Genomic DNA, 288,358 nt, shown 5'->3' with positions numbered 1-288,358 from the left:
TACATCTAAATAATCAGCAGATCTTACCCATTTTATGTTCAAAACACATCTCAAATCTGTTCTTTTAAATTTCAGTAACCACTTCTTATTGAAAATTACTGAACTTATTGTGATAATTTCAATAACCAGGCAACCATCATCTCTGCCTTAGATAACTGCTAAACCTCCTAACTGATCTCTTTTCCAATCTTATCCCATATAATTCATTCTCTACAAAGCAACCATAGTAATCTTAAATGATGAATAAAATAACTTCTGTCCTCTGATTAAAATTCTTCAGCTTTCACTTTCACCCAACATGGACTAGCAGACTACATCTATCTTCCTTCTCTAAGTAATTAGGAAAATGTATTTAAAAATATATATATCTATAACTATTTTTCAGGCAGGTAAGTACAGGACTATGATCCTTGAGAGAAAGGAAACAATGTGATTTGGAGGTAATTTTTAGTCCACATCACTGAGAGGGGTAAACTAAGCAGATCTCTATGAGTTGCAGAGATAGAGCTCTAGCTAGGGGAGGTTAGGCTGGCTAGGATTTGTGGAGCAGAGTACTGAATAAGAGTGAGCAGCAGCAAGAGAGAGGGGATGAGAGAGAGTGCCCTAGAGGTCTGCAGAGATCCCATCAAGTCTCTGGCTGGGCACTGATCTGTGCATATGTAAGAGGAATCTACTCTAGGTCAGAGAAAGACCACCTGAAAGAAGTAGGCAGAACAATCCACAGACCTGGGAATAGTTCATGTTCCTACCAGCCAGGATAGAAGGACCTCATAATTCATGGGGCATTGACTAGAGTCCTCAAAAAAAGGAGGAGGTCCTTAGTAGCAGCCCTAAATTAGCCCTAGTTTAAAGGTTACTCCAGACCTCCTCTAACAAAGCTTAAAAGGAAGCCTTGAAATAAACCAAATGATCCCAAGCAATTTAACTGTGCACCAAAATAAAATCCAACTGTAGTTAAAGATATAGAACTAAATCCAGCAAAACAATATAAAATTCACAATGTCTGGTATCCAAAAATTACCAAGCATGCAGACAGGACTTTTGGCTATGACAGAATGAAGAAATATGTAATCTTCTCTTCAAAAAATAAGTCTAAACTGAACAAAATTGTCCAAAATTACCATTTCAGAACCCTGGAAAATGACCAAAGGCAAACACCAAATTGAGAAGCAATTATTAATTTGATATTAAATTAAGGAAGACTAGACTTGGGGCAGGAAGCAAATAGCCATGGCAGCATTAACAGTTAGAAAAGAAAATTCTGTAGGAAATAAACAAGTAAAACTGACAACTCTGCTAGCCTGAGTATATGATCACAGTGAAGGCAAGCAGCCTGACTAGACAGAAATTTAACAAAGAGATCCTGAAAATGACAGAGCCATGGAAGCTAGATTAGCTCTCCACCTATTCCTGGCTGACTGAGAAACTACACACATGCACAGTGTGTACCAAAGAGAGCCCAGGGGAAAGCAAAAGGCTAGGCATACTTGAGAACTAGCTACACTTTGAATGCATGGACTCTTCGGTCTACATGTAGGTAAGTTAGCAGAAGAATGAGTTAAAGCCTTATAGACTCAAGGTGTTTAAGCAAAATCTCTGCTCAAATCACTGGCTGACCACCAGGCCCTTCAGACACAGAGATGACTTCTAGTAAGTCAGGACAATAAAAAAAGAATAAAAAATATCTGGGCAGAGACATCAGCTGTGGTCTGCAACTCATGGGGGAGAAGATTCCATCACTGAAGCCCAGACGATTTTTTTTTAAAATCAGGGGAAAATCAGAATCCAGACTTGCTACAATGTATCATTGAAAATGCCCAGTGCCAACCAAAAATTATAAGAAATGCAGAGAAAGAGTGAATTGTGGTCCACATTCAGGAAAAAAAAAAAATCAGTCAATAGAAACTAACTCTGTGAGCCCAGATGTTAGATTGAGCAAACACTTCAAAGCAGCTATTATAAATAATTTTAAATAATTAAGGAAAACTTTGTTCAAAGAATTAAAATAAAACATGAAAATGTCTAATAAGTAAGGAATGTCAATACAGAAATAGAAACTATAAAAAAGAACCAAATGGAAATTCTAGAGTTGAAAAGTGCAGTAACTAAAATGAAAAATTCCCTAAATGGGCTGAACAGCAGATTGGCAGAAGAGCAAATCAGTGAATTTGAAGATATATTAGTAGAAATTTTCCAATCTGAAAAATAGAAAAAAGAACGAAGAAAAAATGAACAGAGAGCCTCAAAGACTTGTGGGACAGCAACAAGCATACCCACATACCTATAATAGGAGCACCCAGGAAGTGAGGAGAGAAAGAGTTAGAAAAAAGTATGAAAAAATAAAAACTAAAAATTCTCCAAGTTTCATGGCAAACATTACTCTTTAAATCCAAGAAGTGCAACAAATTTCAAGAATGATAAACTTTGAGCTCCACCCACAAAGACATCATAGTCAAAAAGCTGAAAACCAAAGAAGACCTCAAAATCAGTAAGAGAAAAATGACTCATCATGTACAAGGGAACAAAAATATGATTAATATCTAATTTTCATCAGAAATAATGGAGTCCAAAAGGCAGAAGAGTGACACAAAGTGCTATAAGAAAATCCTTTTAATCAAGAATTCTATATCCATCAAAACTAAAAATAAGGACATTTCTAATGATCAAAAATTCAAAAAATGTGTTACTAGTCAACTTGTCAAACAGGAAATACTAAAGGAAGTCCTTTGGGCTTAAAGTAACTGATACTAGGTCGTAAATATAATCCACAGAGAGAAATAAAGAGCAGAGAAATAATAAATATGTGTGTAAATAGAACCCACAGATAAACAAATTAATATATAAGAAAATGTGTTTTTATAAATATATAGTTTATAAATAAATATATTTTCTCTTTTTTCTCTTAAATTTCTTTAAAAATATGAGACTGTATAAAATAATAATTATAATGCTATATTGTTGGGTTTATACCACACATATTAAATTATATGACAGGGTGCCTAGTGGCTCAGATGGTTAAGCATCTGACTCTTGATTTGGCTCAGGTCATGATCTCAGAGTCATGAGATCAAGCCCTGTGTGGGGCTTCATGTTCAATGGAGAGTCTGCTTAAGATTCTCTCTCTCCTCTCTGCCCCTCTCCTCACTTGTACTCTGTGTCTCTCTCTAAAGTAAATAAAGAAATCTTTTAAAAATTTATATGACAATAATATCACAAAGGAAGAAGGTCAAAATAGAGTTATGTTGGAGCAACATTGCTACATTTTCCTGGAATTAAGTAAGTATTAACCTGCAGTAGCTTGTGGTAATTAAGATGTACATTATATTCCCTACAACAACAACAAAAAATGATACACAAAAAAATACCAGAAAGGAACACAGAAACAAAAAAGCCTTGAGACATACTGAAGATAGGAATGTGACATATGTAAATCCAACCTTGTTAAATATTATGTGAAATGTGATTAGATTAAATGCTTCATTCCAAAAGCAGAGAGTGTCAAATTGGATGAAAGAACAAGATCCAATGATATGCTGTCTACAAGAGAAAAAGTTTAGATTCAAAGACACAAATGGATTGAAAGTAAAAGAATGGTGTAATTGTTAATTTCATGTGTCAACTTAACTGGGCCATAGTGCCCAGATATTTAGTCAAACATTATTCATTATTATGGATGTTTCTGTGAAAATGTTTCTTGGATGCAATTAACATTTAAGTGGATGGACTTTGAGTAAAGCAGATTACCCTTCATAAAATGGGTGTGCCTTATCTAAATCAGTTGAAGATCTTCATAGAACAAAAGCTGACCTCTCCTGAGCAACAAGGACTTCTGCCACTAGATAGCCTTTGGGTTCTTTGTTTGGTTGTTTCGTTGGTTGGTTGGTTGGATTTTTTTTAGTTTTTTTTGCATTTTTATTTATTTCAGAAAGAGAGAGAGAGCCCAAGTGGTGGGAAGAGGGGCAGAGAAAGGAGAAGCAGACTCCCTGCTAAGCACAGAACCCAATAGAAGGTTAGATTCCAGGACCCCAAGATCATAACCTGAGCTGAAGACAGACACTTACCCTAAAGTGCCCCAGTAGATGGCCTTTAGATCAAACTACAACTCTCCTGGGTCTTTACCCTCCCAGCCTACTCTGCAGATTTTAGATTTGCCATAGGAGCCAATTCCATAAGAATAAACATCTTTCTATCTCTGTCTCTGTGTGTGTGTGTGTGCGTGCGCGTGCGTGTTTTGTTGGTTCTATTTCTGTAGAGAACCCTGACTAATACAGATGACAAAAAGGTATACCATGCATATAGTAACCATAAGAAAGCTGGGGTGGCCATATTAATATCAGACAAATAAACATTCAAACAAGAAATCCTACTAGAAGAGAAGGGAAATTTCATAAGGGTGAAAAGAGTTAAATTTCAAGAGGATAGTTTTCTTCAGTGAAGAAAAATAAAAATTATAAATATATATATATGTACCTAACAGCAGAGCCCTAAAACACATAAAGAAGAAATTGACAGAATTAAAAGGAGAAATACACAATTCAAGTTACAGTTAGAAACATCAACTGTCCTTTCTCAGTGATTGATAAAACTAGATAGTAAACAAGATTATAGGGGACTTGAACAACACAACCAGCTTGACATAACTGTCATTTACAGAACACTATACCTCCAAATGACAAAATGTACATTCTTTTCAGAGTCCATAGAACATTCTCCAGGATAGGCCATATGCGAGACCATAAAAGTTTCAATAAATTTAAAAGTATTAAGATGATTTAAAGTACATTATCTGACCACACTAAATTAGTTAGAAGTCAAAAAAAAAAATTGAGGAGGAGCGCCTCCCTGCTTGTGTTCTCTTTCTCTCTGTCAAGTAAATAAATAATATCTTTTATAATTTTTTGAGGAAATCAGAAATAGAAAATAAATAACACATTTCTAAATAATCTATGGATCAAAAAAGAAATCACAAGGAAACTTGGAAAATATCTTGAACTGAATGAGAATGAAACATGACATATCAACATTTATGAAATATAGGTGAAGCAGTGTTTAGAGGGAAATTTATGTATTTAATTACTTATATTAGAAGGCAGAAAATCTGAAATCAATAATATTACCTACCACTTCAAAAAGCAGAATAAGTCTATAGAAAACCATGCCAAAAAAAAAAAAAAAAAAGAAAACCATGCCAATTTGATTCATAATCAAATTACTGACAAAAAAAAATTATAAACAAAGTCAGAGGAAAACATAGGATACAAAGTAGAACCAAGATAAGAATTATGGCATACTTCTTGTCAGAAACTGCAACCAGAAGACAATGGGTCTTTTTTTACCTCTTCTTTACTGAAAGAAGAAAGCTGAAAATCTAGAATTCTTTAACCAGCAAAAATATATTTTAAGAATGAAAGTGAAGTAAAGACAATTTATTTACAGCAGATTTTTCCTACAAAAAGATGATAAGGGAAGTTATACAGGGAGGTAAAAAAATAACAGAAATTTGGATCTATACAAGGCAATGAAGAATACCAGAAATGATTATACATTGATTACAAAGTTAGAAATGGTAACCTTTCATGAAATGAAAAACCTGGTGGGAATCACCATGACCAAGTGATCAAAATTATCATCAACAAGAAGACAACCTGACACTATGCACTTCAAGATATGATATACTGAAGAAGACACAGTATCACTTATATAGTACTTATGCCAAAAATGTATAACTTGAATGTAATTAGAATGAAATAAACAACCCAACTGAAGGACAGTCTATGCTCCATTTTATTTTTATTTTTATTTTTTTATAATAAATTTATTTTTTTATTGGTGTTCAATTTACCAACATACAGAATAACACCGAGTGCTCATCCCGTCAAGTGCCCCCCTCAGTGCCCGTCACCCATTCACCCCCACCCCCCGCCCTCCTCCCCTTCCACCACCCCTAGTTCGTTTCCCAGAGTTAGGAGTCTTTATGTTCTGTCTCCCTTTCTGATATTTCCCACACATTTCTTCTCCCTTCCCTTATATTCCCTTTCACTATTATTTATATTCCCCAAATGAATGAGAACATACACTGTTTGTCCTTCTCCGATTGACTTACTTCACTCAGCATAATACCCTCCAGTTCCATCCACGTTGAAGCAAATGGTGGGTATTTGTCGTTTCTAATGGCTGAGTAATATTCCAGTGTATACATAGACCACATCTTCTTTATCCATTCATCTTTCGATGGACACCGAGGCTCCTTCCACAGTTTGGCTATTGTGGACATTGCTGCTATAAACATCGGGGTGCAGGTGTCCCGGCGTTTCATTGCATCTGTATCTTTGGGGTAAATCCCCAGCAGTGCAATTGCTGGGTCGTAGGGCAGGTCTATTTTTAACTCTTTGAGGAACCTCCACACAGTTTTCCAGAGTGGCTGCACCAGTTCACATTCCCACCAACAGTGTAAGAGGGTTCCCTTTTCTCCGCATGCTCTCCAACATTTGTGGTTTCCTGCCTTGTTAATTTTCCCCATTCTCACTGGTGTGAGGTGGTATCTCATTGTGGTTTCTATGCTCCATTTTAAAGAAGACTAGGAAGATATGAGAACTAAATGCAACACCTGATCCTGGACAGGATATTGGATCAGAGGGAAAGGAAAATGACTATAAAGGATATTATTGGGGAAACTGGTAAATGTAAACATGTACTAAATATTAGATAATGACATTGTACCATATTAAATTCCTGAATCTGATGACTGTATAGTAATTATGCAAGAGAATATCAATGTCATTTTTCCTAGAAAAGACAAACCAACATATTTAGGTAAGGGGTAATTTGTCTATATGATATTCTTAAATGATTCTACAAAAGATATTTGTATGTACACATGAGTGCAATAAGCACAATGACCCTCTGTGTGTTCATGCCTCACCACCCTGACATTTGCCGCTTACAGTGAGGAGGTGGGTGGGACTAGATAATCTCTAGGTTTCTTCTTTTTTAAAAAAAATATTTTATTTATTTATTTATTTATTTATTTATGAGAGAGAGAGAATGTGCACGTGTGAGGGCAAGAGCAGGGGGCAGGGGCAGAGGAAAAGGGAATAGAAGGCTCTCTGCTGAGCAGGGAGTCTGACTTGGGGGCTTAATCTAAGGACCTGGGATCATGACCTGAGCTGAAGACAGACACTTAATGGACTGAGCCACCCAGGCACCCCTCTTTTAGTTTCTTCTATCTCAAAAATTTCAAGACTCTGATTTTACCTCATTTCTCTCATCTTTGCATCTCCGTCTTTTCCTTCAATTCACCCCCGAGCTGCTCCACAATTTGTTTCCCACTACCTTTCCCATAGAGGACAGCTATTATAAATAAGCTCTGTTCATTTAAGGAGATAGGGAAAAAATACGAACAAAATGGAGAGAGTAGTAGAAAATATAAAAACACACTAATTGAACTTCTAGGGATGAAAAAATGCACTGGAAAATATTACACCTTGCAGGTTTTTCACTGTCCAGGTGACAAACCCCTTTCCCGTATTGTACATTAACTCCTGAAAGATCATTTCCTTTAGGCATTCTTCCCAGATTGATTCAAAGAAAGAACCTACTCATGACACTCCTATAGCTACTTCCTTTAATACATATTTAACTTGATTCATTCTAAAAGTCGATCATTCTTGACATTCTTAACATTCTTGACATTCTTAACTTGCGTATTTGCCTGTTTATTTGTGGCTTAATGTGCTAATAAATCAGACTGTGAATCCTCTCTCTATATATCCATGTCAGTGAACCTGTCTTTGATTTTAAAGGGATTTGTGTTCTTATAGTTTAATAGGACTGGCCTTACTATAAAAAAAATAATCAAAATAAAAATCTGATGCCCCACTTTCTTTCATCAGACTTTATCCCTAAATCTCCAATTGAAAGTAAATACAGGACTTCTGCTTTGAGGATAATAGAGATACACCTTTCTCTAGTCTTCCTACTAACCCTGGACACTATATTTTAAAACATAAGTACTCTAAATGGTAGAGAGAAGACATTAGACTGGCTAGGGACCAGGACCAAAGGAATGAAATGTGGTGAATTACCTGAATTTTTTTTTTTTTGCCCCCTCTTCCCAAACTGGGTGTTGGAAGAAGATGGCAACATGGAAATGCTAGCAAGCACAGACATAAAAGTCCCAATAAAAGCTTGATTTCTCTAGCCAAGAACCAGAAAGATGAAAAACTTTTAGACAATAACTGCTTTACTATGGCCAAATGCAACAGGAGAAAAAAACCATAGTTCCAGCCTAGGGCCTTCACAATCCATGAAAAGAGAAACTTTTAAAGTAAAAGTTAAAAATTCTTGCTCTTTGAAAGAACTCATTAAGTGGATAAAAAGATAAGCTATGACCTGGGAGAAATTATTTGCAAAATTCATATCTGACAAAGGACTAGTATCTAGAAAACATATCGAGCTCTCAAAATGCAATAGATAAAACAAACAATCCAATGAGAAAATGAGAAAAAGACATCAACAGACATCTTACTAAAAAGGATATACAGATGGCACAAAGTACATGAAAAGATGTTCTACTTTATTAGCCATTAGGAAAGTGCCAATTACAACCACAAGGAAATATCATTATATACCTATCAGAATGGCTAAAACAAAAAATAATGACAACACCATATGCTGATGAGGATGTGGAGAAACTAGATCCCTCACATATTGCTGGTAAAAATGCACAATGGGAAAGCCACTCGGGAAAATAATTTTGCAGTTTCTTCTAAACAACAACAATGACATGCAACTACCACGTAACCAAGCAATAAACTCTTGGGTGTTTATACCTGAGAAGTGAACATTTACATTCACACAAAAACCTGCACATGAATATTTATAGCAGCTTTATTCATGATAATCAAAAACTAGAACCAAGTGTCCTTCAATGTGTAAGTGGTTAAAGAAAAAAAACCTGTGATACATTAATGCCATGGAATACTACTTAGCAATAAAAAGGAATGAACTATGATATAAACAACAACTTGAATGAGTCTCCAGAGAAGTATGCTGAGTAAGAAAAGCCAATTCCTGGGGTGCCTGGGTGGCTCAGTTGGTTGACCGTCTGCCCTTGGCTCTGGTCATGATCCCAGGGTACTGGATCAAGTCCCACATAGGGCTCCCTGTTCAGGAGGGAGCCTTCTTCAGCCTTCTTCTCCCTCTCCCTCTGCCTGCTTGTGTGCTCTCTCTCTCTCTCTCTCTGTCAAATAAATAAAATCTTTTTTAAAAAGCCAATTCCTAAAGTTTACATACTATATGATTTTATCTATATAACGTTTCTTGAAATGACAAAATTATAGAAATGGTGAGCATTTTTGTTGCCAGGAGTCAAGGAAGTAGCAGGGGGTGGGAGGGAAGTGGATAGGGCAGGGCCATTAAAGGGCAGCATGAGGGATGTTTATGGTGATGGAAATGTTCTAAGTCCCGAGTATCAATTTCAATGACCTGGTTACGATATTGTGCTCCAGTTTATCAAGATGTTATCACTGGGGGAAACTGCACAGAAGGCGCATGAGATTTCTATTTTATTTCTTAAAACTACATGTGAATCTTCAATCATTGCAAAATAAAAAGCTTATACTTAAAAAAGTAAATTTGCTGGGTCTGATTACATTTGGCAGTTTTTAGCCCTTTAGACCTTAAAGAATATTCTTATTAGAGGAATCTTCAGGGAGAACAGGATGACCCCAGGTGCCTTGTGAAAAGAAGGTGGGCATACACTAGAGGTTTAAGGACCAGAATGAAGCCAGATACAGAATTTGAACAACACCATATGGTTTTATCAACTTCTTAATTAAGTCCAGGGCTGGCTCTGATAATTGCCTTGCAGAATTTTTTTTAATAAAACTCACACACACACACACACACACACACACACACACACACAGCTAAATACAATATATCCTTCTTGGTACTGTTACTCAAAATTATTATTGATTTATGTCATGGGACTACAGTCAGGGAGGACTACTTTCAAGCCAAGGCAAGCTTTGTTTACTGAAGCCACATCTGATTAGTGGCAATTATAGCCTTAAATGACAAGTGACATATTTGTCTTTGATTCCCATCCAAACCTCCATGTCTTGTCTCTTCTAGAGATCATAGGTGGTTTATGCTCGTATCTGATGAATTCCCCATTTAAAAATGACGTACATTCAGTTTTTATGGGTTTCTTGTTGCTGCTCTCTGTGTAGTGTCCTCCCTGTGGAGTGGCCAATGCTACCATGCCATCATCATTGCTCCAACATCAGCTCTCAGCCTCCCACTTCATCACGACTGCCACTCCTGTGTGCCTTGGAGTTAAGGGGGTGCTTTCTCAACTACTGTAGTTTGTTAACGGAAAAGTTAAACTTCTTTCCACTTTTCTGTCCTCTTTAAGAGTAAGTTAGTAACAGGACAGAATTTTTGAGTTTGCTTTCTGCTTCTAACCCCAGAGGTATTATGTATTTCCAAATTTAAATAGTAGATTAGAAATAAACCCTCATACCATAGTGCTTGTAAAAACAAAGAAACAGAACTTGAATTGCCAAAATTCTGTCTTTCTACATGACCACTTAGACTTTTTAATTCTGTTTGAAATTTAAAATAGTAAGATAGAATGTAAAATTTGAGGTATAACATTTTTGTTTAGTGAGTGCAAATTTTAGTTCATTCAAAATGGTTTTTGCTGAATACTATCTTTATTTTTTTTTTTCTGAATACTATCTTTAAAACTGGAATTTATTTTTAGTTATTTCTGATTTGCTTTTAAACTATTATTATTCATTACATAATAATATATAAACATAAGGATTTTTAATCTTTGACTCCAAAAATGCATTATCATAAAAAAGTAGTAATCTATTACCAATTGCCTTTTATACATTGTAATATTTATATTTATATATATTTTTTATTCCACGGGATCACTTGATAATTCACCAACACCCACTACCAGCCAGCAAAGGGCATATCATTCTTAACATTCCCTCCTCTAGATGACAAAATTATTTCAGTCATAATAATAAAATTAAACAAATAATCATGATGGCCAGAAAAGCAAACAGATTTTAAATAAAATCTGTATTTGATTTAAATGTGTATGTGTTTACTAGCATACATGGCAGTAAAAAATAAAGAGATATATAAATATTACAATGCATAAAAGGAAATCGGTAGTGGATTAATAAATTTTAATGATAGTGCATTTTTGGAGTCCAAGATTAAAAACCCTAGGGTGCCTGAGTGGCTCAGTCGATTAAGCGTCTGACTCTTGATTTCAGCAGGTCATGGTTTCATGAAGAAAAAAATAACTAAAAAAGTTTTTTCAGTTTTAAAGATATTCAGTAAAAATCATTTTGAATGAACTAAAATTTGCACTCACTAAACAAAAATATTACACCGCGAATTTTACATTCTATCTTACCATCTTAAATTTCAGACACAATTAAAAAGTCTAAGTGGTCACGTAGAAAGAATTTTGGTAACTCAAGCTCTGTTTCTTTGTTTTTACAAGCACTATGGTATGAGGGTTATTTCTAATCTACTATTTAAATTTGGAAATACATAATACCTCTGGGGTTAGAGGGAGAAAGCAAACTCAAAAATTCTGTCCTGTTAGTTACTCTTGAAACAAAAGCCCTGTGGGTAAGTCTCAATATATTGGAAGCTGACTGTGTAACTAAAATTTTCCACATTAACTTTCATGCAGAATGTAGTATTTATTAAAGGATGCATTACAAAAATATGCTAATTTGAAGTTTACATATATTCTTAAAATGTAATAAAATGTCAACAATTGTTTAGAACTTAAAGATTTTTGGAGGATGAGTATTTTATCACTGACATCATTTGGAATTGCTGGCACATGGAGACCATCAAAAGCTTATCTCCTGTAACTTGGTTTCACAACTGTTTTTTAGCACTTCTAGAGAAAGTGCAACCTCTTACTGCCTGCACCCAGGGTTGGTCATTTCCACGACCTCACACTCATTTTGTCATCATATGAAAAGTCTAGCTGGAAGTGTGTACTGTGATTGGTCTCTCCTACTGACAACTAAGTGCTTCTTACATTTGTAGCAGGAAAATGATTAGATCTATTAAGGGTAGTAGAACAGAACTTCCTTTCTCCTCTGCTTTTTTACTATTATGAGAAGTCATGCAACATAGTCTTGGCAAGGAGAAGGAAACCTTCCACAGGATGGAATAAAAGAAACCCCTCCAGAGAGCAGTGTTTCAGCAATTTAGTGGGGGAGACGCTTTGGTAATCTCCAAGGAAGAGTTTCTTGCTTCATGTTTACCCCTTTTGGATTTGGTCTCCTCAGTATTGAAGAATAGCATCCTACTTCTTTCAGAGAGGGTTTGTAGATACTAAGCTCTCTTAGCTGTTGTTTAAATTTTTTTTCACTAGGTCTCATGTGATGGCTCAGATGGTGGTTCTCAAGTATAGTCCCTACAACAGTAGAATCTGAAATATGTAGGAACTTGTTAGAAAGCATATTCTCAGCCCACCTGAGACCTCCTGAATCAGAAACTCTGGAGATTGTTTGCATAAATCCCCCAGGTGATTCTGATACACACTAATGTTGGAAAGCCACTGATTTAACTATTTAAAGACTCCTAAGTTGATACGAAGTTTTTCCCTGTGTTTTCAAAATATTATGCTATGGCTTTTAGCATTTATTGTTACTAATGAAAAGACTGCTGCCATTCTGTCTTTATGCTTTATTGAACTATATGAAATTTCCAGTATCTGACCTTATTTTATTAAAGTAAATTTACAAGTAATAAAACTCAGCAAAGTATATAATTAAATGAGTTGTGGCAAGTGTACAGCAATGTAACCACCATCACAATCAAAATAGGAAATATTTCCAACACCCGAGGCACCTCGGGTGGCTCAGTGGGTTAAGCGTCTGACTTGTGATTTCGGCTTAGGTCATGATCTCAGGGTTATGGGGATAAAGCCCCAAGTCAGAGTCTATGCTCAGTGGGAAGTCTGCTTGAGGTTCTCTCTCTCTCCCTCTGCCCCCTGGCGCCTCTTTCTCTTTCTCTTTCTCTTTCTCTTTCTCTTTCTCTTTCTCTTTCTCTTTCTCTTTCTCTCTCTCTCTCCCCTTCTATCTAAAACAAATCAATAAATATTTTTTAAAAATTTCCAACACTCATATTATGAGGGTAATATTCCCTCATTACCCATTACAGCCTATTCCCTCCTCCTATTCCTAGTAAGCACTGATCTGCTCTTTGACACTATAGATCAGATGGAATTTTCTAGAATTTCACATTCGTGGAGTCATACAGCACATGCTCTTTTATATCTTGTTCCTCTCATTTAGCATAATGCTCTTGAGATTTATTTTTCTTATTCTTGTCAGGAGTTTGCTCCTTTTTATTGATGATTAAAATTCAACTATATGGATAAACTACAATCTGTTCATCTGTTCACAAGTAGTGGACATTTGGGTCAATACAGTTGTCTTGCTTTCTAGCTATTTACAGAGGGAGGGCAATTTCCACAGCAGTTACTCCTTCATAGACAGAAGCAACATCCCTGCTCAGTCATTTTTGATCTACAGTTGATCTCTATTTTGCATGGCTTAATCCAACAGATATCTGTTCTTTCTATCTTCAAGTTTTAGGGTTTTCTCTTGTACCTTGAGTTTCTATATTTCCACTCTTCTACTAGGTTGAGATTTGGATTTTTTTTTATTTATTCTACTTAACTCATTTGTGTAATTTCTACTTGAAGACTCATATCTTTCCTTGATTCTGGAAAATGATCAGCCATTATTTCTTTAAATATTTGCTCTCCTCTCATCTCATTTTTCTTTCTCTGCAATCCCTACCAGACATCTGGTATAACCTCTTATTTCAACTTCCATGTCTCCTAATTTCCCTTTTGATTTTTCTGGTTTTTCTGTCTGTGCTCTGCATTCTGTATAATTTCTTTATGTATTTTCTGTAATTCTAATTCTGTCATGTTCTCTTCAGCTAAACTAAGTTACTATTTAATCCAGTTGTCTCAGTAAATTTTCTCAATATTTCAACTTCTGGGGTTTCTGTATGTTCCAGTTATTGATTGCTACATAGCAAACTATGTCAAAACTTAACAGCTTAAAACAACCTTTTTATTTTGCTCGTGATGTTGTAGATGAGGAATTTAGAAAAGTTTCCATCAGAAATTCCAGCCTAGGATCTCTTACGCAGTTGCAATTAGTGTTTGGAGCTAGAACAGCAGGTGCTAGAGGAGTTGTAGATGGCCAGAGATCTCTCTCTTTCTTTAGTCACAGGACCTCTACATGGGGTTACTTTGCATGGGCTAACTTGGGCTTCCTCACCCCTGACAACTCCTAGGCAGCTGGTCTCCTTACATGGCAGTTCAGGACTCTACCACAAGTGATCCAGTTAGCAAGGCAAAAACTGCCCCACATTTCTGATTTAACCTCAGAAGTCACAGTGTCACTTACACTTCATTCTATTAATTACAAATGAGTCCCAATCATGTCCACCAAGGGAAGTGACATAGACCTCACCCCTCACCCCTTTTTTTTAGGCCTCATCTCTTGATGGAAGAAGTATAAAGGACGTATTGTAAGAGAAAAGCATGTGGGATGGGAAACATTGTTGTGGCCATGGAAGATCTGCCATGCTACATGATTCTCTTTCAAATTCCTCCTTTTAAAAAAAGTATGTCTTGTCCTTACAAGTTCTCCCCTGCCCCCACCACCACCATTGGAATACTTTTAAGCACACTTAAAGTGCCTTTTACATGATGTCCTGGGTTGTGGATAAGAACCCATCAGGCTTTTCAAGATTGCCTTTGCTGGGGGTTCACCGATTACATGCAAATATTTAGTTTAGATTTTTGGCACAGAGTTTCTATGTGATGACGTTATTGTGAGAAATTAAGCCTGCATTTCCAGCCTGCATAGGCAGCATGGAATAAGGATATTTATTTCTTAGCTGACTCTTTTGTTATCCACGGCCCAAGAATGGGAGCCTGGTGCATGATCTGGAGGGGAGCCTAATTATGCCTACTCCCATGTGCAGAACTAAAGACTTGACTGCCCTTCTTTCCACTTGTTAAAATCCATACCCAAAGATGCTGGGATTACTCATAAGACATATAAGTAGCACTCACCTCTGTAGATTCTCAATTTCTGACACCTGGAAATTTCTTCTTTACAAGCTCAGCTATACGTTTAAAAAAATTTTTTTTAGTTTCTAGCAACTTTATATGTTAGGAGTAGAAAGAGGATTTCCCATGTCTTCTTGGGCCTCATCTTGACCAAAGTCAACTGTGTTTCTAAATATACAGCTTTGGATTGCTGAATGCTTGCATTTAATGAGCAGATAAACATTTTTTTATGGATCACCTAACTTCGTTTTAGAAGAAAATAGGAGAATCAGATTTTTGTGTGGAGGGGTAAAGAAGGCATGGATGTGTGGATTTGAAGAATAGACAAGTTCAGAACCCGCTGGATTCAGGTCATAGATGTCAAGGACCCATTCTTGAAGAGTTGTTCTGGTGTGAGTCTGCTCCCCCAGTGAGAGTCTAGAGGACTCTAATACCAAGTGGCAGTCCCTATTCAATGACCTTTCTATTCCTAACAACTGACTCTCCAGTCATCAGTTGGGTAGGAACTCTGAACTGTATATTTCTCAGAACCCTTGACCATAAGCTTTCCACTTGAGGGGGAAGAATAGCTATACCGTGCCCTGCCATGATTCTGTCCAGGCCACAGTATTTACCAACCCCAGGAGAATTCCTCAGAAAACTGAAGTGAACATTCTGGAAAACCAGCAAGGTTTAGCCTACTTTTCCTTTATAGGGGAATAAAACATAATAGAGCATCAAGAACCAGGGCAGCTAGAGGGTTCACCCATGTCACAAGTGCAGATTTTAGGCACAGGTGAGATAGGAGGAGGTGAGAATACTAAGGAAACTCAATCTGATCCAGCAGAGCCAGTTCTCAGGGGGAAAATGTAATTTTTACTAAAATTAAACTTCAGTGTATTTTCTCTTATCTTCCCCTCTTCTTGATACTTATTCAAAGGGAATTATTTTCAGACTTCTATCCAAAACTGTCCTTTAAAATGGAGACTTGTGGGACACCTGGGTGGCTCAGCAATTGGGCGCCTGCCTTTGGACCAGGGTGTGATCCTGGAGACTTGAGATTGAGTCCCACATGGGGCTCCCTTCATGGAGCCTGCTTGTGTCTCTGCCTCTTGCTCTGTGTGTGTGTGTGTGTGTGTGTGTGTGTGTGTGTGTCTCATGAATAAATAAATACAATCTTAAAAAATAAATAAATAAAATAAAATGGAGACTTGTGAGGGTTCATATTTATACAACTGTTCATGTATAGTAAGATGATAATGATAAAGATGATTCACCAAACACTACCCATTCCCCAAGGTCCAAATTCTCACCTCCTATGTTAAATATTCTCTATCAACACCAGCCTATTCTGACATCTTCTTTCCTCTGATCTCCAATTTACTGTCTATTCCACTCACTGGTCACGTCACACATGCCTCAGGATTTTCCTGTCATTGTCTCAAGTTATTTATCTCTAATATTCTTTGTAAACTTCTAGTATATTGAGTTTTGAACTCTCTAACCAGGTTATAGAATTTTTAAGTCTAGGAATATACATTGCACATCTTCATCTTAATAATTTATAGTACTCACCATAGGCTAAGCATGACACAAGGGCTCCATAAATATTAATAAATGATAGCTTATTTGTTCACTGTTCTTGTTTGGAAGTTTACATGATATACCATATATTCAGAAACTGAGATGCTCTGGAATACAAAGAACCCTTGAAGAGGTGATTCCGTCTCAGTCCGCTTCAGTTTCCTACTGCAACATGGAGATGACAACACTTGCTGTCTCTGCCACAATGGTAGATGAGACGCTTGTTGTTATGGTTATTAGTTGTTTAATCACATGACATAAATATCTTTAAATATAAGCTTACTGTAAAGCCTTGGCACAAATGTGCTTCACTTTATACAAATGACATAGCTCTGAAAAATTGGATGAAAAGTGAGTTTTCACTGATCTATTGTTTGACTTTATCATTTAAAGTTTGATACGGGTCTGTCCATTGTGAAATTAAATATGCAGTAGGAACTTGAAAAAAGAGAGAAAAACTTGGGTCAGATTAAATGGACTTGAAATAAGGGCTCTTCCCTAATTGTATATTTTTAAATCCAACTTTTTTTCCTGTACAACAACATGGAGAAGATCCATCGATGATCCATCATTCATATCCCTCTTTGTGAAATTTGTACCCTCCCTACTCTTGCTTATTCTCTTCAGAACCCACCTGGTGAAACTCCAAATGGAGTAAGCCAACTTTCTGCTTTCAGGCTTCTTGAACCTTAAACATCGAGCTCCTTTGAGGATCATATTGCCCTGTAGATTTCACCATTACCAATCTCCTCAATCCTCTAGTGGTATCACTACCACCAGAACTCATGGTAACTGACTTTGCCTCCCACTTAGCTGGAAAAAAAATATGCAAATATGTGTGTGTGTGTGTGATAAAATAGAAACAACCTCAACAAAATTGCTGCTTTGTTCAGCCCCGCCCACATCCCCTCCCTAACAAACTTACATAACTGCAATATGACTTTGGGTGTCCCTCTGACTATCAGAGACCTAAGTAATTTGACCTGAGCCTAAGCCCTCAATTTCTCTACCTGCATAAGTCAGGAGACCCTCCTTAAGGTTTATGCAAATACAACACTTTAATTGCTTTTGTCTTATCTATTCCTTTTGCACCTTGTGTTTTCTCTGTAAGGAGCCCCTGATAGCCAGGATGCTTACCTTGGCCTCTTCACTATTTTCCACAGGAAATCCAATTACAATAATGGTTTCATGAATTTCATAACTTCACTGAAGGCTTGAGGAGTTAGTTATGAGGAGGTATCATATGAGACATACACTGCCTTTCACCAGTATAGAGACTTTACACCCTATCTCCTATGTCAGAAGCCATCCAGAGCCCCTGCTCCTGATCCATGACCTTCAATACCACGAGCTATGGAAGTGTAGCTTACTTCCTAATGTTTGTCTTTTGAGGTGAGTCTGGCCATTCTGTCCCATCTTCAGATCTTTGGGATTCTGGAAAATGAAATTTTCAACATTTCCTTTTACTTATCCTTTTTGAAACTTTTCTTTGCTTCCATTTTCAGTGGAAAGGAAATGGAATTTCCTTTTATTTTTTTCAACAGTTGAAGCCTTATTCTACCACTCATTCTTGGGGTTCTGTCATCCTCTGAGGCCTTGCTCTACCAATTATCTCTTTTCTTTCTTGCAACTTTCCCCACAGCCTATAAACATGCAAAGTTAATTTTCTCTTAAAAGGGACAAACGGTATTAAACTAAAAAGCTTGTACACAGCAATCAATCAACAGAACGAAAAGACAACCTATAGAATGAGAGAAAATATTTGCAAACTATGCATCTAATAAGGGGTTAATATCCAAACAACACAATAGCAAATAATAATAATCATAATGGCAATAATAACTCAATTAAAAAATGGGCACAGGATCTGCATAGACATTTCTCAAAAGAAGACATAGGGATGGCCAACAGACATATAAAAAAGTGCTCAAGATCACAAATCATCCAGGAAATGTAAATCAAAACTGCAATTAGATATCTCCTCCCTCCTGTTAGAATGGCTACAATCAAAAAGACAAAAGCTAACACGTGTTGGTGATGATGTAGAGAAAAGGGAACTCTTGATTGTAAATTGATATGTCTATTATGGAAAATGGTATGGAGATTCCTCAAAAAATTAAAAATAGAACTACCATATGATTCAGGAATCCCACTTCTGGGTATATACCTGAATGAAATTAAATCAGGATCTCAAGGAGATAGCTGCACTCCCTTGTTTACTGAAGCATTATTCACAATAGCCAAGATATGAAACCAACCCAAATGTCTTTCATCAGATGAAAGGATAAAAAAGATGTAATGTGGGGAAAGGGCGCAGGGTTTGAAAGATGGCAGACGACATGGACCAGCAACAAACTACCAACACTGTAGAAGAGCCCCTGGATCTCATCAGGCTCAGCCTGGATGAACGAATTTATGTGAAAATGAGAAATGACCTAGAGCTTCGAGGCAGATTACATGCTTATGATCAGCATTTAAATATGATATTGGGAGATGTGGAAGAAACTGTGTCTACTATAGAAATTGATGAAGAAACATATGAAGAGATATATAAATCAACAAAAAGGAATATTCTGATGCTTTTTGTCTGGGGAGATAGTGTTGTACTAGTTGCTCCTCCATTAAGAGTTGGCTAAAACAAAGAATTTATCATGTATGGTATATAGGAGATTTTGTATGATTGCCTCTTTAAATGTAGAAGACATCCAATAGAGAAGCCTACGTTCATTTTGATATTAAGAAATGACCAAAAAAAAAAAAAAATGACTAAGGATTTTTCCACTCCTGAAATGAGTTGATTTGCAGATAACTCAAAAATTCTTAAGCTAAAGGGCATTTTAATTTTTTTCCAACTCTTTCAATAAATGTGATCACCAGGTGATGTGACATACATACACAATTTAACCATTAGAAAGTCCTGCCTTTGGGGATAACATGGATAAACCTTGAGGACATTATGCTAAGAGACATAAACCAGACAGAGAAACAAAACAAAACAAAACTGTGTGATCTGACTTACATGTGGAATCTAAAAAAAAAAAAAAAAAAAAAGTGTAACTCATAGAAGCAGAGAGTAAAAAGAATAATGGTTTCTAGGGCTTGGTTGAGGGGATAGGAAAATGTTGATCAAAGTGTAAAAAGTTGTAGTTACACAGAATGAAAAAAATCTAGAGATCTAATATATATGCCTGATTGCTATATTTAGTAATACTGCACTGGACACTGGAAATATGCTAAAAGAGTAGATTTCAGGTGCATTCATCACACAAAAATTGGTAGCTATGTGATGAGATGACATGTTATTTAGCTGGACTATAGTAGTAGTAGTAGATAATATCAAATTATCATGTTGTATGCATTAAATATACACAATTTTTATTAAAAAATACATAAATGGAAAAAACAATTAAAATTATTTTCTATTGTACTTCCCTTCAAGTTATTATCCTATGTTTTTTTCTCTCCCTCATGGTCAGGCAATGGAGCTTTCTACTACGGTTTCTTCAGTTCCTCTGCTCAGTCCCTTACTCACTACAACCTGGCTTCTGTTCCACCACACCATTAAAACTGCTGTCCCTTTGACCACCAATGACTTTCTTTTGCTAAGTAATGGCTAACAATAATTATGGCTAGGATTTAATGAAGGCTCGCTGTGTGTCAATTCTTCTTTAAGTACTCATACATCTACTATCTCCTTTGTTGTCCCATTTGTCATATAAAATAGATACTAAAAATATGCCCATCTTACAGGTCAGAAAACAGCCTTGGAGAGGTAAAGTAATACGTCACACAGCTACAAATTGCTAAGCCAGGACTTGAACCCAATTCTTTTTTACTCCAGTACCAATGATTGGATGTCTAGGTCATATACATTCTCTATTTGCAAAATGTGACCCTGTTACCACTCCCTCCTATATGCAATTCTTTACTGTTTCAGTTTGCATGAATCCACTCTCTCCTACTCTCTATAGCTACTCAGTCTTTTCTCCAGGCTCTTCTTTTTTGACCCATGCTTTAAATGTCATAACTCTCTGGAGTTCTGTTCTTGGCCCTCTTTTACTTTCATACCACATCATCTCCTTGGGAAGATTCATATATTCACTAGGAAACTCTTAGTACTGTTTGTTGACTACAACCAACTGCAAGTCTCCAGCCAGATCACTCTCTTGCTCTCCAGATCTGAATATCTAAATGTCTTCTGGACATAACTTGGAAACGGTAATTTAGTAGGTTTTAAGTGAACCTGTCTGCCTCTGCTGCTGTCTCACCCTGAAAAAATGTTTTTTCTTGAGTGAAGGGCATTCTCATCTACCCTTTTGACCAACCAAGTTGCCCTTAATCTTCCTCTCCTGCAACTCTCACATGTAATTAAACAGTCACCATGACCATTCTATTCTACCACCTAAATAACCCTCTTTCCTTTACAGTCACTTTCCAAGTTCAAGGATACATAATTGCAACAGTCTCCTTGCTGGTCTTCCTGAATCCAATCTTGCCGGCTTTGATCCATTCTTTAGTCTTCAAGCTATAGGTTGGTTCAGATATTCACTGCTTGCCTCTCATTATCTTTGGACTAGCAGCTACTTGGGGGTTTGGCTATTGCTCCATGTGTCTCATTCTGGCACCCAACCTAAAAGAGTCATGGCCACCCATAAGCCTACTGTGGCCAGGGCAATCATTCCAAAATTAGAAGGTTATCAAGGTCTCCCTTGATCAAAATTCTTTAGTGGCTCCCTAATGCTCTTTGAAGACAATCCAAACTGATCATGATGTATCAGTCAGCTGTTGCAACATTACTATGTAACAAACTACCCCCACATCAGAAGCTTACCATAACAGTCCCTATTCTCATGCTCCTAAGTCCATAGGTTGACTACAACTAAGCTGAGCTAGGCTAGAATTCAGTCTTTTGAGCCCCAGGATCCAAGCTATAAGGAGGTAGATTAGATTCAGATCTTTACACAGCACAAAAGATTTCACAAGAAAGGCCCTGCCTTGTCATCAAAGTTCTTAGCACAGAACCTAGTCTATAGTAGATGCTTACTAAATGTTGTTGAATGACAATGAAGCCAGATAGGGCTGGCTTTGGGGAAACCAAGAACTTAATTTCTGTGTCTGCAGCCTCTCCATTCTGTATGCCATTTTCTCCTTTATTATGTGCCTTTTCAAGGAAGCTGCTTCCCTTGTGATCATTTCCCTCAGTTCACCACTAAAACCCACTCTCACAAAGGCCATGCATCCAGTAATTTACACATTAATAAAAATATCAGTCTGTTAACCCTTACAGATATATTTGGCATCTGAGCTTTTCACTGAAAAATCTGTAGCAGGACTTGGACTCCTACTAAAGGAATTTAAATTACCTAGTAAAAGTAAAAGATAAAGAAAAATTTAACATTAAATAAATGGCAAGTTATATTGTCCTCCAGGTAAGGTTCATTCAAAAACCAGCGTCAACTCCCATTAGTTTATCACACAGATGTCAGCTCAACCCCTTCACTATGTTACCGAGAGTTTCACTCAACTAGGTACTTTATTTTAAGCTCTCCAGGATGAAAGCTTTCTTTGAATATACTACGGATAAAGACAGCTGCCACAGACAACTATCTTCCCATAACACACCAACATTCATGCCAGCCTCTCCCACGATTAATCCTTCAGCCTGTGGTGTACACATGGCTTCTTCCAGCCAGATCCCAGAATGCCCCTAGAAATAGGTCATCTGAAATAAACATCAACCTCGCTTTAAAAAGATTCTATGCCTATGTGGTCATAACCCAAAAAAAGAGTCCTTTGGGGAAACAGGACATGTAAACAGCAGAGCCCAGGCATCCTTGCATCCTGTTCTTCCTTCTCAATGGCAATTTCATATTTGACCTCTCTAAAATCAACAGCTTTCTATTCTCTCCATTGAGTTTGGGCAATTTCTTCCCTCCTCTCTGTTTCCATTGCTTTGGCCCCTCAACATAATACTCATAACAATAAACATAACTAAGATGCACCTCTAAACCTGATTACTGGAAATGGGAATTGCAGAGTGGAGTGTAGGGGTGCAGAGGAAACTAATATTTATTGAGAGATTTCCACACACGCTGTCCATTGTTTTACATACAGGATGTAATTTAACTCTCATAACATTCATCTGAGATATCTATTATTATCTCTCTTTGTAAATAGGAAAGCCACAGCTCAGAGAGGCTAATTAACTGATCTTTGGGTCCCACAACTAGTAATCAACAGAGATAGAATTAGAACCCAAATCTGACCAATCTCCAAAATCCATGTCCCCAGCACCTGCTACATGTCTCCATGATTGAGTCTGCTTAATGAAAGAATAAAAGACACATTTCTAGAATTGTGTAGTAAGCAAGAAAATGTTTTGATGAACCAATCAACAATCTTCCAATTAACAACCTCATAAGTGCTGAGCTTCAGTTAGAAATTACAGAGGAGACAGAGAAGTAGGTAATGGGCTCTTTCACCTCCAGTAGCTTATGACCCAGGAGAGGAGAAAAGCATCTTGCATCCAGGCAATGGATAAATGCTCAAATGTGTAATACAGTCCAGAGATAGGTTAAGCCAGTGTGCACTGAACAAGAAAGGGACCAGTCAGGGATCTAGTTGGAAGAAGCTAGATTAAAGCAGAAAGAATTTATTTAATAGCTAGTGGGCAAAAACCACAATGATTTATCACTTCACAGTCACTAGAATGGCTATAATAAAAAAGACAGATAATAACAAAGAATATTTGGCAACAAAGATGTGGAGGAGTTGGAACCCTCACATGTTACAAAATAGTGCAGCCACTTTAGAAAACAGTTCATCAGTTTCTCAAAGGTTAATCACAGTTACTATGCCAGCAATTCTACTCCTAGGTATGTACTCAAGAGAAATGAAGAGGAAACATCTGTACTTGTACATGAATGCACATAGAGACGTCCAGATATCTATCAACAACCCAAATACCCTATCCACAGATGAATGGATAAAATGTGGGATAGCTATACAGTGGAATATTATTCAACAATAAAAAGAAATGAATTACCAATACATGCTAAACATGGATGAAACTTGCAAACATTGTACTACATGAAAGAAACTAATCACAAAAAGAATCATATTGTACGATTGCATTTATGTGAAATGTTAAAATAGGCAAGTTTATGGAGGTATTAAATAGATTAATGGTCGACTGGATCCAGGAGTAGGGGAAAGAATGGAAAGTAACTGCTAATGGGCATGGGGTGTCTTTTGCAAGGACAAAAATGTTCTAAAATTAGATTGTGGTGATCATTGCACAATCCTGTAAATTTACTTTAAAACATTGAATTATACACTTTAAATGGGTGGAGTTGTATGATGTGTGAATTATATCTCAATAAAACTCTTTAAAAGTCTAGTGGGTGCTTACAGAATCTCAAGGAGGCTGGAGAGCTGCATTTAGAGGTTGTGCAGGCAGAAACAATGCTCTAAATTATTTGGGCAGCTGGAATGGCAAAGGCATCATAGCCATTGCTCCTGGGCACAAGACTGTGTTGCTAGCCCAGAGGACCCAAGCAATTCAGCTTCAGCAAGCACAGCCATTACTGCCTCTGGAAGCCAGATTATTTGCTGTTGCTGCTTCAGCCCCCACTGGCCCCCCCAGAATGGACTGTGTACTGTCCCTGCTTTTTCTCAAAGCTAGTTTGGGGTGGGAGCATTTCACTGGAAGGGACTAAGTCACCTGCCCACACCCTACCTAGCTGCAAGGAAGGCGAGGAAAATGAGTGTCCGGCATTGCCAGTATTATAGGGGAAAATGAACCATGCCCTATAAGGGTAACTCTCCATACATAGGAAGGAGGCTGCCACAAGGAATGACTAATGGTGCTGCAAAGGTTTCTCAAATTGGAAATAGCATTAGCTGCTCTTTGAAAAATTTTTTAAAGATTTATTTATTGGGGGGGGGGGTACAGGGCAAAGGAGGAGAGAGAGAGAGAATCCCAAACAGGCTCCATGCCCACCTTGAAGCCCCCTGAGGGGCTCGATCTCATGACCCTAAGATCATGACTGGAGCTGAAATGAAGAGCCAGTCACTCAACTGACTGAGTCATCCAGGCGCCTCTCTTTAGCTGCTCCTTGAAGACTGGACAAGATTTGGACCCAGAAAATGAGAAAAACACTGCAACTGAGGAAATTCCATTGGAGGTGGGAATAAAAGCCTAGGTTTTTCAGGAATTCACAAGATCCTCCAACAAAATGGAAAGATAAGACATGCTGGTGTCTTAACAGATAACAGATAATAGAGAAAGAATGGCACCAAGCTCTGGGATATGCAGCTGAAGAGGCTTTAAAAGAAAAGTTACCGAAGGTAGGTCATTAGAGGAAATCCTCAAGGTCCAAATCACTTGTCAGAATTTCTCTGTACTCTTGTAGTCACCAGGGCCTTCAGTGACAACTGGAAAGTTAGAACCAACCAGTCCCCCAAGTATCACGAAGGAGGCACCCAGGTGGTTTCTTCACTTCCTTTGTTTTGTCCCCTTGCACCCCTGGGCAGGAAACAAAGCAGTGGAAACAGGGGCTGCTTTTGAGGTGTATTCAAATGGGGGCCATGGTGGCAGTTTGGGGGTGGGACATGTTATTTCTAGCTTAGGCTGTTGAGACTTTGCCAAATGACTTCTTTTTCTCCCTGTATCTCCCATGAACACAGGATAGATTGATCCCTTTCTCAGACCATCCCACATCATTTCTTTCCATTCTTGAGTTCTATTTGGAGCTCTAAATCTTTGTTCCACCTGGGTAGCTGGAATGATGTAGGGCAGTCTGGAAGAGGGTCTGGCCCTTTCACCATAGTTCATTTCATTTTTATGCTCCCTTTCTATCTGGCTTTTCTTAATAGCTTTGAGATGAATTTCCTTTCAGCCTTGCTCTGGCCTTGTGAAAGCAAAGAGTTGAGTTATTACACACGATAGGAGCATTTATTTATCTGGCTTTCATCAAGATAAATAACAAATTTATATAAAATCTTAGCACATCAAAAAAATTCCAATGTAGAAAAAATAACCAAGGTTTACTTAATGGTTTTGCAAAACTTTGTCATAAAATCTCAACATGGGAAATTAATTGCTAAATAGTATCTTAACCTGAAGTCACTTATAGCACTATGGGGCAGATGGAAGCGGTGAATTTTAGGAAAGTCTCACCATGGAGCTTTAAAAAAAAAAAAAAATCACCACATCAGCGACATCATACATAAAAAGCAGGGATGATGGATTTGCCATCAATAAATTTAATAGCAGCCAGAGCACCATTTGCTAGAAATTCACTTTGAGTCTGAATTATTTTAAATAAGGCATCACACATAAGGGTAAGAAAGAAAAAATTCCCAGCTCAGTTTCCATTAATTTCCCAGCCAGTAACTTTGAAATAGTGTAGAATTTACAGGTCAGCAGCAAAAACTCACTCAACCAGGGAGAAAATGGGCCATTTCTCTTTGGTGCCCAACTGAAGACCCCACTTAAGAGCTAATTCCTGATTCTTGAAAAGTCTTTTAACTATATCATTTCTTGATTTTAACTGGTCTGAAGCAGCTCCCCAGGATACAAGGAAATGTGAGTGGATTGAGTTTTCCCTACATTACAAAGAACATTATCCAGGCTCCCAAGTGGCAACCCTTCCAAATTAGTGTTAAAGACTATGTCACACCAACTAAGAGGAAAACACAAGACACAAATGTTGGCTTTTGTCATTGGCAAGTTAGAAATGCTGAGCAAGTGGAAGAGAGAAATATGTGTCAGAGTTTTGCAGCCCATTAGAGGAGTTTGCCTTTCTGTTCTGCCTTCCTCCATAAAACAGGGCCTGCGTGAGGATTCAGAATGGTCATTTGGCTGGTTCTCATATTCATGAAGGGCTTCAACTTCAGACGTTTGATGTTATCCTCAAAGGAGGACATCCATCCAGTCCCAGAGATGCAGTGACTAAAAGAGGAGGACATTGGGATCCCTGGGTGGCGCAGCGGTTTGGTGCCTGCCTTTGGCCCAGGGCGCGATCCTGGAAACCCGGGATCGAATCCCACATCAGGCTCCCGGTGCATGGAGCCTGCTTCTTCCTCTGCCTGTGTCTCTGCCTCTCTCTCTCTCTCTGTGACTATCATAAATAAATAAAAATTTTTTAAAAATGGAAAAAAAATAAAAGAGGAGGACATTCATGTAAAACTTTCATGCATCCTGTTATGCACTATACATTAACATTTCAAATATTATTATGCAAATAACCCAAATACACCTCTCTACATTTAATGTAAATGACATTTAAAACACACTACAATTTTTTTTTTGCAATTCTAGTTTTGGCATTTTTAATATAAATGTGTGTATATCTGTTATTCTGTTATTATATATTATATAATACTGAATGCCTCGAAAATAGAGGAACAAAAGAGAAAGAAAATGATCTGAGCTTCTCTCAATTTCTCAGAGACCCTGTATAGAAGGCTATGTTTTACCTTGTTAATGACAAAATGCTATCCATTTGACTCAGTTTAATTTGTTTCAATTATTAACCAGTCCTTAAGATTTTAAGTTCCAGAGGTTATAAGAGCAATCTGTAAATAAAAATAATAGTTACTATTCAATAAACACTAACTACAGGCTGGCCACTCTCCTAGACCTTATCTGTTACTTTCTTTAACCCACAACAGTATCCAGGTAAAGATTATTCAAGTAAAGATTATTATCCTCATTTTACCTATACATAAGCTGAATTGACATGTGCCTAAAATCACCCAGATGATAAAAAGAAGAACTGAGATTTGAACCCAGATCTGTTAGTCTCCAAAGACCACATTCTTAGCCACTACTCAAAGATCATTTAAATGGCAGTTACTACTTCAGTAGGAAAAGTAAAAGACACAACTGATAGAACATTCCAGAGAACATCTTCCTGAATCAGTACTAAACAAATACTGTCAAATTTTACTCTTGGCGCTATTTTCCTAGACTTCATGTTGATTAGTTCCCATCTATTAGCTCAGTTTTCCTTTGGACAGAAAACTATCATACAACTAACTAGGCTTCAGCTTTAAATTTTTGTCTTCTCTTGGGATTAGACCTTGACTAGGATTTGGATAGTTCAGAAACTCCTCAGCAACCATTCACAGGTCACTATTAGAGTGATAACCTTATTTGCAGAGGATAATGTTATACTTAAGCTACCTTGCTTTTTTCTCGGTGTACCCAATAATGTGCCTTTAAAGGGAAGAACTACCAATGCTCAAATATTTTCACTAGCCTAGTTACAGGTCATATCTTAATTTTAACAAATAATTGTAGCATTTTATTTTATTTTTTTTAATTGTAGCATTTTAATAGGTAAGATAGGTACATGGAATAACATTTAAAAAGTGAAAAAGGACATGTAGTGAAGTCTTGCCACCTACCTACTCACTCCTGCCCTAGTTCTGTACCAAAAAGTAACCACTATACTTATGAAGTATTCCATGAAAGAATAAGGATTAAATGTATCCATTGAAATGTCAGTGTCCCACTCTGAACATTGCATTTTTAGTGATAGGTCTTTAGGATCATTTAATATCTGCACAGGGCTGCTCTCCATTTTTTGTGGCTGCATAGTATTCCATTAAGGGATGCTCCATTATGGATCTAACCAGTCTCCTTTTGGTAGACATTTAGGTTGTTTCCAGCATTATGCTATTAGAAACAATGCTACAGGGACGCCTGTGTGGCTAAGTGGTTGAGTGTCTGCCTTTAGCTCAGGACATGTTCCCGGGTCCAGGGATTGAGTCCCGAATTGGGATCCCTGCAGGGAGCCTGCTTCTCCCGCTGTCTTAGCCTTTCTTCTGTGTCTCTCATGAATAATAAATAAAGTCTTTAAAAAAAAAAGATTTTAGAAACAATGCTACAGTGAATGCCTTTTGGCACATCACAATTTACATATGTAGACATATCTTTAGGATTAATTTCTAGAAAGGAAACTATTATGTTAAATATAATCTGCCTGGGATCCCTCGGTGGCGCAACGGTTTGGCACCTGCCTTTGGCCCAGGGCGCGATCCTGGAGACCCGGGATCGAATCCCACGTCGGGCTCCCGGTGCATGGAGCCTGCTTCTCCCTCTGCCTGTGTCTCTGCCTCTCTCTCTCTCTCTGTGTGACTATCATAAATAATAAATAAAAATTTTTAAAAAATTTAAAAATATATATAATCTGCCTTTTCTAGAAATTGTGTCAATTTACACTTGCACCAACAATTGCCTGCTTCTTAGTATCTTCACCTACACAGTGTGTTACAAACTTTTGGATCTTTGCCTGTCATTTTTAATTTGCATTTCTCTTATTATAGGGTTGATTGAACAACTTTTCATATGTTCACAAGTCATCTGTATTTCTTTTTTTTTTTTATAAAGCACCTATTAATAACCTTTGCCAATTTTTCTATTAGTCTGTTGATACTTTTGCTTATTAATGGATAAGAACTCTTTTTATATTAAGGAAATAAACCCTATGGGATATGTGTTAATAGTTTTTTTTTAATTTTGTTGCTTGCTTTTAACTTTATTATTTCTTGGCAAGCAGAATTTTCTTATTTTTATGCATTAAAACTTATCCATCTTTTCTCTTGCAGCCTATGGGATTTGCATCAAACTTGAAAACCTTTTCCCACATTGATGTTGCATAGGAATTCTTGCATGTATTTATGGCTCCTTTTTTTTTTTAAGATTTTATTTATTTATTCATGAGAGACAGAGAGAGAAAGAGAGAGAGAGAGGCAGAGACACAGGCAGAGGGAGAAGCAGGCTCCATGCAGGGAGCCTGACGTGGGACTCCATCCCAGGTCTCCAAGATCAGGCCCTGAGCTGAAGGTGGCGCTAAAACCACTGAGCCACCAGGGCTGCCCTATGGCTTCCTTTTTTTATATTTAAATCTTTTATCCATCTGGAATATATTAGATAATTAGATACAAGAAGAAAAGTCATGATCCAGTTTGATTTTAATGTTCTAATGATTGTCGAGTGGCTTAAAAACCATGTTGAATTTCTTTTCTTTTTCATATAATGTTTTAGAAGCACATTAAGAAGAAAATTGGTGGGGATCCCTGGGTGGCTCAGCAGTTTGGCACCTGCCTTCCGCCCAGGGGGTGATCCTGGAGTCCCGTGATTGAGTCCCGCATCGGGCTCCCTGCATGGAGCCTGCTTCTCCCTCTGCCTGTATCTCTGTCTCTCTCATGAATGAATGAATGAATGAATGAATCTTAAAAAAAAAAGAAGAAGAAGAAAATTGGTGTTACCTTCAGCCTCAGATTCTTGTAAAACCCATCCCAAACAATACAAAGAAAGGAGCATCGTTACCCCTTAAGAAATAAGCTAGTAGGGGCACCTGAGTGGCTCAGTGGTTGAGTTATCTGCATTTGGCTGAGATCATGGTCTCAGGGTCCTGGGATTGAGTCCCATATCAGGCTCCCCTCCTGGGGAGGCTGCTTCTCCCTCTGCCTATGTCTCTGCCTCTCTGTGTGTCTCTCATGAATAAATAAATAAAATCTTTAAAAAAAAAGAAAAGAAAAAGAAATAAGCTAGTATAAGTGGAATATATTTCAAATCTGGGCAGACAAGTTTTGGGAGGCTTAAAGCTTATAAATTTGTGGAAAGGAGGGCATTTTTCTTAATGTTCTTTAAGAAAAATGACATAAAATTACAAATACAATATTAGATATAAACCTGAATATTTATTTAGAATGTAAGGAGAAGGGATCTTTGGGTGGCTCAGCAGTTGAGCGCCTGCCTTCGGCCCAGGGTGTCATCCTAGAGACCTGGGATCGAGTCCCACATTGGGCTCCCTGCATAGAGCCTGCTTCTCCCTCTGCCTGTGTCTCTGCCTCTCTCTCTCTCTCTCTGTGTGTGTCTCTCATGAATAAATAAATAAAGTCTTTAAAAAAAAGAATGTAAAGAGAAGTTACATAACAAACTTAAAAATGGAAAAGTGAACACATTCTGCAAATATTAGAAAATACAGAAAAATTACATAATAAAATGATCTAATAATATTTTTATTAACTTCTTGACACTCTTCCATAGTATTTTGGCTGCATATTCTTTGATTGCTTCTTTGTATGACAAGGATACTATAATACTATTTTCCATAGGGTAACTAGAAAGATAATTCAGTTTTTCCTCTACCATGATTGGTCAAAATTTGTTTTTTATTAACGATGGTATGGAAATTTTCCTTCAGCATTAAATGTGATATTGATATTATCATATAACTTTGTAGGACTATTGTCGAATTTGGGGAGATCTCTATCAAATTTCTTTCATATATAAAACATAAGATTTCAGATCATTTCAAAGTTTCTTATTCAATGACTAACCTTTAATTATCTTTGAATTGATTTGATATCTAGTGGCCAGTTGGTCACCAATGCCCTAATTTTAAAGTTTACATGCTTTTTTAAAAAGATTTTATTTATTTGTCAACGAGAGAGAGAGAGAGAGAGAGAGCACAAGTAGGGGAGGTGGCAGGCAGAGAGAGAGAGGGAGAAGCAGGCTTCTGGTGTGGAATTCCATCTCAGGACCCCGGGATCATGACCTGAGCAAAAGGCAGATGCTTAGCCAACTGAGCCACCCAGGAGCCCCTACGTGGATTTTATATAATTATTAGTTATCCAGTATTTTATGCCAAATCACAAAATAATATAGACTTTTTTCCAGTATTTTCATATGATTTTATCATCTTCACTAGTTGGATTATTAAACAAAACAGGAGTTTATTCATTACTACTACTCAAAATGCATCTCTTCCATTTAGAGAATTAGCTGCAAATTTTGTGGGGTCACGTGCACTTTTTGTTGTCTTTGCTTGTCTGCATTGCTTTCATTTAAATTTTATTTATTTCTGCATTGCTTTTATTCCATTAATTTTATATGAGCATTTCTTGATCAAAAAGAAAGCCAGTAAGTCACAGCTAAAACTGTACTCTGAGGAAAAAATATAGCCTCAGTACCAAAAATAAATTTATTTATAATGAATTTATTTTTAAGAAAGTAGTAACAGAATGAGAAAACCAAAAGAAAGTAATAGGAGATAATAAAGACAAGGTTGGGATTATTGAAATGCATAAAAGGTTGTGGAACTCTCATTAAATCCTCAAAGTTTAATATTTGAATAGGACCAATAAAATGGGTAAATCTCTCTCAAGCCTCAAGAGGGGCAAATATAGAAAAGAAAACAACAGATTGGGAATAAGAAAGAAGATAGTATGAGAAAATATGGTAAGTGAGTATTAAACTCTATAGCTATGATTTAAGAATATAAAGGAAATGAATATTTTTGTATTAAAACATAACACTACATTAAAATTGAAGTGTCAAGGACGCCTGGGTGGCTCAGTGGTTGAGCGTCTTGCCTTCGGCTCAGGGAGTGATTCTGGGGTCCAGGGATTGGGTCCTGCATCCGGCTCCCTGAGGAGCCTGCTTCTTCCTCTGCCTATGTCTCTGCCTCTCTCTCTCTCTCTATGTCTCTCGTGACCGAATGAATAAAATCTTTAAAATCAATTACCTAATTAATTAATTAAATTGAAGTTTCAGCTCATGTTGCAAGATGCATCAGACTCTGCCTCACTGTATCCCAAAGGAAGGACTTAAGTACATGCAGAATTTAAAAAGGCAAAAAGTAATAATTTATTACCTAATTTTAAAAGCTCTCACCCACCTGAAGTTACAAAAGGTCAAAACCTGGAAATTAAAGAGAGAAACCTGTCAGAAGGCTTTCTTTGGAAATAGCTGAGCTGTGATTCCTACTCTCCTTCTCCACCAAAAGGAGAGGGGAATGTTACCTGCTGACCCCAAGTCAAATCCTAGAGATTTCAATTGGACAACCCAGAAAGCTTGATTTGTATTGTCGGGAAGGAGCCGGGGGTGGGGAAGAAGAGCACAGTTGTCTCAGTTGTCTGAGGCCTTAGTCCCATCTAAGAAATCTCCTGAGCAAGAGACTAGCCATTCCAGTGGCAGAACATAGGGCTCTGTATTGGGACTGATCTGCCCTGCAGTGTTGTTGGGACAGAGGACAAGGTTTTCTTCCCTTAGACCAGACATAAGCTTTGGGGGAAAGAGAATCGGCGTTTTTGATTCTTGCCAAGAGCACAGTGTGAGAGGGCTCTGAGAATCCAACAGAGAGAGTTTATACAGTGGTAATGGAGGAAGTAAAGACCAAGGACAGAGAGGATGCATAGAATTCATTGCCCAGATCACTAGATTTCCTGTCAGAAGGACCCAGCTGGAAAACTGTGAAAAAATTATACAAGTGTTCATAAAAGAAAAGGGGGGGGGGGGGAGGAAAGAAAAAACCAGAACAAAAAACAGGCCTAGGAAATGTGAAGTCAGCTTATAACAGTATCTGTCAAAAATGAACTTTCTACCCATCTTTTCTCTCCTTCCTCTGGGGACATTCCAGCTTCAAAGGGATTGGAAATAGCAACTAATAATTGAGTGGAGGTGAGTAAGAGATCGAAAAGAAGATTGCTCTCTAGTGATGATGGTGGTGGTAGTCTCATTTTTTCATCTCTCTGATTCCCTATTTGAAAACAGACAGTGCAGTGGATAGCAGAATGAAAAACCCATGCATGGATAACACTGATAGTAAAACTAATTGACAGGGTAGCCACACAAGTTCCAAAATACAAACAGCTGAGGACAAATGATCAGGAGTCACAGACCTGTGTGGTAACTCAGACAACGCATAGGAGAAAGCAGAGAGAAGCAACACAGCATCAGATAGATATGAAAACATAAGACCCCCAAAATGGCTACCAGGTATTTACTAGAAAGGGTGAGGGAGGAAGGACCAGGTAAAACTGTGAGGAGTTTGGCCCAACCAAGTAGCAGGTGAGTGCTAGGGGCCCCTTGTGAGGCTGAAGACCCTGGCCCCTCTACACTGCCCAAACCAACCTCCTAGGGCTCCTTTGCAGAATAGGGCCTCATACCAAGGAAGAAATGTTGGAACTACTCAGGGTTCTGGTCATGTAAGCAAAACCAGAAAGTAATGTGTAAAGTTACACATTACATTACTAATTACAAGGTAATTAGATTACATCAAACTTTTCACCATATAGCAGAGAAATACCATATAACAGAGGATATGGAAGTCAAATAATTAAGAGACACAAAAGAAGAAAATGTGAGCCAAGGATTTTATATCCAGAAACATTGACTTTCAAGTATAAAGGGCACAGATAAAAGATTATCAAAATGCAGTAATTCAGAGAATAGTGTACCCATGAGCCCTTCCTGAGGAATCTACTAGAGAATGAACTTTAAACAATCAAAAGGACTAAAGAGATATTGACATAAGGACTGTTGGTGAACATTAAATATAGAATATATAATCATCTGTAGGACCAAAACTAAATGAGTGTTAAAAGGAACAGAGTCTGTCTAGTAGGTAATGTTTATGTGCTCAGGAACTATAGATATAATACATTTATTAAAAAGATGGAGGGGTTGGGATTCCTGGGTGGTGCAGCGGTTTGGCGCCTGCCTTTGGGCCAGGGCGCGATCCTGGAGACCCGGGATCGAATCCCACGTCGGGCTCCCGGTGCATGGAGCCTGCTTCTCTCTCTGCCTGTGTCTCTGCCTCTCTCTCTCTCTCTCTCTGTGTGACTATCATAAATAAATAAAAAATAAAAAAAAAAAATAAATAAAAAGATGGAGGGGGATAGGGAGAACATAATGCAAAAATAATTCTAATTACTCTCAGTAAATAGTATTGTTTTTACTGAAACTATTGTGTATGTGACATGTAGATTTAAATAAATGAGTAAACATGGGATATTCTGATTCTATCATCCCTTTTTTCCTTGAGAACCAAGATTCATAGTAGGGAATAAAAGACATATAACTGTAATACAGAAGAAGCTAAGTAAAAACCTATAGACCTGAATTTAAATTAGAAATATCACTATAGGGGCAGCCCGGTGGCTCAGCGGTTTACCGCTGCCTTCAGTCCAGGGCCTGATCCTGGAGACCCAGGATCGAGTCCCACATCAGGCTCCTTGCATGGAGCCTGCTTCTCCCTCTGCCTGTGTCTCTGCCTCTCTCTCTCTCTCTTTCTCTCTCTCTCTCTCTCTGTGTGTGTCTCTCGTGAATAAATAAATAAAATCTTTGAAAAAATAAAAAGAAAAAATAAAAAGAAATATCACTATAAACTCATGAGATAGTTTACCTTTGAAAATGTAAAAATGGATTTAGACATATACTACCAATTTTGTCCACTAAAAAAACCTAGAAACAGTAACTAACCCAATAGCAATGAGTTAAACTGGTACCCAAAGTGCAGTCTTAAAATACCATTTCTCACTAAAACAAATCTATGTTTGTTTTAAAAAAATGTCTGATTCCAAGTCTGTCACAAGAAATGTACAAAAAAAAGCTGGAATGTCCTGTAATACTAAGTAAGGAATAGTGTGAATGTGTCAAAAGAACCCCAAACTCAACTAGAAGGGGCTCATACTGATCAAATATAAGAAAATTTGAGCTTCAAAACGGCAATAATTGTAAGTTATTGAAACCTATCAAATATGTTTAAATCTATGAATTCATATTTTAAAAAACTAATTGATCAAGCCAGATATGAAAGCCACACTTCATATGATTCCATTTATATGAAATATCTAGAATAGGTAAATCCACAGAGACCCAGAGCAAATTAGTAGTTAACAGGGGCTGGGAGAAGAGAGGAACGGAAAGTGAGTAGGTAATGAGTAGAGGGTTTCTTTTTGGGGTAATGAAGATGTTCTGGAACTAGATGGGGTGATGGTTGTACAACATTGTGAATGTACTAAACGTCACTAATGGCAAATTTTATGTTATGTATATCTTACCACAGCTTTTCAAAAACTGGAGGGCTGCCTGAGCAGTTCAATAGGTTAAGTGTCCAACTCTTGATTACGGCTCAGGTCATGATCTCAGGGTCGTGGGATGGAGCCCAACGTTGGGCTCTGTGCTGGGTGTGAAGCATGCTTACGTTTCCCTCTCTCCCTCTTTTTCTATCCCTCTCCCTGCCCTTCTATCCCTCTCACTCTCACTAAAACAAAAACAAAAAACCTGGGGAAAAAAACCCTAATTGATCACCTTCAGAGAACTATAGGAAAGTAATTCATTATCCTAAAAGCTAGTAAACAAAAGAGAATGAATCAAGCACTTATCCTACCTTTCTTATATTAATTTTGCCACTAAGTAACCAACAAGTAGATTAGGGAAAAAGAGGGAGGAAAGGAAAGAAAAAAGGAAGAAAAAAAAAAGGGCAGAAGGAAAGGAGGGGAGTAAAAAGAGAATATTATCTCAGTTTGCAAGTGATATAACTGTGTTCTTAGAAAATTCAAGTGACTACAAAAACCTGTAGAATTAATAAGAGAATTTGATAAGGTGACTGAACACTGTATATATACATACTACCACATATAACACACAAGCAAAAAAAAAAACCAATGTTTTTCTTTATACTTTCAACAATGGGGTAAATTTTCATTCACAACAATGACAAAACTTATAAAATATTTGGGATACAATTTTACAAGGTGTAGGACCTATAGAAGAGAAACTAGAAACTCTTCATAAAGAATACATGAAATGAGACCTGACCATACAGAAAAGTTGATCATGTTCCTAAATAGAAAGACGGAATTCACAAAACCATATGCCTCCCAGAATTAATACATAAAGTTAATACAATTTTAATTAGAATCTGAATAGAGAGGTTTTGTTTTCGTTTAGAAACTCAATAAAATTATTTTAAAGAAATCTATGGAAGAACAAGTACCAGGAATAGCTAAGAAAATTATATTTTAAAGGAATAGTTAAAGGTTACATGCTCCACACAAAGGTGATTTGACCTAACAGTTAAGAACATGAGCTCTGGAAAAAATAAAAAAAGAACATGGGCTCTGGAGCTAGAGTGCCTTAGTTCAAACCCAGGCTCTTCTACTTCCTGGTGGTGTGGTGCAGAGCATATTTCTTTATTGCTCTGCCACTTAATTTCATCATCAGTAAAATGAGTATATTAATAATACCTACCTCATAGAGTTTGGGTAAAGATTAAATCTAAATTGCTTATAATAGGATATAGTAAATACTATCATTGTGCTCTGTTATTATATTACCATAACAACAAAGTCAGTGTATCAAAAGAGTAACAGAAAGACCTGGAAGTAGGCAAATAGATACTGGAACGGATTAGAGAATTGGAAATAGAGTCCAGCACACATGGGAACTTAATGTACCACAAAGGTGGAATTTCAGTTTAGCAGAGAAAAATAATTTATTTACATAAGTGGCACAATGGGCTAGCCATCTGGAAGAAATGCATGTCATATACAAAAATATATTCCAGATGGATTCCAGATTTAAATGTAACAACAAAAAAATAAAACCTCTAGAAAAATCTAGGAGAATAATCCACCTTGGGTTGAGAGAGGCACTCTTATATAGGACAGAAAACTCAAATGCAGTAAATGAAAAGGCAGACATATCAGACAACATCCAATTTAACACTTTTGTATGGCATAAAGCATAAATATAAATAAAATAAGACAAATGATAGTCTGGGGGAGTATTTGCAACATTTGTTTAACAAATTCATGTTTTCAACAAATATTTGTTGGAACACCTTTTATAGGATGCGTGTAACCAGAGGCAGTGCTGAATAAAACATTCAGCAAATGCTACAAGTCAGGGTTTGATTTATTATTTTGTTATTTGTCTGAGTACCTGTATTCGTGGCACTTACCTGCTCGTGAGAGATGGTACATATGACTGATAACATACAGAAAGTTCTTGAAAATGAGAGAGAGGGAAAAAGAATACTGAAATTATGCTTATTGCTTTCATATGAGGAAAACACTGCGTATTTCTTCCCAATTCCGTATTCAGTGACCTCATGCTGGTAGTTTGAACTCAGCCATGATGAGAATATTTACACCATGGAAATCAGCAATGGCTACAAGTCAGGGTTTGATTTATTATTTTATTATTTGTCTAAACTTAGGAAAGTTTTGGAGAAAAATGTCAAAAATGCAGATAAAAGTGTGGTGGTCTGTGGTCACTACATTATGAATAGCACAAAACATTAAGGCAGTAGTCTTCCAACTTTAGAAAGCTATTATCCAATTCAGTAGAGAAGTCACTCACCTCCTCGGCAAATGAGTGAGGTTCTGACACATGTAGTGCTAAAGCTGAAAGAGTTCAGTTTAGTGAATATGATTTATATGAGAATGAAAAATAGTTTAGCAGTAGATCACATTTCAGATTTAATGGCAATAAGTTTATTGGGAAGAGAGAATTGGAAAAGGAACTCCATTTGTCAAATCATGGTTAAGCTGCAATCATAGTTTACACACAGACATAGGAGTTCAGCAACAATTAACCAAAGCATTCGGTAAGATTCAGTTGGCTGTATGGAACTTATAATAGAGCACTGTGTATTTCTTTATTTGTAAATTGTGTCTTTAATATTGGTGATGTCTATAATAAACTTACGTGCATATATGTACACACTCTGTGTGTGTATGTGTGTGTATAGAGCCAGTTAAGCCTTTATCAGCACACCGTTGCTTCCACCTACATCCCTTTAACCAGAATTTATTCACATGGCCAAGGAAGGCTAGTTCTATTCTAGGCAACCTTGTGACCAGCTAAAAATTCTATTCCTATGGTAAAGGATAGGCTGGATTTAGGGAAAGAACTAGCAGTCTCTGACACAGCATTATCATTTTCATTTTATGTGGGAGGAAACTGAGACTCAGAGAGCTTAAGTTAACTTGCCTGAGGTCACTCATCTAGTAAAAAGATGAGCTGAGATTTGCACTCATGTTTGTTTAGCTTCAAAGGTTTTTTTTTTTTTTTCTTTTTCTCCACACCATTCTCCACCTCTAGAAATATAACTGAGTTGGAAGTGATGGTGGAATTTACAAGTGAAAGATATTTCCCGATAGGTATATACTTTTAAGATGACTAATGGAGGAAAGGCTTTCTACCACAAAGAAAGAAGTCCCTGAGTGGCTAGGGTTAGAAAATCAGTGGGAGAAATGTGTTCTCCCTGCAAAGTTCATTTGCCTGCAGAGAGATCAAATCCATGGGTTTATTTAAGAAGGTAGGGAGCTATGTACCTATATCCATTTTTTTTCAGACACAGTCCACATGATTTTTTTTTATTACTTCAGAAATAAACATTGCCATAGACACATCAGAAGAGATGGAAGGTGACCGAGGAGGGGATAGAGGACTTTGATGGTGGGAATAATGCATTTTAGCAAATTCCCTTGCCCAGATTGGCAGTAATGCCCTCACCCTAATGTATTTAGTTCTGTGTATAAATCTGATATATTACATTTTAAACCCCTTGAAGGCAGGAACTGTATCTTGTTAAATGACCTAACATAATTCCTTCAGATAGTCAATGAGTAACTAATATTGGTTGAATAAATTATCGCACGAGTGGACTGGGATTAAATGTACTCAGTGTTTATATAAATATAAATTTAATATATATATATATTTTCATATATATATATATAATATGTGTCTTATTTCTCTTTGAGTATTCCCTGAAAGGAAAAGCCATGTCTGCCTTTGGGATCAACGTTATTCAATTATTCATCCAACAGATATCCATTAAACTCGAGCCATACGTGAAGCGCCAAAGAGTGAAAATACTTGCCATTCCTTAGACTAGGAACTCTGTGAGGGTGGGGACCACTTGTCTTCCTCCTCTGGAATTTCCCATAGAGGACGGTATATTCAAAATGCAAAGTTCATTATAAAAATAGCTAACATTTATTGGATGCTTGCTATGTGTTGGCACCAAGTGCTTTACATGTATTGTTGCATTTAATCAGCATAACAACCCTACAAGGTGAAAACTATTACTACGTCCAAGTTACAGATGAGGAACCTGAAGCTTAAGGAATGAAGTAGTTAAAAGAAAAATCACACAACTATGAAGTGTCAGAATCCCTGGGTCCCCCAAATTCTTATCCATTATGTTACCCTGACTTCCCCTAGGCTACTGGCAGTACCAATTCTCTGGAGAAGCAGCACTGAAAAAAGATGGAAAGCCTCTGCTCTGCCATGGACCTTGGAGTCTTTTTCAGTCCCTCCCCTTCTTAGCCAGGACTGACAGATAAGGATGTAGAGATCAAGATCAAGTTTTTGACTAGGTGCTTTGTAACAGAATTAGTGGTGAACATCATTTCTGACAGGTTCTAAGGTTTTGTTTTGTGGTATGGGTTATAGATTCTCTCACATGTCTCTGGCTAATTAGAAAACTAACAGTGGTTTTGTTTGCTGAAATTGGCACCCATATGTTGAAAATGCCTTCAAAGAAACAGTGGTGTTTAATGGGATCTTTTAAAAATTCCTGCTTTGTCTGATTCAGGATGGATGACTTAACTGGTGTATTTACATTCCCTTCCCCCAAACTCCTACTAAAACAAGAGCAAGACCACAAAAGAGAATAGGAAGGAGGAGTTGTTCACAGACCAGAGAATCTGATGACTTTCTGGAAAAGAGAAAGTAGATAAAGAACTTATTTACAGATAAAATAGAGCAAAGAAAATGGTAACCCCAAATGCGCATGGAGGATAAAAGCAAAGTTGGATAAGATAATAGGAGAAAGGAGGAGGGAGGAAGGAAGAAAAGAGGGAAGGAAGAAAGATTAGAAATGTCAGAGGTGGAAGGATATTGTTAGAAAGTTAAGCTCCATCTGTAAAGCAAACTAAACTGCAGCATGATTTCCAGCATGTGACAAAGTGTAAGAAAATGCAATCCCTTTGACCTTGATGGTTGAACAGTTTTCTTTGAACAGTACTGCTCCTTCTCTAAGAGTCCGACAACAATGCTTGGGTATAAGGAGAATATTATTTAAAGAGTTGTGGTATTAAAACATTGTCAAAAGGTTTCCAATTTTTAGAATCAGTCCACAGAGAAACCATAGAGAACTGCACAGTTAGAGAATAGAATGTTAAGGTTATGAACCTGGACAAGGTGAAAGTAATTCTGTAACTGACAAAGGTCGGGAGGAAAGGAGGGGGGCACAGAACAGAGGTGCTAATACCCTTGTTCACAGTAGGGAATCAAGAGACATTGTCTAAAGGTGATGTTATAAAAACTAGATGGCTAAGTGTATTATATAAAGTTGTAGAAATAACCAATAGAAAAGACAATAATAAAAATGTAACTAACAAAAGTTGGCAGTGGAAGGGAGGTGAAAGGTTATATAAGTGAGCTGAATTCCTCATATAATGAGTCAATTGATTTTAAGATTTAAGTTTGATGAATCAAGAAATAAATGACACGCATCTTATTTGGAATGATCATGACAAACAACAGAAGAACTAAAAATAGAAATGGCTAAAAATGAGAATATCCTATCTATTCTAGAGAGACACTTACACACGTGTCCAGGAAGTAGGGACAAATGATGTTCAGTACAGCTCTGTGTTGTTAATAGTGAAAAATTGGAAATATCTGAATGTTCACTACACATAAATAAATTATGACCCAGTCATATTATAAAACAGTTTAAAGGAGTGAAATATATATAAAATGCACTGACATGGAAAGATATCCAAGACATGTTTTCTTTTATTCTTTTATTATCTTTTTGGGGGGTGGGGGGCAGGCAGAGGGAGAGAGAGAATCTTTAATAAGGCTCCACACACAGTGCAGAGCCCAATGCAGGGATCCATCTCACAACCCTGAGATCATGACCCGAGCCAAAGTCAAGAGTCTAATGCTCAATGGACTGAACACCCAGGTGCCCCTATCCAAGACAGCTTATTAAGTCAAAAAAAGCAAGTTGCTGGATTATAAATGTAGTATACTGTTTGTGTAAAATAAAAACCAAAACAAGAATCCCTATAAAAATTATCAAGATCTGGGAGGAAATCCACCGCTGTTAACAATGATGGTTACCTCTGAGGAGGGGAATATAATTGGAGTGATGGTCAAGAAGGACTCTACGGTTGTCTGTATGGTTTGACATTTTTGCAAGACAGTGTTCATATATGATTTATGTAGCCTGAAACTGATCATTTTTAAGTGGTCACCACTGTGGCAGACATAGAGCTTTTCCATTTAATATCATCACTCTGTGACATATCAATTTCTTTTTTTACTCTGTGCATGTATTACCTGAAAATAATAATTTTAAACAGTAAGAACAAGAATCAACGCTTTTTGCTCCTTTAGTCACAGGAAACTTCATAGAACAATGTTGCTGCAGGCAGTTCTCTAAGCCCAAAGGTTGCCCTCCCACCAGCCCCATAAATGATTGTTATTTATGCCCACTTCGTGACATAGATGTGTACAGCTATTTACCATTTCTGCTGGGAGGATGGATGTTCACATTCATATGAGACAAAAACAAATCAAGATTCAACTAGACGGGCTGTTGTGGGCTTGGGGATTAGAAGAGCAAAAATAAAAATAAAAAACAAACCCAGCAACATACTCTAGTAAATCACTTCTCCTTTCTGTCTTGTTCTTAAGAAAGAATTTAACAACCTCATCTGGATTGCAGACATTTTTATGCACTCGCCACTGAGTTTTAAAAAGCATGAACAAAATGTTTGGCCTCCGGACCAAAAGCTCGATTGTAATCATGGTGCCTCTTTTTATCCAGGATTCAATATGGCAGTGTGCATATGTCACTTTGTCCGTCCAACAATGGCTCTTCTCTGTTTTCTTATCTTTTTGAGCAACCCTCAGAAAGCTTCAAAATTTTACCAGACCCTGTAGGTTTCACTTCTTAAGACCAAGTGAGATCATTTGAACATTAGGGGGATGAGAGAATACCTCTTCCAATTCTTATTCAAATTCTGACCTTCCAACAGCCTCCTGCCTTAAACATCCCACCATTTTGTTCTTTTTGAACCTCAAGGAGTGGGTTGAGTTTAACCTCCCTCTTCTGTTGCTTGTCTTTTAGGCATGATACACTTGGGAAGAACCTAGAATCTTTCCAAAGCAAGTATCACAGATACTGGTTCAGATGGTAATGTTGAGCACTTTATTTTACCTTTAAAGGAATTAACATTAATGTGTTGATTCACAAACAGTATTATTTAATCCTCTCAATGCCCCTGTAAGGCTGGGTTTTAAAGAAGAAAAACACTGAAGTGAGAAAGGTTAGGAACTTTGCCCTAAGAGATGCATCACAACAAACTGCTCTCTATTCCAGGTCCCTTCGACACAGCTCTCCTGGTCCAGTTAGCTAACTGGAGGTCTTTATTAAAATGCCTCCTAGGCCTGCTTTTAGCTTTTAATAAAAGCACCTTTGTGCAGTTTAGTAAACTTCCAGGGACTTTAATGGGGAGATCTCTTAATGAATCCCTTTGAAGTTGTCAACACCTTTCAGATATATTTGCAGTGATACCATGAGTTGCTTTTTAACCTGCTTAAACAAAGCACCCAATCTTTGATGTTGGGCTCTGAATCCTAACCTGCATTTCTACCTGGGGCAGTGCATTTAGGGTGGTGAACTGCCACTTGAAAAGAAGATCCACAAGCGAGGTTTCCCCATTATTACCTTCTCTCTATTTAACTCACTTTTTTTGTGTTTGTTTTGTTTTGGTCTAGCTGATGTTTGAAATGTCACTGCTGAACTTCTGAGCTTTGAGATATGCAAGAGAACTATCAAGTCCTCCCAGAACCAAGTAGGTAAGGTAGAGGATAGGGGACAGAAACATCACAAGATCTCTCCTGTCCCACTTTATGTCAGCTGTGACCCAGGCCCTGACATTACTTCACTCACCCTCATGTTGGAGGGACTTAAACCAAACTGTGGAGGGCTCAGATCTTGGAGTTTGGTACATCAAAGCAAGCGTTCAATTAGTCCATTCATTTTCCCATCTGCCACCTCCCCTATTGTCCCAGTCAGTCCTAAAGCTGCTCCAGTATGATCTAGGCTTGTCCTTCCCCTCTTCTTCCCAAGTTGAAATGTTCTCATTCTCTGCCTCACTTCTATTGGTTCAAGATGTGTGAGTCTTCCACAGTGAGCTAGCCTGATAAGCCAACCCATGCAAATATACTAACAGGCTTAGAATAGAACCTCCCTTCTCCTCCCAAATAAAGCACACATAGTTCGTTCAAGACTAAAAATATCCAAAACTAAAAAGAAAATTATAAATATGTAAAATTTTCCCCACCTTATTTTTCAACTAATTTATCCTGAACATCTTCCCACATCAATCAATTTTGTGCAGCATCCTTTTTAAAGTTACAAAATCCAGTTATACTTCCAACTCTTCCCACTGATGAGCATTCAGTTTCTCTCCAGTTGTTCATTTTATGAACATCTTTTATCTAAACTTGTGCAAAGTATGATTTCTATATGATAAGGAATGCATGAACAGGGAGAAAGCCTATTATGCAGCTTCATTTTCTATGTGTGCCTGGAGCCAACCCTCTTTCCAACAGTATCTCTGTCCTTGGCTTGTATTATCACTCTGAAACCTATTAGGGGGGACAGACTTAGGGAAAGGACTTGGGAACTGATAAATCTTGGCATTTGTGTCTAAAAACTCACGTTTATTGTATCTATCTCTACTTATGATTTTGGATAAAAGCTGGTAAGATTTAACCAAAATCATCATGGAAAATTCATGAGAGTTCTGTTTGGATAATCACAAAGATAATTCAGTTTCTGCAGTAAATTTGGGGTCTGTGGGGCCAACAGCTGATTTGAACCTTGAATTGGCTGCTTTTTCTTCCGTTGCTTTCTTTTTTTCTGAGCTTCAGAAGGTCAAGAGAGGCAGTAACTGTCCCTTTCTTCCAATATTATATTGAAATATAGGCATGAGGATGAGGATGAGGATATTGATGGTAAGGATAACACAAGAGACTCTAGCTAAAGCTTTCATCAATTGGCAACATATTCTATTCCAGAAACAATACAGTAGATAAGAGGAACAGGATAATCAGAACTTGAGTCTTCTCATCTGAGAGGAAATATGCTCCCTTCATCCACCTGCAGTGGGATCCAGCTGTGTATCCATCCTGCTGTTCCTAGTTCCATGAAGGGCAAACTTTACAACTCTTTGACAATTAAAAAGCAGACACTTGAGGATTAAACTAGAATTGAGGCAAAGGTTCATAAATCTCCTTTTAGCCACAAGAAGACCGAAGACTTTGCCTCCAAAATCCTGGGGATAAGGGGCTGATACACCATCCATCACTTTGATGTGTTCAACATTTAGTTATAGAGAGAAGCTCAATTTTAATGGGATATCAGAAAAAAGAGTCTAGTGGACAATCAAGTATTGATTTAAGGCATCACAGAAAGAGCGTGTATTCTGTGTCAGAAAGATGGAGGATCTTTTCTTGGGACCAGAATTGGAGATATTTGCAGCAAAAACACCTGAAGGGCATCTGTATACTACACCAGAGGCAATTGCTAGGTTCTCAGCTATTCCTACCTCACACACCTTCCATTTTGGACCGTGGTGCTCTCATAAAGCTTTAGCTCTACTTTAAAGTGTGAGTTGCTGTTACTCAAGGTCCACTTCCATTTAACTGAGGCAAGAATATATTATATGGATGGGAGGGAGCCATAGATTTGGGGAAATCATAGCAGTTCCAATATTGTATGATTCAAGGAGTACTAGAAGGACTCCACTCTGTCTCCCACCAGCTGTGCCCAGTGCATGCATGAAGAACTTTATTCATTGAGTCTTAAGGCCTTTCTGACTTTCAGAATCCCCAATTATGATATAAGTAAATGCCTCTGGGAAGGGTCACAAATCACCTAACATTTTAGAAGATGTTAATTTAATTTTTTTAATTAGTATAATATTTTTTTCTAATGAAATCTTATCTAGGACCCCAAAATATAAAAGGCAGAGTATCTCTGGCTGAAGCAGGTAGAGGGCTGAGGCTCACTCACATGGCTTCCTTTTTAAGCTGAGGAAATACAGAAAATCAGTAGTCAATTGTATATTTTTTTTAAATGAAATTTCAATTAAACGTTTGCAGGGACCCATTAGTAACCCTGGAGAAACTTAAAGTTCTTTAATATGTAGTTTGGGTCATTAAAACTGGACAAAATAGGCATTACGAGTTTCTCAATGCAATGAGGTAGGAAGGATATAGTACCACCCATGAAGTACCTCCACCGAAAAGAATTTAAGCAAACCTCTAGTTCTAAAGTATCTGTTTACAGGAAATGAGAGAATAGAGAAACAAGTTAAATTACACCATGTGGAAACAACCAAATACAGAATGAGGGAAATTCTACAGGACAAATGATCTGGTATGTTGTGCAAATGAAGAGCCAAAAAGGGGGTGAAGGGGAGGAACTATTAGATTTTAAAAGATAATAATCCAAAAAAAGACAAGCCAACTTAAAAAGGAGCAAAGGAGGGGATCCCTGGGTGGCTCAGCGGTTTGGCGCCTGCCTTTGGCCCAGGGCCGGTCCTGGAGTCCCAGGATAGAGTCCCGCGTCGGCCCGGTTTGGAGCCTGCTTCTCCCTCTGCCTGTGTCTCTGCCTCTCTCTCTCTCTCTCTCTCTCTCTCTATGTCTATCATGAATAAATAAATAAATAAATCTTTAAAAAATAAAAAAATTAAAAGGAGCAAAGGACTCGAACAGGAATTTATCCAACAAAAAAGATGTGCAAATGGCCAAGATGTTAAATATCATTAGTCATTAGGGGAATGCAAAGCAAAACCACCACAAGATACCACTTCACACCCACTAGGACAGCTATGATAAACAACGTAGAAAGTAACAAGTGCTGTCAAGATGTGGGAAAATGGGAGCCTCCTTCCATGCATGGCTGGGGGGAATATAAAATGGTACAGATCCTGTGGAAACCAGCTTGGCAGTGCCTCAAAAAGTTAAGCATAAATTTATCGTATGACCCAGCAATTCCACTTCTGGATATATACCCAAAAGAACTGAAAATTGGCACTCAGGCAGATATACTCTGGCATGTCCATAGCAGCAGTGTTCACAATAGCCAAAAACATCCCAAATGCCCATCAACAAATGAATGGGTAAACAAATTGTTACATATACATACAATGGAATTCTTTATTCCATTAAAAGGAACAAAGTAAAAAAAAAAAAATAAGGAACAAAGTACTGATAGATGCTACGATGTGGATGGACCTTGAAAATATGGTAAGGGGAAAAAGCCAGACACAAAAGGGCACATATTGTATGATTCCATTTTATGAAATATCCAGAACAGGTAAATCTCTAGAGACAGGATACAGATTGATGGTTGCCAGGTGCTGGTGAGAGTTGGGAATAGAGAGCCACTGCTTAATGGAGCTCTGGGTGTCCTTTTGGAGTGATAGAAATGTTTTAGAACCAGAGAGATGTGGTGACTGTGCAACATTGTGACTGCATTAAATGCCACTAAATTGTTCTCTTTAAAATAATTAATTTTGTACTATGTGATTTTACCCCAACATAGATAGATAGATAGACCAGACAATTAGATATAGAAATACAGTTTCACAAAAAAGGACCAGAAATATACCAGCCAAATCAAATGTATAGTCTTGGTTTGATTCTGAGGCCATCAAAACAGTTATTTTTGTTTTAAGATTTTATTTATTTATTCATGAGAGACACAGAGAGCGAGACAGGCAGAGACAGAGGCACAATCAGGCCCCATGAAGGGAGCCCAACGTGGGACTCAATCCCAGGACGGAAGGATCACGCCCTGAAGCCAAAGGCATACGCTCAACCGCTAAGCCACCCAGGTGTCCCAGAACAGTTATAAAAATACATTTTTGAAGCAGTTGAGGGGGCGCAGCCCCGGTGATGCAGCGGTTTGGAGCCACCTGCAGCCTGGGGTGTGATCCTGGAAGACCTGGGATCAAGTCCCACATCGGGTTCCCTGCATGGAGCCTGCTTTTCCCTCTGCCTGTGTCTCTGCCTCTCTCTCTCTCTGTGTCTATGAATAAATAAATAAAATCTTAAAAAAGAAAAAAAAAAAGAAGCAGTTGGGGAAACTTGAACATGAGTTGAGTGATAGATAATATTAAGGGATTATTGGTAATTTTTTAATGAACTAATAGCATAGTGATTGTGTTTTTAAAAACCCTGAATTCTCAGAGATTCATTATTAAATACTTTATATGAATGAAATAATATGTCTAGGGTGTGCTTTAAAATATTCCAAAAGGGGCACTTGGGTGGCACAATCCGTTGAATGTTGATTTTGGCTCAGGTGGTGATACCAGGGTCCTGAGATCAAGACGCCCCCCACCCAACACCAAAAAAATCAGGCTTTGTGCTCAGCAGGGAGTCGGCTTGAGTATTTTCTCTCTCCCTCTCCCTCTGCCTCTCCCCCAACCCCAGCTCACATATGTGCACTCTCTCTCTCAAATAAATAAGCAAATCTTTGATAAAATAAAGTACTCCCATAAACAAAGTTGAGAGGGAGAATAGCTGAAACAAGATTAGTAAAATTTTGACAATTAATAAGGCTAAGTAACGGGGACATGGGCATTATTGCTACTTTTGTGTATATTTGAAATTGTCCACAATGAAATAGATGTAATTTGGTTTAGAAACCATAGATTTATTTAATACTATTTATGGTCCTTCAAGATGGACCTGGGATAAATGCCTGGGAGGTTTTTAGCAAACATGAAAAGAGAAGGAGATAAGGAGAAGGAAAAGCAGAGATGAAAAAGAGGAATACTGGAAGAGAACACCAAAGGAGTCTAAAACCACAGTTCACAACTTTGCTGGGGTCAGGGCCTCAGGAGGAGAGAGAAAACTGTGCTTCCTTAGCTACAAACATAGGGTAGGGGACACTCAGTGTATCCCTCCCAGGGCGAAGGAAACAGCATCCTTATGCCGACTACCAGTGGCCAAACATTTACCGGGCACCAACCATGCAGAAAGTGCTATCGTTATTGGCAGCTCCAAGTTAAATCACTGCCTTAAACAGTGACCTGTTAACAGTTAATGACTGTATCTAAATAGCCCTTACAAACTTGGGGGCAACCTCTTCCTGGACATGGAAGGAATCTGAGAAATCATGGATCGCTCTTGATTTTATGAAGTCACAATAGATTTTTGCAGTGGTCAGTACACTGGTCAGGAGCCCTGGACCCTAGTCCTAGCTCTACTAACTAGTTGTGTGCACTTGTCTCTAGTTGCTGACTCAGAACACCCCATTTATGGAATGAGAGTTCGGATGGTTTCTCTCATTCCTCCTATCTCTACAAAGCATTCACTTCATTCATTCATTCATTCAGTCACTGGATGAACATTATTCTATGAATAACCTTAACACATTTACAGCTAGCAAAGAACTCTACCTCTCTGTTAAACACAAAATCTCTAGAAAGCTTTTCCTTGGCAGGACTCTCTACCTGCCTATTGACTTCAGGGTTGAGAGTTACTCAGTGTTTCTCCTCCAAATGGGAAATGTGAAACAAATACCTTCTTTATCCCTAGTTTTAAGTGTCTCATTAGGTGGGGCCCTAATGCCAAAAAAGGAAAGCAGCTTTATTTTGCAGTTGTGGAAAGGCAAGGAGTCCTTCCTGAATTTCCTTTCCTTTTGTTAAAAAATAAATCCCCAAATTTTGTCATCCAGAGAAGACTTCTTTTCACGTTTTTCTATATGTCTTTTCGAGCATCATTTGTAATGGTTATATAGTATGCCTCTGTATGAATACACTATAATTTACTTAAATATTCTTCACTTGGGTAGTTTCCTACCGTGAAAATACAGGGGGGGGGGGGATCACCCTTGTACACACCTCATTGTTTAGTTGTTCAAGAAAATCCTAAAAGTGGAATTTATAGGTCAAAGGGAAGATACATTTAAAGTTTTGATAAAGCTGCTTAAGTGTCCTCCAGGAAGACTAGCAAGGCATACTCCCTCCAGCACTGTGTGAAAATGCCTGTGTCACTGCATCCTTCCCAGTGTGAGCATCAGCCTTATTTCAGTCTTCACCACCGGGCAATCCTTCCTGACATTTCATGGGATCTCCTATAATGCTATGTTTGCATTTCTATACCTGAGAGGTGCTATAACACCATTGTAAGTTTATCCAGAGGTGGCAGCTTCCTTCCTCCATTTCTGAGGGAACAGGATCTATCACAAGTCACCTGAACCTCCTGGCTCTTAGAGCAACGGTCAGGACTATGCAGGCTGGGCCAGTTTCTCCTTTTCTTGTCCTATCGCTGTAGGGAAGCAGTGTACCACCTCAGCGCTAGGCCCCCAGCTCCAGGAGGTACTCATTCAAATTACCTTTTTAATCACAAGCAGCTAAAAGTTCATTCATCATCGCTCCTGTTTTGGCTGTATAAAATAAAGCCTTCCTGCACCCCAATTCTGCAATTAACACTTGACTTTTTTTGGTATAAAGTGAGCTTTGCTAAGCAGCCATGAATGATAGAGGAGATTCTGTTTTATTTGGATTCCTTTCAATTATGATTTCCTGCTAGCTGCCTGTCTTACAATTAGCCAAACACAGAGGAAACACCGCACCATAGGTAACCGTTTTTTCTTTCTTAAAACATTCATTTTAATAGGTGTTGGCAAAGATCTATCAGATTGCTAGGGTTTTTTTCCCCCTCAGCAAATTAAACACCTGATTTATTCTCCTGGCCAATTTTTCCTCCCTTCCCTGTGACGCCCCCCCCCCCCTGCCATGACATAACAGTCATGAGGTTATGAAAACAGATGGAGAGAGGTTATGAGAACCAGTAAGGCTCAGAATATGCTACCTGCCAGCCTAAGCTGCCTTCATGATGGTGTGTAAATTCCTATCCCCGTTTTCTCTGCAGAGAACATATCGCTCTCAGTTGCATGGTGAGATCAGCTCTCTATCTGTGGGGCCTCTCCCCTGGACACAAGTCTCTCAAATAAACCACAAGTCCAGGTAGTGTTTCTAGCAAATGCACTGGTAGAAATGAGGATGTTTTATTCCCTCTGAAAGGACGTGGTGTGAAAGGCAGGCTTTTTAGAAGGGTCACGGAGGGCTATGGATTTTTGCGGGTCATGAATCAAGCTGTTGATAAAAAGCACTGTGCTTTCCAGGAAGGTATGATTTGAAGTAGCCTTGACCCGGGACACGGTGAATATACAGCACATAAAATAAGAGGCGATGGTCACCTGGGTTACAGGGAGGTGGCTCCAGTAATTTTTAAAAGTTGTACGTTGAAGACTCCAGGGAACGCTTTAAAATTATATATAATCTTTTGGAAGAATGTCGTTTGCTAGGCACAAGGGGAAGCTGTTGGAGTATTTGGCCATCAGAGGGCTCCCCTCTTGGCTTGGCTTTGAATTCTCACCCTCTCTTCCCCAAAAAGGAAGAGCAAGTTGATTTAGGGCAGCATTACCCAACCTTTTTGAACACATACCTTATTTAGATAAATGTAAAATCTCATAACATACTCCCACAGAGATTCTGACAGCCTCTACACATACTCAACTTCGAAATCATTACCTTCTGCACAACCTCACCAGCCTGGGAAATGTTCTTAGCTTTACTTGCAGTTGTTTTCATTATGAAAATAATGAGAGATTGTTTTTATTTGCCTTTGAATTTTAAAAATGTCTTCCAATACTGAAAATGACTTTTCAAACTATATGGTTCCCCCCAAGGATGGATAGTGGATATCATATAGGATTGGGAAAGTCCAGATTCCTAGCACTCACTAGTCTAGACCCCATTCCTGCCCTCCTCTGTGCACCATTCCTATGACTAAGATTGTAGCCAGAAACTCTCCTGGTCATCTACACTTTTTTATGAGTCTATGTCACTCCGTTGCTTCTCTGGAGGTTTGTGATTAGGGGGCATACATTCAAAGCTGTATTATCAAAAGTCCCAATCAGCTTCTCAGTGGTGCATGCAACAGAGGGCCTCCAAATAGGTGATAGTAGAAAGGACAGTTTTAGTGGCAATTAAACTTTTTGAGAGGAAGTCAGGAAAATAACAGTGCACTACTAGCCAGTCTCTTGCTTGTAGTCAGAAAGAAGGTACTGGAAAGGAGCAATTGTCCTTGGTGTCCTCAGGTGGCATGCAAGACTTGGATGGGTGCTGACGTCAGGGAGAAAACCTGATCTGAGCCACTACAGGGACGGGGGTGTTTGGGAGGGTAAAAGCGGTCCAGAGATCAGGTGCATGATCCCTAGGGAAAGTGGGAATATAAGTAAAGTTAAAGAGCTTTGTGTCACCAAACTGTTAAGAGGGATTACCTCCCAAGAGTAGGCTTGAGGTTGAAGGGAGAGGGCACTTTTAACTTTTTATTGTATTTTTCCTCCATGTAATTAAATTTTTTTACAACAAACACATATTACTTTGTGATTAACAACATAAGAACAAACTAGTTGACTTTAGCGAGTATGAGTATGACTATTTATGAGAAAAAAAATCAGGAAGAGAACCATGAAGCAGAAAGGAATGAAAACAGGAGAGGAAAGAGACAGGAATGAGGGATGAAACTCATCACTACAACAGTATTTGGAGAAGAGCATAAATATATTATTACATCAAATTTTTCACTAAACTCATTGCAGAAGAGTTTCTGTAACACAGGATAATAAAGACCATGTCCTTGATGTTGTACCTGCCAGTATGAGTGATTTTTCTCAAGGTTATGTAATTAAAGGTGGACTAAAATTTTAGTAAAAGAGAGTTGGGATAGATAGGTGGGAATACTGAATGCCAGGCTAATATGTTATTTTCTTCTGCAGACAATGAAAATTTCTTTAAGCAGTTTGAGCAAATGAAATTGCATTTGAGAGTGACATGAATCAGGATCCTAGAGTTAGCTTTAAAATCAATGTAGATTCTTGGGACCCTACCACCCTTCTTATTCAGTAGGTCTGGGCTGAGACCCAGGAATTTATATTACTAAATCTTATGTGTTACAGATGCTGTATCGTATTTAGGAATGAGTAGAGTCTAAGGTAGATCAGAGTTCAGGAGATAATGCAAACAAGGAGACAAGAGGTAAAGTTCAGGGTGATGGAATACTAAACTAGAATGATGGTAGAGGAAAAGAATTAATATGACCAACATTATGAAGACAGATTCAATACAGTTTCATGAGTGCAGGAGTGTCTGTCCCATAAGACAAGTATCTGTTTGTTTTATTGACCATTGGATATCCCAGAACCTTGCCTAGTGTACATAATGTAGTAAGCACTCAGTAATATTTGCTGAGTGAATGAATGGAAGAAAGTCATAACTGACTCTAAAGGTTTAAGTAAAGAGACTTTAACACTAGTGGTACAAACATTTAGGGATTCTGTTTTCAGGCAAAATAATTATGGATTTTCCGTGGTTGAGTCAGAAAACTTGGTGAGATGTCCAGTGCCTTAGGGATTATAGGAGAACTCCTACAATCCCTCTAAGGCAGTGTGGCTGGGACGGTAGTGGGAAGAGGTCTGGAGAACTTTTTCACTGACTCTAATGACTTTCAATAACTGTAAAATTGGACTCAGTGAGTCATTGAGTTGGGTTATCAGGATTTGCTGTGCTCTATGACTGCAGGTAGGAGGTGCATAACTAGGTGGTTTTCCACACCTCCCCTTTTGTAATTTTCGGTTAAGTCAGTTTTACCCCACACCTTCATTCAGCAGCCATGGAGGAGTTTGTCCTCTGGCCTCATTGGCCCATTCACCAACTACACCTTAATTCCTTTCAATTCTCCTTTTACATCTTTCACATCCCTCCTGTCCACAACCACCAGCCCCAAACACCAAAGACTGTTCCTGATATTTACTTGGCTGTTGACTTTTGTGTCCTACCTCCCTTTCAAAAAGAAATGGGGCTTCTCCTGGCCAGTACCTGAGCATTCTTTCAGGTATATTTTTGTTCCTTCATTCTGCTTCTCTCTTCTCCTGGCCTCCTTGGGCATCAACTTCCAGACTGAGACCCCACTAGGCCTGCTTCATTCTCCCTAGAAGGAAGGTCAAACAATCAGGTAGCAGAGAACTTTGAAAAAGCCATGGCACATTTATCTCCTTCTTGTAAGAGGAACAAAAACATGGACAGATCTGTGGTCTGTTTCTATTTAGACTGAATCACAAGTAGGTGTACTCATAGATCTCAGGAATTGTAGAAATTGGTAAAAATAAAAAATAAAAATAAATAAAATAAAATTTTGTTTTAAATAAAGTGGAAAAGCCTAACCTGGTTGTCAGGTGTCATGTTACATTGGAATTAGCTGTGCAACAATGAGCAAGTCATTTCATTTTAGATGAGGTCAGTTTAGCTAAATGACAAATATTGTTCCTTCTAACTCTAATGTTCTCTGATCTAATAAATATATTCCTTTGCTCTGATCCCTCTTTCCTGAGGTGGAGGAGACATTGGTATGGGGTGTATGGGCCCACCAAGATTGGGAAAAAGCATGGAATTGGCACATCCTAGTTTCCCTGGTTAATGATGGGGATGGAATGCCAGGAGGCCAGGTAGTCCAGCCAGGCTGGAGTGGCTTCCCTGAAAGGGTCTCCATAATGAAGGCACCTGATATGAGACTCAGGAGCCTAGGTCTGGAGCCAAAGAAAGGTCAGAGGATCCGAGAACATGACAGCCATGAGTAACAGAGTTAATACAAAATGGGAAGTTATATGGGAAAATCCCAGGTATATGGGCCTTGCTCTGAGTTCCAGGCCCTTCATTTATAGTAGTTCATTGCACTCTGTGGGATTGGGATGGAACTGGGTATGCTGACATCGTATCTTGGCTGCCTTGGCTACATCTAAGGATTTATTGAGTAACTACTATATTCTGATTTCCCTTCCTCACCTTCTGGCCCAGAGAAGTAACATTCTGCTATTACCAGTTTTCCCAGGGTAAGACTGACAAAGCCGGAGACCCTGTCCGCCTGTCCTCAAGAGGATGTTTTTGAATGAAGGAGCTACATTTCCAGCTTTCAAAGGAAGTAACAGGCAGTGCTACATAAAGAACCTGAGGACAGGATGATGAGTGTTTGTGGGACCTAGGAGGTAAGCCCCACCTTGCAGGAGGTGCAAACTTCTGGGTCTTCAGAGATGGGACAATGTCATACGTATAGGATGTCACATTACATTCTGCTCTTTCCATTCTCCGTCTATGAGGGATTGCCACTTAGGAAGGCAAGTCTTTATGATATAAGGACCTGTTTGCCTATTTCAAACAATCTTTTTCTCTCTTATCTTGCATCTCTCACTTTTTGTTTTTTTGAATTAACTTAAAAAACAAACACTCTTTTTGGACCTTCAAGGTGTTGCCAATTTTTCGCTATTACAAACATTACCATGATACACATCTCTATACATACATTGTAGTCTATTTGTCCAATTAGTTCCTCAGAATAAATTCCTAGAAGTACAACTGCTGAATCAAAAGAAATGGATGTTTCGAAGAAATTTAATAAAATTTACCAAATGGCCCTCCAGAATTGTAACACTATACATACCATTAGCTGATTAGGATAGTACCCTTTTCCATACGCAACGAACATTTTCACATCTTTGTCAACCTGAGAGGTTAAAAAATATATCCTCTTCGTAAATTAATTTCATTTGCAGTTACCAAAGATTTTTTTTTGTTAAATGTTTATTGTCCAGTTTAATTTCTTCTTTTCTGAGTTTCCTTTTCATGTTCTTTGCATATTTTTCTTTTACAACATTAAGCTTTATCTTATTAGTAAGCTTTTTATTTCTTAAGACTATTAACCCTTTTCCCACCATTGCAAGTATTTTTTTAGTTTATCCTAAAATGATAAAGCCTTAACTTTATCATTGTGGCATTCATTTTGCTTTGTCTTTCTTGATCATATAACATTTAATTATTTCTGTTTAGACAAATCTATTTTTGTTTAGACAAATTTTGTTTAAATAAATCTATTTGCCTTCAGAAGAGAAAAATCCTGAAGGAAGCCAAAGGGGAAAAAAACCACCTTAATTACAGAGCAACAACGATAAGAATCACATCAGACTTCTCCTTAGAAACCATACAAACAAGAAGAGAATGGAATGAAATAATTAGTGTGTTGAAATTTAAAAACCACTGAATTGTATCCTGTGACATTGTCCTAAAAAGTAAAGGAGAAATAAAGGCTTTTTCAGACAAACAGAAGTGAGGGAATTTGTCACCAGTAGATGGGCCCTTGAAAAAAATGTTAAAAGTTCTTCACAGAGGAGGAAAACTATAGAGGCCAGAAACTCCAATCTACATTTTTAAAAAAGAGACAAAAAGATGTTGGACAAGAAACTAATGAAAGTAAAATAAAATCTTATATTTTCGTTATTCTTAATTAATCTAATAGACAGCTGCTTGTTTAAAAAATAACAATAGTAGTAAAGTATTGGGTCACTATAGCTTATAAATAAGTGAAATGAATGACAGCAAATTATAAGCGATAAGAAGGCAGAACTGGGAATACTCTTTTATAGGGTACCCATCCTACCAATGAACAATACAATGTTATTTTAAAATAGACTTAGATTAGTTGTAAACGTATATTGCAAACTTCAGGACAAACATGTTTTTTAAAGTTTTAGAAAGGTATAATTGATGTTTTAAGAGAGAATAGAATGATATTAAATACCCAGTTAAACAAAGAAGGCAGAAAAAGGGGAACACAAGAAACAAAGAACAAATGCAACGAATAGAAAACAGTTGCAACAATTGTAGCTATTAATCCAATGATATCAATAATCATTTCATTTTTTTTATTTTTTGAGGTTTTATTTTTAAGTAATCTCTACACCCAAAGTGGGGCTCAACCTCACAACCCCAAGATCAAGAGCCGCATGGCCTTCCAGTTGAACCAGCTAGGCACCCCAATAATCATTTTCAATGTGAACAGAAAAATACCAATTAAAAGAGACGGAGAGGATGGCCAAAAACCATATGTTGTGCATAGGAAGCCCACTTTAAGTGTACAGACACATACAGATTAAAAATAAAGGGATAGAGAAAGATAAACCATGGGAACACCCATCAAAAGAAATCTGGAGTAGCTATATTAATTTCAGGCAAAGCAGCCTTCAGAAAAACTCTAATGGCAATATCAATAATATCAAGAAAAATTATTCATAATAAAGGGGTCAATTCTAAAAAAAAAAACCATACTAATCCTGAATCTGTATGTGTCTAACAACAAAGCATCAAAATATGTGAAGCAAAACTGATAGAACTGGAAGGAGAAATAGATGAATCCACTATTATAGTTGCAGAATTAAGCACGCCTCCATGAGTAACTGACACATCCAATAGGCAGAAAATCAGTAAGGATATAGTTGAACTGAGCCATTAATCAACTGGAACTAATTGATCTTTATTAAATAGCTTATCCCACAGCAGCAGAATACATAGTCTTCTCAAGCCTGCTGGGACAGTCACCAAAATAGGCTACATTCTGGGCCATAAACCACACATCAACAAATTTAGAAGAATAAAAATCATACCAAGTATGCTCTCCAACCACAATGGAATTAAACTAGAAAATCAATAACAGAAAGGTGGAAATTCCAAAATATTTGGTGATTAAACAACACACTTCTATTTTTTTAAAAAAAATTTATTTATATATTTGAGAAAGAGAGCAGGAGGAGGAGGAGGGGAAGGGGCAGAGAGAGAGGGAGACAAGCAGACTCTACTAAGCTGGGTGGCATGGGAAGCGAGGGGCGGAGGGGGGAATGCTCTGTCCCAGGACCCTGAGATCATGACTTGAGCTGAAATCAGGAGTCAGATGCTCAACCAACTGAGCCACCCAGGTACCCCACAACATGCTTCTATATAACACCGTGGTCAAAGAATAAAAGAGTAATTCTCAATGTTTTAAATATTTTGAGCTGAACGAAAATACAACTTAATGAAATTTGTGGGGTGCAATGAAAGCAATGCTAAGAGGGAAATTTATAACATTGAATTCAAATATTAGAAAGGGAGAAAGGTCTAGATTAATAATTTAAGCATCTTAGGACACTAGAGATTTCAGGAAGATAATTATGCTACTACTAACAAAGCCAAGCAGAAATGAGGTTCCAAACACCTAATTCTTATGTTTGTTCATGCCCCTATTCTCTTTGGGTCCAGAATTAACTATTTCATCTGATTATTGATCCCTGTTATATAAGACTACTACTAATACAAATAGTTCTCCGATCTCTGCTGTCACCAAGGGGAGCTGCTGCATGGATAATTCAAATTATTAGACAAATTTGTACCTGGTATGCATATTTTTTTAGGCTGAGGAATTTCTGGCCCTTAGATTAATTTTAACTAGTTGGACTCGATCTTGCAGATTACATGTTTTCATTAATACTGGGGCTGCCTAGAGAAATATTTCTCCCTACTGAGTTGCTATGAGTATTTCAGAACTTTCTGATTCTGAGAGTCATAGGAACTAATTGTAGAAAACTTTCAAATTGACAAGAATTTTTGTTTGTTTATGCTGAGTGATGGCTGTATGCATATTTGGAAAATGAATTGTTCTGCATAAGAAAGGGAGAGAGATCTGGAAGCCTGGGATAGGCAAGCTCTGGAATTGTGGAAGCCAGAAACTAGCCAGTCTGGTGCTACCCAGGGAAAGACAACAGGGGAAACTTTGGCTTATAGCTGGGGAGAACTGAGAGCTGAGGCATGTATTAGAGTTACCCAGAAAATCAGAACCAATAGGATATATACATAAGGAGATATATGACCAATAGGATATATATAAAGTGATATGTATGTTACCCAGTAGGATATATATAAATACTTACTATAAGTATTTGACTTATATGGTTCTAGAGACTGAGAAGTCCTGTTACTTGCCATCTGCAAGTTGGAGACTCGGGAAAGCTGGTGATGTAGTTCCAATCTAAGTCAAAAGGCCTGAAAATCAAAAGAACTAATGGTATAAGTTCTAGTCCAAGTTTGAAGACCCAAGATCCAGAGATCCTATGGAGTAAGTTTCAGAAGGCAGGAGAATACCAATGTCCAGCTCAAGTAATTGGGCAGACAGAAGTATTTCTCCCTTCCTCCACCTTTTGCAGTATTCAGACCGTATTCAATGGATTAAATAAAGCCCACGCACATTGGGAGGGCAATCTGCCTTACTCAAAGTCTACAGATTCAGATGCTAATTTTTTCTGGAACCTCCTCGCAGACACACCTAGAAATAATGATAACTAGCTATCTGGGTATCCTGTGGCCCAGTCAAGTGGATACATAATATCAACCATCACAAGACACACCTGAAGGAAATATTTGAATTGCTCTGAGCTGTGCGGTGTAAAACTCTCATCTGTCTTTCTTACAGAATCAGTATAAATTAACATTTGGTCCTATTGTAATCCTTATGCCGAACAAAAGAGGTATTGAGTCATGTTTAGTGATAGGTTCAAGACTGTGACAGAACCTGGGAATTAACCCTAGGGACTAATAGGGAAAAATTTTTAAAGAAGAAAATGTAAAAGCTCCCTGAAATTACAATTATTGACCTGGTGGTATTTTTCCCTCCCTCTTGTATATATGTATGTAGATGTGTATGTGAGTGTATGTATAATAGAGCTGGGACTGCATTATATAAATAGGCTTCTATTCTACATTTTTTACCGAATGTGAAATCATGACTATTGGATAATATTAAATATTCTTCAAAAACCTGACATTTAGTGATTATGTAATACTTCATTAATGTTAATATACCAAAATTTATTTAATTACTACTCTATTATATATATTTATCAGTTTTTGACTTTTATTATTATAAGGACTCTTGCATAGATATCTTTTCATGTAAATCTGCATGGGCATCTATAATTCCTTCCTTAGGATAGAGTTTAGGAAGTCAATAGGCATGAAGTTTTTTAAGATCCTTGATCCATTCTGCTATTTTTTCAAAACACCTTTCAGAAGGGATGATTCCCACTCTCACTGCACAACAGAAAGATTATTTTACCTGTTTTTGTACTTTATATGAATGGAGTTTATACACAGGTATGTTCTGTTCTGTGTCTGGTCCTTTCCCACGATATATGTTTGTGAGATTCATTCATGTTGTTGCATATAGTTGTAGATCTCTTCTTATTTTTGATGGAATTCCACTGTGTGAATATATGACAATTTATTTATCTATTAGTGAGCAGTTAGGCATATTCCCATTCAGTACTGTTATGAATAGCGCTGCCATACATGTCTTTTGGAAAATGATATATGTCCACCTCCACATTTCTGCTGGATAGTTAAGTAGGCATGGAATTGCTAAACATATATATTTAGCTTTAATATATATTGTCAAACAGTTTTCCAAAGTGGTCATACCAATTTACATCGCATCAATAATATATGAGAGTTTTAGTTGCTTCATATTCTTGCCAACATTTAGTATCATCAGTCTTTTCAATTTTAGCCATTCTGGTGGGTGTGTAATAGTATCTCATTGTATTTTTTTTTTAAGATTTTATTTATTCATGAGAGACAGAGAGAGAGACAGAGGCATAGGCAGAGGCAGAAGCAGGATCCCTGCAGGGAGCCCAATGTGGGACTCGATCCCAGGACCCTAGGATCACAACCTGAGCCAAAGCCAGACGCTCAACCACTGAGCCACCCAGGTGTCCCATCTTATTGTGGTTTTAGTTTGAATTTTCCTGATGACTGATATTGAGGTCCTTTTCATATGTTTATTGGCAGTTTAGATATATTCTTTTGCAAAGTATCTTTTCAAATCTTTGCTCCTTTTTCTGTTTAGTAAGTTGGAGATATGCATGCATTAAATATCTTTTGTTAGTACATTCTCCTTTTGCTCTGTTAATGATATCTTTGGATAGACAGAAGTTTTTTTATATAAAATGGTCAGTTTATCAGGGTGCCTAGGTGGCTCAGTGGGTTAATCATCTGCCTTCAGCTCAGGTCATGATTCCAGTGTCCTAGAATGGAGCCCCACATCTTGTTCCCTGCTGAGCAGGGAGTCTGCTTCTCCCTCTGCCCCACCCCCATTCATGCTTGCATGCTTGCTCTCTCTGAAATAAATAAATAAAATCTTTTTTTTAATGGTCAATTTATCAATTTTTTTCCTTAATTGTTAATGCTTTTTGTGACTGCTTAAATAATCTTTGCCCATTGCAAGAACATGAAAGTGTTCTTCTGGGTTTTCCTCTGAGAGTTTTATTTTTTTCTTTCATATTTAGATCTGTAATCCATTTGGAATTGATTTTTGTGTATGTTATGAGGTATGGGTCCAGATACATTTTATTCCATACAGATAGTCAATTTACCCAGCATCATTTAATGGAAAGAACATCTTTACTCTCTGCCTACAATATTTATTGCCTTTGTCATAAACCAGGTGACCATATATATGTGATTTTGTTCCTCCATTCTGTTCCATTGGTTGACTAGTTTCATTATTGAGCCAATATCAAAATGTCTTAATTACTATAATATCTAATGGTGTAAGTCCTTCAGCTTATTTTTCAAGATTGCCTTGTTTGTCCACTTTAACAACAGAATAATAGGGATTTTTTTCCTTATTGCTATGTAAGACTCCCTTACCAGTAAAGCATATTAATTCTTTCCTGTTATATGTGTTATAAATATCTTCCCATTTGTCATTTGACTTTTGATTTTATTTATAGTTTCTCTTGTCATACAGAAATATTAAATTCTTATGAAGTGATGTCTGTTGACATTTTGTGATTTTTTTTCCCTCCAGTATGTTTATGATTACAAAGTTTGCCCCGATCCCAATGAAGTTCAAATGTAATGTTTATATTCATGATACGGAGTGTGTATGACTACGTAAAATAAATATCTTTTCTATAGAATAATCAATAATCTTGCTTTCTTTCTGGAGTAGGAAGTTGATATTCAGGGAGGGCCACAGAAGGATGTCACTCCTGCTCAAAAACAGGAGAATAAGAATTCTGAGAAAGCTTTTGTTTACTTCCTGAACTCTAGTCTCATGGGTCAGTTACCCCTAACAGAAAAAAAATGTTACCCTGATTTCATCTGATTGCAATTGACCCAATCAACAGAATGGATCGCTGTGTTGGTGTTAGAAGGTGGTAGTGGGCTTATTGGTTTTAAAGACTGGAGCTGAGGCTGTCAACCAGCCAGGATCCCCCTGCTCCTTGAGTGGCCAGCACTCAGGTAATGAAGAGCCTGCAAGGACAGAGCAATGTCCTTGTCTCCAGAAGGACTGTCATGTGGTTTACAGGAGGCTGCCTGGGAGGCACTGGTCAAATCAGAGAGGTTTATAAATATGCCTGACCACTACAGCAGTGGCAGCTCAGCTCACAGAATTCTCCATGTTTGCATCTGTTCTGGAAGCCCAGAGCGAAAGAAGGTAATATGGTTATTTTATTTCTTTTTGACAAAACCAAAGTTGGATTATAGTGATTATTAAAGGCAAAGTAGGGCAGCCCGGGTGGCTCAGTGGTTTAGCGCCGCCTTCAGTCCAGGGCCTGATCCTGGAGTCCCAGGATCATCGAGTCCCACATCAGGCTCCCTGCGTGGAGCCTGCTTCTCCCTCTGCCTGTGTCTCTGCCTCTCTCTCTCTCTCTCTCTCTCTCTCTGTGTGGCTCTCTCATGAATAAATTTTTTTTTAAAAAAGCTCAAATGATGAGGCTGGAATATGGTCTGCGTTCTAGCTTTATTTTGATCCTGTGATCTTTTTTTTTTTTTCTCTTTGCAGGGGAAAAAAAAAGGAAGCCATAAACCCCTCCTGGCACCGTGTATGTGTACTTAGTCCATGGCCAAAAAGAATTTTATGGGAAAGTTTGCCATGTGCCACTAAAGCATTTTGTTTTTCATCATTTTAAAAGCAAAGACAAAAGCATTAAAACAAAATCTTTGGGGGATCCCTGGGTGGCGCAGCAGTTTAGCACCTGCCTTTTGCCTAGGGCGCGATCCTGGAGACCCGGGATCGAATCCCACGTCGGGCTCCCGGTGCATGGAGCCTGCTTCTCCCTTTGCCTATGTCTCTGCCTCTCTCTCTCTCTCTCTCTCTCTCTCTCTGTGTGTGTGTGTGTGTGTGTGACTATCATAAATAAATAAAAATTAAAAAAATAATAATAAATAAAACAAAATCTTTCATCTCCTCCCACCAAAAAGAAGTGAAGAAGGAGGAGGAGGAGGAGGAAGAGGAGAGGAGAAAGAAGAAAGAAGAAGAAGAGGTGGCTCAGGGGTAGAGTGTCTGCCTTTGGCTCAGGTCACGATCCTGGGATCCTGGGATCAAGTCCCACATCGGGCTCCCCGCAGGAAGCCTGCTTCTATCCTCTGCCTATGTCTCTGCCTCTCTCTCTCTGTGTCTCTCATGAATAAATAAATAAAAACTTTGGAAAAAGAAGAAGAAGAAAACAAAAAGCCCACAGAGCCACAGAGGTGCTCCCCTCAATATGAAAGTTTTTATAACTTAGCCTTTTCCAAAAATTAACACATAGGACTGATTGCAGTTATGATACATTGAAAACATTGGCTTTTCAGCCACTCAGTGTCCTGTTCAGAGTCCCTGGAGGAAAGCCAAAAGAGATTGAAACTTTCTTCTGAAAGGCCAAATGATGATCATTTCCTTTGGTTCTATCATTTGACTCTAAATCTCTAGCTTTCCAAGAAGCTAGAATCAACCAGTTTAGGCGGCGACAGTTAAAATTATATTAAATTATGTTCATATATTCATGTACGATCTCATATTTGAGATGAACTGCAGTAAGCTGCCGCCTTTGTGGACTGTTATTTTAACGGGCCAAGAAGCTCCACTGCCCTTCCATGAGCTCCCACCTACTGTCTACAACCTCTAAGTTCATGCTGGAGTTTCACCTTTTAATGAGGTTTTCCCAGGATAAAATACAAATGCTCTTCAAAGTTAATACTAATCATTACTACCTCAGCATGAATTCCCTTCCGTGGCCTACTCTCCAGGACTAGTGTTGACAGGAAAGAGGCACACGCTCTGCTGGGAGCAAATCTCATCCGAGGGGCTGAGGAGGGAGCCAGAAGGAGCAGAGAGAAGGCATAGGATCTGTGATACAAGCAGAAATACACCTTTGTTTTAGGCCTCCTTTCTCCTTCCAACAAGAGAAGTGATCTTTTCCGTTCAGCTGATGTTGGGGGAAGGATAGAAAACCCTTTTTGAGGAAGACTATGGAAATGGGAGACCAGGAGGCCTCTCCTGGCAGGAGACACACACTGGGTCCCTCAAGGCTGAGAAGTCCTCCTGTGCTGTCTCTGTGGAGAAAGCCAAATGCTTCCAAGGCCTGTTCAAGACATCAGCCTGGCCCAGCAGCTCCATCATTCAGCAATTCCTGGGCCTCGGGCCCTGCAGCTCCAGTGTTTGGACCTAGTTTGCGTTGCAATCTAGGCAAAGGCACAGTCCATACACGCGCCACTGTTAGAGGTGTTTCCATAAACCTCTGTCTCTCACCTTTTCTGATTGATCTTCTATAAACAATTGATGAGAAATCAGATCTTTCCTGGAAAACAATGATTACATGATATTTATAAGCTGGGATAAAGGCAGCTAGTTAATCATATCCTAAATAAGAGGAAGAGATATCTGATCTTCTCCTGAAACCAAATACATATTAATTAACTAAGAAACATTTCAAGTTTCTCTTTTCAAAAAACTAAAGTCATGAGTGTTTTAAAGCTGAATTATGGACACAGAGTAATACAACTTTGCATGTAGGTTCAAAGAAGTCTTTGAGTCCCTATAAAACACCTAGGTGAACATGATGTTCTGTGCATGGTAGGTAGTCAGTCAGCAGTTAACCATGCTTATGGACCCTCTTCCCTCTTAGTCTGTTTCTGAAGTAAAATGAAACCAGTACCACAAGCTTGGTTATTCTCAGCATTCCCAAAGTCACAAATTCCCACAAGAGTCAAATCAAACTAAAAAAAAAAAGAAAAAAAAAATAGAAAGGATTGGGGCACCTGGGTGGCTCAGTGGTTGAGCATTGGTCTTCAGCTTAGGGCATGATCCCCGGGCCCTGAGATCGAGTCCTACATTGGGCTCCCACAGAAAACCTGCTTCTCCCTCTGCCCGTATCTCTACCTCTCTCTGTGTCTCTCATGAATAAACAAATAATATCTTAAAAAAAAAATAGAAAGAGTATATGAACCTCTTGTGTTTTGGGGGGTTTTTTTGTTTGTTTTTTTAATTTTACTTATTTATTTGAGATAGGGAGAGACAGCACAAGCAGAGGCAGAGAGAGAAGCAGATTACCCCCTGAGTAGGGAGCCCGACGTGGGGCTCCATCCCAGGACCCTGGGATCAGGACCTGAGCCAACAGCAGACACTTAACTGACTGAGCCACCTAGGTGCCCCTTTGGGTTTGACCTCTATCATTTTGTGACTAGTGTTTGATTTCCCTTGGGCTCAGCCTGATTTATTTGAAGGCTTGCAACTGTGACCACTTTTTAAAGAAATATGGATAAAAAGAACTTTAAAAAAATAGTAAAATTCCTAAGGCACTTACTGGTTCCAAAGAAGCAAAATCAAAACTAATACCCAAATAATGTTTTGAAGGACCCAGGTGCTGTGAAAAGTAAATATGACCCTACGCTCCACCCAAGTTGGCAAAGAAAGCATCTTCTCCTTTCTGCCTTCTCTGGGAATACCTCTCTGCCCTTGCCTTAATCTAGTATTGCAAGGTAAAGGCTAACACCAGAATATGAGACTAGGGAGCAAGGAGAAACCAGAAAGTGGACACATTTACACATCTCATTGCCTACCTGAACATCATGGTTCCCTATGTAGCTTTTTATTTGCGGAAATTTGATGTCAGAATTCACTGGGGACATCTCCATGCTATAAAGATGGAAGGGGGGTCCTAGATTTGGCCCATAGGCCATAGTTTGCTGACTCTTGATTTAGACTATGATAATAAATATAGATATAATAATAATAATAACTATTTAGCAATACAGTTATCACAATGACTCCCATGAGGTAAATACCCTTATTCAAGAATGATATTGAAAATAATTAACAGTGGGAGCATCTGGGTGGCTCAGTTGTTAAGCAAATGACTCTTGATTTCCACTCAGAACATGATCTCAGGGTTGTGGGATCAAGCCCCACCTCAGGCTCCACATTCAGCCGTGTCTGCTTGAGATATTCTCTCTCTTTCTTCCTCTGCCCCTCCTGCTGGTGCGCTCTCTCTCTCTCTTTCTCAAGTAAATAAATAAATAAATAGAAAATAATTAACAACTGATATGACTAATCAATTAGAACAAAGAATAGGTAGGTGCCTGGTGGTTGAAAATTGACCTATTGTGATCATCCCCACATTACGGATTTGGGAACTGGGACTTAGGACAGGGAAGTAAATTGTCTTAGGTTATACAAAGAGTACACAAAATAGAACTGGGATTTTCTGACTCATATTCTTAGCACCTTGATATATGCTTCTATTAGGTAGAGGGACTTTGTTTCAGTAGCAGACCCAAACCCCTACCAGTTGCCCAGCCACAAGCATGTCTAGGCAAGAACAATCCATTCATACCACTTCCAAAAACATTCAAAACACAGGTGAGCCACAGGTTAGAAATATTTCAGTAAGGTAATAGCTACATTGCAAGTAACTTAAATCGAAAGGAAATGTGAACTCCTTTGACCACTCTAACTTGAATCCTTGCTCCTGCTCTATGCCTGTGGCTTATCTCTACTCTTTGTCTGCTAGGGTCTCTGCTAGAATGTCACTTGATTGTAATGTCTTCCTGACCTCCCATAGATTCATAAGATAGCAACTCCTGCCCTGAGTTTCCTATCTCTTTGCCTTACTTTGTTTCTCCTTCTGATACCCTATGTTTAAATTTATCTATTTTTAAAAATATCCTCCAGTTGGAATGTGAGCCCCACAAAGGTAAGGACTCTGTCTTGTTGGCTACTATACCTCAGCACCTAGAAAGCACTAGCCAAATGACTGAATGAATACTGTTCGCAGTAGAGAGGCCACACAGTACAGCGATAAAAACTGGATTTATAATCAGAAGTGGGTTCGAATCCCATGTCTACCACTTATAAGTTGTGTGACCTTGCTTGAGCTAACCTCAGAGGCTTCAGGCAGTGCAAAGGCCCTGAGTGGGAGCATGCTAAGCAGGTCAGGGTGGCTACGGTCACCACAGCACAGGTTAGACAGAATGTGGTGAAAGGAGAGAGAGGTAAAGATGAAGGGAGTGATTAGCTGAGTTTTGTGGACGATTTTAAGAACTTTGGGTTTTGCTGTGAGTGAGAAGGGAAGCCAGTCGGAGGATGTGACACAGAGGAAGAATGCTATCTGTTGTAACTTTCACAGAGTCTGTTTGTGGGCAAGGGCAGAGGCAGAGAGACCAGTTAGGAGGCTATTACAATAATCCAAGTGAGAGACGATGGTGGCTTGGCCAGTTTAAATGCTAAATAAAGGTGGTGAAAAATTGTCAGATTCTGAGAAGACATAGCCAACAAGATTTGTTGATGGTTTGGGTGTGGAATGTGAAAGGAAGAGTCAATGAGGATTCCAAAGATTTGAGGGAGGACTATGGGAGGAGCAGGTGTGGGATATGTAATCAGAAATGTGGTTTTAGTTAAGTCTGAGAAGCTTATTAGACATCCAAAAAGAGATGTCAGGCTGTCAGTGGGACAAACAATTCAAGCATTCATGGAGGAGGTACAGGTTAGAGATATAAACTGAAGTATTGTCAACAGATAAGCCAGAAGTTTCTGTCTTGGCTACTAATAAGAATCACCTAAGGATCTTTTAAAAACATGTTTTTAATTGTGATAAAATGCACATAACATAAAATGTATCATCTTAATGATCTTTTAAAAAAATACATGGGGACACCTAGGTTGAGTGTCTGCCTTCGGCTCTGGTTGTGATCCTAGAGTTCTGGGATCAAGTCCGGCATCGGGCTCTACACAGAGAGCCTGCTTCTCCCTCTACGCCATGTCTCTGCCTCTCCGTGTGTGTTGCTCATGAATAAATAAATAAAATCTTAAAAAAAAATACATGACTTTCAATCTAGACAATTGGAATGACAATTTCCTAGGGTAGGGACTGGGCACCAGTGTTTTTTTTTTTTTAATGTTATTTATTTATTTGTGGAGATAGTGTGTAAGAGAGAGAGTGCGCGCACGCGCAGGAGTGGGGGAAGGATAGAGGGAGAGGGAGAAGCAGGCTCCCTAAAGGAAGCTTGACATGGGGCTCTATCCCAGGACCTGGGGATTAAGACCTGAGCCCAAGGCAGATGCCCAACTGACTGAGCCACTCATGTGCCTTGGGCACCAGTACTTTTAAACAAATATACCAAATGTTTAAAACTTGGAAAGATGAGTAGAAACCATAAAGGAAAGAGGAAAGGAACAGCCTATGAAATAGGAAGAAATCAGACAAGTGGAATATCCCCAAAGCCAAGTACAAAAAGTATTTCAAGAAGACAGCAATAATAACTGTCAGATACTAGTAATAGATCAAGTAAGAGGAGGACTAAAGAAAAATCATCAAACTTAGCAAAATGTAGTTCTCTATTTTCCTTGACAACTCTTCTTGAGGTGTGTTAAAGAGATTTTTCTATCGATAGGCACTATCATATTTATTTATATTAAAAATAATGTCCAGTAGTTAAAAATAGCACCTTTCGACAGCAGAGCCCATTAGAAGTTTTCAGTCCTGCTGTGTCTTGCTTATACATCACCCATGACTCAATAGTCAGAACAAGGTCAGTTGGTGATTTGGTTCCAGACTGAGTCTCCTATAGATGATATAGAACTATGCAGGACTTCTTCTCTGAGAGGGAATGAAAAAGGATCTTTCAGCTTGACTACCAAGGAGATGGGATAATAAACTCACCCGGCCACTCCTAGGAACCAACCAAAGTGAGGCAGAGAGGACTTATAGAAGGACAGTCACTAAGAAAACAGAACTCTTTCTCTCTTTTTATTTGAGAAAATGCCCTCATCTCTTCCCTGAAACACCAAACAAATGTTTAACTTATATAGTGCTTTAAAGTTAACAAATTTGAGTTTTGCCAGACCCTGAAATGGGGAATTCAAAGACTTGAGCCATCCATTGAGAAAAATCTGCCCCTCAAGTTCAAGTCCATGTCTTCTAGACATGTCTTCTATCCTTCAGAGGCACTTCCTTCTTGCTGATCCTGAATCCGCCCCCAGTTTATTCACGAATCTGGCTGGAGGCATGCCTGCTTACCAAAAGTCTTTCTCCAACCCACGCTAAGGAGCTAATGCTTTTCTCCACTTCACTACGTTCTTAAGGAGAGAAGCTCTGATGAGAAGCAAGGATAAAATCAAGAATATATGTAGAACATAACAAGGGGACCGTATTAGGAGTGAGGGCAAAATTCTCATCCCCTTTGTTATTCACTCACTTCTTCCTCGGATTATGTATCTAGAACTGGCACCTAGCAGTGCCTCCTGTCCCTAGAGCAGGATTCAGTAGAATACATACAGGCTCCTCTCCAGGGCCAAGAGGTCTTCAAGTCCATGGCGTCCCACCCAGTTCATCAGAACAGGAGACAGGATTGGGACCTACGGCTGAGACTCTAGAGAGTAATAAAGAGGGGGCATTTTCCTAGAGTAGATTTCCTAGAGCAATCTGGAGGTTATCTCTTTGGTGTGGACTAAATGTGTGCATCCCTCCAAAATTCATATGTTGAAACCCTAACCCCTACTGTGATGGTATTTGGAAGTAGGGCCTTTGTCAGGTAATTAGATTCAGAACAAGTTGTGAGAGCACAGCCCTCATGGTTGGACAAGTGCCCTTATAAGAAGTAACATAAGAGAACTATTCCCCCTAATATGAGGTCACAGAAAGATGGTAGCCATCTGCAAAATACGAAGAAGGCCCTCACCAGACATTTAGTCTGCTAGCACATTGATTTTGGGTTTTCTAGTCTCCAGAACTGTGAAGAAATAAATTTTTGTTGTTTAAGCCACCCAATCTATGAGATTTTGTAAGAGCAGCTCAAGCTGACTAAGACGCTGTGGATACCTTGGATGGTTGGAGGGAGTTATACGCCCTTGGAAATTATAACTAACATTTTTTAGGAAAGGGTCCATAATTCTCCTCAGAGATTCAAAAAACTAAATCTATGACCCCCAAAAGATTAAAGATCACTCACTTGGAATGACTCTTGTGTTTTTACCCTGTAGGATTACAAGACACTTTGATATTTGGGAACCCAGTCTTTGCCTTCATTCCTATTTGAAGAAATGATCAATATCTAGGAGTATTAACAAATAAGAAATAAGAAAGATTCAAGAGGATATACACATATTCATTGTCCAATATTGTTAATGCCCACCCACCTGAGAAAGCTTATTTTTTACAATAAAATATCGAGTCCAATCTGTTGGGCTACTTTCCCTATAAGCTTTGAATAATATCAACCTCAGATTCCAAGGAAGCTAAGTCATTGGACCTCACCCTATCCCTGCTTCCTCTCCTCCTCCACCACTCCCATATTATTTGGCTTTGTATTCCAAAGCCAAATATAATTTTTTGGTAGTAAATTGGGATTAATTTTCTATTCCACAGAGTCTATCGATAGAGCAAGAAATGCAACTTTGAAGCAAGAAGTAGTCTGAATTTTTTGCATTATATAGACTATACAGCAAGGGTCAAGGGACTAGAATGTGGATTACTGCAGCACTGAGAAAAGCTTTTCAGAAAAGGAGATCAAGAAAAATATGACTCATCATGGATGAACCTTGAAAACATTATTCTAAATGAAAGAAACCAAACACAAAACCATACAAAAAACACATTTTGTATGATTCTATTTACATGAAATGTGGAGAATAGGCAAATCCATAGAAACAGAGAACAGATTAGTGGTTGCCAGAGGCTGAGGGAAGGGGGAATAGAGTGACTGCTAACGGGTATGGGGTTTCTTTTTAGAGTGATGAAAATGTTTTGGAATTAAATAGTGGTGATGGTTGTAAAACTTTGCAAATATACTAAAAATCAATGAGCTGTGCACTTTGAAAGGGTGGATTTTATGATATGTTAATTATATCCTAATTTTTAAAAGAAGAGGAAAGATGTGACTCAGAAAAGATTCATCACAGCTATGGCTCAGTCGCTTATGTGACAATTAACTTGGGGCCATAGTCTTGAGATATTTCTCATGGATAGAGTTCTATCCTCTCCCCCACACCAATGGAGATCTTTTTATTGCTTTTTCTGTTTACGAAAGCAATACATGTGCATTTTTTTAAAATTCTGAAAATACGAGAGGACATAAATAATAAAATAACTTGAAAAAAACACCCAAAAGAAGTCACTATTAACATTTTGGTGTACACTTTTTCCAGATTATTTTTCTATGCATATGTAACAGGGAAAATATTTTAGAACTGTATTAATGTGTTTTTCTCTTATGACTTCCTTGTATGTCAGCACCCTTCATTCTGTAGCAGGCATCCTCTTTTCCTTAAACCATTGGATCCTTACAGCAGGAATGCAGAGTGGAAAAGGAGTCAATGTTCAGTTTTTGACTTCTACAATAAGACTTTTGATTAGACATGAAAGGTTTTGAAAACCCAACACTGAGAACAGAAAAGATTTTTTTTTTTTAATGATTTTATTTCTCATGAACCAAGAGACACAGAGTTTTACTGAAAGCCAGGAGTAGGGAAACTCCAAGGATGAGGGACCCGCACTGGGTGGGGAGGAGGACGACTTTGGTGCGGGGATCAAGGGGATGCGGGGGTGGGAAGAAGGAAGGGGGGGGAGGGGACAGGTGTATTCCGACCCATCCTGTCTGGACTGAATTCCCGGAGGGGAAAGCGTGTAGGACAAATGCCGGGGCCCCCCAAAAGAAACCGAGGAGGAGACTGGGGGATCCCACGCCCGTGGGGGTCAGGGTAGCGCAAGAGAGGACAGTGGGTTGTGGCCAGACGGGGAGGCAGGGCGTTGCGGCTCCAACGTACCCTGGGAACGACCCCTCCAGGGGGGAAGCTGAAACTTAGCCCCGCGTTCCCTGGGGAGCTGCCAGGGTGCCCCCACCAGACCCGCGCGCGGCCCTGCAGCCCCGCCCCCGCCGGCCGCACAGCCGCCCTGGGGGAGGGGGAGAAACAGCCCGGTTAGGGAATTGGACTTTGCATTGAGGAGTATTTACCTGGTAGAGACCACTTTAAATCAAAATAGACTGTAAACCACAAGAGACTATTTAATCTGGAGGAGACCGAGATAACTTTAATTGGAAGGGTGGGAGCGTGCAGATTAGGAGTTAAGAAAAGTGGAGAAGCCACAGGGCCTGCTTCTGAGCAGTGTCCTCACTCCAGATGCTATATTTTAAGCAAACGAAAGAAATGAAAACGAATAAAAATTTATAGTATTCAGCATACATGTCAGCATACATGTTTTTGTGACCTGAAGTTTTTCAACCTACAGTATTATTATTATTATTATTTTGTTGTTCTGTGTATATGTTCTTTCCCCCAAACTAGGCCTATAAATATTTTGAGGACAAGGACAGTGTTTTCTATTTCTTTGTGTCCACCTCAGTGCTGAGCACAAGGCAAACACTCCATGTCATTGCCACCTAAAGCATTTCAAGTTCTTTCTCTATATACATGCAATTAAAAAAAAAGTCTTGAGGCAAGCAGATAGTTCAGAAGAAAAGGCCAGTGGAAAGAGCCCTGCATGAGTGCCCGAGTCCTCCTCCTGATCAGTCACTGACAAGGCAAGTCACTTCGCCTCTTGCTCTCACTTTCTCCACTTTTCTCACTTTCTCGGAGTTCACGCCTTCACTGCTCACATGTATGTGCGGGACTCAAATAAGGAAACGTACATGAAATCACCAAGAGGAGAATGCAAAATGATAAATGCAAATCTCATTTTGCTAGTGACCCCAGAACCAGAATATCAAAGTGCCTAAGATCAGGCTCTCTCCCCGACTGCTCTGCTGGCCCAACCTTCCTGCAAGTCCACTGCTATGCCACCCCAACCCCCACTGCCAACTCTCTGACTGTGGCAGGCAGACTGGAGTCAATGATCTCCCAGTAAATGCTTGTTTTTAAAGACCAACTGAAAGATTTTTACTTAGCTGACTTGTGACTGTTTCCTGAACACAGATGGAAAAAGGTTATTTAGAGACAGGAAAACAATAAGGGCATTTTTCATTCTAACAGTGATTAGAGATCGTTAATCCTTTCCACTTCGCCAATTAGCAGGTCTTACAGGTCTTGATTGAAAACAAACAAATAAAAGTAAATATTTTCTCCACCTACCAATAGTCTTAACTTAAGGCAAAGCAACGATGTAAGTCAGGACATCACCAGGCAAGGAACTGCACCTTGATTTTCAACCTGGAAGTCTTTGGTATCACGCTCTGTAATATGTAGAGTATGCTCTACATCTCAGTAAAACTCACGGCTTGCCTTCAGTGGCTTCAGAATCAAAAGCAAGTATGATCCTGAATAACTGTGGGTTTTTAAAATTCTATTCCAATTTAAGTATCATTTACTATTTAAATAAATCTCTAGGGTGCTTGGATGGCTCAATGTATTAAACATCCAACTCTTGATTCCAGCTCCGATCCTGGTCTCAGGTGGTGAGATTGAGCTCCACATCCCCTGCAGAGCCTGCTTAAGGTTCTCTCTCCCTCTCCTTCTGCCTGTCCCCCTCCCTGTCAAAATCAATCAATCAATCAATCTCTGAGAAGCATCTTCTTGAAAGGTAAAGAATTATTCATTCAGTTATGAAACATTAAATGAGAATTTGTTACATGCCAGGAGGTATGCTAGGCATCGGGATACAAAATGAATCAAGTTCAGTTTAGTAGGGGAAACAGATTTGTCAAACAAGTAATTGTTCTACAGTGTAGTAAATACAATTAAGGATGATCACTGGCCCAGAGGAAGAAGGACCTAGGCTCCAGGTTGGGTTCATGAAACCGGCCCTCGAGCTGAATGTTTTCCCTCATGCACTCATGCCACAAATACTTGCTGCACTCTATATGTGTGAGACATTGGGTAGTAGGAATACAGTGGTGAGTGAAACAGACAAAAATTCCCATACCCATGAACTTACATTATTGTGTAGACAATAATGAACACAAGTAAATACATGATGTATTTATCTAACTAATGCAAAGTGCTAAGGAAGAAAAATTAAACCACAAATGCAGATTTGAAATTGTAGATGAGAAGACCATAGAAGGTCTTACTGAGAAGGTACACTGAACATCTAAAGAGTGAGATATCTAAGTCTTAATATCTATGGGGATGCTGCAGGACAATATGGAGGAGGGAACAACAGCACACAGGCCCTGAAATACAAAAGAGCCAGGAGGAACTTGAGGAAGAGCAAGGTCAGTGTCCCTATGCTGGAGTGAGTGAGGGGAAGAGTAGTAGGAAATGAGATTGAGAGGCAACAGGTGAGAAGGAGTGTAGACTTTGGACAGGAAGTCGTGGGAAGGATCTGAGCAGGGAGTAGCGTGATCTGAGAAGATGACACTGTATGGTATGTTCTTGGGGTCAAAAGCAGCAAGAACAGTTGGGAGGTCATTGCAGTTGTCCAGGCAAAAGATGCTGGTTTGGACCAGGGAATGGCAATGGGAATAGTGAGATACAGTCAAATTCTGTATATATATTGAAGGTAGAGCCAACACGATTTACCAATAGATTGACTGTGAAATGTGAGACAAAGGAATAAAAAATGCACCAAAGTTTTTGGCCTGACCAACTACAAATGTGGAGTTTTTGTCAACTGCAATGGGGCAGACTGACAGGAGTTGGTTTAGGGGGACAGATCTAGAGTTCAACTTTGAACACGTTAGGTTGAGAGGTTTATGATATCAACTTGAGGTACCCAATAGACAGCTGTATATTTAGGTCTGGAGTTCAAGGCAGAGGTTGGATATGGAGTCATAGATCAAATTTAACACCATGAGCTTGGCTAAACTCACCTAGAGAGAATGAGGATTTAACAGAGAACAAAGAGAAAGAAGGAAAGAAAAGAAAAGCATTCCAGACAGAGAGGAAGACATATGAGGACAAAAAGGTAAGGACAGAAATGAATTTAGTTCAGCAAGAACAGGAGCTGACAAACTTTTCTGTAAGAAGCCAGATAAATATTTTAGACTTTGTGGATAATACTGTCTCTTGTAACTGCTCACTGCTGCTCTCACAGCATGAGAGCAGCCACAGATAATACCTAAATGAATTGAGAGTAGCTATGTTCAAATGAACATTTATTTGTGGACAGAAGTCGAATTTAACATAATTTTCACATGTCACAAAGTATTAGTCATCTTTTGATTCTTTTCACCCACTTAAATATGTAAAAACCATTCTTAGCTCACAGGCCACACAAAAACAGGCAGCAGGCCAGATTGTGTCCAGAAGCTATAGTTTGCCGACTTCTGACCTAGAAGAACACAGAGCGCAATTAGGGAGCGGTGGAAAATAAAATTGCAGAAGTAGTCAGAGTTTACGTCATGGATGAGAAATATTAAGCATTAAGTGACCAGTACACGGTACGCACTCAATAAATAGTAGATATTGTTATTGATTTGATGTGTCATATAAAGGGAACTAGCAGGCAACTTTAAGGAAGTGAGATTTATAGTCAAAACTGAGACTTAAAATCATAGGATTTAGCAATAGCTAAACTAAGAGAAGGAAGAAAATGAGGCCATGAGGCCTTTGCTGAAATAAGATTGGGGGCGAGTGGAGGGGCCCCAAAGGCACCAGCAAGACATCCTTGGTGATACTTACTAGAAATGCACACATGGACGGCAAGATGTAATGATACTTTAATTTTATAAAACATATGTGGAAACTCATTGTGGTTGCAGGCATGATTCATTTGCAATCCATGAATTAAGATCTTAAATCGTTAATACAAGGGATGCTTCAGAGCAAATGAACCATATTTTTGTGGTAGAGGAGCTTCTTTAATTATATGTCTGCTTATCAAACTGGAGGGAAACATGATGTACCAATGTGCGAGTTTAAGGTGCTCCCCTTCTGCTCAGAATCACCAGGTGGAATGTAGGCTGAGTAGTAAAATAGACTATGAGTCCTCCCTCCTCCCCCCCCCTGCTGCTTACTAGTTGGGTGAACTCAGCTCAAGTCCTTGACTTCATTGGGCCTCACTCTTCTGTAAAAACGGAACTAAAAATATATGTACTCATTTGAAAGCTGAAGAACAAATTTTTCACCTTTTGGTTTTTTTCTATTAATTTGAATCACTATTAACATTTTGGGGATCCCTGGGTGGCGCAGCGGTTTAGCGCCTGCCTTTGGCTCAGGGCACGATCCTGGAGACCGGGGATCGAATCCCACGTCGGGCTCCCGGTGCATGGAGCCTGCTTCTCCCTCTGCCTGTGTCTCTGCCTCTGTCTCTCTCTCTCTCTCTCTGTGTGTGTGACTATCATGAATAAATAAAAAAATTAAAAAAAAAACATTTTGAAGCATTTTGGGGTCTTTCTATAATTATTACTATATTTTAAATTTCCAAACCTTTTGTCACCTCAAAATCTCAGGTCTTTTTTTTTATTTATGATAGTCACAGAGAGAGAGAGAGAGAGAGAGGCAGAAACACAGGCAGAGGGAGAAGCAGGCTCCATGCACCTGGAGCCCGACGTGGGATTCGATCCCGGGTCTCCAGGATCGCGCCCCAGGCCAAAGGCAGGCGCTAAACCGCTGTGCCACCCAGGGATCCCAAAATTTCAGGTCTTAACCTGCCATGAAAATAACTGAACCGGGGCGGTTGGCCGGCTCATTTGGTTAAGCGTCCAACTCTTGGTTTTGGTTCTGGTCATGATGTCTGGGTCCTGATGTCCTGGTTGTGATGTCTGCGTCAGAAGATCCAGCCTGGTGTCCAACTCCTCACTCAGAGGAGAGTCTGCTTCCTCTCTCCCTCTCTCTCTGCCCCTCCCCCTGCCCCTGGAAATAAATTAATTAATTAATCTTTTAAAAAAAATAACCTGAACATAGAGAAATGTATTAATACTATGGAACAGACATTTTTCTTCTTCGGTACACAAAACAAAACTTCAGAGTCTACCAACAATATATGATTGAGATTCTTGAGGATGTGCTTCAGGAACTGTTTGTTGAATACTTAAAAATAAAAATCAGTGTTCCATTTTTAAAGAACAGCTGGCTGTGACTCCTCTGCTGTTTTTGCTTTATGGTCCCCTCAGATTCTTAGCTGTAATTAATTTACTGGAAAGATTTTACAGGACTGAATTAACAATGCAAACACGCAGTTGTACGATAAAAGTCTGTGCTGCTATTCTTCCCATCTCTATATTTTTAAAAATCATCACTATTTCTCTAAGAGGCTATCAGATACAGATCAAATTGTATTAATGGCAACAATAAAACTCCTTTAACCACAATAAAAAGCATTCTCAAGGATCCTCTCATGGCCCACAAATGAAGTTTAAGGAATATTTGGCAAAATAAAAATTCCAGTCTCACAAGAGATGGTCCCTCAAAAAATTGTTTAGAAAGGAACTAGTGCTATGATAAATTAACACATGGTGGGGGAGCATTTCCTGGTAGTGGCTTCAGTTCTCATATTTCTGTCTTGCTCTTTATAATATTATTGTTGTGAGGAGGGAAAGGTCCCTGTTGTTAATGATTTCTGCGCCTGTTGTTTTGCCCACATTCTCCAGAAAGCCCTTTCAAGACCATTCTCTGGAATCAGGCTTTACATGCACACTCCAAATGAAGGTTGGGCATTTGCCAGTGAATTCAACTCTCAGGGTCCAGGAACCCTTCTGTGAAAGGCGGTTTGCTATAAAAGAAAGAGCACTGGACTAGAGTTCTGGGTCCTAATTCTGACCCTGCCACTTATTAATATTGTGCCTCTTGACTCTTTATTTAAACCAAATGAGCTTTTGTTTCCTTATCTGTAAAATGAGAATAATAATAACTGCCCTGCCCGTCTCTCAGAGTTGTTGTGAGGAACAAAGAAAATACTGCATGTAAAAGTGCTTTTAAACAAGTGCTAAGTAAATGTCAAGCTTGTTTTTTTTTTTTTTTAAGATTTTATTTATTTATTCATGAGAGAGACAGAGAGAGAGAGACGCAGAGACACAGGCAGAGGGAGAAGCAGGCTCCATGCAGGGAGCCCGATGTGGGACTCCATCCCGGGATTCCAGGATCACGCCCTGGGCTGAAGGCGGTGCTAAACCGCTGAGCCACCCGGGCTGCCCAAATGTCAAGGTTTTTAAATATATATATTTATTTGAGAGAGAAAAAGAGAGAAAGCACAAGCATGAGGAGGGACAGAGGGAGAAGCAAGCTCCCTGCAGAACAGGGAGCCCCATGCGGGGCTGGATCCCAGAACCCTGGGATCTGAGCTGAAGACATACACTTAACTGATTGAGCCATCCAGGCTCCCCTCAAGGTGTGGGTTTTGTTTTTTTTTTAATTTTGGAAAAATATACATATAAATTTTACCATTTTAACAGCTTTAGGTGCCCAGTTCAGTGGCATTAAGTACATTCACACCGTTGTGCAATCATCACCATGGTCCGTTTCCAGAACTTTTTCATCCTCCCCAACTGAAACACTATCATTAAGCATTAAGTCCCTATTCCTGCCTCTCCCCAGCCCTTGGCAACCACCATTCTAACTTTCTGCCTCTACAAATGTGACTACTCTAAGTATCTATAAGTGGATGGTACAATATTTGTCCTGTCTGTGACTGGCTCATTTCACTTTGCATAACATTTTTAAGGTTCGTCCACATTATTACATACATCAAAATTTCCTTCCTATTTAAGACTGAATAATATTCTGTGGATACATAAGCCATATTTCGTTGTCTGTTCATTATTGGACAGTTGAGTTGTTTACCCACCTTGGCTATTATGAATAATGCTGCTATGAACATCAGTGTACAAGTATCTGTTTGAGTCCCTACTTTTCTTTTCTTTTAAAGATGTTCTTTATTTGACAGAGAGAGAGAGAGAGCACAAGCAGGCTGAGAGGGAGAAGCAGGCTCCCTGCTGAGCAAGGAGCCCAGTGGGGGCTTGATCCCAGGACTCTGGGATCATGACCTGAATGGAAGGCAGACACTTAACTGACTGAGCCACCCAGGTGCCCTGAGTCCCTACTTTCAATTCTTTTGGGTACATACCACGTAGTGGAATTCCGGGATCATATGCTAATTCCATGTTTAATTTTTTGAGGAACTTCCATACTGTTTTCTACAAAGACTGCACTATTTTACATTCCTGCCCACAGTACATAAGAGTTCCAATTTCTCCCACATCCTCACCAACACTTGTTTTATATATATATGTATGTCATAGATATATAAAAGATATATATATATGTTCATATATATGCATGCCATCCTAATGATTATGAAGTAGAATCTCACTATGGTTTTGATTTGTACTTCCCTAATAATTCATGATGTTGAACATCTTTTCATGAACTATTGGCCATTTGTTTATTTCTTTGGAGAAATATCTATTCAAGTCCTTTGCCCATTTTTTAATGGGGTTGTTTGGTTTTGTTGCTGTCGTTGATTTGTAAGTGTTCTTTATATATTCTGGATGTAAATCCCTTGTCAGATGTATGGTTTGCAAATATTTTCTCCCACTTCACGGATTGCCAAATATTTTTATTTTCATTTATGTACCAGATCCTATAAAAAATATGCTCAGTCCTTCACCCCCGAACTTTAAGAACACTCTCCCAAACAGAGTTTCTCAATGTAGACATGATACCATAGTTTAAAGACCAGATGAGGGGATCCCTGGGTGGTGCAGCGGTTTGGCGCCTGCCTTTGGCCCAGGGCACGATCCTGGAGACCCGGGATCGAATCCCACGTCGGGCTCCCGGTGCATGGAGCCTGCTTCTCCCTCTGCCTGTGTCTCTGCCTCTCTCTCTCTCTCTCTTTCTCTGTGTGACTATCATAAATAAATAAAAATTAAATAAATAAATAAATAAATAAACAAACCAGATGAGAAATTTTCATTGGCAAAATATTTCTTCTGATTTAACTAGTAAGAAAAAAGACTTCAAGCTTCCCTTACTCATAACCTATCTCAGTAAGATATTTAATGTAGTAACAAGTTGGAAAGTATTTTTCTCTACCTGCTTACATAATAATTAGGTAGATTAATAGATTTAACAACAAAAAGCTAAAGTTATATATGCCTGAGGGGAGAAAATAGAGACACTTTTAAAAAAATAATATTTCCTGTTTATGCCTTGCCATTTACCATCCACAAAGGAAAAATGAACAAGCCATATCCTAGCAGAGAATAATCACCCTCTTCACAGATAAACTGTTAAATTGCATAGGTGGAATAACATTAAACAAAAAATACTGAGTACCTGCCAGTCTTTCATTCAGTCATTTATTTTATGAACTTGATGTTTGGGTCTGTGTTAGATACCAGAGCACAGAAATGAATATACACAGTTCCTGCCTTCAAGGAGCTCTCACTCAGCGGAGGCAGGGATGACCAAGTAAATAGATAATTACAATACAATATGGTGAATTCCAGAGAGTGTTGAGCAGTGTTTTCATTGTGGAGAATTCACAGCTGACTTCTGTGAGGAATATCTCAGAAGTATCAGTCTATTGCTAACATGCAGGGACTTATGAAATCCATTATGAAAATAAAACCTTATGAAATGTTAATTATTGCTATTACATTCTTGGTATTCTTTTAATACTAATAGGGAGGATGTAGGAACCACAGAGCATTTTGTGTCTAAAACTTTTTAAAATTTGTTTTTATCATCAAAATAATGCATTCTCCTTCTAGGGAGTGGAAGCTACTCTGGTTACACCAGAGTTAACCATCGTTAACAGTTCACTATGTTCTAGTTCATCTAAAATAGCATCCTAAATTCGAAGGTGCTAAAAAGTGGAGAGAAAAAATGGATTTTAGTAAGTACTTTAAGTCTTGGGTCTGTATGAGCAGAAGGCAGAGGCACCAAGGCAGTCCTGAGCAAACTGTACGGGAGAATTTGTAAGAAATCTGGCTTGCATGATTAAAAGAGGATTATATTCATTTTCATACTAATGTTTTATACTTCCAGGTGCTGCATTTTACTCTAAGAATGTATAGTGTATTCCCCAAATCCCTGGCTCTTGGAAGATGCTCCCAAAGTTTATGTTTCCAGAGTTGTACTTAGGACCTTATGAATAGGTTAAGGAATATGATCTTCACCATTCAGAAGATTTATTCTGTATTACTCAAGTGAACCTTTGCCTGGAAGGAGATAAATCTCATTTCTGAAACATTGGTCAATAAGTATATATTGGTCCCACATGGACAGATATGAAGGAGCATATGACTTTTTTTTCATTCCTTGTCCCATATTTATTCTCTTTTCTAAAATCCGAAGGGTTTTAAGGAATGAAAAATGTTGAGATACAACCTGCCCAACTGTCAGGTCTCTTTGTTTTAGAAATGTTAAGGAGACAGCGCGGTTTAACATAGCACGAGAGGAAAACTTGTATATGAAGACCTAGGCTCTACTCTTAGCTCTACCACTAATTAGATGTGTAATTTTAGATAAACCACTTAACCTCTCTAGACCTCTGTTTCTCATCTCTAATTGCTCTATCTAGTTCATAGGTTATTGTGAAGATCAAAAGAAATCGTAAATGTGGAAGCACTTCAAAAAATGTAGTACATGCATATTATAAGGTATCATTAATACATACATTTATCATTGGCCTGCAGTGCCACTCTGAGACTCAAGCAAGAGGAGCCCTTGCCCTGAGCCCTGTACTTCACAAATACAAACACATTCAACTCTATTGAATATCTATCAGCATGTTCCTAGTATGGCCTCAACTCTGACAATAGAAACAATATTCTTGGGACTGATTTAATGATTATATACAGTACTCTCTGGATTTGACCCAAAATAGGATCATCTTGATCAAATACATATGAAATTTGACCACACAGACATTCTGGTTAACAACCGAGGTGCCATTTAAATGCTCTTAGAGAAGTAAGATTTAATTTAGAAAAGATGGTGAACTGCACTAGGAAAGTTAGTAAAACAATACAAGATTCTCAAATAAATAAGGAATTGTGGTCTATGGTAGAAAATATTTCTTATTTTGTGCTAACAACAGTTATTTGGTTTGGACTATTGCTTGCCATTAATGATGTTAGAAGAAACTTATATAAGACATAGACCTAAGCTTGCCTATTTCACTTTTTAAAATAATTTAGAATATTTTTTTAAATTTTTAGAGAAAATGATTTTTCTAAATAGAAATACACTAAATGTGACAAGTACAACAAAAATGATATTCCAATAAAATAACAGAAAATTAGAAGAAGGAAATAAAAATGTTTGCATAATTATTAAGTTTATTAAGTCATTTGTATACAACTATATATCTATATATTATATATCTGTATCTAGAGAGATAGATGTTATTTTCTATCATATTTATATGTCATATATAAATATTCTATTATATTATGGGTAGAGATATGGTCCGCTATGAAGAGAGAATTGAACAAATTGACCCATATATTTTTCATTTTGTTTTTCTTTATATCTCAGCATGGTAAAGGTTGAAAGAAGATTTAACACTATCTGGCTATAGGTATTGCTAATAGGCTGGTGGAAAAAGTATAGGTGATAGAGTTTTTACGATAAAATTAAAATTTTGTAGTATTTTCTGTGATAATAATCATTACTGCAACCCCATTAAAATGTTTGAACATGATATGTAAAATTCGTGGTTTATTTCCCAATATAAATATATTTATTTAGAAATTTTATTGACAAAAAAAATTTTTATTGACAATTCTATTTTTTTTATTGACAATTCTAGTTGCTACTGCCTTAGTAGAACAAAATTTCTCTAAGTTTATCAAAGCAAATTTTTAAAACATCTAATATTAAGGAATAACTTTCTTAATGTGAAAATAATATTAAGGTTAATTTTTGAAGAAGTCCTTTCGTCTAGAGATGCATATTGATACATTCATGTATAAACGATAGGATATCTAGGACTTGCTTCAAAATAATTGAATATAGAGAGTTGGGGTATGGAGGAAGCAAGACTGACGAAGAGTGAATAATTATCAAGGCTGGATGACAGGTACGGTGGAGTTCTTTATACTCTATATTTACATTTATAAATGTTTACTTGTAAATGTTTTTAAATTTCCATAATAAAAAGTTAGCTAAAATCTAAAAAGTACATTGATTTAGGAAAAATTTTGCTAATTGGTGTCAACAGAATTCAAATTATGTGGATTATAACATTATAATTAGGGGTTTCCTGAAAAAAAGTACAAAATAAATATGTGGTAATTTATGACTTATGATGTACACCTTTACCTTATTACTCATCCAAACATCATAAGCCTATCAACATAATACCCAAATGTATAATAAAAATTAATTCCAGTCATTTTTGCTGTTTAGCTTTCAGTCATATAAAAACCATTGCTTTATACATTATCATTTTTGTCATAATAAGGATATATTTTTCAATGAAGGAGAATAGAACACACTTATTTAAGGGTTTTTTTACCTTGATTTACAACTTAATGATTTGGACCTATTGTACGTAGCCCTCTACCTGCATTCATGTCCTAGGTACTGCAAACATTAGGAGAAGCATACTCTCAGAATTTCCAATTTATTCTTTATTTTAACACCTAAGATGGTTTGACTAGGAATAGCTAGAAAATGCTCTTTTTCAATTTATAATTATCTTCCTCTATGTATTTTAGGAAAATATTGTGTATTTTTGCTGGACATCATTAATAGACTTCTGATCTGTTCCACTCAAGGCAGGAACCATGTATGTTCATGGTTATGTTGACAGTGTGCCCCCTCCACAGACCAGTGACCTGTACAGTCATTGTCCTCTTTAGCAAGAATAGATGAGATCAAGTTACATTTGTTTGAGGGAAGACCTGAGGGGTAGTTTGAGATAACTAGTCATCCATATGGAAAAGTTCTGGAGAGTTCTGTTCACAACCCTAGCCTCTTATTCAACACAAATGGTTTTAGGAAGATTTGTGCAGAGGAAAAGTTTAAGATCCCTATCTTTTATATGATAGAGACATTTAGATTCATATTTTCTTAGCTTCTAATACCCAAACGAGGCAATGTAAAGGGGTGGGGGGCTAAGATATTTATGATGACCGACTAACAACTAGTTTGTTTTATCTAAACTATTCGTATATTCCGACTCAAAGCCCTTTTTCTGCTTGAATTAGCTGTGTGACAGCTCCAATCTCACATACTGCAATATCTGACTAAAAAAAAAAAACTTCTCTCTAGCGAAGTATGTTCATACCACAGATCTCCAATTCTAAGATACTTTTGGGGACACCTGGGTGGCTCAGAGGTTGAATGTCTGTCTTTGGCTCAGGGCATGGTCCCAGGATCTGGGATGGAGTCCAGGATCTGGGATGGGGCTCCCTATGAGGAGCCTGCTTCCCCCTCTGCTATGTCTCTGTCTCTCTCTCTGTCTCTCATGAATAAATAAATAAAATCTTTTTTAAAAAGACACTTTTGATTGTGGGATTAACCAGAAATGTAGTAAGCACTTTTTTTTTTAGGAGATAAAAGAAAAAGACTGTAAAATTAATTCTAATATTATAAATGCCAAAATATGTGTGTTTGGGGGGAATGGGAGAGTATATCTTAGAATTTCGAAAACACTAAAATATGATTTTTTGAACTGTACTTGAGGGGGTTTTTTTGAAAGATTTTATTCATTTATTCATGAGAGACATAGAGAGAGGCAGAGACACAGGTAGAGGGAGAGGCAGGCTCCTCACAGGAGCCCGATATGGGACTGGATCCTGGGACCGGGATCATGCCCTGAGCCAAAGGCAGACACTCATCAGCTGAGCCACCCAGGCGTCCCTAAAGTATACTTTAGAATAAGAAAGTTATTATAACTCTTCTGAGAGGCCTTGGAGAGTGACAGGAGTCCGATAAAGGTGTACATGTGGGTCATTATGTAGGAACAGGATGGTGGCCCTCTGCTCTGGTTAGAAAGGCACAAGAGCATGAGGACATGGCAGGAAGGACACCAAGAGTAGGGAGAAGGGGACTTGAAGGCAGTGTTGGGTCATGCAGGAATAGTGTGTAAAGACACATTACATTAGGAAACTTGCCTGGGGCTGGCTTTGCCTCTAAATAAGCCTAAATAACCAGAAACCAAGAAGAAGTTGTCAGGGCCAGATCTCAGTTCTGTAACTTATTCCCTTAGGTTCTTATGAAAACCTAACCACCAGGCAAAGCACAAGACATTTCAGCAAGCCTGCTTGATAAACGGCTGAGTATTCAACCTCCTGGAACGTTAAAAATTATATTTAATCTCATTTTAGTGTAATGTTAAAATACTTTTAATTCTGTATGCTAAGAAACATAAAATGTTTTGAGACTAAATACCAGAGGGTATAGTCATTAGGTGTTACTGTGTTTACCCAATAATTGGCTCCTTTCCTATAACGGATGAATCTCTATTTCAAAATGGAAAAATAAATTAAACAGTAAACAAATTCCTTACATAAAGGTCATATGAGCTCTTTGTAACCAGAATGAGGTATTTCAGTAAGTTTACTGAGTACCTGGTATTTTGTTCAGGTGGCTTGCCTCACTCTGTAAATGCCAATAACTAGTGTTTATAAGTCTGAACTATTATAATGGTCACTTTCATGTAATAATCGCATCCTTATTCTCTGGGGAAAAAATAACATAAAAACTGTGAACACTATGTGACTAAATAGCAAAAATAAATATCTTTTAACACTTTGGGAAAGGGAACAGCGTTTGAAGATCGAGACTAGAAAAGGAGAAAGGTATTCTGGACTTTCTCGAAAATTTTGATTCTACCTTCATAACTTTCAAAGTCTAAGTGGATACAAACTGTACGAAACACCTCTGTGGCTCCATATTCCACATTCCCAACTCCTATCTAGGTAGGGAGAACACTTTGGTTTTTATGTGTCACTGAAGGCATTGCCTCTTTGATTCATTGAACTACCCCTACTATGTGCCAGCCACTGTGCTGGACATCGTGGAACTCAAGATGACTAAGATAAAGTCCTTACTCTTCAGAAGCTTTGGTACGGGGAGAGTGGTCAGGGGTCGGGACCAGACAGATAAACAGGTCATTAAGCTACTATGTGTTGATACATACTGTGTATTGATTACAGGCAGTGAGTACCAATCAGGGTTACCTTAATCAGCCAGTGGCATGTGTCTTGGGGTGGGCAGTGGGGCAGCAGTGGTGCACTGGAAGACCTTCCCGGGAAGAAAAGACACAGTTTAAAGTCTTAACCAGTGAGTAGAAATTAGCCAGATGAAATGCAGCAAAGGAATGCAGGAGAGCCTTCTTGGCAGAAGGGACAGAAATAAAATTGGCAGAAATCAGTGAGTCATTAGATGGGGGCTGGATCAAAAAGAGAGGAATCTTACAGAGGGGCAGATAGTGGCTGCGAAGGTACAGGCAGAGCAGTAAAAATTGGGTTTTAATTAGATTTTTCTTCTTGCAACTCTGCTTTGGGGAATACCGCTCTTGTCCCGACCTATGTCATGGCTTCTAACCTGGCACCAGTAAAGAGTAGACCCGTAACTAATCTCACCCTCTGGGTTGGGCACTTGGGCAAGTTACCATCTAGCTTCCTCCTTGCTCTTCATCTCTGACATTTGTTCCTGATAAACATCTTTATTCAATGCATTTTGCTGCTTGTTTGGCTGGTGTTCCAGATGCCTAATGGCCGTTACATTAAACTTACCTTTATACTTATTGATCTTCCTTTGCTAGAAAGAAAACACTTACTCAAAATAAGATCTTGTGTTTTTTTTTTTTAAATGATTTCCAAAGGAATAGCCAAGAGCCAAGGGCTAAGAGCCAAGAAAGCCAATAATAATAGCTACAAAATGGACTTTTGTTGGTAGTCTCCTTAGTGTCTTAAGCTCTGCTTTCTCTCTTCCACAGTCTCTTGATTGTCATTTGAGGAATCTGCCTCTCCCCATGCAGCCCAGGTGCTTCCAGGGAAGCTGACCCACTGCCTGGTTAGTTGAAACCAACCATCACATTCCATCTTCCCGTGCACGACTTTTGGTTCCAGGGCAGGCATGTGATTCAAGCAAGTGAATATCAGGATACTTGTGGGGCTGCTGGGACTAATTCATTCTCTCTAGATGTGGATGAGGGAACATGTACTTTTTGGAGCTGTTGTAGGTAACCATCTTGTGTTCATGAGAGTTGCTGATTTTAGGATAAAGCTGGTGATGCAGAAGGCAGAATGGAAAGATAGAAACAACCCTCAGTGACTAAAGACTTAAACAATCTTTAGTGACATAAATGAATGCAAAAAAGTCTACCCTATCTCTGGACTTTTCAATTTCATGAATATTCCCTTGGTTAAACCAGTTGTGCTTTTTTGGTACTTGCAACATAAAAAATTCTATGCCATACAGTTATTATTTGTTGAGACCCTACTATGTGCTAGGCATTGCAATGTGTGTTCCACAGGCTAATTTTTACAACCATATTTTTCTTTTTTTTTTTACAACTGTGGCAAAATACATATAAAATTTCCCATTTTGACCTTCTTTATGTGTACAATTCAGTGACACAATGTAATACAACCATTACCACTATCTACTTCCAATCATAATCATATTTTGAGGTGGGTGTTAATATCCTCATTTTACCACAAAGGAAATTGATCCTCAAAGAGGTGCATTACCCAAATCAGACCACATTTAGTGGTATATTCAGGATGTAAACCAAAGCTGTGTGACTGCAAACCTAGTTTTTTTTCTATTTCATTACAGTGCCAGATTAAATTATCAAGCAAGGAAACAGGAAGTCTTGGTCAAATTATCAGCCCAGGGTCCAGATTAGAATCTTGGGAGGTGCACATCCAACAAACAGGATACATGGTAAGGTGATCAGAATCCAAATCATTAAAGGTTGGACACTAGAGGTAGAAATCAAGGGAATAAGGAAAACTATTTAGGTTCAAGAAGTAAGGTTTGAAAGGGATCTCATGAGTGGACACTTCAAAAATAATCTGGTTTGTATTTGCTCACCCAACCCTGGTTTGTAGGTGAAAAATTCTTGTCCTGCCCACTTATTTCTCAAAGGACTTTTGACCTGAAGACTAATAACAAACTATATTCTAAAACAAAAAATACCTTCAATTCTATGCATTCATTAAAATAAGTCACATAATAAAGTTGATCTATATCAAAAGGGAGACATCCTGTGGTGGGGCCTGGTTCTTTAAATGAGGTTTGTAATGACTGGAGAGCTCTATTACCTTCTTGTTAGGACAAGATGGATTCCAAGTAGTGTTTCCCTAAAAAAAAAAAAAAAAAAAAATTACAAGCTTCTTTGCTAAAAGCTATCCACCTTTGATGAGTATCTCTTAATTGTTTACTTTTTAACTAAGCGTTTTTAACTAGGGTTATTAGAACTCAAGGGTGTTTAATCTGTTGATTCTGTTTATTTTCAAAAGTCTGACTCCTTTCATTTGTGGTCCTAGGTAAGTAGTAGCTTGGAGGGTTTAACTTATACAAAAAGATCAGTTCCTTAATTTTCAATTTCCGTAAGTATAAATTTTTGCAGTGTCAGAGGCTCTCTTGAAGTGGGGGAAGGGAAGTTATAAGAATGGATTGGGTAAGACTCTCCATTGTTTTCACACCCCAAAACCTGGACCTGCACACCAAGGCCTCTTCTCCAGTTGTGTAGTGAACAAAAATACTAATATTTTCTCAATAATTATTTCATATATAAATTTAAGTGCTGACTTCAATGATTCACTGCATACTGAAATGAAATATGACAGAGGCAGGAGTTTCATAAAGCCAAGGTCATTTGATACAGTTGATGCATGTATGAGGCTTATCACCCCTCTCCCTCAAAGCAGCATTTGGGAGTGAATGTCCATCATATGGTAGGCTGTTTGGCAATACAGGGTTTTGGAAAATAAAACAGAAAACTTATTTTTTTCTTTAAAAGAAACAGTTTGTGTGTGCTCTTAATGGACTTTATTTCTTTAGAGCAGTTTTAGGTTCACAGGAAAATTGAGCAGAAAGTAGGATATTTCTCATATGTCCCCTGCCATACACATGCATAACCTGCCCCACCAGAGTGGTGAGACATTTGTTACAATTGCTGAACCTATAATGATATAATCACCCAAAGTCCACAGTTTACATTAGGGTTCACTCTTGGTGTTATACATTCTATGGGTTTAGACAAATTGATAATGATATAGTATCACACAGAGTAGTTTTATTGTCCAAAAAATCCTCTGTGCTCTGCCTATCAAATCCTCCCTTCTCCTTAACCCCTGGCAACCATTGATCAGTAGTCTCCACAGTTTTGCCATTTCCTGAATGCCATATAGCTGGACTCATATAGTACATAGATTTTCCAGATTGGCTTTTTTTCACTTAGTAATATGCATGTAAGTTTCCTTTATGTCTTTTCATGGGTTGATAGCTCATTTCTCTTTAGTGCTGAATAATATTCCATTATGTAGATGTTCATTTATCCATTCACCTACTGAAAGACATCTTGGTTGCTTCCAAGTTTTGGCAATTATGAATTAACCTTGGCAATTATAATTAACCTTTGGCAATTATAAACATCTGTGTGCAAGTTTTGGTATAGACATAGGTTTTCAATTCCTTTGGGTAAATACCAATGAGTGTGATTACTGCATCCTGTAGTAAGAGTAAGTTTCGTTTTGTAAGAAATCACCAAATTGTTTTCTGAAGTTACTGCACCATTTTGCACTCCCACCAGCAATATACAAGAGTTCTTGTTGCTCCTCCCATCACCAGCATTTGGTGTGGTCAGCTTCTTGGATTTTGGCTGTTCTAATAGGTGTGGAGTCAGTCTCCTTATCTTCACAATTTTTACCCTCGTCCTCTCCACCCCCACCACTCCTTGTAATAACCTGTCCTTTCAAAAGGACTCATGGAATCTGAGGGCTCTGTAGTAGGTGGTACAAACAAAGCAACATTAGATAAATGATAGACAGGCTGAGAAAGGACTGGCTCGAGTCATATGGGAGCCCTGGGGAAAGGAATCATCTGGCACCCTTTCAAACCTATATTCTTTAAATAGCTGAGGGCAGAGAGAAATTCATTTTCTATTAATATAAAATGTATAGCTCTTTATAGTTAAAATAAAGAATTTATTACATGTGTTGAATCTAACAATATTTCCACTCATTTAGAATTGTCTTTCATTTCACATTTTTCATTCGTTTATAACTTGAACAGCAATAGTTACTCACCAAGCATCAAGGTAAATTACAACTATAGGATCTTGCTCAACATGTATTTTTAAAAATATTTATATATTTTTTTTAATATATTTTTTTGTTTTTTTCTAGCTTATATGTCACAAAAACGGTTATAACTTTTCTGAAGTTCTTGTTCTTTTTTTCATTTTTCTTTTGGGAATTTTTGAGCTAGGCAACATCTTGTAAGACAAATTCATGGCTTTAAGATGTAGAAAATAACCATCTGTCCCCCAAAACAGTGTTAAAAATTGGGGGTAGAATTCCAAATTCAAATGCTATCCCTACCTCTTCTGCTGATCAACTTACCTAAGGGAACATGCAGACCTGGGTCTATGCCCCAATGAGCATTTTATTAGTAAGCAGTCAAATGCCCAAACTCAAAGCTTGGATCAAGGCCAGTAGAGACAGGGAGGTCTAAGTGAGGTCTCTTGCCTTTCCAACCCCAAATCTATATCCTGTGACCCCCTCACATACGCCAGAAGAAAGAAGAGTAGGAGTGAGGATAACAACAAGACTTATAGAGAAGAGGTTATGAATAGCTGAGCACTAGTCCACCTTCCTGACCAGGTACCAGGATGAGGATGGCCTGTCAGAACCCGTGGGGTTGAGAACAGGAAGGGGCAATGGGCACAATTAGGCCTCTGTACAGAGACAGCCCATCCCTTCCACTCTACCCTCACTCCCCTGGAGACAGTATGTGCAATGCAGCCTACTGCTCCTAGGGGTAGGAAATTTAAAAAGCAGGCACTAGGACTTGTAAGAAAGGAAAACGTCTTTCAGTGTCATGATCCTTCCGTCTAGTGAAGTGTCCCCAGAGTCTCTGACCAGACTAGTCACTTCTTCCATGTGGAGGCTCTAACAAGACAATAAATAGAGGCAGACCTTTGGGTGGAAGTTTCCTCCTTCATGAGCTCTGGCAGAAAAGCTGAACAACCCCCCACATGCCCCATTATTTATTTTCTCTTTAATAACTGGGCTTAATAAGCAAACCTTTGTTTAGTCAAGGTTGTCCAACTAAGAGAGACCAGCAGCTCCCTTAGTCATTACCACTGCTCCTTAGTGCTGGGACCACTGAGATGCACAGTTCAGCTGGTCCCTCTAAGAGTTTCTGTAATGGGTCATAACAGATCATGAATCAGTTTCACTTCAAGACCGCACTGTACCCTTGGCCAAATATTCCCTCCCCAGTGGATTTCCCATCTGAAATCAGACCTAGTCATACTGTCCAAAACTGGTCAACAGAGAAGATTTCTTTCCAAAGTCCAAATAAAACAACAAAGGATGAGTGAAAATGGAACAATGACAATAACAATAACAGAGAAATTCAAGTCTAAAGCAAATTCCTCTTCCTCCTGTAAATTGAACTCTAAAGGCTTTAAAAGTCCAATTACTCTTCTCCCTGATTTCCTGAGCCTTTCAGGCCCTGTCAAAAGATCCTCCTTCAAGTGCCTTGGGGTTTGGGACCCTTCAGGCAGCCATTGCACGGGGAGCCTTCTTCCATTACAATGGGCGGAGCGCCTTCTGCACCTTTGAAATGCAGGAACCCACCCAAATCTCTGAGTCCCACAAATATAGAAGCAACTGTGACTTTTGTAGCCAGCAGCATTTTGCAAACAAAGTGATGTTCCTAAGACCCAGTGAACTGATGGCAGCAGAGTTTTGGGGGGCAGGTGTGTGGGGGCGGGGGACGGCATATGCAAGGGAAGCCAAGGACAAAGAACAATGTCTTGGTTTCCGCCTCGCAGGGATGCCTTCTAGAACAGGTTAGTTTTCCAACTGCTACATGTAAATTTAAATTCAGTTGCGAGAAACTTCCAAACAAGACATTAACTATGACACAGGATCCTTTAATAAGGACATAGATGACTTCCTATGCATCTTCCTCCTTCTGCTCAAAAAAATCTAACTTTTTCTATGGACTCCCCTTTCCCCCCAACTAATTGACCACAACTGACCAATGTGGTCTGATTGGTCTAAGAGTCATCCTCACCCTTGCCAGGGATTCATTCAAGAAGGGACAGAGAGGGCATCCCAGGTGGCTCCAGCGGTTTAGTGCTGCCTTCACCCCCGGGGGCCTGATCCTGGAGACCTGGCCCTGTAGGGCTCCCTGCATGGAGCCTGCCCCTCCCTCCACCTGTGTCTGTGCCTCTCTCTGTGTGTGTATCTCTCATGAATAAATAAACAAAATCTTAAAAAAAAAAAAAAGAAAAGAAAAGAAAAGAAGGGACAGAGCGCCCAATTAGGTACAAAGAGATACCTAGGTTTTCAGTGGCAGCACCTCTGATGTCTAGATAACGTGCAAATCTTCTTTCTCTTGGTATCTTTCAAGTGTTTTGAGCTCTTCTATTTCCATTTCCTTTAGGAGTCTGGTGTTTCTAGCCTGAAAGGCCAACATCAAATGGAGCCAGGTCTCTAACAAGTGAGTTTACTTCTCTACATGTGAACACAGCACCCCACATTTTGAATAGGTAATCCTGTAGTCCAATGCTTGTAGCCTTGCAACTGATCTTCCCTGCATTTGTCCACTCCAGGCCCAATACTTCTTAAACTTTATGACACAGCTGCTGCCCTGTTTCCTACTGTAGAAGTCCTTAGGTCTATTGACCTTGCTGGCAAGATCCTGAAATGTATCTTAGCTGGATTAATACTCTCCACAGATTCCTGAATCTGAAGCTTCTATTGATGCTTCCAAAAGTGATAATCTCAGGACTGCAGAGGGGTCTAATATATCCTCTGACATGTGCTCCTCCCTGAAACCCCACTTCCTCCAGCTTTCAGATTCTTCAGTCCTTGAGCAACTTATACTACTTCGTGTATTAATTTCTGCCTTTTCTTTCTCTGCTCCTGCTCCATGTCTCTTTATTCTCCCTATTCCTTTCAAGGAGGCCCAAGTAAGTTTTAAATTTTTATTTTTTTTTTAAATTTTTTAATTTATTTATGATAGTCACACACAGAGAGAGAGAGAGAGAGAGAGGCAGAGACATAGGCAGAGGGAGAAGCAGGCTCCATGCACCGGGAGCCCGACATGGGATTCAATCCTGGGTCTCCAGGATCGCGCCCTAGGCCAAAGGTAGGCACTAAACCGCTGCGCCACCCAGGGAATCCCATAAGTTTTAAAATTTTAACCTGTTACTTAAACACAGCCAATTCTTCCACTAACACAGATAAACCTCCAAGTGCTGTCTTTTCTTTTTCTTTATAGGCCTATGCATTCGTTTCTTTACCAATCCTTAGACTTTCACTTGAGAGGTTCCCATAGTGAAAAAATGCAGACTGCCATAAGATGCTCAGTTCAAATACCGCCTGAGCGGAGAAGTCCCGCAGGGAGGTCTCCCACCAACTCATGCCTGATCTTCACCTGCTGTTGGTCTGCCCAACTCTTCCCTTTGGTGTTGTCTTGCATGTAACTTGTAAAAATATTTCTAGTAATACTCATTTTCTAGGCACGTTTCCTTATAACAAGTACCTTACTCACTTCCCTACATATAATGTTTGCGTAGTTTATTTTTTTTCAAGATTTTATTTACTTGTTAAATAAATGGGGGGTAGCAGGATAGAGGGAGAGGGAGGGAATCTCAAGCAGACTTCCTCCTCAGTGTGGAGCCCGATGAGGGGCTTGATCTCACAACCCCAAGATCACAACCTGAGCAGAAACCAAGAGTCAGATGCTTAACTGACTGTGCTACCCAGGCATCCCATCTCTGTGTAGTTTTGAAAGTCATCAAGTAAGGCCTGAAATAATACCAGCACCAATGGCAATAGCAACGGTGGCTGATAGTTTACTGAGCCCTGTGCTATGCAACAAGCACAGTTCTCAGCATACTATAGGTACTGATTTAGTTAGTCCTCACAACAATCCCATGAAATAAGAACTATTTCACCCCCATTTTAGAGATGCAGAAAACTAAGCCACAAAGAGGGTAAATTAATTTACCCAAATCCAGACAGCCAGTAAGTGGCAGGGCCCCCTGTTTGTCCTCCTCTCTGACATCTGCCCACATGTTGGTCACCTACCAGTTCTTCCATAATACACTTCTATCATTTGGCTTCATCTTCTCTTAATGCTTGGAAATTCGGTTCTGCTTTGAAAAAGCAACAATAAAGATTTACAACTGTCTATCACAGCCCACCCTAAATCTTGCACATTATTAATTTTTTTTAAGAGTGCTATGTCTCTATTATTCCACAGGGGAGGGTATTAAAGTTCAAATCTGTAACTCTTTAAAGATAACCTCTATTATAAGTATCATTGGATGGCGTGCTTACCAGGTTTTCCCACATATACATTAAATTTAAATCCTTAGTTCCGAGTTAATTTTCACTGCCTAACTGATAAAAAATTATCTGAGCATGTACTAAAGAATGAATTTCTGCAGCTTAGTGAGATAAGTCATTCATACTCTAACAAGGATATTTTAAACAGCTGGTTATTCCTTCAGGAAAACCATATTCAGATCAAACTAATTTCCTAAATGACATAAAAGGAGTGAGCAGCTCTGAGGTGTCTTATGTAACTGACTGAGTGCTGATGGCTTGGGACTAGATGATGGAATGACAGAGGAAAGGGAGGCTGAAAAAAAAAAAAAAAAAGAAAGAGAGGCTGAATCTTTGACATGGTAAAAATTTCCATTAAAAAAAAAAATCACAGTAAATATCACCTGCCAGGTATTAAAATGATTACAGGGCTTATTTTTTTCCATACTCCTATTGTGATAGGTTTTTTTTAACAAATAATTTTAAGTACACTAACCTGTTAAGCACCAGTAATTAGTTGAGAAAAACAAACACAAATGTTCTTGAAGAGAGAGCAAACCCTGAGGGAATTTAGTCCTCTGAAATTATGCTAAGTGTATACTGCACTCGTTCTGGGAGACTCCCATCCCAAATAAAAAAGCCCCTTTATGTTTTTCTCCTGTTTTTTGTCACACATAATTTCTATAATAGCTAATTGACAGGATTATTTACTAACACAGGTGGATGTGGCAATGGATAACACTGTCTGGAATATTTGTGGAGTTTTTAATGGAAGAATTGAGCCTATAAGTACCTGTGAATGGAATGGGCACTGTACTGGCAGATGGTAACTTTTGCCACTAAGTAGTTAGGGGATTTGGTTTTGTCACCTTACTTCTTTGAACTTTAGTTTCCCAGTCTGTCAAATACAGGAAAGAGAATTAAATGATCTCCAAGGCCTATTCCAACAACTCCCAAGCTCCACAATTTTAAGATGGCTTTGAACATTTTCGCACAAAGAAGATTCTAATGTTTAATCCGGCAATATAGACTAAAAATATGTGGGAACGGCTGATATGGGGCTAGGATAATATTTTTTGTTATCTCCCGATAGATGTTCCATTACCGTTAAACTAGTTTCTCTCTTGCACTCCATCAGCCATCAGGGCTCCAAGAAAGGGAGCAGAGCAGATGCCATCACAAGAATGAAGAGGATATGGCACATTAAGGAAAGCTCCTGACATTACAAGAAGGAGGAAAATTCGTCTCCCGTAGCCCTGAGGGATGATGGAAAGGAGAGAGGAGTACAAGGAAGAGATAATCAGACCCAGTGTGCTTACCTTCCACCCGTTCTTAGGGTAGAAGCTACAATTGGAAGGTGTATAGGTGAAGGTATATGGTTCATATAGATTTGGGGAAATCCAAGGAAACCTGGGGATAGTGGTTTGCTTCCCTGAGCATTCCTGTGAAAGGCTGAATCCTCTAGAAACTCCGCTGAGAGCTTGAAGGCAGGTCCAATATGATGTAGGGAGAATAATGCAATGTTGGCAGAGGGAAATGGCTCAATAGAGAAGCCCAAAGCAAGGCTCCTGGCTCGTGAAGGCCTACATGTGGTCTTCAGGGACTCTAGAAGTTCCTGTATATATCAGGGAGAAAAGAGAGTGTCACTGTGAGAATCAACAGACCTGCAGAGACCTAGGGTCAGTCAGTGCCCAGGTGCAGTAAATACGGCTCATGTATGTACTCTGGTAAAGGAAACGGCATGGTATCTCAGAAAAATCCAGTAATGAACAATTTTGCCTCTGAGGCTCTCAGTCCTGCTTTCAGACCATGGCATCCACTCCATAGCAGTGGATAACACCAGGAGGGGCAAGCGTGGCTTCCCTGATGCCATGTCAGCCTTCCCATTCTTCAGGGCTGCTACCAACCCACTAGTCACTGTGTAAATTAGAAAAATACACTTCCTCTCTCAAGACACTTTACTTTCACCTATCAGAAAATCGTCATAATATGCTGGTTTTAAGTAAGAACAAGGCATCTTACTGCCACAGGCCAGAGAGCTGTCCTAATAAACTCAGAAATCTGGGATGCCAAAGATATGAAATCTATTCACCTTATACAGCAACCCTCAACCCCCATATATATCTTGGAATGAGAGAGAGGTGGGGAAATAAAATCTCAAAGACTCAACATTTATGTTAAGAGAGAGATAATGTGGAGACTCGAGAAGGTTAAACCTTACAAAAAATAAACAAGCTACATTTTCTTTGTACATATGACTTAATGTAAGTAAATCTTCGCCTCTGCCGTGCCAAATTACAAATGCTTTATGCCTAAGAGTTTGCCTTTTCTTTTTATTTTTGGTACTTCCCATAGCACCTTACATAGGAATGCAGATGGAACAGAAGGAACCGTGCTCGTTGAATAAAAAAATAAATTCTTGGAGAAATCAGAATTATGGATCTACCTCTATGTATAATAGCGAGTAATTTTCTTCCACCCACTCCATTATTTACTTGAGCCAAAACTAAAATTTTACCCATTGGCACCTAGCTAACAACCATGAAAATCCGGAGTTCTTCAGTTGTTTTCTAACAGCACCCTTCCTCAAATATTTTTGGATACTTAAGGAAACTTAGAGATCTAAGTTTCAACATTTTTAGGACCAGAGAGAGATCATCTCAAAATTACAGATTTTTTTTAAAAAATTGAAAACAGGATTATGTAATCCAAAATAAACTCTTATTAAAAGGCGAGGAACCCTCATTCTCTATAAAGGTAATTTGCCTAGAGTCACAGAATCAAACCAGGGACTCAAACACCCAGCACAGTGCGGGATCCTCTCTCCTTGCCCTTCCCCGCCCCCCACCCCCCCAAGTACACACCTGTCCGCCTCTCAGCCTTACTTTATCATACTTTGTAACCTCTTTAATTACCCATCTCAAGTCTAGACAGCAATCGATCAAACTCAAATAAGAGAGAAGTCACCCAAAGGTCTGAAGACTGGAGAATCAGGTAAACTGTCTGTTTTGCCACCTACATAAAATGAAAAAACAAAAGGGAGAGCCGGAGCCAAGTGAGAAAGGGTCCTTTTTCCGTCTTCACGACAAAAGCTAGGGAATAATAAAAAAACAAACAAACAAAAAAAAAAAACGCGTTTTCCTTGGGGACAGATTATGGTGAGGGGACCAGATACGGAAGATAATTCCTCTTGGGGGGGTGTTTCTTTTCCTTTGAGTTTGTAGGATCTATAAATAAATAAATAAATAAATAAATAAATAAATAAAATTTAAAATCACATAAACAACCCTAACCTCAGCGCATTTATAATCCCTCCTTTCCTCGCAAATTATTTTCCTGATCGTTATTACATAGACCACGTTCCCAAGAAATAAGTCGACCCGAGGTCTAAGTGCCTGTTTACCGAAACCTTTCCAAGACTCGGGCGACTCTTGTCAGACTGCGATCAGGAAAGTAACTCCCAACTCGGGTTTCGAGCTGGAAGCTCGGGGAACCGGAGCTCCGGGGCTTGCAGATCCCCTCAGCTGGGCTAAAGGGCAACGGACTCTCTAGCGCTCCCTACAGCTCACGCCTTGAACCTACCCACTGCCGAAAACGCCGAGTTACCCGGGATCGGCTCCCTGGCTCCACTTTTTTTTTTTTTCCTCTCTCTCTCTCTCTCTCTCTCTCTCTCTCTCTTCTGCTTAAAAAATCGGGTGAAGGTGGCGGTGGGGCGGAGGGGGGAGAACCGAAAAGGCGAACCGAAGGATTAATCACTTCTCCCCATTACATCAGCAGCCCCCGCCCTTCCCTCCGAGCACCTCCTCTCCGAGAACCGTCGCTACGCACTAGCGCTCTCGGCGCCCACCCCCCGCTCTATTATATGCCCTGATACCTCCCCATTATCACCCGCCCCACCACACTCCCTCTTCCCTCCTTCCCCCTCCTCGGCGAGGGAGGGAGGAAACCCGAGAGAGGAAACAGGGCGTTGAAGGAAGGGCCTTCGCCATAAGAGCGGGGGCCCCATTGGCCGGTGGCTGTACGGGCGCCCCCCATTGGCTGCCTGGCTGGAATCCCCGCCCCTCCGCGGCCCCGCCCCCGCGCCCCTCCCCCCGCCGCCCCGCGGCCCTCCCCCGCGCCCCCGGCCAGCCCCGCGGCGGGGAGGGACCCACTGGGCGAGTGGAGGCTCCGGCGGTGTCAATGGCTCCTCCTGCCACGGAGCAGCAGCAGAAGCAGCGGCGACGGGGTTGAGGAGAAGGAGGAGGAGGAGGAGGAGGAGGAGGAAAGGTTCCTTTAAGGAGGAGGAACGACGACGCCTCTTTTTCCCTCTATCTCCTCCCTTCACACTCATTTCCCCTTCGCCGAGGAGAGAAGGGGGGGAGGAGAGAGAAGAGGCCGAAGAAAGAGAGAAAAATTCCTCACAGAAATCTCTTTCAGGGGGTGTGGGGGGAGGAAGAGGAAAAAGAAGAGAGAGAGCCGGGCGCCCCCCGCTCCCTCCCTCCCTTCTCTCCCTCTCTTCTCCTCCTTCTCCCTTCCTCGCCCGCCCGCCCGCCCGCCCACTCCCCCCGCCGCCGGAGACGCCGCTCGGGAGTCGGCGGGCCCGGAGTCTGTCTCCTCACCCGCCGACGCCGCGCTTCGCCTCGGGATCCCCGGGCGGGCGGACGCCCTTTCTTTCTTCCCCTCGCTCTGCCCGTCTCCTGCCTCCGTCCCTCGCGGCCGCCCCGCCCGGCGGCCTCGGCCTTCCCCGTGCGTCAGGCCCGCCCGGCCGGCCGCGCTCGGTCTCGGTCTGTCTCCGCGGGCCTTTCTCTCCGCTCGGGGTCTCGCTCGCCCCCTCCGCCCTTCCCAGCTCCCCTTCCCCTCGCCCCCTTTCCTTCCTCCCCTCCCCACCCCCCTCTCCGGCCCGGGAGCTCGCCGTGCGTGTGCGTGTGTGTGTGTGTGTGTCCCTCCGCCAACGCCGCCACCTCAGCCCGGCAAATGAACTCCGTCCGAGCCGCCAACCGGAGACCCAGGCGAGTGTCGCGGCCGCGCCCGGTGCAGCAACAGCAGCAGCAGCCCCCGCAGCAGCCGCCGCCGCAGCCGCCTCAGCAGCAGCCGCAGCAGCCTCCGCCGCCGCCGCAGCAGCAGCAGCAGCAGCCTCCGCCGCCGCCACCGCCGCCTCCGCCGCTGCCTCAGGAGCGGAACAACGCCGGCGAGCGGGGTAAGGCCGCGCTCACTCCCCGCCGCCCGCCGGCTCGGGCGCCGGCCGGCCGGGCCCCGCGGGGAGGGAGGCCTGTGCGCCCCCCGGGGGTGGGAGACGGCGGCCGAGCGGAGGCGGGTCCCCCGGTGCCGCAGTGTCAGCCCGGCCCGGGCCCCGGCCGCGGCCCCGGCCCCGGCCCCGGCCCCGGCCGGCAGGAAAAGCCGCGGCTTCCCCACCCGCCCGGGCTCTCGCTCAGGCCGCGCTTTGTTTGGTTGCGGGGGCTCGGCACCCTCTACCCCCACCCATCCCTTGGCTTCTCGCCTGGCTCACGGACCCCGCAGGAGTCTGTCGGTGGCTGGGGCGGGGGAGGCAAAGGGTGGGATTTCCCCCTTTTCTGCTGCCTTCCACGGTTTGCCTCCCCCTTCATAACAGAAGGTGTGTGTGGGGGGGGGGGGGGCAACTGGGAGTGATCGGGCGGTGGGGCTGGCTGGGGAACTTGTTTTTCCCCCTTTTCTCTGTTTAGCCTCCCCCTTCCTGTGGAGGAGGGGGAAGGGGGGGGAATCCGAGTGGTCTGTGGTGTTGGCCGGGGAACTTGTTTCCCCCACCCCCCTCCCTGGTCACGGGGTAGGGGGAGCCGCGACTCCTCTCCCAACCCCACAATGTTTGCTGCGCAGTTTGGCTTTAGTTACAGAACCCCCGGGAAAGGACCCGTTAAATCGAGACCTTTAAATAAATAAATATAGAACCCATCGGCCATTTCCAGCCCCCTCCCTCGCGTGCAGTGCAGTTACCCTTCCGCCCTCCCGACCACCCCTCTCGCCCGTCCTCCCCCAGCGAACCCCTGCGCCGCTGCGCCAGCCCCTCCGTCTCCCGGTGGGGTCTGAACGCCCCTTGCTAGGAACTGGCCCCTAGGGAGAGAGTGAGTGTGTGCTGTGTCCAAGGCCTAGCGAAATGTGTCATTTGGACCCAACTGTGCAGCTCTGTCTGGTAACCACCATTGTCTGAGGGCTGAGGCTCCGGGGGGTTGGATTCTTGGTTTAGCAAAAATAATGTTCAGTTCTACTTTGACGATGTGGTTATTTGGGGGAGGTTTATGAGGTAGAGTGTTGCACCTCGGTCTCCAGACGTAACTATTCTCTTTATTAATTAGCTGCTCTCCGCGGGGGTGGAGGTCAGTACCATATTTATGTGTACGGTTGTTGTTTTAAGGAGGAGGGGAATTGTTAGGAGACATTTTGCGTGTTTTCGTTGGCGGATTAAGGTTAATTTTACATGCGTTGGTTGTCACACCTCCTTTGATCAAGGGGATTGAGATTAAATGCCTTTTAAAAATCATACATTCTTTCCTTAAAAACTGTTTCAGTGTTGTACTTGATAAAAATACTTAAATGAAAGAGAGAGATGATAATCTGAAAAATAGTTCAAAGGGTTTTCACTAGTCACTGTTACCGATAGTCCTTGAGTCCTTTGCTATATGTTGCTGGAAAGAATGTGATGTTTCAAGCCAGTTAGAAGTCTTGTGTAACATTATTGGCAATTGTGTTTTAATGATTCTTTGATACATTTACTTTTTTTTTTTAATAAATTGAAAATATTTAGTTTCATCATTTCCTTTCACATTTGCATATCAGGGTTTTCCTGTGTTCCATTCAAGTAACACTTAAGACTACTTCCACTCTATGTTGTATCAAATTTTTTTGAGAAAACAGTGACACTAGATTGAAATCCTAGCGTAGTAAGGATTCGTTTGCTAGAAGTAAAGTAAGCGTTTTCAAGATGTACTGATTTGTTCAGACCATTAGGGCTGAGTCAAATCTGTTTGGCCAAGCTTAATTTAGTCTCATTGTGTATTTTAAAATATTTATTCTGAATCTTCTTTTCACAATGTGTGTGATTTCAAACTTAGTTGAAGTGCTTTTATCTTGGGTGCTTTTCTTCATTTGTGTGAATTATCAGTTACTAAAGTCTGTTTCCTTTTGAAGTAAATTGACTTGGTTGTTGGCATTGGCATGGCAGAGTGTCAGTTTTCTTTTCATTCATGTGTATAAGCTGACTGACAAAGATGTTCATGAAATCAAGATTTCAATATGTACCTAACCAGATAGTAAATCAGATGCAATGTAGAATCGCTCCTTTGCTGCAGCTGGGAGAAACTGTTCTGGAGATTCTATGTTGGCACAGAGGGGAAAAGAACTTACTGATTAGCCTTCAGGGAAATGCTGTGGGTCTTTTAGAGGGCAAATAAATGGCTTTAAAATAAACATTAAGATAAATTAAAAGACTAATAAAGTGTTTGCCAGCTTCATGTAAAATATGTAATTCTTCAAAAATTGGCAATTTGATTACTTTTTTTAAAAGGTACAGTTTACATAATGATCAGAAGTTAGCCAAAAGGAAAACTCTTTATTTTAAAAGTTTTATGGAGCATACAAAGTGTCACTATTTCTCATTTGGGTGGGAGAGGTTTTGTTGTTTGTTTAAGAATATGCTGGGTTTCATAACTTTGACAAGGTAATTAAGGAACTACAGCTAACACGTGTGTTTTACTTTTTTTTTTTTTTTTTAACTAACTCTTAATGGATATGTAACACTTGCATTAGAGTTTGGATAGAGTTACATAATAGTGGATCAGACAGCTTTCCTAGTCAGGAATTGAAGTCTCAATTTTTTTTAAGACAAGTTAATTCAGTCTTATATTTCATATAAAGGATGGACTTTTGCCTTTATAGTGGTAATAGAATAGTTACAAGATTTTTCAAGCAAAAATTTTGTCAGCTGATTTTTAGTTGCTTATTCACCCACAAAGTAATTGATCTAAAAACTTCCTTGATATGTCCTTAAACACACACACACACACACACACACACACACACATTTCCTTGCGTATGTAATGGCCAATATTTGAAGTAGAGAGAAACAGTCTTAAAGAGTGAATTCTTACGAAGACTTTTCAGAGCCTTCCATGGGGGAGAATAACTTATGACCCACATAGGGAAATAATTGCCTTGGGTGTTTCAAAGAATGCTGTCTTCACTCATGTTATCTGAAATGGCCTACTGTCTTAAGATGCAATACTAATCATTATGTGTTTTGGTCTTTTAGTGTAAGTTCCAGAGTTTAGGATTTCACATATCACTTTACTAGAAAATAATTTGTGTTCCACATATAATTTGTGTTCCACAAAATAATTTGTGTTATTTTATTTTGATAATATATTTCAGGTTCAATGAATCTGAGAGTAGTATGGGGTTAGATTTTTTATTTTTACTTTTAAAAATCCTAAAAGGATTTAGCTTTTGCAACTTGTTCTGTTAAATATATCTTAATATCTCTTTGGTAGTCTTTTTCTAGAAGTAGGAGAGCTTAGGAGCCTGCAGAAGTGCTACGTATGCTGAGCACTTTTAGCTTGTAGTTAAAATTGATTACTTTGAATAGGTAATAAGTGCACATAATTAAAAATTCTGGAGTTTCTTGTCTACACTGCCTCACATACCAAATTCTCCTACTGGAATCAATCACTATTATTAGTTTCTCATTTATTATGTTTTAATAAAAGATGAAATCTGACAACTGAAAATCTTGATGTGAAAGTTTTTGAAAATAGATGTAATCTTTTTCTGGTTGGAAAATTCATAAGATTCTTTTGAAGTGCTGAAATTTTAACTATGTAATCATTTATAGTTAAATATAATGAATACAGGGCAGTCCCAGGGGCTCAGCAGTTTAGCGCCGCCTTCAACCCAGGGCATGATCCTGGAGATCTGGGATCGAGTCCCACGTCAGGCTCCCTGCATGGAGCCTGCTTCTCCCTCTGCCTGTGTCTCTGCCTCTCTGTCTCTCTGATGAATAAATAAAATATTTTAAAATATATATAATGGATACAATATATTAATAGGTATTGCTATTAATTTCTAGTCTGAAATAATCATATAGAGTGAAAAAATCATCAGTCTTTTAAATTTCGTATTTGTGGGGTAAAAATCTCACCTATGATGCTAGAATTACAGGATTTTGTTTTAACTCAACTTGTTGAAGTAATTGAATACATATAGTAGTACATGAAATATTCCTGATGGAGCTACATATTTATAATATGCAGCAGCCTGGAAACTCTTCAGTGTTCTAGTCATGCATGCTAATCATACTTTCTGTGGGCTTATTCTAGCTCATGATACTTTACCTTCAGGTTCTTCAGAATAAGGAACTTCTGCAACCTTTTTTGATAGAAGAGTTCTGGACAAGGGACATGATTTTTCCTGTTTTAGGAATTAAGTACTGTGGGACACTACTCTCCATTCTGGTAGCTAAGCCTTCAAAATATTTATATCCATGAAAGGAGAGATGCCACCCAGTTTGTGTGTGTGTGTGTGTGTGTGTGTGTGTGTGTGTGTATGGGATGGGGTGGAGGATAGCCTGTTTTTTCAAAGCTTACAGATTATTTAAGGGATAGAAATGCGATAGTGACAATGCCAGTGTTAACTTTGTGCTGATGAGGCCTATGGGTTGTCACTATACTGCTTTTCTCTTTCTTTACTGGAAGTTCTGGCAAACCCAGGGACAGGCCATCCAGCTTGGAAGACCTACCAGGTAAGGCAAGAATCACCCGTAGATCCTGACCTGTTAAGACCCCTGGACTTCTGTTTGGCAGAATTCAAGGCTAGTATTTTCTCGGGTCCCCCCTGCCCCGCTCACGCCCTCTGTTTGTCTTAATTTTGAAGCTAAACAATCTGTAATAGTAAGTTATTTCAGCTTGAGGTTTCTTATTGTCCCCCAGTTTATTCCCAGCTAATAAGTTACTTTTATTTTGTGTCTATCTTGTCCCACTGGTCTCTGAAGGGTTATTTTGTTTTAGACTACCAGTTTAATCAGCCCTTTGCATTGCATTCTCAACTTCCAGAGAATTCCAGTTCATGTGAGGTTGCTAACAGGGTACCCCCAAATTGCAGTTATTACCCTTTGAAAATAAAATTATAAAGCAAAATAGAGAGTTGAGACAGTTGAACAGTATGATAGAAAGAGCTCAGGGATACAGATACTTAAATGGGGGTTCTAATCCTTGCTACACCATCAACAGGCTTTTTGACATGGGGCAAGTAGTATAAACTCTTGGAGTCTTACTTCATCATCTTTAAAATGAGGATGATGATAATACTTATGGAATAATTCTTGCTGAGAGATTTAAGTATCTAGCACTTGTGAATGGCAGTTTTTAAAAATAATAAGGAATGCAATCAGTTGTATATAAAACTAAACCCGAGAGATAAGATATGTATGAGTTTCGCTAGTTTCCAGCATACCCCAAAATGCAATCTAGGGGGCACTTGGGTGGCTTAGGGCATGATCTCTGGGGTTCTGAGATTGAGTCCTGCTTTGGGCTCCCCGCAGGGAGCCTGCTTCTCCCTCTGCCTATGTCTCTCCCTCTTTCTGTCTCTCATGAATAAATAAATAAAATCTTTAAAAAACAAAACAAAAAATAAAATTGCAATGTAGGTGACTTCATATGGCCTTAGAAAGATTGATTTATAAGTCATTAATTTTATACCTAACGAATTGAAATACTCTTTAAAGGGGAGGAATGAGGAAACAGAAAAAATAAGTATTTGGAATAATATAATAAACATAGGTCTCTGTTTCTCTTATGTACTAGAGTCTATGCCAGACACTTGCTTATGTACTATCTTGTTTAACCCTCTTAACAATTCTGTAAGATGGACATTAATCAGCAGTGAATATTCATAGCAAACAGAGAAGAATTTCAAAATTGATTTATATCGCTGAGTCTTCCCATAAACAAGAGATAACAAAATGCATTTGGCAGAGTATCTCCATCCCATTTGAGGGAGGGAATAACCTAGCTCTTGAAGCACATCTGTCCCCTATCTTATCCCCTCTATTTTATTGAAGGCTGGGACAGTAGTCTGATGCCATTGATTGTTAAACATCTGCTTTCACATTTCCTAAGTAACCTTCTGATCATAATTTTACCTCTAATGTAGATTTGTCTCCAGAAGAGATTGCACTGATTGGCCAGCATGTTTTTCCAGCTTGTTGAGATCACTAAGCACTCATTGTACAAAGAGGGGTAGATTTCCCTTGAATAACTCGTAAGTTATGAATAAAAGGTGTTAAGTCATTTTAGCTCATGGTTATAGACTAGACTATTTCAGGAAGGAAAAATGTGAAATAAATTACACTTCAATGGTAATTTTGACAGGTTTGTGAACTAAATATCCTTTTGATACCATAGCTTGATGTCTTTAGATATACAGCCAGAGTATTTTTTTAAATAGATGTTAGGTTAATATAAGAAATGTGTATAAACTTAATCCTTAGGAAATAGAGAAATGAAACCAACTAACTTCCCTTACATAATTTAATTTAAAGAGATATCAGAAATATTTACTTTGAAAATGAATACATTAATTGTGGGGTTTTTTGTTCTTTTTTTTTTTTTTTTTAAATCCCAGATAAGATAGTATATTAAAACAAATGTAAATTTTGTATGTTAGTTGCTTACTCTCCCCAATTTCTAATGATCCAGTTGTTAAATGTTTAGCCTGTCTAATGAATGGAAAATTGTGTGACCGTGTTCAAAAAGGAGAAAAAATGATTAAATACTGATCTCTCAACTGGTGGCTAAAACTTTAAAAATATTATGGAGGGATGCCTGGGTGGCTCAATGGTTGAATTTATGCCTTCGGCTTAGGTCATGATCCTGGGGTGCCAGGATTGAGTCCTGCATCAGGCCCCTGCATGGAGCCTGCTTCTCCCTCTGCCTGTGTCTCTGCCTCTTTCTCTCTGAATAAACAAAATCTTAACTAAAAACAAAACAAAACAAAAAAAAACAAAACAAAAAAAAACCATTATGGAATACTTCTGCATCTCATGAGAGAAGAGGTACCATTCATCTTATGAAGAGAGCCTACTTTTCCGTTTTCTGAAAGCTTTGAAATTGAGTATAGAAATGGAGTAATAACCTGTGCTTTACAATTATTTTTCTGGGGGGCACATGGGTGGCTCAGATAGTTATGCATCTGCCTTTGCCTTGGGTCATGATATTGGGGTTCTGGGATTGAGCCCCATGTCAGGTTCCCAGCTCAGCATGGAGTCTGCTTCTCCCTCTCCCTCTCCTGCTGCTTGTGCTTGTGTGTGCCTGCTCGCTCGCTCGCTCTCTCAAATGAATAAATAAAATCTTTAAAAAAGTTATTTTTCTGGTAACAGTGAAAATCTTAGCTTCACTGTTTTCTTCTAGTGTGCAACAAATTCATTTTCCAAATGGTTGAGTTAGGTTGTGTCAAATTCTTTTACTATTGAAAGTTTTTCCTCAAAGTGGAATTAACTGGCTAGTATAGGGGTTCAGTCTTTGGTATTGATTTCTTTAGTATCATGTATTGATAACGGACTTAAATCAGTTTAGCCTTTGCTGGTTTGCATTATTTCTTGACTTAAGTGTAGTTATAAGAATTCTTTTTTACACTCAAGTATTGATTTTGTATCTTACATCCACAGTGTCTAACATAGTATGTATAAGACCACGTGGCTTTATGAGAATCTGTCACTTAGGAGGAAGCAAGTGGGGAAGAGGAAGAACATACAGCTCTTTTTTATTCACCTGTTATATTTTGAGTTGGCCAGGGTTGGTATATATATGTCATTAGTGTTTGTTTCTTCACACATAATCATACATACTTGGGGGAAAAAAAACAGGCTCTCTAAGGAAATTAGAAGTAATGTAGAATTTAACAATTGGAAAGTAGAAATCCTTCCAGGTTTGTGTATCATGACAGAGATAAAGGATCAAAGAAGAAGTGTTTGAAAGAAATGGAGTGGGTGAAGACCTTCTGTTTTGAAATTGTTATTGGCAAAGTGATTGCATGGTAAAAGAAATTATGGAATCCTTCATTTTCCTATGTTAAAAGTAGCCACAGAACTAATTTGTGTGTAACAAAACACACAACTAGTTGAAGTATGTTTGCATTTTTAAGAAACTGATCACTTAGTCAAATTTTGGTATTTTAGACCCAGTAAAAGAGATAGAAAATAAGTGATTTGAACAAAGACCTTTTGGCTAGGAATGCTTCCTCAGAGACAAAAGAACCATGTAGGGGAGGAAGAAGGTAGAAGAGTCTTGCAAGAATTGCTTACCTTACACATTTACTGTTTTTCCTAATCTACTTCTGACCCTAAAATTTTTCTTAAAAGACTAATTTTGAGAGGGGGATGGAGAGAAGAAAAAGAATTAGAGGGTGTAGGAGTGGCAGTATGTATGGGTCATTTAAATTAAATTAGCAGTGGTCATTTGAATTAGAAACAATCTATATAGGGGATCCCTGGGTGGTTTCAGCGGTTTGGCACCTGCCTTTGGCCCACAGCACGATCCTGGAGTCCCGGGATCGAGTCCCGTGTCAGGCTACTGGCATGGAGCCTGCTTCTCCCTCTGCCTGTGTCTCTGCCTCTCTCTCTCTCTCTCTCTCTCTCTCTCTCTCTCTCTGTGTGTGTGTGTGTGTGTCTCATGAATAAATACATAAAATCTTTTAAAAAGTCTACATATAATTATATGTACATATATATAACCATATATAAATTGTGAAAATAATTTTATTAGGTTTTTTAAGCTAAGATTTTAAAGTATACAAGTGCACAAATCATTGGTGTATAGCTTGATGACTTTACACAGAGTAAACACATCTGAGTAGCCAGTAATACCTAGAAATAAACACTACCAGCATCCCAGAAGTGGTATTCATCACATTCCAGCCTTCCTCCCCCACCATGCCCCACCCACCCCCAGGCCTTCCCAGTCATTATGTACAACCCTATCTTTCTGACTGCTTGGATTAGTTTTGTCTGTTGAACTTTATATAATGTAATCACCCAGTATGTATTCCTATGTGTCTGACTTCTTTCAATCATTATTTGTTTGTTTCATCCATGTTGATTCTTATAGCAATAATTTGTTCATCCTTGTTGCTGTATAATATACATTATATGAATATACTACAATTTATTCATTGTACGATTAATAGACATAGAGTTTTCATCTTTGGCTGTCAGGAAGAGTGCTGCTATGAGCATTTTATGTATATCTGGGTGAACACATGTACACATTCCTGATAAGTTGTATACCTCAACATTATACTGTTAGTTATCTTTTCCCAGAGGCAGAGCTTACATTTACACTGAAGGTAAAATAGCTTTAGGAAAGATATGAATATGGCCTCTCATAATGTTGCTAAAACAATTGATTTTATTTCAGATATTAATGTTTTTCGTAAGTGTTTTGGGATGACTGTTGTAGCATCCTTTAACAGTCCAGTGTTAGGAAGTTTACACATCAACTTTATATACTGTAATTTTCCCCAAAGGTTGTAAGTTGGGTTATTTTGAGGAGGAGGGGAATCTTTTTTCAATTTTAGGAATTTTCAAAAATGCTGTGGACTTTACTATGTGATGCTAAGCTTTCATTCCACAAATTATTTCTTTCTGCTATTGCCATAAATAATTTTGTTTCTCTATTTCAGTTTGGAATACTGTTTCTTACTATTTTAAGCTTATCCTTTTAACTCCTTTGAAAATATTTTGCTTTTATTTGGTTGTTTCATTTTATTTTTTCTGCATATCTTAGTTATAAATATAAACATAAAAGTATAAAACTTGGGATCCCTGGGTGACGCAGCAGTTTAGCGCCTGACTTTGACCCAGGGTGTGATCCTGGAGTCCTAGGATCGAGTCCCACATTAGGCTCCCTGCATGGAGCCTGCTTCTCCCTCTGCCAGTGTCTCTGCCGCTCTCTCTCTCTCTCTGTGTCTCTCATGAATAAATAAAATCTTTAAAAAAAAAAAGTATAAAACTTTCATAGAAAAATTAGGGTACATTTTGTTCTTAGGTTATTTTTCTAGTCCTTGGCCAGATCTAGCAGTTCCTGACAGAAAAAGGTGTAAAAGGGCCCCTGCCAGCATCATTGAGAAGTTCTTCCTCAACTGAAAGCTTGTGCTGAAGTGCTAGTTAGTGGCTTTATAAGCTTTACTCCCCACCATACAAATATCCTGAGAATGACAGGCTGTCAGTGACTGAGATGGACCTTTGTTTTCAAGGAACCATTTGCTTGAAACTGATGATATGGTAGCCTAGGATACTAAAAAGACTAAGATCTTAGTATTTGGTGTCTGCTCTTTCAGCACTTCCCAGTTCAGTGTTACTGCTAACAGTTCTTTCTTGTCCATAAGCAGTGTGGAGGAGACTGCCACCTACCTTCTTTTCTTTTTTCTTCTCTTTTCCTTCCTTCCTTCCTACCTACCCCCCCCGCGCCCCCCCCCCCCCAACATAGCCATATTGAGTAAATGTTCCTGTTTTTGTTTTTTTTTTTTTTTAAGAAATTTATAACTGTAGGAAACAAACTGAGGCTTGCTGGAGGGAAGGTGGGTGGGGGAATGGGGTAATCGGGTGATGGGCATTAAGGAGAGCACTTGATGTAATGAGCACTGGGTGTTACATGCATCTGATGAATACTAAATTCTACCCCAAAATTAATTATACACCATATGTTAACTAACTTGAAATTAATTAAACCAAAAATAAATTAAAAAACAACAACAAAAAAAAGTGGCTTTTTTTTTTTTTTCTAGAATGGTTTCTTAATCCCATTTCTAAAGTAGGGGATTTTGAATAAGGTAATTATGAGATGCTCTAAAACTTTCTGTATCATTTAAATTACCAGTATAAATCATTGAGGTCTGAACTTTTTTTTTTTTTTTAATTTTAAAACATTTTATTATTCATGAGAGAGACACAGAGAGGTAGAGACACAGGCACAGAGAGAAGCAGGCTCCCTGCAGGGAGCCCTATGTGGGGTTTGATCCCAGGACTCCAGGATCATGGCCTGGGCCAAAGGCAGGCACTCAACCACTGAGCCACCAAGGTGTCTTAACTTTGTTAGATATTACTATACAGACATGGTTCTTGTTTTGTGGAACTTATAGTTGAGTTAGAGACTAAATTTATTTTTTTTTAATATTTATTTATTATTTATGATAGACATAGAGAGAGCGAGAGACAGAGACACAGGAGGAGGGAGAAGCAGGCTCCATGCCAGGAGCCCGACGTGGGACTCGATCCCGGGACTCCAGGGTCGCGCCCTGGGCCAAAGGCAGGCGCTAAACCGCTGCGCCACCCAGGGATCCCTAGAGACTAAATTTAAATAACACTCAAAAGTAAAATGGATTGCAAATAAGCATGTTGATATTGTTTTCATTGTCTTCTGATAGATATTTTTAATATTATGTGTGAACACATACATACACCACACCGGAGTTTTGTTTGTAACCTTATCTGTCCACTGTTTCCAACTTGAGTCTGTTGGAGAATTTTGTATGAGTTGCAATTAAGATGAAGGTTTGTTAGGACTCCCTGCTGTCTGATACATGTTCTACCCTTTAATTATTTATTAAATTACTTTTGTGCCACAATTAGAAAGTTGTTGCAGGGGATGCGTGGCTGGTTCAGTTGGTAGAGCATCCAGCTCTTGATCTCAGAGTTGTGAGTTCGAGCCCCATTTTGGGTGTTGAGCCTACTTTAAAAAAAAAAAAAAAGTTGTTGCAGCCCATGGTGCCTGGGTGGCTCAGTTGGTTATGATCTTAGGGTCCTGGGATCGAGCCCTACATCAGCCTCTTTCCTCATTGAGGAGCTTGCTTCTTCCTCTCTTTGCTGCTCCCCCTGCTTGTGTGTACACACACGCTGTCTCTCTCTCAAATAAATAAAATCTTAAAAAGAAAAAAGTTATTGCTGCCCAAAGATTAAGCTAAGTTATGGCATGCTTATGTAAATGATTAAGAAAGAAATGTGCCTAGTGAAGGAAATTGCCTGCAGAGTTGGGGTCATTCATCTTGTTTTCATGATGTTTTCCTTTATTAGATTCATTGTTTTGCCCTTATATCCAGAAATTGAAGGTAGACAGGTTTAAATTAGATTATATGTTGCCAGAATCTAAGATCTTCCATTGCAGAGATAAAACACTTTTAAGTTTCTTGATAGCATCTGTAGTCTAACATACAAGTAGTTGTAACTCTCAGGGTCCCTTTATGGATTTTTTTTTCTGATGCTGTCTTAGTCTCTACTGCAACATCTCAGAGGAAACCTGTCTTCTGAGTCATTTGATTTGAGAACCTCTTAGCTGAAATCTTTAAAGGTGAAAAACTAAGCTGAGAGATATGGGTATAGTGAGCTTATCCAGGGTTGTAAAGTTAAGTCTGGTTTTAGAGGCCTAGAAAAATGACCTATACCAATCATAGGCATGCATTGAGAACACACATTCTGAAATTGGGAATATGCACTCTTGGTTTTGTAAAGTGTCTGAACATTTTTGGTGAAATGTTAGCAGTATTGTCTTGGAATGGTGGAGGTGAGGTGATTTTTGTTTCTTTTTCTACATTTCTTTGGTTTTTTTTTTTTTAATACTATATATGGAGTCTGGAAGGAAGGAGGTTTGTATTTTTTTTTTTTAAGATTTTAATAGCAGTGATTGTGATGTGAACTTAGAGTAGTTGGTTTGATATAGTCCTTGCATAGATCATTTTAAACTTGAATAAAATCTTAAAATTTTACATTTCTCTGTGCTCTATGTTTTAAGTGCTTATTAATTTATGGACATTTATAGTTTTTGTATCCACAGCAGCTTGAGGATAATAATTGCTTATATCATTTATAGGAGATGAGGATAACTGAGGATAATAAAGTCAGAATTCAGAATTAAAAACAAATTTGTTATTTGAGACTTTGAGTCACTGATACTGTCTTTCTAGGGTAAGTTTGTGACTGTAGATTATGTAAATACAAATAGGTGCTAGCAGTATTTTAATTATATGCCTGGCTGCGTGATGGAAATCTAGTGTGCAAACGTACTGGATATTAGAAATAAAAAGCAAAACTTAATACTGGGTACAAAAGGTGGCTATTTATTTTGTACCTTTGTGGTATGTATGGACTCATGTGTATTTGATAATTTTATGTGAAGGATGTTTTCTTCTCATAAAACTGAAATTAGCCCTAGAAGAATAAGATGACTGTCAATTTATTAATTTGAAACAGATTGCTAAGGGGAATTGTTTCACCATTATCAGTTAAAAAAAAAGAAGAAACCTTCCCTTTCTAAGATACTATATTCTTAGAAGTTTTGAATTATGGGACCTTATGTGTTTGAGAATAAATAAGAACCTGCAGAGGCTTTCAAAAAATTTGGGCCTTGGCAGCCTAAAATTAATCAGTTTGGAATTAACTCATCTCACATTTGACCAGTCTTCTGATCATCTTCTAGACTTCTTGTAAACTTTAACCAAGAGAAAACATTTTCTTATTAGAAAATATACTTAAGGGCAGCCTGGGTGGCTCAGCGGTTTAGCGCCGCCTTCAACCCAGGGTATGATCCTGGAGACCCGGCATTGGGATCGAGTCCCACGTCGGGCTCCCTGTGAGGAGCCTGCTACTCCCTCTGCCTGTAGCTCTGCCTCTTTCTCTCTCTGTGTCTCTCATGAATAAATAAATAAAATCTTAAAAAATATATATATGTATTTATATAAACTTAAAAACCTTCATTGAAAGAGGTGAACTGTTTTGTTTTTAGAAGTAGAAGTCACTAGGGGTGCCAGGGTGGCACAGTAAGTTAACCATCAGAATTTTGATTTCAGCTCAGGTCTGATCTCTGGGTGGTGAGATCAAGCCCCACATCAGGCTCTGCGCTCAGTGGGAGGCCTGCCTGCCTCTCCCTCCCTTCCTCCCTTTTCCTCTCCCTCCACACCCTTTCTCTGCCTTCCCTCTGCTCTCACAAGTCTGCTCTCTCAAATCTTTACAAAAAAGGGCGGGGGGTGGGGGGGTGGGGGCTACTTGTATGATTTAGGGCAAATCAGTCACTAAGTGTAGATTCTAGATAGTAATCAACATAGCTTTATGAAGAGCTGGTTACAGATGAATTTACAATATTTTCCCAAAACCGTGACTTTTGGTAGCTGAAGAAGGAATGAGAGCAACATTAAGTGGATTTAAAGACAGCTTTTATATTATTAAGTATATTAAATAGTCTTATTGGTGTTATAGTTGGGGGAAATCTTTTGAGATTGTATTATATGGAAGCTACAAGTTATAAAAATAGTGCTACCATTTGCAAATAGACATTAAATAAATGGTTGTTTCTGTTTCCCTTCAGCTTCCTTCTCTGGACTAAGATTTGTTCATATAATTACTAATTTAGATTACTGAGCATATTAAATTCATAGATAATAAAAAAATAGACTGAGGTTAAGTACCCCAAAAACCAAGAATAGAAATAAAATTACTTTGAATAGTCTCTTTTTTTTTTTTTTTTTTTTTTTTTTGAATAGTCTCTTAAGAAAAAAAGTGCCTTCATCTTTGTAGAAATAGCAAAAAATGAGTAGTGGCTTAGAAATGTTGAACCAGAACTAAGTATAGCAGAAAACAATGTAGACTACAGTTGAATGAATCATCTAAAATGTGTTTGTGCATGTGTAAACACATGATACCAATTCATAGTGATAAGATTTGTAAAATGTTGAAGTGGTTGAAAAATATGTCTATTAGAAAAATTTAAGAGATATTCAAGAGAGGGATAAGCTAAAGGATGGCTAAACCTTTCACATGGTTGAAAGTAATTCTTAAGGATGTTCAGTTATTTTTCCGTATACGCAGAAGATAGCTAGGGAAAATTATTATTTTTTTGAAAATGAATTTAAATTATTAAGTTTTACACTGATAGAACATTTGGTAAACATCTAAAGAAGACTATATACTTTGCTATTTTGGTGTTAGCTATTAGGATTAGATATTTTAATTATCTTAGATATTTTAATTATCTTAGAGATGGTAAATTAGTTAAAAATAGAATGTTAGATATAGAACCATAGTCCCAAATCTTGAGGTTTATTTACTTGTTCAAGGTGGTGGTTGGAATTAGAGCCTTGGTCTCCTGACTACCATCAGTCAGTGATGGTAGTGTTGTCTGTTCTTGTTTCAGAATTTTATTATCATTCTGTTCATTATTAAGTTTAGTGGTTTGTTGAGCCTATTGATCTGATAGTTTTCTGTAATTCCTTAGTTGAACTAAACAAAAATTAATTTTTTAGAATGTTGTACTCAGTAACTTAAGCATGCAGGTCATTTTTAATAGCTTGTTTCTTACAGATTGACTTAATTTTTAAAGTCTGTACTGGTTTTTAAAAAGGCAGTTATATTATTCAGTATAAGATGAACCATATTGATGATAGATTCATGTAAAGATTCCCAGTGCAAAATTCTTTTCCACTGTGAATTCAAGTGCCCATTTATGATAATGGTGGTATTTGAAATCAATAAGGAAATCATTTATTATTCAATAAATGATATTGAGACTATTGATTATTCATTTGGAGAAGCAGTTAATTTTCACTTTGTAAAATACAAAAAAATACATTTCAAATAGGTAAGAGCATTTTTTTTTCAATTTAAAAAAATTTTTTTACTATAGTAAAAACATTTAGCATGAGATCTACCTTTTTAACAAAGTTTTAAGTGTGCAATACAGTATTGTTAACTATTGGCAAGATGTTCAACAGATCTGAAGAACTTACTCATCTGGCATAACTGAAATTTTAATACTCATTGAATAGCAACTCCTCATTTCCTCTTCCCCACCTAGCCCCTGGAAACCACTATTCTACACTCTACTTTTATGACTTTGATATTTTAGATACCCCCTGTAAGTGGAATCATACAGTATTTGTCATACTATAAGTGACTTATTTCATTTAGCATAATGTCCTCTAAATAAGAGCTCAATATTTTTAGAAAATCATAGAACAATTTTTAAAAAGTACTTTTTCCTGAGCAGTGCCAAAAAAATCAAAGTCATTAAGGAAACATCAAGAAATGGACTACATAAATGGAATGAAAGTTCTGTGCAGTGAAGGGTGCTAATAAAGTTTTAAGGCAAATGATAGACTGGAAAAAAATTTGCACTTTCTCTAATATACGAGTTTTTATGAAAAAAATTACACAAAATATTGCTTATTGAGCTGAATCTTCTCTAAAAAGAATTTTATCCCATTTGCCCATCTCCCCTCTACCCTCGCAGAAGCAGCAACTATCATGAATTTGGTATGAACCTATTCATTACATTTTTAAAAATACTTTTACGTATTTCCATGAATCTGTAAACAGTTGTACAGTGTTATGGTTGTTACTGTGGGGAAAGTAAAAGCTTGCCTTCAGGATGTTTCAGTGCAGTAAGCAGGAACATAAATATTCTCTCATAATATGTTCAGTGTTTAATGTGCAAGTGACAAGTGAATGATATAAATCATGAGTGCCTGCCAATTTTTCAGTGATTATTGAGCGAATTAATGAATATAGAAGTATATAAAAATTTTTTTTTTTAGAAATATAAAATTTAAAGGAAAGTCAGTTCTTTTCTCTTCCCCTATCCACCATTCCCCAGAGGTAACTCTAAACTGTGTATGTTTACTGCTGAGGTTGTTTTTAATTACACATACTTTATTAAAAAGAAACCACAGTAAATACATTAATTTGTAAATTTATTTTTTTTACTTAAATATGTCCTGGGTATTTTTTGTATCAATATAAAATTATTTATTTTTTACAATTGCAGAATAGTTCATTATATGAATGGACCATGATTTATGTTAAATGTACCTCTCTTGATTAATGTTCAGGTTCTTATTTTAAGTATCTTTACGTGTTTTTGTCATAACTTTGGTTTCTTAAAAGTGAGTTATTGTGTTAAAGGGATATTTGCATTTTAAAGTTTGATAAATTTTGCCAAATTTGTTTTTTATAATACTCCTACCATTAATGTATGAGATTAAATGTTATTGAATGAATGTATACATGATATGCTTAAAAACAGAGGGGAAACCAGTCTGAGAGCTGAAATGGTTTAAAAAGACTTGCCAGAGAAAGTGAATGCTTAAACTAGATCTTGAAGAATGAGTATGTCACAGATAAAGAAAAGGAAAAAAAAAAAAAGGATATTCTTAGTAAGAGGAAATGGGCCAGAGAACATGGAAGAGTTACCAGGACAGAATTTTAACTCCATCATCATGCTCTGTTCATCTTGCAGTTCACTTTGTCTTGGTGTTTCTTTTCCAGAAAAAAGTTAAAGTTGAGTTAGGCACTCTTCTGACTTTAAAACTTTACCACCTGTAGAATAGTCTAAATTCTTTAGCCCAGATTCAAAATCTTCTATACTTTGGCTGCACATTTTTCTTTTGTATGGTTCTTCTTTTGGCCGACTTATCTACAAATTGTTTTTGAATGAACCAGAGAGGCTAGGCTGCTCCTCTCATTTTCTTTTTACATTGTTGCGAATTTTTGAACTCAGTGCTTGCTTGACTTCAGTATTTTTTTTTTAAGATTGTATTTATTCATTTGTGAGAGACAGAGAGGCAGAGACATAGGCAGAGGGAGAAGCAGGCTCTTCACAGGGAGCCCGATGTGGGACTCCATCCTGGAGCCCCAAGATCACACCCTGAGCCAAAGACAGACACTCAACCACTGAGCCACCCAGGTATCCCTTTACTACAATATTTAATCACTTGTTTTTGAGTCCTCATGCTTTTGTGATAGCTACCCATATTTCAGCCTCAGGTGCTTACCATCATTTACATTTATGTACTGAATTTATGTAAGCATAAAAAGATCCACTTATGCTTAATGTGTGGAGGATTATCAGTGAGTATTTGATAATATTTTATGTAGTAAATTCATCTTGTTTGACATCCTGAATGACAATTCAGGATGAATGTAAATTTTTATTTACAATACTATTTGTCAGTGAAGTTTCTGAAAACTCTCCAGAACCTACTTTCCATATTAATCGATATCTGATATCAGTGTATAGATTTCTGATACACAGTAGAAATGATGTGTAATTTATATATTAAGCATAACAAGAAAAATATTTTTGAAAGCACTTAAGTAGAATTAGCTATCTTTATATCCATGGGAAAACACAGGGAATTTTGGTTTAATAACTATATTTAATAGTTGTGATATTAATAGCAATCATTTATTGATTGGATAGTCAGTAAATGTGTTTTATTTTTTATAGCAGCCTTCATCATTTGTTGTTGTTTAGCAGGATAAATACAAAAAAAGTATGCTTCTAAATGCCCCATAGTGAAATTGTAGGACATAATAAAATAAAGAGTTCTTTAAAATGATGAAAAAAGCCAGAGTGCTACACCAAAATATCAGTTATATTGACAGTGTATTTGCTAGAACAAGTAATTTCCAGAAGATAGAATACTCTTTCCTCAAAATGTAGAGGTAATATAACTATTTGACTGAATTCTATACCTATTTAAACTATCAGTTACCAGCAAGAATGAGGCCCAAAATGAGGATATACACAAAAATTAAGAGTTCATCACCTGTAAGATAGAACCAAAATACTAGACAATTACAATAAAGTTGAAAGAAAGGGGATTACATTGAGTCAAGAGTGCTATAATTCAGGGCGCCTGGCTGGCAGAGTTGATAGAGCATGTGACTCTTGATCTCAGGGTTGTGAGAGCCCCAAGTTGGGTATAGAGATTACTTACAAATAAAATCTTTAAAAAAAGAAAGTGCTAAAAAAAAAAAAAAAAGAAAAAAGAAAGTGCTAAAATTCTTTTTTCACAAGGAGTGAGAGTACAGAGATACTGAGAACTCTAAGACATCTTATAAAAATAGTAGTTTTTGTGTATTTCTGCAGCCAGACTATCTGGATGAAATCCTAGCTTATTCCTTATTAGCTGTGTGACATTAAGGTTACTCTACCTTCCTGTGCCTACATTTTCTTATCTATAAATGGGATGACAATAATCCTCATACCATTATGGAGAGGATTAAGTGTGATACATGTAAGGCCACTAGAACACTATTCAGTAAGTGTAAATACTCAATACATGTTTGCTGTTGCTGCTTTTCTTTCTAAAAGAAAGAAAAGAGTAGAAATAAAACCTGTGACTTACAGGCCAGGAGAACTAAAATGAGGGAATGAAGAAAGCTTACCCCTTAGTATACCATCAGGATCAGTTGGACTTATTTTAGTTTTTTGTATTCTCTTTTGGGCACTTCTAACCACTTAAAAGCATTTGATTTTGGCATTTGATTACTTTTGTTCTTTGTTAAAGATCTTCCAATGAGCAGAAAAATTTTGCTTTTTAAAAAAATCATTCTTTGCAAGAATCCATCAGATCATTTTTATAAATCTAAGATATATTATAGAATATATATTATAGAATTCTAGTGATCTTTTTCTGTATCTTGAAATATTTTGCTGTTTCTGGGAATTTTATCATTACCACCGGTTATTTTCTGCTGTGCTTTAAAAAAAAATAAAAAACAACAATGGGATCCACTAGAAGAAGATATAATAGTGAAAGAGTCATTTTTCAGCTTTTAAAATTGTATGTATTGTATCTTTCAAAAAAGATGTAAAAGAGGTTGGGAGACATACAGATAAAAAGATAAATACAAGGTGAGAAGTAGCACTGTAGGTGTGAGGTGTCCAGTACAGTAGCCAGTTGCCACATATGACTATATTTAAAGTAATTAGAGTTCATAGAATTTAAAATTCTGTTCCTCAGTCACATGAACTGTGAAGTGGTTATATAGAGGGAATGTAACAGTCTATTAGTTTCATTTCACCATGGCTACTATATTGGACTGCAAAGCATAGAACATTTTCATCATTGCAGAAAATTCTGTTGGATATCACTGCTCTAGACACTATGATAGTGAAATTGATCATATAAGTAATAGCAATATCGATCACATATCTGAAATCTCAGATTACGAACTCAAGATGTTTTGTGTTGTCCAGGGATGATGTGAGAAAACTAACTTGTTTAAAACTATAGATTTAGCCAGTACTAACACTGAAACTCTTTTTATGTTTCCACTTGATTAGTCTACAGATCTTTTGAAAATATGGGTTGTAGCTATTTACAATATCATAAAGCAGAATATTTAGATATTCCTTTAAAAACAATATGTCAACATAATATACTTTTATGAAAAATAACCTTTTCAAAACAAATAATGGAGTAGCATTGTTTTACATTTTTCTAAATCTGATGTTTTCCTCAAAGTTTGTTGAAAATTTGTATGTTGGAATCTAACCCTTGATGCATTTGGATATGGGGCCTTTGGAAGCTGACTAGGTCACAACTATAAAGCCCTCTTGAATGATATTAGTGACGTTATAAGAAGATGCCAGAGATTTAGCTGACTTTTTCCATTATGTTAGAATACTAGATAAAGTCAGTCATCTGGAAAGGGGCCTTCACCAGAACCTAACCATGCTGACATTATGATCTTGGACTTCCAGCCTACAGAACTGTGCAAAATAAATTTCTGTTGTGGTAAGTCACTCAGTTTATTTTGTTATAGCAGCCTGAGCTGACAAGACACATGGTATCTGGCTTCCCCCCAGAGCAAGTGATCTAAAAGGGACCAAACAGGAAGCCACTGTTCCTTTTGTGACCTCTTTGAGTGAAATTTCTATTCATTTGAGACAAGTCACTTGGTCTAGCCAGTAATTAAGGGAAGAAGAATAAGGTTTCACTCACGGAGGGAGAAGTATCAAAGAATTTGTGGACATTCTAAAACTACTACACTGGATAATGGCAAATGTTAATAGTCTAGATTGTAGCCTTTCTAGTGCTCAATCCAGCAGTACCTAAGAATATGAATGCCCTATAATCCAGTAATTTCAGTTCTAGATTTGTAGCTCAAGATACTTGTAAGAATTTCATAGGGGTTATAAACATGGATATTCACTGCAGTATTATTTGTAGCAGCAGAAGTTGGAGGCAATCAGGTTGTCTCATATACTAACTAGTATGAGTGTATGATAACCAAGTATCATAAACTGGATGACTTAAAACAACAGAATTTTATTCTCTCAATTTTGAAGGCGTCCAAAATCAGGGTGTGAGCAGGGCCATGCTCCCTCTGAGACTGGGTACACTCCTTCCTTGTCTAATCCCAGATCATGGTGGTGGTTGTCCCTTGAATTGCAGCTGTATCACTCCAATCTTTGCCTCAGTTGTCACAGGGCATTCTCCCTGTGTCTATTCTTTGGTATTGGGATGGTTATTTTCCTTTTATAAGGACATCAGTTATAATGGATTGGAACCTACCCTAATGACCTCATCTTAACTTGATTATATCTACAAAGCCTCTATTTCAAAATAAGGTCACACTTACAGGTGCCAGTGGTTAGGACTTAAACATATCCTTGAGGGATACAATACAATTCGATCTGTATTTTTTTTTAAGATTTTATGTATTTATTCATGAGAGACACAGAGAGAGAGAGAGAGGCAGAGACACAGGCTCCATGCAAGGAGCCCGATGTGGGACTCGATCCTGGGTCTCCAGGATCACACCCTGGGCTGCAGGTGGCGCTAAACCGCTGTGCCACCGGGGCTGCCCAATCTGTATACACATGGACTAATACACAGCAGTTAGAAGCAACAAATTAGATGTAAACACCCACAGAGTATATAGCAGAGGCACATAATATATAGCAGGAAATGCAAGAAACAGAATGATGAGGTAGTAACAGTAACATTTGTATGAATGAAAAATCAATGTGTTAGAGTTCTCCAGAGAAACAAAACCAATAGGATATAGGTAATATATCTATATATAAATAGATGGGTTGAGAAAGAGATTATAAGGAACAGGCTCACATGGTCATTATAGAAGCTGGAAAGTCAAAATCTGCAGTGTGGGCTGGCAGGGTGGAGACCTAGCAGAGCTGATGGTGCAAATGAAGTCCAAAAACAGTCTGCTGGGGGATTTCCTCTTGGTTGGGGAAGCTCTTTTTGTTCTAATCAAACCTTCAGCTGATTGAGGTCCACATTATGGAGGGCAATCTGCTTACTCAAAGCTTACCAATTTAATGTTAATCTTATCCAAAACACCTTCTATGTTGACACATAAAATTAAACATCACAAGCCCACCCTCTGTCAAACTAACACCCATAGACCTCTCCTTAAACCATACTTAGAATCTAAATAAAGATAACAAGGTCATACTTCTGTCCAACATAAAAATATCCTGTGTACAACCCAAAACACCTTAAGCCTTTCACCAGAAGCGGTTGCAAAATCCTTTAACTTTTCTCTTTGATATCCCGTAACCTAAATACTGTTTTTTTATAACCTAAATATTGTGATGTTATTTTATATGTACTTTGTAGATTATGATGTAAATAAATACCATATAAAGTATGATTATAATATATATCTTATGTTAAATGATAGGGAGATAGGGATCCCTGGGTGGCGCAGCTGTTTGGCGCCTGCCTTTGGCCCAGGGCGCGATCCTGGAGACCCAGGATCGAATCCCACGTCGGGCTCCCGGTGCATGGAGCCTGCTTCTCTCTCAGCCTGTGTCTCTGCCTCTCTCTCTCTCTCTCTGTGTGTGACTATCATAAATAAATAAAAAAAATTAAAAAAAAATGATAGGGAGATAGAAGAAGATATTTACATATACATAGGCACACAAACATATTCATAATATAATGAAGAAATATGACAGTTACAGTCCTCATTTTTGTAATTGGTCCCGTAGTCATAGCTGGTATTCATAACTACTTTAGTCCACTACCCACTTTAAATTACTTTTGCCTTTAGCAAGTAACTCACTTGGTCCTAGTTCTTGGTGGAGTGACCTAAACTTTCATTCCTGAAAGGTCTGAGCCATTAGTAGTCTTGCCTGAATTGGGTTGTGGTTTTCCATTGATTTTAAAAACAGGGCTTGGGATCCCTGGGTGGCGCAGCGGTTTGGCGCCTGCCTTTGGCCCAGGGCGCGATCCTGGAGACTCGGGATCGAATCCCACATCGGGCTCCCGGTGCATGGAGCCTGCTTCTCCCTCTGCCTGTGTCTCTGCCTCTCTCTCTTTCTCTCTCTGTGACTATCATAAATAAAAAATAAATAAATAAAAAATAAAAAATAAAAACAGGGCTTGGTAAACATGGAGAGATACCCTTGGGAATCTCCTATAACCAGACATACTCTTTTACCTCTATTACGGAGTAGCAGTCCAGACTCCCCTTGGTCCAACCACCCAAATAGCTTAGTAGCTCTCTTCTTTGACTATTTATTCAGGGGCATGAGGTGTTCAGATGTCCAGGTGGCAGTTCATGGCAGTTCATTGGGATCACTGTTATATCTTTTGGTGGAAGCATTCCTTCCTTGGAACTAGGATCTCTAGACCACTAGTAAAGCATAACGTCATGGAGACAGCAAAAATTTTGTAGGTGGATCACTATGAGTAATAGTGAGTGGTGCCACTTCCATTTCTACCCCTTGGTTTCCAGAATGTGCATCTGGCTATGGGAGAAACATCACCATATATTGAATACTGATATTCTTGGAGAATCTGGCCCTAGCCCTGCAGGGCCCAGCCTGATGGCAAGCTGGTACTATAACTGAGTCTTCAAAAGGCCGTTTCATCATTCTGTCAAGCCATTTGTATCAGAATGCTAGGTCACATGGTAAGACCAGTGGATTCTACCAGCATGGGCCCATTGCTGTACTTTGCATGGAGTTGATTCGCTTGATCAGAAGCAGTGCTATCACCATGAGCGTGGATAAGGCATTCTGTAAGTTCACAGATGGTAGTTTAGGCAGAAGCTTTGCATTCAGGAAAGGCAAATCCATATCCAGAATAAGTGTCTATTACCAGTAAGAACAAATGCGGGTCCAGTGTAATCAACCTGCTATCCCAGGGAATGGTGCCATATAGGAGATTCAGTGTTGGTCTCTGCTGCTGACTGATTGGGAACTTAGCAATGGCTATAGGTAGGCCTGCCTTTGTAAGTTGAAGTCCCATGTTGCTGAGCCCATGCATAACCCCCATCCTTGCCACCCCAGCTGCTTTGTCCATGAGTCCATTGGGGGTTCATGGCATGGGAAAAGAGATGGCTGAGAAAAGAGACTGACTGGTATCCACAGAACAGGTTATCCTATCCTCTTGATTATTCAGATCCTCTGCTGAGGTTACCCTTTGGTGGGCCTTGACACGGGACACGAAGATCTTAATGTTTTCACCCATTCTGAAGAGGTCTATCTACATACCTCTTTCATACCTCTTTCCCAGACTTTCCTGTCACCAATTTTCCAGTTGTCTTCCTTCTAAGTCATCAACTGGGCCATTGACTACAGCCCATGAATTGGTATTTAATCACATGTCTGGCCATTTTTCCTTCCAAGTGAAATGAACAACCTCGTGCCCTGCTCAAAGTTCTGGCCACAAGGAACATTTCCCTTCACCACCATCTTCAGGGATGACCCACAGAGAGGCTGTAGTGTTGCAGCTGTCTGCATTCAGGTGGTGCTTGCATATCATGCAGAACCATCTGTGAACTAAGTTTGAGTTCTTTCTGTGTCACCTGATTAGAGGGAACTCCCCATGAAGCTCTAGGTGCAGGCAGGGAGAGAGCAGGTAGTGTGGCAGGGGTAAGGACCATGGGCATTTGTGTTATGTTTTCATGGAACTTGTGCCTTCAAGATGTGTTCAGGACCTTCGTGTGATGATGGAGTGCCACAGTGTAGGCCCAACTTTGTGGCGTGGTGGTTGTGCTGAGCAGTTCAGGTCACAAGGGAACTTGATGTGTGACCCAGGGTTAAGTGTTTCATCTCAGCTAAGGCCCAGTCGCTGGCAACAAGCTGCTATTTAAAAGAAGAGGGGTTACCTGCAGAGGAAGCAGGGCTTCACTCCCAAGTTCCTAAAGGCCCATGCTGCAATTCTCCTATAGGAGCATGTCAAAGGTCCCAAACAGCATCCCTGTCTGCCATTGACACTTCCTGTACCATTAGATCTCCTGGGTCACGTAGCACGTGTCAGAGTAGCTTATGTGGCAGCTTGGACCTATTGTAGAGCCTTCTCCTGTTCTGAGCTCCTCTCAAAACTAGTACCTTTTCAGGTCATTCAGTAAATGGGCCAGAAAAACAGACAAATGAGGAATATGTTGCCTCTGAAATCAGAAGCAGTCTACTAGGCAATGTGTCTCTAGGCATTGTGCATCTGTTTGTTTTTTTTAATTGTAGAAGGCCAGATGCAACAGCTTATTCACCTTAGGATATCTTAATATGCCTGACTCCACTGGACCCATAGAAATTTCATAGAAGTTAATGGCCCCTGAGTTTTTGCCAGTTTTATTTCCCATCTCCAGGTAATGTAAATGTCCTAAAATTAAGTTTGGTAGTTGCTACTTTTTGCTAAGTCCAGTCAATGTAATGTCATCCATGTGATGATATCAGTGTGTATCTTGTGAAAGGTAAAGGTGATCAAGATTCCGCATCACACCATGTATATAAACTTAAGCTTGTTTTGTGATTTAAAGAAAAAAAAAACATTAATGTTAAGCATTTTAGAATAGTCGTCTTTGTATAAGCAAGAGAATAAAAATGGAAAATGAAAGTAAGTAAAATGGATAGAAGAATTTAAAATAAGCAAATTGTTAAGTCTCCCAGAAATTAGGACCAAAAGACCAAAAATATGGAATATGGGTAAGAAAAAGAGAAATGGCAAAAAAGAAAAGTAGAATTGTTAGGCTGGGAGACCCAATTCTGAAATACTAGGAATTCAGAAAAAGGAAATTGGGAGGAAGTAATTCAAACGAGTATTTCAAGAAAATTTCTCAAAAATAAAGGACATGAATTTGCAGATTCCACCACACATGAGAGTGAATGACAAAAGGTCCATATTGTGGTATATAATGATGAAATTTCAGGACATCTGGGAATAAAGTGAAAAATCTAAATGCTTCTAGGAGAGGGGAGTCACGTACCAGTGATCTGGAGTCAGAATATCATTGAACTTCTCAGAAACAAAACTGAAAGACACTTGAGCAAATGTCTTCACATTTATGAGAAAAAAATATTTCTGTCTTAGGGATTCATTACTTAGGCACACTGTCAAAAGTGAGGTATAGAATAAAGTATAATAGTCTTGACATATAGGAAGAAAATTATAAATCCAAAGTACAGAAAAGTAGACGAGCCCGTGTAGTCCTATATTACAAACTTAGGATATAGAAAATGAATACGATTGACAAGCTTTATTTAAGAGATGTAGGACATCCCGGGTGGCTCAGTGGTTTAGCGCCACCTTCAGCCCAGGGTGTGATCCTGGAGACCCAGGTCGGGCTCCCTGCATGGAGCCTGCTTCTCCCTCTGCCTGTGTCTCTGCCTCTCTCTCTTTTTCTCTCTTTGTGTCTCACATGGATAAATAAATAAAATCTTTAAAAAAGTATATAGAACCCTGAATACATACAAGCAGATGAGTAAAGCATATACCTTATGTTCAAGTATACAAAATTTAAGTTACAAAAAGTTCAATTTCTAGGAACACCTGGGTGGCTCAGTGGTTGAGCATCTGCCTTTGGCTCAGGTTGCAATCCCAGGATCTGGGATCGAGTCCTGCATCAGGCTCTCCACAGGGAGCCTGCTTCTCCCTCTGCCTGTGTCTCTGCCTCTCCCTCTGTGTCTCGCATGAATAAATAAATAAAATCTTTAAAAAGTCAATCTGTTTTAAGTTACATTAGGAATTTTATCAGTGTCATTTAGAGGATGTTCTTGGACCTTAATGTAATTTATTGGGAAATCCGCAGTAATGATGAGCTTAATAATTACATTTCGGGACACCTGAATGACTTGGTTGGTTAAGTGTCTGGCTTTGGCTCAGGTCATGATCCCAAGGTCCTGGGATTGAGTCCTACATTGGGTTTTCTATTCACCAGGGAGTCTGCTTTTCCCATTGCATATCCCCCCTCCTTGGGCATGGCTGCACCTGCTCGCTCTCTTTCAAAAATAAAGAAAATCTTTTAAAAATTACATTTAAACAACTTTAATATATTAGACATTACAGAATACTAGAACTCTGACACAGAAACACTCATGTCAGAATTTGTAGATTTTAACTCATGAAGAGATATTTGTTGGCTTAAAAATACTGATACTTAAAAAGATAGGATATAAATAATTAAGTCTTTAATTCTTGGAATAGAAAAATAACAGAATAAAACCAAAGACAACACGTAACATAGAAATTAATGAAACAAAAGACAAATAACGGAATCAATATAGAGACCAATAGACAATAGGTGAACCTGGGTGGCTCAGTGGGTTATGTGCCTACCTTTAGCTCAGGTCGTGATCTCAGGGTCCTAGGATCGAGCCCTGTATTAGGTTCCCTGCTCATCAGGGAGTGTACTGTGCCCTCTCCCTCTGCCCTTCTCCCTCACCCCCTGCTTGTGCTCACTCACTCACTCTTTCTCTCAAATAAATAAACTTAAAAGACCAGTAGACAATAGGATAAGAATTTTAAGAATCCCGAGTTAACTCCATGAATACTCTCTGTCAATAAATTTGAATCTTGGATGGCATAGTTTGTTAGAAAAATTTAATTTGTCAAAAATAACTTTAGAAACAGATAACACTAATAAGTTACTTATGAACACTTAGTAGAAAACAAAAAACAAATGTTCATGTATCAGCTTCCTCACCAAAGGTATACCAAATCTCCAAATTTTCTAGTTAGAAAAAGAATGGGGATCCTTGGGTGGCTCAGTGGTTTCGCGCCTGCCTTTGGCCCAGGGCGCAATCCTGGAGTCTCGGGATCGAGTCCCGCATCGGGCTCCCAGCATGGAGCCTGCTTCTCCCTCTGCCTGTGTCTCTGCCTCTGTGTGTGTGTGTGTGTGTGTGTGTGTGTCTATCATAAATAAATGAAAGCAAATCTTAAAAAATAAAATAAAATCACCTTTAAAAAAAAGAAAAAGAAGAGTTGTACGTTTTATAAGACTAATTCAACAAGTATTTCTAGAGCATTTATACTGCATATATTAGTGAAATAATACAAAAGTATTTGGTACCTAAAGTAGCCAATGACACTACAAGAAAAGATATAACTTAATTTTTTTAAACATCTGACTTTTTTTTTTTTTAAGATTTTATTTATTTATTCATGTGAGAGACAGAGAGAGGCAGAGACATAGGCAGAGAGAGAAGCAGGCTCCCTGTAGGGAGCTCGATGTGGGACTTGATCCCAGAACTCCAGGATCATGACCTGAGCCAAAGTCACCCAACCGCCGAGCCATCCAGGCATTCCCAGATACGACTTAATTTTATGAATCGGGATGTAAAAATCTTAAAACCATGGCAGATTAAACCCAGCGTATATTAATGAAGGAAAACATCACAATCAAGTGAAGTTAATCCCAGAAATGCAAAATTTGCTTAATACTAGAAAACCTTTTAATGTAACGTATCACTTTCAACAGATTAAAAGAGTTAAGGCGTTAACTCCTTAAAGGAGTTAAAGGAGAAAAAAGTAGTGTATTCATTGAACAGGTATTGAGTATCACCATATACCAGGAACTAAGCATTAATGGCTTAGCAGTGTAAAAACCAGAGTCCTGTTTGTATGGAGTTTACAGTCTAATGTGAGACAAATGATAAGTAATATTAGATGATACAATAAATGCTATGAAGGAACCTAAATCAGATAAAGGGAACAAAAAATGACAATTATTAATAACCATTCACACATTAAATATAAACCCTCAGTCTCTTTTTTTCCATCTTTATTCTGTGTTTGCCATTTACATTTCTCTGAACACTGTAAAATAGTAAGATAATCAAATACTCCTATATGGAAAATAAGGTGGTACTAGCTAAAATTGATTCATTGGCTAGCAAAGTCTGTCTCATAATAATTCAGTCTTTATTAGTTGAAGTTTAAAAATTTGAAATTTGTGTTTAGGGTGATAACAGAATATAAACATTTATAATCAATAGCATATTTATAATCTAGAATCAATTATTTACAATAAAATGGGGTAAATATAAATATATGGAAGTTGTGTTTCTTAGTAAAAACTTGAAATTCAAAAAATTTTAAAAAAATTTAAAAACTTGAAATTCAGGGATTGTCTATATATATATGTATGTATGTGTGTATGTGTATATATGTATAATTTTTTTCTACATAGAACTTTATCTCCTATGAAAGGACTAAAGGAAAAAGATAAACTGTTTCCCTGGGCAGTGTCTTTAGCATAACACTAAATTTGTAACGAGCTGGGAGTTAAGTTTAATTTGAACATAGTGCTAAATGAAGCAAAAGTCACATAGATTAAATTCACATGGACATATTCTTAATTCCAGATAAGCAGTCTCATAAGTGCTTTTCTAGCAGTCATTATTAGGATGGACTGTATAATATCTGTGGCTTTACAAAAAAGTTTTACTCCCAAAAGAATCTAAATCATGTCTGTTAGTGTTCCATACTATAGCACTGTATTTGAAGAACAATACTTCAGAAAAATCTAAAATCTTTAATTGGATTTGGAAGATCTTTTTTCGATAGAAATCTTTTGGTTCTCTTTGTTTAATTCCTACAAAAGAACTAAACTCTCATGCCTTGTCTTCATTAAAATGCTACTTTAGGAGCTTCTGCTAAAAATGCTTATAGCAATTTTTGCATTTATGTATTTTTAAAAAGTTCAAAAGAATAATTGTATAAGGTATTTTAGGTCTCTTTTGACAGATTCCTAGTTTACTTCAAGATCCTCCCAATAAAATAAGAGTTTATTTTTTCTAAGATGCCTCTGAGACAACAGTCAAGAATTGGGCAGCTTCACAAAAGATGTGTGCACAAAAGGTCTTTGACTTTGCCTAGTCCAGAGGTTTCACATTTGCAGCCAGCAAACTGATCTGGCCAACAGAATGTTTTATTTGTTCTGCACAGTGCTCCTAAAAAATAAATTCATTTGGTTTCCAACATTTTAAATGTGAAATTTCACATAATCTTGATTCCTAGCCTCCTTTAACATTTCAGATCATTTGATATCACTGGCTTGAATTCCAACGAAGCAACAGTTGGCCAGAGTTTAGCACTGGGTAAGGATTGCATGAACCATAAACTCTCCAATTGTCTCCATTCCCCTACCATTTCTTAATGTTTCATTTCACTCATATTCTTTACCTGTGACCTACATAGGCATTTAAGTTTGTGATGCTTGCTAACTTACTGCCCATGTACAGAGCCTTTTTAAAAATTTTGTTACTTCTAATTGTAGCATGGGAAGCTAACACTGATTAGGATAAATTAAATGTTTTTTAAAACCCTTGAATTGGGCAGCCCTGGTGGCTTAGCGGTTTAGCTCCGCCTTCAGCCCAGGACCTGATCCTGGAGTCCCAGAATTGAGTCCCATGTCAGGCTCCCTGCATGGAGCCTGCTTCTCCTTCTGCCTATGTCTCTGCACCTCTCTCTCTCTCTCTCTCTCTCTCTCTCTCTGCCCCCTCTCTCTCTCATGAATAAATAAATAAAATCTTAAAAAAAAAAATAAACCCTTGAATTTGGGCTAGCATTGCCATCTGTCTTTCCCAGAACTGTATAGTATATCTTCAGGAGAATATGTTTTTATTTTTATTTTATTTTATTTTTTTTATTTATGATAGTCACAGAGAGAGAGAGAGAGGCAGAGACACAGGCGGAGGAAGAAGCAGGCTCCATGCACCGGGAGCCCGATGTGGGATTCGATCCCGGGTCTCCAGGATCGCGCCCTGGGCCAAAGGCAGGCGCCAAACCGCTGCGCCACCCAGGGATCCCAGAATATGTTTTTATATGTACCTGTTTATATAGATACAGATATATAGATACACTTATCAATTCTTTATTTTTTTAAAGATGAGAGACACAGAGAGAGAGGCAGAGACATAGGCAGAGGGTGAAGCAGGCTCCACGCAGGGAGTCCGATGTGGGACTCCATCCTGGGACTCGAGGATCACACCCTGAGCCGAAGGCAGAGGCTCAACCCCTGAGCCACCCAGGCGTCCCTCAATTCTCTATTTTAAAAAATTCTTTATTAAAGCATTGCTATGAATATCCCTGGAATCTGATAGTTTCTATAAGAAGAATGTCATGACTTCAGCGAGGTTTGTTAAGGCTCTAATTTTGTTCAGTGATGATAGGACTATTAGAAGTAATAATTTTTCAAATCTGTATCACTAAAAAACAACATTTATTTAACCTCTTTCGGTGTCATTAGACTGGGCACTTGGGGTAGTTATTTATACTGGTTACTAAATATTTCTGGCTCTTCTCCATCTGGCATTTCCTAACCCTCTGTCATTGGGCCATGTCAACAGTTCTGGCCAAAGAGTTGTGAATGGAAATGAGTGTGTCATTTCTAGGCCAATCATTTAATTGCCAATATGATCTCTCTTTCCTTCTGCTGCTATCACTAGCAGTGTTTCAGAGAATAGCTGCTCCATAGCCTGAGTTCCAGAAGAGAATGATTATACATAGCAGAGGTCTTCACCAGCCAGGGATAGACATGTAAAGTGAGCAAGAAATAAATCTGTTACTTTATTTATTTATTTATTTATTTTTTGAGAGCTCTACATGCATGCAAGCAGGCAGAGGGGAGAGAGAATCTTAAGCAGGCTTCATGCCCAGCACAGAGTCTGACGCAGGGCTCAGTCTCACAGCCCTGAGATCATGACCTGAGCCGAAATCAAGAGTCAGTCACTGTCACTTAACCAACTGAACCACCGAGGCACTCCTTAATTTATTTTAAGCTAGAGATTTTTGGAGTTGTTCATTACTGTGGTTTAACTGAGCCTATCTGATACCTACATTGTAGCATTAAAGTGAGAAAGAAGGTAATTAGATTATTAATTAAAGCAATTAATTAAAGGTAGCTAGGCTTAACAGAATTTATAACCTGCAAGGTATTAGAAAATTTTTAGTCTTTAAGGTAACTGTATTTATAAGTTGTGTCATCAAAGATCGTAAGTCTTAGAAATTGCAACTTTGGGGGCACCTGGGTGGCTTAGCTGGTTAAACATCTGCTTTCAGCTCAGGTCATGATCAGGGTCCTGGAATCAAGCCCCATGTTGGGTTTCCCAGCTCAATAGGGAGCCTGCTTCTCCCTCTCCTCCCCGTTTATGTTGTCACTATCTATGTCTCTCTCGAATAAATAAAATCTTAAAAAAAAAAAAAAAAAAGAGATTGCAACTTTGTTTGAGAATACACACTAAAGATGCCAGAGATCACAAAACATTTTGCAGAGTCAGTATTATGTTGTGTACATAAAAATGGTCTGAAGATGATTAAGGCCTATCGTGATTAATCCTGCTTGTTATTGAAGAGGTATGTCTGTGTGTATTTTTTCTCCAGAGTAGCATGGAGCTGAAAGTTTTTAAGCAAATCTGTAGGATAGGTTATAGATATTTGTGCCATCACATAATTTTGTAATATATTTTAGAGCTGGAAGAACCCTTAATATCATGTAATACAACACCCATATGTTATAGACGTTATATGTTATAAAAGAAATAAAGAACATGTTTGAATTACCTACTTTTACATTATTTTATGTCTTAAAATACTATTTGAGAAATCCCGGCTAATCTTTCCCAACTAATACTTTTCTTAGCACTCTTTGCTGACATTTGTATTCTTTTTGCTTCCTCATTCCTTTCTTTCTTCGTTGTATTTAATCTTCACAGTAATTCTAAGAAGTAGATTATTTTTTTCTGCCATTTTACAGTTGTGGAGACTGAGACTTAAGTAATGTGCTCAAAATCATATGGCTGGTAGCAGAGCTGGGATTTAAACAAGTTCTGTTGATTCGAATAGTGTGTGTGTGTTTCACTTACGTCTTAGTTGTATTTAAGATTATTTGTACAAGTAATAGGGACAGCTGGTGGCTCAGCAATTGAGTTCTGCCTTTGGCTCAGGTCGTGATCCTGGGGTCCTGGGATCAAGTCCCACTTTGGGCTCCCCGCGGGGAGCCTGCTTCTCCCTCTGCCTATGTCTCCGCCTCTCTCTCATGAATAAATAGTTTTTTAAAAGATTTTCGTACAAATATAGAGAATGTTTTACTTTGTGTGACTATTAATTAAAATTGAGTTTGTCAGAATGACAGGAAACAACAGTTTCTTGTCCCAAGGCAACAGTTGTCTAAAAAGAAATGTATTCCTCTCTGTTGTGATTAGTCTGGAGGTAAGCATCTAAGATTAGTATGAAGGCTCCATCATGACATTGTGACCTAGGCTTCTGTTTATTTACTCCCTGTTCCTGCAGGGGAGCCTGATGTGGGACTTGATCCCAGGACACCAGGATCATGACCTGAGCCAAAGGCTGATGCTCAACCGCTGAGCCACCCAGGTGCCCTCTACTCTTTAGAACATATCCCAGAAATTAAATAGGACAGTTCTACTAATATACTATAAGCCAAAACCAAGTCAGATGGCCAACTCTGCAGTAAGGGAGGCTGAGAAATGTGGGCAGTGTTCTGGATAGTGTTCTACTCAGCTAAATATCTAGGGTCTGTCATAGACAATTGACTAGATTTGGGATAATAATAGTCTCTCTCACACTGGTGCAATCCGTTTTTGTTTCAAATTGTTTATTCATAGTTATTTACTGAGTGCTTATTATATACCAAACACTATAACTCGTAAATATATATGACAGTAAACTGTGTTAGTGCTTATGTTCATTTACAGGTTAGGAAGACTTTAAATAGGTTAAAGAGTACTCATGCTTTTTTTGAGCATATGTAAGAAAAAGAAACATACATCCAGCTTTAAGTTTATCTTTATGCGCTAATAAAATGTATATTTCTTCAAAGTCAACCAGTATTTTTGAAAATTTTGTGCCAGAACCCCAAAATACTAGGCCTATTGAAAATTGTGAAACTTTTGAAATAAAACTATAAATTAGTTGTTACTTCATAAATTAGGATCTGTTTATAGACCCTTTTTTTGTTTGTTTTTAAAGATTTTATTTATTTATTTATTCATGAGAGACAGAGGCAGAGGGAGAGGCAGGCTCCATGCAGGGAGCCTGACATGGGACTCGATCCCGGGTCTCCAGGATCACGCCCTGGGCTGAAGGCAGTGCTAAACCACTGACCTAAACTGCTGAGCCACCCGGGCTGCCCTAGACCCTTTGTTTTGAACACTTTTTAAAAGTAAGGCTCTTAGGATATGATCAATTTCCCTTAAGTTTTCTGTAACTGGGTTATTTCAGAGCCATTTAAATGAGCTATCTAAGAGCATTTGTGGAAATGAAAGTAGATTCTAATTTAATTCTGTTCTTAGCCTTAAAGCAGAACACCTATAAAATCAACTAGTAATCTTTTTTTTTAATTTTTTTAAATTTATGACAGTCACACAGAGAGAGAGAGATAGAGAGGCAGAGACACAGGCAGAGGGAGAAGCAGGCTCCATGCACCGGGAGCCCGACGTGGGATTCGATCCCGGGTCTCCAGGATCGCGCCCTGGGCCAAAGGCAGGCGCCAAACTGCTGCGCCACCCAGGGATCCCTCAACTAGTAATCTTGACCAAAAAAGTATAAGTAAAATTATCATTTAATAATGAGCTCATTAGCTTTCTTATGGTTCCAACAAATCTGCAGCATTTTAAACTTGAAACAGTTTTATATTGAGCTAGTTTACCAAGAGTTTTTTTGGTTTTATTTTCTATGTTGAAGTAGATTTGAAGGCAAGGGGGAACATTGTATTTGAAGCTAATATAAGTCTTTGGACTAATTGCTTTAGATTTGTTTTAGTTGTTAAACAGTATTGCTATGCCTAGTGCAATGATAATCACTGTTGAAGGAGGATCCAAAGAAAGAATAGTGCATGTGTACATATTTTGAATTTGCACTCAACATTTTATGATTAAGAGTTTGCCTCATAGATATGTTTGGATTCTTACTGTTCCTTTTACTTCCCAGTTCTTGATATCACTGCTTTTGTTTAATTCCTTTTGAATTTCTGATTATTACTTCTATAGCCCTGTAGCTTTCAGCCCCAGTTGTATATCATGAACAGTAGAGTTTTTCAAAATTCAAAATACTTTTGGTTTTTTTTTGTTTTTTTTTTTAATTTTTTTTATTATTATTTATTTATGATAGTCACACACACACAGAGAGAGAGAGAGAGAGAGAGAGGCAGAGACACAGGCAGAGGGAGAAGCAGGCTCCATGCACCGGGAGCCTGACGTGGGATTCGATCCCAGGTCTCCAGGATCGCGCCCTGGGCCAAAGGCAGGCGCCAAACCGCTGCGCCACCCAGGGATCCCTCAAAATACTTTTGAATATAACTTAAATCTCACTCAAACTGACTTAATAAGAAAATTTACCTCAAATGACAAGTTTTGTCTCAGGTTAGTTCTCCTCAAGGACCTAGGATGGCTGTCTACCATAAAAAATGTAACATTTATCCTTTTTTGTATCTATTAGGAGAAAAGAAAGAAGGACTTCTCTTATCCAGAAGCCAAAAAAACAAGCTACTTCTTGGGTCTCACTGGGTTAGAATGGCGTAGGGCTGCTTCTCTTTGAGGAATATGGAATTACCATAAATAACCAGACTATTCATATGTGGTGGAATGAATATTATGAAATCAGAACCTCCACTTCATAGTGAGAATTGTGGATGTATTATTTTTACAAGAGCTACAGGTGATTCAGTACACAACTAATTTTGAGCACTGCTACACTTCCCAGTTCAAAAAATAATAGAGAAGGAAAAAAAACCTAATCATCTATTTATCCAGTGGAATAAAGGATGGTTTGGTTTAATTTATCTTCTTGATTTCTGCTGAAAAGACTGAGTTTGGTTAGCCTTAGTTAATGCTCCAGGGTAAAGTAATTGTTAATTAAGGATTAGCATGGAAGATGTACATTCATAATTGTCATTTAAATTTATTAACTATTCATATGAAATATACATTTATAATGTGGTGGCTGTTGTTAGAGATCCTTTGGCTGTATGTTGTCTGACAAATGAGTTAACCACTCAGCACAGTGATAAAAAGAAGTGTATTAACTATTTGGAATAAAGCTGGCCAGCAGTCTCATTTATCTTAATGCTAAGAGGGCAGGAAGCAATAAAGACTTTGAGCAGCATCACATAGTTCTAATACTCATGTGCTTTATTCTCAGAAAAGTTTCCTAAGCTCCTGTTTGTTCTTACTCTTAAAATAAATTATGTCCAGCAAGCTATTATTTTGGTTTATCAGAGAAAAGAGGTGTCTATAGACAGCTTGGAAGAAGTGACACAATAGCATGACAGCAAGAAAAGGAGAAGAAAAAAATCTGTAAACTGGAAGTAACACAAGAAACCCACCAGTTAGGACAGTTTATTCTGGAAAATCTCTTACTAATAAATGGGTTCTTGGGGGTCTCATCATATTATAAAACAGTAGACTTATTTCATGATCCTGCTGATTATCTTATAATACAGTGTTACATTATTTTAAAGATATTCTTTTAAAGACGAAATAAGGTAATAAACTTTAGAAGTATTTTCAATCAAAATGATTAAAATTGGAATTCTGGGGGTAGCCCGGTTGGCTCAGTGGTTTAGTGCCGCCTTCAACCCAGGGCTTGATCCTGGAGACCCAGGATCGAGTCCCACGTCAGGCTTCCTGCATGGAGCCTGCTTCTCCCTCTGCCAGTGTCTCTGCCACTCTTTCTCTCTCTCTGTCTCTCATGAATAAATAAATGAAAATAATTTTTAAAATAAAATTAGAATTCTCTTTTGGTATTTGAAGGGTGTAAAACCCTCGGCTATCCTGGAAAAGTTATGAAAACGTTTTCTTTGAGGACTACAGATAAGAAAGACACAGTAAAGCTTTAAAGCTATTTGTATGCAAAAAATTGGACTAAAATGTTTTGAGGTCTCATCCATTTATGAATTTATGAAAATGTGTTATTCGTCTGTGTAAATCATCCAGAGACTATTACTTTTAAATCTTGCCAAGTTTCCCTCTCCCCTAACCCAAATCAGTGCAAATTAGTTTAATCTTAACTTAATCCAGACATCATCAGAGTGAATCATTGGTGTTGACAGAAGTTGTTCTTTAAATCTCCAATTTATTTTTTTTTATATTTTAATATTTTGAACTCTGGATGATCTTGAGATGATTTTATTTTGTTCTGGTAGTATATTACCCCTTACACATCTTAGAAAAAGAAGGGAAATAAATTTCCATAGTAGCTTTAGGGGCACCTGGGTAGCTCAGTGGTTGAGCATCTGCCTTTGGTTTAAGTCACCATCCTGGGCTCCTGGGATGAGTCCCTCATTAGGCTCCCCACAGGGAGGCTGCTTCTCTCTCTGCCTGTCTCTGCCTCTCTCTTTGTGTTTCTTGTGAATGAATGAGTAAAATCTTAAAGAAAAAAGAGTAGCTTTAAATTATCCGTATTACTAATCAATTCTGTTAGTGCCATTAATTGCTTATTCATAATTCCTTTGTAAGAAGTATGGTTAAACTTGTAAAATCTGAAGTGCTTTCAATTTAGGTTTTTGCATTTGATGCAGTCTTGTTTTTTTCAAGAAGTATTCATGCTCTAGAACAATGTTATTGACATCATCAGTCCGTGGGCTACCACATGAAAATCTGGATAATTTGTAAATTTTTAAATATTCTTCAGTTCTAATATGAAAAGTTTTTTTCCTTTGGTTCTAGTTAATGATTTATGTGACATGAGACAATAGTGTAAAAAAATAATATTTTGGCGCCATCTGCTGTTCTTTAATATAATCTTTTATCTACTTTGGTAAGACTTACAGGTAGATTGGGATATATGTATTTTCTGTTTACCCATAAAAAAACACAAAAATAATGGAGTTTTTTTTTTTAATCTGTACGAGCTGCCCTGTGATTCCCATATTCCTGGGGCTGAGGCTATTTATTTCCTTGGTAATTTTGGAAATAAGCTTATTGAAAAATATTTCTGTACTCTTACTCTACCATTTTTGCACATTCATTCATTCAATTCCTCTGGGTTCCTGAAGACTTTTCCCTCTAGTTTCCTTTGTCTTCCTGTGAATGCTCCAGAGTACGACAGCCTCACTGGACTTCTTACTTTTGCCTTTTTTTTTTTTTTTAGATTTATTTATTTATTTATTTGTGTATGATAGACACACACAGAGAGAGAGAGAGAGGCAGAGACACAAGAGGAGGGAGAAGCAGCCTCCATGCCAGGAGCCCAACACGGGACTCCATCCTGGGACTCCAGGATCACGCCCGGGGCCAAAGGCAGGTGCCAAACCGCTGAGCCACCCAGGAATTCTCTCCCCCCCCTTTTTTAATGTCCCTTTCTGAAGACCTACATTTTCATCTTTCATAGTCTGCCCATATCTTATCCTCAAGCTCCATCTCTGACCATGCATGGAAATCTTTCCCTGTGATTCTGAGCTACGTTTACTTTTATTTTTATTTTTTTATATTTTATATAAATCATTTGCAGTACAGAAATAACATTTTATATTCATAGTCACTAATTGTCAGACATGTTCTGGTACTCTGGTATATCGAGAGAGAGAGAGAGAGAGAGAGAGAGAGATTGTTTTTAATTGCCATTATGTCTTTTCTCTCCAAAGAAGTGGCATACTCTCTGTTGACTGGGGCAATATATATACTGATTATGTAGTCATTGGATAACAAATCTTTATGCACTACCGGGTATGAAGTCTTGGAAATCTGATGCTTTAATTTAAAAACTCTGTGTACAGTAAAGATAAATGAATCCTGAACTGTGAACTTTGAGTAAAGTTGATGAGTTTCTGTGCATAAGTAGCATGATGTCTATTTTGGCTGATCAAATCTTATTTTACTATATCTCCATCAAATTTAAACATTGTTGATTTCTGCTGCTTTGGTTTCTTTACAGCATTTCTACCAACCACCTCAACCCAATATAACTTTTAAATACATACCTAAAGCTTAATTTTACATTTCCTCAACTAAGAATGATAACTATAGATTCCCTCTTTTGAAAGATGGACTTTCACTGCTAAGCTGTTTTAGCTCTGCAATGTCTTTATCAAAGTTGAGAACATATTTATCATACTGCTGGTAAAGTATTTTTCAGTGATTTGTACATAGGTTGATTCTAGAAGTTGAAAAATAACATTGTTTATCTTACTATGAATATGAAGATATTTTCTCTTTGTAGCATCAAGTATGTGCTAGTTTTTCTCCTCTGCCTAATGCTATTATTTCTAGGCCCCTCAAAAGAAACCATTCCTAACTGCTCCAGTGGATTCTTTTTTACATTTTACCTGTTGTTTTTATCATGTCTTCAAGTTGTTTTAAGCTTCATACTCTTTAACCTATTAATTAATTCTTTGAAATTGGGAAATTTCATTCCAGCAGCTCTTTGGAGTCCTATTTCAATCTGTTGTTTCTTTGAGCCTGCTTCACACCCATTATCTTGGAATTTCTTCCATTTGTTGCTTTTCTGTGAGGACTTCATTAATTTTTGGATCCCATATCTTCTTTCTGTATTTACTCCCCAGTTTTGTTGAAATAATGTCCTCAAGTAACTTCCTAAGAAAGGTTATATAGGAGACCAACTTTGTAATTCTCAGCATGTCTAGAAAGAAACTTGACTTCCTTTTCATTGATCTATAATGTTATTGCTATCAGATCCATGTATCATGATTGTTCTTTACAGTACTTGCATTTTTCAGAGCTTAAAGCTCCTCTCTGGTTTTGAGAGAACATAACAGCTCCCTCTTCTGTTGTAGCCTCTAACATGCTTTCATAGACAGTAGTTTGCTTTGCTTCTGCAGTCTGTACTTGTTTTTGTGTCTTCCAGAAGTCCACTGAAATCTCATGTGTACTAATGGCTTTATCCTATCCTCTCTGTTGTACTGGTTTATATGTTGAGGAGTCTTGGAGATGAAATGTGTCTACCTACTCAGCCATTTTCCCCCAGGTTTTTATTTTTACAAGTTTAAAGTTCATGGGGCATGTGGGTGGCTCAGTCGGTTGACCATCTGACTCTTGGTTTCAGCTCAGGTCGTGATCTTGGTCCTAAGATTGAGCCCTGTGTTGGGCTCTGCATTCAGCATGGAGTCTGATTGAGATCCTCTCCCTCTCCCTCTGCCACTCTCCCTGCTTGCTCTCACGTGCACTCTCTCTCCAAAATAAAAAAATATTTTAAAAAATTAAAGCTGAGATCTTTAAGAAAGTGACTTGAACATTAAATCCCTATTAATGATATAGTGATTTTACTATGGCAGAAAATGATTCCTGATTTCATGTATTTCTAGATAATAGGAGTATGTACACATACAACTTTCCATTAGATAATGGTAAAATCTTTAGCAGAGAAGAGTGACTGAGCCATAATTTGGGGGAGGTTTTTTGTTTTATCCTGTTCTCTACTACCACCACCTTAATCCAGGGCTTTCTGGTTTATTGCCATTATTGAAAGAGTCTTTTTATTATACCCTATTTACTTACTTTTTTTTAAAGATTTTATTTATTTATTTGAGAGCGAGAAAAAATGAGCAGGTGGAGAGGCAGAGAGAAGAACAAACAGATTCCCTGCTGAGCAGGGAGCCCAACATGGGGCTCAGTCCCAGGACCCCTAGATCATGACCTGACACTTAACCAACTGAGCCACCCAGGCGTCCTCATACCCTAGTTTCTTATTACATTGCTGTCTAAGCCATCTTTGAACAGAAGGTTTATTAAATGTTACAACACTAACTGAAAATTTTTCTTTTCTTTCTTTTTTTTTTTTCCCCCTTCCCTAAAGCAGAATAATAGGCCACACTCTTTACCTTGGCTTTCACAGACTTGGTGTGACCCCAGTGATTCTCAGAAGTGTGACTCCTGACCTAGCAGTAGCAACATCCTTTGGAACTTGTTTGCAGTGTACATTCTTACTCCCCCTTTCCTGTTTCTGATTTGGAAACACTCGGGGTAGAGCTCAGCATTGTGTTTTAATAAGATCTTCACATGATTCTGATCCTTGCTAAAGTGTGCAGACTGCTGATCTTGTCGATCTCTCTCAGTTTGCAAGCAAAGAATAGAAAGGTTAATTGGTTTGCCCAAAGAGTTATAAGTAGGTAGTTTTCTTTTTAACACTCTACACTTGATTTGACTTTTTATAAGTAGCAATTAGAAAGCAATATAAAATGGGAAATTTGGGAAACATTTTATGCATAGAGAACAAGGGACTTACCAGAACACTGAACTATAACCGTACATAAGTAGAGAGAAAAGAGATGGATATTGTTAAGCAGGAAGACCACAGTGAATAAAGACACGTAGATATAAATACATATATAAACATATTGTGGGACAGAGTAGACTAAGTTGGACTAATAGTAGGTGTTCTTTACAGGAGCATAGAGATAACATATGTAAAATAATGATCACACTACGTGACACATTGATAAAATGTTAGAAGACTGGGTTCCTGAACCAAATCTCAGTCTTGTTACTTACTAGCTATTTGAGAAGTTAATCTCTCTAAACCAACTATTCTCCCCCCCCCCTTTTTTTAAAGATTTTATTTTACTTATTTGAGAGGGAATGTTAGCACAAGCAGGGGGAGAAGCACAGGGATGGGGAGAAGCAGAGTCTCTGCTGAGCATGGAGCCTGATGTGGGGCTCCATCCCAGGACCCTGAGCCACCCAGGGGCCCCTAAACCAACTATTTTTCAACTAACGTCTGTTATTACTTCCTAGCTTACTAAGTTATCTTATTTGACACTGAATGACATAAAGCTAACATCAAAAATCATCTGTCCTGAAAGGGTAAAGTTTTGTCATGAATAAAAAAATTCACAAAAATGGCCAGGAAAAAAAATGGAAACTTTAATAAGAGGGGACTGGTTAGATTTAACAAGAGACTAATTAAATAAATAATGGAACCTTTATATTCTGTACCTATTGAAAACCGTGTTTCAGAGAATTTCATAACCTGTATCATAAACATATTTCATATGATACAGTGAAAATAAAAAAGGAAGGTACAAAGCAGTACATAAAGTAGTTCACTTAAATTATATAATTTGTATATAGAAAAATATTCTAAAATATTAATGGTAATAAACTGAGTGATGGGATTTTCATTAACTTTTTCAGTGTTTTTCAAATTGTCTAAGTGAACATGTTTTTATAATTAGAAAAAAAATTAGTGTGGAAGTACTTCAATTGTGGCAGGATTGTTGGAATAATTTTGTAGCCTTCAAAATGCTGATACTTTAAAGGGGACACTATTCATTTTTTTTTCTGTAGTCAGCCCATGGCATTTGTGGATTTCACACTATATTTTCTTCTGTGTTTTTTTTTAAGATTTATTTATTTATTTTAGAGAGAGAGAAAAAAATGCACATGGCGAGTTGGGGGAGGGGCAGAGGGAGAGAGAGAATCCCAAGCTGACTCCATACTAAGGGCAGAGCCTGAAATGAGGCTCCATCCCAGGGTCCTGAGATCCTGACCTGACCTGAGCTGGCTGACTGAGCCACCCAGGTGCCCTGATTTCACACTATTTTCTGCTAATCAAGAACTACTCTGAACATGCATCATAAGTAATTTTGTACTAGTAATCATTACTTCGTTTTTTCTTTAAGATTTTATTTATTTTTTATTATTTTTAAAGATTTTATTTATTTATTCATGAGACACACACACAGAGGCAGAGACACAGGCAGAGGGAGAAACAGGCTCCATGCAGGGAGCCTGATGTGGGACTTGATCCCAGGTCTCCAGGATCACACCCTGGACTGAAGGTGACACCAAACAGCTGGGCCACTGGGGCTGCCCAAGATGTTATTTATTTGAGATAGAGAATGAGAGAGAGCACAAGCCAGGGGGCAGTGAGAGGAGAAGCAGAACCACTGAGCAGGGAGCCTGACGATGTGACTTGATCCCAGGACACTGGGATTATGACTTCAGCCAAAGGCAGATTCTTAACCAACTCAGCCACCCAGGCATCACAAATCATCATGTCTACTTTATAGGTTTTTTAAAGAGTGAATTGGAGAATATAAAAAAGGCCTGTAACTGGAATATTTTGATTGTACTTTGCTTTCAATATCCCATCTCATTTATGATAATAATAACTAACATTGGATGTTTCTGTGAGGTACTGTATTGATGTTCACAACCTCTTACAAGGTAGACAATATTATTTCCATTTTATGGATGCACTGAGAATCAGAGATTAAGGAGCTTGTCCAAGATTGCACAGCTAGCTAAGCCAAGATTCTAACCAAGGGCTAGTTTTTCCAGAGCCTGTATCTTTTAATCACTGTGCTTTCCCTGAAAGGAATGGGAGAAAACGTCTTAGGAAAAGAGAATGTGATATGTAACAGGAAAGAATGAAGATAATTGTTTTAGTAGTTGTCAGCTGGAGATTTTCTTTTATTTTTCATCAAGCTAGAATTATGAATTTTTACCAATTCTGGGCCCGTGGTTAGTGAGAATTTTGACATCAATAGATAATAATGTACCTTATATTACATAGCTTTTTCTTAAGGATTGGATAGCACATTGCCGCGAAGCATCTATATTTTATCACAGTATGTAAATAATGGTAGCTAATCTATACTTAGTGACTCCAGTTCTCCTATAGTGTGTTAACAGACTGATAAAACTATCTCAAAATCAGTCATCGGAGCTTGAGTTTGTTGAGAATCTCCACTTGAATGTCCCACAGTACCTCAAAACTAAAAACCCAAACCTGAACTCCTCCTCCCCGCCCCTTCCTCCCCACTTTTCCCATCCCTGGCTTGTCCACAAGGATCCCTGCCTTGGTACATGATACCATATCCAATAAATTGCCCAAGGCAGTATTATTCCTGACTCTATCCTCTCTACCCCTTGCCTCACCCATATCCATTTAGTTATCAAGCTTTATGAATTTACCTTGTATGTATATCTCAAATCCATTTATTTCTTCCCTTTTTATTACCACAGTTCAATGTTTATCTCTTCTCAGTTATATTACTGCTATAGCCTCCTAAACTGGTCTCCCACCATCAATGCCATTCATTTCTAGTTGTTTTTACACTGTTCAGGTAATTTTCCTAAGACACAAATCAGAACTGTCACTGTTCTGCTTAAAACTATCCAGTGGTTATCCTTGGCCTTCAAAATAAAACCTAAATTTTTTAAAGAGTTAATGGCACCCTTCATAATCTGGCCCCTGCTGCATGATACAGCCATATGAAGTGACTCATAAGTTCTTTGAGACTTGCCTGGAGGTGAGCACCTTCAGGTCTTGACACACACTATTCTTTCTGTTTGACTATATTCATCTCAGCTTGGACTTCAAAAAACCTTCACTACTACCCCAATATCATCTAATAAGGATTAGATATTCTTGTATATTTCCATAGTACTTTCTGCTTATTCCTATTAGAGCACATGGCATACTGTATTATTGTTGCCTGTTTAGTTGTATCTCTCCTAAATTCCTGGAGGGCAAATACAATATTCTATTTGATTCTCTTTCTTTTCTTTTTTGTTTCTTTCTTCTTTTTTCCTTTTTACAGTTGTCAACAACTTTGGAGCTACTTTCTTCAGATTCATTTCCTTCCTTCCTTCCTTCCTTCCTTCCTTCCTTCCTTCCTTCCTTCCTTCCTTCCTCCCTCCCTCCCTCCCTCCCTCCCTCCCTTCCTCCCTTCCTCCCTTCCTTCCTCCCTCCCTTCCCTTCCTCTCCATCACACACCTTTCTTTCCATTAAAATTTTATTTATTTTTTCAACTTATTTAGACTTTAAAAACAAAACGAGTTCATTTCTCCTGCCATCCACCTGCCCCCTGCCTCTAGCAACTATCAATCTGTTCTCTGTATTTATGAGTGTGGTTTGGGGGGAATTTTTTTGTTTTTGTGTTTTGGAGTTTTTGGTTTTGTTTTTTAGATTTCATGTGTAAGGACAGCCTGGGTGGCTCAGCGGTTTAGCATCGCCTTCTGCCCAGGGCATGATCCTGGAGACCCCAGATCAAGTCCCACATCAGGCTCCCTGCATGGAGCCTGCTTCTCCCTCTGCCTGTGTCTCTGCCTCTCTCTCTGTGTGTGTCTCTCGTGAATTAATAAATAAAATCTTAAAAAAAAAAAAAGATTTCATGTGTAAGAGAGATCACACAGTGGTTGTTTTTCTTCATCTGACTTATTTCACTTAGTGTAATGCCCTCAAGATCCATCCATGTAGTCACAAATGGCAAGACTTCAGTTTTTTATTTTATTTTATTTTTTATTTTTATTTTTAAAGATTTTATTTATTCATTCATGAAAGACAGAGAGAGAGGCAGAGACATAGGGAGAGGGAGAAGCAGGTTCCATGCAGGAAGCCCAATGTGGGACTCGATCCCGGGACTCTGGGATCACACCCTGAGCCAAAGGCAGATGCTCAGCTGCTGAGCCACACAGGCATCCCAAGATTTCAGTTTTTTAATGACTGAGTAATACTCCATTGTGTATTCTATACACCACAATATTTTCATCCATTCATTCATCAGTCAGTGGACTCTTGGGATGTTTCTGATACTGGCTATTGTAAATAATGCTTCAGTGAACGTAGGGGGTACATGTATCTCTTTGTGTTTTTGGTTTTTTTCAGATAAATACCTAGAAGTGGAATTGTTGACTCGTGGTAGTTCTACTTTTAGTTTCTTAAGGAACCTATACTGTGGGGATCCCTGGGTGGCTCAGTGGTTTAGCGCCTGCCTTTGGCCTGGGGTGTGATCCTGGAGTCCCAAGATTGAGTCCCATGTTGGCCTCCCTGCATGGAGCCTGCTTCTCCCTCTGCCTGTATCTCTGCACCCCGCCCCGCCCTGTGTCTCTCATGAATAAATAAAATCTTAAAAAAAAAAAAAAAAAAAGAAAGAAAGAACCTATACTGTTTTTTATAGTGGCTGTACCAGTTTATATTACCACCAAAAGTGCATAGGGGATCCCTCTTCTCTACATCCTCACCAACACTTGTTATTTCTGGTCTTTTTGATAATAGTAGCCATTCTAATAGGTATGAATTTTACTTCATTGTGGGGTGTTTTTTTTTAATAGATTGATTTTATTTTATTTTTTTAAAGATTTATTTATTCATGAGAGACAGAAAGGCAAAGACCTAGGCAGAGAGAGAAGCAGGCTCTTTGCAGGAGCCCGATGTGGGACTCGATCCCAAATTCCGGGATCTCGAGCTGAAGGCAGCTGCCCAACTGCTGAGCCACTCAGGCATCCCAATGGATTGATTTTAGAGCAGAGGGAGAGGAAGAGAATCTCAAGCAGATTTCCTGCTGAGCATAGAGCCCAACAGGGGGCTCAAACCCATGACCCTGACATCATGATGTGACCTGAAAATAGTCAGATGCTCAACTGACTGAGCCACCCAGGTGTCGGTGTCCCTCTTATGTGGTTTTGATTTGCATCCCCTAATGATTAATGGGATTAACATCTTTTCATGTACCTGTTGGCCTTCTATATGTGTTTGGGAAAATCTCTATTCTAATCTGCCCATTTTTGAGTTGGATTATTTGGGTTTTGTTTTTGTTTTGCTGTTCAGTTGTAGGAGTTCTTTATATATTTTGTACACTAGCGCTTTATCAGATACACGATTTGCAGATATTTTCTTCCATTCAGTAGATTGCCTTTTCATTTTGTTGGTGGGTCCCTTTGCTGTGCAGAAGCTCTTTAGTTTGAGATAGTCCCACTTGTTTATTTTTGCTCTTGTTGCTTTTGCTTTTGGTGTCAGATTGAAAAAAATCATTGCTAAGACTTGTGTCAAAGAGTTTGTTACTGCCTGTGTGTTCTTCTAGGAATTTTATGTTTTCAAGTTTTTAATCCATTTTGAGTTTATTTTTGTGTATAGTGTAAGATGATGGTCCAGTTTCATCCTTCTGCATATTGGCTGTCCAGTTCTTCCAGCATCATTTATCGAATTGTATATTCTTGGCCTCTCTTATCATAAATTATTTGGCCTTTTATGTGTGGGTTATTTTTGGGTCTTCTGTTGATCTTTGTGTCTTTTTACACCATTACAATACTATTTTAATTACTATATCTTTGTAATATAGTTTGAAATCAGAGTGCTGCCTCCAGCTTTGTTTTCCTCCCTCAAGATTCAGGGTCTTTTATGCTTCCATATAAATTTTGGAGTTGTTTGTTCTCTTTCTATGAGAAATGCTCTTGGGATTATGGGAGAGATTGCAATGAATCTATATGTTCTTTGGATAATATGGACACTTTGACAATATTAATTTTTCCAGTCCATGAGCATAGGATATCTTTCCATTTATTTGTGTCTTCTTCAGTTTCTTTCATTAATGTCTTATAGTTTTCAATGAACAGGTCCTTTACCGCCTTGGTTAAATTTATTTCTGGTTATTTTATTCTTTTTGATGCATTTGTAAATTGGACTGGTTTTTTTTTTTTATTTTTTTTAATTTATTTATGATCGTCACACAGAGAGATTGAGGCAGAGACACAGGCAGAGGGAGAAGCAGGCTCCATGCACCGGGAGCCCGACGTGGGACTCGATCCCGGGTCTCCAGGATCGCGCCCTGGGCCAAAGGCAGGCGCCAAACCGCTGTGCCACCCAGGGATCCCTGGACTGGTTTTTTAAAAAAAAATTTTTTTTAAGATTTATTTATTTTAGAGAACAAAAGTGGGAGGGGCAGAGGGAGAGAATCTCAAGCTGATTTCAACAGTGAGCCCAGAGCCCAACACAAGGCTCATCAATCTCATGACCGCAAGATGGTTTTTTCCTTGTTTTTTCTAATAGCTCATTCTTCATGTATGCAGCAGCTTTTGTGTATTGAGTTTGTATCCTGCAACTTTATTGAATTTAACAGTTTTTTAAATGGCTTTAGGGTCTTCTATATATAACATAATGTAAATAGTGACAGTTTTATTTCTTCCTTTCCAATTTGGACACCTTTATTTGTCCTGACTAATTGCTCTGGCTAGGATTTCCAAACTGAGTTGAATAAAAGTGGCAAAAGTGAACATACTGGTCTTGTTTCTGGTTTTAGAGGAAAAAACTTTTAGCTTTTTACCATTGAGTATGTTAGCTGTGGGCTTTTCATATATGGCCTTTACTGTGTGGAGATATGCTCCCTCTATACCCACTTTGTTGAGAGTTTTTATCATAAATGGATGTTGAATTTTGTTGAATATTCTATCTGCATCTATTAAGATGATCATATGAATTTTATCTTTTGTTAATGTGGTATATCTCATTGACTAATGTGCAACTGTTGAGCCATCTTGCATCCCTGGAATAAATCTCACTTAATTATGGTGTATGGTCCTTTTAATGTATTGCTGAATTCAGTTTGTTGATACTATGTTGAGGATTTGTATATTTAAATTCATCAGGGATATTGGTCTATAGTTTTATTTTTTTTAATTTAATTTATTTATTTATTCATGAGAGACAGAGAGAGGGAGAGACTTAGGCAGAAGCAGGCTCCCCTTGGAGAGTCTGATGCAAAACTCAATCCCAGGACCCTGGGATCATGACCTGAACCAAAGGCAGATGCTCAACCCCGGAGCCACCCAGCTGCCCTCGCCTGTAGTTTTCTTTCTTGTGGCACCCTTATCTGGTTTTGCTATCAGGATAATGTGAAATGAGTTTGGAAAAGTTTTCTTCTCTTCTGTTTTTTTGTGTTTTTTTTTTTTTTTTTTTTTTTTTTAAGATTTTATTTATTCATGAGACACAGAGACACAGGCAGAGGGAGAAGCAGTCTCCTCACAGGGAGCCCAAAGCGGGATTTGATCCCTGGACTGGGATCACGCCCTGAGCCAAAAGCAGACATTCAACCACTGAGCTATCCAGGTATCCCTCTTCTGTTTTTGAATGAATTTGAGAAAGATTGATATTAATTCTTCTTCAAATACTTGGTAGAACGTAACAATAAGAACCCATCATAAAAAGAAGACTCATCAGTATGCTGCCTTAGACCCCTTTTCTAAAATAGATCATATGTCAGGCCACAAAACAAGTCTTAATAAGTTAAAGAGAATTGAAATCATACTAGGCATCTTTTCCAACCACAGTGGTATGAAACTAGAGAATTAATTACACAAAGAAGACTGGAGAATTCACAGATATGTGAATATTAAACAGTATCCTGCTGAGAAACTGGTGAGCAAAGGAGAAATCAAAAAAATACTTTGAGGATCCCTGGGTGGCGCAGCGGTTTGGCGCCTGCCTTTGGCCCAGGGCACGATCCTGGAGACCCGGGATCGAATCCCACATCAGGCTCCCGGTGCATGGAGCCTGCTTCTCCCTCTGCCTGTGTCTCTGCCTCTCTCTCTCTCTCTCTGTGACTATCATAAATAAATAAAAAATTTAAAAAAAATTTAAAAAAAAATACTTTGAGACAAATGAAAATAGAAATGTGATAAATCTATGGTATGCAGCAAAGAGGGAAAGTTTGTGGCAATAAATGCCTACTGCAAGAAGCAAGAAAAGTCTAAAACAACCTAATTTTATACCTTAAAGAACTGAAAAACAACAAATGAAGCCAAAAGTTAAGTACAAGGAAGGAAACAATAATGATTAGAGCAGAAATTAATAAAATAGAGACTAAAAAGACAATAGAAACGATAAAGGAGGGACGCCTGGATGGCTCAGCGGTTAAGCTTTTGCCTTTGGCTCAGGGCATGATCCCGGAGTCCTGGGATGGAGTCCCACATCGGGCTTCCTGCATGGAGCCTGCTTCTCCTTCTGCCTGTGTCTCTGCCTCTCTCTCTCTCTCTCTCTCTCTACTAAATAAATAAAATCTTAAAAAAAAAAAAAAAAAAGATTAAGGAAACTAAGAACTGGTTCTTTGAAAAGGTAAAATTGACAGACCTTTAGCTGGACTCACCAAGACAAAAGGAGAGAAGGCTCAAAATCAGAAATGAAAGAGGAAGTATTATAGCTGATAGCCCAGAAGTGCAGAACAAAAAGGATTAGAAGAGATTTTTGTTGTTGTTAGGATTAGAAGAGATGAGAATGAAGTTATATACTAACAAATTGGAGAACCTAGAAGAAATGGATAAATTCCTAGAAATATACAACCTACCAAGACTGAATCATGATGAAGTAAAAAATCTGAACAGATGAATTACCAGTAAGGAGAGTACATCAGTAGTCAAAAAACTCTCAACAAAGTCCAGGACTAGGCTGCTTCACTGGTAAATTCTACCAATTCAAAGAATTCATGGTTGCTCTATTTCACCAGTAACTCACATTGTACCTGGCACATTCATTCATTTAGTCTTCATTTAGTCAGCAAATATTTGTTGAACATGCTTTATGTCAGGCAATTTGTTTAATTTTTTATGATTTTTTTTTTTAATTTGGGAGAGAGTTCAAGCAGGGGAAGGGGCAGAGGGAAAGAATCTCAGACTGCTGAGCGCACAAGAGCCTGAAGTGGAGACCCATGTGGGGCTTGATCTCACTATCCTGAGATCATGACCTGAGCCAAAATCAAGAATTGAACACTTAACCTACTGAGCCACACCCCAGTGCCCTTGTCAGGCAGTTCAGAATGAGTTGGTTTGAATTTTTTCTGTTGAACTGAAGTCTTGTTTGAGATTTCAGTAACTTTTTATATCAAAGAAGTGGCTTCTAAAGATTATTATTCATTAGACAATGTATAAATATTTTTCTTTGACCAGTCTTAGACAATCCCTATAGTTGTGTTGTGGTGGAATTCAGCAAAAGTGTGTGTGTGTGTGTGTGTGTGTAAATAATAACTGAATGTATTAATGGGAAGTATGTAATAGTATCTTGAATAATTATATATTTTAAAGTTTGTAATGATATAATTAGAAATACCTGATATAGGGATGCCTGAATGGCTCAGCGGTTGGGCACCTGCCTGCGGCTCAGATTGCGATCCCGGGTCCAGCAATTAAGTCCCACATCGGGCTCCCTAAGGGGAGCCTGTTTCTCCCTCTGCCTGTGTCTCTGCCTCTCTCTCTGTCTCTCATGAATAAATAAATTAAATCTTTAAAAAAAAAAAAAAACCTGATGCTAGCAAGTCATGCTTTTAAAAAGCAGTGTTTTATTATGACTTTATTTCTAGACTCCCTACCTTAAATATTTAAGAAAAATGTTAAATAAAATAGTTAAGTTTTAAGTAAAATATTTAAGTTAAAAAAACATTTTAAATGAATTTTATCTTCAGTTTATTCAGTGGATTTTTTTTTTTTTAGTAGTTGGAAAAAGCTGTGGTAGTTCCCAACTGTGTTAGAAACAGTTGTCAAGTGTGGTTCTTTACAACGTGAGACTGGGAGCTGTTTCTAAACACACAGTTACTAGCACAGATTTGCTTAAGTTTCCAATCTGATCTGTGGCTATGGGTAAGTAATGTGGAATATGTATAATATTTGTGGGGGGAAGGAAACTGCTTAAATTCCATAAACTCTAACTCTAGGTTCGTGTATAGCATGAAGGACTTTGAACCCCAGCCAAGCAGTAGTAGAGTTTTTTGTAAACCTTTCAGATAGTTAAGTATATAAAAATTAGGATATTCTTCTAGCTTCAAAATGTATAGACTTAGGTCTCTTATTTGTTGAAATGAATCCTAATATAAGTTTTCAGTCCTATTTAATATCAAAGATTTCCGGGCAGCCCAGGTGGCTCAGCGGTTTAGCGCCACCTTCAGTCCAGGGCCTGATCCTGGAGACCCTGGATCGAGTCCCACGTTGGGCTCCCTGCATGGAGCCTGCTTCTCCCTCTGCCTGTGTCTCTGCCCCTCTCTCTCTCTCTCTTTTTCTCTCTCTTCCTCTCTCCCTCCCTCTCTGTGTCTTGTCTCTCTATCTCTCATGAATAAATAAAATCTTAAAAAAAAATATTTCAAAGATTATTTTTTAAAGAAGTATGCTTATTTTCAAGACAGCTTTACTTAAACCTTAGCTCCTATTAATAGTGGGGACTTTGGTATATTTGTGTAGGGTTTACAGTAAAATCTAAAAATTACAAAATTAAATTTTTGAAGGATTGTTTGTTTATTCATGAGAGACGCAGAGACATAGGCAGAGGGAGAAGCAGGCTCCCCACAGAGAGCCTCATGCAGGACTTGATCCCAGGACCCCGGATCACAACCCGAGCCAAAAGTAGACACTCAACCACTGAGCCACTGAGGCACCCCTACAAAATTAAATTTAATGTTATGTGTGCTTGTATATAGCATCCCTTTGAATTGCATGGTACTAATTTTTTGTCTTTTAGAGCACTGTTAAGTGGTTGTTTTCGGTTTTGTTTTTAATGTTATTTTTGAGTGATCTCTACACCCAACATTTGGGGCTCAAACTCACAACCTTGAGATCAAGAGTCACATAATCAACTAAGCCAACCAGGTGCCCCTAGAGCACTAATAAGGTCTTAATAAAATTGTATGTGTGTCACTGATTTTTTTTTTAATTATAGCTACTAGAATATTAAAAATCACCTATGTGGGAGGCACCTGGCTGACTCATTCATAAGTTCAAGCCCTACATTGGATGTAGAGATTACTAAAAAATATAAATAAATAACTTTAAAAAATTACATATATGATTGCATTCTGTTTCTACATAGACATCTCTAGCTGAGGACATATCTTCTAACTGAAAATTATGCTTTCTGTAAATTATGGTTGAAATTGAGCATTTTGGGTATTGAGAATTATTTTTTATTAGTCTTAGATTACAGCTTGACATCTGAATATTGGCATTCTAATATTAGATGTAAAGGTGAAACTATATAAAGTTAAAAGGGATTTAACAAGATGTTATTTTGAGGGCTTGCTTTTAGACTTTGTTGGAACAAAACTATAATGTTTTATGATTTCTTGATTCTTGGATTGGAGTTAGTTTGACAGTTACCATTTACCATTCACTTTATTGGTTTTCTCATTTATTTATTTAACAAATTTTTTGTTTCATATGTGCCAAATCTACTTCTCCATAATTGTAGGAGGGAACAAAGAATAATGGATATGCCTGTAAATGAGTTCATGGAGTTGGAGATAGAAAGAAATGAAGCAGTTCTTGTCCGGGTTTTTGTTTTCTGTAAAGTAGTGTATGTAAGATCATCATAGTTTACCAGTAGTGATGGTTTCTAGGAAAAATTCCTTGACTTGAGTAAAAATTGAAGTGTTCTCCATAGATGTGAATCAACATTTATTGAGTACTTAGACAACAAAGTAAACACTGAGGAACCATATAAATAAGAGGCCTTGGGGGCACCTGAGTGGCTCAGTCCATTAAGTGTCCAACTCTTGATTTTGGCGCAGGTCATGATTATCAGGGTCCTGGGATTAAGCCCCATGTTGAGCCCCATGTCCAGCCTCATGTCAAACTCTGCTCAGCAGGGAGTCGGCTTGAGATTCTCTCCTTCTCCCTCTGCCCCTCCTTTGTGCGCTGTCTCAAATAAATAAGTCTTTAAAAGAGAGAGAGATCTTGCCCTCAGAGCTTATATTTTTGTTGGGGAAAATATGGCATAAACCAAAAATAAGTAACATAAAGCAGCTATGACATATATGGTACTTATACAATACTACAGATTCTTACACAATTCTACAGGAATTCAAAAAATGAAGAGAACACTAATTTTTTTTTTAAATCTTTCTCCTTCTTACTATAACAGTGGCCAAGTGATCTTTTCAGAATGACCCCTTTTTAAATACCTTCTAGTACTGTATTTATTTTTTAATATAAATTTATTTTTTATTGGTGTTCAATTTTGTATTCTCAGAACAGTCAGTGATAGTTTATTATGAGAACTATATAGAAATTAAGCACAGATTCTTTACTTCAGCACAAGTAAGAATTTAATACAGTTCTTTTGGAACTGAGCTTTGAGTACTTTAGAATAAGACAGTGTTTACAGATGGGAAATTGAGGTTACAGTGTCATTACACAATTCAAATTACATAGCTCCATGTATTTGCTGTGAACTTCAGGTTGCAGCTGAGTTAACCAACATCTTTTCTTTCCATTAGTACTTCTGAATTCCTTACTTTTCAGTCTTTAATATTTGCTGTGTTGATGGTGAGAAGGAAAGAAGGATTCCAGGATGAGGTGGGTGGGTGAGGTGTAGGTATCTATTACTATAGATAAGATCTGTAGTTGTTTTTTTTTTTAAGATTTTATTTATTCATGAGAGACAGAGAGAGAGAGAGAGAGAGAGGCAGAGACATAGGCAAAGGGAGAAGCAGGCTCTATGCAGGGAGCCAACATGGGACTTGATCCTGGGTCTCCAGGATCACGCCCTGGGCTGAAGGTGGCGCTAAACCGCTGAGCCACCTGGGCTGCCCAAGATCTATAGATTTTATTTTTTTTATTTTTTATTTTTTTTAAAGATTGTATTTATTCATGAGGAACACAGAGAGAGAGAGAGGCAGAGACACAGGCAGAGGGAGAAGCAGGCTCTATGCAGGGAGCCCAACGTGGGACTCGATCTCGGGTCTCTAGGATCATGCCCTGGGCCGAAGGTGGCACCAAACCAGCACCACCGGGGCTGCCCAAATCTATAGATTTTAAACTGGAATGGAAGTGAAGTGAGAGAGAGGGTTGTATAGGATGAAAAGTTTTGAGAGTGTACTTTTGAGTGTTGTAGAAACTACTAGCAGCATGATAAACCAACCTGATAGAGATACCATCCCCACATGCATATATATCACAAGCATATAAAAATAGAACACAAAAGAAGAGCAAAACTTTAAATGCATAGCTAAGCTCAAAAGAAGGAAAGAAGAAGAAAAAAAAAAAAAACGAAAGAAGAGACGGAAACCAGAAAAGAGAGAAGTCAGAGCAGTAAGTGGGAGCTGGTGCTGCTGTATAAAATAGCACAGGGACCTTTTGGTCTTGGAGTATATCTCCTAAGAGATCTAGAGTGGAATTTTAAAGCATATATGGGGATGGGAGATATGTAGCCTTGGGCCTTTTCAAAATAGAACTAGCACTAAAACCCAGGTATATGGCCTAGAACCTGAAACAGCTTCCCTAATTGTGCAAAATTTTTATTTTATTTTATTTTATTTTTTAAAGATTTTATTTATTCATAGAGACACAGAGAGAGGCAGAGACACAGGCAGAGGGAGAAACAGGCTCCATATAGGAAGCCTGACGTGGGACTCGATCCCGGGTCTCCAGGATCACACTCCAGGCTGCAGGCGGCGCTAAACCACTGCACCACCGGGGCTGCCCTGTGCAAAAATTTTTAAAAAGTGATCAGTGATAGAACAGTCTAAAACATAGTATAAAGTGTGTGTAAAATTATTAAAAATACCCCCAAAAAATTATTAAAAATAAATTTTAGTAAATCCCTTTTTTAAAAAAGGAGAGGAGGAGGCATGATAATATGCCTATTTAAAAAAGAAACAATAGGACTTGAAAAAAACAAATCAACTTTCAGAAATTAAAAATATAAAAATGGAGGGGCACTTGGTTCAAGGTTCAGTTGGTAGGGCATGCAACTCGGTCTCAGGGTTGTGAGTTTGATCCCCATGTTATGTGTAGAGATTACTTAAAAATAAAATCTTTTTTTAAAAATTATATAAAGGGCAGCCCCAGTGGCGCAGCGGTTTAGCGCCGCCTGCAGCCCAGGGCGGGATCCTGGAGACCCTGGATCGAGTCCCACGTCCGGCTCTCTGCATGGAGCCTGCTTCTCCCTCTGCCTGTGTCTCTGCCTCTCTCTCTCTGTCTCTATGAATAAATAAATAAAATCTTTAAAAAAAAAAAAAAAGTAAGTAAATAAATAAATAAATAAATAAATATTATATACATATATAGGGATCCCTGGGTGGCACAGCAGTTTGGCGCCTGCCTTTGGCCCAGGGCACGATCCTGGAGACCTGGGATCGAATCCCACATCGGGCTCCCGGTGCATGGAGCCTGCTTCTCCCTCTGCCTGTGTCTCTGCCTCTCTCTCTCTCTCTCTCTCTCTCTCTCTCTCTCTCTCTCTCTCTGTGTGTGTGTGTGTGTGTGTGTGACTATCATAAATTTAAAAAAAAAATTCTATACATATATAAATGGAAATTGGCTTGAGATGGGTTAAATACAAATTAGATATCATTGCTTGAAAAGGAAAAAAAATCGGGGGGTGCTTGCTGGCTCAGTCAGTGAGTCATAGGACTCTTGATGTCAGGATTATAGGTGCAAGCCTCATGTTGAGTGTTGGGATTATTTAGGAAAAAATCTTTTTTTAAAAAAAAGCAAGAAGCACTGGGTGTTTTTCTGTATGTTGGTAAATTGAACACCAATAAAAATTAATTTAAAAAAATAATAAAATAAAATAAATTAAAAAAAGCAAGAAAATCTAGCAACAAATGTTTAAGAACGAAATCTAAAATGTAATCCAGGGCAGCCCCTGTGGTGCAGCGGTTTAGCGCCGCCTGCAGCCTGGGGTGTGATCCTGGAAGCCCCGGATCGAGTCCCACGTCGGGCTCCCTGTGTGGAGCCTGCTTCTCCCTCTGCCTGTGTCTCTGCCTCTCTCTCCCTGTGTCTCTATGAATAAATAAATGAAAATCTTTAAAAAATAAATAAATAAATAAAATGTAATCCAAAAGTAAAACGTTGAAAATACAAGGTTGAAAAAATACTAGGCTGTCATAAAACAGAACAAAAAGCTCTTAGGAAAACATTATCAGGCAAAACTAGATATATTTATTTTTACAGAAAAGAGAGAGGGGAGGAAGTGGGGGCAGGAAGGGCAGAGAGAGAATCTCACGCAGGCTCCACGCTGATCTTGGGGCTCAGTCGCACAAACCACAAGATTGTGACCTGAACCAAAACCAGGAGTTGGACGCTTAACCCACTGACTGAGCCATCCAGATAGCTCTCAGTCAAAAAGAGATTTTTAAGGGAAAGCATTATTTAAGGATAAAGAGCCATTGCATAATGACGAAATACTTCTTGGTTTTCACTACCAGGAGGAAATAATAATCTTGAACCTGTATGTCCAAATAACATTATCTTAAAGTTATACAAAGCAAAATTTTACATACTACAAATAAAGGACTACCTGCAGATATAGTGAGAGATTTTAGCATATTTCATTCAGAAGCTAATAAATCAGATCACCATTACCACCATCCCCAACAAAAGTAAACACATAAATTATGTGAACAACACAGTTAACAAACTTGACTTTCAGATTTATTTAAACTTTAAAAAATAGAATGTAGAGGTTCCGAACATTAGAGCACATATGAAACATTCGTAGAAATTAACCACATATTAAACTACAGAGGGATGACACCACAAATAGGCATATTACTTTGCACTGTTGTTCATAGAAAATTGGCTTGGTTTTCCAAGTTTCATTTGGAAGTGATGTTATTAGAATAATATTTAAAGGAAATAATAGAGGGAACAGACACCTGGGTGGCTCAGCCGTTGTGCGTTTGCCTTTGGCTCAGGGCCTGATCCTGGATTCTGGGGATCGAGTCCCACTTCAGGCTCCTTGCATGGAGCATGGAGCCTGCTTCTCACTCTGCTTGGGTCTTTGCCTCTCTTTCTGTGTCTCTCGTGAATAAATAAATAAAATCATAAATACATATATATACATACATTCATAAAATCCTAATGAATGAAATAATAGCAAAAACATTTATTCAACACTTAGATGAGCCAGACATAGTGGTGAGTGTTTTGCTGTGTTACTCTATTTAAATCCCTTCAGCAACCCTGTGAATTATAAGATACTATTATCTTTAGTAGATGAGAATTTAGGTTTAAAAATGTTAATTTACTCAGGGTTTGCTGTTAGAAAAACATCTTTCTTTTTTTAATATTACACTGTTTCAACCCCCCACTTTAAAAAAAAAAAATCTTTGCTATTATAAAATATAGCCAAGTAGAGAAACTCATATGAAACATATAGGTTATCAAATTATTATTAAAGTTGGTATTTTAATACCAGCAGGTCAAGGAATAGAACTTTGCTGGCCACTGCAACTCAGTACCCTTTTATGTGCCCTGTTTCAATTAACACCCCAATCCTTCCCCTACAAAACATGTTTATGATGATGTTTTGGCTTTTTCTTTATAATTTTAATACCAAAGTGTACATTCTTAAGCAGTATGCTTTAGATTTGCTTATTTCTTCCCCTCTGTTTTTCCCATGCAATTTATTTGTTGAGGAAACTGTTAACAGTTTGACCATTTAGAGTTTCTTACAGGTTTGATCACATTCAGATTAGGTGTTTGGGCAAAACTGCTGTGTTCTTTCATCAGGAGATTTGTTATCTCTGGTTGGTTTTCTTTTTGTGATAAAAGGGACTATTGATACTCAGCAGTTGAATCCATTAACTCTTTAGAGATTGCAAATTTTATTTCTTCATTTATTGGTGGAATGTTTCTCTAGGGAAGCTTCCCTCTCAGCTAATACTTGATTACCTGGTGGTTCAATTTATATAAGAGAGGAGGAATAAATGTTTATTTCCTGTTATTTACCAGTTTTCAAAATGATGACTTGGTTTTCACTAGCCTCTTTCAAAATAACCTTAAAAAAATTTTTTTAAAGTATCATTATAAACTCATGGATTCTTTTGTTTGTTTGTTTTTTCAGTTCATTCTGGTTATTCTTATGGATGCTGAAATTGTCCCATCTTTGGCCAATAGGAACCTCTTCAAGTTAGCTCCCTGCCATCATGGAATTTATATTTTAGTGTAAATATAGCTATTTATAAACATATAAATGGCTCTCTGCTTGGGGATGAGTCTGCATGTTCTCTATCTTTACCCCCACTTGTGTGCACGAGCATACTCTCTCTTAAAAAAAAAAAAAACCATCAAGATCAAATGCTGCTAGTCATTCTCGTTGGTACTAGAGTTGGCTTCTAGACTCTGTCACTGGACAGAGCTAGGGAATAGGCTCATCTATATATATTTAGTAAATATAGCTATTTATAAACGTGTAAATATATATATATATATATATATATACACACACACACACACACACACACGTATATATAGCCTTAAAACACACCTACACTAAACACGTTATTCTGTGTATTGGTTTTTATACTTACTATATATTAGCAATAATTCCTTATTAGTCTGTATAGAACTGCTTTGTATTTTGTAATGACCACAAAATATCTGTTGTATAGCTGCACCATAGTTTATTTAATAGTTATTGATGAACATTTTGACTGTTACCCCACAGTGTTATAAATAGTACTACAATAGATATCTTGGTACATACTACTTTGCCCACATCTATGAATATAGTTACAGATGCCCACATCTATGAATATAGTTACAGAATCAATTACAGAGTCAGTCAATCAATTACAGAAATGGAATTACTGAGTAATAATAGCTATTGCCAGATTACTGTCCTTCAAGCAATTAGGAACTTTTCCCCCACCATATCTCCTTTAATGATTCTAGCATGTGATTGTACTTTTTGATCTTTGATAATCTGCTACTTTAAAAAAATCTCACTGTAGTTTTTATTAGTATTTAAACAATTCTGAGTTGTCTCTTCATATTGTTGGCCTAATTTTCTATTGAATTGTTCATCTTTTCCATTCTGATTTGTAGGCATGCAGATATAATAAGGAAATTAGCCTTCTGTGACATGTATTGGCAAATATTTTTTCCTTATTGTGTTCCTCCTTTGATTATGTTTATAGTGTTCATTTTCCAGCAGAATTTTAAAATTTTTTATATGTTACTCAAATCTATTAGCGTTTTTTTGTTTTGTTTTGTTTTGTTTTTTCTAACAGTTCATACTTAGAGAGGAATTAAAAGTACAGTGCAAGGAAGGTTTTCCCCTCTGGTCGCCCTTCAGAAGTTGCCAGCCTCTTGTCCTGCCACCTCCTAATACTTTAGTGTGTATTTCCTACAAGAAAGGATATTCTCCGAAATCACTGTGCTACAGCTATTAAGATCAGAAAGTTAACATTGACACGTTGCTACCTTTTCTAATCCTTTGACCCCCATTCAAGTTTCACCAATTGTCCTAATATCATTCTTTTAGCAAAAGGATCCAGTTCAGAACCATGTGTTGCATTTAGTTACTATATCTTTTCTATGTCCTTAATCTTGGAACAATACTTTAGACTTTGCTTGGTTTTCATGAGTGTGACAATTTTGAGGATTATTCAAAACAAATTGGAATAAACTTGCATTGGTCTGAGGTTTCTTCAAATTAGATTTAGGCTATATATATCTTTATCATTAAAGTGACGCTGTGATCTTATTGTATGCTATAAGGTGGCACACAGTTTGAGTTTGTCCTGTTGATGATACTCACCTTGATCGCCTGATTAAGAGGCAGTGTATGATGGGCATTATTTAGTAACTTTACATTAGTAAAGTTACTATTTTTCCCTAAGTATGCCATTCCTTATCAAACTTTGAAGTTACTCATTTATGTATCTAGCAATATGAATTTATGGGTTACTTTCCATTCACTCGATTATAATCCCTTTACTGTCACTATGAATTTTGATATTCCAACATCATTATGCTAGTGAGTGACAATTTAAGCTGATTTCTAGGTCCCATGTCCTCATCATTCTTTGGGCATTTTCTTCTTTCTGTCATAAGATATTCCAGGCTCATCTTCTAATTTCCACCGACCTGAACTCAGCCATTTCTCCAAGGAGCCCTTATTCCTTTTTATAAAAAATATTCAGAAGCCAAGATCTAGGGATGGTTGGGTGGCTCGGTTGGTTGGGTGTCTGACTTCGGCTCAGTTCATGATCCTCAGGGTCCTGGGATCAAGCCCTGTGTGTTGGGCTCTCTGCTCAGCCAGGAGTCTGCATGTTCCTCTGTCTTTACCCACTTATGTGCGCACTCTCTCTAAAAAAAAACAAAAACAAAAACAAAAAAACCCCACCAAGATCAAATGCTAGTCATTCTTGTTGGTACTAGAGTGTCACTGCTTCTAGGCTCTGTCATTGGACAGAGCCAAGGAATATGCACAAATACATTCACCCACATCCAAACATTCACATCTGTATTTATCTAAGTATTAAAAACCATCAGTTCACATTGATACCTCCAATTCCAGTCTTAATACTAAAGGGTTTATTCTAGTTTTCTATCTTTTTATATTTTAAATCTCTCCTATGACAAAAACCTGGCTTCCATTTTTATATTTAATTGTTTGATGGATTCCTGTATTGTTATATACAATATACCATCTTCCAGTTCCACCATCCCTTCTCCTTTGTGATGCCCTTATCTCCCTACTCTTGCTCTGACTCTCCATGCCACCCACCCCACCCGCACCCTCAGACTTCCTTCCATCCTTCTTGAGCTCCAGCATCTTATGCCACAGTTTGAATCTATGCAGTATCTGCATAGATACCCTTTTCATCCTACTTGATATCTGATACCCTACACTGAGCTATCCCTCTCCATGGACACCCTCCTCACCTGGCTTTGATTCTGACACCTCTTGCCAGGCTACTCTTCTCACCCCACTTGGACTGTAACCAAGTGAACATGCTCCTCACCTTTTTATAAATGCCTTCCAAAATTTGTGTTACACCTCTTCTTCATCTTAACATTATAAAAAATAATTTTCATTTTCTTTTACTGATTTGATTATTTTGTATTTGAATATATGTTCTGGGGCACCTGAGTGGCTCAGTCAGTTGAGCGGCCAACTCTTGATTTCAGCTCAGGTCATGATTTCAGCGTCCTGGGATCGAGCCCTGCATCGAATTCCCTGCTCGCTTGCTCTCTCAAATAATAAATCTTTAAAAATACATTATGTGCTCTATTTTGGAATTTATTGTGAAGTAAGAAATGAAGTCTAACATTTCTTTCAGGTGTTTACCCAGTTGGCTGGAATTTTATGTGAAAGTTGTATCTACCTCCTCTCCCCCTAAAAAATTTATGAAGTTTCTTAAAAGTATACTGCATCCAAGAACTTTTGGAAAAAAAAAAATGGGTGTCATTTTTCATGTTGCTTTTGTTTATAACAGATGATGATGTACCTGCAGATATGGTTGCTGAAGAATCAGGTCCTGGTGCACAAAATAGTCCATACCAACTTCGTAGAAAAACTCTTTTGCCAAAAAGAACAGCGTGTCCTACAAAGAGCAGTATGGAGGTAAATTTTAAAAAGTAACTGCTTTTTTTCTTTTTTGGTAATGAAAGAATTGTTTAAAAACAAAGGGAAGTGTCACTGTTTTTTTAAAGTAACAATTATGTATGGTAAAAATATTTGCTTAATTAGTTTTCATTTTGTTTTTCAAGGGTGCCTCAACTTCAACTACAGAAAACTTTGGTCATCGTGCAAAACGCGCAAGAGTATCTGGAAAATCACAAGATCTATCAGGTATTTCTTCTGAAAAAACTACAGAATGGCATTAAATAATCTTTTTATTTTGTTTGATATCAAAAAATTAAATATAGCTTAATGGTATGTTTGGGATTAAGAAGGTAATATTATAGAAAAAGCATGGGGACCCTGACCTCTCACTCTTCTGACTTTTGTGTATAAAAATAACATTTTATAAACCAGTTTCTGAAATGGTACATAACAGCTAAAAGAATACTTAAGTCAGAACAAAAGAAGGTATATGTGTTTTATCTGTCAAAGCAAAATGCTTATAAAATGATAAAAAAAACTATTCATTAGATAAAATGAAAATTGTGCTTTTTAGTGAGAAACTTGTTGCTATCACAATAAATAGATAGTTTATATTCTGTTTGTTAATCTCTTTTATAGCAGCACCTGCTGAACAGTATCTTCAGGAGAAACTACCAGATGAAGTGGTTCTAAAAATCTTCTCTTACTTGCTGGAACAGGATCTTTGTAGAGCAGCTTGTGTATGTAAACGCTTCAGTGAGCTTGCTAATGATCCAATTTTGTGGTAAGTGAAAATTTATTTCTTATTATCTTGAGATATACTATTTGTTGCCCCAAATGCTAAAAGATGGTAGGGAAGTTGAAGTGTGAGTTGGTAGCTACAATTAGATAGATGGAACAGAATTAGAGTGCTTAAAAATTCCCGTGTTACCTGTTTATCAAAAATATAGGTTGTTGGTCCAAGTGGTATGTATGTATGTATTAATTTATTTTTAAAGATTTTATTTATTAATTTATTCATTCATATGAGAGAGAGAGAGAGGCAGGCAGAGGGAGAAGCAGACTCCATGCAGGGAGCCTGACGTGGGACTCGATCATGGTTCTCCAGGATCACACCCTGGGCTGAAGGCAGCGATCATGGTTCTCCAGGATCACACCCTGGGCTGAAGGCAGCGCTTAAACTGCTGAGCCACCTGGGCTGCCCCCAAGTGGTATTTATAAAACAAGAGTACTATCTCTGCTGTTTCTCAGTTAATAACAACTGAGTGATTGTGGGAAATTTTTTCGTTTAAATTTAAGCTTCATAGAAACAGAACTATGTCTAATTTAAAACAGGTAATTAATCTGATAGTTTAATGAGAAAGATTTGGATACATTCACTTTTGGAAAATAGTTAACAGTTATATCCATGAACCTTAAAATATGCATGCCCTTTGACCCATGTAATTCCACTTTTGGAAATTTTTTAGCTTTATGTACAAATTTTTCATAATAGCATAGTTAATAGTGGAGGAAAATTAGAAATGATCTAAATCTTTGACATGAAGGGAATGAATGGACTAACAATGGAATGTGTATTTGAAGGGCGGTGATATATACATGTAACTGATTTTTTCAGAATTGTTGATAACATGGGAAAGTGCTGTGTTCTAAAAAAGTTTTTGAAAAGACTACAAAATTGTAGATGCTATATAATCACAGCTAATAAATGAAAGTATCTGTAGATAAAAAAGACTGGGAGGAAACACTGCTTTGCACAGGAAGTGATAATAGTTACTATGACTACATTTCTGAGATTTGATGGGTTTTGACAATAACATAAGTGAACTAAAGATATGAGGCATTAAGTTCAGAATATTTTATTGAAAGCCATCTTTGGGGTTTTTTTTTTTTTTTTAAGATTTTATTCATTTGTAATAGCATGAGCTGAGGGGGGAATGCAGAAGGAGAGGGAGAAGAAGCAAACTCCCTGCTGAGCAGAGAGCTTGATGCAGAGCTCGATCTCAGGACCCTGGGATCATGACCTGAGCCAAAGCCAAAGGCTTAACCCACTGAGCCACCTAGGTGCCCTGAAAGCTAGCCTTTTAATAACAACCGTATGAGGTCTTGCCAGTAGGGTGGCCTTTTTTTCCTCAACAAATTTTGAAGACTTGACACGTTATTTTGGGAAGTGAACTTTTTTTTAATGTTATATTATTTTAGCCAAAAACTGTTTTACGGTTAAAATTTTGGTTTTTTATATTCTTCTGTGTTTTTGAAGCATCAGATAATTTTCCAGTTAAAGGATGTTTTATAAAGGAATCTTTCATTCTTTTACTTCTTTAGGAAACGATTATACATGGAAGTTTTCGAATATACTCGCCCTATGATGCATCCTGAACCTGGCAAATTCTACCAGATTAATCCAGAAGAATATGAACACCCAAATCCTTGGAAAGAGAGTTTCCAGCAGTTGGTATGAAGTATAAATGGAAAATATTGAGTATAAATGGAAAATATTGACTTATATTATATATTCATAAATAAAATTTCTTTTTAAAAGATTAATTTAAACTCAAGAATAGGTTTCAAGCCAATGAATATATTTATCAGTCAACAAAACATTCAACAATTCTTTTCACTACTGACATATTAATAATTTTAACAGTGACAGTAACCATCAGTAGCCTGAGAGGAGTTATACATTTTATGGGTCTGTTTGAACCTTTTCTTAAATTGTTAGTGTTCAGTAGTTGTTTTAATTTTTATATGGTCCTTTATGAGTGGTTCTCAACTGGGGGTGATTTTGCTCCACAGGGGACATTTGGCAATGTCTGGAGACATTTTTGGTTGTCACAACTGGAGAAGAGGATTCTACTGGTATCTAGAGGGTAGAGGCCAGGGATGCTGCTAAATCTTACAGTGATGCACAGGACAGCCCCCACAGCAAAGAATTACTGTCTCAAAATATTAGTAGTGCTGATATTGACATATTTTGTCTTTTCTTACTGGATATTATTACTGAGTTATAAGCTGTTTTAGATTGTACATTGCACTATGCAACAGAAAACTAGTTGGTGTAATTGATTGCTTTTGATATTTAATAAAAAATATATACAGTATTAATTTGGAATATAATGTTTACATTAGTAGTCAATGTTTGTTTCTGGTTTTTTTTTTGTTTTGTTTGTTTTGTGTTTTTTTGTTTTGTTTTTTGACATTTTAGTATAAAGGTGCACATGTAAAGCCAGGATTTGCTGAACATTTCTACAGTAATCCTGCAAGATATAAAGGAAGAGAAAATATGTTGGTATGTTTGATTTGTATTTTTATAAGACTTAAAATGGTAATCTTTCAGTTCTGTACTGACACTTTTATTTTTTTCTAGTATTATGATACAATTGAAGATGCCCTGGGTGGGGTACAAGAAGCTCATTTTGATGGACTTATCTTCGTTCATTCTGGAATATATACTGATGAATGGATATATATTGAATCTCCAATCACCATGATTGGTGCAGGTATTCTGAAATGCGTTGTCATTAAAAATTTATTTTCTCAGGGGCAGTCCGGGTGGCTCAGCGGTTTAGCACCTGCCTTCAGCCCAGGGCCTGATCCTGGAGACTGGGGATCGAGTCCCACATCTGGCTCCCTGCATGGAGCCTACTTCTCCCTCTGCCTGTGTCTCTGCCTCTCCCTCTTCTGTGTCTTTCATGAATAAATAAAATCTTTAAAAAAATTTTTTTTTGTTTTTTCATTAAAATTTTTTAATGTATTATTTACATGATGGGTTTCTTAAAATGTTAGTGACTTAAAATCTAGATGAACCTTGATAATACTTTAATGGTTAGGAAAGAGTAGGAATATTGCTCATTGCAATGAAAACATGAGAGTTCAGAAAATAAAAATAAATCATCTTTTCTTTTTTCTTTTTTTTTTTTCCTGAAGAGCGGTAGCATGGGGCAGTGGGGGAGATGGAGAATCTGAAGCAGGGGCTTGATCTTACAACCCTGAGATCATGATCTAAGCCAAAATCAAGAGTTTGCCTGCAAGGCACACCAGTTAGTTAGTTAATTAATTAATTAATTAATTAATTAATATATGTCCATCCTCTCTCCTGCCATCCCTCCCTGCCTCCCTCTTGATGTCTGTACTTTGTCCAATGCCTTATTCATTAAGGAAAGAAAGATACTTGTTTTATCTTTTATTTGAAAATAAAGATGGTTAGTGTTTCTGTTGCTCTGTTTTTAATGAAACAATGTCCTTGATAAATTTTTTTTGTACTGTTTCAAAGCTATTTTTATAGTCCAGTTTCTAAGAATAAATGTAGTGAAATAATTGTTGAGCACTGATCAGTCATTCTAGATTTGTGCTGATTTTTTAAGGACACAGTACGTGGACCATTTTAAGATAGCTAGTAATTATTACTTGTTATTGAAATTTGCATGTACTGCCCTTTTTGCTTCCCTCCCCCATTTCCACCACAGAGAAAAGGGGAGGAGGACATAGAAAATTTTGCCTATGGATTTGCAATACCTTCCAAATAAAGGCCAGTATTAGAAATAAATTTAACTTAGGACATTTCTTTCTCTACCTACTCATCATCCTCTTCTCCTTTGCTTTCCCTGAGTTCTTTTTTCTGGTGCTGCAGAAGTGATTTTGTTTCCACAAGAAACCATTTTTTATTTTTAATTTTTATTTTTTTAAGATTTTAATTATTCATGAGAGACACAGAGAGGCAGAGACATACATAGACAGAGGGAGAAGCAAGCTTCGTGCAGGAAGCCCAATGTGGGACTCAGTCCCGGGACTCCAGGATCACGCCCTGAGCCAAAGGCAGATGCTCAACCATTGAGCCACCCAGGCCTATTGTTAAACCATTTTTTAATATGTCATTGTACTTGATACTAAATATTATTAGTAGTTATATTATTATACCTAAATTTGAATATAATGGGACTCAAATAATACCCACGTTAAATATGACCACCTGTAGTAAAGACCAGTGAAACATAGTTACCTGATAAAATGAATTATTCTTACCTATTTTTAAATAGCTCCTTCTCTGTAGTATGCTAAGTGTGAAGTAAGTGAGAGGAACACAACTACCAAGTGATTTCACTTAACATGTGGAATCTAAAAAACAAAACAACAAAAAAGAAACAGACTCATAAACACAGAGAACATATAGGTGGTTTGCAGAAGGGAGGTGGTTGGGCAGATGGGCAAAAAAGGTGAAGATGACTGAAAAGTACAGAATTCCGTTTATAAGATAAATGTCACAGGATGAAAAGTAAAGCACAGGGAATGTAATCAGTAATATAGTAACAGGGCACCTGGGTGCTTCAGTCAATTTAGTGTCTGACTCTTGATTTTGACTCAGGTCATGATCCTCAGGGTTTTGGGATTTGAGCCCCCAATGGGGCTCTGAGCTCAGCAGGGAGTCGGCTTAAGGATTTTTTTCCCCTTCTCTCTGGCCCTCACACCACTTGCATGTGCGCTCGCTCTCTCCCTCTCTCTCTCTCTCTCAAATAAATAAATCTTTTTTAAAAAAGTAATATTATAATAACTTTGTATGGTGATAGAGTATACACTTAAAATAGTGAGCATTTTGTAATGTATATAATTGTCAAGTTACTATGTTGTAGCCCTGAGGCTAATATGTCAACTATACTTCAATTAAAAATTTTCTTTAAAATTTCTCAAATACCCAACTTAAAAACAAAAAGATTTCCATATTACTAGTTTTATGGCAGAGTGTTTTTACTGATTAAAAAATAGAATTTTATTGGAATTTCATGTCTGATATATGTGTTTTTAAAAAAATAAAAGTTATATGTTTTAAAATATCTTCTCACAGCACCTGGAAAAGTAGCAGACAAAGTTATAATTGAAAACACTAGAGATTCAACCTTCGTTTTTATGGAAGGTTCTGAAGATGCTTATGTTGGATATATGACAATAAGGGTAAGGAATTTTAGAGTTAGAATGTTTGTTGAAATCATTTAAGGCAGCAGTTCAGTCAAAATTTCAAGCAAAATTTCTACTTTTCAGTTTAACCCTGATGACAAATCTGCTCAACACCATAATGCACACCACTGCTTAGAGATTACGGTTAATTGTAGCCCTATTATTGATCACTGTATCATCCGAAGTACGTGTACAGGTTAGTGTTTCCCTTATGTCTTATTATAAAATGGGCCATTGTGCTGTTGTTGCCCAGTAGGTTTTTAAATAAATCATTTTTCTTACAGTTGGCTCTGCAGTATGTGTTAGTGGTCAAGGAGCATGTCCCACTATCAAACACTGTAACATCAGCGACTGTGAAAATGTTGGACTTTATATAACAGATCATGCACAGGTATTTTTAAATTTTGTGGGTTTTTGTTTTTAAAAAGTCTTTAAAATATCTGCTAATAACTATTTCTGATTAATTGTTACAGGGAATATATGAGGATAATGAAATTTCCAATAATGCTTTAGCTGGGATTTGGGTTAAAAATCATGGAAACCCAATTATTAGACGGAATCATATCCATCATGGACGTGATGTCGGTGTGTTCACATTTGATCATGGCATGGTAAGAATCCTATGTTTATTGTTAATAGAAAAACTGACTTCATTAATTTTTTTTTAAGATTTTTTTTTTTAAGCAATCTCTGGACACCCAATGTGGAGCTCGAACTCATAACCTGGAAATCAGGAGTCACATGCTCCACCAATTGAGTCAGCCAAGCGTGCCATATCAGTTGAATTTCAAATAGATTTCTGCATTTTCTCATCACCAAACTATGTGAATTGAAAAGTACAGGGTTAAAAGAAATTTCAGTAATGTATTTTAAAATCAATATGCAATATTATGTAAATTCATGAATCTAATATTATGTGCATGTAGAGAAGATGAGGTCCTTAAGGAATTGATGGAATCTTTAAGATCGAATCTAGTAGTTCTCAAATGTAAGAGTGCATTAAAGTCACCCAGATAAAACAATATGATGGGGACCAGGACATGCATTTTTAATAAGCACCGTAAGTAAGTTGAATGCAGGTTGTTTATAGGCTACACTTTGAGAATTAATGGTTTCACTACTAGTTTTAACTGGCAGAATATTAATAGGAGATACAGTGGTAATAAAATATCAGTTCTAAAACTCTTATGCCTCAGTTACTTAGGTATCTTTATGGATGACACTATATTTTAAGTACTATTGTGTCATTTTACACAGGTTTCTAGAGATGCGACTTTTTGAGCTCTTTTTAGGCCACTATTTCAAAATAATGCTCTTTGGTGTGTTTTCAGGTATTCTTTTAATTTAATGTCTAATTTTCATTGAGGCAATTTTCAGGTCCTGTTATAATATTGGCAGCATTTTTCGTTAAGGAATCAGAGATGGGAGAGAGGTGATGGTATGGTGGCCAGATGGGATTGTGGTGATGGTGATATTTAATTGCTGTTGTATGGTGTGAATCAGGCAACAGGATTGTTGGATTCACATACACAGATTGTCAATTAGTGAAGGAAGTTTTTTGTTGTTGTTGTTTGTGCCTAAAACCCTAATGTAGAACTCTTTTTTAAACCGAACTAGACCAGGAGGGAGTACTCTTCTATAAGTTCTGATTAGACCTAAATAGTTTCAGGCCATCCAGTGCATCATAGTCCTGGGGGACATGTAACCTGAGTAGAACAGTTCACTTAAAATGTAGGCTAGGAGCACCTGGGTGGCTCAGTTGGTTAAGCATCCAGCTCTTAATTTCCACTCAGGTCATGATCTCAGGGTCATAAGATGAAGCCCCACATTGGGCTCTGCACTCAGCACAAAGTGTGTTTAACTTAAGATTCTTTCCTTCTTTAAAAAAAAAAAAAAAAAAAAAAAAAAAAAGATTCTTTCCTTCTGCCACTCCCCACCACCAACCCCTGCTTGCGCACTGTAAAAAAAAAAACGAAAAGAAAAAACAAAAAATATAGGCTATAGCTTGGGCCTATCAACAAGAAAGCTGAATGGGGGAAAATAATAATATAATAAAAAAGAAAACAGAGTGGAGATGACCATTTGCCCTTCTCCAGCTGAAATAAAGAAATTGGGGAATCCTTGGGTGGCTCAGAGGTTTAGCACCTGCCTTCCGCCCAAGGCTTGAGACTGGAGACCCGGGATCAAATCCCACATCAGGCTCCCTGAATGGAGCCTGCTTCTCCCTCTGCTTGTGTTTCTGCCTCTCTCTCTGTCTCTCATGAAAAATAAATAAATAAATCAAATAAATAAATAAATAAATAAATAAATAAATAAATAAATAAATAAATAAATAAAACATTTCATTATACATTGTACCTCTTTTTTCCCCAGTCTCTGTCTCTCATGAAAAATAAATAAATAAATCTAATAAATAAATAAATACATACATACATACATACATACATACATAAGACATTTCATTATACATTGTACCTCTTTTTTCCCCAGGGAGTAGGTAAGGGAGGTAGGAAGCACTGGAATTGTAGTCTGGAGGGCAAAGGTATGGGGGATGTCAAAACATAAGAATCTTGAAAATTTCCTCTCCTTTTTTAGAGGCCTATATTAGATATAGTTCCTAAATGGATCTCTCGTTTTGTAATGGCACTATACTATGCTTTGCCTGTGTTGCCTTTAGACTTTGCCCCAGAGTGACATACAACTCCAGTGTCATATTTTTGCATGCCTCTGGTCTCATTGATGAGAGATTAGAGGTACGAAAATAATTTTAATCTGAAAATAAGCTTCCTCATCTTTAAAAGACCTTTGCTGATTGTCACTTACTAAAGTTCATCATAGTAATTTACTCCTCATCATACACTTCTTTTTTTTTCATCATACACTTCTGATACTGTGTGTGTGTGTATATATATATATATAGAGAGAGAGAGAGATACACACACATATACATACATATACATATATATACACACTTTAGTTTTACAAACTTTTAAAGTTTTTAAACTCTAGGCAGTGCTATCAATAAATATTCCCATTAAAGATTAATGAAGAGATTTGTAAAAACTGCATCTGAAACTAATGATGTACTCTATGTTGACTCATTGAATTTAAATTAAAAAGATTTGTAAGGTATTACAGATTTGTAAGGGAAGAATAAAAATTAAAACCTCTACTCTTTTTCATTTTCAAGAATTGTTTTTGTAAAAATACTGTATGCACAAGAATAAAGGACATCTCTAGGATTTCAGGGCATGACTCCAACATTTGTCATTGTTACCTTCATGTTTAAAGTGTGAACTTCCCCTCTGAAAAATGAGGAAATGAACACTTTACTTTCAACCTGTCTCCATCACATCATTTATTATTATTTTTCTTATGAAGGTTAATAACATTTACATTCCTATAGTTATTGGTCAATATTTACTCTATATTACCTTTAGTCCTTTTATAATAGTTTCTCTGGGATCCCTGGGTGGCGCAGCGGTTTGGCGCCTGCCTTTGGCCCAGGGCACGATCCTGGAGACCCGGGATCGAATCCCATATCGGGTTCCTGGTGCATGGAGCCTGCTTCTCCCTCTGCCTGTGTCTCTGCCTCTCTCTCTCTCTCTCTCTCTCTCTCTCTCTGTGACTATCATAAATAAATAAAAATTTAAAAAATATATATATATAATAGTTTCTCCATTGCTGAATTTTAAAATTTTGATTCATTCTTTGTATGGATGAGTTTTCTCATCTAGCCATTCATTATTTGCTTATTCTTAAAAGAAGGGTTTACGGGTATTGTAGCTTGAATTCTTGCCACTTGAGAATACCTACACGTTACTTTTTAAATTGGCTAATAAGTATACACAGTTTTGATTATACCTTTTTTCCCTCCAAATTTTGTGGTCATTTTTATATCTCTAAGCATTAAATGTGGTTGACAGGTCTGAGATCATTCTGGGATTTTTTCTTGTGATGATCTCCTTTTCTACTTCAATATCCATATGTAGGTTTTTGTTGTTGCCAATGTGTTGTTTTGCTGTTTTTCTCTTCCATGTGTTTGTTTCTTTAGAAAGTTGGCTGTGTATCGGTTTAAGTTTTGTGTGATTTCCTCAAATCTGTACCCCTTACTGTATCTCTATAGTTCCGCTTTTTTTTTCCCCTAGTGTGATGTTCATCTCTAATTTTTAATGTATTTTGTTTTAGGAATTTTTCTAACATACATAAAAGAAGACTATAATGAATGAATGAATCCCCATGTATCCATTTTCTCCTTCAATAGCTGTCAATTTATGGCCAGTTTTATTTCATCTATACTTACTCTTTACTCTCTTCTCTACTCTCCACATTATTTTGAAGCAAATCCTGGACATCATCATCTCATCAGTAAATATTTCAGCATGTGTCTTTAAAAGATAGGGATTCTTTTTTCTTTCTTTCACATAACCACAGTGCCAGTCTCATTCCTAAAAATAATTTTTCTGTCAGTGTTCGCAGGTTCCCAGTTATCTTTGTTTAATATTCCATTGCAGAATGTTATTTTTGTAAAATATAATGAGAATGCCATAGTAATGCCAAATTGCTATAAAATTTTGGGGACATTTATTCTAAATTTATGAATTTAACACATGACAGATTGACAGATGACAGATATCTTTAAATCTGGCTGTCCTCTCTCTTCTTTCATTTTCTTTTACTTTGGATAGTCTCTCTCAGATAGGAAGCATAAGTTTTAGATGATTGAAATTGCACATTTGCGTATTCTTGCTCACATTTACTTCTTGTGCCTGAGTTATTTCTATGAAAATAATACTATGGGAATATTTCTTTTCTGTCTTCTGTTCATGCCACTAGATCTGATCACTTTAGTAGATCATTGGCTAGGCTTATGAGAACCTTCAGTGACTTGGGGAAAGCTACCTTGCTGAAGGTCTAAGATAACATTTGTTAGGTTTCAGCACCCTACTCTTCCTTATCCAGATTTCATAGTATTTGACAAGTGTTTTATAGATAATATTTTGGGGTTATGGAAGTTTATTTCAATGAAGATAGCATGGGGGTTTTTTTTCTATTTTTTTCATTCTTGTTTTATTTGGAGAGTTTTAAGAGAGACTCTTAAGTGCCTTTTACTTTGTCATATTTAATAAAGACTGTTGTACTTCCAAAAATTTTAAATGAAAAAGTGCTTCACCTTATGTTTTTATATCAGTGTTAAGTTTTTAGCTTTATAAAATGATAGTTTTCAAAAATTTGCAGTAATGTGTACAGAAAGGATTTAGAAACACTTGTGCTGAAAAGCTAACAAGCGCTTATTTTAAAGATCGATTTATTTATTGAGAGAGAGCATGCACTTGCATGTGAAGAAGGGGAAGGGCAGAGGGAGAAAGAATCCTGAAGCAGACCGCCCTGAGCAGAGCCCCATGTGCGGCTCTACCCTAGGACCCCAAGATCATGACCTGAGCTGAAACTAAGAGCTGATCTCTGAGCCACCCAGGCATCCCAAACCCTTATTTTAATATATAGAAGAAGCTCTTAGCAATCTGGTATCTTTTGATAGGGATAGAAATTATTTTTCTGGAGCCATCCAATAAAATGTCCCTGCTTTTGGAGTTTTGCATATATACATTGGAATTTTCATGGTTTCCATCTTATAAAGCAAAGTAGAATTCTGGTCTGTGTTTCTGTATTACATTTTACACTAAAGGCATCTCTTAAAACAGATACATTCCATTAAAACTTTGGAATAGTTATACTATTAAGTTTACTATTTACTAATAGTTTACTATTAATGTGTTTAAACTTTAGGTGATAGAAATTGCACATTAGTGTGCACAGTATTTTAAAGCAAAATTACATTAACTGAACCCTTTAAGCCCATAACAAGAGATCAGTTTCCTTGTAAAATTTTAAAACTGTAAGTCAGTTGATTGTTCTGTCTGAATGTGGTGAAAATGACGGTTGTAGCAGTGTAGAGGCGTTTGGGGTCCCTGGCTAGCTCAGTTGGTGGTGCATATGACTCTTGATCTTACGGTCATGAGTTTGAGCCCCACATTGGAAGTAGAGTTTACTTTTTTTTTTGAAATTTTTTTTCAAAGATTTTAAATATTGAGAGAGCACAAGCAAGGGGAAGAGTAGTAGAGGGAGAGGGAGAGTCAAATTACCCGCTAAGCAGGGTTGGGGGATGGCGGTAGGACCCGGAGATCATGACCTGAGCCAAAGGCAGACACTGAACAACTGAGCCACCCAGGTTGCCCCTAGAGTTTACTTTTTAAAAAAGCATGAAGAAAAAAATGTGTTTTTACTGCTTTCTTTCCTTGAATGTTATTCTAAAACAAAAGATAACAGGTTACAAACTTCATCTTTGATGGAATTCAGGGACATTTTTAACCTTTAAATTACAATATGGTAGATGACTATGTGCCTATGACCAAAGCAGCCAGTCCAGATTAGAGCAGATTATAAAACCTTATAGGAAGATAAATTTGTAAACCTAATGTGACTGTAAATATATTAAGGTGTTTAAATAACTGGTAACAAGTTTAGGATAGAATTATCAGTAGAGGCCTAAGCAAAGGAGAAGAATAACAGAATTACCAACTTCAATAAAAAGTTGTACAATAAAGAATATGTAGTTCTACTTTTTACTCCGCTCTGAATAGCACACTAATCTAACAAAAATCGTGATATTACTACATCGAAAAGATACAGTGAATATTTGTGGTGGAAGATAGAGCTAAGTTCTTATCTTCCATAATAGGAGGTCAGTAGACAATGCCTACATGATTTATGTAACATAAATGCCTACAGCATACATAAGTCTTAAAAATATAGAGGTAGATAAAAAGAATCAGCTAAAAGAATTGAAGGTGGGGACCTCTGGATAAGGGATAATGAGAAGAGGAGACTCCTGTTTGCCTTAATAAGCTTGTGGATCTAGCTGACTCTCTTAACTTTACAAAGTCAAAACCTAAAGATAAGAGAAAGAGCATCCCTGCATTTGAATCATGTTTAGTCAATACATAGCAAAGTATACTTACAGTACTGTATGTTTAGAATAGTCAGGACATGATAGTGGCCTGTTATGGAAATCTTTGAGGAAGCCCAATAAGCAGCACACCTTATCTTGCTACATTCTGAACAAGTTATGAAATAAAGCCATGAAGTAACATGAAGAGGCTAAAATAATAAATTACTTTTATTTATAAATAAATAAAAGGTTAAGTTGGAGTATACAACTTTGAACAAGAACCAAATGGGTTTGGTTCACTGTGCCCCCAAGTTAAATAAGCTTACTCAGTCATAAGATTTGTTTGTGGCAGAAGGCATGCTCCCTTAGGGCAGCTCACTTCCCTGAGGAGGAGGGTGAGGCTAAATTGGGCATACCCAGTTTATTCTTTCCCAAGTTTATCAACCACATATGTCATGCAATTCCCAGCAGAAGGAAACTAGGAGCCTAATTGAGCTCCCTTCTCAATAATGAAAACATCAGAAATGTGGAATTGCTCCAATCTAACATTAAGTTTAGTCTAAACACTTTTAACATTTTTGTTTCTTTAATGCTCAGTTTTTCCATAATAGTCTGTGTGTGTGTGTGTATATATATATGTATGTGTATATATATATATATATATATATATATATATATACCCAGTGTACATTCATTTTTATTTGGTATAAAATCAAAGAATTTTTGTATTTAAAGAAACTATTTTTTAGGTACTCCCCCAGTTAAAAAAATATTTAATCCAAATGTAAAGAAGTTAACAGATAATTTGTACTTTATTTATAGAAAATGAAACCTGAAACTATTTCTGAGTGTTATTCTCAGAGGTCTGTTCTTTTAAAGAGTTAAATATGTAGTAAACTAGGGTATTCAGAATTACATCCTATTTTTTTTTGCAAAAAGTGATTCATTAGTTCCACTTGAGTGCTTGTTACATGTGAAGTCCTGTATAGATGCAGAAGTTAGAATAGTCATTTCTTTATAGGAGATTATGATCAGGGAGGAATGGATATGACAAATACAGAAGTAGTACCAAATAGTATATAGAGGTACCATAAGAAAGTACTTAGTTCTTGAGGGAATTTAAAGAAAGGAGAGCATATTCACTTTTTGATGGGAGATAGACCAGGAGTTGAAATGGCTTTTAGAAGTGCCATCTTAAGAATATCTCACTTTTTTCTCTCAATATTTAGTCTTGATTAAATCTTAGAATTTAGGATATCAATATTATAGTAACTTTTCTTCTCATTACAAAATAAGTAAAGCTTGTCCATTAAAGAAAATTGAAGAAATTCAGAGAAGTATAAAGGATACAGAAGTCATCTGTAATCATACTCAGATAATCACACCTATTTTTTTTGTTCATTTTTTTCTTGAAATAAAATTTAGATCATACTTAATGTATACTGTATTGAAGTATGTATTGTTTCTTCTATTGAACATGATACCATGAAGAGCATGAATATAAGTTAGCCTATTCCCTATCATTGGGCTAAGATGAACATTATTTTGTATGTCTTTTTCTAGTCTCCAATTATGTCCTTAGGTCAGCTTTTTACAGTTTGTTTTCATGAGACATTTTTAAATCTCCAAGAGTATATTTTCTTTAATACTTAATAAATCTTTGTTAAAGGATATGTGTGTTTATTGGGTAATAGTATTTTTTTTTTAAGATTCTATTTATTTATTCATGAGAGGCAAAGACCTAGGTAAAGGGAGAAGCAGGCTCCATGCAAGGAGCCCAGTATGGGACTTGATCCCAGGACTCCAGGATCACGCCCCAAGCCAAAGGAAGACACTAAACCGCTGAGCCACCCAGCCATTCCTATTTGCAGTTTTTGAATGAAGCTTTCCTTATTTTTTTTTTTTTTTCTGTTTTTTTTTTTTCTGGCTTTGAGTATACTCAGACTTAATTAGAGGATTTGTGGTTGTATGTTTTACTAAAACATTTAAATCTTTTTTATTCCTTGTTTATCGTTTGAAATTTTGTGTATATCTGTTTTATTCTTACTCTTGAACATGTCTGATACTTCATTTTGAGGCATACAGTAAAAAGGTCATTTTTTAAATGTCATTTCTTTTTTGAAAGTAGCTTTACCTACAGTTTGATTTCTGTATTTTTCAGGGTTACTTTGAAAGTTGCAACATACACAGAAACAGAATAGCAGGCTTTGAAGTAAAAGCCTATGCTAACCCCACAGTGGTTCGATGTGAAATTCATCATGGGCAGACTGGAGGAATATATGTGCATGAAAAAGGAAGAGGACAATTCATAGAGAATAAAATCTATGCAAACAACTTTGCAGGTGTATGGATTACCTCAAATAGTGACCCAACAATAAGGTATTTAAATGTAATTGTGGATGGAAGTTACTTCTTCACTTTTTATGTTACAAGAAAAGTCAAGATACTTAGCTTTAACTCTTAATTTTTTTCCTAGATCACCTGACTACTACAAAATAGATTATCCTAGTAAATTTCTATGCATCTGAATGAGCATAGCTATTGCATTTATTTTTGGGTATTCTGTTTTTTAGTGATCTGAGTCATGTATAATTTTTTATGAACAGTTGCAGATGCTGTGATTTTTATTTTAAATTCACGATACTGCATTATAAATGAGTATATAGGGCCATGTTCTTCTCTTCGAACCTGAATGACCTTGTCTTCTCTTTTGTCTGAGAGTCAGGAGATAGCATAACTCAGGAAAGTAATTATCACAAAGATTCTTGGACAGAGATACCAAGAATAACAAAAAGTCAAAACTTCAAGCCATCCTTTTATTCCTACCACTCCCTCAGGCCGCAGTAAGGAAACAGACCCAGCCCGAAAGGCATTGGATAAGAGTGTAGAACAAAACTGTTATAGTTTAATCAGTGACGATGAATTATTTTTAATTGCCAAGTTTTATTTTCCACTGGCTTTATGAAAATAGATTATGGTGTTTCAAATGTATCTAGATTAGCTTTAAAAGAAACAGTTCTAGGGGATCCCTGGGTGGCGCAGCGGTTTGGCGCCTGCCTTTGGCCCAGGGCGCAATCTTGGAGACTCGGGATCGAATCCCACATCGGGCTCCCGGTGCATGGAGCCTGCTTCTCCCTCTGCCTATGTCTCTGCCTCTCTCTCTCTCTCTCTCTCTATCATAAATAAATAAATGAATGAATGAATGAATGAAAGAAAGAAAGAAAGAAAGAGAAAGAAAGAAACAGTTCTAAATATGTTAACTATTTTGAGGGAAATTTTTAAGAATGTTATTTTGTCTTAAATACTAGGTGGCTCTTTGAAGCTTTAGGTCTTAGAAAAAAAAACAAGGGAATTTAGAAATCATCTAGCCTGAGTCCCTTATTTTACAAATTAGGAAACTGGTCCACAGAAGATAAATAATTTTTTAAGGTCACATGATTATGAGTGCCCTTACAGTTGGTTGTGTTAAACAAGTAAGCTTTTGCTAAATAGATGTTTATTTTTTATTATTTCTCATAATTATAGGGGGAATTCTATATTTAATGGAAATCAAGGGGGAGTTTACATCTTTGGTGATGGACGAGGCCTTATTGAAGGAAATGATATTTATGGTAAGTGTGTTTTGTTCTATAAAATTTTGGAGCTTGGTCTGTCTTCCTGACATTAGCAAAATGGACCACTTTGAAACCATCCAAGTAGGAGAACTGATCCAATTTCTTTACATTCCCAGTAAAGATTATTTGTGATATGTATTTACTTAACGTTAGTCATTATTCACTTAACGTTTACTGAGTACCCACTGTGTACCAGAACCATACCAGATACCAGTGATGAGAATACAAATAAAGACCTTAGTCTCAAAGAATATCTGGTTTCCTTAGAATCATTCCTTTCACTTTGGTACTAACTATAAAGGGAGGGGCGCCTGGGTGGCTCAGTGGGTTAAGCATCTGCTTTTGGCTCAGGCCATAATCCCAGAGTCCCAGGATTGAGCCCTACATGGGGCACCCTGCTTAGTGGGGAGTCTGCTTCTCCCTCTGCTTGTGCTCTTTCTCTCTCACTGTTGCTTGCTTATTCTCTCAAATAAATAAAATCTTAAAAAAAAAACTATAATGGGAAAATACTTATTCCTCATTAAAACTTAAGATATTCATTTAGCAGACCATTATTAGATGTGTGTGTACTAGACGCTGATATGTTCCTGGGGTTTCTCTTTTGCTAATACTTATCTGGATAATACTTACGTAAAGCTTACTCAATTCCAGGTTTATTCTGAACATCTTACCTGAATTGAGTCATAGAATATTCACATCAACCTGTGACATAGACACTATTAAATATCCCCACTCTGGTCAGGAAACAAAGGTACAATGAAATTAACATACTCAAAGTCACACAGGAAGGTAGAATTCCTGGGATTTAAAACTTGGCAGCCTGGCTTCAGAGTCTCTACCCTTAACTATTATACTGCCTACAATTTTTCTTTTTATATACATAGTTCCCTTAGTTTTGTTTTTTAGTACTTAAGGACCATAAATATCTTTCTGAATATGACATATTTCACAAAATCATGCTTTTCCTAAAATTCTAAAACTTTAAACTACTGTGTAATGTAAAATTCTGTGTTCCACAAGGCTCTATATGTTGACATTGTAACTTTTATTTTTAAATAGGCAATGCATTAGCAGGAATTCAGATTAGAACAAACAGTTGTCCAATTGTTCGACATAACAAAATTCACGATGGCCAGCATGGTGGGATTTATGTGGTAAGTTAATGAATTACAGTTCTAGAATGGCATGCATCAAAACCAGGGAATAAAGGATAGAAGAGGACAGAATTATATGTAGCTCTAGGTAGGCCATATTCAGCTTACAGTGTATGAATTTATGACGGTCTTTAATAGTTATATAATAAATAAGACTCTTATTCTCCTTGCCAGTATATGAATAATGTTTACAGTGTGTATAGTGTTATGTAAAATTCAACTGACTGAATTTACGCAGAGTATACCTTTTTATTAAAGCCTTTAATTGGGATCCCTGGGTGGCGCAGCAGTTTAGCACCTGCCTTTGGCCCAGGGCACGATCCTGGAGACCCGGGATCGAGTCCCACATCGGGCTCCCGGTGCATGGAGCCTGCTTCTCCCTCTGCCTGTGTCTCTGCCTCTCTCTCTCTCTCTCTGTGTGACTATCATACATAAAAAAATAAAAATTAAAAATAAATAAATAAATAAAGTCTTTAATTATAATTGGCATTTTAGGCTGAACTCATGAGACATGAGATTTGGCTGAGTTACATTTGTTACACTGGAGTTTTGCTGGTGTGACTGCACTAGGAGTCTGAAATTTTCCAAAAGTATTAAGTAAATCCGTAGTATCACTGAAAGTACTAATACCAACTTGAGTATTTTTGAATATTTTTTGAAAAGCCAATTTTTCATTTAATTTATGTTGAAACATAAATTGAGCATCTTAGAAAATTTTAAGACCATGTATATTGGTCGTGTATCTTCTGACCATGGTATATCTGAAACTGTTACAACTGATTCAAGTGAAAAAATGTAGGAAATTTTAGAAAGGTCTTTGTATAATGCCAGGTATGTCTCTAATTTTTATTTTCAGTTATAGAAATGTCCATGTCTAAAAATGTCTGTGTCTTGAGTCTTCTGCTCAAAATAACATTTAGTAACCTGAGACCTTATTTTGAATGATTTCACCAGTAAAACTCGCAATATCTATTAGCTTACTAAAATGAGAACTCTTCAGTTTATTTTATATCATAGAATGAAATGAGAAGCTTTAAAGTGTAAGACCACATAAAGAATAGTACAAAAGCTTCTGGAGTTTAAACTCAGGGTAGAGGCTATACAAAAACAATGTTAACTACCTCCTCATCCATATTAAAAAGTAAGGGCAGCCCCGGTGGCCCAGTGGCGTATTGTCACCTTCAGTCCAGGGCATGATCCTGGAGACCTGGGATCGAGTCCCATGTCGGGCTCCCTGCATGGAGCCTGCTTCTCCCTCTGCCTGTGTCTCTGCCTCTCTCTCTCTCTCTCTCTCTTTGTGTCTCTTGTGAATAAATAAATAAAATCTTAAAAAAAAAAAAAAAAGTAAAAGTTGAGTTTTTTTAATCATAACTGTCTTTAAGGGGAGGGGAGGGGAACACACTATAAACTACTTGTTTCCAGAAGATATATATCGTAATCAATGTAACTTTTATTTAGCATGAGAAAGGACAAGGCGTAATAGAAGAGAATGAAGTTTATAGTAATACTCTGGCTGGGGTCTGGGTGACAACTGGCAGCACTCCAGTACTGAGAAGAAACAGGATACATAGTGGAAAGCAGGTAAAATTATTTTGGACTCTTATATGGGAAATACATTGTTTTATGTCACTTGAAAACAATTTTTTTTTAAATTTTAGGTTGGTGTTTATTTTTATGACAATGGACATGGAGTGCTAGAGGACAATGATATCTATAATCATATGTATTCTGGGGTTCAGATAAGGTAAATGTTTTCACATTTGGCTTTCTTTTGGGAGGGAGTTGGGTGGGAGTATGTGGGGTATGTAGAACTTTCCTTGTTATTTAATGCTCAGTCTTTATTCCTCCTTTTGTATATTTATTCATGCTCTTACCACATGCTTGGCTTTGTCAGAATATAGTTTTGTTTTTTTTTTTTGAACCAGCTGAGGCGAGCAACCAGTGGCACATACACCTGCCATAAGAGCACATTTCCACTGTTCTATTATCCACTGTTAACAGTCATAGTTGCCAATATACTCCACTGTACTTGGAAAGTAGAAGGCTATATGAAAACACTTGTGAGCTATATGTGGCATGTTGTAGGCACTCAGTAAATGGGAGCTTCCATTTTTACACTATTTCTGTAAAATTAATAGTTTTTTACACTATTTCCTATATTTTAACAGTTTTAGAAACTGTAGTACTTATAATTCAGCCCTTCATTTTATATATTAGGGGAGTATACAATAATAGTAATCACTTAATCAGGATGCCTGGATGACTCAGTGGTTGAGCTCTGCTTTCAGCTCAAGGCGTGATCCTGGAGTTCAAGGATTGAGTCCCACATCGGGCTCCCTGAGGGGAGCCTGTTTCTCCCTCTGCCTATGTCTCTGCCTCTCTCTCTGTGTCTCTCATGAATAAATAAAATCTTTATAGATTAAGTGACTACTATTTTTTTAATCTCCTCAGTTTAGTTTATGTATTAGGAGACTCTATAGTAATTAATATATAGCTAAGTGTATTCTATGGGAAATAGAATTAAGCAAAATTAAACTAGTGTCTTTAATGACAAATTTCTCAGAGCATCTGGAAAGACTCCATTGTATAGTTCTTCTTACTATAATTAATATGAATTTTTTCACTGTTACCTCACATAACATGGGATATGGGAATAGAAGCAGTTAAGATGGCATTTTTTTCTATTATATTTATAGGACTGGAAGCAACCCCAAAATTAGACGCAACAAAATCTGGGGAGGACAGAATGGTGGAATTCTTGTTTATAATTCTGGTAGGTTTAATCTTTCATCTTTTTCTTATTGCTAATTGTCTTTAGAAATATACTTTCCAAATGACATAACCTCAATTCTTCCACTTGTAGGTCTAGGCTGTATAGAAGACAATGAAATATTTGACAATGCAATGGCTGGAGTCTGGATTAAGACAGATAGTAATCCTACACTAAGAAGAAATAAAATCCATGATGGAAGAGATGGTGGCATCTGTATATTTAATGGGGGTCGAGGTATTGTTGTTAATTTTGCATTAGTAAAAAATCCAATTTTTCATTATTCTTCCTCTATATCTCTAATGATCAGTGACGTTGCCAATTAATGAATTATAATTGAGTGAATCTCAGTCTTTTTCCTTATCAGATCTTGAAATAGTTTATAAGATTAGTGCTTAGAGGTAAAGCAGAAAGAGATCTACACAATTTTTCTTTTCTCTTTCTAGCCATCTTGAGTGTGCTAGTTGTTAGGCTTTTTAGAGGTAGAATTTGTTTATTCTCTTTTCTGGACCTTATTTAGAATAGTGATATAATAAACGGCAAGGTCCAGTTATAGAACTAGGATAGAAATTAATTGGCTTGTAAATAAATGAAAATGTCTGTAGTAAATAAGTATTGCTTTGTACCTGTTTACAGCTGTGTTTGTTGGAGAATGGAATTAATGAAGCCAAGGTGTGCCTGGTTTTGTGTACGTAAAGGTCAACTCATTTTGCATTGAGGCAAAGGTTCCACTGTCCCTGCCCCTTGCAAATGCATGTTGTTCATAGTGATTAGGGGAGAATGTCAAATGCAAATTTATCACCATTCCATTCCTGAAATGTCAGCAACCCAGCACTGTACATATCTAATATGGAAGGATAGCTAGCTTACTACAAAATAATTCAAAATTTACTACAGCCAAGCAGTGATGATTCTATTAATGGCATAGACTCTGAAAGAGCTCATAACCTAGTAATTCAGTAAGGTGACAGATCTCATAGGAGTCTTTACAGGATATAATGAGCAAATGCAATACAGTGGATGGTTTTATTTGTAAGGTGTGAAGAAAAGGTTCATGGACTAAAATCACTCTTGAGCTGTCTTGAAAAATGAGTATTCACTAGTAAATTGTGGGGTGGGGAGGCCATTCCAGATGTAGAAGGCATAATTCACACTTTCATTTGTACATATTAATTGAACACCTCTGTACCAACTGATACAGATGCTAAAAATGGTCAATAAAACTACTACTTCCAGAAAGTCTAGTCTAATGGCACATTGTAAACAGAAGTCTACAGGAAACAAAGTGGTTTAGTAAGGTGTACAGAGGTACTTAGAGTTGAGGCTAGAGAAGGGGCGGGACCCAAATCCTAAGAGACTTTGTAGACGAGTTCAGACTGAATCTTAGCAGAAGCAGATTAGAGGTAGGGACTTTGAAATGGTCTTTTCGAGTGGAAAGCAATTTAGAGGCCAAAACTGAAATGCCACAGATGTATTCAATGTCCACAGAAATAATAAAGTTTCATGTCTTCAGAGAGCAGAGAAATGCTAGTACACAACTGATAGTTCAGTGGGTTTTATAGGAGTAATATTACTTTCACATGTGTACTGTCACATGTATTAATTCATTTAATCCTCATAATAACCCTATATGTAGGTGCCATTATGCCCAGTTTAGATAAGGAAACTGAGACAAAGTAGGTAAATAATTTACCTACTCAGACCTAGAAGGTGGTGGAATCCGTATTTGAAGACCTCAAGTCCGATTCCTCAGCTCACTTTTTAATCATCATGTTTGTTGTACTCTCAGAAGAGAGAATAAATTTGATGGAGGGTAACACATCTTCCAGAGAAAATGACATTAGGAATAAAGAGGGCAGGACATTCCAGGATGAGGAAATAATACAAACCAAAGGCATTAGAGATAAAAACGTGTAGCATAATCAGAAGCATAGGTAACATAGTAAGACAACAGAATAGGTTAGGGGAACATTTTGAAAGGCTTTAAGTAGCAACTTAATTTTAAACTTTATTCTGAAAATGGTTTTTAAGTGGAGAAAGGGACATGATAAGAGTTGGAGGAAACGGAAAAATAGAAGAGAAACTGGAGTAAATTATCAAGTAATGATTGTAATAGTAGTGGGATTAATCGGGGCTTGAATGAAAACATTAAGGCTGCATAAATTCTAAAAAAAACTTGGAACTAATTTTAATTCAGTATTTTTAGTGAGGACTATGTGCCTGCAGCCAAGGGAATAAAATGGTGAGTGAACTAGTCATGGTTCCTGCTACCATGAAATTTTCAGTCATTCGTTTAGAAAGGTCACATGCCATTTTAAGCAGTTTTTGGTTATGTCCTACCATAAACTCCTCTGAATTCCTAATAAACTTTCTTTTCAGCTGAAAAATTAGTCCTGTGAATTTCATACAACGCAATAAGAAACTAAAAGAAAAAACCTAAATACCACCAAAAAGGCTCATAAAACTTGTTTATGTGCATTAGCCTTAATCTGAGGAAATATTTTATTATAGGTCTCCTTGAAGAAAATGATATTTTCAGGAATGCTCAAGCAGGTGTTCTCATCAGCACTAATAGTCATCCAGTCTTAAGGAAAAACAGAATATTTGATGGATTTGCTGCAGGTTTGTATTTTCTTTTGTTACCTGGAGCTTGTCTTCTATAAATGTTTAGTTTCTAAATATATTAATTTTTTTGCTTAATAACTGAAGGTGTGCAAAATGTATTGTGAAAGTGGCTGAATGCCTGTCAATTAACCATGGCTTAGGAGAGCACCCAGTCCAAGTTCTGGATTCTATTCTAAGCCAGAGTTTTAAGAAATCTCTCCTGCTACTCAGTAGTAATTATGAAACCTTAATTGGGATAGAGTGCAGGCTTGTACTACCATTGGAATACAAGAAATTCAAACTCTCTGGCCTCAGACTTTTTTAAGTAAATCCAAATATTGTGCATATTATTTCAACCTTTTGCCAGGAAGATAACGTGTTTTTTGTTTTTAAATATCCCACATAACCATCCAGCTTCCTTTTTCTTCATTTCTTCATGTGTATAACTAGTGGCTACCTAAACAGAATTCTGCACAGGCATTATCTCTTCTGCTTGCAAAGAAAATAAAGTATTAATGAACCATTTGTAGTAGCATTCCTTCTTTAGCAAGGATTATGGACTATTAACTGTAGAAGATAAATGTTCAGTGACTCAGTCATTTGCATCTTATTCTTTAGATGTTAAGAGTTAAACTGTATAATGTGGTGATATATCTACTGTTTGTAAATTTTACTTCAGGTATTGAAATTACAAATCACGCAACTGCAACACTAGAAGGCAATCAGATTTTTAACAACCGGTTTGGAGGCTTATTTTTAGCATCTGGTGTTAATGTGACAATGAAAGGTATGTTGGAATCTGCTCTGCTCTGCCTATGGATACACCAAATATGCCATGAGAAGATACTGATATCAGAAGCCATTGCTGTCACTCTCCCAAGTTAACTACAACTCAGGGACTATTTTGAAAGCTTTGACTTGTTCTAAACAGTTGGGAGTATCTTACGCAAGGCAAACCAATTTCTATTTTAAGCTGATTTTTTTTGCTTTCGTTGGTTAGCCTCCTTTAAAGGTCTTAAAAAGTGATTCTTCTATTAGAATCTTAGAATCTATACTTTAAGTCTTTTAGAACTTATTTTTTCTTCTATTACAGATAACAAAATAATGAACAATCAAGACGCCATAGAAAAGGCTGTTAGTAGAGGCCAATGTTTATATAAAATATCAAGTTATACCAGCTATCCCATGCATGATTTCTACAGGTATATTTCTAAATTCCTTATGAGTCTTGAAAAGGGGGATAGTGATTTTCTTTTCTAAACTGGCAAGACATAACAATTTCAGAGTTTTCTCTTAAATGTAAGCTAGAGAAAATTGAGTATTTGCCAATGGAAAGAGAACATAACTGAGAATTTTATGTTTGTCCACATTAAGTTTTATAATCAATCTACTTGAAGAGTCTGAGACCATAAATATGGAAAAAATATATTGCACCAACTATTGCTATCACTAGGAAGGTGGAACACAATGCTTTTGTTTGCATAGGAGTTTCAAAGTAAAGCTGTAATTGTTAGATATTCCCCAGTCACTGAGTAGTTTTTGACTCCCTTCTCCCTGCTCCCAGGTAAATTCATAAAGACTTTGATAGTTTTTCTTTTCTTTATTCAAAGTTTCAGCTGCCTTTCTGCAATTTGCAAATCAGTTTTTCTCAGAAGACCCTAAACAGGAGATTGACTTAAATTCTGCAAAAGGACTTCAATGTATTATCTGGGCTGGAGCCACAAAAATTTGGGTTTTGGTCGTCTCATAAACCAAAGGTCATAGGGTAAAATGCAGTATTTTGAGAAATAACATGTTCAAGAAAAATAACATAAGCTTTTGCTTTTTAGATGTCACACTTGTAACACCACAGATCGAAATGCCATATGTGTGAACTGCATTAAGAAGTGCCATCAGGGACATGATGTAGAATTTATTAGACATGATAGGTATGTAGCACACTTGCTTGCTCTATTACCCACTTATTTTCCCCCCTCACTTTCCTAATTTTTGGGTTTTCATTTTGCTTTAGGTTTTTCTGTGACTGTGGTGCTGGAACACTGTCTAATCCTTGTACATTAGCTGGTGAGCCTACACATGATACAGATACACTATATGACTCTGCTCCACCTATAGAATCTAATACATTGCAGCACAACTGAATTCCTTCCCTAAAGAAAAGTCCTGCCATTCTAACATCATAACTTAAAACATTTTTTTTGGAAGAAGATTTAAAATATTTGCCCATGCTACAGGAAGAGACTGTATTAAAAATGGATACACGAGGTCAGTTGACACTATGAAGCTCAAGCTACCAAAAAGAAAGTGGCAATATATTGACTCAGGATCTCAAAGCTGGGTGTTTTAGCATTACTGTGTAAAGACTTTTGAAGGGACAGAAGTGAAGAAATAAGCTGCAATTTTGTACAGATACCAACTTCTGAAAAAAAGCTGGTGTTTTTACAACTAGCATTGAATGCAGTCCAATTTGCAGTAGTACTCTTCAATAGACAAGCAGCTTTGTTGCTGCCTTTATGGACATGGGTACCAATTGCTTTTGTAATATGGTAAAAATGTGAGCTAGCACTTCTGCGTTTCTTTTGATTTTTTTTTAACATGTATTCAGATTGAGAAATATGATTTTAATGCTTTAATCTCATGTAGTTTGTTTTTAATTTCAAGCAAATCTTCTTGTACTTGAATGTGCCCTGTTTTGTTAGCACACCTAGACTTGCTGTAACTGTACTCATGTCCCAGTATGTACGTTCTTTCTATGAAAGAGAAAACACTAATCTTAAATTATATCCAGCAATGTTTCTGGTATCCTTTAAGAAAAGTTAAGACTATTATTTCCTTCCCTTCCCTGTGCAGCATTCAAAATCACCCCTAGAAAAAGTGAGTGTTTTAATGAGACTTCCTAGGAAGGGATGCACTGTAAAACAAAAGTATTCTTGTAACTCAGTTTTGTGAAAGGTAAAAACTACTATGTTTTAAAGTACACTTTAGAAAGTCTCTTCAAAACAGTCCTGTATTTGAACTCTGTTCATAGTTTTTTTTTGAACAGTTTAGACTAAACTGCTGGAAATTAAAAACAATTTCCTGCATTAAGCTGAGACAAGTATATATACAGCCCTATACAGTTTCATAGCTCCCTCCCCCCCATTTATGTGTATTGGTGACAGTGGGTATAAACAGCCTGAAAGTGTATGCATGTACCATAACATCTAGACTTAATATATTGTGGAGTATTCAATAACCATTATGTAGAAGGTAGATAAGAATTAAAAGGGTTTAATTTCCTAGAAAGAAAATGGAAAAATGGTCATTTTTAAAAAATAAAGTTTATTAGATCATAACGTTGTCTGAATTTACCACCTTTGTCAAAAGTCAACTCAAAGCTTCCAATGTAGTCTATAATTCCTTAATCAAAGTCAGCAACTTAGGGACAGCTTCAGCATCTACAGTCGACCTTTCACTAGCCAGGCAAACTTCCCTTAAAATTTAAAAAAAAAAAAAAAAAAGGCTTAGTTCGTGTTTTTTACAGTGTATCAACCATCCCCCTTTATGGTTTTAATAAGGTCAGCTGCATGGCAAAATTCTATCCCGAGTATAATTACCGAAATAATCGTAGTGATTGAGTCATCTTCTCAAATTCTCTTGCTTTTCTATGTCCCTTTTGAATAACCTCCTCTGGAAGATTAGCAAGCCTTGCTGCATTAAAGCCATAGCTTTTAGGACAAGCTCCCTTAATGAATTTATAGAGGAAGGTAATAGTCTCCTGGCTAGGATCCTCACATTCATTTTCTACCATGCATGCCTGAAAAAGGAAAATAGTTTATTATTATGTTCTATTCATGTGCTAGCAATGGAAGTACCTGACTTGATTGCCTCAAAAATCTAAACTTTTGAATAAGCACTTTGAATAAGCACTTTATACATACCATGTGGCCCAGGCGCACTGCAACATTTTGAGAATAATCTTCTACTAACGAATGGTAGTGGGTAGAAAACAATGTACGACACTTTATGTTCTCAGCAAGTTCTTTAACAACTGCATTTGCTATTGCTGTTCCATCAAATGTTGCAGTACCTCTCCCTATTAAAATAAAATATGCATACATTATGCATCTGCCTTATACCAGAAGACAGACCTCACAAAGGAATGAAAAAAGGGGGGGGAAAGATTAATAGTAATAACAACAACAACAAAACAATTTGTGCACCCAAAGAATAAGCCCTGTTTTTAGCTACACAGATCCACTTAGCAACCCTGTTTTTAAAAGATTTTGGGTAATCTCTACACCCAACACAAGGATCAAATGTTTACAGTCCTGCAATTGATTCACACATTCTACTAACCAGCCAGCCAGATGTCCGTGTTTCTTTTTTTAAGAGTACTCTTCAGAAATGCCCTATTAGTTTCTCATTACACATCCTATTGTAACAACTATATTTTAATAGGATGAAGTTTAGAACCTTGGTAATTAACCAAAGACCTTTTTTCACATGATCTGTTACCTATGACACAAAGGTGAGTGCATTCAAACTTTCTTTCAAGAAAGGTCTGGCCATCTTCAAGAAAAATTAAAGTTTTAAAAATAGCCTCCAAATGGAAATTGTAATGTCTTACCTAATTCATCCACAAGCACCAGAGAATGTGCGGTTGCATGCGTAAGTATGCTGGCAGTTTCACTCAATTCAACAAAAAATGTACTTTCGCCTAAAAAAGCACACAGGAGATCTTTTTTTAGCATCCTAAAACAGTACATTCATCTTTTAAAAACAGTACTTCATCTTTTAGGTTCATATCATGACCTACCCAGTACTAAAGGTTACATCTCATTAAGAGATTATGCAATTCTTGAAATAATATTTTCAAATGCCTGAAAGTATTACACTTCAAGAAACAAGAAAAATCAAACATCCACTTGAAATGGCTCATACACAAGTTTCCAGGCAGATGTATTACAGAAATGAAGGGTCAAATAATGAATCCTTAGGTGAAAACTCACCTGACATTATTCTGTCTGAGGCACCAAGTCTAGTAAATACTCTATCAATTGGTGTGAGCCTACACACTTCAGCAGGTACATAACAACCCATCTGGGCCATTACAGCTAATAGGCCAGCCTGTGAATGAAGGAGGAAAAGGTCTTTAGTACCAATTAGTAAAGAAAAACACAGAGAGAGGGATACATAAGATATTCAGAAAACAAGCAATAAGCCAAGGTAATAAACATTTATCTTTCGTAAGAATGATTATATACAAGTCAGGCACTCTTAAAAAAATTGTTCACAATCCAAAGTAGGCAAAGGGAAGCCTAGCAAAGCAAGAGGCTTATAGGGCCCAACCGGCCTTAAAACCTCAGAGCCTTGGGATCCCTGGGTGGCGCAGCGGTTTGGCACCTGCCTTTGGCCCAGGGCGCGATCCTGGAGACCCGGGATCGAATCCCGTATCGGGCTCCTGGTGCATGGAGCCTGCTTCTCCCTCTGCCTGTGTCTCTGCCTCTCTCTCTGTGACTATCATAAATAAATAAATTTTAAAAAAATTTAAAAACAAACAAACCTCAGAGCCTTGAATTTTTAACCCACTGCATCAGTGATTCTCAACACTGGAGAACTACACAGTACAATCACTTAGGAGCTCTTTAAAATTACTGATGTCTAGAACCAATTCTGGACCAAATGAATCAATCTGGGATGATGGAACCCCTTCCTATACTTTTGTCAAGCTCTCCCAACTGATGATAAATGAAAATGGGGTTGAAAACCACTGTACAATATACTATACTGCCTCTTGCTAGTTAGCAAATTCGGTGAACCTAAGTAAGTAGAAGATCATACAAGAGAGCAGGGGGGCTGGCAAACATTTTTAGTCAAGGGCCCAATGTCTCGGTCACGTTTTTTCCTTTCCACAACCCTTTAAAAAAAATGTAAATCAGGGATCCTTGGGTGGCGCAGTGGTTTGGCGCCTGCCTTTGGCCCAGGGCGCGATCCTGGAGACCCGGGATCGAATCCCACGTCGGGCTCCCCGTGCATGGAGCCTGCTTCTCCCTCTGCCTGTGTCTCTGCCTCTCTCTCTCTCTATCATAAATAAAAATTAAAAAAAAAAAAATGTAAATCATGTTTAGCTCAGTGGCTGGCCAGCCCCAGATATAAAGACAGATATTTACTGTCTTTTCTAAAAGCAGTTCTAAAAGCAGTTTCCAACAGTTACTAGAGGTCATGAATTTTATTTTATTTGCTTTCTTACCTGAACAAGTCGGTCATGAACCTGAGGGACAAACCTGCAACATTTTCATTCATTATGAATAATACATCTACCCTCAGAGGAAATCCAATCCAAAGAGTTTGTAAAGAAATCATAAGTTAAAACCTCTGGCTTTTTTAACGTACACTTCCCATAACATCAGGCAGGTATTTGATAAAGGTAAAATACATTTCTCAATTTTACAATACAAAGCATTTTTTCTTTGCTTCCTAGTATGCTAGTGACTGAATTCTATATAATTTATGTGCTGTTTGGAAAAGATGGCCTATATATCTAATATATTCTTAATGACTTTCTGTAACAAACCTTAAAGCTCGGTTTACCTGTCTCATGAGTGTAGACTTGCCCCCCATGTTAGGTCCAGTAACAAGCACACAATAAGCTTTGCCATTTTCCTCCTCCTCTTCCTCACAGCCTATTAGAATGTCATTGGGTATAAAGTCATCTCCAAAAAAAGTCTTCGTAATGCAGGGATGACGTGATCCTCTAAGGTCTAAGAAGGGAGGAGTGCCTTCTTCTGGCAACAAAATTACTGGACGACACATAGGGCCATCACTCCCTTGACTGTAGTTAGCCAGGCACAGTAAGACATCTGTTAAAGAGAGGGTAAAAGTGAGGCTTCATCATTTTTGAGGTTGCTTGAGAAGCACAAGATACCCAACTAATCTAAAAAAATCTCTCCAAAATACTTTTTCAGTGGGTAGTATGTTCTACTTGCTTTTTAGACATAGGGTTTTTTTCCCCCTAATAGGCACTCTAGAATATATAAAATGTTTTGTTTATGCATTTATTAACAGAAAATAAGTCACTACTAAATGTTTTCTGTGTCTTCATTAGACCACTTGTAGTGAAATGAGAATTAACTAATTTTCAGCCCAAAATCTCTCACCTCAAAGTAAGACTTAGTCCTTTAACATCTGGACCAGAGGAATGCCATGGGGAAGCTAAAAAATACAACAGGGAAATGCTATACTGACATCTTTTACTTGACCTAATCCTGGACCTAGCACTTCTTAGAAGCAGAATGTTGTCACAACAGGTACACTGATAAAAAACAATCTTAAGAGGAAAATGAATTCACCAATTTTGAATGCCTGTGTTGAGGGAAGATTTAAATTACCCATCAAACCGTTCAAAGCTGTACTAGTTTAAGAAAAATGTGGCAAAAACTGAAGGATGCTATTCTATCCCGGACAGTTGCATTCAGATCAAAATAGTTCTGTTACAAATTTGGGTAAACTATGGTTACTGTATTTTTAAAATATAGGGAAAAACCCTAAACTGTGTAAAACAGCAAAGGCTCAAATAATTGGCCATGAAATTGAAAAAGGAAATTATTTAATGAAGCTGAAAAAGCTATTAAATTGCAAATATATTAATCAAAGCCCTTAGAAATCAATTGCAGGAAAGAAAGTGTGATATATTAGGCTAAAAGAAAAAAGATTATTAAAATCTTGCAATACACAGATAAAGAGAATAACTGAAAATACAGAACGAAGAAGTGATGGGCCAGGAGAGTTTTAATTTCGTCTAACAAAAAGAAGCTTAAAACCAGTATCAGCAAGAACAATGGGACGCCTGGGTGGCTCAGCAGTTGGGCATCTGCCTTTGGCTCAGGGCGTGATCCTGGGGTCCTGGATCAAGTCCCACATCAGGCTCCCTGCATGGGGCCGCCTTCTCCCTCTGCCTGTGTGTGTCTCTGCCTTTCTCTCAGTGTCTCTCATCAATTTATTTCAAATAAAAAATAAAAAATAAGAAAAAATATCAGATGTTAAAAATTCAATTGAGAAGGTAATCTGATCTAAAACAAATGACCTGGGCAGCCCCAGTGGCGCAGCAGTTTGGCGCCGCCTACAGCCGGGGGTGTGATCCTAGAGACCCGGGATCGAGTCCCCCATCAGGCTTCCTGCATGGAGCCTGCTTCTCCCTCTGCCTGTGTCTCTGCCTCTCTCTCTCTATGAATAAATAAATAAAATCTAAAAAAAAAAAAATATAAATAATAAGTAAATAAATAATAAAATGACCTCATTAAAGTACTAAAAATCTGGGGTGCCTGGGTGGCCATATGATTGGAGCATATGACTCCTGAGATCAGCTCTAGTCTTACAATCTCAAGGTTGTAGGGTTCAAGCCCTGCCTTAAAAACATAAACAGAAGAAGGCCCCTGCTTTAAAAAAGAAAAAACTAAAAACCTATTAGTCTTCCGTTCAGTTATTCAAGACTTATGAATAAGGCCAAAAAGTGAATAGCTTAAATTGCTACAGGCAAACTAAACTAGTCATTCTGTCTAGTGAGGAGGCAAATCTATACACTCATTACCTGTGCTGAGAGATATCCTCCATGGCAAATGTCCAATGGATTTAAATCTTAATGCACAAGATACAAGGCATGACTAACCAAAGCCTTAGGAACAAGCTTGTTCCAAGTCTTACCTAATACTGCAATGCACTCAACAGCAGACTGCCAGTCCTTGTAATTTTTATCAAAGTTATAAAATAGTCGCCTCATACAGTCCTTCAATGATACGTCTCTCCGTTCTTCAGCATTTATCAGATTAGCCAACTTCTTTTCAATAGTTTTGGTCCAGTATCGTTTACAGCCCTTCTTGGTAGATTTCAACTCATATTCTTCTGGCAAATTACGAGTGATGAAATTCTCTGGAATTTCCAACTGATAACGGTTCCTACCAATCCCCCAGTAGACAATGGTCCTGCAGCCAATTCGACTGCGCTGTTTCTCCAAGTATTCCAGGAGGCTCTGTTCATTTTCTCTTATGTCAGCAAGAGCTTGGTCATAATCAGAGTCAAATCCTGCTTTGGGAGTAATTAGTCCAGTCTTTCGAGCCTTTTCATGATCAAAGGCTGTATCCCATCGGTTCAATTCTACAGTCAAATCAGGAAAACGGCCCTCAGGATTTTTTGTCTGCAGAGTAATAACCTGCCTAAGGATTTTAGACTTAAAGTTGTCCACGACTTCTTCCATGATCTCTATAATTTTACATATTACTTTGAATCCTTCTAGAGCAGAAAGAAAATCAATAATCTTTTTTTTGCTGTATGTAGTCTCTTCATACATTATAGCTCTGCTATCTGGGTGGTTCTGGCTCTTCAAGGGAGACCCAACATTATGAATTTTACTCAGCAGCCTCTCGAGGTCTGGAAGCTTCTTTAAAAGGTCCGCCACATCAGAGATTTTGTCAGGCACAACCATGAGGTCTTCTATAGCATCTAGACGATCGTTGATAGCATAAGGGCTACAGAGTGGGGCACAAAGCCACTGCTTTAGAAGCCGCTTACCAAAGGGAGTGTGGCAAGTATCAATCTTCTCTAGCAGGGTCCCTTCAGTAGAACCATTTGTTCCATTCATGAAAATCTCCAAGTTGCTTAATGTCACAGCATCTAGCACCATTCGTTGATTGGCTTTAGCAAAAACAGCACCAGGTCTTGTAGCACTGACCATGTCAGAATCCAAGGGAACGTATTCTTCAAAATTAGCCATTGATAAGAGCTCTTGATCAATAAGGCATTTTTTGAGGTAGAAGACACAACCACCTAGAGCAGAAAGGGCCAATTCACTCTTCTCTCCTGGTGTCAGCCCAAGAGAATCAGACTCTGAGGTCATACCTTTAAGCACCTGGGGTAACATCACCCCACTGTCCTCATTTAACTTTTCCTTAAAATATTCTTCTTCAAGGAGAGTTCTCAAAGTTTTGGCTGCATCCCAAAACTGGGAGCCTGGTATGAGACCTTCCTGAAGAGAGGAGGATAATGAACCCTTCAGAATCATCTTAGTTTCTGTTGAGAGATTTCCTTTCTCAAACAAGACTTGTACTGGAGGATAGTGTGCCACTAGAGTCCTAAACCTGGAACAATGGCGATCGTCTGAAAACTGACCTATGAAAAACTTTCCCAGTGAGGTATCAACAAAACATACTCCATACACCCGAGTGTGGCCAGAAGAATCCTCCTCTTTTTCTTTGAGGCTAAGAAGATACTTACTGTAGTTCTCAGAGGGGTCACCTTCCAATACACTGTAGGTCTGTGTACCCTTGGTAATGACTCTACAGATCTCCCTCCTCACCACTCTGTCATACTTAGATATATGTGCCATCTTCCGGCATCGTGCCTCCATCATTTCTGGGGTCTCAGTCTGTTCCACTCGTGCTACTTTATAGCCCTTCTGAACCAGAGAATCAGAGTATCGTCCAAATGCAATTTCAGGGAAACCAGAATGAGCCCAGTTGCCTTTCATGAATACCAGCCCTAGTTCATTGACTCCAGTAAGAGCATCCATGTGGTACAGCTCATAAAACTTCCCCACCTTATAAAATATAATCAGATCAAAGTTCTGGGACTTGATCTGCCACCACTTCCTCATCCCAGGAGTACAGGAATTAAGGAAATCCTCAGGCACATAGAGTGTGGATGCATCAAAATCAGGGTGATCAGGTCGCCTCCTATGCAGATCTCTTCTCTTTTCCTCCTTAAGCCATTCTAAAGTTTCATGATACCAGATAGTGGGGCGACTACTATCATCACATCCCCCACCAATGTGGGCTTGAGATTCAGAATTTTGAGGGGCAGAGTAAGCATTCAAAGCACTCTTGGTTTCCGATGAAATGCCAGTTGATCGTTTGGTGGCCGGGGGCATTTCCTTCCTTGAACTTTTCCTTTTGAGAGAGCCATTTCCAGTCACCATTTTCTTCCGCTTTGAAGCAACTTTGACCGGGCTGTCTAGGCCTTCACTGTCACTATCCCCTACTCCACTGCTTATTTCATCACTGCTTCCTTCCTCCTTAGCATCTGGCTTAAATTCCACATCAGAGCCACCAATGTCACTCTCAGAGTCTGATATGACCCTTCGTTTTTTTATTTGGCGGCTACTTCGCCTAGATCCTTGGACCTTAGGCCTTACTTCTTCTTCACTTTCAATTTCATGGTCTTCTTCACTCTTTTCTGATGAATGAGTTGCACCTACCTGGCAGGCAAAGAAAGTGTTATTTAAATACAAAACAAAATCTGAAAAATTGCAATACTGCTGTGAGTATCTCAATATGCTGCAACATCCTATATCAAGAACCCAGCTCCAGAAATGAGAAACTATTTTCTTTCACTGAAAGATTATCAATTTCAGTAGCATCACACTACAGGATTAAGTGATTCTCTCTTGACAGTTTTATCCCATACAACAGTGATGAAGCCATTAGCAAGACCATACACCCCAAATACCTACCTACACGCGATGCCCTCATTAACAGCTGTGGAAGGAACTTTTAAATCTCCCTGTTACCTTTCTTCTAGGGTCACCTCTCCCAGAGGGACATATGAAGTCTGCCATTTTATAAATTCTTCAGCATAAGAAAGCAGTGCAATCTATACTGGTTTCTAGTCCTTGCTCTTCCACAAACCAGCTGTAGTTTCTTGGGCAAGACATTCACTTATCATGGATTGGATCTCCCACACAAGTTATATGAGACTAAATGATCTCTGTATTACCATCCAGTTCCAAATCTTTCATTTATGTTATAAACCCTGGTCTCGACCTCAAAAATAAGATTAAAAACATTTTTCTTTCATTTCTCTTAAAATACCCATTAGATTAGCTTGTTTATTCCCAATCTGTAATAGAATAAAACATAAAATCAGGCCTAGTCATAAACGAATCTCTTAAGCGTATAGTTCATTAATCTGTTAAATTAGAGAAAAATGATTCACTCAAAATAGTGACCATTAACAAAATTAATTCACTCAAAATAGTGACCATTAACATTTGAAACTCAGGCTGTATTTCAAGGTTATTTAACCTCTATTCTTTTATCCAAAACACAAACAAAACAAAAAGAACATCAAGTAACTAATTTCCAGAGCTTGACCACACTCTCATAGAAACTTACCACCAGACATCATAACCAGTTTTACCACCATGTCCTTACTTTCCTGAGCTCATTACTTGTTACCAAAATGGTACTACTACTTATGGGATGTCTTCTAGGTTTGAACTTGAGAACTTAAAGCAAAATGGCTGCTGAGATTCTAATCTAACTTAACCTACAGTTCTACATAAAAATATATGAATGAGGGGATCCCTGGGTGGCTCAGCAGTTTGGCGCCTGCCTTTGGCCCAGGGCGCGATCCTGGAGTCCCGGGATCGAGCCCCACACTGGGCTCCCGGCATGGAGCCTGCTTCTCCCTCTGCCTGTGTCTCTGCCTCTCTCTCAATCTCTGTGTCTATCATGAATGAATGAATGAATGAATGAATGAATGAATGAATGAATAAATCTTTAAAAAATATATATATGAATGAGTATTTGGAGCACCTGGGTGGCTCAGTCAGTTAAGCATCCAGACTCTTGATTTTGGAACAGGTCATGATCTCAGGGTTGTGAGATCAAGCCCCTCATCGGGCTCCACACTCAGTGCTTAAGATTCTCTCTCTCCCTCTCCCCATGCTCACTCTCTCACAAATAAAAAGAAAATTAAAAAGGTATGTATGAGTATTAAAGTGTGTGCATATATATATATGTATATATATATACACACACACACACACATACATACATAAATAATACATATAAATAGGGCAGCCCCGATGGCTTAGCGGTTTAGCGCCGCCTTTAGCCCAGGGCCTGATCCTGGATACCCGGGATCGAGTCCCATGTCGGGTTCCCTGCATGGAGCCTGCTTCTCCCTCTGCCTGTGTCTCTGCGCCTCTCTTTCTCTCATAAATAAATAAAACTTTAAAAAATAATAATAATACATATAAATAAAACAAGGGAATATCCCTTTAATATATCCCATCCCTCTTTTCTATCACTTTCCAACAGAATTAACAACGGACTGTTTAACAATATCCCACCTCCATCTCTTCTTCTTCCTCTGGTTCTGAGGGCTCATCACACACAGCCAATTCAAGCCTCTCAATCTTGTCTTTATTCAAGGCTTCATCTGCACGTTGCATTGCTCTGAGTATTTCAGGCTTTGAACTGTAAAAATGACCTCCCTTTTGTACTTCCTTTGATTTTGACCCTAAAAAATTAATACACAGATTTAATTTATATTTCTTATGAAGCAAATCTTATTTATAAATAAGAACAGTTAACTAAGTAATGGGCTCAATGTACAACTGTCTTAATGAAAAGAATCAAGCAGTTCTTAATGTTCCATTATTTCTGATTGATAAAGACTGATAAAGCCTACAAAGAAGGAATTACCAGGGGAAAACTACCAGTGAAACTTTAACTATTTTACCTCCTTGAAGTTGCCTTAACTGCTGGGTCACCCATGACTACTTCATCTCTCTTCTAATGACCTGGGACCCTGACCCTAAATAGATAAGGCGGCACAACTCCTCAGGTGAAGCATAAGAGGTTTTAAAAAGCGTCTGAGACCCTCTGTACAGAAAAAAAAAATTTTTTTTTTACTTCAGGAAAGCAAAAACTACACTTTCAGTTAAATGAAGCTATGATACTAAGTTTATCCCCAAGGTAATTTAATAGGGTATATTACAAACAAAAACAGGTATCCTTACCCTATTGGTAAGGATACTAACATTTTTTAATGATAACCGAGTTCACACTTGGAATGGTTTTTTTAAAGGTTGAATCAAATTGTCTTCTTTTCAGGTGAAAACTCTTACTTTATTCCTTTTCATTTAAATTACTTATTTTTTAAAAGATCTGAAAGCGTGTGCATGCTGAGTGAGGGGAGTGGCAGAGGGTGAGGAGAGAGAATCTCAAGCAGACCCCCTGCTGAGTGGGGCCTAGGCCTCCATTTCAAGAGCCCAAGATCAGACCTGAGCCAAAACAAAGAGTTGAACACTCAAATGAGTGAGCCACCCAGGTGCCCCAGGAGCTATAATTTTAAATGACACACTTGTCCACTGAGCAAAAAATTAGATGAAGTTAATCACAAATCTAATGGCACAAAACAGTTTGGTTTTTTTTCCCCAAGAGGCCTAATGGATAAGTCTTTGTTTTCTTCTGACCAAATATAATTAGAAAGCAAACCTGAACTTGTCTAAATTTAATGCATCCAAATATTACATTATTTCCTTTTTTCCACTGTATACCAAAACTAACAGAACATCCTGAAGTGCCATTACATTAGCAACTTAGTGAGCTACCTGAAATAAAGGTACAATTTCCCATTTTTCTAAAGAGTGGCACCAGCAGTACAAACTGCAACAATCAAGTCCACTGGAGGGTGGCTCCTAACTTCAAGTGCCTCTTTGCAGCTGCACTCACCACCCACCTATCTAATGACATCATCATTCCCCCAAAACCCAATGCAAACTACTTGACAATTCTAAGACTAGCACCCCCTCCCCAAAGAATTAAAAACCTACTTTTCTCATCCATGCTATTACAACAATTTGGGAACAGAAAGGGCAAAAGGCATTATGCGATAGGGGTGGCCTTTACAAAATAATGACAACAAAATGTAAACTCTGGGTATTTTAAAAGTCATGTTGCCAAACCTTTGTTTATAATCTCAAAATTAGGGGTGCCTGGGTGATTCAGTCAGTTAAGCATCCCATTCTTGATTTCAGCTCAGGCCATGACCTCAGGGTCCTGAGATTAAGCCCTGGGCTTAAGATTAATCCCCCTTCCCTGCCCACACTTGTGTGTGCGCACGTGAGTAAACAGTATGTGAGTTACTGTGTTGGCTAAGATTATGCAGCAAATTAATATGGAAGATAGAACCAAATTTCCATATTCTGTTTACATCCTACAGGTAAGATTTCCATGTAGACTGAACTTTCTTCAGTGTGCCCTCCTGGCCCTGCACTATGGATAAGCACTATGACCAAAAAGCAGGATTCCCATAGAGTTCTGGGAAACGGACCCTTCTTCTGATTCCAAAACACTGAATTCAGTTAACATCCTAGCCCAGAGATTCTAAGGATAATGGATAAGGGCTTACTCATGCTCAAGTGCATGTGGTGTGCATGCACTGTGTAATTCAAGGAACTGATAGGTTCCCCTGGCCCAAGTGAAGGACTCCTGGTATCTAGGACATGAGAAAGCTGGGCCTGGGAAAAGGAAGTCATGGTGCCCAGAAGTCTGATGTGAAACTCAACTCAGATGTGCTCATAGGGAGGATTTAAGGCCAGGTAAGCATACATCTCCATCTGCCCTAGACAATGTCACTGATCTATATGCTACATATCCTCACTGCACTGACTTTCTCTTGGATCTCTGAAGATGGGGCACCATTAATTTACCCTTTTCATGCCTGAATTGGTATTGTGGCCCAAATGATATCTAATCATGAAAATATCTTTCCTTTAAGGGAATGATATTGCCGTAAGTCAACTGAAAAGACAGAAATAAAAACTCCACTCCACTGTGTCTTTTTCCCATGCTGGAAGCATTCACCCTGCCACTCCTACGTCATTGGCGTAAAATACACTTAATTTCACTGTATGGGAAATGCAGACACTTGTGCTGTTGTGTTGCATGCTTGCTCTCTTACATGCGCTCTCTCTCTCACACACTCTGCAGAGTGGATTCTCTTACCTGTGTATGGCTTTAATAGCCTTCTGCTAACCCAGCCCCTTGTTGGGCTGTCATCAAAAAACTGTACATGAATTCGGACAGACTTCCCTTTCTCACGGATGAATGTTCCATCAAAAGGGTGGTTGTAAACCAGGCAAGGCCACCAGGGATAACCCTCCATCTTGGCCCAAACCAAATCACCTGGTGAGAAGTCACAAGAACTGTTGCCAAAAAGAAATAAATAACTTGGTTAATATTTGGTTAAGCTGCATTAAAGGCAATTACCTACAAATAAGCAATTCCAAAGAAGGCATCGTTAACACTCCTTTGAAGTTTTCCAGCATTAATACTCAAACACAGAAATTCTAGAATAAATGATTTAAAAAAAAAAAATCAGATATCCAAAAAAAAAAAACAGTAAAAAAGATCAGATGTTAAAGTCACTTTTAAAAACATAAGCAAATATCACAATGCTTACTTAACATATTAAGACAAATACAAATGTAATGAATTCTGGTACTAAGATGAAAAAACTATTTCTCAGAATCATTCCAAGTTATAACCTATGGCCGAATTCTGATACAATACTGCTAACAAGAAAAAGGCACAGACGTACATGCTCTCCAAATTACAATGTATCACACCTATATACCACAATAGGGTACTTCAGGAACAGGACCTGACCCACGCTATTAATAAAATACCAAGTATACTACGTAATTTGCTAATGATAATAAATATTAACTCATTAGAGTCTGCTTGGGATCTTTTCCAGTTAACACTTCAAAAGCTACATATTACACTACTAACCCCCACCTCTAAAAATCTAGTTTTATGGAAAAAGTAAACAGAGAAGTGGCTAATGTGCCCCTCACATAATTAACATATATACCTGTAGAATCAAAAACAAAGATTAAATCTTCAGGAAAATTAAGTTGGCCCTGAAGGTTTCCTGAGAAAGGGAAAGAAGAGGGTAAGGGGAGCAGAAGAAGATGTACACCTGAAACTATAGAACACTGTATGTTAACTAACCAAAACTAAAATTAAAACATAATAGGGACAGCTGGATGGAGCAGTCAGTTAAACACCTGGCTCTTGATTTGGGTCATGATATCAGAGTCGGGAGATCGAGCCCCCACGTCAGGCTCTGTACCAGGTGTGGAGCCTGCCTGAGATTCTCTCTCCCTCTGCCCCTTTCCCCACTTACATGCTCATGCTCTCTCCTGCTCTCTCTCTTAAAAAAAAGAAAAAAATTAGGGACACCTGAGTGGCTCAGTGGTTGAGCCTCTGGCTTCCACTCAGGGCATGATCCTGGGGTCCTGGGATTGAGTCCTGCATTGGGCTGGCTCCCCACAGGGAGCCTGCTTCTCCCTCTGCCTGTGTCTCTGCCTCTCTGTGTGTCTCTCATGAATAAATAAATAAATAAAATCTTTTAAAAAAATTTAAAACTTAATAAAAAAAAAAGTAAAGACTACATACAGCAGAGTCTCTCAGTGATGGAGAGGCCACAATAACTAATAAATTCTGCAAGTACTGTATATACGAAGATTTTCTAAACTTGCTTAAAGGTTTTCTTTGAATAAATGCTAAAGTAAGTACATTATAAACAAAAACATTTTAGAATAGCTTCCATTAGTACACTGGGGCAACTTTCTTCAGACCCAATCATGAAGTTAAAGTATTTCTTTCTTCAAAAATGTGAATATGGAAACTCCTAGGCTGGGCAGCCCCTGTGGCTCAGCAGTTTAGCGCTGCCTTTAGCCCAGGGCCTGATCCTGGAGACCTAGGATCAAGTCCCACATCAGGCTCCCTGCATGGAGCCTGCTTCTCCCTCTGCCTATGTGTCTCTGCCTCTCTCTCACTGTGTCTTTCATGAATAAATAAATAAAATCTTAAAAAAAAAAAAAACAAAAAGGAAACCCCTAGGCTAGACAATTAGAAGAGAAAAACAACAGCATGACTTCAGCTGGGGCTTTTCTCAAGGGCCCTTACGGTATGTGCACTCTTAACTTACAGAATCTACAGCGACCTACACATGAACAAATCTATAAATATTGCCAGCAACCTCACCACATATTTATCTTCAAATAGGAATCTCTGTACAATTCTAACTTCTACCCTTCTTCCTAAAGTAAGAAGAGACAAAGACCCTTATAGCTGTGCAGAATGGTGTTTACAAGCCTCCCTACTGTCAAGCAGTCTTACCATGAACTCTTGGCCAGGTAGCCACTTAACCACATAAAGCCTATCACAAGTATCAGAAAACCACAAGCTTTCTTTGTACCTTAGGACCAGAGACTACCCTAAAGCTGTACTCTTATTTCTGCTGCTGAAGGAGGGAAATTCCTTGTCTACCTAAAGACACTATCAATTCTGAGTCTGAACCCTGACCATATTTCTTAGAAGACTGGCCAGAATAAGTACGTTATTATTTCAGTCCTCTCCCTCAGGAAGCAGATTTCTAGCTGTATAGTCTTGAGACATCAGGCCTCAAATGGCATTATCCAAGTAGATTTTTCTGAAAGGGGGACCAGCAGGGATACCTATCAAGCCTGGCTACCCCCCCCCCCTTTATAATATTTTATTTATGTGAGAGAGCAAGAGCATGCACATGCAAGGCAGAGGGAAAGGGAGAGAACAGCAGACCCCAGGGACCACACTTGAGCCACCCAGGTGCCCCTTGGCTACCCTTCTTAAAGGCAACTAAATCCCTTAAAAGATACTCAGGTAAGATTTTGGTGTGTACGTAGCAAAGCCTAAACTCCATCACTGGCTAGTTTGGGGCAGTCCTGCCCTATGTATTAAATATATGTGGATGATCCCTGAGCCTTGGTAGTATGAGAAAAGGTTTAAAAAATGTTCTTCGTTTGTAAAATTAAAGAGAACTATTTTTCTTGCCTCTGTGAATGGATAAGTAATGGAGGGTAAGAACTAAGTGCTGAACTGTTTCATTACATATCTTATGAAAATTAAAAATTATCAAGAATGGAGTTAGTGCATGAGTGACTGAAAAGAATGTACATCTTGGTGGTACATCTGAAGTTCAAAAGAGCGGAATGCCTCAAAACCAGTGAAGTCCTATTTTGCCTGGTATAAGGCAACAGAGCACTTGCAGGAATGAATCTCTGTTGTCTTAAGGGCTCCAAGAGAAACTGCATGATTAGATCAAAATTCTTGAGCAAAAAAAATGAGATGGCCATGTCCGCCTCTTAAAAGTTCCTTTCCATCTGTAATCAAGAGTAACCTCAAGTTTCTGAGACCCAAAAGACATGGGGAAATTTTTTTTACTTTACACCTAAACTTACTATGTAATAAAATATTTTAAGTTCATTCCAGTTTTATCCCAAAAGAAATAACTTAAACTAAGACATTGTTACCTTCAAACTCTCACTTGTACAAATGTAGTGCAAACTGTAAAACAAACCATACAGTGGTGTTCAAAGGCCTCAAAATGATTAGATCCTTTTCCAAGTAACCAATTTAAAAATTTAAAGGTCTTTAAATTTTGCAATGCAAATGTACATAACTCACTACAGAAAAAAAAATGTGTAAAAGCTAATTACAATGGTTAACAGTTTTGAAGTAAATCCCAATCTATACAATTAAAATGAACTATTCCAACAATCTGTTTTTCAACATCACCACACAATCTTATACTTAAAGAATCTTACACATCACCTAACTTTCCTGATGTTAGCAACTGGCAGTACATTATAAAATGCAAACACTAAAAAATATTACTACTATGCACTATTTCCTCTAATGCTAAAAGTGACACTTTAAGGGCAGCCCGGGTGGCTCAGCCTTTAGCGCCGCCTTCAGCCCAGGGCGTGATCCTGGGGCTCCCTGCATGGAGCAGGCTTCTCCCTCTGCCTGTGTCTCTGCCTCTCTCTCTCTCTCTCTCTCTCTCTCTGTCTCTCATGAATAAATAAATAAAATCTTTAAATAAATAAAGTAAATCTCTAAAAATAAATAAATAAAAGTGACACTTTAAAAACCCTGGTCCAGCAAACAGTGGCTTCCAACCAAAGAGAATTCATCAGGTAATAAAATATACTGTGTAAGGGCCCCTGGCTCAGTTGGTTAAGCTTCCAACTCGATTTCAGCTCAGGTCATGATCTCAGGGTCATGTGCTGGATGTGGAGCCTACTTAAAATTCCCTCTCTCCCCCTTTCCCCTTTCTCACCCTGCTCTTGCAGGCTCTCTCTGAAAATTAATAATAAAATAAAATAAATAAAAAATAAAATAAAATAGACTGTATAATAAAACTCAGTATTTTAAACATTTCATTAAAATTTTTCAAAAAAAAAAAAATAAAATAAAATAAAATTTTTCTTCACTGGGATGCCTGGGTGGCTCAGCGGTTTGGCTCAGGGTGTGATTCCAGAATTGAGTCCCACATCGGGCTCCCTGCATGGAGTCTGCTTCTTCCTCTGCCTCTGTCTCTCATTAATAAATAAATACAATCTTTAAAAATAAATGTTTTTCTTCACTTAATGTTAACAAAGTTTTTAAAGCTATTAATTTTGTGGGTAAATGTCAATTCTTTATAGGTAAATTTAAAATTTTAATTTCTTGTAGCTGTATGGTTTCCAAAGAATGCATTTTAAAATAAAGGAACATATATTTTTTTAAAGATTTATTTTTATTTATTTATGATAGAGAGAGAGGCAGAGACAGGCTCCATGCCGGGAGCCCTACACGGGACTCGATCCTGGGACTCCAGGATCGTGCCCTGGGCCAAAGGCAGGCGCGAAACCGCTGAGCCACCCAGGGATCCCCAGGAACATATTTTAATCAATGCAAAGACTCAGGTTTCCCATCAACACTACATACTGTATTTTAAAATATGGAGGGGTAGCCTGGGTGGTGCAGTTGGTTAAACATCTGACATTTGATTTTGGCTCATGTCATAATCCTACAACCCCTAAGATGTGGGATCAAGGCCAGAGTTGGGCTCTGCATTTAGCATGGAATGTGCTTGAGATTCTCTCTCCCTTCCCCTCTCCCTGCTCATGATCGCTCTCAAATAAATAAATAAATAAATAATTTTTTTAAAAAGATCTTATCTATTTATTCATGAGAGACAGAGAGGGAGAGAGGCAGACACAGCAAGAGGGAGAAGCAGGCTCCATGCAGGGAGCCCAACATGGCACTCGATCGGGGGACTCAGGATCACGCCCTGGGCTGAAGGCAGTGCTAAACGCTGAACCACCGGGCTTCCCTAAATAAATCTTTAAAAAAAAGTATGGAAATATAATGCAAGCCTGAGGATCAAGCTAGAATGTGCTATAATTTGAATACCTGCTAATCTGTCATACATTAAGTCCTTAAAAGAGCCTAATAATCTTAGAAAATCACATCCACTTATTCCACTGGCTCTACTTGAAAACTTGCCCAACAGTCATATATGAACTTTACTGTATTCTATTATTTGGCTATACTTTCTGACAATCTTAACATCTTTCCCTCTTCATATAACTGTATTAACAAGGATCATTAGCCCTATGCAAATCCAATAAAATCTTGAAAAAATAATAATTAATTAAATCACATTATTTGGGGCACCTGGGTGGCTCAGTGGTTGAGCATCTCTGCCTTTGGCTCAGGTCGTGATCCCAGGGTCCTGGGATTGAGTCCTGTATCAGGCTCTCCCTCTTTCTCTCTTTTTTTTTTTTTTTTTTTAAGATTTTTTATTTATTCATTCATGAGAGACACACAGAGAGAGGCAGAGACACAGGCAGAGGGAGAAGCAGGCTCCATGCAGGGAGCCCGATGTGGGACTTGATCCTGGGACCCCAGGATCAGGTCCTGGGCTGAAGGCAGGTGCCAAACCCCTGAGCCACCCAGGGATCCCTCTCCCTTTGTCTCTCATAAATTTAAAAAAAAAAAAAAAAAAAAATCTTTCAAAAAAATAAAATGAAATCACATTACTTTGCTTTCTCCTTAGTCTATAATCTTGGTGTCAATGACTGGTTGTGCCCCAAACTCATAATCAACTTTTTTAGTTATCTACTTAAAAAAAAAAAAACAGTAGATACAAAAGTACTGCTAGAATTTGCTTCCAAAAGCAATTAAAAATAAACTGTGTTTGTCTAATAAAAATTTGTACATGTAAACACTGAGTCATAACATGAAAACTCTCAAATCAACCTGAGAAAATTAGCTATCAGCTTCTGCACTTAACTCTCAAGGTGGACCATCAGAGCACACTTTTCCTGCCTCAAATAACTAATCAGAGCAATTAATTCAGAGGCCCCTACAATACCTACCTACCAGTACACCTCTGTCCATACACCTTTTCCTTCTTCAGCTTGGGCTAACTATGGCCCATCACTTATGCACTAGGGTCTACGGTGACAATATAAACTCTCAAATAAACTGGCATCTAGTACTTTAGAAAGAAACCTGAAAGAAGTTAAAGGAAACCAGGTTCTTGGTGGAGCAGCTTAATTTTAATTTCATGCCTTAGTGCTGGGAAAAGTCATCAGAATTAATGGTTTCAAAAGCCCCGAGCTAATGTTAAAAAGTCATAAAAGTCAGCTCAAAAGAGGCTCCCACAGACCAAATTATAACAAGTTGAGCATCTTTAATATCTTTTTTATATTAATTATATCATTTAAAACAAATTAAGGCACCTGGGTGGCTCAGTGGTTAAGCATCTGCCTTTGGCTCAGGGCATGAAGGTCCTGGGATCGAGTCCCACATCAGGCTCCTTGCAGGGAGCCTACTTTTCCCTCTGCCTATGTCTCTTATTAATAAATAAATAAAATCTTAAAAATAAAAAATAAAAAAATAAAACAAGGTAGGTCTGTGAAACTGAGTCCACAGGATACTTTTTAAAGAGCTTAATTTTTTTTTTTTTTAATTCTTTCCTCTTGGGACACCTGGGTGGCTCGGCGGTTGAGTGTCTGCCTTTAGCCCAGTGCGTGATCCTGGAATTTGGGAGAGCCCCATATCGGGCTCCCTGCAGGGAACCTGCTTCCTCAGCCTATGTCTCTGCCTCTCTCTCTCACTGTGTCTCTCATGAATAAATAAATTTTTAAAATCTTAAAAAAAAATTCTTTCCTATTACAACAATAACATTACATGTGCTATTAGTTGGGAAAATATATTGCTATAAATGTTTAACTGTATGAAAAGTTCTCAGGAAAGCACCTACATACAACTAGTGCAGATAGTTACCTTTTTTTTTTTAAGATAGTTACCTTTTTTTTAATAAATTAATTTTTTATTGGTGTTCAATTTACGAACATACAGAATAACACCCAGTGCTCATCCCGTCAAGTGTCCCCCTCAGTGCCCTCCCCCCCTTCCACCACCCCCAGTTCATTTCCCAGAGTTAGGAGTCTTTATGTTCTGTCTCCCTTTCTGATATTTCCCACACATCTCTTCTCCCTTCCCTTATATTCCCTTTCACTATTATTTATATTCCCCAAATGAATGAGAACATACACTGTTTGTCCTTCTCCGATTGACTTACATGATAGTTACCTTTAAATAAAGGTGCTGAAAAAAGATTTGCCAGGTCTGACATTCCTTGTCTGTGAATGGGAATAGGGCATACACTTCAAACAAAGAGAGACAATTAGCACTGAAGTGAGACTGTAAAAAATAAACTAGCTAAGATTTGTATTAATAATATTTTAAAAAGCCAGATTTAAGTGGTCAAAAGCCTTAAAGTTCTCTCCATTATAATATTAATAAACTACAGAAAAAATAATGGATGAGAAGCAGGCCTAGGGTGCATGTATGTCCTGCTACCCTTCTTTCTCTTTTTTAAAGATTTATTTTTAGAGACAGCTCATGCATGTATGCTTGCAGGGAAGGAGGAAGGGATAGACTCCTCAAGGGACTCCAGGCTGAGCTGGACCCCGATGCAAGGCTCCATCCCAGGACCCAGAAATCATGACCTGATACAAAAATCAAGAGCCAGCAGCTTAACCACCTGAACCACCCAAGTACCCCCTCCCGCTACCTCTTCTTATAACCATTTACTTCAAAATGATGCCATCTTGCCTCCCTCCTTGCTCTTACGTCCAGTTATCAACATTAACACCTGCCTGCTCCAGCACTTTGCTGTCTCAACTTTTCTAAATCCTACCCCCCACTGCCACTATCCACATGCTTTCTCTATTATCAATAGATCTCTCCACCAAATATACTTCAGCCAGGGTGAGATTTTTTTAAGATTGTGTTTTGTTTTTTTAAAGATTTTATTTGAGAGAAAGAAAGAGAGCTTGAGCAGGTGAGGAGGAGATTCCCTGCTGAGCAGGGAGCCCCATGCAGGGTTCAATCTCAGGACTCCAGGATCCTGACCTGAGCCAAAGGCAGACGTTTAAGTGACTGAGCCACCCAGGCATCCCAATTTTAAAGTAATCTCTATATCCAATGTGGGGTTTGAACTCACAACCCCACCGATCAAGTCACAAGCCAGGTACCTCCAGAGTGAGCTTTCTAAAACCTCAACCTCCCCTATGGATTTCTTAAATTAAAACCAACAGAAGGGGGATCCCTGGGTGGCACAGCGTTTTGGCGCCTGCCTTTGGCCCGGGGCGCAATCCTGGAGACCCGGGATCGAATCCCACATCGGGCTCCCGGTGCATGGAGCCTGCTTCTCCCTCTGCCTGTGTCTCTGTCTCTCTCTCTCTGTGACTATCATAAATAAATAAGAAAAAAAAAAAAAAAAAAGATTTGAAAAAAACCAACAGAAGGGGATCCCTGGGTGGCTCAGCGGTTTAGCGCCACCTTCAGCCCAGGGCATGATCCTGGAGACCCAGGATGGAGTCCCACCGTCAGGCTCCCTGCATGGAGCCTGCTTCTCCACCTGTGTCTCTGCCTGTGCCTCTCTCTCTCTCTCAAGAATGAATAAATAAATAAAATCTTTAAAAATAAATAAAAGTATCATTATAAAAAAAATAAAAAATAAAACCAACAGAAGCATAAGCCATAAAGAAAAAGATTGACAAACTTGACATTACAATTAGTAACTTCTGTTCAAAAGATGTCATACGCTGAACAAAAGGATGACCCAGGGTGGAAAAAGACTTCCCATCACACACTACTGCAAAGAACTAGGAAAAAAACTGAAACAGGCAACGTGACACATTTAAGCACAGAGGAAATGTATATAACCAACATTAAAAGATGCTTGATTTGTTTTTTTTATACATTATTTTCTTTTCTTTCTTTTTTTTTATTTATTTTTTTTAAATCTTTATTTATTTATGATAGTCAGAGAGAGAGAGAGAGAGAGAGAGAGAGAGAGGCAGAGACACAGGCAGAGGGAGAAGCAGGCTCCATGCACCGGGAGCACGATGTGGGATTCGATCCCGGGTCTCCAGGATTGCGCCCTGGGCCAAAGGCAGGCGCCAAACCGCTGCGCCACCCAGGGATCCCTTGATTTGTTTTTAAAGCTTTTGACTGACCCTCAGAAAAAGTCCAAATGTCGTTGTAGCCCATCAGCCTGTTCATAACTAGATCTTACATACCTCTTCAAGGCTCCCATCTGTTCTCTTCCTTCTATCCACAATCTGCAAGACCTTATTTCTGAACCAGCTTCCTAACACCCCCCTCACTCCCACCGTAGCCTAGCTAACTCCTATCTGTGTCCTGGGTTTCCTTTTGAAGAGCCAAAAGCCTATCCTGACACATATATCCCTTCCTCCCTTGACCAAAGCGCACAGAGTTCGTGCACTCTGCTCCTGCTCTAAAAAGTGCCTTTTTGCTTGCCCTATACAAGGTTGTATCCAGGATCCATAATGCCTAATTCTGTGCCTGGAAGAGTAGGTACATGGACATTTGGTGAATGAAGGCCTTTTAGCATGGATCCAGGAATAATCAATTCATGTTTAAGTAAACCTAACTATACATCATGCATGTCTCATGATAAATGATGAAAACTTTATGAAAAACAGTCTGAAAAAAAAAAAGAGAAAAACAGTCTGTTACAGAGGATGCAAATGTAGGGGAGGAAAAATGTTTTTTCCTCTATACTTCTGGGTTCTTGGCTGAGACCCCCTCAGTAATAAAGATTAATGAGAGAAAACTAAACCAAAGTTTAACACGTATACCCCCTATATATATGGGAGATCCTAAGGAAAACGAAGTAACTCCCAGAGATAGCCCAAGTCACCACCTTAAATACCATCTGCTGCTAAAGACAAAAAGAAAGATGAGGAGGGGGAGAGTGTGTGTGGACAGGCTATGAAGAGCAAACAAGGAATATGGTTGTTATGCAGATTTAAATCAGAACCGTCTCCATTAGTGAGCCTTTCTCCAGATTTAGTCATCCTTCCTTCTCTTCTGGTTCAGAGCAGGAGACATCCTTACAAAGTGGAGATTTCCTTTATAAATTATTTCCCTTAACAGAGAGTAAGGTAGGATTTTCAGAATTTCTGTTGTGTCTACTGATTTAAAAAAAAAAAAAAAAACTCAAAATAATCGGCCAGAGGCATATCCTACCACTCTTCACACAGCCACATAGTTAAACTCACTGCCTCCGAGGGTCGCTTAAAGGAGTCAGTACCGTGAGGACGCTTAGCGTTTGGCGAATCCGCAGGACACCTAACACTCGAGTGGCTCAGAAGCACTGACCGACTGTCCAGCCTTCACTTTTTCAGACCCTCTCCCCCTCCATCCTCTCCGGCGTCTACCATTACACTCTGTGCCTCATGCAAAACCTGCGATGCGGCAAAACGCGAGCTTCTCAAAATGTCGCCCGCGGCCCCGACAAAGGCCGGCCGAGCGGCGGGCAGCCCTCCCGGCCGGCTTCCCCGGCGTCGCGCCCGGCGCCCGGCCCCCGGCCCCCGGCCCTCGGCCCCCCCGCCCGGGCCGCACCCGGCCTTCGCACTCCCTCTCTCGATTCCAAAAACTGCGGTGCCGCATCCTCCCATGGAATCGTCGTCGAGAGGGCCGCTGCATCCTAAAAGGACACCTTTTGCAACTTCACACGACACTTAAACGGGTATCAAGACGAACACTGCCTCGAAATCCTTCATTTGTTTGGGTGCCTGCAGGCCTACCTAGGGGACGACCCGGCCGAGCCCAGCACTTTCGGCTCCCCCCCCGCCCCGCCCCTGCAACCCTCACTCGGGCCAATCAGGCCCCTCGGCCTGCGGCCTGACACACCCCCGGGCGCCCAGCTCGCCGCCCCCCGCCCCCCGCCCCCGCCGCCGCCCCCACCCCGGGCAGGCCGCCCGCCGCCCCGCAGGCTCCAGGCGCCCGAGGCCCAAAGCCAAGCAATCAAGTGTGTTCGCCGGACGTCGGTCGGCCGGCCCTCAATTCACGGTCCCAGCTCGGAACGGGCACGGCTCGCCGCCCCCCGCAGGCATCCCTCTGTCCCGCCCCCCTCCCCCGCCGCAGGCCGGCACCACCGCGCCCTCTCCCCCCGCCCGTGCGCACCCCCGCGGCGCGTGCGGAGCTCCTTTCTCCTCCCGCCCCGCCCCCACCGCTCCCGTCGCCCCCCCTCCTCACCACCCCGAGCGCCGTGCACCCCCCTCGGGCCCAGCCTCCCGCCCGGGGGAGCCCGTCTCCTCCCCCGCCTTCCTCCTCCCACCCTGTTTACCACCTACGCCCCCTAACGCCGAGGGTGCAAACTCAGCCCCTGCAGCTCCCCAGCCAGGCGCGCTGCCACCTCCTCCGGGCCGCGCAGCCCGCTAGTGCCCCCGAGCGAGCCTCCCTTCCCAGGCTCCCCGCGTCCCGCCGCTGCGCCCCACCCCCTACCTGGCGGGGGCCGCAGGCGCGGCAGCCCTCCGCAGCCCTCCGTTGATGTTCCTCGCCTCCGGCGGAGACGCGCGGCCAGCCAGCGGCCCAGGCCCAGGTTCGGCCTCGCTCCAGGCCGCATCCCCGCCGGGAGAAGGGGAGGCCCCGGCGGCAGCGGCGCCGCCGCCTTCACCTGAGGCCCTGGCCGAGGCCTTGTTGGCATTACTCAGCGCTGGAGACTTGGGGAAGAAGCTGTAGAGCGTGCTCTGTCGCGACATAGCGACGGCCGACGAGGCCCAACCGCTGTGTCTGGCCGAGCGGCTACAGGCACGGAGGAAACCGCGCGGCGCCTGCTGGCGGGAAATCTGGGGGGAGGCGCGCTGCGCCGGAGGAACACAGGCCCCGACGGCCAATCGGAGGGCGCCGGGGCGTGCGCGCGCGGCGTGGGGGGCGGGGCGCGCCCGGGCCCCGCCCCCAGGGGGCGTCGGGCGACGTGGGGAGGGGCGGGGCCGCCAGGCCGCGGGGGCGGGGGCGGGGCCCGGCGCGCTCGCAGCGCGGGGCTGCAGCGGGGCTGCAGCGGGGCTGCAGCGGGGCTGCGCGGGGCTGGAGCGGGGCTGCGCGGGGCTGGAGCCGAGCTGCAGCGGCAGGGCTGCACGGGGCTGGAGCTGGGCTGCAGCGGCGGGGCGGGAAGGGAGGCGGGCAGCGGTGCCGACATCACGCAGTGATGCACCTGGGTGGCCCGGGTGCAGGGCGCGAGCGCAAGGGGAAGAGGCCCTTGCGGGGAAGCGTCTTCCCGCGCCTGCACGACAAATCCTGTGGTTGGACCACTTCCGCCCGAGACCCAGGGGGGAAAAAAGATCAGACTTTACAGTTCAGCAGTGGATCAAGTCCCCTGTTCATCTTGTATTCTCAGAGCGTTGCTCTAAAGTAGGTGCTTGACACACTTGCTAAACGGATGCTTAAGTGGCAGGCACTTTCCCTGTTTATGATAAAACCTGCCCACTACACCGAGCTCTCCAGTTATTTTACATAGATGAATTAAATCCGCTCCAATAACCCAGGACTTCGAAGTGCTTCGGGTCTGCAGGTTCCTTACCTGAGCCTTTCGGACCAGAGGTGTCTCAGGATGGAGGGTTTTTCAGATTTAGGGAGGGAACAGGGTGTGACTAAAGTTCCTATTCTCTGAATTCTCAAAAACAGAAATAGGAAGACTGACAGTTATTTGGCCTTAATCCCAAATTGTGAATAAGTAACTGGAATCTAGAATCCTGGAAAGCAGCCCCAATCAGCAACAGCTGTGCTTTGGTGAAAAAAAAAAAAAAACACCTATATAAGATCAGCTCTTTGCTTTGTTCAGGGAGGCTGTGTTCTGCTACAATTTCTCCTTTGCTAGCTAGGCAAGAAATAAAACCAGCACTGTTTCAAATACATTTGAGAGGTGCTCTCTTCCCTTCCTCAGTACATGTGAGACCCCCAGAGATTCTGGGGCAACACTCTGCAATCAATACTTCTGCAGCAAAACCTGTTTATTCACAGTAAGTGGGATAAATATAGACTATCCATACCCTCAGGTAAGCCCAGGTCAAAATTTGCCACCAAATGGGGAGGGTTGGTGGCTCTGCAGTTGAGCGCCTGCCCTTGGCCTAGTGTGTGATTCTGGAGTCCTGGGATCGAACTCCACATGGGGCTCCTTGAGCAGAGCCTGCTTCTCTCTCTGCCTACATCTCTGCCTCTCTCTCTCTCTGTCTCATAAACAAATAAAATCTTTATTAAAAAATTTGCTACCAAATGAGTTTGCCACAAAACTTGGTTTTCAGGGATGCCTGGGTGGCTCAGTCAGTTAAGTATCTGCCTTCTGATCAGGTCATGATCCCAAAGTCTTGGGATCAAGCCCCACATGGAGCCCCACTTGGGGCGAGGAGCCTGCTTCTGCTGTTTCCTCTGCTTGTGCTCTATGTCAAATAAATAAATAAAATCTTTGAAAAAAAGACTTTTCGTTTTCAGAGATATTTGCATTTCAGAGTTGCAGGTAAGGGATTGTTGACCTTCATTAGATCTGTATGGCTGTAAAGACATAGGTACTGGGACACCTGGGTGGCTCAGCAGTTAAGTGCCTGCCTTTGGCTCAGAGTGTCCCCAGATCAAGTCCCGCATCCCACTCCTTGTATGGAGCCTGCATCTCCTCCCTCTGCCTCTGTCTCTGCCTCTCTTCCTGTGTCTCTCATGAATAAACAAAATCTTAAAAAAAAAAAAAAAAAAAAGACTGAGGTACATATGGGTCAAGCAATGTGCCCCAAATCAACCAGCTAGACGGTGATGAAGCAGGGATTTTAATCCTGGGAAGCTGTTTCCGGAGTCTTGTGTTATTAACAGAAGTGTTACCCTGCCTTCAATTTCACATAACCTAAGATTTGGCTGAGCTATATGAAATTGACAATATAGAACCCTCTTTGAAGCATGAAAATCCTATTTCATTTGGTTCGATTTATCATTATTATTGCTTTACCAAAAGGAAATACAGGCTCAGAGGGAATGAGCCAGTTATGGGACAGAAGTCAAATGCCAGTGCTTTTAGACTGGGCTCCAGCCCAGCCCACCTGCAGGTAATTGAGCAATATTATTTCTCTCAGCTTGTTTTTTCATTGTTAATTGAGAACCATACTAACTTCGGGCCAAATTTTGGAGGCTACAGTTAAATGTCTCCCACAAACTTCATTATAAGTTTAAAAAGTAAGAAGTCACACATCTTAGCATCATCAAACACAGTTTTTTGGTAGTTGAGATTACCCAGCCATTTCTAGAAGGCACGTACTGTTTCTAAATATAAATGAACACCCAAATAAGAACAAACAGAACGAGCTACCTATTCAGAGCTTGCTAAAGCAAGGGAGTCAGCTTCCATCATCGGGCAGCAATTCCAGGGCAGGGTAAGGAGTAGGAAAGCTTCATAGTGAACAAAGGGAAGGCTTCAGATGTGCTCTGATTGGAAGTAGTTGGCATGGGGAAGCTAGAGATGGGCTAACTAGAAGTGTAGCATCCTTTGTCATTGATTTGGGAAGCATATTAGCTTTCTCGGATTGGTCCTAAACTGGAAGAGGACAAAAAAAAAAAAAGAGAGAGAGAGAGAGAGAGAGAAGCTGATTGGTCATTCACCAAGTCCTGCTGGTTCTGAGCTGATTGCTGCAGAGGTCCGTTGGTTCCTGCAGAGGTTGTGGTGTGGCTTCAATCTGCAGCAACCAGTTTAGGAAGTCCAGGGAGCCAAACAACATCCCCTATAGCCTTTGAGTTTCTGCCAAATGTAAATGGCGGTGGCTGACTCCCTTGCTGTAGCAAACTGAATAAATTGTGTTTACTTGTTTTCATTTGGGTGGTCCTAACTATTTCCACATGTAGAAGAGCCACAGAAGAAACTTCCAAGCCAAGGGAACAGCTCCTAAGTGAGAGCAAACACCCTGAGTTTGGGAAGAGCAAGGAGGCCAGATTGGCTAGAGAAGAATAAGCTGAGAGGAGCAGCAGGACATGAGGTCAGGGAAGAAGGGCAAAGGCAGATGTGTGAGCCCTTATAGGATTTTTGGCTTTGACCTTGAGTGAGCTGGGGAGCCATTGCAGATTTTGAGCAGACAAGGGTTCTGATGTGATGCAGACTGCTGTGTTGATGATAGAGTGCAGTATAATAAACAATCACCTATTTCAGCTCTGTTCTCAACAGAAGAAAGTGTGGAAATAGGGAGGGTGTAGTTTACATAAAGTCTAAGGGGGAAAAAAAGCCAGAAAAGCAAGAGACATTAGTGGTATTTATATCCAAAATTGTGGATGTATTCGCTCTGGGATAACTCATGAGTAGGGGAGGGTGAGAGATATTCAAGGGTTAATCATGTGCGTTCTGCACCTGTGCTCCCCAAGCTCATGCAACACCTCATCCAAATGAGTCCTTCCTGTGTGCCAGGCTACTGACCTTGGCACAAGTTATACAGTCATGAACTGGACGGGCTTCTCCAGAGGAGGAGGAGACTACCGAGACAACAAGCCTGCTCTCAGCAGGCTTGGGGATTACGTTACATCCTTTGAGAGAGGGATTCAGGCTAGTACCACAGTTCCCAAACTGCGCAGCAAGAGAACAAGAGCAAAATACCCCAGGGGTATTTTAAATTTCCAAGGGAGGGATCCCTGGGTGGCTCAGCGGTTTAGCGTCTGCCTTCAGCTCAGGGCCTGATCCTGGAGACCCAGGATTGAGTCCCACGTCAGGCTCCCTGCAGAGAGTCTGCTTCTGCCTCTGTCTCTGTGTCTCTCATGAATAAATAAATAAAATATTTTTAAAAATAAATAAATAAAATTTCAAGGGAAACTCAGCAACATCTGTCGGACAGCATGCAAAACTAATTTCAGGTAGTTCACAATTTTAACGTTAAATCATGCTACATTGCCTGTGGCAATATTACTGGAGACGAAAAACAATATCTTCTCTGCCCTCTTAGGTGCACTACTTTGAGAGTCTGTGAATTTAACTGACAAAGGGCAGATTAGCAAGAGAAAAGAAGCTAAACGTTTATTTTTTGCATCTGGGGTGAGTATATGTGGGAATACTCAGTGATAAGTAACAGAGAAGTGGTTAGAATTTCAGGTTTATATATCTAATTTAGTGAGGAAGAGAGAGGAGGAAGAGCAAATGGTTTCTTTAGGAAAGACAAATGGGAGGGGGGTGATGCTTGGCTGGCTCAGTGGGTAGAGCATGCAATTCTTGATCTGCAGGTTTAAGTTCAAGCCCCATTTTGGGTCTAGAGATTACTTAAAATCTTTTTTTTTTTTTTCGTTTTTTAAGATTTTATTTATTTATTCATGAGACAGAGAGAGAGGCAGAGACACAGGCAGAGGGAGAAGCAGGCTCCATGCAGGGAGCCCGATATGGGACTCGATCCTGAGACTCGATCCTGGGACTCCAGGATCACACCCTGGGTTGAAGGCAGGCGCCAAATCGCTGAGCCACCGGGGCTGCCCCGAGATTACTTAAAATCTTTAAAAAGAAAGAAAGAAAAGACAAATGGGTTTTTACAAAAACAAACAGGACATGAAAAAGTTTGTGCTAATTGTTTATGCAGGTACAAGTGTTCTTTTTCATCGCCTTGAAACTCCCCAGGAATTTATGACAGCTTCACTTCTCAGAAGTTGCTACCTTTATTTATTACCTTTATTTTCTTTTCTCTCTTAAGATCTTATTTATAGGGGCCCCTGGGTGGCTCAATGGTTGCGCGGCTGCCTTTGGCCCAGGGCGTGATCCTGGAATCCGGGACTGAGTCCCACATCAGGCTCCCTGCAGGGAGTCTGCTTCTTCCTCTGCCTATGTCTCTGCCTCTGTCTGTCTCTCATGAATGGATAAATAAAATCTTTTTTTATTTATTTTTTTTTAAATTTTTTTTTAAAAAATAAAGATTTAGGCTGCGGGGTGGGCAGGAAAAAAAATAAAATAAAATAAAGATTTATCTATTTGAGAGAGAGAGTTTGCTATTCCCAAATTCAAGGTGTATTATTACAGCGTGTAGGGGAGGGGCAGAGGGAGAGAGAGGCAGATTCCCCACTGAGCAAGGGGCTCCACACAAGGCTCAGTCTCTGGACCCCATGGACCATGACCTGAGCCGAAGGCAGATGCTTAACCACCTGAGCCACCCAGGAGCCCCAGAAGTTGCTGCTTATAGTCAGATACAGGAAACTCCAAGAAGGCTTCTTTCTGCATCTATTGAATCTCAAAGGTCTTTAACTTAAAATATTTATACAAATTCTGGGGTTTTGAGTGTGAAGCTGAGTTTTTGATGCTTTCTGTGATAAAAAGCAAGTACCATGGGACGCCTGGGTGGCTCAGTAGTTGAGCACCTGTCTTAGGCTCAGGGCATGATCCCGCGATCCAGGATCAAGTCCCACATCCGGCTCCTGCGAGGAGCCTGCTTCTCCTTCTGCCTGTGTCTCTGCCCCTCTCTCTCTCTCTCTGTGTCTCATGAATAAATAAATAAATCTTAAAAAAAAAAAAAAAAAAAAAAGCAAGTACCATGTGTTATAAAAGAAAACAACGGCCCAAGATGCTGTTACTTGGGTCAGGCCAAATCACCAAACCAGGGCTTAACATCTAACCTAATTGCAATTTCAATCTTCTCCAGAATGTTTCAACTGTTCAATCAGGAGTTTTCTTTATTTCCTTCTTTTTTTAAGTTGTATTTTTATTTAAGTAATGTCTACACCCAACTTGGGGCTTGAACTCACAACCCCGAGACCAAGAATCACATGCTCCTCTGACTGAGCCAGCCAGGCCCCCAAGGGTTTTTTATTTTTATTATTTTTATTTTTTTTTAAGATTTTATTTATTTATTCATGACAGACACACACAGAGAGAGAGGCAGAGACACAGGCAGAGGGAGAAGACTCTGGAGACTCCAGGATTAGGCCCTGGGCTGAAGGCAGCGCTAAACTGCTAAACCACCCAGGCTGCCCCCAGGAGTTTTTTTTTAATAAGAACCAATGGGGTAATCTGCCTCACTGGCCCTCTCCATCCCCAGCCTCCCAAAGGAAGAAGAGGTAATGTGCACAATAAAACCCACTGCCCTTCCCCTTAAAGAAAGGTGGTCTTGCCTGAAGCAATCCTTCCTTTTGCTGGTAACTTTCTTGTCCTACCTCCTTCCTACAAAACCCTTCCATTTTGTACAACTTCTTGGAGCACTCCTCTACTTGCTATATAAGGTGCTGCCCGGTTCACAAATCATTTTTTTTTTAATTTTTATTTATTTATGATAGTCACACACAGAGAGAGAGAGAGAGAGAGGCAGAGACACAGGCAGAGGGAGAAGCAGGCTCCATGCACCGGGAGCCCGATGTGGGATTCGATCCTGGGTCTCCAGGATCAGCGCCCTGGGCCAAAGACAGGCGCTAAACCGCTGCGCCACCCAGGGATCCCCACAAATCATTTAATAAAGCCAGTTAGAGTTTCACATGTACTCGGTTGACTTTTTATAATTTTTTTAAAGTTTTCTTTAAGATTTTATTATTTATTTACGAGAGACACACGCTGAGAGAGAGAGAGAGAGAGGCAGAGACATAGGCAGAGGGAGAAGCAGGTTCCATGCAGGAGCCTGATGTGGGACTTGATCCCGTGACTCCAGGATCACGCCCTGGGCCAAAGGCAGGCACTCAACTGCTGAGCCACCCAGGAGTTCCTTATATATATTTTTTAATTTAATTTTACTTTTAAGTAAACTCTATGCCCAACATGGGGCTTGAACTCACAACCCTGAGATCAAGAGTCGCATGTTCTACAGACTGAGCCAGCCAGGCAACTCTGAGTTTTTGTTTGTTTTTTTAAGATTTTATTTATTTGAGAAAGAGAGCATGAGCAGAGGGAGGGGCAGAGGGAGAAACAGACTCCCTGCCAAGCAGGGAACCCATGCGGAGCTCGATCCCAGAACCCTGGGATCATGAGCTGAGCTGAAGGCAGGCACTTCACCAACTGAGCCACCCAGGTGCCCCTGAATTTTGTTTTTTAACACATGAGAAAAATTAATGTGGAATGAGGATGATGGTGACCAAATCTGATCCCAAAGTTTGAGAAGTTGTACAGTGCCCAAGAAGCACACATTCCATTACCAGGTATAGGTTATTTAAGAATGAAATACTCATTTTTTCTTTTAATTTATGTGTATTATTATTTATATATTATTTATTTTCAAATAACTATGAAACTGTTAGGACATTAATCGTTATTACAGTGTACATAATACCTAATAAGTCTCAACAGCTGAGCCACCCAGGTGTCCCTGGTTAAGTAGTTCTTTGGAGGGGGTGGGGGGTGGGGATGGAGGGATACTTAACCTTTCTTAAAAAAGAAAAAGATTTATTTATTTATTTATGAGAGACACAGAGAGAGAGGCAGAGACATAGGCAGAGGGAGAAGCAGGCTCCATGCAGGGAGCCCAATGTGGGACCCAATCGTGGAACCCCGGGATCACCACCTGAGACAAAGGCAAATTCGCAACTGCTGAGCCACCCAGGCATCCCTGGGATACTTAAACTTGATGCTTTGAATTCTAACTAAGCCATTTACTAACTGCAGGCCAGGCTGCAGCTTCATCTTTGTTATCCCTGTCCCATAAATGGCAGGGCACATTTCTAACTTCTCATCCCTTGTCTTTTCCTTTTTTTTTTTTTTTTAAGATTTTATTTATTTGGGGGATACCTGGGTGGCTCAGCGTTTAGCGCCTGCCTCTAGCCCAGGGCGTGATCCTGGAGTCCCAGGATCCAGTCCCCATATCGGGCTCCCTGCATGGAGCCTGCTTCTCTCATGAGAGCCACCAAGAGGCTCTCACCAAGGCAGAGGGAGAAGCAGGCTCTATGCAGGGATCCCGGGTGCCCCAACTTCTCATCCCTTGCTAATTTTTACTTTCTCAATCCCCAGAAATAAGGAGAGGGACTTTGTGACAGCCAGATAGGAGACAAGAGCTATAGTCTGCTTTAAAAATGTGCCCTGCCATTTGTGGGACAGGGGTAACATAGGCACCCGTGCACTCCTCACAGCACCCAAGGGGTGGCAGAGGCTCTGAGTGACTTGCTGGGGAGGACAGGCCCTAGGCCACCCAGGGAGAGGGTGCAGGCAGCTCCCTGTACCTCCTGCCCCAGCAGCCTCTTCTCAGACCTGGAACAGCTGTGCCAGGGGGGCTGGCTCCCAGGGCCATCCGGCTGGATGGCTTTTCTAATAACTAGAGAGGCCTTTTCACATTTTATTGGCCTCTGATCTCAAAGTCTGGCCTCAGTCTCCCTTCCCAGCTGACAGCAATCCTGTCCTCTGCTGGTGACCGTTGACTGTTCAATCCCGGGTACGCCACAGACACGTCGGGCAGCGTGAGTAAATTACTTGCACTTGAGCCCTGGTCTCCAGCTCTGATGGGTGGGGACCTCAGAGGATTACTAGGAAAATGGAATGAGCACATAATACGTGCCCTAGAAATACCAGCCCCCCCAACACCCCCCCACACACACACTGTCTCAGCCCCTACAATGCTCTTGCCCACTTCTCGTCACCAATCCCAATCCGAAAAGCTTTCATCAGCTCACCTGAAGTCCTCACCCTCACCTGGAACATGCTGTCTCCACATCAGGAGAGCTTCCCTTCAGAGAAAGTCTGCCTCAGGCCGAAGACCCCAAGCAGGGGTTTGAGAGCGTGGCCCCAACAGCTGTGGCATGCGGTTGATCCTGGTGACATAGCTCAGCTTGTCATCTACCATCTGGTGAGCCACCAAATGATGGAACTGGAGGAGCCCTGTGGGGACTTCTTATTTCTAGGGATTGAGAAAGTAAAGATTATTTTAAGCTGGAGCCATTTGAGATTCAGCAGATACAGGGGGGGAAAAAATGCCTCCCAGAACTTCTCTTATCTGACTAAAAGCAGAAACTAATGCGAAATGAGGACTGCCATAAATTACCGTTTTGCTGTGGGTCTGCTCCCAGGAGACAGACAGAGCAAACATGCCTTCGGTGCCCTCCCTGGGGAAGCTTTACGGTTCTGAAGGCAGAAAGACCACTGGCATCTGCAGAAACAAGCATCATCCCAGACTTTCTTATTTCAAGTTCTCAAGTTTCTTCTCCTAAAAAGCCATTTGTCTTTCCTAAAGAGATTTATTTGTTCTTCCCATAGGAGCCTTTTCTCCCCCCTCCCTTTTTCCTACTAAATTAGATATAAAAGCCCCACATCCTAACCACCCCTTTGAGTTACTCTGAGCACTCCCACGTGAGTGCGTGCCTGTGTGCCTGGTGCAGAAATAAGCTCTGTCTGTTCACTTGCTAATCTAGCTTTTGTCAGTTTAATTGCAGGCTCATTCACTTCACCAGAGAAGAGAGGAAAAGTTTTCCCTCCTTGGAAGATTCTCTCCTTGACCAAATTTAGACAGGCTTCCTGCTCAGCTAGGCTCTGACTTCTAGGCTCCCTGTTCATCTCTGCAGTGTCCACTGTTAGCAAGAATCCTGCTTCGGTTTAGTGAAAATCCCCTCCTGTTGGTCTGGCCACTCAGTATCTTTTTTTTTTTTTTTTTTAAGATTTTATTTATTCATGAGAGACATAGACACACACACACACACACACACAGGCAGAAGCAGGCTCCATGCAGGGACCTCTATCAAACCCAGGATCGACCCCAAAGGCAGGCGCTAAACCGCTGAGCCACCCAGGGATTCCCTGGCCACTCAGTATCTTTTCACTCTGGCCTGCCTTCAGCAACAATCCGGCTAGGTCAGTTTAGCAAAGAATTACCCTACCTCTTAGTCATTTTCTATCTACTGATCACCCCCTGCTCATTGGCAATAAATCCCTGCTTTTCCTTATTACATTCAGAGCGGAGCAGGACCTTGCTTCCCTACCACAAAACCCCAACTGTTATAGCCCCTCTTGAATCAAGCCTGCCTTACCATCTTTTTTCTTTCTTTCTTTCTTTCTTTCTTTCTTTCTTTCTTTCTTTCTTTCTTTCTTTCTTTCTTTCTTTCTTTCTTTCTTTCTTTCTTTCTTTCTTTCTTTCTTTCTTTCTTTCTTTCTTTCTTTCTTTCTTTCTTAAGATTTTATTCATGAGAGACACAGAGAGAGAGAGGCAGAGACATAAACAGAGGGAGAAGCAGGCTCCCTGCAGGGAGTCCCATGCAGGACTCGATCCCAGGACCCCAGGATCATGCCCTGAGCCGAAGGAAAACATTCAACCGCAAAGCCACCCAGGCGCCCTTACCTCACTATCTTTAATAAGTGTCATGAATGATTCTTTCCTCAACACCTCGGTTTCTCCACCAAAGCCCTTATCATCTGGGCTGATCCCTCTCTGTATATAAGGAGAAACTGAGAAGTTAGGCAATTAAACAAGAGAGGGAATAAGAGGGGCCCCTGGGTGGTTCAGGGGGTTAAGCGGCTGACTTCGGCTCAGGTCATGATCTCAGGGTCCTGGGATCAAGTACCTGGTGGAGCCCCAGGCTCCCTGCTTAGTGAGAAGTCTGCTTCTCCCTCTTCCTCTGCCCCTCCCCCGATTTTGTGCGTGTGCCCATGCACTCTCTCTCAAATAAAATCTTTAAAAAGAGAGAGAGAGAAAGGGAGTAGGAGTTTGGATGCTGGGGCCCAGACTTACCACTAACCAGCCATGTGACCTCAAAGAGGTTACTTGTCTGTATTTGAAACAAGAGGCACTTATAACATGGGTAAATAACAATACCCACCTTACTGGGTATTGAATCAAATGAGTTACAGCTGTGCAGCAGAGTAAGCACTATCTAATAATTGGGTTTTTTTTTCAAGGTGCTTGCTTGAGGACACTCAGTTAATGATGAGAACTGAAATGAACACACTTCCCTGTCCCCGTGTTAAACAATACCAGGATCAAACAAAAATAATTCGGCTGTTTGCTCCAGGAAATATCTGCTACTAAGAGATAAGATTGTAAACTAACTAAGCAGTTGACTGATCAGGACTACTGATGAAGGAGGCCACTGATGGAGGAGGCCGGGTCTGAGGATCCAGATAGGGGGTTCTAGCCAAGGGGATTCCTGGTTTCCTGAAAGAGGGAAATCAGACACCAGCCAGCAGAATGTGAAAGCAGAGTTTATTGAAGATAGATAGATGATAGATAGATAGATAGACAGAGATGGATAGATGGAACATCCAGGAGTCTTGTCTTTGCTAAGGGTCTGGGGTTTTGGTTGGCTATTGTGGCCTGGTGCATATACCTCTTAGGCATCCAGGAACTGGTCAGAACAAGGACAGGGTCCAGGTGTCCTTTGTAAGTCATTCATTCCCAGAAGCCAGGGGTCTTGGCATCAAGGTGTTAGGAGTCAGTGGTCTTGGCAAACCTTTATGACCACTTGCCCCTTCACCCCTTAGATGTCATCTATCATGCTGGAAGACTCCAAAGATATCATTATCTCTTGGTCCCTGAGAAGGAAGACATACGCTATTTGCATTACAAGCATGTGTACAGTGGGGTGGGCATGCAGGCCCCAGCAGGAATAGAAGCTGGAGTAAAGGGGAAAAAAAACCCCAGCTTTTTTTATGGGGTCCATTCTGCTTCCGTCTCACTATAACTTGTTCACCAGGACTCTTTCAGGACCCTTGCCTCCAGGACCCACCAATCCTTTGAGTCATAATTCTGCCTCACACAACCACTTTCCTCCCTTGCAAGACCCAACCTCGCAAGACTACTTTCTGGACTTCTAAAGCCACATATCCCACCGCCTGGTTGTCTCAGTGTGTCTCTTAACACACTTAAAGTTGAGCTCTTGATCCCTCCTCCCAGCCTATCCTCTGCCTCTTCTCCATCTGAGTAAGTGACGCCTCTCTGTGCACCCGGCTGCTGGAGCCAGAACTCTGGATGCCTCTCCTCCCTGATTTCTTCTCCACATGCTAAGCCTGGACTACGGCTACATAGGCCAGCTCCACCTCCAAACAGCACAAAAGTGTCCCTCCCTTCTCTCCACGACTGGTGCTGTCCTCCTAACTGGTCTCCCTACTTATCTCCCTAACATTCACCCATTCCCCCTGCAACAGCCAGAGTGATTTATTTTATTTTATTTTATTTTATTTTATTTTATCTTATTATTTTATTTTATTTTATTTTATTTTATTTTATTTTATTTTATTTTATTTTATTTTATTTTATTTTATTTTATTTTATTTTATTTATTTTAGATCTTATTTATGTGTTAGAGAGAGAGAGAGAACGAACCAGCAAAAGGAGAGGCAGAAGGAGAGGGAGAAGCAGACTCCCCATAAAGCAGGGAGCCAGACTCTGGACTCAATCCCAGGATCCTGGGATCATGACCTGAGCCAAAAGCAGATGCTTAACTGACTGAGCTATCTAGGTGCCCCCCAGAGAAACACAAATCATGTCTGGCTGGATCCCTCCCCCAACATGTACACACACACACGCATGTGCACACACACATGCACAATCTGGAACATCCTCAGCACTTACTGCTTGGCCCTCATCTGGGTCCTTTTGAGATGGACTCTCTGTGTCATAGAGGCTGTTCCCTAATCAGATTGGAGGTGTCAGAGACCGAGGGCCCTGCACTAGGAGGGGCACACTATCTGCTCAGGTCATGCCTAATGACCAATCTTCCAGGCTGGCCTTCCTGTGGCCATTTTAGTGCCCGACGCATGACCTCTCCACCCTCAGCCCTTTGTGCAGGCTGCTGCTTCTCCAGCATTGTCTGCTTCCCTCCAGTTGGCTCATTCTTCCTTATTCTTCAGGAAGCTGCCTGACTCTCCAAGCAGGGCTGGGTGGCTCAACTGTCATGGTCTTTCTCCCACTAGGCTGGGTTCCCAGCTGTGTGCCGGGGACTTCTCAGCCTGCAAGTGCGTTTGATGCTGGAAATGCGAGGCTGACTTTGTCATTCTATCACCTTAGCAAGACGCACAGCTTCACGAGGGACTGTTTGCAATGGTGTGGGCAGGGCTAAGAGAAATGAGCAATGCATGACAATGAAGCCTGCTAGGAGAAGCAGTAGTAAGTGAGGGACCAGGAGATGGCACCTCAAAATATGTCACTATAGCAAACGGATTATTTTGAGCTGAAGGTAGCTGAGAATCAACAAATGCGGGAAGAGTTCTCTGTCCTGGCTTTAAGTCACCCAAAACTAGGCCATACATTTCCCTAGTGAAGGTGTCCCCCCTCCTGGGTCAGGAGTGACTCTCACCATCAGAGACAGAGAATCAGCATCAAGATGAATCTGCATAAACAAAACTTAAAATAATTAGTATCTTCTAGTAGTTTCCCCCATACGTTTCCTAGTCACTACCCTACAATTTATTACCCCTTCAAGCCCAAACCCTCTTTCCTTTGTTAAAATGGTATTTAACTCCCCTGCCTCAATCAAACCACTTCTCTGTATTTTACTTATTTTCTGTGAACACCCACACATGAAAATATTAATAAAAATTGTGTGCCTTTTCTAACACAATAAAAATTGTGTTAATCTCTTTTGTTAGTTTAATTTGCAGCCGCACCCCCCACCCCTTACTTAATTGAAGAAGGGTTTTCCCCTTGAGCCACTATGCCCTAAGCCTAAAGGGGCAAGGGAGAGAGCCCTGACCGGGACTAGGGGACACCTGCAGCTGTAGGAAAGAAGACCTGCAGCTGTAGGAAAGAGTGACCATAGGCTGTGGCCTCAGGTAGAGGAACAGCCCCTCCAACCCTCAGGCTAGCAGTGGGGAGGGAGGAGGCAGTTACCACATCCCTGTATCCCTTTTTAGTGACCCTCCCCTTGACTGATTAGAACCTGAAGCCAGAGGACAAGGGAACCCAGGTGAAGCAGTCAGCCTGCGGGCACAGTAGGATGAAGGTGGGTGGAGAATAACTATGGAGGGAAAAAGGAGAATGAGCTGTAAAGGCACCTGAGCATTGGCCCTCTGAAGTTCTGCAGGGCCCTGGGCTGCACACAGAGAACCCAGTGAGCCCTGGCCAGGCTGGCACTGCCAGTGACACCTTCAGGCCCAGACACTATGAAAAGTCAGCCGGGTCCAGACAGCAGAGGGACCCCTGGGAAGACACCCTCACTACCACCCCAAGATACTCTGGCCTCTGCAATTCTCAGAGAAAAAGGCCAGCAGGTGGGCTTCTGTAGGGCAGGAGGTGGAAGCCACTCTGGGTGCTGTGGGACTGGTTTGTCCAGGCCTGTCTCCTCAACAGCCCTGAGAAAGCAGGCCCCACCTGGACCATGTTTGTGACCTTCAGAACATGCCATTTCCTGCCACAGAGCACGCTGCAGTGGAGCGTGGAAGAAATGAGTCTCCAAGGGAGGACACAGGGAGACTGGCAGATGTACTGAAAAGCAGATTTACACAAGAACAGCCTTTCTGGGGCAGCCCGGGTGGCTCAGCGGTTTAGCGCCGCCTTCAATCCAGGGCATGATCCCGGAGTCCTGGGATCGAGTCCCACATCGGGCTCCCCGCAGTGAGCCTGCTTCTCCCTCTGCCCGTGTCTCTGCCTCTCTCTGTGTGTGTGTCTCTCATGAATAAATAAATAAAATCTTAAAAAAAAAAAAAAAAAAAGAACAGCCTCTCTTCCTCTGGTCCTTGTAGACTCAGGAGCTTGGGAAGCTGCTCCTTGCAGGCCAGCCGCCTGGGGGCGATGGAGCGGCCGCCCCAGAGCGGGGCGCGGGGAGCGGGGAGCGGGGAGCGGACCTCCAGTCCAGCCGAACGGATTCAGAGAGCTCGCAGGTGGCTCTGAGCCTGGCCCGCCCTGCTTCCCCAGAGTCCCCGGGTGCACCCCGCTCTGACCGAGGTCAGGGCCCAAGACAGCTGTGCGCCGCTGCCGGCCGGGGCCCCCCGCGGGGTCTGGGCCGCCGGGGCTGCAAGGCGCCGCGCGGCCACCAGGGGTCACTCCTCGCCAGCCGCTCGAGCCCGGGACCGTGCGCGGGCTTCACCCCTCCCTGCGCCGCGCCCCCAGGCCGGGCGGGTCCATCGGTTCAGAGCCAGCACCCGACACCCCTGGCCTTGCGCCCGCCATGCTGAAGGGGAGTAGCCAGGTAAAATGCAGAAGGCCTAATGTGAATTTCAGATAAACACCAAATTTATCTCATTCTTTGAGTGAAGTATGTCTCAGAATAGTTTTGCTAAATTTGGCGACCTAGTTTGGAGTCAGACCCTTGCATTCTGATTCCAACCTCACCGCTCCCTGCGGGGCAGGAGAAACGCTCTTCCCTCTTCTGAGCCTCGGTTTCCTTAGGTATAAAACGGGCGATGACACTTGCTCATGTTTCAGCTAAGGGTTCAGTAGACCTCAGCCTGTTCTCATCTCTCAGAAGCTGTTGGCTCTTGACTTTAGAAATGTAATATATTCTAGCTAGAAGCTGCCCAGAAAGAGGTGACTTGCAAGAGACCAAAGAGCAGGAAGGAGAGGTGGGGGCAAGAGGCTTAACAGGACCCCAGGGTGAGAACTGAAACCATCTGCAACCACCAAGTTTAAAATCCACATTAACATGACTTTACTCTTCCACTGTCCTTTTTTTTTTTTTTCTTTTTTAAGATTTTATTTATTTATCCATGAGAGACACAGAGAGAGGCAGAGACACAGGCAGAGGGAGAAGCAGGCTCCATGCAGGGAGCCCAATGTGGGACTTGATCCCAGGACCCGGGATCATGACCTGAGCCAAAGGCAGATGCTCAACCACTGAGCCATCCAGGTACCCCTTCCACTGTTCTTATTAACTGATTTTACTATTATAGGAAACTTTTGCCAAAGATGATAAAAGTTGCAAATAATTTTCTTGTTCATTCCAGGAACTTCCTGGAAGGCTCATTTAAATTTATACCCCCCACCCCAAACCCTGGAAACATTTTTGGTTTTCACTGTTGTAGAGGGAAGGGCTACTGGCATCTAGTGGGTACTAGCCAGAGATTCTGTTAATATCCTATGATGCACAGGACAGCCACAGAGAATTATTTAGCCCAAATTGCCAAAAGTGCCAAGGCTAAGAAATTTCTGATTTTTTTTTTAATTTTTTATTTATTTATTTTTTCTGATTTTTTTTTAAAAGATTTTATTTATTTATTCATGAGAGACACAAAGAGAGAGAGAGAGAGGGGTAGAGACACAGGCAGAGGGAGAAGCAGACTCCATGGAGGGAGCCCAGTGTGGAACTTGATGCCAGGATCCCAGGAGCATGACCTGAGCTGAAGGTAGACACTCAACCACTGAGACACCCAGACATCCCAAGAAATTTCTGATTTAAATGAACATCAAACTGTTTGATTCTTTTTTTGTTTGTTTGTTTGTTTGATTCTTCTGTAGAGAACATCAAGGGACAGTTTACTTCCCAAGACTCTTCAAAATCTTTGCCTCCAAATCCTTGCCTTGCTGTGTCCTTCAGTACTAAACCCCTGTATCATGACTCTCTCTCCCAGTTCTAATCAAGTCCCTGCACCCAAATATCCACGTTAAACTAGCCTTGGCCCTACCTCCTCCAAGCTGTTCCTAAGACCAGAGTCCGAGGAAACTACTGATTGGCTATAGCTCAAAACCTAGTTGGCCATTTGTGATTGGTAGTGTTGCCATGTTGAGAACAAACGTAACCTCGACCATTTTGACAGTCATTTCAAGGAGCAGGTGTCCTAGAGGCACCTCCCCTCCATCACCTGGTTGTAAACTATGCTGCTCAGGGGTCTCTTCCTGGGTGGGAGGGTGAGGAGGGTGAAGATCCAGCATAGGCCCAATGCCCTCAATGGGTACACCCCATCACCCCATCATCACAGCCTTCTATCTACCCCCTTGGACCTGCCCTCATGCTCAGACTGTGCAGACACCCCACCCCCACCCCCAGATCCAGACTGAAATGCCGGAGACCTGCATTCTCTCTCTCTCTCTCTCTCTCTCTCTGACTCTCCAGTTAACACTGGGGGAGAGTCCTGGCAGGTCTTTCTGTATCTGATGACATACAACATGCAGGACACTCTGAAGATGAGAGGTAAGGAATGGCCCCCACTCTTCACCAAGTGAGTTCCAACTCCCTGGCCTGCTCTGGCTCATTTCAAAATGATTGAAAGAGAAAAGGAAGGAAGAAGTTAAGAAGAAGAAGCACCCAGTTCCCAACACCTGTTAACATTTGGTGTGTTTCCTTGTAGCCTTTTACTTATGCATGTAACCTATGATCATAGCCCCTGTACAATGTCACCTTCTTTTTCCCATATAGGGCCTATATAAGGAAACCCATGTCAAGTCTGCAAAGCCCTCAAGGTTATAAAGTTGAAAGGTAAGGAAAACCAAGCACAAACAGCCAAGTAGGCTTTAAGCTATAGCCGATCATAGTTAGTTTGCAAACTACTTACTTTGCTTCCACTCCGCCTTTTCTCTACAAGATCTCTCCCTGAGCTCCCATCCATGGAGTCTCCAACCACTTCTGGTTTGGCACTTCCAAATTCCAAAAGATTTTTGCTCAAATAAACTCTTAAAAATTTAAATAAGCCTCAGTTAATCTTTTGATCAGGTCAATGGCTTCAAAATATTGCATCAAGTAGACATAACCTAGCGATTACTTAAGAATTCTCCTATGACTGGATACTGCTTTCTGTTTTTCACTATTGTAAATAATACTGCAATGAACATCTTTGAGCATAAACCCCACTTTCCCCTTCCTCCAGCTATTGGTTTGTGATCAAGTCCGCCAGCAAATAGTTTGCTTCTTGAGCAGAGTGAATAACTCACTTATGTATCCTTTTTACCCACTGGAGAGCTTGGCACGCAGCACATATTCAAAACTTGCTGACTGGGTGATGGTGTTGATGCTGCCCTGTAGGTCTCCACCCTCCTAGTCCTTGTATGACTTTTGCCTTTGGCTGCCACTGAAGCAGGAGAGCTAGGTTCTTGTCTCACAGAGTTGAAGAATGATTCTGGAGGACAAAGGAGCATGAGTAAAGTGATAGTTTTATTAAGCAAGGATACAGAAAAAGCTCTCAGGACTGAGAGGGGTTGCCACTGAGGGCTTTTAGGAATAATCTTTCATTAAAAGCTAACCAGGGATCTTAAATCTTTTAAATTTCTCTACTGACAGCAACTTTGTGTAAACAGAACTAGTGATAACATCTCCAATGGGTCTTTTTAGGGTCTGTTTCTTTTCTGTTGACCACAGGAGACTGTCATAAATAAGATACCTCCTAGGGCAAGGAGGTCTGGTGTGTTCCCTTATCTCTGCTTTCCTTACACTTCCGCATTCTGGGGATTTCTATAAGCCTGATCCCATAGGCCCCTATCTATTTCTCCCCACCTAGCCCGCCTGTCCCTTACTCACCACAAGCCATCTGATCCCCTTCTTTTTTTTTTTTTTTAAGATTTTATTTATTTATTCAGAAAGACAGAGAGAGAGAGAGGCAGAGACACAGGCAGAGGGAGAAGCAGGCATCATACAGAGAGCCTGATGTGGGACTTGATCCAAGGTCTCCAGGATCATGCCCTGGGCTGCAGGCGGCGCCAAACCGCTGCGCCACCGGGGCTGCCCCTGATCCCCTTCTCATAAGACTTTAGTCTGACCCACATCACCTCCCCAGGTTGTCTTCTGCTTTATCCAGATTTTTGGTGCTTGATACTGGCTGGACACTGAAGTGTTCTAGGGAGCTTTAGGAAAGCAGGCTCTGGATTTGTCTCCAGGGTCTGATATAATTGCTCTGGGGGTTGGGGTCCAGGTAGGATACCTTGTAAAAAGCTCAGTAAATGATTACAAGAGCAACCACAGTTGAGAACTCTTGAATTAAATGGTCCTTGGGGTCCCTTCCAGCTTTCATGACCTGTGAGTTTTGGGTTAGGACAGTGAAGCAGAGACTCCATCATATTGCTCTGGGAAAATAGAATATATTCATAATTCTTTCTAGGAGTATACAGTTAAACTCTGCGACCTCGAGGGAAAAAACTCCTAATCCTTCTCCATCTTCTGGAAATATCTTGGCTCTCCATCACCCCCTCCAACTGATGGCCCTTCAAAGGCCAAACCAGCCCCTGATCATTTACATTTCACAGATGGAGAAGCTGAGAGCAGAATTGGCCCTGAAGACAATCAGAAATCCAGCTGCTAGGGGAAATCGGTGTGTGTGTGGGGGGGGGCCCTGTGTTTTAACAAATCCCTTGGCATATTGAATAGTTTACACTGAGGGGATTTGAGAAAGGGCAACTGCAAGAGGGACTGCCTGCCCTTCTCACATAAAACCCTCATGTCAGAGGTGCCCTCTCTTCACCAGGAGGAAAGAAACATTCCTATCTCCGAAAATGGAGGGACAGCCAAGAGGAATCTGAACAAAAGAGGCATCACTACCCCCAGTTTACTACCCGCTGATCTATTCGCATTTCCCCATGACTTTCCCACTCTTCCTCAAACCCGACATAAAATCGCTCTTGGTTTGAGTGCCTCTGCCTGCCTTCATTTCCTTCTGAGGGCTCTTCTGTTATGTAAAACTCACATTAAACTAATTTGTATGCTTTTCTCTTATTAATCTGCCTTGGGTTACAGAGCCCCAGTGGAGGACCGAGAAGAACAGACGTCTCCCCTCCACTATGATCCCACCGCAATGACCAATTCTCGATTTTAGGAGTCAGCGGAGGGCGGAAATGCGGGCTGCTGCTGTTGAGAAGGCAGCAGGAGGGAGCAGGCCGTGGGAGGAGGCCATCCTGTCAGCTGAGGGCCTGGGACATGCAAGTCAAACAGCAAATGAGTTTTTCTAGCAGCTCATTCCCTGATTCAGTAGTGAAATATTGCCTGGATGTACTCAAATCACCTTCAGGGGACTGTGAGACACCCCGAAGAGATTAAAGTGATTTCCCCAGAGTATCTCATGACTTAATGATAGCTCAATAAGGAATGAAAAAGAAAACACTGCCATATAGGAGAAAATCATTATTTCCTCCTGCTTGTAGGCAGTTACAGCGCACTGTAGGGGCAGAGCAGCAAGGGATACAGCCTGCAGGAGGATGGAAGATTCCTATGGGCTTTCAGACTGGGGCTTCTTCTTGAGCCACTGAACTTCTGAGAAAGTGCGAGATGGGGAGGGGGGAGCGGTCCCCTCTGTGGTTGGGGTCCAGACTTGCTCTCCCACCAACTCATGATGAAATGCAAACTTCCTGTCTGCATAAAGGGCCCTGAATTCTTTCTGAAAGGACCATGGGAACAGAAGACTGAAATGAAGCACATCATCTGCACCATCAGTTCTCTTTTCCTCCGTTTAAAACATTTGCAAGGGGCCCCTGGGTGGCTCAGTCAGTTGAGCCGTTAAGCATCTACCTTTTGCTCAGGTCAAGATCTAAGGTCCTGGGACAGAGCCCCCACGTCCGGCTTCATACTCAGTGGAGAGTCTGCTTCTCCCTCTGCCCTTGTCCCATGCTCTCTTTCTCTCTCAAATAAATAAATAAAACCTTTAAGAAAAAAAAGCCACATTGGCCAAAATTTCAAATTTTTAACTACAACAGACTGAATAGCCTCACATTTACAGTCAGATGCAGTTTTATATGCTATCACCTTCCAAAAGCGTGAGATGTTCGCTTCCTGTTTCATAAAGGAAATGAAATGGGCTAAATGAGAAATACTTCCCCACCAGAAATAAAACACTACTTGCTCATTGCAAATATCATTTTTATGTCTTCTAAATAGCGGGGAACACTTGCTGAAACTAAACCCATCGATGTCTCAACAGCTTTATTTGCTCACTCTATTTTGGGCCCCATTATGGAAGCAATCTCTGTTGGCAGACATTTTTCCACCAATAATTTTTTGAGCAGTTAAATTTTTTTCTTCTCCTTAATGCAGTAGAACTGAGCCCATCCCTCTCTCAGGATAATCTGGAGCCAGGGTGGGGGTGGGTGGGCAAGCGGGAGATAGCACGTTCCCCAAAGGATTTTGTGTTGATTCAAAATATATAAAGGATTCACAGATTATTCCTTGCACACAGGTTTCTCCGGAGGTTTGGTACTTGAGGGACACAGAAAGCTTCCCAATGACCCTGCTGTGATTCCTGTAATCCTACTGGTATCCTCTTTGAATGAAGGCACCGTATCTCTCAATATTCAGAACGGTGTCATGAGGACTTATTAAGGATTTGGGCTAGTGTGGGTGATTTTTTTTTTTTTTTTTAAGATTTTGTGTATTCATTCATGAGACACACACACACACACACACACAGAGAGAGAGAGAGAGAGAGAGAGGCAGAGACACAGGCAGAGGGAGAAGCAGGCTCCATGCAGGGAGCCTGGCGTGGGACTCCATCCTGGGTCTCCAGGATCACACCCTGGGCCGAAGGCCGTGCTAAACTGCTAAGCCACCTGGGCTGCCCATGATTTTTTAAACAAAAGATTTTATTTGTTTATTCATGAGAGATACACAGAGAGAGAGAGAGAGGCAGAGACACAGGCAGAGGGAGAAGCAGATTCCCCACTGAGCAGGGATCTTGACGTGGGACTTGATTCCAGGACCCTGGGATCACGACCCGAGCCAAAGGCAGAAGCCTGGTGAGGCACGTGTTTAGGCTGTCGCTGCACCCGCACCCACCTTGCACCCGCACCCACCCTGCGCCCGCACCTGCACCCACCCCGCACCCCGGCTTTTGCCTTGCAGCCCTCGGGTCGGTAGCCAGCCTTCGGGGCCCCTGCCCTCCGGGTCCACATAGGACGCCTTAGCTAAACGTCCGGGAGGACATCCAGGGCTCTGTCGGTGGCTCCGGCCGCCTCCTCGAGGTCGACCCCAGGAATGGCCCGGGACTCCCGCGCTGGACCGCAGAGAGCCCTGCGGAGCGTGACCGGAGCCCGCGCGGGGTGGCCGCAGGCTGGGGCTGCAGCAGCCGAGAGCCTCGGGCAGGACGGATACGGCCACCTGTTCGTACGGCGTTCAGGCTCATTGCAGAAGATCTTTCAAGTCATTGCAATCTTGTTGGCAAGATTTAAAGGATTTCATGAGACAAGCAGGTGAAGTGACCCATGCCGACGCTCACAAAGAATGCTCAAACCAGGGCGTGACTGAATTCCGTTCCCACTCCGACGTGAAGCTGCTTTGGATACACCGATGGTGTGGAAATAAATGGCAGAAATATTAGGCTCATTGAGGATAAACCACAGAAGGAGCCATAGGCGGTCTTACTCTGGAAGCAGACCAAGGTCACGGTCTAGGAGAAGGTCACGAAGTGGGAGTCATAGGAGCAGCCGCAGTAGATCTCCAAGTATCTCAGAAAGTCGCTCCCGATCCAGGTCTCGGAGCAAAGGTCGATCACGTTCTCGATCAAAAGTCAGGAAATCTAGGTCATAAAGCACATCTAAGCCCAAGTCAGATCGGGGCTCCCTTTGGCGCTCTCGAAGCAGATCTAAGGAGTATGAGCGGGACACCTGGGTGGCTCAGCAGTTGGGCATCTGCCTTCGGCTCAGGGCGTGATCCCAGGGTCCCCGGATCAAGTCCCACATCAGGCTCCCTGCATGGAACCTGCTTCTCCCTCTGCTTATGTCTCTGCCTGCCTCTCTCTCTCTGTCACTCATGAATAAATAAATAAAATCTAAAAAAAAAAGAGTATGAGCAATCTCGAAGCAGGTCTCATTCTCCACCTCGTTCCCCCAAAGAAAATGGAAAAGGTGATATAAAGTCAAAATCTAGATCAAGAAGCCAGTCTCATTCAAATTCTCCCCTTCCTGCCCCACCCTCAAAGGCACATTCTGTGTCCCCTCCACCAAAAAGAGCTTCAAGATCCCGTTCTAGATCTCGTTTGAAGTCAAGGTCACGGTCCAGATCGAGTTCCAGAGATTAACCTAGAACTCTGCATTCTTGGCACACTGTTATGGAACACTTTCCTACTTGCTTAGGCAGTTACTCTTCCATGTTTGTACTTGGCCTCTTCAGTAAGAGGAATCTCCTGAAAATGGGGGCACACAGAAATTTGATTTGTGGCCAAATTTGATGGAAAAAACTGAGGTTCTAAGGAAATGGTGGCATGGAGACCCTCTCCCTTCTTTGTGGAATTAAGATAACTTTGATTTTATAGCTTTTGAACTAAAATAACTTTTGTAAACATTAAGCTCATTTAGATTTTTAATTTTTTTAATTTTTATTTTTTTTAAAGATTTTATTTATTTATTCATGAGAGACCCAAAGGAGAGGCAGAGACACAGGTAGAGGGAGAAGCAGGCTCCATGCAGGGAGCCGGATGTGGGACTCGATCCCGGCGGGATCACGCCCTAGGCCGAAGGTAGAGGTTCAACTGCTGAGCCACCCAGGCGTCCCTCATTTAGATTTTTAAAAAGTATTTCACCAGGATCTGCCGCGGGGGTTTTGTTGTTTTGTTTGCTTACTTTCAAATTAACCGTTTCTAGCTTTGAATACCTAAGGCTTTAGAGGGAGATCCCGATTTTCAATCATGTTGGCTTTTTATAAAGCTTGAGGTATGTAAGATTTCTTTTTTTTTTTTTTTTGGTATGTAAGATTTCAATAAAAATTTGCTACCAAGATAATTGCCTTATTGAATAGGTCACTATCAAATTCCTTTAAATATTGATCATTTGGGGATCCCTGGGTGGCGCAGCGGTTTGGCGCCTGCCTTTGGCCCGGGGCGCGATCCTGGAGACCCGGGATCGAATCCCACATCAGGCTCCCGGTGCATGGAGCCTGCTTCTCCCTCCGCCTGTGTCTCTGCCTCTCTCTCTCTCTCTGTGACTATCATAAATAAATTAAAAAAAAAATATATTGATCATTTGCTTTTTGTGGAAACAAAATGCAAATTCTATGTAAATGTAAAAGAAGGCAAGCCTCAGACCAGGAATAAATTATTCAATTTGTATAACAAAACAACAACAACAACAAAAAGGCAGACCCAGGTGCCCCTAGTGTGGGTGATTTTAAGGAGTATTCAAAGAAGCCGGGGTTTCCTCTGAATGAGACAATGTCAGAAAGTGGAGATAAATTCTCTCATTGGGAATCTTCATATCTCTGATCTAGAAGATGGAAGGAATGGAGACTAAAACTAATTGGTAAAGCAGCAGCAAACACTCATACTAGACAAATTGGAGAGATGTTTGGTCATTTTTGTGGTCTGGCCAATGATGTTGTTTGGTCTGTGTTCTGACATGATTAAGGGATGAATGGTCCTGTTTGTAGTCATGCTCTGACTCTACTCACAAAGTGGTCTAATCTGATGTTGATGCTCTGTGAGAGCATTTATATTCAACAACAGAACACCACAGCCTAGCTCTGGGTGCCAGGCCAGCTCCTGGCTTGCAGGGGCTGCTTTTCTCTTTCTCATTGTTATTGCCACTAATAATGGGAAATTGATAGTTCAGGTTCGTTTCTCAGTTTAGAGAACCAAAGAGATGGGTCCTAAAACAGGTAAGCATTGGCAGAGAAGGAAGCCCATGCACTTGATCTGTAGGAAGGTACATGAGACATCACAGCAGGGTGCATTGGCCCCAGTCATGACATCACTGTATAGCCATTAGTGGACACGACTATGGCTATGAATTATCGAGGGAAGATTGAGTTCTTTTTTTTAAAGTAATCTCTACACCCAACATGGGGTTCAAATTCACAACCCCAAGATCAAGAGTTTCATGCTCTTCTGACTGAGCCAGCCAGACGCCCCAAGGTTGAGTTCTTTGAAAGAAGGCAGTTAAAAAGCAATCCGTTTTAGAACTATGATTGTAAAAATTATTAAAATATTTAAGAAAAAAATATTCAGCATTGGAGTAGCTGTAGTCCTCTAGACTTAAGCCTTCCCATTCCAGTGGGAAAGCTCTGGTGGATCCGTGGTAGATCAGGGACACTGGGCTTTATTCAGACACAACTCCTGGTCCTATGATGGAAGCAACTCCTGCCACTGAGGAGCCCCTGGTGGATCCAGACAGATCAAGCTCCTGCCCATGGGGATATGCTAGGTTGATGGAGAAAGGACAGAACCAGTTGGACAGGAGAGGCACAGGGCCTTACTTGCTTGTTATGGGGGTCTGTGACCATGGCTTGGCCTTCCGATTCTTTGGTGGGACACAGTAGGCAGAGCTCAGCTTGGCCTTTCACTACTAGCCAAATCATACGGCTCACAAAGCCGATTTTCCACAAAATTTCATAATGAGAGCGAGCTCAACTCAGGTGAAACAGCAGAGAAGAGCTGTACATTGAACCTCCAGGAGGGCCACGACAATGTGATAAGCTGGCTACTAAATAGCTTAAAAACTTGAGATATTACCCAAGAAAGAAAAGTTCGTGTTCAGTGGTTGTGGAATGTTAGCATGAGCGTGGAGAGCAGGGAAAAGATTGAGGCATGTAAAGCTAATACAATTAATAGCTAACACTTACCAAAGGCTTCCTATGTGCCAGGTGCTGCTTTTGTTTTCCACATGCTATTGCTGTCCTCACAATAGTCCCATGAAATAGGTATTAACATTTCCTTCACGTTATAGAACAGGAAATTGAGGCACAGGGAGGTCAAGTAACTTTCCCAAGTTCTGCCAAGACTTGGAGCCAGGATTTGAGTCCAAACCATCAGGTCCCAGAGTCTTGCTCTGTCTCCCTTACACTAGAACCACCTCTTAATAAATCATGAACAGTGGTGTGGATTCTGATCAGTCAGCGCCCGTAAGCCTATGGGTCCCACAGACAAAGGTAGAATCTGCAAGTGAATTCTAAGATTTATGGGAAAAAGCAAAAGAGCCAGAATAGCCAAAACAATTTAAACAAGAACAATGTTGGAGGGGTACATGAGTGGCTCAGTGGTTGAGTGCTTGCCTTTGGCTCAGGTCATGATCCCAGGGTCCTGGGATCAAGTCCCGCATCAGGCTCACCTCAAGGAGTCTGCTTCTCCTTCTGCCTATGTCTCTGCCTTTCTCTCTGTGTCTCTCATGAATAAATATAATCTTTTCTTTTCTTTTTTTTTTAAAGAACAATGTTGGAGAGCCCACACCACCTGATTGCCAATTTTATCATAGGCTACAGTAGTTAAGACAGTGTGGTATCAGAAAAAGGAGACACATGTAGATAAGTAGAATAGAAGAGAGAGTCTAGGAAGAGATGTACATACATCCAGTCAATTGATTTTTGACAAAGATGCCAAGGTAATTCAATGGAAAAAGTGTAGGCTTTTCAAGGAATAGTGCTGGAACAATTAGATATCCATATGCAAAAAAAATTAGCTTTGATCCATACTTGGTACCCTATTAAAAATGGACTTGAACAGATCATGGACATAAATATAAAACTTCAGGAGGAAACATTGTAGCTTTGGGTTACTCTGAGATTTCTGAGATATGATGTGAAAAAAATAATCCGTAAAGGAAAAAATTAAGTACTTGGACTTATTCAAAATTAAGATTTTTTTATTCTAAAGATACTCTTAAAAGAATGAAAAGACAAGCCACAAATGTTTGCAAAATGTATATCTGAATATACAGAATATACAAAGAACTCACAAAACTCAATAGTAAAAAAACAACTTAACTTTTAAAAATGATTGTAATGGGGTGAATGAGTGGTTCAGTCAAACATATTCCTTCAGCTCAGGTCATGATCTCAGTGTCCTGGGATTGAGTCCTGAAGCAGGCTCCCTGCTTTGAAAACAAAACAAACATAAAAAGCCCCCAAATGCAGACACTGTCAGTGACCACAAAAAAGTGGTCTTCAATCAGAGATAGTGTCTCAACAGTGGAATTAGAAATGCAGGTTAATTCAAACAAGAAACTGTTCTTGGGAATGGGATGGGAACCTGACTTTCAAAATGTATAGTGGTAATGATGATATGTATGTAAGTTGAAGTAGGTTTTTAAATTTTTTTTATTATTATTATTATCTTTTAGGTTTTTAAATTTTTTTTAAGATTTTATTTATATATTCATGAGAGACAGAATGAGAAAGAGAGAAGCAGAGCAAATCCCAGGACCCTGAGATCATGACCTGAGCCAAAGGCAGGCGCTTAGCCACTTAGCCACTCAGGCACCCTGAAGTAGGTTAAAAAAAAAAAAATGGGTATAATATGAACAGACACTTCCCCAAAGCAATATATGGATGACAAAAAAGCATATGCAAAAATGTTCAACATTATTAGTCATTAGGGACATGCAAATTTAAACCACAGTGAGATCTACTACACACCAATCAGAATGGCTAAAACTAAAAACTCAACAGACCCAAGCTCCAGTGAGGATGCAAAGCAACCAGAATGCTGGTACATTGCTGGTAGGAATGCAAAATGACACAGCCTTTTCAGAAAAACAGTTTGGCAGTTTTGTATAAAGTTAAACATTTACCATACAACCCAGAAAACACACACCTAGTTTTTCACCCAAGAGAAATGAAAATATGCTTATAGAAGTTTTATTCACAATTGCCAAAAACTAGAAATCCATATATCTTTTAAATACAGCAAAAATAAATAAAAGGTGATGCATCCATACAACAAAATGTTATTCAGCAATAAAAAGGAATGAACTCTTGATGTATGGAAAAGCATGGATGAATCTTAATTGCCTTATGCTAAGTGAAAGAAGCCAGACTCAAGGCGGCATACTGTATGTTTCCATTTATATGACATTTGGGAAAAGGCAAAAATGATAGGGACAGAAAACAGATCAACAGTTGCCAGGTACTGGGTAGGGGAAAAGGCTGGCTACAAAGGGACACGGAATTTTTTTGTGGACAAAGGAACTATTCTATATTTTGATTATGATGAATGACTATAGTCAAAGCTCACAATACTAAACATTAAAAAGGGTGAATTTTACTGTATGTAAATTATACCTTAATTTTTTAAAAGGAAGGAGAAAAGGAGGTTGCAACAGCTTGTGGGTATAGGGGAGCAAAATTTGCAACTCCGAAATGTGTCATTTTTGGCATATAAATTATTTTAGGCTGATTATTTTTAAAAAACAGAAGATTTAAGTTTTGTTTTTTTTTTTCCTATCCCCCAACTGCCTAAAAGATTTAGATGGAGGACCTGCTCCAGGAGAGGAGCTATCACAAACTAGGCTGGTAAACAGGGAGGAACCTAGCAAAGCCTGTTTGTTACTATTCTTTTCTGTGTCCCATTGACTCTGGATAGTACAGCAAACATTTCTTTGCCAGAGATTTGTTCTTTTTCATCTTCTGTGAATTGCCTTCCTTCCTTTTTCAGTCCCAGACCTTCGTCCCCTCCTCCTTAGCTCTGGATGGTAGGTAAGCCTCAACTGCCTGACTGCCTGTGGGCCTCATATCCTTAGGAAATCCTCATATGTGCTACATGTAAATAAATCTTATTTTCTCCTGTTGACTTGTTTCATGTCGGTTTAATTCATGGATTAGCCAAAAGAACCTTGAAGGGTTGAGGAAAAATTTCCTCCCCATTATGGAGCACTGACCAGAGTTGGCAAATTCTATGATGGATCTTTTTTTTTTTTTTTTTTTTAAGATTTATTTATTTATTCATGAGAGATACAGACTGAGAGAGAGAGAGAGGTAGAGACATAGGCAAAGGGAGAAGCAGGCTCCTTGCAGGGAGCCTGATGCAGGACTCGGTCCCGGATCCTGGGATCATGACCTGAGCCGGAGGCAGGTGCCCAACCGCTGAGCCACCCAGGTGTCCCTATGATATATCTTTCAAGAATATGGTTGGTGTTCTTAGAATCTCCATCAACTATATAATTCCAGGCTAGAGAAATCTTCCAAATTTCAGACCCTTTGCTGTCTGCTAATTGGTGGCTTAAAACCTGAGAGTGAGTGGCTGGACTCCCCTGCGGCACTGGTCCACATGGGGGAAGTGCTAAGGGCAAAAGAATACAAACCAGAGTCCAGCTCACAGAGCAAGGAGTCAGGCCAGCTGACCCTCCTGTCTCTCAGCATTTCTTCAACCCACTCTGGTTTCTTTGGGTGATGCCTTCCTTTTCCAAGTGGCCTGGGGAGTTGTCAATCATGATGACATTTACTGGCTCCACCCCTACCCCAGGAACAGAGCCACAGGAGCCAGGGTGATACAGCCAACTATTCCTTTCTGCAGGCCGCTGTGATTCATTCAAGGAGGGTACATGACCCAGGCAAGGCCAAATAGCATCTTCCTGGAGACTGCTAGATAGATGTTGGGGGAGAGAATTTCTTTCTTCATGGAAGTTACAAAATTGGAGGTATTTAGAACCAAGACTGCTGGTGGTCACCTTGCCTGGAGAGGGGAATCAACAGAGCAGAGAGACAAGGACAGGGCCCTGATAACATTCTCTGAGCCCCTGGATCCAGTCATGCAGGAAGCAAGAACCATCCCTGAGCTTCCCAATTACTGAACCATTAAATCCTCTTTCCTTTTGACTACTTTCTCTCTACTTCAGAGTCTTCACTGACACACAGGTAAATATTGCCCTGTGGTCATGCACTGCTGAGAGTTCTGTTCACATGAGTTCAGCCAACGGTAACCAACACCTGCTTTGTGCCAGACCCTGGGGACCCAGGGCCCAGGAAGATACAGTTCTTGCCCTGGAGGAACTCACAGTTTCATGGAGGAGACAGATAGCTCAGCATAGGATAAGTGTTAGATAAAGTTTAGCTAATGTGAAAGGCTACTAGAACCCAGAAGCCCAGCATTCACCCCAGCCTGGGGCTTCCAACAGGGCACCCTGGAGGTGACTGCCAGACCGAATGTTTAAGCCTTACACAGGTGGAAAGGGAAGAGGAAGGGTCTTTTGAGCAAAGGCATGAGCAGAGATCTGGCAGGGTAGAACAGAGAAACACAAATTTTTGGATTTTCCTAGAGGAGTATCCAGCAAAACTCTCTGTGTTGACAGAAATGCTCTATCTCTGTGTCATCTATTATGTAAGCTCTACTATTAAGCACTTGAAATGTGGATAGTGCAACTGGGAAGCTACATTTTTAATTTTATTTCATTTTAATTAAAATTTTAAAGAGCCTCACGCAGCTGGTGGCTCCCATACTGGACAGTGCAGTGGCTGTAGGTAGTATAGTCAGGCAAGAGTGGCAAGAGACAAACCCAGCCACGAGTGCTCAGTGAAGAGCTATGATGCCACATGAAGGGTTTTGGACTTTAACCTGTAGGTGATAGGAAGTCTTTGGAGGGTTGCAATCTGAAAAGTGACTTGGGTCATGGGGTCTGGGGTGAAGCAGAGGAAGACTGGAGTTAGAAGACCATAGCTTGAGGGTAAAGTTCTGAGCATCTGAAATGTGGCAAATGCAAAAGGGCTGTTAAAAGGGCAGTGATTCCAGAAGGTTTTAGAAGATAGAACCAGCAAGACCAGTGGTCTCCTGGCTTGAAAGGGTGCAATTGCATCTCCTTCTTGGGAAGCTTTATATAAAAGATAGATTCTGGGGTAGTGGGCCTGGGACAGGGTGCTGGCCCGGGGAAAGGGTCTGGAGGCAGGGAGAGGGTGCTGTGTGGCAGCTGCTGGATTCTCAGCTTCCCCTTCCCTGCAAGGCGGGCTCTGTCAAGGTCAAAGTCTCAGACTGAAGAGATATCTTGCCTGGCTGTCCTTTCTCATTAACTTGAAGGATCACGGCGGCTTTGAAAACTACTGAGTCAGATTGTAAATATTGACACCAATTTCCACATTACCAATTGCAAGAGTGGGAAGGCTCCCAAAAAGACAGAGAGGCCGTTAAAGCCTTTGGTAATTAAAATAACACCTGAATAATGCAGTAAAGTCAAAGTATCATTGAGACTCAGAGACAGCCAGCTCATGGGGCCTACTCAGGTAGAGTGGGTGGGGAACAGGCTTCCTTTAGCTTTAAGACAGGGCTGTGGCCTGGATTTCAGGGTGGAAAGGGGGGCCTTGAGCCTCGGCTTTTTTCTTTTTTTCTTTTTAAGTAATCAAACTGATAATCCTCTCTCTGAGATGTGCTGTTAAGATTCCAACCATCCGGCAGCCTGGGTGGCTCAGCGGTTTGGTACCTGCTTTCAGCCCGGGGCCTGATCCTGGAGACTCATGATCAAGTCCCACGTCGGACTCCTTGCATGGAGCCTGCTTCTCTCTCTGCCTGTGCCTCTGCTTCTCTCTCTCTGTCCCTCATGAGTAAATAAATAAAATCTTAAAAAAAAAAAAAAAAAGATTCCAACCATCTGGGCAGCCCGGGTGGCTCAGTGGTTTAGTGCTGCCTGCAGCGCAGGGTGTGATCCTGGAGACCCTGGATCGAGTCCCACATCAGGCTCCTTGCATGGAGCCTGCTTCTCCCTCTGCCTGTGTCTCTGCCTCTGTGTGTGTGTGTGTGTGTGTGTTTCTCATGAATAAATAAATAAATCTTAAAAAAAAAAAAAGATTCCAACCATCTCTGGTTTCCAATGATTCGTTCATTCACTCATTAAATATTTATTAAGCAGCTGCCAAATCCTCTTATGGAAACTGAGACCATTGGGACCAAACCCACAGAACTTGCCTTGAAGGAGCTCTGAGTTTCAAGGGACAATTATAATACAGTGAATAACACTCCCTGAGACCCACGATGTCTCAGTCACTCTGCTGGGTGCATTTTACATGAACTTAATCTTTCTAAAACCCTATGAGGTAGGAATAGTCATGATCCCAATGTACAGATGGGGACCTAAGACATGGAGGCCTTAAGTAACTTACCCAAAAATCCAGAACACACTCAATTATATACTGAATCTTAAGTCCCAACATAGCAAACTTCCTCTGTTGAGACTGAATATACAAATAGCCAATCGCCAGACCACAAATAAACATAGGACTCTGGCCCATAATCTGCAGCATCCAGCCCAGGAAACCCGCCCAGGATCTGCAGTAACCAGCCCAGGAAGCCAGCTTGCTCTCCATAGGTCAGACTTGTAAGAAGTCAGGCTACCACCTTTAGCAACCAGCAAAGGAAGCCAAACAATAACCCTGGGAACCACTGCCCCCAAAGAACCAGGATGTGATTGATACCTAGCAGCTTCCCTACTTCCAACTTGGGACCCACCAGAGGAAGCCAAGCATGGCCCGTTACTAGCCTCATAGCTTGGCCTGCTTCTAGCAACTCATCTTCAGCCTCTTGTGCCAACAGCCTCCAACCCGAGCACATCTGAAGCCTTCTCCTACCTCTGTGGTGCCAGTCACAAGTGATGGTGGCCAGTTCCCTTGTTTATTTCTGCACCATAGAGGGCCAGATAGAAAGCATCATCTGGCCCATTCTGTCTCTGCACCAACTACTCAGTTCTGTGTTGGTGTGTGAAAGCCGCCTTAGACAGTATGAATGGGCATGGTTGTGTTCCACAAAAACTTTGTTAAGAACAACTTGTGAGTGGGATTTGGTCCATAGGGCCTAGTGTGCTGAATCTGGTGTTAGACTACGCTGCTCCTTTGATAAGAATGTCATGGGTCACCTGGGTGACTCAGTGGTTGAGCATCTCCCTTGCGCTTAGGTTGTGATCCCGGGGTCCTGGGATCGAGTCCCGTTTCAGGCTCCCCGCAGTGAGAACCTGCTTCTCCTTCTGCCTATGTCTCTGCCTCTCTCTGTGTGTCTCTTATGAATAAATAAAGAAAATCTTAAAAAAAAAATAAGAAAGTTACTACAAACTCTAATTTTCCAGAAAAGTATTGACACCTTTCTTTTGTAGAGTGGGGTTTCCTTTCTAGAGAATTTTCACATCTAAAATGTCTTCTGGGACCCAGGGCCATAAGCTATCCTCAGGAGGCCAGCTGGGTATCCTACAATTCACCTCAGTTCTGACACTGTCTACCCGGGGACAGTATCAGATGCCACAGGCTGAAGGCCCGGTCCCACAAGACTGCCCCCCACACTTCAGACACCAGCTGCAAGTTCAGGTTGTCTCCTGTGCTTCTGACTGACTGGCCACAGACTGGAGATTCCAATGACCCCTCCTTGGACTCAAGACACCAGATGAGAGTTACCTGTACTTCTGACTGGCTATGTATCAGGGGTTCCCAAAACTTCCTGCTCCAGTTTGATGAATTTGCTAGAGAGACTCACAGAACTGAGAGAAACACTTTACTTACTAGATTACCAGTTTATGAAAAAACTCAGGAATAGCCAGATGGGAGAGATGGAAAGGGTATGGAGCTTCCCTGCCACCTCAGGGGCAACTCTCCCCAAATCCCCATGTGTTCACCAGCCCAGAAGCTCTCTGAACCCCAAACTACTGGGATTTTGATGGAATTCTCATTACATAGGCATGATCAATCATCAACTCCACTTTCAGCCCTTCCCCCTTCTCAAGAGAATGAGGGGGTGGGGGTGAGGCTGGGAATTTCAAGCTTCTAACCATGGCTTGGTCTTTCCATCCAGGAGCCCACCCTGAGTCACCTCATTAAAACAAAATCCATTCCTGTCACCCAAAATTATAAGGGTTTCAGGAGCTCTGTACCAGGAACTAGGGGCAGAAACCAACATATATTTTCTATTATTTCACACCGTCTATTAGTTAATTTGGTCCTGCCAGATCATGAGCTCTTTGATGTTAAAGAGTGTGTTGTATTCATTTTTCTGTTCTCTCAAGGCTTATCTTGTACCATGCAGGACATATAGAGTCTCCGTAGATGTTTGTTAAAATGAGTTGAGTTGGTTTAAGCCATCACAATGATTTGGTAACACTGGGAGTTTAAAAGTTGCTATTCACATTGTACAGAAGATAAAACAGAGGTCCTGAGAGTTCGGTGAATGTGTTTATCTAGAGGTTTTTGCCAAGCAAGAATTTGGACCCCGTCTGTGAGCCCTTCTGCCATCTGGGCTCAGCCAAGAACCCCACAGGGGCCAGCTGTTGATGAACTTCCTATGTCTACTTGGTTGAGTTCTGTGATCTTGTAACTGTCGAAACATTGAACATACCCCACTTCACTCTGTGCCTCATTTTTGTCTGAGTGAAACTTGGGGGCAGTGAGTCATTCTGTAGCAGCCAAGATTTCTAGGCAATGCAGCTCATCCCTTTAAGCCTTAGATGGTTTACAGGGTTTACATCTTCCTGAAGTGCGGCGTCTGGGTTGGTCTTCTCCATCACAGAACCCACCACCCCACTCTGAGCCTGAGGAGAATTTAGCCCTTTGTACGAAAACCTGGGCCTTGGTTACAGACCCCAGTGGCTGGGCTTTGAGGCAACTCCAGACATCCTCACGACACCCAAGCAGATGTGTGGAGTTGGTGAATGACTTGGACTTCTCAGAGGTGGTTCTTTTGTTTTTTTTCTTCAATAGATGTATCTGTCTCTCCCCCTCAGCAGTTAGGTTGTCATCTGTCACTTTGTAGAGCTGAAGGAAGGCTACTGCCCGAAATGACATCCTCTTCCCTTGTAATTTGCTATCTCTTTTTTCCCACGGCCTTGGAAACCTGTTAACCCAACTTGGTTAAAACCTGGAAAAGGAGAAAAAACATTTCCTATGCCAACTTCAGTCCAGGAGTCAGGGCCTGCAAATTAACTGACAGTAGACATATTAACAGAAGAAAAGAAAACAAGTTTTATTCACATGCATGTGGGAGCATTAGATGAACAGGCTCGCTGAACAGCTGGAAATAGGGGTTTATATACCAACTTAACAGGAGAAAGGACTGCCTTTCTTTTTTCTTTAGAGATTTTATTTATTTACTCATGAGAGACAGAGAGCGGCAGAGACACAAGCAGAGGGAGAAGAAGGCTCCCTGCAGGGAGTCTAAGGTGGAACTCAATCCCAGGACCCCGGGATCACAACCTGAGCCAAAGGCAGATGCTCAACCACTGAACTACCCAGGTGCCCAAGGGGAAAGGCCTTCTATAGGAAGAACAAATGGGGGCAGCCCAGGTGGCTCAGCAGTTTAGTGCCGCCTTCAGCCCGGGGCGTGATCCTGGAGACCCGGGATGGAGTCCTGTGTTGGGCTCCCTGCTTCTCCCTCTGCCTGTGTCTCTGCCTCTCTCTGTTTCTCTCATGAATGAATAAATAAAATCTTAAAAAAAAAAAAAAAAGGAAGAACAAATGGGCCTTTTATAGGGAATACAAATGGACTTTTAGGGAAACAAATGGAAGGTAGGACCATTGTAACAGTGTCCATTTATGCAATTTCTCAACCGGTCAGAGTGACTGGTCTTCTTTTTGAGGAAGCGGATTGATGGCAACTTCACTCTCCAAAAAGTTTTGTCTTTAGGTCAGATAAGGGAAGCTCCAAAAAGGCTTTTTTTTTTTGCATCTGCTGCATCTCTAATGTCTTCAGTTTAAAATAATCTGTACCCCACCTCTGTGAGGCCAAGTTAAGTCCCCACAAAGGGAAAATGGGTGAGTGAGGATGGAAGAAACACACAAGCTTCAACGACATCTATGGTGACACTTCAGAGCCATTTTAAAAGTTCTGATTCTTAGCTATTTCCTGGCGGCCGGGTAGCTGAGTAATGGATAGGGGAGGTGTCTGTACAGAGATAAGCTGTGGATCCCATTTCAGAGGCCGATCCTCTAAAGTCCAGGTATTCAGAGCTGGGACATGTCTTCCATCAGCTCTAAGAGGTGCTTGAAAGACTGGCAGGGTGGTGACCATTGAGGGATCCTGGGAGGATCAAGTCCTAAATTCTACCACTAGGGCTTTATTCATTAAGTTGAAAATTCCCCCTGTCCTCTAGAAAGTAACAGGTGAGCATTCTCTTAAAATTCTAAGGGCAAAATGACACAAAATCATAAAGATAAAAAGGGTATACAAGGGTATCTGGGAAAAAATAAGTCTTCCTCCCATCTCCAGCCTGCACAACTGTCCCACAAGTAACAAGTTTCTAGTTTCTAAGTGTGTATGTGTTTTTATTTTTACACAAATGAGGAAACACCATACACATTGGCACCTTATTTCCATCTTCACTTTAAACAATAAACATTTGAAACAGTTCATATCAGTACTTAAAAAATTTTCTTGTTCTTGCTATAGATACAATGCTATTTCATTATTTAGTTATTGTGCCATTATTTATTTAACCAGCCTCCTGGTGAAATTATTCCTTTTATGGCTGCAAATGGCATGCAAATGAGCAGCCTTATACAGAAGTTGTTGCTCACACGTATAAAACACATCAGTAAGAATAGATTATTAGAAGTGAAATTGCTAGCTGAAGGGTACGAGAACTTTCCCTGTTCAAAAATGGAGTGTCAGTCAGAGGTGCCTGGGTGGCTCACTTGGTTAAGCATCTAACTCTTAATTTGGCTCAGGACATGATCTCAGGGTCCTAAGATTGAGCCCCACCTCTAACTCTGCCCTGAGCATGGAGCCTGCTTGAGATTCTCTCTCTCTCTGCCTCTTCCCTTCCTCCCTCACAAGCTCTCTCTCCCTTTCCCTTTCTCTCTCTCTAGAGAAAATAAAAAACACGGAGTGTCAAGTGTGCTGCCAAAGTGGGCAGATGAGAATGCTGTCTGAACACAGCCTCATGAGAATTCACCTTCTACTAGGTGGAGACAACCTACACAAACTTCCCTTTACAAGACAGTTTTGATTACTACACAATAGGCTTTCAAAAACGTGGATGAGATGAACAGTGCCAAAGAAAGCTTAAGTGCTTCGTAAGGGAAGGAGGAACAGATCCGCAATCTTCAACTCCACATCCACCATGAGCTCCAACCACCCCCCTCCCCTCGCACCCCCGCCAGGACTCTAGCTTTTTCCACCTGCACTTAGCCTCTGGCTTGTATTTCCTCCACCTTCTGCCCTCCTGGTTTCAGTTCCTTCCCCTCCCCTTTGAGACCTGAGGTACCATTTCAACTACTTGTCAATGCCTTCAACTCTCAGCACTTTTTCCTTCCATACTACCTGTTCTCAACAGCCCAAACTTTGTATCCTCTCTCTGTCCCCTCCTCTAGGTTATAGAGCAATGCTGGAAAAATCTGGGGTTTGGGGAGATCACAGATCTGAGGTCATCAGGCTCAGCTAGGTCCATGGCATGGCCTAAGAATCCCTTCCCGTTTCTCTCTAGCTCTCTCTTCATTGCCCTCTTTCTCGTGCCTCTGTGTCCTCTGTGCAGACCATGCCTAACTCTTCCATCTGGGCTCTGCGTCTTCCCCCTTTTTATTTCCCCAGGGCTCCTTTTCTTGTATATTTTCAACTATTTCCTCTTTGTTTACTTTTTCTTTATAGTTTGCAAACCTGGCATCTAGTAGATGCTCAATAAATCTTTTTATAAAATCAGGTTCTTTCAAGTATAATTCATGATGATTAGGCACATTTAATACTTTCATATGATATGCTCTGTTGTCTCTTGCTTCTTTCACTAACATACTGTTTCTTAGATGTATCCATGTTGTTTCATGTATTAACATTTTGCTCCTTTAAAAAATCTTTTTTCATTCAAGTATAGTTCATACATAATGTTACATTAGTTTCAGGTGCATTTTGTTCCTTTTTAATGTTGAGTAGTATTCCATTGTATGGATATACCATAATCTGTTTGTCCATTGATCTGTTGAAGGACAGCTAGGTTATTTCCAGGGTTTGGTTAGTAGGAGTATGGTATCTGTGAACATTTGGCCACAGGTAATTTCATTTATCCTGGGTAAATACGTAGGAGTGGAATTGCTGGATCATAGAGTATGCATATATTTAACTTTATAAGAAACCACCAAACTGTTCTCCATACTGGTTATATCATTTTATATTCCCATGAACAGTTATGAAAATTCCGGGTGCTCTACATCTTTGCTAACACTTGTTATTGTCAGTCTTTTAAGTTTTAGTCATTGTAGTGGCTGTGAATTACGTATGTCATTGTGGTTTTGTCTTTCTCTGATAACCAATGGTACTGTATATCTTTTCATGTGCTTATTGGCCATCTGTATATCTTTCCTTGTGAAGTGTCTGTTCAAATCTTTTCATTATTTCTTGTTGTGTTTTCTTTAATTGATAGATGAATTCTTTATAGAGTCTGGATAGAAGTCTTTCATCAGGATATGAGTTACAGATATGTAGTAGGATATGGACAAACCTAGTCCACGGCTTGCTTTTTCATTTTCTTAATGATATCTTCTGATGAACAGAAGGTTCTAATTGTGGTGAAGTCCAACTTATCAATCTTTACAGTTACTGCTGAGTTCTGCCTAAGAAATTTTAGGGTGGCCCAAGAGCATGTAGATTTTCTTCTATGCTTTCTTCTAGACACTTTATACTGTAAGTTTTGCCCTGTAGGTTCATAAATCATCTCACATTATTTTTTAAGTCTGATGGTAAGTTAATTTTACCCCTATATGTTTGCCCAATTGTTACAGTGCAATTTATTGAAAAAGTTTCCTTTCCTTTTGAATTGCTTTGACTCCTTTCTCAAAAATCAGTGATCTGCTTCCTGTCTTAAAGTGTAATTTTATTTGGCTTTTTAAAAAAAGATTTTATTTATTTATTCGTGAGAAAGAGAGAGAGAGAGAGAGAGGCAGGGGCAAAGGCAGAAGCAGGCTCCCCACAGAGCAGGGAGCCTGATGCAATACTTGATCCCAGGACCCTGAGGATCATGACCTGAACCAAAAGCAGACTCTCAACCAAATGAGCCACTCAGGCACTCACTCTTCTATTTGGATTTTTAAAAATAGTTTCAGGGTACCTAGGTGGCTCAGTTGGTTAAGCCTCTGTTTTTGGCTCAGGTCATGATCCCGGGGTCCTGGGATCAAGCCCTATGTCAGGCTCCCTGCTCAGCAGAAGCCTGCTTCTCCCTCTCCCTCTGCCCTTCCCCATGCTTGTGCTCTTTTGCTCTCTCTCTCTCTCTCTGTGTGTCAAATAAATAAAATCTTAAAAAAAATAGTTTCCATTTCAGGGGCACCTGGCTGGCTCAATCAATAGAGAATATGACTCTTGGTCTCAAGATTGTAAATGTAAGCCCCACATAGAGTATAGAGATTATTTAAAAATAAAATCTTAAAAAAAAGTTTCCATTTCTCTGCTAAGATTTCCCATTTGTTTATCCATTATATTTATCTTTACATCCTTAAACATATTCATAATAGTTATTTTAAAGTCCTTGGCGCTGTGCAAATTGTCAATTTATTGTCTTTTAGTACTAAATCAACCTTTCATGAGTGCTATGATAATGAACCAGACCCTTTAAGTGTTTCTCTTTTGCAGTTACCACAATGTTAATTTTTGCCAGTAGAGGAAGCTGGAGGGACTTTAGGAGGAAGGAGCTTCTCTCCTGGTTCCACTGCTTCTGTTTTTATTTGCTATTGTTACATGACTGCCAGCCTCATATCCAAAGCACATAGTCCCAAGCACTTGCAGGCCTGGCTCTGGTCCACTAACTACCTCACTATAGTATTCCTGATGTCAACAACATGAATACCAAACCTTAGGCTGCCCTGCCAGCAAGTGGGTTCCCTACATCTTGACTCCCACTGTGCACCCATCTACTAGCCTTGGCCCACCTGTACCCCAGGTGGTTGGTTCCCATGACCTTCCTGACCTGGACACCTGTGACCAGGTCTCAGACTGCCCTGCTGCTAAGTTGCTTCCTAACACCTTGACTCCCTTTGCATTTCCACCCACCAGCTTTGGTCCACTTGAGCCCTGGAGGCAAGTATTTCCTACTTTCCCACCCATTGTAGATCAGCTCTAACCCAGGCAGCTCAGAGACTTTTTCCACCTTTGGGTGGATTGAAGTCAGATCTGAATCTTGATCTTGGGAAGGGACCCCCCCCCCCCACCCTCTCAAGTTGTTTCTTCCTTAGTCCTTCTTCCTTAGCACTAGGTTATTCCTTAGAGTGCCCCCCCCCAACCTTTTACCATTATGGTTTCTCTCCTGTTATAGTTAATAATTCTTTACATTAAATATTATCTGTTCAAATTACTGGTTTCTGTCTCCGGATCAGACTCTCGGCTGGTACATCTGCTAATTTCATCATCTCTGTCACCTCGAGGTCTATTTCTATTGACTGATTTTCTTCTGAATTATGGTCCACCTTTCCTTCTTTGAATGTGTAGTAATTTGTAGCAATTTTTTGTTGTATGCTGAACACTGTATATAAGAGACCAGGATGATAAGCAATTGGAAATCATGTTATATCAAAGAGTTGCAAGAAGTAGAGATGTTTGTTCTGGAGAAGTTGTGGGTGAATTACAATGGGTATCTTTTCATATTGGAGAGCGGCTGTGGCAGAGGATAGAACTAAGTTCAATGAAAGGAAAGGAAAGCAGCATAAATATCAGCATAGTTATTACGAAGAATCCCCCGTGCATCAGAACTTTTGCCTGAAGACATAGTGCTGGTGATGAGGTAGAGGCTGGATCACTGTTTACTGAGGATTTGTACATCCACATGGCCAGAGGAGAGGTTCCAGTGCACTTCTGCAGAGCTTTGTGGCAAAAGCACAGGCTTTGCGGTCAGTTAAGTTTGAGCTGGGTTCCGGTTTTACTACCCGCCAGCAAGTCACTTAACTTCTCTGTGCCTCAGTTTCCTCATCTATAAACAAAGGTGATACTACCTCTATCATTGAAGGGATTAAAATAGAAAGCCCTAGGATTTTTTGTCCTGATTTTTTGTCCATCAGAATGCTGATGCTTCTACAAATATCTGCAACTCTGGTGCAGTTGTGCCTTTGGGATCTTCAACAACCTATCACCTGATGAATTTAGTTACCTATTCCATCTCCCTTTCTGACCTCTTCAAATGTCATTGCCTGCCCAACTTCTTCAATATCATAGAAAAAGAAAAAAAGACAAAATTTCCTCAAATTAAGCTCTCACCCAACCCCTTCAATTTCATAGGTAAATCCTTCGACAGCCTCTCACTTCCCCTACCTACTACTTCTATGTGTTCTGTGTACATATCTGTGATTGTATTTATCATGTTATTTTTATATTTTAAACTATTTTATTAATATACATGACATGGACTGAATGTTTGGGTCTTCCCAAATTCATATGTTGAAATCTTAATCCCCAAGGTGACAGTATTAAATAGTGAGGCCTTTGAGAGATGATTAGGCCAAGGGAAAGAGCCTGCAAGTGGGATTAATGCCCTTATAAATGAGACCCCAGCTCTTTTGTCCCTTATGCCATGCAAGGTCACAAGCCTTGCAGACTCTCACCAGATACCAAATCTGCTGGTGTCTTGACCTTGGACTTCCCAACCTCTGGAACAATGAGAAATAAATTTCTGTTGTGTATAAGTTACCCAGTCTATGGAATTCTACTATAGCAGCCCAAATGGGTGAAGACAATATGTTTATGACTGAAACATTCATGAAATGAAAAAGGGTACAAATGACAATTATAGTTCTTTTCCCTCATGGATTCAGTGCCACCCAAGAGAAAACCAGTTTAATTTTCTTGTTCATTTTTTTCAAGAAATATATGCATAGACAAGTATGTGCATACATATACACATATCACATATGTATCTTTTTTTTTAAGATTTTATTTATTTATTCATGAGAGACACAGAGAGAGAGAGAGGCAGAGACACAGGCAGAGGGAGAAGCAGGCTCCATGAAGACAGCCTGATGTGGGACTCGATTCTGGGACTCCAAGATCATGCCCTGGGCCGAAGGCAGGCACCAAACCGCTGAGCCACCCAGGGACCCCCTATCTTTTTTGTTTCTATATAATGGGACTTTGCTCTATGACTACTGCACCCAGTGCTTTTTCCACTTCACATGTATTGTACATCTTTGGAGATTAGTACATGAAGAAAGGCTTCATTCTTTTTTATTTTTATAAGGGGAGGGCAGGAGAAGGAAAGGGAGATGGGGAGGAGGGGTGGAGAGAAAGGAAGAGAGAGAATCCCAAGCAGGCTCCATGCCCAGTGTGGAACCCAAGGGGCTCAGTCTCACAACCCTGAGATCATGACCTGAGCTAAAATCAAGAGTTAAATGCTTAACTGACTGAGCCACCCAGATGCCCCAAGAAAGGTGCCTCATTGTTTTCAGCAGTTGCTTGGTGTTCCTCCGTGTGGATGTCCCCAGGCTTATTACTTCAGTCCTCTCTTGCTGGACATTTTTTTTTTAAAGATTTTATTTATTTATTTATTTATTTATTTATTTATTTATTCATTCATTCATTCATTCATTCATGAGAGACCTACAGAGGGAGAGAGGCAGAGACACAGGCAGAGGGAGAAGCAGGCTCCAAGCAAGGAGCCCGATGTGGGACTCGATCCTGGGACTCCTGGATCATGACCTGAGGCAAAGGTAGAGGGGCTCAACTGCTGAGCCACCAGGTGTCCCTCTTGCTGGACATTTAGTTTAGTGTGGTGTGTTGTATTTCACCATGGGGCTAAGTTGTATTTTAATTGCCCAGGACTGTGTTTTCAACCGGAGGATGACACAGGGTACATTTCATTTTTGGTTGTATATCCAGTAACTGGGTCTGCCCTTGGCATGCTATAAAAACAATAAACTGAATTCTATTCCATAGAATTCCTCCTACAAAGACCTGGCCCAAGACCCCTCCCTAGGGGAGCCCCCAGCAAAGAAGGGTCTCCCCAAATTTAATATGGGGATTTAATCCTCATAATTTAATCCTCAACAGGTTCAGCTGGCAGGTTTACACCTTCAGAGGCAGCCACCCCCTCTTATCCCCGGGATCCTCTAGGTCACCATGGAAATGTGGTCTCAAAAGACCCCTCTCCTGGGGCCCCACCTTGTGACCCCCAGTCAGCTGTTCCCTCATCTCCTTTAGGGAATCAGTGCTTGGTGGACTCTCAGGCATCACTGTGTCCTCTTGACAGCTGGGTCCTGCTCCTCCTAGCATCACTTCCTAGGAGGAGGCAGCAGTTCATTTTTCCCTGAATTCAAGTCCCTGGCACAGATAAACCCCTGGGAAGCATTTGCTGAAACTTCACAGGCCTTTCTCTGCATGAATATTTAACACTTCTGCAGTAAACTAGATTGTTAAGGCACGGAAGAGGAGTCGTCTATGCCACACTGCTACGTGCTGGCAGGGAGTCTGGGGTGTGAAGGTGGTGGTGAGGATGGGCCTCTCATCCCTTCCAATGCAGAAATTATGTCCCTCTCCCAAGCACCCAACCTTCCCAAGTAGTTTGAGTGGGTGGCTGTCACCAGGACAGCAGTATTCCTGCTCACTGGTCCACATTTATGGTGCTTCAAGAGGTCATCTTGGATTTCTGCTTTGTCATTTGAGTCCCTGTCTCTGTTTCTGTCCCAATCATGAATATAAGCATCCACCTCTGAGGTCCTGTCATCATCCACCACATTTTACAGAAGACAAAAATGAGAGCCAGGGAGATGAAGGGACTGTTCAAGGTCATAATTGGATAGCCGGTGTGAACACTCACTGAGGGATCCAGATTCACAGCAGTGGGCCTTGTTGACTTCACTGACCTGGGGCAGAAAGGGTCTGTCAACCTGCTGCTGTTGCTGCTGAGGGTTTATTCCTCCTACCCTAAGCCCAAGGTGATAGAAATAGGTAAAACTTACATAAAACTTCCTATGTGTCAGGTCTTGTTGCAAGTGCTTTACATATATTCATTTCTTTTGTAGCTCAATACCCTATGAGTTATATTGCCTATTTACAAATGAAGAAACTGCGGCCTGGACAGGATAAGCACCTGTGCCCAAGGTCACACAGCACCAGAACTGAGAGTCAAGCCCAGGCAATGTGGCTTCAAAATCCATGGTCTTGGGCAGCCCAGGGGGGCTCAGTGGTTTAGTGCCGCCTTCAGCCCAGGGTGTGATACTGGAGACCCAGGATCGAGTCCCACATCGGGCTCCCTGCGTGGAGCCTGCTTCTCTCTCTGCCTGTGTCTCTCCCTCTCTCTCTCTCTCTCTCTCTGTGTCTCTCATGAATAAATAAATAAAATCTTAAAAAAAAAATCCATGGTCTTAACTTCAGCACCATCATTTCCCTCAAAATAACAAGCTATGTAAGCTTATAAGCAATATTTCATGTAATCCTCATCACAGCTCTATGAAGAAGAAAATATTCTCATTGAACCCATTTTATAAGCCTCACTAGGCTGAGAAAGGCCAGGTAAACTGGTGAAGGTCACTTAGCTGGTAGAGTCAGGAGTGAAAGAAACCAGAATATGCCACCCCAAAATATGTCACTTTGGCATAAGGATTATTTTGAGCTGAAGGCAATTAAGAAACAACAGATGCAGGAAAAAAAAAAAAAAAGCTGTCTGCCCTCCCCCAAGCTGGCTGAAGGCAGGGCATTAATTTTCATTTGTAAAAGGGTCTCTCTCTTCCATACAAGGAGGAGGAGGGCAACTCTGAGATTCTTGATCCCAGGGACAATGTTAGACTCTTATTAGCTCAAGAATCCAAGGCATCAAGAGGAATCTACAGAGCAAACCTTGCTAAAACAACTTGCAGGCTCCATGCTCATGTGGAGCCCAACATGGGGTTTAATCTCATAACCCTGAGATCATGACCTGAGCCAAAACCTAGAGTCAGATGCTCAACTGACTGACCCACCCAGGCACCCCTAAAATAACTTTTTCCTAAAATAACTCTTAAAAAAACCCCAAAACTCTCTTATCTCCTATTAGCTTCCTCCCATATATTTATCTTCCTAGTTTGCCATCCCTAAAAGCCAACCTCTCCTTCTTTTTTTTTTTTTTTGCCATGTCACTTCTCTACAAATTTATTGTTATTCATTAAGATGGTATATAAGCCCTAAGTTCTAACCATCCCTTCGAGTTACTCATCACTAAGTTTCGTCCTTGTATATGTATTCTGCATGAATTAATAAATTCTGGTTTTTTTTTCTTGTTAAACTGTCCTTTGTCAATTTGATTTCTAGGGCTCCAGCCATAGAACCTAGGAAGATAGAAAAAAAGATTTTTCCTCCTCTGTAAGACTACAAAGACTAAACCCATATCTGTCAACTGCAAGGCTAGCCCTCACAGTGTCTCATAAAAAATACTCAATAAGTGGGCAATGAATGAATGTATGGCCTATTAGTCTACTCAGGCTGCCATAATTGAATGGCTTAAACAAAAGAAATTATTTTTTTTCACAGTTCTGGAGTCTAGTCTAGTCTAGTCTAGTCTAGTCCAAGATTAATGTGCTAGCTTATTCAGCTCCTGGTGAGAGCTCTCTTTCTGGCTTGCAGATGGCAGCTGTCTTGCTGAGTCCTCACATGGTAGAGACAGAGTGCTCTGGTATTTCTCCCTCTCTTATAAGGACATCAGCTTTATTGGATTAGGGTTCACCCTTATAACCTCATTGGACCTTAATTACCTTGTAAAACCTTTTTTTGGGGAAGGACACAATTTAATAATAGTAGGTAGGTCCTTTCCCTTTCTTCCTTTGGAAAAGTAATAATAATCACAAAATAACAAGAAGACTAACAAGGTCAACCTATGGACATTGAAAATGCTTTTTGGGTCCTTCCTTCCATTGGCTGGTCATGCAAAACCACCAATGTGGTTTCCATGAGTGTTGACAGTGTTGTGGTTTCTGGGCATGGTGAGGCCATGGCTATGACCATGGCCATAGCAGGCTTTCGGATGAGGGGAAAACCCAGGAGAAAGAAGAATTGCCACAGAAAATGGAATGATCATGGACTAACAATGTCTGAGTGATTATGCTAGTTGTGCCCCATCTGTCTGCACACTTTTCACATCAGCAGATTTGTCTATGGTTCTACTTTTCCAATTGGGAACACATCCCAGTCCTGAGATAGTCACCTGCCAGAATTCTGTGAGTATGCTACCCAAATCCTCCTAGAATCCAGTGTCTTTGCTCTTTGCACTCAGGGTGTGCTGCAAGGAGGTTGAGATTCTCTGAAGTAGGTGTATTACTAAAACTAGACTTACAATTATGGAATCATAATTTCATTTTTGGGGTGCCTGGCTGGCTCAGCCTGTTAACTGACTGCCTCTCAATCTCACCTCAGATCTCGATCTCAGTGTTGTGAGTTCAAACCCCTCACCGGGCTCCAGGCTGGGTGAGAAGCCTACTTAAAAATAAATACATAAAAACACTAAATAATAATAATAATTTCCTTTCTGCTTCTACTAAAAATTATACATGTGTCCTGCTAGGGGAGAAAACCAGCTGCAAAAGGCAGTCAAAAACATTTGCACAATGACCGATCTTTTTATTTTATTTTTTAATTTTTGTTTTTGAGAGAGCATGTGCACTTGGATGGGGGTGGTGGTGGAGAGGAACAGAGGCACAGGGAGAAAGAGAATCCTAGGTAGGCTCTGCACCCAGCATGGAGCCCAACACAGAGCTCAACCTCATGACTCAAAGATCATGACCTGAAACCAAGACTTGGATGCTTAACTGACTGAGCCATCCAGGCACCCCAATAACCAACCAACCTTTTTAAAAGACACACATATTTTAAAAGGTAATTCCTGCAGAAATAATAATCATTTGGGACATTTACTACAGAGCAGCCAGTGTTTGCTGGAATAACTCACAGATCCAGAGGAAGCAATGATGGATAAAACCACCAGAACAGAATGGGTACTTTCTATCCCAAATCCCAGAGCATGGACTAGTCCCATGATTCCCAGTCACTTAGAACTAATTTCCTGGCTGACTCGTAGAAGCTTTCAGCATTCAGGAATCCAAAGGTGAGTCACAGTTGATGATTTGAAGAGGTAGGGATAGATTCTGACAGAGAACAGAAGCTAGTGTGTGAAAGAGGCTGCAAACTGGAACTAGCTCCTTCACTGAATCAAGAAGGAGGAAGGGAGGAAGCTGGGACAATGAACCAAGAAGTGAAGCTGGATGCCCTAAGAACTCTTAGTCTGCTCTAGAGTGGAGCCTCCTGCCCACATCTATAGCTTCTGTTCCCGCCACTGAATCTTAAGCTCTAAGGACTAAACAGCTTACAATTCTGTCCCATATCCAGCTGTGCCTGGCTTCTGTGTGTTTGCTCAAGCTGTTCCTGCCACTTGGAATGCCTTCCATCTTCCATTTTTCTTCAGCTGGCTGATTCCAACCTACCCCAGAAGACAAGCAGTCTCTCCTCCAGAAGACCACCCCTGACCCTTAGCCCAGGCTTTGTTTCTACTCCTCCAATCCCCAGGGACAGGTCTCTCATCAAATTATTGCATTACAGTTGTCTGCTGGTGGATGGGTCATGTCCCATGGATGGATGAGTGCACACACAGACCAGAATGTCCTCATCTTTGTACCCCAGTGCCTGGCACATATTAGGCACTCAATATAAGTTGGTTGAATTAACGTTGATGGAAAGAGAAGGAATGAAGTGGACAACAACATGGCAGGACCAACTTTTTCCAGATGAGATGTAGCAAGTCTGAAAGTCACAATTCTGTCCCAGGGTTAGAGGGTCAGGCTTGGTGTTCCTGCTGTGGTTGTGCTTCTAAATGAAGGAGACAAGGTCACCAAATAAAAACAATGTAATACTAAAAGCCACTTTGTCTCCTTATATCTTCAAGCAAATAGAGCCCTTATGCTAGAAGGGCTGTGGATCTCACTCAGGCTGTGCCATACAGCAAGTGGGAAAGGTGGGACCCAGGTGGCTGAGGGGACTTGCCCTGGTCCCATGGGAAGTTAGTGACATCAGAGAGGAAAAATTCTCTTTCCTCTGCTCATCTTAGGTTCATTGGCTGCAGCCTTATAAATGAGACTGACAAAATATACTAACAAGAGAAAAACAGTTTATTAACACATGCGATGCACACTATGTGGGAGAAACCTCAGTGATGAGTAACTCAAAGGGGTGGTTAGAAGTTGGACTTAGCATCTTAACAAAAGAAAAATATATTTGTAGTGAAGTGGTAAGATAAAGGATTTTGAGCTTCTAGGGATGGCAAATTTGGGGAAGGTAAAAATATGGGGGAACTAATGGAACAAAAGGAGTAACTAGTAAAATTTATTTTATTTACTTATTTATTTAAAGATTTTTAAAAAATCTATTTATTCATGAGACACATACAGAGAGAGGCAGAGACCGAGGCAGAGGGAGAAGCAGGCTCCATGCAGGCAGCCCGATGCCGGACTCGATCCCGGGACTCCAGGATCATGCCCAGATCCAAGGGCATGCCCACATGCCCAGAGCCAAAGGCTGAGCCACCCAGGCGTCCCCAGTTCAAAATAATCCTTGTGTCACAATGGCATATTTTGTTACCTTTTATTTTTTTAAAAAGATCTATTTATTTATTTTAGAGAGAAAAAGAGAAAGAATGGGGAGAGGAGCAGAGGGAAAGGGAGAAGGAGAAAAGCAGATTCCCTGCTGAGTGTGGAGCCCACACGGGTCTGATCCCATGACCTGGAGATCATGATCTGAGCCAAAATCAAGAGTCAGATGCCTAACCGATTGAGCCACTCAGGCACCCTTCTACTACCTTTCAGTAGTAATATTGGGACTAAGTCACAAGTCTCCTGATTTCCCACAGTTCTATCCTGTGGCCCTGTATCGTAGATTTCCAGGAGCATGAAATGAGTAACCACTATACGTGGACCAAAGGTGTCCATCCCATGAAGAAGCATCAGAAGAGAGGAGTTGCCATTCAGAAGTTAACTCTCTCCAGATAGCTGGGAGGGATGACAGCACAGGGAGCTGTCACTTCTCAGGAACTGTGTGGGAAGGCACATGATAGAGTAGGTCACACTGTCCAATAAAATACAACACAAGCTGTGTGTGATTAAAAATTTTCTAGTAGATACATTTTTAAAAAGTAAAAAGATACAAGAGAGTTTATTTTCAATAATATACTTAGCTCAATATATCCAAAATATCATTTCAACATGTGGTTGATGTAAAAAAAAATTACTGAAGAGATATTTTGGTTTATTTTTCTAGTGAGTCTTTGAAATCGGATGTGTATTTTCTATATGGAGCACATCTAAACTTGGATTAGCCATGTTTCAAGTGTTCAGTAGCCACAGATGGGGGGTAGCTACCATATTGGACAGCAGAGGAACAGCAAGAGGCCACCACCATCCTACCCAGTAATATCAATACCACTGGCCTGATATAGTATCTGAAACTGCATCATGAGCTACTCTTATGGCTAGAAGCATCATCTTCAGAAGGCCCCAGATACCTGCAGATGTATCACCTAGAAAGGTTAAAACATCAACCCAATAGACTATGCTATTAACATGCCACCCACTTGGAGCCATAATGACTTAGAGGCAGATAAAGGGCTGCTATGATTTTTGTTGCTCTACCCTCAGTTATCTAGGAAGGACTAGGTTCTTAAATGAAATGCTTTCCTTTTAAATTCTCTAAATCCAGTGGGCTGCTATGAAAGCTCCATGATGCTCCTGGTTCAGTAAAATTGTCTCCTGCCCTCTTAAGGATGTCACCTGAGCAGTCTTGGATTGTGGGCCAAGACCTGTGAATTACAGTGGCCTAGCCCGCACCTTCTTTCTGGACCCTCTCCTAATTGCTCCCCACATCTTATCCCATCACCAGCCTCTGGGGTCCTATTCCTATAGGATTTTGCCATTAAATCCCCTAAATTGGGGTCCAAGCCAGTGTGAGTTACCTGAGCAGGACAAACTTAAACCAGAAATCACAATTCAAGAGGAAGATATTAGAAAGCTGCTTCTTGAAAAGGTTCAGCTGCTAGAAGCAGCCTCATTTTCTCATTCATCTTTCTCTATCCCAAAAAGTAGGTTATCAAAGTTGTAAGAACTTACATTGTTTCCAAGAGATACAGTAAAGCTATTTCTGTATTGAATGAGTGGAAAATGCCTCTGTAAACATTTTAATTTTTCTTAAATTAACACTTGTGTAAAAACAAAAAACAAAAACCAAAAAAAACCCAAAGGATTTCCCAGAGCCAGCAGTTCCAAAGTTTTAGGGTAGATCAGTATAATTTTAAAATAAAACAAAATAACAGAAAAAGAAACAGGGCACCTGGGTGGCTCAGTTGGTTAAGTGTCTGCCTTCTGCTCAGGTCATTAACCCCAGGGTCCTGGGATTGAACCCCAGGTCTGGCTCCCTGCTCGGTGAGGTGCCTTCTCTCTCTCCCGCTGCCCTCCAACTCTTTCTCACTCTTTCTTGAATAAATCAATAAATAAAATCTTAAAACAAAAAAAAAGAAACAAAATCTTTAGGTGACCAAAGGCACTTTTGTTTTGTTTAAGATTTTATTTATTCGATAGAGAGAGAACATAAGCAGACAAAGCGGAGGCAGAGGGAGAGGGAGAGGGAGAGGGAGAGGGAGAGGGAGAAGCAGGCTCCCTGCTGAGCAGAGAGCCCCATGTGAGGCTCAGTCTGAGATCATGACTTCAGTTGAAGGCAGACATTTAACCAACTGAGCCACCCCGGCGCCCCTGTCCAAAGGCATGTTGAGAAAATGTTCCAGGGGATCCCTGGTGGCTCAGTGGTTTGGCGCCTGCCTTTGGTCCAGGGCGTGATCCTGAAGTCCAGGGATCAAGTCCCTTGTCGGGCTCCTGGCATGGAGCTGGCTTCTCCCTCCTCCTGTGTCTCTGCCTCTCTCTCTATGTCTATCATGAATCAATCAATCAATCAATCAATCAATCTTTAAAAAAAGAGAAAATGTTCCAAAACTTGGAACTAAGGAAAAAGGATCATTACTACCTTTCTTTCCCTTTTGAATAATGCTAGCTAAATGTAGGATATTAACCACTTTTGTATCTAAATTAGCAAACTCTTGCAAACATTCTTTCTCTTTGCCACTCTAAAGACTTCATTCTCTCCAATTCTCTCTGAACTAGCCTTATCATCTTGCTGGTTGCCTGATAATGAGTTAAATAAATATTTGACATTTGCTCATTTTTTTATTTGCACGAGATTAATGTTTCTAACTTTGTTAGAAAATGATTTTACTTATTTATTCATGAGAGAGAAAGAGAGAGGCAGAGACACAGGCAGAGGGAGAAGCAGGCTCCTTAAGGGGAGCCTGATGTGGGGCTCAATCCCAGGACCCTGGGACCATGCCCTGAGCTGAAGACAGATGCTCAACCACTGGGCCACCCAGGCGTCCCTGTTTTTAACTTTTTGAAAATTATACTTTCTCAGTGAGATTGGCAAATTTGGGATGCCTTTGGCTCAGGGCATGATCCTGGAGTCTCGGGATAGAGTCCCACATCGGGCTTCCTATGTGGGGCCTGCTTCTCCCTCTGCCTGTGTCTCTACTTCTCTCTCTCTCGCTCTCTCTCTCTCTCTGTTTCTCTCATGACTAAATAAATAAAATCCTTAAAAAAGAGAGAGAGATTAGCAAATTTTATGTCAAGTAAAATTTATACCATATACATAAAAATTTATACCATCAACTATGTCCATAAAAGCAAAAATACTTAATAGAAAAAAGCAGGAAAACTACAATGAGATGGGTTGTAGACCGTATTTAAATGGGCAGCATCCAGGTTGTTGGTTCCCTGAAAGGTAGCTAATGAATGCAGAAAAACGTTCAGGCACTTACTTTTTAAAAACCGCTTTGTTGAGGTATAATGGACATACAATAAACTGAATATATTTAAAGTGTTCAAAAAAACTAAAGTGTTCAGATTGATAAGCTTCTTACATAAACAATCCTGAAGCCATTGATTGGGTTCCATGTACAGTTAGGCATATTCAATATTTTAAGTCGAAGGAGTTTTCAAAAATGGCACCTCTTTCCCCTGAAATGGGTCACAAACCCTCATGCGAGGAGTGCCCTCCTTATCCTGGAGGAGGAGCGTACTTGTCTCTGAAGACAGAGTGATGCCAAGAAAAATCCTAACTCATTAAGTTTCTCCCAGTTTACTATGCTTATTAGCTCACTCTCTCTGATCAGTTACCAAATTCTTCTATGAATGCCCACTTTCCCTCCAACCCTACATAAAAATCCTCAGGTCTGTTTCTTTGGGTCCTCATTTCCTTATGAAGGCTTCTGCGTCACATAAAATTTCTATTAAATAGATTTGTATGCTTTCTTCCTAATAATCTGTCTTTGTCGGAGACGCTTTCAGACCCACCCAAGGACCCTAGGAATATTCAAAGAAAACTTTTTCCTCCCCTACACCATCATTATAATCAACAAACACATACATTACCCTGTACATGTTATAAGCAACAGAACTTGCAAAAGAGAGTGGTCACTTATTCTGGGGGGCGGGGGGGAGGGGGGAACCACGTAAAAGGTGGATGCTGAGAGGTCTGAGAAGGAAGACAATTTTTAATGAGCACCTCCATTCTTTAATGAGCACCTACTGTTTACAAGGCCCTGAGCAAAATCTAGGCAGAAGGCTGTGCCTTCTGAGTTCTAAAACTTGGAACTAAGTTCCTGAGTGCAGATTGGCTCAGGACTCACTCAGCAAAAGTCCCACCCTTGGACCTCCCACCAATGCCCTCTCCTCCTTCCACAGTTTGAGAGGATCAGATATGGTACAGCTGAGACCTTCTGGGTATCAGTGGTGCTGGAGGATAAAAAACTTCTGTTGGGATTACCCCTTTCCTAATAAAGAGGATACTTAAATCTCAGAAACAGGATGGAGATGGTATGCTTGTCCGGAAAAGCTGTCCCCAGAGACAGCTTCCCCACTCCTGAGCTGCTTTTTATTTCTAATAAAAATAGAGGCAGCAGTTACTGGACACATTAATTTCCCTAACAGACTGTGTTTGATCCCAAGGCTGGGCCTTTGCTGCCCTACTCCAGAGGCCATCATGCTGGCACTGGCATGGATGCTTAGGAGGGCCGGCTACGAGTGGGCACGCCTGGGAAGAAGTCAGGAGGATGCCCAGAGTCATGCAGGGCAGGATGGAGAACCCAGTGTCCTCTCCTGAACCAGCTAGGGAAGGAGGGAGAGGAGAGGGGGAGGAATGAGGGAATGATTTCTGTGGGATGACAGTTTCAATGGAAGCTTAGCAATGCATAAGATTTTGCTGGATTGGCACTACCTTCCTTTTGAGAGACTGTTTCAGTTTCTCTCTCTTGAGCATATAAGGTTCAGAGAGAAGAACTATTGGTACGGCCACACCATCAGACCTCAACGAGGAGGGTTACCAGTAGGTGAAGACAACAGAGTAAGAACCCTGGAGCTGTGACAATGGGGGTGGGAGGAGAGTGTGGGACATCCTGGGAGCCAGCGGTGGCCTATAATAACTAGGCAACATGAGGGGAGGCGGGCAGTCCTGGAAGGCTGGAATTTCAGGCAACCCAAGTGGATCTGGTGTTAAAATATATATTTGAAACCCATATAAAGCCAAGAAGATGACTGTGAAGAGATCTAGAATATGTCATTGTAAGTTTTTTTTTTTTTAAAGATTTTATTTGTTTATTCATGAGAGACACACAGAGAGAGGCAGAGACATAGGCAGAGGGAGAAGCAGGCTCCCTGCAGGGAGCTTGATGTGGGGCTCGATCCTAGGACCCTGGGATTATGACCTGAGCCAAAGGAAGATGCTCAACCACTGAGCCACCTAGGGGTCCCTATTTTTAAATTTTTAAAAAGATATTACTTTTAAGTAATCTCCACACCCAACATAGGGCTTAAGCCCACAACCCCCAAATCAAGAGTTGCATGCTATATCAACTGAGCCATCCAGGCACTCCGAAAGATTAAGTTTTAAACATAATATACCATTGTTTGCCTTTGCCAATTACTATTAATTAAGGGCTCATATTCTGTAAAGTTGCATGTTAATCTGAAGATTTGCATCCAGTACAGTATATGATTTTCATGTGGGAGAAAAGATAACCCCAGTGGTTACCATTTAGTGTCCCATGGGACATTACAGATTTTTATATATAATGAAGCAATCTTATTCTAACATTTCTTTTTTTTTTTTTAAGATTTTATTTATTTATTCATGAGGACACACAGAGAGAGAAAGAGAGGTAGAGACATAGGCAGAGGGAGAAGCAGGCTCTATGCAGGGAGCCTGATGTGGGACTCCATCCAGGGACTTCAGGATCATGCCCTGAGCCTAAGGCAGACAACTTAACTTCTGAGCCACCCAGGTGTCCCTCTAACATTTCTTTATTGTCTATAAATACCCAACTTCATATTCTGAGATAACCATAGATTCACATGCAACTGTAAGAAGTAATTGAGATTCCACACATTCTTTACCCAGTTTCCCCCAATGGCAACATCTTGCAAAACTAGAGTGCCCTATGGTAACCAGGACATGGACATTGATGCAGTCAAGATGCAGAACAAGTCCATCAGCACAAAAATCCTCATCTTGCTTTTTTGTAGCCATACCGACTGCGCTCCCCTTTCTACCTGCCCTGACCTCTAGAATGTTCTTTGAATCAGCCTTACCACTCTCACTTCTTCCTTCATTAACTACCCCATCATTGACCTGCGGACTCTAGCTTGACTTCTTTGGAGAACTCGACTTAGCCTGACTTCCCCTGGCAGGGACCACTGCTCTTACACTGCCCACCATTCAGATGGCACTCATCAGATGAAATGCTTGTCAGCTCTCCTCCCTTCAACACGCATGGTTCCAGAGTGAGATTTCTCTTCTGTGGCTTTTCACAAACTGCCTTTTATTGCATTTTTCAGGGGCTAGCTTCCTAGTGGGCTGAGCTGGAGTCTGTCCATCTCTGCTCCTCCCCAGCACCAAGGCCTTGTTTGGGGAGGGCTTCACACAAAGAAATACTAATTTCTTTCATAGACTTTCTGGAACATGGAAGTGGGAAATCTTTGTGAAGTACCCAGTGACCTCAAAATACACACAGGAGACTGCCAGCCTGGAGCTGGCACAGGACCTGCCCATGATCCAGATTACTGGTTCTAGAGATGCAATCTGCCTGTGGACACAAGCTTCCCATCACTGAAGGAAGGTTTCCAGGTAATCACCCAGATTGCACCTCTTCCTTGGTGTTTCTCCCACTCAGTCCATGGTAAGTCAAAGTTACCTCCCAGGTGAGGCCATTGAGGAGCAGATAAACTATGTGGAAGCTAAAAGTGGAGAGCATGAAGAAGGCTCCCTAGGAGGGGGCAAGGAAAGTAAAGTCCTATCTCCTCAGGCCAGGCCACAGGTGGGGCCCATTGCATGTTTTCCCATTGCATGTTTTCTAGTCCCCAAGTGCCTGTGAGATTGACAGCCCCACACACTCACCATGTGGAGTGGGTATCTGTCTCATGAGATCAGACACATCTAATAGACCTCGCCTGTCCAGAATGCAGTTATCAGTGTCTAGAAGAATTTCCCTGACTGTTCCAAATGCATGGACCTAAGACGACTAATGTTTGAGGCAGCAGGCATGGCAGATTGTGGTTCAGCACCATTCCATGCCTGTTTGCAGCCCTGGCTGCTCCTGAGGAGACTCCACCTGGAATTCTGAACAGGAAGGCAGGAGAGAGAAAATGACAGGCAAAGGTAACCCCCTGGAGATGGCCAGAGAGCAAAGAGAAGCATCTGCTTTGAGACTGCTTAAAATCAGTTGCAATTTTCCAGAGCTGCTGAACTCAGGGCTGGGTGAATAGAGACTGTCCCTCCTATGTCTTGAAACTGATGTGATTGGTTCTAGGAGTGGAGGTTCAAATATAATTACACATCTTTGGTCTTATAGGGAAGTAAAATTTCCCACAGAATGTGTCTCTTTAACATGTGGGATATTTTAGGCTGATCATTTTTAAAAAATATTTATTTATTTAAGAGAGAGAAAATGTATACACATGGAAGGAGGGGCAGAGAGAGAGAGAGGGAAAAAAAAATCCCCTAGCAGACTCCCCGCTGAGTGCAGAGCCTGATGCAGGGTGCTCACATCTGAGGACCCTGAGATCACAACCTGAGTTGACACCAAGAGCCAGTCCCTTAACCAAGTGAGCCACCCAGGTGCCCTTAGGCTGATTATTTTTAAGAAACCGAAGGCTCAGGAGGAAACTCTGACCTTCCCCCTAACTGCCTACAAGAATCTAGATGGAGAACCTGCTCCAGGAAGGGAGCTCTCCCACAGATAATGACAGTATATGAATTGGGGTGGTAGCCAGCGGGGAACCCAGCAAAGTCTGTTTGTTACAGTTCCTCTCCAAGTCCCACTATTTCTGGATGGCAGAGCAAACATTAGTTTACTAGACATTTCTTTTTCATTTTCTGTGAATTGTCTTCCTTCCTTTTCAAGATCCAGATCCCCATCCCCTCCTCCTTAGCTCTGGATGGCAGACGAGCCTCAGTTGCCTGACTGCCTGTGGGCCTCATATCCTTAGAGAGCCCCAGTATGCATGTAATTAATTTTGATTTTTTTCGTGTTAATCCAACTCATGTCAGTTTAATTCTTAGACCAGCCAAAAGAACCTTGAAGGGTAAAGGAAAATTGTATTCCCCAATAATCTCTCTGATTTTTCAAATCTATCTTCCCAGCTCTCACTTGCCCCCACTGGTTGAAAATCCATTATTCTCCTCTAGAAGCTTCTGACTCAAATTATTACAAGTGGTGATTAGCATTGCTGTTGAAGGTAGTCCTGTGGAGACCACCAGACATTGCTTCCTGCTGCAGGCTCACACCTTTTGGTACCTACACCCTACCTCCCGAGTTGATCTCTGCATTACAGAATCTTGCATAATGATCTCTTCATTGTTCCCAAATTGCCATTAACATGCCTAGGTCCAGGGGGTCTTCCAGCCTCTGTCAACACCTCACAGAGGCCTTGGTGTCTTTTGCTGCCAGGAAACCTCTGGCAGCTATGTTCAGAAGCTACATCAGACAGTAGGATTTAGGGTACCACTATCTTCCATTTCAGAATGCCCTTAGACTCCTGCAAAGGAGAAGGCTTTACCACCAGCCTCTGTATATAAAGGAGAGGGCAGCCAATCTTGCGTAGTACAAGAAGGGCCTTACTTTTCTATAACAAAGGGAGCCCCTCAAGCAACTTCCCAGAACAAAAAAAGACTAGTTCCAAGGTAGCTCGATGCCCCCACACAGAGAAGAGGTTGGAATCACTTTTTTAAATGAACTTTCACATTTTGAGATAGTTCCAACATATAGCTGTAAGAAATGATATGGACAGATCCCATGAGAAATCCCAGTACCCAACACCCAGTGTCCTCCAGTAGTAACATCTTATAAAACGAGGGTATATCACAAATAGGATATTGACACTAATATAGTCAAAATGCAGAATAATTACACCACAACAGGGACTCCTCTTGTTGCTCTTTTACAGCCACACCCACACTCTTGTCTTCCCACAACCACTAATCTCTATTAGTTTGTCACTTTGAGAATGCCATATAAGTGATTATAGTATGTAACTTTTGGGGATTTTTTTTTCCATTCAGCATAATCCCCTGAAGATTCATGTAACTTGCTGTGTGTGTCAACACTTCATTTCTTTTTCTCACAGAGTATGATATTCCAGGGCGTGGATACACCAGTTTACTTAACCATTCACATCTTATAGATCATCTAAATTCTGTACAGTTTTTGGCTACTACAAATAAAGCTGCTATAAAAATAGTACAGGGGGCATCCCTGGGTGGCTCAGCGGTTTAGCGCCTGCCTTTGGCCCAGAGCGTGATCCCCGAGTCCCGGGATCAAGTCCCACATCGGGGTCCCCGCATGGAGCCTGCTTCTCCCTCTGCCTATGTCTCTACCTCTCTCTCTCTCTGTGTCCCTCATGAATAAATAAATAAATTAGTTTAAAAAAATAGTACAGGGTTTTCTGTAAACATAAGTTTCCACTTCTTTGAAATAAATGCCCAAGAGAACAAGTGCTGGGTTATATGGTATTGCATACTTAATTTTTTAAGAAACTGCTGAACGGCTTTCCCAGACTGATGGTACCATTCTAACTGCCCCCAAGCAATGTATCTGTGATCTGGTTTTTTCCTCATTTTCTCTAGCATTTGCTGTTACTGCTGTTTTCATATTGGCTCTTCTGATAGATGAGCATGCTATCTCCCTGTAGTTTCAGGTTGCGAGTCCCTAATGACTAACAAGGTTGAACTTCTCATGTGTGTTTGCTGTCCACACTCTAGTGAAAAAATATCTCTTCATGCTTTTTGCTCATTTCCTAATTGGACTGTGTGTTTTTTTTTTAAACTGAGTTTTTTTGTTTGTTTATTTATTTATTTATTTATTTATTTATTTATTTATTTATGGTAGTCACAGAGAGAGAGAGAGAGAGAGGCAGAGACACAGGCAGAGGGAGAAGCAGGCTCCATGCACCGGGAGCCCGACGTGGGATTCGATCCCCGGTCTCCGGGATTGCGCCCTGGGCCAAAGGCAGGCGCCAAACCGCTGCGCCACCCAGGGATCCCTAAACTGAGTTTTAAGAGTTCTTTATACATTCTAGAAACTAGTTTAGAACTAGTCCATTCTAGTTGGGCATGTGGTTTGCAAATATTTTCTGTCACTTGTCTTTTCATCCTCTTGACAAGGTCTTTCACAGAGAAAGCCTTTTCCATTTTATTAAGGTCCAGTATATGATTTTTTTCTTTCTTTTTAAAAATATTTTATTTATTTATTCATGAAAGACACATAGAGAGAGAAAGGCAGAGACACAGGCAGAGGGAGAAGCAGGCTCCATGCAAGGAGCCCGATGCGGGACTCAATCCCAGGTCTCCAGGATCACGCCCTGGGCCAAAGGCAGGTGCTAAACCACTGAGCCACCCAGGGATCCCCTATGATTTTTTTTTTTTTTTCTTTTACAAATCATGCTTTTGGTGTCAAGTCTAAGAACTCTGTTTGGCCCTAGATCCAAATTTTATAGTTTTACTTTGTAAACTGAAGTCCTTGATCCTATGGAGGCCAAGGACAGATCACCCCAAAATGTATCACTTTAGCATATGGGTTATTTTAAAATTCCTTAAGAAATAGGCAGTGTGAGAAGAATGTTCTGATCCCCATCCCACCTTGCCTCCAGGAAGCAGGAAATAAATCTCCCATGTGAAAAGTACCCTCCCTGTACCAGGAATAGAGAGACATGCCTATAACGAGAGATAAAGAATTCAGAGCCAAGGCTATATAAACAAATCTGGTTACTTTTCACTAATTTACTATCCCAGTGCAAATTCTGTTTAAAATTCCTTACTAACTGAAGCTCCTGAGCCGAAGTTCTCTTTGTCCTGTCAGTTCCCCCACAGACTTCTTTGTCTAAAATGTATAATAAAAGCTGTTTGCCTTGGTCATTTCTTTAGATCTCAATTTTATTATTGGGTCTCCATGCCCAAGTAACTAAATTGTTTTTTTCCCTGTTAATCTGACTCATGTCAATTTAATTCTTAGACCTGCTAGAAAACTCTTGAAGGGCAGAGGAAAATTTTTCCTCCTCAACAATCCATTTTGAACTAAAACCTTGTCTCCCAAGTTGTGGTGTTAACACTATTAAATTGGAAGTCCCCTCCCAGTCCCGGTACTCTGATCTAATTCTTTGTCCAGGAAACAAGAACCTTGTTACCTCAGATTCTCTCTTGCTTGCTCGGGCAGCACTGCTGGTGGCAAATGGTGTGGCTGTGAGCTCCTAAGGCTGTGTCTTCTAGTATTTTTGGATCCCCCAGTACCCAGCTGACGTAAAGAACTAGCAAATGCACAAATGCATGACAGACATGGGCAGAAAATGCTGCTCAGGAGGACAGAACTTTAGAGGACCATGGTAAATGGGGGCCCCACTAGAGGCCAGCCCCCCCCCATCAGCTTTTATAGTGAGATCACCTCAGTTCTCAAGTTACCCTTTTAGATCCTTGCTTGGGGGGGCGGGGGTGTGGAGGGGGAGATTCCAGGCAGTTTCTTGAGCCTAGAGGAGCAATGCAAACAAGGAAAGTGCCTGCAATGTACTCCATTAAATACTAAGTTAATGAATGAGGTGAGGGGGAGGGGAGAAGAACCAAGAAGGGGTTTTTCTGAGTTTCTGGCACCCAGATCACCCCCAATGGTCCCTGCAAATTTTTTTATGCTACATGCACTGAATTATGTCCTCCCCCAAACTGATACACTGAAACCTTAACCCCCCAGTGTGACTGTATTTGGAGACTAGGCCTTTCGGAGGTGATTAAGGTTATACTTAAGGTTGGGACCCTAGTCTGATAGAATTGGTGGTCTTAGAAGAGAAATCACTTTTTGCCCACACACTAAGGAAAAGCCGTGTGAGGACATAGCAAGAAGGTGGCCATCTGCAAGCCAGGAAGAGAGCTCTCACCAGGAATGGAACTGGCTAACACCTTGATCTAGGACTTCCAGCCTCCAGAACTGGGAGAAAATAAATTCCTGTTGTTGAAGCCACCCAGTCCGTGGTATTTTCTTATGGCAGCCCGAGCTGACTAAGATAGATTTTGGTACACAGAGTGGGGTGCTGCTGTAACAAATATCTAAAAATGTGGAAGCAGCTTTGGAACAGGGTAATGAGTTTTCAGATGCATACGAGAAAAGCCTAGATTGTCCTGAAGGGACTATTGATAGCAATATGGGTGTGAAAGCCTGTGCCTGCCCGGCTCTTTGCACAAGTCTGCCTGTCTTGGCTGTGGCTTTCAGAGCTGCCTAAACACAGGACCAGCAACAGACCTGCCCAGCGGCATTCATCTGTAATCTCCTGTGCATAAGGGTGATGTCAGGATAGAAGGGCTGGGAAGCCTTTCCTGGAAGTAGACATTCCCAATGCCTCTATCCCTACCACTCTTGCAAGACAGCACCCACTTCCATCCACCCCAGGGTTCCTGAACCTCAGCTTAAACTTCATGTTTTTTACATCTGTGTCCCACCTTCCACATTACCACTAAGTATACTTATTTTAATCAGCTCCACTTTTCCACTTGAAAATAGATTTCTCTGGGTGCTGGGTGGTAGCTCAGTCAGTTAAGATCTGCCTTTGGCTCAGGTCATGATCCCAGGGTCCTGGGATCAAGCCCCAGAATCAGGCTCTCTGCTTAGCTGTGAGTCTGCTACTCCCTCTCCCTCTGCCCATGCCCCCCATTCAATCAATCAATCAATCAATCATCTTTAAAAAAATAGCTTTCTCTATTACACAAAGTAAACTTTGTGTCCTTAACAATGACATTAAATGGAACACATGATTCTTATAAGGAAGTAAACTCTACAAATATAAATACAATTCATTCATTTGAAGTATATTTATGGGAAAGTGTTAACTAACCTTGCTGTGCTCATCATTTTCCAATATTTTAGTGTATCAAATCTCATGTCGTACACCTTAAACTTATACAATATGTCAACTATGTTTCAATAAAGTTGACTTATACTTCATATACACAAAAGTGGGTGAGCATGTGTATATGTACATGTGTGTACAAAGCCTACTCTGCGCCAAGCAGCGTGTTAGGTGCTGGCAATCTGTGAATGAGGCAAGTTCCCTGCAGGGCATATGGGTGCTTGCTGTGCTGTTCCTATTTTCTTTGTAATTTCTCCTCTTCTTACCTTACTAGAGTGCTGAGTAAAGACAACGTTGAAACTATAATATATATATCTTTCGGCAAGAAGTCTAACAAGTATCTCTGATATCAAGATGTCAAGGGAACATTTTGGATTTCAACACATTTGGACAGGGATGCCTGGGTGGCTCAGCGGTTGGGCACCTGCCTTTGGCCCAGGGCATGATCCTGGAGTCCCAGGATCAAGTCTCACATGGGGCTCCCTGCATGGAGCCTGCTTCTCTCTCTGCCTGTGTCTCTGCCTCTCTCTATCTCTCTCTCTCTCTCTCTCTCCCCCCCCGTGTCTCTCATGAATAAATAAATAAAATCTTTTAAAAAAAATCAACTCATTTGGACAATTCATAATTACATAACTAATTATACCTGAAAACCGATGGATCCTATGGGCCTGGAGTAAAGTATCTTAGTGGTTGGCCTGTCCTTGACCCTTTTTGTTTGATATTTCTTAGTATTTTTCAGCCAGTTTTGTGGGGTTACAAAGTGGGGGGCACAAACAGGGAGAGCCATCACGTGATAAAGCAGGTCTGACCTGTGAAGGGAGAGCCAGGGCATGTGGTGGCTCTGCAATGTGTTATCGTGGTCAGGCTGAGCTGTTTCCAGGGCTTCCTTCCTGGTAAGTTGCTAATTAGGGTGGGCCACGAGGGACATTTTACCTGAGATGGGGTGCGTAAAATAAATCAATAGCCCTGTTGTTTTTACTATAGGAAAGTCATTTTAGGGGCATCAAGTGTGTCTGTCAGTTACCAGCTGGTTACCTGTTGCCTGTGATGGCTCACACTAATGACCAGAGACAGGCTGGCAAAACTTTTTTTTAGCTAAGCTCTCCATGGCTGACTGGGTCTGTTCCCACCTGAGGCTCCCATGCCCTGCTTTTCCTTAGATTCTGTGAGATATCCCAGCGTCCTTCCTCCTCCCTACTCCCCCATTTTTATTTGGCCAAAGTTCCTTTCTCTTGTTCATCCTCAAAAGAAATTTAGCTAATGGACATTCTCTTGAGCGTGACCAACTCATCCTGGTTTGTCTGGGACATTCCCATCAAGAAAAGACATCTTGCTTTTCCTGTGGCTTCCAGACCCCCTGAAGGAACTTAGTCTCTGGCTGAGAATGCCACCAGACTGCCTCCTATGAGGAATGCCCATCTTACAGATGGAGAAAATGAGGCCTAGGTGATCTCTAAGAACTTTGTGACCTGCCATCTCTCATGCAAGGAAATATATTTTACACTACTGCTATAGAACACAGTGGTTGTAGGAGTGGCAATGAGGTGACTACAAGATACTGACAGGGTTCAGAATATGCTACCCCACAATAAGGCACCTAGCATACTGACTAGTTTAAGATGAAGGAGTTTGAGAAAATGGCAGATGCAGGAAATCACTCCGACCTCCATTCCCCTTCTCTCTTGAGGCGCTCGTAAAATCCTTGTGTGAGAGGTGCCTTCCTCATTCCTGGAGGAAAGGAGTATCCTACCTGTAAGGCAGAGGGACACCAGAAGACTCCTAACAGATATGCCTTGCTCAGTTTCTCCCAGCTCTTTTTTTTTTTTTTTAATTTATTCATGAGAGACACAGAGAGAGGCAGAGACATAGGCAGAGGGTGCAGGACTTGATCCCAGGATGCAGGACTTGATCAAGATGCAGGACTTGATCCCAGGGTCCTGGGATCTTGAGCCAAAGGCAGATGCTCAACCACTGAGCCAACCACTGTGCTCCTCTCTCACCTCTTAACCTTAGCTCATACTCTCCCCTTTGTCCTGCCCTGTCTTTCCATGACTTTCCACTCTTCAAATCTAGCTCAGAAACACTAAGGCTAGGGACGCCTAGGTGGCTCAGTGGTTAAGCATCTGCCCCTGGCTCAGGGCGTGATCCCGGAGTCCTGGGATCGAGTCCCACGTCGGGCTCCCTGCATGGAGCCTGCTTCTCCCTCTGCCTATGTCTCTGCCTCTCTCTGTGTCTCTCATGAATAAATAAATAAAATCTTAAAAAAAAAAAAAAGAAACACTAAGGTTAAAGCACTTTTTTGGGTCTTCATTTCCTTATGAGAAGCCTCTCAGGTCACATAAAACTTACACCAAATAAATATATTAAATAAATTTATTACATTAAATAAATGTATATTTATTTATTCAAATAAATTTTTAGAAAAAGAACCTTCCTGCCTTCTTCTCAGACTGCTTCCTCCCTTCTTCTCCTCCCCAACCTCCAGGTCCACTGTGACTAAATAAGCCTGTCTGCCTCTGGACCTCTGCACCTGCTGTTCCTTCTACCTGCAATGCTCTTCCCCTAGGATCTCATGGCTTGCTTTTTCTCTTCCCTCAGGTCTCTACTCAAAATCACTTTATCAGTAAGGCCTTCCCTGACCACTGCATATAAAATAACTGCTCCTTCCCTTTACTCTGACTCACTTTCTTCAATCATACTTAAGGCCACATAGTGGTATTTTATTTATTCCTTTTTAAAAAAGATTTTATTTATTTATTTGAGAGAGAGCAAGCAAAAGAGAGAGAATGGGTGGGGAGTGTGTGTAGAGGGAGCGGGAGAAGCAGATTCCCTGCTGAGTAGGGAGCCCAACACAGGGCTTGATCCCAGCACATGACCTGAACTGAAGGCAGATGCTTAATGGACTGAGTCACACAGGCACCTCTCCCTATTCCCTTTTTTTTTTTTTAAGGGTCTTTCTTCCCTCACTAGAAAATGAGCTCCAATAAGGTAAAGTGTATATTTTTCATTGCTATATCCCACTAGATAAAAGCCTAGCATATGACAGGAACAGTGAACATGCTTGAATGAATGAATGAGTGGAAACATGTTAACATGACCCATATATGCACACAGAGCTGGGGGGGAAATGGAGGGGAACCAGGTGAGGTTTCACATAGAGCTGGGGGGAACAGGAGGGGGACCAGGTGAGGTTTCTAGCCCAGGGCTACATAATGCCCCAAACTGGTCTCCTCCATACTGGTGTTGGGCCTGAGTCCCTGAGTCCCAGCCTCCTCATTCTCTTCTGGTATCCCCTGAGTCCTCTTCTTATGTCAGTCAGCGTACCCTGGGTCACAGCTATTTTAAGAAAACTTATCTTCAAAAGGAAAGGAGTCAGAATCTTTATCCTCTGCTTCCCAAGGGGCTTCAGCAATGGTAACCTTATAATCTGTTTTCCAAACTGTCCTGCAAATGGAAAGGGGGCACTGTTCATATGCCATCAGCGCAATGGGCATGGACGGGAAGTACAGTCACCTCCCCAGCCTCCCTCTCCAAGTATGCTCAACTCCCACCCTCCAGCAGTTGAGTGAGAGCTCCTAAGCATAGAGACAGAGTGAACTCTTGCCTAGCAAAACAAAAGACAAAAACAAAATACACTTGCTTACAGTTTTTACCCAGAACAGGGAGGAGCAGAAGTCTGCAGGGGGTGACCTGAGGGCTTCCCACTACCACACTGACAGGGGAGCACTGGGCAACCGTACATTAAAGGCTGTCTAGCTAAAAGAAAAAATGATTTTTTTAGAGTTAAATCAAATTGACTTCTGAAGCTAAAATATAAAATTTACTTTATCAGAGCAGAGATAAACAAAGTTTTATGGTGAGCAAATAGCTCCCTTGTTCCCAAAAATACCCTAATTGAAAGAATTAACATGTCTAAAGAAGGAATCCACAGATCAGAAGCACCGTGTGTGAAGAGAGAACCACAAAAGCAATCAGTTATCTGCAGGTGTATTCCTGGAGCTGAGGTCTTCAGACTCTGAACCTCAGAAAAATCATCTGGAAACTCCATTAAACCTTCAAGTACCTGAGCCCAGTGCCAGAGATAGCAAATTTTCAGGTCTGGAGTTGTATAGAAAAGAGTGTGTAGAAATTCAGTTGTGAACATGCATCCAGATGACTGTGGCCCCGGAATGGCTGTGTGACATACCGGCCTTATAATGGGCTATCCGCTGATCCCAGCCATCATGATCATTGACCGCTGCCCACCTACTCAGAGTTCAGGGCTCACTAAGCAACCTCTGGTGACCCCTTGGGTTTCCTTATACTGGTCTCATCCATCAGTTTTTGTGGGCTTGGCTACTGTGAGATGTTCTGTAGAAACTGATCACCTCTGGGTACACAAGCAGTACATTTCTGAGCGTGGGAAATGAAGAATCAGATGGAATGGGATGCCTTCACAAAGGTCTTGCTACCCATTGCCCTTTCCATGGGCAACTTCTCTCAGTTGGAATAGCATGCCTTCTTCAATTTGCCAGTCTTAAAGCTTCCTGGAGGAAAACCTTGATGCTGTTAGGTAAGATATTAGCCAGCCAGGAAAAAGTTTTCCTCCACCCTCTTATGTTTAGTAATTGGATATTGTATATTAAACTGACTAAAGACATATTAGTAAGAGAAAAGACAGATTTTTATTCATGTACCTATATTAGGGAGTACACAGAAAAGTGGGGCTCAAGAAGGTAGTTAGAACCTAGGGCTTACAGACCATCTTAATAGAGGATGGGGAGGGGCAGGGGGCCATTACTAGGGAAGAAGTGACTTTTAGGAAAAATAAATGAGCCCTTAGGAGAATGCACAGAAGAACTGATAGTTTTTGGACAATGTATGTTTAGATGATTTCTTATCCCAGTGCTGACTCGTGCTGACTTCTTATCTTTAGTGATAAAAGTCAATCTTCCCTGTTGTGAAGCTCCTGGAAGAGGGGATTTATGACAGTTGAATTCTTTTGGGAGACTGCTTTTAGGAAGCTAAAGGAAGTTCAAAAAAAGCTCCTTCCTGCAGCTGTTAATTCTCAAATGTCTTCAGCTCAAAATAATCCTCATGCCACTGTGGTGAAGGGTAGCAGAATTTGCCACCCCAAAATATGCCGCTTTGGTATATTGATTATTTTTCTAGTTGTACGCACTTGAAAACCAGCAGACGGGGAGAGGCTTTCTCTGAACTGCCCTTAACTGCTTAAAGGCAGATTCTCTGGAAGGTGTTCTGCTGTCCCTGATCTCCTGGTTTCACCAACCAGGGCAGGTTGACTCCTCACAGGAGAGGAGACTAAAAGTCTGCACAACCCCTAGACAACCTTTGTCACAAACTACCATACCTCCCGATGACTCTTCTTCCGGGGCCATTCATCTTCCCTAAAAATCATACATACACTCTCTCTCAAGGCCTGCTTTCCTCCCTCCCCTTCCCAGTTTGGATGGTATTTATTTATTTTTTTTTTAAAGATTTTATTTATTTATTCATGAGAGACACACACACACAGACAGAGACAGAGACACAGGCAGAGGGAGAAGCTGGCTCCATGCAGGGAGCCCAATGTGGGACTCAATCCCGGGACTCCAGGATCATGCCCTGGTAGAAGGCAGGCACTCAACCGCTGAGCCATCCAGGCATCCCTACATGGCATTTAATCTCGAATTCTAAAGCCACCTCTTTGAGTTACTCATTTTTTCCTGGGCATCTCCCATGTACACACGAGGTATTCATATTAATAAATTTGTTTGTTTTTCACTAGTGAACTTGTCTTTTATTACAGGGGTCTTAACCAAGAACTCAGAAGGGTAGAGGAAAAATTATTTTTCTTCCCCTGCAGTGGCATATGATGGACCTTTTCATCATCTAGCTGAGTCTGGCACTGGGCCTGGAGGAGAGGACTGGGGATGAGTTAGCACAGAGGGAGGAGACTACATCCCATCAGCCCTACAGGAGCCCCAGCTCCAATGGGGAAGACACTGTCTCCATGTTGAGAGAGCTCCTAGCCAGACTCTGGAGCTATGTCTCTTAGGAGATGATGGGAGGGTTACAATAAAGGCGGAGAATATTATATGTAATAAGCATACAATCACAGCCCTCATTGCTTGAGTGCTTACTATATGTCAGAGACCTTAAATTTAAATGCTCTATGTGATTTTTGTTTGATTTTCATAACACTGTCTTTCAGGTAAGGAAATGAGGCTCTGAGAGGCTGAGTTATGTGCCCAAGGTCACACAGCAAGTAAGGGAGGGACAGGGACCAAAATCCAAGCATCCTTACTCCCTCTAACTGAAGGAGAAAATCTTGAGCCTGCTTTGCTTCTCTCCCTGTAAAAACAACCCTCTGGGTAACCTGAAGGTGTGAGGAGAATTGTAAACCAGTGCTAGGATGTTCCACATCCTTCTCGATTTAATTAGTCATAAAATTAGCCTCCTCAAGAAACCTGAGCTCCTCTTCACATCTCCAACCACACACACACACCCACTTTTCCCACTGTCAGTATGTCTAGGGGTATGAAGAATTTGCTAGAATTTCTAGGAATGCAAGGCTCCAGGCCAGGACTCACCTGAGGCACTGCAGATGGTCAGAAGACCTGAAGATACCCTGAGTGAGAGCCTGAAAGCCATGTTCAAAGGCCTCCAACAAGCTGTCCTTAGAGGTAAGGGATGACAGGTTCTCAGGTGGAATCCGGGCAAGAGCTGGGTCATGTGATCCTGGGCTATTCACAATATTTCAGAAAACCCAAGCAAAAGCTTAAAATTTCCCTGAGATGAGGCTCGACTGCTAAGTAAAGCCCTACTTCCTTCATTTTCAGCTGGAATGACATCATCTGTGTGACAATCTTGCTCATCTCATACTCACCAGAAGCTTGGACTGGTGACTACAATGATTTCTGGGTAATCAAACTTGGAAGCAAATTGATTATCAGAAAAAAGTCCAGTTTTAGGATATCTGGGTGGCTCGGTGGTTGAGCATCTGCCTTCGGCCCATGGTGTGATCCTGTAGTCACAGGATCAAGTCCCACATCGGGCTCCCTGTGTGGAGCCTGCTTCTCCTTCTGCCTGTGTCTCTGCCTCTCTCTCTCTCTATGTGTCTCTCATGAATGAATGAATGAATGAATAAATAAATAATAAATAAATAAATCTTAAAAAAAAAAAAAAGAAAAAAAGTCCAGTTTGCCTTCCAGAGGCATCCTTGGTGGAAGAAAGGCAGGGAATAACATTAGTCACAGGAATCTGCAGATCCAAGAAGGTAGTACTCCCCACTTCTACCTCCTTCCTTTCTCCTTGTCTGCCTTCCATGCTTCCCCAGTGAACAGAAGCAGCACCCAGGTGCCCTAGACCAATGTTCAACGCACATTGAATAACCTCAAATAAAAGCTCTTTCTTTTCCCAGCGATCCCTACAAAGCCACTGTACATTGCTAACATAGTAAGGTTCACATGGAAATAAGAAGAGTTTCATTTTGTACCTCCAGGTGCAGAAAATCCTTAGCAGCTGGTGTCAGGAGTGCAAAGATGTTCTCTGGACTCTGAGACTGAGTGTTCCAGTAGCTTACGGCCCCACATCTCAGATAACTGATATCAGGGAGGTTTCTAGGAAGCAGGAAGGAGGAAAGGGCATGAGGGCCCCTTGGGCAGTTAGAACTGCCAACCTGGCTCAGCTGCAGGATGATGTTGTGTTTGGCTCCTGGTTCCTCTGGTACAGAGCAAAGGACAAGTCCAAGAGAAGGCTCAGAGGGAAGATGGGGTTACTCAACAAGTGAGAGCCCAGTAGGCCAAGCCAGAGCGGATGCTAAGGGAAGAGATGGGCTTCCTGCCCTGGCTGGCTCATTGCATCTGGTCTTGGAGTAGAACTTTCGGAATGACAACAACACATTTAGAGAACCAGATGTGGCAGGTTAGGACTGCTGGTTTGACCACATTAAGGAACAACCCCTGCCAACCGGTCTGTGTGCTAATTGGGAGCAGCATTTAATAAGGTCCAGGGGTACAAGGAGGCTCCAAAGGTGAAGCCAGGTTTTTTTCTAGTGAATAAGGAAAAGGGGGTGGAATTCCCACCTGACACACTTAAGTTAAACACAGAGGTACCAGCAGCCATTCAACATGGTGCCAATCTCGTGGCTTGGATGCGCCAGTCCCAGTCTCAATGGTGATCAAAGCCTTCTACAATCCAGCTCCAATCCAGCTCCTTGTACCTCACTCCTCAGCCAGGCCACTTATTTTGCCTCAGGCCAGAATGCTCACTAGCTTGGCCTCGGATTCTCTAAATCCTATCCATCCACAGGCCAAGTTTATGGATCCCTTCTAAGATGCTCTGGAGAGCAGACACTTATTTGTCTGCCCTATCAGTTCAGATTAGGCTGAGAGAGCAACAGCAAGGAACCACCTAGAAATGTATTTCCCTGTCTCATTCAAGAAGCTGGTAGGTGACAGTCTAGGGTTGACAGAGCCTTTCAGGAGCCAGGGGCTCAGGGTTCTTCTGGCTACGCCATCTACCTTCTCAAGGTATGGCCTACAGGGCTTTTCAGGTTCCAGGCAAAGGCCAGATGGAGAGGATAGAAGAAGGGATGAAGGGCTGGCTGTCCTTTAAAGATTGCTCGGGTGGGCGGAGCTGCCCTAACTCTTCTGTCGGCAACTCTTTAGCCAGACGGCCTCTAGCAGCCACACAAGGGGCTGGGAAGTATAGTCTCCATCCTGGATAACCCTGCATTCAGCCAAAAGCAGACCTCTGTCACCTCAGACAAAGGGGAAGTGGACACTGAGGAGGACACTGCAGGCAGAGATCCTGTTTGTCCAGAGGTAGTTCCTTCTCCCAAAGGACTCAGGAGAGATAATCAGCTCTAGCGCCCCTTGGCTTCCCGATCTTGAGTGCATCACCCCACTGTTCTTTCTAGACCCCTTGTTTTATTTTTTTAAGATTTTACCTATTTATTCATGAGAGACACACACAGAGAAAGAGAGACAGAGACATAGACAGAGGGAGAAGCAGGCTCTATGCAGGGAGCCCAATATGGGACTTGATCCCTGCACCCGGGATCACGCCCCAAGCTGAAAGCAGATGCCCAACCACTGAGTAACGCGGGCGTCCCTCTAGACCTCTTGTTTTTTTCCTGTAGACCTCTTGTAACTAGAACGAGACCCCTCTCAACATCTCTACTGCTGCCACCCTCCTCCACACTGCCAACTTCCTACAAAAACACAGGGAAAGATGCTTAACATCATTAGTCATCCAGGAAGTGAAAATTAAAATCACAACGAGATACTACTATACACCCCCTCTAATGGCTAAATTAAAGATTTTATTTGAGAGAGAGAGAGAGAGAGAAAGGGAGAGAAAGAGAGAACACAGGCAGAGGGAGTTGTAGGCAGAGGGAGAAGGAGAAACAGACTCCTCTCTGAGCAAGATGCCCAATGCGGGGCTCAATCCCAGGACCCTGGGATCATGACCTGAGCCAAAGGCAGATGCTTAACCAACTAAGCCACCCAGGTACCCCTTGAATGGCTAAATTAAAAAGACTGATAATCCCAAGCATTGACAGGAATGTGGAACAAGCGCCCTCTTACACATTGCTGGTGGGAATGCAAAATGTCCAGCCACTTTGGAAACTGGTTCGGCAGTTTCTCTTAAATCAAGCACCCACTTATCAACCCTGTTGTACCAACCTGCCTCCCTGCTTCTACCTTTGGACCCTATAGAGTATTCTTAACACAGAGTAATCCCTTAGAGCCAACATCCGAGCACAAGTCTCCTCTGCCCCTAACCTTTCCCTGGTATCCTTGAAGAGAAAATGGCACCTCAGGTCCCCTCCCTGCTGCAAGCCATCTCCTTCGCCCTCCCCCACATCATCCTTCCAGGCACGATGGTAACTGCCAGGGAACTGAGTGGAGGCTCGAAGATGCTTTTCTGTACTGCTTCCCAGAGTAACTGCTTTTAAAAAGGACACTTCCCCCGTCACAACCCCTGGCCAAGAAAGAGTCCATCCTCCAACTGTGTTTCTCAGAAACTCCAGGCAGGCCCCTGGCTCAGCTCTTTCCATCTCTGTTCCCTTTGCCCAGGAAGGCCTCCTCCAGGCGTCTTAGGGCTTTATCCTTGACTGAAGCATCCCATCCTGTCTAAAATCACAATTTCTTCCTTACCCCATCCCACAGCTCGGCCTGATTCCTCCCCCTCCCCCCCAGAGGCTTCCCTTGCCTCCTCTGTGGCTTACTTACTGTCTCTTCCCAGCAGGGTGGCAGGAATTTTTATCTGTTGCCTTCACTGCGACATCCCCCAGGGCCTGACCCCAGGCTCACAGAGGGGAACTCTTACTGAATGAATGGATGAGGCCTCCAGGGCTCAGGGGACCGCTCATCTCCTCCCCAAGCCCCTCCAGCCACCTGCAAGCCCCAGGCACTGGGTTTTCTTGCATTCTTCCGGTGTGCCTCCTCTTCCTCCCACACTCCTGTGTGCCTCCTCTTCCTCCCACACTCCTGTGCGGAGGTCCTCTAGGGCAGGGACCAGGTCCCACGTGTGCACCTGCTTGCCCTGGGTGCCCAGGAAGTGCGCAATTCGGGTTCTCTGGGAGGCACACTGTACCTTCTGACAGACAGACAGCTGGCGCTCACCCCAAGCCTTGGATGCATTGGCTGAGAAAGTCCCTGGCCGGATACAGGACAGTAAATTCAGTCATTTCCCAGGAAGAGGGTCTTAAGTAGAAGAGAGATTGAGAAGGAAAAGCCAATTAGGATCAGGGAGATGGCTGCTCCCTCACGCCCATTTGTCCCTTAACTGAAGTGGCTTTTTTTTTTTAATTAATTAATTTATGTATGATAGTCACACACACAGAGAGAGAGAGAGAGAGAGGCAGAGACACAGGCAGAGGGAGAAGCAGGCTCCATGCACCGGGAGCCCGACGTGGGATTCGATCCCGGGTCTCCAGGATCGCGCCCTGGGCCAAAGGCAGGCACTAAACCGCTGCGCCACCCAGGGATCCCCCTGAAGTGGCTTTTGACCGGACTGGCCTCTCTCGGAGTTGGAGGGAAGCTGACTGGAGGCCGAAGGCCGTTTTCTTACTTTGCAAAGAGCGCTGGCTGGTCAGGGGAACAAGGGACAGTTCAGCCTTGAGCTCTGCATTTATAGGCAAGTGCCCTTGGGGCTGGATGCCCACGCCCCGAGGGAGCCCTTCACCCGGGAAGGGTGCTTACTGCCCGAGCCCGAGGAAACCATCTCCCTGCCGAGCTATTTCCGGCTCGAGACCATCTGCAAAAGGGGCCTGTGCTTTCAAAATGGAAAGAGAATGAGAGAGTGGGTTCTTTTTTGAGGGGGTGGGGGTGGGGGATGCTTTTTAAAGCTGTTAACCTGACGAGGGGGCACTTTGGGGTGGAAAGGAAAAAAAAATCTCATGTTCCAGTTTAGCATTCTGTTGGTGATGCTGCGGGCCGCCCGGTTCCGGCAGCCTCGATCCCCTCATTCATAAGTGGAGGCAACGACTTCGATCTCCCTCCAGGGACAACTGTGCTGATTAAATTAGACCGCATCCAGGACGGTCCCGGGAGAAAGCAGAGAGCCCTGCGCAGATGTTGGATGCAGCATTATCTAGCAGAGCCACCCCGTGCCACTCCACCCTCCAGGAAGCCCAGGCTGGTTGGGGAAAAGGCGCAGGACAAGGTACAGCCCAAGTGTGAGCTGGGGGCGCCCTGTCCCGAGGCACCTTATGATGGCTTTGAACCCCCATTCCACAGCTGGCCCTGCCTGGCATCTCTCTGCCTCTCTGCCCCTGTGTTCTTGGGCCAGGGACAGAGTTTGCAACCTCACTCAGTAGGGGGCAGCTAGGGGCAATCTGGCCCAGGAGTTAGAAGAGGGGCTCTGGATTCGGACGGCCTGGGTTGGAGTGCTAATGCACCAGCTGTATGATCTTGGCAAGGGATGTAACATCTCTGTGCCTCGGTTTCCTCGTCTACAAAACAAGGATAATGATTTATACCTCGTTAGATTATTGTGAGGACTGACGAAGATGCTTTGCTTGACCAAACTTTGGTCAGGCTCCTGAATCTTCTCGTGGCCCCACCTGTGCACCTCCTTGTAAAATCCATTTCTAGCTAGGCCCTGCTAACTCATTTTAACTAGAACCCTCACTCCGTATCTCCTCACCCTCAATATCTGATCAAATTCCTCGCCCTCCCCCTCTTCCAGGTGTCGTCTCTCGGGAGGTCAGTTGGGTCAGCATCTTCGTCACCCCTGATGTTCCTCTCACCCACCACCTCCTTCCTGCTCCCTGGCTACAAATTTTCACTTGCCCTGCCTTATTCCAAAGTGAGCACAGTTCTTTATCAAAGTCCCTTTTGCTCTATTGCAATAGTCCCGAATAAAATGTGCTTTTACTCCTTCCTGCCCCTTGACTGCCCTGATCTGGCTTGTCTGTGGCAGGATTTCTTTTTTTTAAAGATTTTATTTATTTCTTTGAGAGGGAGAGAGGGAGAACGAGCGGAGGGAGGGACAGAGGAAGAGGGAGAAGCAGACTCCCCGCTGAGCAAGGAACCCAAAGTGGGGCTCGATCCCAGGACCTAGAGATCATGACCTGAGCCAAAAGCAGATGCTTAACCCACTGAACCCCCCAGGCGCCCCTTCGGTGGCAGGATTAAGTGAGGTTAAGGGCAAGATGCTACAAGCTCCCCTCAATTGTTAACAGTCCAGTCTATAGGCCATCTCCCCATCCCAACGTGCTGGCCCCACCCTGTGCTAACCACAGAACTCAGCCCCTCGCCTTGGCTTATTTTAAACCAAATGCAGACAAAAATGAAAGTAAAAAGGCTGTTCTCGTCTTAGCAAAAGGCACTGGGTTTCTGAAAGAGATAGAGGAAATGTATACAAACACAGACTTTAACATTTAGACAGCCTTTATTTCAAAGTCTCAATTATGCTTCCACCAACTTGGCTCCTGCCATGTCGCTAGGTCTCTGTCCCTCCCTCTGGTGAGCAAATGGCTTGTCATGTGCCGAGTAATTCTGTCCCTCACTTCCTTCAGTTGTGTCCCTCCAGGTCCTGCCCAGGGCCAGTGTTCTCTGGAACAAAGACAGATCCCTCCCTGAGCAGGATTCTGCTGCTGCTGTGAAGATGACCCACACTGTGCTCTCCCTCTACTACTGACCCAGGAGGATGAGACTGGTGTCGGGGTCATGACTGGTATGGGGGTTGGTGGTTGGAGGAGAAAGCTTGTTGATAGAGAAGACAGGCTGGGGTGGGGGTGGGTGGGGGCAGGGAGGAGGAGGGAGCACAAAGTCCCCCTTCTCCCCACCTGCACCCACAGGGACAGACAGGAGTCCTGAAGACACCCAGGGATTGGGAGAGAGGCAGTTTTGCTTCTGTTCTGGAGGGCCCCCACCCCTGCACCCCCAGAGACACCTTCTCTTTCCCAGCTTTTCAGAGCTGGCCTTCCCCACAGACAAAACAGGTGGCAGTTCATGCTGTGTGGTGTGAGCACCCCTAGAAAGGTCCCATATTAGTTTCCTAGGGCTGCTGTCATAAATTACCGCAAACTTGGAGGCCGGAAGTCCAAACAACTCTTCAAGGCCCCAAATCAAGGTTCCCTTTGGAAGCTCAGGGGGGAGAGTCCATTTCCTGCCATTCTCAGCTTCTAGAAGCACCTGTGCTCCCTTTATCACATCAGCTGACCTCTTCTGTCCTCATATCTCCTCTCCTTCTATCGTCACATCTCTCTCCACCTCCATCTTACAAGGATACTTGGCATTACATTTAGGGTACACTTGGGTAATCTGGGATAATCTCCCCACCTCAAGATCTGAAAGTCCCGGCTGCCAAGTCTCTTTTCCCATATAAAGTAAGAGGTTCACAGGTTCCAGGAATTAGGACATCTGTGGGGACCATTAATCAGCCTACTACAGACACCTTTTCTAGAAACAATCTCAAACCCTTCTCTTGCCCTCAAACATCCCAACAACTAGTTTTGGGGTCAGTGTATACTTGCAGACCCCACTTTGTAGGTGTGGGGGTGGGAGACGTCAGGCAGCTTATTGGAGCATCTCTTCAAGTCCTGAGAACCCACTGGGAGGAATGGGTTGGGCACAGCCCAAAGGAGGTCATATCCCAGCTGCTAATCCAGGGGCCAGATTGTAATTTGCAAGGTCAAGGGTCATGCCCCTTCCTGAGGTGTCTCCTCCCCCCCCAACACACACCGTTCAGCCCTGCTCTACTGACCATCTATTTTGCTGTGTGACCTTGAACAAGTCACTAAACCTCATGAGTCTGTTGCCACTTCTGAAAAATAGAGCTCAGACCACATCATCTCTTGGGAGCCCTTTTGGAAGCTCTACTAAGATCCTTACACACGGTCTGGCCCCAGGCTCGTGACAGATGGGAGAGGACCCTGACTGCAGGAGCAGAAGCTGCCAGTCTGAACTGGCCTGACCTGGGCTGTGTCTGGTTTCATAGCTAAAGACAGGCTGGCCTCACAAGGGACAGGAATCAGGAAACCCAGACTCTAGCCTCAGGTCTACTCACACCTTTGCGACCCCATGAAAGTTACTTTTACCATTGCAGAGTCCCATCCCCCAAGTATAAAGTAGGAATAAAGAATATCTTCCTCATATGCTTCCTGGGAGAGTTGTGAAGATAAAATTACATGAAGCCGGAGAAAGCATATCACCGGTGTCAAAGACAAAAACTGGACAAGTAAGGATATGAATTTTATTCAGGCTACTGCAAAAAGAGGGGGTGGCCCAGTGAGAATAGATGGCTTCAGGGGTTTGACTGGGGATTTTACAGGGACGAGCACACAAGGAACAGGGGAGGGCAATAATGTTGTAATCAGAGCAAGTCTCAGCTGAACAGGTAATGTTGATCTGTGTCTAGCTGGTTTCAGGACAAACAGTTCTAATCTTTTTTTTTAAGATTTTTAAAATTTATTTATTCATGAGCGACACAGGGAGGCAGAGACATAGGCAGAGGGAGAAGCAGGTTCTCTGTGGGGAGCCTGATGCGGGACTTGATCCCAGGACCCTGGGATCACGACCTGAGCCAAAGGCAGATGCTCAACCACTGAGCCACCAAGGTGCCCCAAATAGTTCTAATCTTAACTGATCATAAGACAAAGAGCTAGGAAGTCAGTGGGGGAAAAAGGGAGAAGGTCTGTGTTTGACCTTGACTTGGGCCACAAGATATATGCAGTCTTGCTCTGCATTTCTCCCTCTTAAGCAGCCACCTCCCCACCTGCACCCCCTAGGAGCAGCTGGTTTCACTCACCTAGAAGTCAGCCTCAGCATCCAAAGAATCATCAGTCTGACATCCAAAAGTAACTGAAAAGCAATGTAAATTTTTACTACAGTCATCAGATAAGACACGAAAGACTGCTTATGACCATAGCATA

At 40.2% G+C, this 288,358-nt stretch overlaps 2 protein-coding genes and 2 pseudogenes across 6 annotated transcripts; 3 read left to right on the top strand and 1 right to left on the bottom strand.

The window, feature by feature from the left end:
* The first annotated feature begins 19,047 nt into the window (after positions 1 to 19,047).
* LOC112915337 (U6 snRNA-associated Sm-like protein LSm3 pseudogene) lies at positions 19,048 to 19,356 on the top strand (annotated as a pseudogene).
* Positions 19,357 to 98,302: 78,946 nt separating this feature from the next.
* Positions 98,303 to 187,587, top strand: FBXO11 (F-box protein 11). Of its 3 annotated transcripts, none has more exons than XM_072741209.1 (23): positions 98,303 to 99,356; positions 161,103 to 161,230; positions 161,377 to 161,458; positions 161,852 to 161,996; positions 163,538 to 163,667; positions 164,418 to 164,501; positions 164,580 to 164,712; positions 167,052 to 167,158; positions 167,246 to 167,357; positions 167,446 to 167,552; positions 167,635 to 167,772; positions 176,272 to 176,489; positions 177,636 to 177,721; positions 178,784 to 178,878; positions 180,337 to 180,459; positions 180,537 to 180,622; positions 181,575 to 181,651; positions 181,742 to 181,885; positions 184,160 to 184,270; positions 184,932 to 185,039; positions 185,346 to 185,454; positions 186,082 to 186,180; positions 186,264 to 187,587. In XM_072741209.1, exons 1-23 carry the CDS (start codon positions 99,134 to 99,136, stop codon positions 186,391 to 186,393), a joined length of 2,775 nt encoding a protein of 924 aa, XP_072597310.1. In that variant the 5' UTR covers positions 98,303 to 99,133; the 3' UTR covers positions 186,394 to 187,587. The 3 variants fall into 3 exon arrangements, with proteins under 3 accessions (XP_072597310.1, XP_072597312.1, XP_072597311.1); XM_072741211.1 differs by lacking the exon at positions 98,303 to 99,356 and adding an exon at positions 99,521 to 99,770; XM_072741210.1 differs by lacking the exon at positions 98,303 to 99,356 and adding an exon at positions 100,019 to 100,322.
* On the bottom strand, positions 187,554 to 212,078 carry MSH6 (mutS homolog 6). 3 transcript variants are annotated; one of them, XM_025992605.2, is made up of 10 exons: positions 211,723 to 212,078; positions 200,020 to 200,219; positions 197,358 to 197,527; positions 192,935 to 195,479; positions 190,826 to 191,094; positions 189,244 to 189,361; positions 188,862 to 188,951; positions 188,173 to 188,327; positions 187,849 to 188,048; positions 187,554 to 187,724 (listed from the first exon to the last, which is right to left on the bottom strand). In XM_025992605.2, exons 1-10 carry the CDS (start codon positions 211,977 to 211,979, stop codon positions 187,643 to 187,645), a joined length of 4,086 nt encoding a protein of 1,361 aa, XP_025848390.2. In that variant the 5' UTR covers positions 211,980 to 212,078; the 3' UTR covers positions 187,554 to 187,642. The 3 variants fall into 3 exon arrangements, with proteins under 3 accessions (XP_025848390.2, XP_072597309.1, XP_072597308.1); XM_072741208.1 differs by having other exon boundaries at positions 211,749 to 212,055; XM_072741207.1 differs by lacking the exon at positions 211,723 to 212,078 and adding an exon at positions 210,838 to 211,046.
* Positions 212,079 to 231,791: 19,713 nt separating this feature from the next.
* On the top strand, positions 231,792 to 235,138 carry LOC112915391 (uncharacterized; annotated as a pseudogene).
* The last annotated feature ends 53,220 nt before the right edge of the window (positions 235,139 to 288,358 follow it).

Source organism: Vulpes vulpes, chromosome 16 (assembly GCF_048418805.1).
Source record: "Vulpes vulpes isolate BD-2025 chromosome 16, VulVul3, whole genome shotgun sequence".
Classification (NCBI taxonomy): Eukaryota; Metazoa; Chordata; class Mammalia; order Carnivora; family Canidae; genus Vulpes; species Vulpes vulpes.
Note: the sequence above shows the minus strand (reverse complement) of the source record. Positions and strands in the feature narration are given on the sequence as shown.

Excerpts from the sequence above, each read along its gene's own strand:
- MSH6 (XM_025992605.2), bottom strand. The coding sequence starts at position 211,979 with ATGTCGCGACAGAGCACGCTCTACAGCTTCTTCCCCAAGTCTCCAGCG. Across the intron at positions 197,528-200,019 it reads GCTATTAAAGCCATACACAG|GGTCAAAATCAAAGGAAGTA; the intron begins GTAAGAGAATCC and ends TTAATTTTTTAG. Across the intron at positions 188,328-188,861 it reads GGTGCTTGTGGATGAATTAG|GGAGAGGTACTGCAACATTT; the intron begins GTAAGACATTAC and ends TTATTTTAATAG.
- FBXO11 (XM_072741209.1), top strand. The coding sequence starts at position 99,134 with ATGAACTCCGTCCGAGCCGCCAACCGGAGACCCAGGCGAGTGTCGCGG. Across the intron at positions 164,713-167,051 it reads AATCACCATGATTGGTGCAG|CACCTGGAAAAGTAGCAGAC; the intron begins GTATTCTGAAAT and ends ATCTTCTCACAG. Across the intron at positions 180,623-181,574 it reads TATTCTGGGGTTCAGATAAG|GACTGGAAGCAACCCCAAAA; the intron begins GTAAATGTTTTC and ends TTATATTTATAG.